Source organism: Globicephala melas, chromosome 8 (genome assembly GCF_963455315.2).
Source record: "Globicephala melas chromosome 8, mGloMel1.2, whole genome shotgun sequence".
NCBI classification, from domain to species: domain Eukaryota; kingdom Metazoa; phylum Chordata; class Mammalia; order Artiodactyla; family Delphinidae; genus Globicephala; species Globicephala melas.
In genome coordinates, this window is record NC_083321.1 from 4,949,679 (window position 1) to 5,196,540 (window position 246,862).

General features: G+C 50.4%; 6 protein-coding genes and 2 long non-coding RNA genes across 26 annotated transcripts; 4 read left to right on the top strand and 4 right to left on the bottom strand.

The window, feature by feature from the left end:
* The first annotated feature begins 28,519 nt into the window (after positions 1 to 28,519).
* Positions 28,520 to 81,964, top strand: KMT5B (lysine methyltransferase 5B). Of its 5 annotated transcripts, none has more exons than XM_030833306.3 (11): positions 28,520 to 28,878; positions 46,678 to 46,913; positions 53,612 to 53,759; positions 57,368 to 57,436; positions 61,755 to 61,920; positions 62,285 to 62,394; positions 64,294 to 64,460; positions 64,736 to 64,755; positions 64,837 to 64,973; positions 70,540 to 70,736; positions 77,661 to 81,964. In XM_030833306.3, exons 2-11 carry the CDS (start codon positions 46,754 to 46,756, stop codon positions 79,133 to 79,135), a joined length of 2,649 nt encoding a protein of 882 aa, XP_030689166.1. In that variant the 5' UTR covers positions 28,520 to 28,878; positions 46,678 to 46,753; the 3' UTR covers positions 79,136 to 81,964. The 5 variants fall into 5 exon arrangements, with proteins under 5 accessions (XP_030689166.1, XP_060158827.1, XP_069902181.1 ...); XM_060302844.2 differs by lacking the exon at positions 77,661 to 81,964 and adding an exon at positions 71,782 to 72,001 and having other exon boundaries at positions 28,523 to 28,878; XM_060302841.1 differs by lacking the exon at positions 28,520 to 28,878 and adding an exon at positions 28,976 to 29,151.
* Positions 81,965 to 106,280: 24,316 nt separating this feature from the next.
* On the top strand, positions 106,281 to 168,456 carry CHKA (choline kinase alpha). Of its 7 annotated transcripts, XM_060302848.1 has the most exons (13): positions 106,283 to 106,751; positions 131,515 to 131,626; positions 141,590 to 141,619; positions 142,573 to 142,626; positions 148,647 to 148,760; positions 152,855 to 152,988; positions 153,382 to 153,486; positions 154,561 to 154,619; positions 156,214 to 156,301; positions 156,697 to 156,805; positions 159,598 to 159,704; positions 161,072 to 161,153; positions 167,199 to 168,456. In XM_060302848.1, the coding sequence occupies exons 1-13, from the start codon at positions 106,435 to 106,437 to the stop codon at positions 167,256 to 167,258; spliced, it is 1,371 nt and encodes a 456-aa protein (XP_060158831.1). In that variant the 5' UTR covers positions 106,283 to 106,434; the 3' UTR covers positions 167,259 to 168,456. The 7 variants fall into 7 exon arrangements, with proteins under 7 accessions (XP_030689180.1, XP_030689176.1, XP_030689177.1 ...); XM_030833318.3 differs by lacking the exon at positions 141,590 to 141,619 and having other exon boundaries at positions 106,284 to 106,751; XM_030833319.3 differs by lacking the exons at positions 141,590 to 141,619; positions 142,573 to 142,626 and having other exon boundaries at positions 106,284 to 106,751.
* TCIRG1 (T cell immune regulator 1, ATPase H+ transporting V0 subunit a3) lies at positions 156,304 to 182,766 on the bottom strand. Of its 2 annotated transcripts, none has more exons than XR_009564753.2 (21): positions 182,666 to 182,766; positions 181,577 to 181,640; positions 180,231 to 180,351; positions 179,766 to 179,844; positions 178,696 to 178,916; positions 178,522 to 178,607; positions 178,149 to 178,275; positions 177,985 to 178,067; positions 177,715 to 177,808; positions 177,315 to 177,527; positions 176,504 to 176,648; positions 173,829 to 173,968; positions 173,569 to 173,726; positions 173,403 to 173,493; positions 172,744 to 172,862; positions 172,452 to 172,665; positions 171,975 to 172,103; positions 171,783 to 171,887; positions 171,591 to 171,708; positions 171,004 to 171,501; positions 156,304 to 156,720 (listed from the first exon to the last, which is right to left on the bottom strand). XR_009564753.2 is itself a non-coding variant. In XM_060302845.1 (21 exons), the coding sequence occupies exons 3-21, from the start codon at positions 180,345 to 180,347 to the stop codon at positions 170,841 to 170,843; spliced, it is 2,496 nt and encodes an 831-aa protein (XP_060158828.1). In that variant the 5' UTR covers positions 180,348 to 180,351; positions 181,577 to 181,640; positions 182,666 to 182,766; the 3' UTR covers positions 170,784 to 170,840. The 2 variants fall into 2 exon arrangements, 1 of the variants encoding a protein (XP_060158828.1); XM_060302845.1 differs by lacking the exon at positions 156,304 to 156,720 and adding an exon at positions 170,784 to 170,919 and having other exon boundaries at positions 171,004 to 171,181.
* Positions 182,767 to 185,338: 2,572 nt separating this feature from the next.
* NDUFS8 (NADH:ubiquinone oxidoreductase core subunit S8) lies at positions 185,339 to 189,497 on the bottom strand. Its single transcript, XM_030833334.2, has 7 exons — positions 189,398 to 189,497; positions 188,388 to 188,445; positions 188,248 to 188,298; positions 187,584 to 187,673; positions 187,317 to 187,489; positions 185,613 to 185,741; positions 185,339 to 185,527 (listed from the first exon to the last, which is right to left on the bottom strand). Exons 2-7 carry the CDS (start codon positions 188,443 to 188,445, stop codon positions 185,396 to 185,398), a joined length of 633 nt encoding a protein of 210 aa, XP_030689194.1. The 5' UTR covers positions 189,398 to 189,497; the 3' UTR covers positions 185,339 to 185,395.
* A 140-nt stretch (positions 189,498 to 189,637) lies between these two features.
* Positions 189,638 to 208,893, bottom strand: ALDH3B1 (aldehyde dehydrogenase 3 family member B1). Of its 7 annotated transcripts, none has more exons than XM_060302849.1 (10): positions 208,761 to 208,893; positions 203,614 to 203,776; positions 199,975 to 200,085; positions 199,742 to 199,862; positions 199,334 to 199,419; positions 198,753 to 198,834; positions 196,159 to 196,545; positions 195,289 to 195,455; positions 193,616 to 193,715; positions 189,638 to 191,586 (listed from the first exon to the last, which is right to left on the bottom strand). In XM_060302849.1, the coding sequence occupies exons 2-10, from the start codon at positions 203,773 to 203,775 to the stop codon at positions 191,396 to 191,398; spliced, it is 1,407 nt and encodes a 468-aa protein (XP_060158832.1). In that variant the 5' UTR covers position 203,776; positions 208,761 to 208,893; the 3' UTR covers positions 189,638 to 191,395. The 7 variants fall into 7 exon arrangements, with proteins under 7 accessions (XP_060158832.1, XP_030689191.1, XP_069902182.1 ...); XM_030833331.3 differs by lacking the exon at positions 208,761 to 208,893 and adding an exon at positions 207,647 to 208,017; XM_070046083.1 differs by having other exon boundaries at positions 191,447 to 191,586; positions 195,314 to 195,455.
* Positions 205,901 to 207,982, top strand: LOC138842769 (uncharacterized). The gene is made up of 3 exons (XR_011377606.1): positions 205,901 to 205,957; positions 207,481 to 207,677; positions 207,828 to 207,982. It is a non-coding gene; the product is annotated as an uncharacterized lncRNA (long non-coding RNA).
* A 3,464-nt stretch (positions 208,894 to 212,357) lies between the features above and the next one.
* LOC132597670 (uncharacterized) lies at positions 212,358 to 216,520 on the bottom strand. Its single transcript, XR_009564868.2, has 3 exons — positions 216,447 to 216,520; positions 212,731 to 212,795; positions 212,358 to 212,589 (listed from the first exon to the last, which is right to left on the bottom strand). It is a non-coding gene; the product is annotated as an uncharacterized lncRNA (long non-coding RNA).
* Positions 216,521 to 216,599: 79 nt separating this feature from the next.
* UNC93B1 (unc-93 homolog B1, TLR signaling regulator) lies at positions 216,600 to 227,159 on the top strand. Of its 2 annotated transcripts, none has more exons than XM_030833325.2 (11): positions 216,600 to 216,779; positions 216,950 to 217,091; positions 217,674 to 217,827; positions 220,149 to 220,310; positions 220,514 to 220,646; positions 220,995 to 221,088; positions 221,644 to 221,768; positions 222,280 to 222,462; positions 223,351 to 223,624; positions 225,450 to 225,568; positions 226,410 to 227,159. In XM_030833325.2, the coding sequence occupies exons 1-11, from the start codon at positions 216,684 to 216,686 to the stop codon at positions 226,731 to 226,733; spliced, it is 1,806 nt and encodes a 601-aa protein (XP_030689185.1). In that variant the 5' UTR covers positions 216,600 to 216,683; the 3' UTR covers positions 226,734 to 227,159. The 2 variants fall into 2 exon arrangements, with proteins under 2 accessions (XP_030689185.1, XP_060158837.1); XM_060302854.1 differs by having other exon boundaries at positions 216,606 to 216,779; positions 217,685 to 217,827.
* Positions 227,160 to 246,862: the final 19,703 nt, after the last annotated feature.

Sequence of the window (246,862 nt, forward strand, 5' to 3'; positions counted from 1 at the left end):
CCCACCCCCTCCCTCCTTAGCGGTCCTATTCCAACCATCCACAGTCATTTTGGCTCCATGATGGGCCACAGATTCGTAACACGCGAGGCCAAGCTCAGCCTCAGCCCTCAGGGTTCTTCCTAAAACCAGTGGCGTCGCTGCTTACGGGAGCTGGAGCCCTGGGCTTCATCCTTGAGGCCGACTGACCAGCCTAAGTTCCTGTGCATGGGCCTCTCCCCGGCCAGAGTCCTTCCTGCTGTCCTGCCTGGGGCCCCTCCACCACCTGCCAGCTCCGACCCAGCTGTCTTCCACCCTGCAGCCAGGGCCCCCTCAAGATACAAACTTGACCACACCGTTCCCTGTCAGCAGCCCTTCCCGGATAAAGACCAAGCTGCCATACCAGGCGTTCCAGGCAGACCTTCCAGTGCGTCTGGCTCAGCAGAGACTGAGGGGAGGAGCCAACCTCGAGAAAGCTCATAGGAGGTGGGGAGCACGGAGGGCCCCTCCATGCAGGCCTGTCCAGAGCAAGAGGGGCTCGACTTTCCTGGCAGTCCAGTGGTTAAGACTCCGTGCTTCCAATGCGGGGGGCCCGGGTTCGATCCTGGCTGGGGAAATAAGATCCCACATGCCACGCAGTGTGGCCAGAAAATGAAAAATAAACCAATCTAGGGGAGCTGCACGTCTGAGCCCCAGGCCATCCCCTGCCTTGGAAGGCACCAGCCTGCAGGGGCCAGGGGGGAAAGTCCCATTCAGACTCAGCTCATCAGGCCCGTTCCACACTAGCTATTCGCCAACCAACTGGGGATTCAGACGTGAAGCTGTCCCCCACCCCTCCGCCGCTCGCCATGTGGTGCGCGAGAGTGAGAAGCGATGAGGAAGGAAAGAGGAGGCACGCGGGGGCACCTGACCCACCTGGGATGCTGGGGGGCGAGGGGGTGGCCTCTGGCAGGGGGGTGCTCAGAGCCTCTTTCCCCCGGCTCTTTGCTCCAGCGACAGGGGCTGTGGCTGGTTCAGTGCACAGAGCAACACCGGCACGTGGGAGGAGCAGCGTCCCTGTTCAACGGATGAGAGTCCGAGGGGAAGGTGCCAGGAGGTCAAGGTCAAGTGAGCCAGTTTCGGGGTTTGGTTCCAGTTGGGGCTTTCTTCCCTTCACAGTGAGGAAACCGAGGCACGGGATAGCCAAGTCACTTGCCCAAGGTCACCCTCCCAGCAAGTGGCAGGACAGGATTCACTCTTGGTCGGTCTGCCTGTCTGTAGTCAAATACTGGCTACCTCGCAGAGGCTGTTTCCTCTGGGGGCAGCCCCGCGTCCTCAGGCCAGCGAAGTCCACGGGCTCCCCCTGGCGGCCAAGGCTCCCTCCTTCACCCTGGGTGCTGGCCCTGGCTGGAGACACTGGGTCCCCCTCCAGCCCGCTGCACCCACCCCACCCACGCCCCAACTTTGCCCGGGGTGGGGGGACTCCCTCCAGCCCGGCTCTCTTGGCATCGGGGCGCCTTCCTGGTCCCCCCACCCTGGAAGAACTCACCCACTCACTGCTCCTAGACCAGGTCTCTTCTACGTTGGCAAGGAATGTTCTCCGTGGAATTATGTCATTTGTGCCTGTAACTATCTCCCCACCGGAGGAAGCCAGGAGTCCAGGGAGCGCACAGCCCCAGAACCCGACCAGCTGGGTTGCTTGGGGCAAGCACAGTCACACTCGGACACGATTTTTCTTCCTACAACTCTGCTTTAGAAGCAGGGGACCAAGGTTTATCCAGCACGGGCACTGATGATATTTTTCTTCCTACAACTCTGCTTCAGAAGCAGGGGACCAAGGTTTACCCAGCACGGGCACTGATGAGAGCTAATATTTTTTGAGCACTTGCTATGTCGTGGCTTGATTGCCTTATGGCTCATCTCATTTAATGATCTCAGACCCCGGCCTTCCTGCTCCCCCATCCCACCCATAGCTCGTCCCACACACCGAAGCCAGATCACCGTGCCCTCCTGCCTAGATCCCTCCACTGGCTTCTCGCTGCGATTAGGGAAGAAATCCAAACAGGGGAGCTGAGAACACATGGGGCCAGTGGGAGGCATTCATGCAAAGTCAGGGAAATGGGGGTTCCAGGTAGAGAGACCATGAACACAGAGCCCCACACGGGGAACAGAGGGGCGAGGGGGAGAGGGGAGAGGACAGGTTGGGGTCAAGGCCAGGGTGAGGAGGTAGGGGCCCAGGAGGGGTTTGGGCAAAGGAATAACATCATCTGATTTGGGGGTTAGATATTACTGTGCTGGGAATTCCCTGGCGGTCCAGAGGTTAGGACACAGGGCTTTCACTGCCGGCCTGGGTTCATTCCCTGGTAGGGGAACTACGTGGCCAAAAAAAAATTTACTTTGTCGAGCGGAGTATGTACAGATGAAGTGATGTGCTGTCTGGGGTGCAGGAGGGGAGCTTGGGGGTGTGTGGAGGGAAGACACATCGTCGTATTGCTGAATATGGAAGATGCATGTAAGTTCATTGCAGGTCATCCGACCCCCTCTGTGTTTATGTATGTCTGGCAGTTTCCATGATAAAATGTTAGCAGAAGGGAAAGGAGAACAGTAGAGTTTGATTTAACTCTCTTAAGTGAAAGATCGCTCTGGTTGCAACCTGTGGTGGGAGTGGTAGATTGGGGGCAGCGCGTATGGGAGGCTGGGAAGCTGCTCCGCTGCCCGGGGGAGTGATGACATGGCCTGGACCAGGGTGTGCTCACAGATGGAGAGAAGCCCATGAACTTGGGGACAGGTTTTGGAAGCTGAGTCAGCAGGACTGACACTGTTTCTTTACACACATCCCACACGCACAGAGCAGAAGCCGGGATGACCCCTGTGTTTTTGGCTTGATGACCTGGGATGCTGGTGATGTCATTTCCTGGGAGGTGGGGAGCAGTGAACCATGGCTCCTTACGCGTTACTTCATTTCATCCTGACTATGACCCTGTGAGATAGCGCTCTCCTGACCATTCCCCACCCCCCACCACAGAGGGTACACTGAGGCCCGGTGGATTAGTGATCCTGCCCCGCTTCACACAGCTGGCAGGGGGCAGATCCCGATTCACACCCAGGGATGCCACCCCGGTTTCCACACTCTTACATGGAGGCTTCCCTGCCTCCTGATGGGGGGATGTGGGAGGACTTGGGGGTAGGAACGGGCAGGAAATAGAGTTCTTCTATGGATGTCCTGAGGCTGAGATGTCTGTTAGGTGTCAGAAGGACATAGGATATGAATCTGAAGTTCAGGAAGGTCCCCAAGGAGAGAAAAATCAGGAGCCACCAGCGCAGAGACAGCCAGGGGCAGGAGGGGAGGAGAAGACGGAGGAGACCAACCTGGCCTCGCAGAGGAGGAGAGAGAAAGCGCGGCTTCTTCCGCCAAGAGAGTCCGAGAAAAGAGACTGTTTCGAGAAGTGGACAACCCTGTCACCCAGGCAAGAAAGGAACAAAGGAGTGGTGGCCACTTGTCCCAGGACGTCCCAGGTAGCCTCATGAGGGCGGCTTCAGCCGAGTCCAGTGGAGGAGGGTGGAGGAAGGCAGGCAGGTGAGCAAGTGGGCAGCGACCATGGCAACCATCACAAGAGGTTGGGGACCGGCGTAGGGCCAGGCAGTTGGTGGAGGTGGAGGGGGGACCAGGAAGGATTTTTTTTTTTTTTAATTCCATGATTTTTAAAAAATGTTTATTTATTTATTTGTTGTCCTATTAGTCATCCATTTTATAAACATAAGTGTATACACGTCAATCCCAATCTCCCAATTCATCACACCACCACCCCCGACCCCCCACCGCTTTCCCCGCTTGGTGTCCATATGTTTGTTCTCTACATCTGTGTCTCAATTTCTGCTCTGCAAACCGGTTCATCTGTACCATTTGCTAGGTTCCACATATATGCGTTAATATACGATATTTGTTTTTCTCTTTCTGACTTACTTCACTCTGTATGACAGTCTCTAGGTCCATCCACGTCTCTGCAAATGACCCAATTTCGTTCCTTTTTATGGCTGAGTAATATTCCATTGTATATATGTACCACATCTTCTTTATCCATTCATCTGTTGATAGGCATTTAGGTTGCTTCCATGACCTGGCTATTGTAAATAGTGCTGCAATGAACATTGGGGTGCACGTGTCTTTTAGAATTATGGTTTTCTCTGGATACATGCCTGTAGTGGGATTGCTGGGTCATATGGTAATACTATTTTTAGTTCCTTAAGGACCCTCCATACTGTTCTCCATAGTGGCTATATCAATTTACATTCCCACCAACAGGGCAAGAGGGTTCCCTCTTCTCCACACCCTCTCCAGCATTTGTTGTTTGTAGATTTTCTGATGATGCCCATTCTAAGTGGTGTGAGGTGATACCTCATTGTAGTTTTGATTTGCATTTCTCTAAAAATTAGTGATGTTGAGCAGCTTTTCATGTACCTCTTGGCCATGTGTATGTCTTATTTGGAGAAATGTCTATTTAGGTCTTCTGTCCATTTTTTGATTGGGTTGTTTGTTTTTTTAATATTGAGCTGCATGAGCTGTTTATATATTTTGGAGATTAATCCTTTGTCTGATGATTCATTTGCAAATATTTTCTCCCATTCTGAGGGTTGTCTTTTCATCTTGTCTATGGTTTCCTTTGCTATGCAAAAGCTTTTAAGTTTCGTTAGGTCCCATTTGTTTATTTTTGTTTTTATTTCCATTACTTTAGGAGGTGGATCAAAAAAGATCTTGCTGTGATTTATGTCCAAGAGTGTTCTTCCTATGTTTTCCTCTAAGAGTTTTACAGTGCCCGGTCTTACATTTAGGTCTCTAATCCATTTTGAGTTTATTTTTGTGTATGGTGTTAGGGAGTGCTCTAATTTCATTCTTTTACATGTAGCTGTCCAGTTCTCCCAGCACCACTTATTGAAGAGACTGTCTTTTCTCCATTGTATATCCTTGCCTCCTTTGTCACAGATTAGTTGACCATAGGTGTGTGGGTTTATCTCCGGGCTTTCTATCCTGTTCCATTGATCTATATTTCTGTTTTTGTGCCAGTACCATATTGTCTTGATTACTGTAACTTTGTAGTATAGTCTGAAGTCAGGGAGTCTGATTCCTACAGCTCCATTTTTTTCCCTCAAGACCTCTTTTGCTATTCGGGGTCTTCTGTGTCTCCATACAAATTTTAAGATATTTTGTTCTAGTTCTGTAAAAAATGCCATTGATAATTTGATAGGGACTGCATTGAATCTGTAGATTGCTTTGGATAGCACAGTCATTTCACATATTGATTCTTCCAATCCAAGAACATGCTATATCTCTCCATCTGTTGGTATCATCTTTAATTTCTTTCATCAGTGTCATAGTTTGCTGCATACAAGTCTTTTGTCTCCCTAGGTAGGTTTATTCCTAGGTATTTTATTCTTTTTGTTGCAATGGTAAATGGGAGTGTTTCCTTAATTTCTCTTTCAGATTTTTCATCATTAGTGTATAGGAATGCAAGAGATTTCTGTGCATTAATTTTGTATCCTGAAACTTTACCAAATTCATTGATTAGCTCTAGTAGTTTTCTGGTGGCATCTTTAGGATTCTCTATGTATAGCATCATGTCATCTGCAAACAGTGACAGTTTTACTTCTTCTTTTCCAATTTGGATTCCTTTTATTTCTTTTTCTTCTCTGATTGCTGTGGCTAGGACTTCCAAAACTATGTTGAATAATAGTGGTGAGAGTGGACATCCTTGTCTTTTTCCTGATCTTAGAGGAAATGCTTTCAGTTTTTCACCATTGAGAACGATGTTGGCTGTGGGTTTGTCATATGTGACCTTTATTATATTGAGGTAGGTTCCCTCTATGCCCACTTTCTGGAGAGTTTTTATCATAAATGGGTGTTGAATTTTGTCAAAAGCTTTTTCTACATCTATTGAGACGATCATATGGTTTTTATTCTTCAATTTGTTAATATGGTGTATCACATTGATTGATTTGCGTATATTGAAGAATCCTTGCATCTCTGGGATAAATCCCACTTGATCATAGTGTATGATCCTTTTAATGTGTTGTTGGATTCTGTTTGCTAGTATTTTGTTGAAGATTTGTGCATCTATATTCATCAGTGATATTGGTCTGTAATTTTCTTTTTTTGTTGTATCTTTGTCTGCTTTTGGTATCAGGTTGATGGTGACCTTATAGAATGAGTTTGGGAGTTTTCCTTCCTCTGCAATTTTTTGGGAGAGTTTGAGAAGGATGGGTGTTAGCTCTTCTCTAAATGTTTGATAGAATTCACCTGTGAAGCCGTCTGGTCTTGGACTTTTGTTTGTTGGAAGATTTTGAATCACAGTTTCAATTTCATTACTTGTGATTGGTCTGTTCATATTTTCTATTTCTTCCTGGTTCAGTCTTGGAAGGTTATACCTTTCTAAGAATTTGTCCATTTCTTCCAGGTTGTCCATCTTATTGGCATAGAGTTGCTTGTAGTAGTCCTTTAGGATGCTTTGTATTTCTGCGGTGTCTGTTATAACTCCTGCTTTTTCATTTCTACTTTTGATTTGAGTCCTCTCCCTCTTTTTCTTAATGTCTGGCTAATACTTTTTCAATTTAGTTAATCTTCTCAAAGAACCAGCTTTTAGTTTTATTGACCTTTGCTATTGTTTTCTTTGTTTCTATTTCATTTATTTCTGCTCTGATCTTTATGATTTCTTTCCTTCTGCTAACTTTAGGTTTTGTTTGTTCTTCTTTCTCTAGTTCCTTTAGGTGTAACGTTAGATTGTTTATTTGAGATTTTTCTTGTTTCTTGAGGTAGGTTTGTATAGCTATAAACTTCCCTCTTAGAACTGCTTTTGCTGCATCGCATAGGTTTTGTTTTTGGTTTTTTGGGGTTTATTTCGCGGTACGTGGGCCTCTCACTGTTGTGGCCTCTCCCGTTGCAGAGCACAGGCTCCGGACGTGCAGGCCCAGTGGCCATGGCTCACGGGCCCAGCCGCTCCGCGGCATGTGGGATCTTCCCGGACTGGGGCACGAACCCGTGTCCACTGCATCGGCAGGCGGACTCTCAACCACTGTGCCACCAGGGAAGCCCCATCGCATAGGTTTTGGATCGTCGTGTTTTCATTGTCATTTGTCTCTAGGTATTTTTTGATTTCCTCTTTGATTTCTTTAGTGATCTTTTGGTTATTTAGTAACGTATTGTTTAGCCTCCATGTGTTTGTGTTTTTTATGTTTTTTTCCCTGTAATTGATTTCTAATCTCATAGCTTTGTGGTCAGAAAAGATGCTTCATATGGTTTCAGTTTTCTAAATTTACAGAGGCTTGATTTGTGACCCAAGATGTGATCTATCCTGGAGAATGTTCCGTTGGTTGGAATGTCCTATAAATATCAATTAAATCTATCTGGTCTGTTGTGTCATTTAAAGCTTGTGTTTCCTTATTATTTTTCTGTTTGGATGATCTGTCCATTGGTGTAAGTGAGGTGTTAAAGATCCCCACTATTATTGTGTTTATATTTTAATTAAAAAAAATTATCTATTTATTTATTGTCTGCACTGGGTCTTAGTTGTAGCTTGTGGGATCTTCATTGTGGCATGCAGGATCTTTTTTAGTTGTGGCATGCAGGATCTAGTTCCCTAACCAGGGATCCAACCTGGGCCCCCTGCATTGGGAGCGAGGAGTCTTAACCACTGAACCTCCAGGAAAGTCCCCATTCTAACTATTTTAAAGTATTCAAGTTCTGTGGCATCAAGTACACTCACAATGTTGTATAGCTATCACCACTATCTATTTCTAGAACTTTTTCATCATCCTAAACAGAAACTCTGTTCTCATTTAGCAATAACTCTCAATTTCCACCTCCCTCAGCCCCAGGCAACCCATTCTACTTTCTGTTTTTATGAATTTGCCTATTTTGTTTTTATAAACTTTTTATAATTAATTAATTAATTTTGGGCTGCATTGGGTCTTTGTTGCTGTGTGTGGGCTTTCTCTAGTTGCAGCAACTCTTCGTTGCGGTGCACGGGCTTCTCATTGCAGTGGCTTCTCTTGTTGCAGAGCATGGGCTCTAAGCATGCAGGCTTCAGTAGTTGTGGCACGTGGGCTCAGTAGTTGTAGCTCGCAGGCTCTAGAGCGCAGGCTCAGTAGTTGTGGCACACGGGATTAGTTGCTCCGTGGCATGTGCGATCTTCCTGGACCAGGGCTCGAACCCATGTCCCCTGCATTGGCAGGGGGATTCTTAACCACTGCGCCACCAGGGAAGCTCTGTCTACTTTAGATATGGTAGAATCATGTCAGCAAAACCAAACAATATTTGTCCTTTCACTTCTGATTTTAGTAATTTGAGTCTTCTTCCTTTTTTTCTTCTCTATCAGCTACAGGTTTGTCAATTTTTGGTCTTTCCATTGACTTTCCCTACTGTTTTTCTGTTCTCTATTTTGATTATGTCCACTCTAAGGTTTATTATTTTTCTTCCTTCTGTTAGCTCTGGGTTTAGTTTGCTCTTCTCTTCCTAGTTCTTAAGGTATACAGTTAGGTTACTGATTTAAGATCCTTCTTCTTTTTTAACATAGGCATTTATAGCTATAAATTTCCCACCAGCACTGCTTTTGCTGCATCCCATAAGTTTTGGCATGCCATGTTTTCATTTTCATTCATCTCAAGGTATCTTCTAATTTCCTTTGTAGTTTCTTCTTTAACCCATTGGTTGTTTCTGGGCATATTGTTTTATTTCCACATATTTGTGAATTTTCCAGTTTTTGTTCTGTTGCTGGATTCTAGTTTCTTTCCATTGTGATCAGAAGAAGTACTTTATATTATTTCAATCTTTTACAATTTATTAAGACTTGTTTTGTGGTCTAACAAATCTATCCCAGAGAATGCTCCATACCTACTTGAGAAGAACATGTATTCTGTGTTGTTGTATGGAGTGTTCTGTATATGTCTGCTAGGTCTAATTGGTTTATAATATTGTTCAAGTCTTCTATTTCCATATTGGTCTTCTGTTGGGTTGTCCTATCCATTATTGACAGGTATTGAAATCTCCAAATATTATTATAGAACCATCTCTATCACCCTTCAATTCTGTTAATTTTTGCTTCATACATTTTGGGGCCCCTTTGCTAGGTGGGTATATGTTTATTATTACTATATTTTCTTGCTGGATTGAATCTTTATCAATATATGTAACATCCTTATTATTGCTTATAATCATCTTTGACTTAAAGTCTATTTTGTTTGAAAATTATAGAGCCCTCTCAGCCCTCTTTTGGTTACTATTTGCATGGAATATCTTTTTCCGTACTTTTACTTTCAACCCCTCTGTGTCTTTGTATCTGAAATGAGTCTCATATAGACAGCATAGAGATGGATCCTGTTCTTTTTAAATCCAATATGTCAATCTCTGCCTTTTAGAGAGTTTAATCCATTTACATTTAAAGCAATAACTAATAAGGAAAGATTTACTTTGCCATTTAGCTATTTGTTTTCTTATCTTTTTCTGTTCTTCAATTTATCCATTACTGCCTATTTTTTGGTTATTTATTTGATTTTTTTTTTGTAGAAAACCATTTTGATTCCCTTCTTCTTTCCTTTTCTCTATAGTTTTAGTTATTTTCTTAGTGGATACCTTGGGGGCTACAGTTAACATCTTATACTCATAACAACCTAGTCTGAATGATATCAACTTGTTTCAATAATATACCAACACTCTGCTCCTATATAGCCCTACCCTTACCCCTTTATATTGTTCTTGTCATAGATTACATCTTTATACATTGCCCATTCACAGAGATTTATAATTGTTATTTTATGCATGTATCTTTTATATCACATTAGAAAAAAATGTGAGTTACAAATTCAAAGTACAATAATACTGGCTTCTATATTTACCTATATAGTTACATTTACCAATGTTCTTTATTTCTCCTTACAGCTTTGGGTTACAGTCTGGTATCCCTGTATTTCAGCCTGGAGGACTCCTTTCAGCATTTCTTGTAGGGAAGGTCTACTGTTAATAAACTCCCTCAGCTTTTGTTTAGCTGGAAATATCTTAATTTCTCCCTCATTCTTGAAGGACAGTTTAGCTGATGTAGAATTCTTGGTTGACAGTTTTTTGTTTTTTTTGTTTTTCTTTCAGGACTTTATATATATCATCCCGCTACCTTCTGGCATCCATGGTTTCTGAGGAGAAATCAGGTGTTAATCTCATTGAGGATCCCTGGTATGTGATGAGTTGCTTTGCTCTTGCTGCTTTCAAAATTCTCTCTTTGTCTTTGGATTTTGACAGTTTCACTGTAATATGTCTTGGTGTGGATCTCTTTGGATTTATCCTACTCGGCATTTGTTGAGCTTCTTGGATACACATATTCATGCTTTCTAGAGACTTGGGATGTTTTCAGCCATTTCATTTTCAAATACATTTTCTGCCTCTTTCTCTCTTCTCCTTCTCAGACTCCTATAATGCATATGTTCGTATGTTTGATGGTGTCCTATAGATCCTATAGGTTCTGCTCATTTTTACTCATTCTTTATTCTTTCTGCCTGGATAATTTAAACTGTCTCACTGATCCTTTTCTCTGTCTGCTCAAGTCTGCTATAGAGCCACTCTAGTGAATTTTTCACTTCAACTATTATACTTCTCAGCTTCAGAATTTCTGTTTAGTTCTCCTTGTTTATATTTTCTCTTTATTGATATTCTCATTTTCTTCAACCATTGTTCTCCTGATTTCCTTTAGTTCTTTGTCCATGGTTCCCTTCAGCTCATTGAGCATATTTGGGACAATTGATTTAATGTTCTTGACTGGCAATTGCAATTTCTAGGCTTCCTAAGGGATGTATTCAGTCAATATTTTTTTATTTTTCCTGTGAATGAGTCATACTTTCCTGTTTATTTTATTTTATTATTATTTTTTTTTGCGGTATGCGGGCCTCTCACTGTTGTGGCTTCTCCCGTTGCGGAGCACAGGCTCCAGATATGCAGGCTCAGCGGCCATGGCTCACGGGCCCCGCCGCTCCGCAGCACGTGGGATCTTCCCAGACCAGGGCGCGAACCCGCGTCCCCTGCATCGGCAGGTGGACTCTCAACCACTGCGCCACCAGGGAAGCCCTGTCATGAAGTTTTTAATGAGCTCAGGGATCACTAGTAACGAACAAGGGCAGTGAAACTCACACCATTTAAAACAACTCCCAAAAGTTTTAAATATTTAAGTTTAAATCTAACAAAGTATGTATAGAATCTATAAGCTGAAAACTACAAAATGCTGATGAAAGAAATCAAATAAGACCTAAATAACAGATACTGTGTTCATGGTTTGGAAGGCTTGATATATATATATGTCGTTAAGATGGCAATTCTCTACCAATTAATCTATAGATTGCATTTGATCACCATCAAAATCTGATTTTAAAATTTATATGGAAAGACAAAGGAGTTAGAATAGCAAAACAAAGTTGAAAAAGAACAAAGTTGAAAAACTTACACATACTTCCCAGATTTTTAACAAAGATGAAAAGGCAAGTCAATGAAGAAAGAATAGTCTTTCAACAAATGGCACTGGAACAACTGGACATCCATATTAAAAAAAAAGACAGAGAGAGGAGGAAAAGAAAAAAATCCTCAACCTGTATCTCACACCTTATATAAAAATTAACAAAATGTGGAGCACAGAGTTCAATGTAAAACATACAACTATAAAACTCTTAGAAGAAAACATGGGAGAAAACCTTTATGATGTTGAGTCAGGCAAAGAATTCTTAGTTACGACACCAAAATCATGATGCTTAAAAGAAAAAAAATCGATAAATTGGACTTCATCAAAATAAAAAACTTGTTCTGCAAAAGACGTTGTTAAAAGAATGAGATATGACATAGATTGGGGAAAATGTACAAATAACCGACCTGAAAAAGGATTTGTATTCAGAATATGTAAAGAACCCTCAAAACTAAACAATAAGAAAACAAACAATCCAATTTAAAAATGGGCAAAAGATTTGGGCGGACAATTCAACAAAGAAGATATAAAAATGACAAATAAGCCCATGAAAAAAGGTTCAACATCATTAGTCACTAGGGAAATGCAAACTAAAACTACATGAGGGACTTCCCTGGTGGGACAGTGGTTAAGAATCCACCCGCCAATGCAGGAGACACAGGTTCAAGCCCTGGTCTGGGAAGATCCCACGTGCCGCAGAGCAACTAAGCCCGTGCGCCACAACTACTGAGCCTGTGCTCTAGAGCCCGCGAGCCACAACTACTGAGCCTGTGTGCCACAACTACTGAAGCCCGCGCGGCTAGAGCCCGTGCTCTGGAACAAGAGAAGCCACCTCAATGAGAAGCCTGTGCAACACAATGAAAAGTAGCCCCTGCTCGCCGCATCCAGAGAAAAGCCCGCATACAGCAACGAAGACACAACACAGCCAAAATAAATAAATAAATAAAATAAATAAATTTATTTTTTAAAAAATGCACAACTTAAATCTAATCATGAGGAAACATCAGAAAACCCAAACTGAAGGATATTCTACAAAACAAGATCACAAAAGGCAAAGAAAGACTGAGGGACTAAAAGATATGACAACATGACAGCAAAAGTCATGGAGTATGTGATCGTGGACTGGTGCTGGACTAGGGGGAAAAACTATTAAATAATAGTATTGTATCACTGCTAAGTTTCTTTTTTTTATTGAACTATAGTTAATTGATTGATTGATTTGCCTCCCCTCCCCAGTGCCACTGGTAAATTTCTTGCTTTTGAAAACTGTACTGTGATTATGTAAGAGAATGGCCATTTTGGAAATACACTGAAGTACTCAGGGGTGCAGAGACACGATGTTTGCAACATACTACTGAAAAGGTAAGAAATAATATTTACGTATACATATTGCGAAAATAAATAAAGGAAAACTCATTCAAGATGGGAAGCCAGAAGGGGGAGCTCTCGCCCACAGAACACCAGTTGCAGCTTAATTCTGGGTGGGAAGAAGCTTACTTCATTACCCCAGCAGGAGGAAGGAAGGTTTCCTTCTCCCCTGACCACGGCCCGGGCAACGAGATGCCACCGCGCAACTCAGCCAATAAGAAAACACCCTGGGGGCTTCCCTGGTGGCGCAGTGGTTGAGAGTCCGCTTGCCGATGCAGGGGACACGGGTTCGTGCCCCGGTCTGGGAGGATCCCACGTGCCGCAGAGCGGCTGGGCCCGTGAGCCATGGCCACTGAGCCTGCGCGTCCGGAGCCTGTGCTCCGCAACGGGAGAGGCCACAACAGTGAGAGGCTGGCGTACCGCAAAAAAAAAACCCAAAAACCAAAAAACACCCCGGCTGTGTGTGTGTGCTCCTATGTCATGTTATCACATGTGCAGATTCACACCCTACAATCAGGAAACAGAAGTAAAAGATGTTCTTCATGCTACCTTGAGGAGGTGCAGGTATAGATCTTATCTCCTCCCTCCCCACCATCCCTAATCCTTGAAAATAATTCATTTGTCCTGCATCTCTGTAATTTCTTCACATCAATAATGTTACATAAACGGAATCATACAGCATAAAACAGAAAAGAAAAAAAAGGAACCACCCCAGACTCTTGCTCCCTTCCAATGGACTTTTTGTTCATAGCAGCTCCTGACACCTTCCTCCTTTTTCTCTACAAAGTAATGCTCCCCTCCTTTGTTCTCTGGACTTGCCTATGGCTTTGCCATTGCTTGCAAGTCCCGAATTTCAATTCTGCTGCTATTCCCACATAAACTCATTTGCTGGTAAAATAACTGGCTATTTTATTTTTAAAGGTCAACAGTACGTCCATGCGGTCGATCCACCCTATTCGTGGATTCCGTATTTGCAGATTCCCCTCTAGCAAAAATGTATTTGTAGCTCTAAAATCGATACGTGGGTGCTTTTGCGGTCATTTGTGGACACGCATGTGTGCACAGAGGTGAGAATGTTGAGTCTGCAGAGGCCCTGGTGCCAGCCGAGGTCAAACTAGGTGATGCCCCTCCTTCTTGTTCCCCATCTCATACTGTAAATAAATGTCCTTTTCACAGTCTAGTTAATGCCATGTTTTCGCATTTTTGTGCTTTTTGTTGGTGATCTTGCTATTTAAAACGGCCCCCAGGCAAGGACTTCCCTGGCGGCACAGTGTTTAAGAATCCGCCTGCCACTGCAGGGGACACGGGTTCGAGCCCTGGTCCGGGAAGATCCTACATGTTACGGAAAAACTAAGCCCGTGCGCCACAACTACTGAGCCCGTGCTTTAGAGCCCGCATGCCAAAACTACTGAGCCCACGCGCCTAGAGCCCGTGCTCCGCAGCAAGAGAAGCCACCGCAATGAGAAGCCCTCGCACCACAACGAAGAGTAGCCCCCTCTCATCGCAACTAGAGAAAGCCCGAGGGCAGCAATGAAGACCCAGCGCAGTCAAAAAAAATAAACTAAAAAAGAAAACAAACCAAACCAGCCCCCAGGCATAGTGCTGAAGGGCTGTCTGGTGCCCCTAAGCACAAGAAGGCTATGATGTGCTTCATGGAGAAATCACGTGTGTTACATGAGCTTCTTTCAGGCATGAGCTGTCATGCTGTTGGCCGTGGGCTCGGTGTTGATGAATCCACAATATATATTAAATAAGTTATCTTTAAACAGAAACAAAACAAGGTTGCATATTGATCAGTTGATGAAAATGCTGCTGCCAGAGACTCGCAGGAACATAACCCTGTATCTCTCCCAAGAGCAATGATTCAGTATTTACAGCAACTGAATAACTGCAACAGAGAAGGAGAATATAAATAATTGGTGAATATGAGGAATGGGTATATAGGAATTTCTTGTACTAGACTTGCAATTTTGTTTGGAATTATATAAAAAGACAATATTGCCCAGAAAACAGGATCATGTCCCTCTTGGCTTCTCCTTGTACTTCAAATAAAATCCAGGTTCTTCAGCCAAACTTAGAGGGTCCTATGTGATCCAACATCTACTCTTTTCTCCAACTTCATCTCTGGATGTCTCCCACTTGCTCAGCATGCTCCAGTGTCCATGGTCTTCTGACACTTCCTAGGGGACCACACCAAGCTCTTTCTCACTCTGGGCTCTGGGTTTGCTTGTCCCTTTGCTGGGAATACCTCTATCCAAGTTCTTTGTGTGGCTGGGTCCTTCTCACACTTCAGCTTACATGCCACCTGCTCGGAGAGTTTGACCTTGACCACTCTGTCGAAGGCAGGCATCTTGGGAATTCCCTGGCGGTCCAGTGGTTAGGACTCTGGGCTTTCCCTGCCAAGGACCCGGGTTCAATCCCTGGTCGGGGAACTAAGATGCTGCAAACTTTGCAGTGAAGCCAAAAAAATAAATAAAAATTAAAAAACAAAAAGGCAGGCATCCTTCAGCATCATTTACCATCCCAACGGCCACTTTGCTTCTTTCATCCCCTTTATCACAACCCTAATTATTTTGTTTCTTTGTTTGTTTAGTTGTTGAATGTCCATCTCCCCTCTTAGACCATAAACTCCTTGAGTTCAGGAACCTTGTCTCTCATGTTTGCTGTTATTTCCCCAGGACCTGGCACATGGTAGTGTTGGTTGAAACCGAGAATGAGAATCTCCCTGGGAGAGAGATTGGCTGAACTTGGGTCAGATGACCACCCCTGGCCATGGGGGCAGAGTCATGCCAGAAATGACCCCTGTGGAGGCTGAGGGCACGGTTCTTACGGATGAGAAGGTCATGGATTGTGCAGAGCCCATGAAAGGTGTCTAATCCGATCCTTACCCTCTTGGCCCCTGCGCTTTCAGCCACCTGCCTGGAAAAGCCACAGAATCCAGCCGTCTGCCTCCTTCATGGAGATGCCAAGTGCTGTTGGAAGCAATCTCATGGTGATGTAGATGGTTCCACCACCAATTCACAATTCCCTTCAGCTGCTTTGAGTAAGGCTTCCCATTTTCCTAAGCTGCTCTCCCCTCCTCCACACGAGGACCTTCTCCACTGTCCTCAAATTGCTCACCTTTTCCTCCACTTACTCTTAGCTGGCAACCTCACCTCCATCTTCACAGAGAAACTGGGTGCCATTAGAACGAACTTCCTATCCTTCTAAACCCTTGTTCAAAGGCTCGCCTACACACTCCAACTCCGTTCATCCCCTCTGCTCGCCATTTAACCCTCTCAATCGGGTCGCCACTCCCACCACTCCCCTGAAACTGTGCTTGTCCATATCAGGCTCTCCCTTCCCTGTTACAAAAACCAAGGCATGTTTATAGTGTCCAGATTGTCTTCCTCTGTTTGCTGTCATACCTCTTCCAGCATTTGGCCCATCCTCCTTCTTATAACGATCTCTTCTTGTCACTTCCATGAGGCCACATCTCCTGGGTTTCCTCCTACTTTTCCGGAAGCATCTTCTTGGCTTCCACCGTGCGCTTGTCTGCCTCTGCCCACCTGTTAAATCTGAACCTTTCTTGGCATTTAGTCCTAAACCCTCTTTTCCGTCTACGCTCTCCTGCTGAGTCATCGCCTCCATTGCCAAGGCCATTCTTGGATCATCCACTTTGTATAGAAAGAGAATTGGCCAAGTTAGAGCATATCTAGACTCATGGGCAGCGGTGAGTGGTTTGGCTGGCTGCTTAGTGGCCCTGGGAGGAGAAGATTTGGAAGACTGGGGACCAAGGGGTAGAGGCAGGTGGGTGGCTATATGGAGGTATGCATGAATGCAGTGCAAGGATCTTTGTATTGCATATCAACACATCCACCAGCAAACGTCCACACAGAAGAGTCAGCAAACAAGTGGACAGAATGACCCGCCAGCTGACACCAGCCAGCTTCTCTCAACAGCCACCCTAGCGCTGGCACACTGGGCGCATGAATGGAGCAGCCATGGTGGCAGGGATGGAGGCTGTGTGTGGGCCAACAGCATGTACGCTCACCTACCAAGACTGATCTAGCCACTGCTTCTGCCAAAAGTCTAACCTGCAAGCAGTGATGTTGCTTGTACTGCTCACCGCACGACAGGCCAATAAGTTGAGAGACGAGTTGTTGGGACAAGGAATAGTGACTTTATTTGGAAAGCTGGCAGACCGAGAAGGTGGCGGACTCATGTCCCAAAGAACCGTCTTGCCTGAGTTAGAATTCAGGCTTCTTTGATACTAAAAGGGGAGGGGAGTAAAGTCAAACACTTTCCAGTTCTGGTCAACCTCCGGAGGGGATGTGTTAATTTCTTCCTCCCTGCAGTCATTCACCGGTAGACCTGGTCAGGATGTTTCCTGTGAGCTAAACAAAGATACTTTAGCTTAATGCTCATCACCTGGGAGGCAGGGTTCCCAGAGATGGGCCATTATGTATAACTTAAGCTTATAGGCAACATCCCTTTAGTGGTTAACGTGTAATAGAATACAAAATGTTCTTCCCTATTACTCTACGACTAAAACTGGGTCCCTGATGAGGCCTCAAAGAGACCAGCTAGCCACTTGATGACAAGTTGACTACTTTGAACCCCTTCCAACACGAAGGGCCAGGTTTCCTCTTGACAAGAATAGGCATATTCTGGGTATGAGTTTGATTCTCTCCCTGCAGAGCCTCAGCTGGCACCACGGCTTACAGGGTGATCCATCAGCACAGGGTCCCCCCATACCGTTACATCCAAGGGACTCAGTTTACAACAAAGGACGTGCAGCAGTGGCCACGTGACCGTGGGATCCACTGGACATATCACACACCAGTGCCCCTCAAGCTGCTGGTGCGGTGGAGCAACATAAGGGCCTGCAGGAGGCACAGCCAAAGAGTCAGGCTGTAGGTGAGAACCTGGTACAGACGGGATACCATCTCCCAGAAGGCAGTCTGTGCTTTAAATCAACGACCTTTCTAAGGAGTTGTGTCCCTTGTAGGAAGAAGACACTAGCTCAGTAACCGAGGAGTGGCCCTGCTTGTCATCACTCCCAGCAACCCACTTAGGGGTTTTGTACCTCCCACTTCCACTACTGTGAGTTCTTCAGGGTCAGAGACTTCCCCAAAGGGGGGAGTTTTCTACCAGGTGACACAGCAAGAGGCCCATTGAACCAGAAGCTATGGCTGCCACCTGGGCACGTCAGGCTCCTTGTGTCCAGGGACCAACAGATAGGAGAAACCACCACCTTGGCAGGGTGATGGTCAGGAGATAGAGCCACTGTTACATAATGGGCAGGAAGGAATGCACTTGGTATCTAGAAAAACTACTTCTCTTGCTACTCTCTTGCCCAAGTGTACAGGCTTAGCCTGAGAAAATCATGGTGACCAAGGATGAGGGTCTGGGTCACACCGAGACTGGCCCTGAAGAAATAACTGTGGAGACAATAAATATCATCGTGTCCCAAGACCAGCTGCAGTGGCCAGAGCTGTAGTTCACCCATTAACCTTCTCTCCTAAGTCTCCCCTGGGAAAAGTGATCCACCTGAACCCTGGAGAAGCTGCTCCCTACATGGAGAGGGGTCCAAGCGGTAAAGGGGTAGATTATGGTGTGTGCTCCGTTGCACCACTTGGATCCCCTCCAGGAATGGAAGACATGTTGCCCAGCTGCTGATGTGCTATTGGCAGGCAGCCCCCTTTAGGGGTGGCCTCAGCTGCCCCACCCAGGCTCACGCTCCAGTGGCATTAAGTACATTCACATTGTTGTGCAACCGTCACCACCATCCATCTCCAGAACACTTTTCATCATCCCAAACTGAAACTCTGTCCCCTTTAAACACTCACTGTCCATCCCCCTCCCCCAGCCCCCTGGAAACCACCATTCTACTTTCTGTCTTTATGATTTTCACTACTCTAGGACCTCATATAAGTGGAATCATACAGTATCTGTCTCTTTGTGGCTGGCCTATTTTACTTAGCATAATGTCCTCAATGTTCATCTACATTGTAGTGCATGTGAGAATTTCCTGCCTCGTTCAGGTCGAATAATGTTCCACTGTGTGGATGGACCACGTTTTGCTTATTCATTCATCCATCCATGGACACTTGGGTTGCTTCCACCTTTTGGCTGTTGTGAATAATTCTGCTATGAACATGGATGTATGGTATTATTATTTTAATTAAATAAGCAAGCATTTGCAGAATGCCGACCTGAACCAGATACTGGTACCTCTCCTGACAGAGCGTCTTTGCCCTTAAGTTTTATTTCATCGTTGGAAACTCTGTTCCCAGATAAAATGAAGAGGCAGAGCTCAGAAGGGATGGTGGGAGCCAGGGACTCCTGCCTCACCTGACACCAGAGCCCTGTGCCCTGTGCCCACGGCTTTACCTGCATCACCCCCCGGGCAGCCGGTCTTAATTTGGAAACAACTCTGTCCTTTTTCCTTTGCTGCAGTTACTTTTTCTCACTTCCAGGAAGGGTTTTAAACCCTTTTAAACCAATTCTGCTCTTCTTCTCCCTTTCTCTCTTCCCTTCCATTCTTTTTTTTTTTTTTTTTTTTTTTGCGGTACGCGGGCCTCTCACTGTTGTGGCCTCTCCCGTTGCGGAGCACAGGCTCCGGACACGCAGGCCCAGCGGCCATGGCCCACGGGCCCAGCCGCTCCACGGCACGTGGGATCCTCCCAGACCGGGGCACGAACCCGTGTCCCCTGCATCGGCAGGCTGACTCTCAACCACTGAGGGAAGCCCTTCCCTTCCATTCTTGAAAGTTCCAGTCTAAAAGCCATTAGGTGGGGCTTCCCTCGTGGCGCAGTGGTTAGGACTCCGCCTGCCAATGCAGGGGACACGGGTTCGAGCCCTGGTCTGGGAAGATCCCACGTGCTGTAGAGCAGCTAAGCCTGCGCGCCACAAGTACTGAGCCTGCGCTCTAGAGCCCATGAGCCACAACTATTGAGCCCGTGAGCCACAACTACTGAGCCCACACGCCTGGAGCCCATGCTCCGCAACAAGAGAAGCCACAGCAATGAGAAGCCCGTGCACCGCAACGAAGAGTAGCCCCCGCTCGCCGCAACTAGAGAAAGCCCGCGCACAGCAACAAAGACCCAACGCAGCCAAAAATTAATTAATTAAAATTAAATAAATAAATAAATAAATAAAAGCCATGAGGTGAGTTAAGGTGGGTGCCCACCTGCACGAGGGGAGCCACAGCAGAGGGTGTCTGCACAGGAGGGCAGCGGGTCCAGTGTGTAAGGAGGATGCCCATGTCAGGAAGGGTCCACTGTGGGGTGTTGGAGCCCGAGCGGGGTGACGGGGGCACCCGTGCAGGGGGAGTGGAAGGGTGGCCCAGCACAAGGGGTCAGAGTTGAGTGAGGTGGGCGTCCACATAGAGGGGTAGTCTGGCACGGAGTAGGGGTGCCTGAGCAGGCAGAGGAGATCGTTCACTGGGGGGCAGCTGGCAGGTGCTAACAAGGTCATTACCTACAGGGGGGTTGTATGTAATAATGACAAGTAAGTAAATGTATTAACTATAGCGGAGCCATGTTTTCAACTGTTGATGAAGGGAGTTACAAAGGTGGAAAGGAAGAAAACTATCAATAACTTGAAACCGTGATGTTGGGTTGGAATTGGATTGAGATCTGTGTGGATTGAGATAGTTAGGTACAGAAATATAGATGTAACCATGTGTGGGCATACACATACACATACAAACGTGTGTATACTATATACACTTATACGTGTACACACACACCCACACACACATTCTCTGGCTCGGTCCACTGAGAGGCTCTGAGCACACCAGGCACCCAGAGCTTGGCTCCCCTTAAAGGAACCAGAGCTCCCTGGAGAAAGGATTGATCCCAGGCTGGGGCTCAAACAGCAATGGAGACCGATAGAAAGAGACAGAAGTCAGTTGGAAAGGTTCCCACTGGTCCAATCTGGGGCAATTTGTGTACCAAAATAAATAGTGACACAGTGGGTTGAATCGTGTCCCCCAGAAAGATGTGTCTGCATCTTAGCCCCTGGAGCCTGAGAATGTGACCTTATTTGGAAAAAGGGTCTTAGCAGATGTAATTTTTTTTTGGCTGCATTGCGTCTTCATTGCTGCACACAGGCTTTCTCTAGTTGTGGCGAGCAGGGGGTACCCTTCATCGCGGTGCACAGGCTTCAGTAGTTGTGGCTCATGGGCTCAGTAGTTGTGGCTCGCAGGCTCTAGAGAGCAGGCTCAGTAGTTGTGGCGCACAGGCTTAGTTGCTCCATGGCATGTGGGATCTTCCCGGACTAGGGCTCGAACCTGCATCCCCTGCATTGGCAGGCGGATTCTTAACCACTGCACCACCAGGGAAGTCCTGCAGATGTAATTTTAAGTTAAGGATCTCTGGATGAGATCATTCTGGATTACCTGGGTGGGTCCTAAATCCAATGAATGGTGTCGTAAGAGAAAGGCGGGGTGGGGGGCAGTAGTTCCCTGGTGGTCCGTTGGTTAGGGCTCGGCGCTTTCTCTGCCATGGCCCGGGTTCAATCCCTGGTCAGGGAACTAAGATTCCACAAGTGGGGAGAGGGCTGTGGGAAGACGGAGGCAGAGGCTGGAGGGGTGCGGCCACAAGCCAAGGAACGCCTGGAAATCCCAGAGTTGGAAGAGGCAGGAAGGATCCTCCCCTGGAACCTCTGGAGGGAGAGTGACGCTGCCCACACCTTGATTTTGGACTTCTGACCTCCAGACTGTGAGAGAATAATTTTCTGTTGTTTTAAGCCGCAGGAAACTAATAGAAGTGAGAAGACGGTCACCTCCCTCTGGGCCGAGCCCTTTCTGGGTTGAATGACTCTTCTCTGCTTGGTTTAAAACCCTTTGTAACGAGAGGTACCCTGTGAAGAGCCTGTGCTGGGATCAGGCTGGAACGAGATCCCTACAGCCAGGTCTCTCTTCAGAGGCTCAGAGGCAGGATGCGGCGGGGGCGGGTGGCTTGGACCAGCGTGTTACTGTGGCCGCCTGTGGGGCAAGTCGTGTGGGAGGACCTGTGCCTACCCTGCTCCAACACTCTGGGGACTCGCTTGCCCTCCCCACCCTCTGGATGCATCTACACGTCCACCCGGACTTCTCCTGGAAACCTCCTTCTCTCCAGCAAGTTCTCACCGGTCCCCGAAACTCACCGCCCCAAACTGGGCTCCGTTGTATTCCGCGGCTGACGGAATGTCCAGTCTCCTGAAGGCCTGCACTGAGGCCTGGGCACTGCAGGGAGCAAGGCCTGGGGGCCGTGGGGACAAAGGAAATGAGGATTCTGCGTCTTTGGCGCTCACCCTTTCAGCTGCTCGTGGAGGGGGCTTGTCACATTTCTTCCATTCTTTGATTAAAGAGCAGGAACGACCCTAAGGAGAGACAGTTGAAGCCCCTTGTTTGCCCCTTGGTGAGCTAGCTCCCTCTGCCATCCTAAGGCCTTCTTGAACCTCTAGGGGCCCCCAACTCTGAAGCCAGGGTCAGGGCCCCAGACACCTTCTCTGCCTGGCCACCCAGAATGCTCTGGCCGGAAATCATCTCTACCTTTGACTCAGGGAACAGCACCCCCAGGAATTTACCAGGGGACAAGCCAACAGCCCAAAGTGTACCTATGAGGTATGACAAGGGAATCATGGATGTGATGGAGCAAAGAGCTGACCCCATGTGCAACTCACATATCTTGGCTTGAGAAGACCAAAGTTGAATTAAATTTGGCTGGAGGGGGCTTCCCTGGTGGCGCAGTGGTTGAGAGTCCGCCTGCCGATGCAGGGGACACGGGTTCGTGCCCCGGTCTGGGAAGATCCCACATGCCGCGGAGCGGCTGGGCCCGTGAGCCATGGCTGCTGAGCCTGTGCGTCCGGAGCCTGTGCTCCGCGATGAGGCCACAACAGTGAGAGGCCCATGTACTGCAAAAAAAAAAAAAAAAAAAAAAAAATTGGCTGGAGGGTCCCCGTTTGGTGCAGGTCAGAAGGCGTCTGGGGGATGGCCCAAGGGCCTGCAGCAGGGAAACTCACCTAGTGGTAGAAACTTCCATCAAGTCTATTAGAAGCAAGGCAGCACCCCCGTCCCTTCAAACATCAGTTAGCAATAGCCAGGTCTAACAGTGCCAGACGGCTGAGCAAGAATCTTCAGGTCCCTCACCTGCACGTTGAACCTGGAACGTGCACTCCTCTGAACCTGGGTCACTCCCAGAAGCAATGTCTGGGGAACGGCCGAGGAAACACTATTTTGCAAAATTTACTCAACCACAGGACAAGTCATGGAAAAATTGGAGAGGTCTCCCTTGAGCAGTAGCCCAGTTCAATTCGCTTTTTTTTTTTTCCAGATTGTTCCTCTTTTATTTGAGTGTATAATTTACATTCAGTAATTTGTACAGAACTTAGACTTAAACTGTACATACCCAGGCAACCAGCCCCAGATATAGGATGTTTCCACGACACCAGAAAGCGTCCCTACCTGGTCAATCCCACCTGCCCGGAGGCAAATGATGCTTCAGATTTCTATCCCCATAGATCAGTTTCTTTCTCTTCTAGGACATCGTATGCTTGGAATCAAGCAATTTGTACTCTAGCTTCTGGCTTCTTTAACTGCAACGTAATGGTTTTGAAACTCATCCATGTGTAGCTCATTCATTATTATTTCTGCATAGGATTTCATTGCGTGGATAGACCACACTTTGTCTATCCATTCTTTTGCTGGTTAGCATTTGCATTGTTTCCAGTTTGGGGCTATTATAGATAAAGCTGTCATAAATATCTTTGGAGAGAGAGAGAAGGGGGGGTGAGGGGGAGGGAGAGGAACACAGATTATAACTATGTAACAAAATAAGAGCCCATAAGTCCATACTGATGTAAATATATTAATACTTTGAAAGTTTGATGAGAAATCGAACGTGTACATCCTCCCGAAGTTCCTCTCCACGGAACACTTACTTATTACAAAGGGAAAACAAGTGACTTTCCAGTGGAGAAGCCTGGCACACGCTCCTTAAGGGACCCAAGTGAATATCATTGGTTATGGGTCAAATTGAAATCCCTCGCCACCTGAGAGGATGCAGTGAGAAAAACACAGCCTTGCTTCTGTGACGTTCCTGCCGAAGGCACCTGACCTTAATCTAATCACGGAGAACTATCAGAAAAAAACTAAACTGAGGGACGTACTACAAAATAATTGCTCTGTAACCTTCAGGATTGCCCAAGTCATGCAATTAAAGGGAAGGGTGAGGAACTGCTCCAGAGTGAAGGAAGCTGAACCCCCAACAACCACGGTAACTTGGGGCTCCGGACAAGCTCCCTTGCTATAAGGGACATTACTAGGGTCATTGGGAAAACTTGACTATGGTGTGAAGATGAAATCTTGGCATCCACCCACCAACGTTAATTTCTCGATTTTGATCCTAGTTACCTGGTTTTGTCAGAGGAAATCTCAGCTGCCTGGAAACACACCCTACTCTGCTCAGAAGTCCCGGAGCGTCTCGGCAACAGCTCACAGTTAGGAAAATAAAATTCTTTGCACTATACTTGGAACCTCCCTGTGAGTTTGAAATTATTGACTGATAATAAGAGCAAGCTTTCCCCGCCCTTGAGGAAACCAGTTTTTCAGCTGTCATTGGTCCTCTCTGTGTTTATTCCAGGTGTGTCTGAAAGGACAGGGGTGGCTATGGCTGGGCTCCTTTTTGGTGGTGGGAACCCGACAGAGTACCACCCCTCAGGGGCACAGGGCTCTTCCCGGGGCCCAAGGGGTTGCCCCAGGCAGATACAAAGCCCAGGGCAGCCCTGAGCTTGAAAGGCAGGGAAGTTTGTGCACTTGCGGGGGTGGGTGGCGGAGAAAACTCCTCGACGTGAGCTTGAGCCCCAGAAAGAGGAGAGTGGTTAAAAACCTGCTTACACCTCCTTTTATCCCTGTAGCAATCCTGGAAGGTTAGCATTAGTCTTCATGGATTAAGCCTCTGTACCAGTTCTCCAGGCATTGTTCTGAATGCTGAGTATAGAACAGTGAACAAGGCAGACAAAGCCCCCTGCCCTCAAGGAAATTACAGCCTGGAAGAGATGCAGTCAGTACATGCAATGAATAAGTAAAAGATACAGGATGCTAGATGGTGATGTGTACTAAGGAGAAAACAAAATAAACAAGCAAAACACACAGGACATTAAGGGAGAATAAAAGCTAGGTATTGGACCTGAGCAATGGGAAGAATATCTCTCTGAGAGGTGGAAGTGTGTGTGTGTGTGTGTGTGTGTGTGTGTGTGTTTTCAATTTTAGCCTTGCTATATTTGAAATGCCTATTAAACACCTAAGCGTGGTGTCAGAAGTTCAGAGACATGCAGGCCGTAGATGGGATTTTGGGCATCTTCAGTACATAAGCGATTTTAAAGCTACGAATGAGACTACTTAGGCAGGTCCAAGGACTGGCACCTTTGCACAGTTGAGGGGTTGGTGTGTAGACAGGCTGCATCATTTGCCCCAAATCACGTGGAACTGGGATTCAAACCCAGGTCAGACTCACGCCAAGCCCCTATTCAGAGCTGCCATAAAGTTGGCTGCTGTTGCTTGTGTTGACTTGGTCTTGGGCAGGTCACTCGACCTTTCCTCATCTATTAAGGGAGGGGTGGGCAGTGGAGGGGCAAGGATGGTGCAGCGGGCGTAGCAGTGCTCAGGCAGGTGGTGCGGGAGCCGCAGCCAACCAGACAGGTCCCCGGCACCATCCTGGGTATGTCCCCAACCCTCTTCCCCCGCCTCCTACTCGGGCACCTGCTTTCATCAGAACAGCTCTGCCTTCAGGGCAGGGGTGGGGGACGGAGTGTGGGGGAGACACGAGTGCAGAGTCTGAAAGCCAAGATATCACTTAACAATGAGAAGCCACTCGCCACCCAGCCTGGAATTCTGGGCTCAGCAAGACCTGTGGGCCAGCCCGCTGTGGGCACAGGATTCCAGCAAGTAAATCCCTGCCAGCCAGCTGCTGGGTGAACCTGGTATTTGGAGAAGGGGAGTTGGAGAGTGATGCAGGGTTGGTGGGATCAGGCTAGGTCTCTGAGGTGCCCCTGGGCCCTACTGGGGGGACTGGAAGAGACTCTGTGGCCTCAGCCCACACCCTGGCAAGGGTGTGGCTCCCAGGTCAGCTCCGGGCTGGGCTGGCACTCCTGGCACTTCCGGGGCTGGCCTGGGCCCCTTCCGCCAACTCAGTCTTTCTTTAGAGTCGTCACCTTTCCTTCTGTCCGGGATTGGTGGGGTCCCACGGCCTCTGTGGCTTAGCACCTCCACTTGGGGCATCCAGCGGCTTCTCAGTGTAAACGCCAATGGCTCCTGTCACGTGGGGGCTGGGCAGGTGCCTGGCCACACTACTTCCTGTCCCCCATCCCCCCTCCTCTGCCAGCTGGCAGGAGGAGGCCTCCAGCTGGCCACACTCCCTGTGGGGAAGTCGAATTTCCAGTCTCCCCCAGGAGGGCCGCTCTGGGCTGTGGCCTCTTCCCAGCTCAGCCTTGGCCTCCCTTCAGCGTGGCCCCATCTAGGTCCTGAGCTCCAGCTTGGCTCTGCAGAGAGCTCCCGCCACCCTGGGCCTCTCAGCTGAGGCTGGAGGAGCAGCAGTGCAGGGGGCATGGGGGAGGGACAGAACCAGAACCGGGGAGCCAGAGGAACCTGTGTGTGGGTTCGCCCATCTGCCTCCCCGCCCTTCCCCAGCCTGCTCCCTTGCACCCAGAACGCTTGGCCTGGTGCTCGGCACTTAGGGCTAGTGAGTGGGAGTGCCAATGTCTTGGGAGTCTGGGGGCTTTTCAGAGTCAGGGTTTGGGTGTCAGCCTCAGGGGTCACTGTCGGGGTGGACTCTGGAAAGCTTGGAGTGGGGAAGACATTGACGTTTGGGGCTGTGAAGGGCTGCCCGGGCATGGCTGGACTTGGGGCCTAGGCACCGAGACCCAGGGGGATGCACACAGGGCTGTGGTGCCCACTGTGCTCTCCTCCCTTGGGCATCCAGGGAGGAAACAGGGTGGCAAAGGCAGTCTCAGTGGGATGCAATTTGAGTATTTAGAGCCAAACACTATGAAAATCTTGGAAAGAAAGTTTAGCGATAAATCAGAAGCGAATAAAACCAAAGCAATCATTCGTTACTTGTGCTTGCAGAGAGGACCGTGGCAAGGCAATTTCTGACGTCACAGATGACCCGGAAGCTTTTAAAGAGCAGAGGGTGCAGGGCCACGTGCCTGCACCTGCTTTACCGGAAGGGTGGTGAAGGCTCTGTACCCCCAAACCCACCAACCCCACCAGGTGGGCTTCCCCAGGGGGGAGGGGGAGGGCAACGGGAGGAGCTCTGTTTTGTAAGATCTAGACCTCCCTTCACCTCTTGTTAGATACATGCCCTCAGCAAATCACTGGGCCTCAGTTTCCCATCTGTGGAAGGGGTAATAAGCATCATGTCTGCCACCCAAGGTCAAGGAGGAGGGAAAATGGGGTAAGCGCTTGTGTTGGTGCTCGGTGTTCATTGGACCACAGACCTTGTGGTCATCCACGCTCTCCACTGAAGCATCCTTTCTGGTGTGCCTACTCTGTGCCAGGCCCTGGGGGTGGCAGGAACCCATGGCAGACGTGGGTCTCTTCCCGGAATAGAAGTACGGGCCTGTGCTGCCCGCCTCCTCTTCGCATGACCACGCTGGACCTCCGGAAGCCTCAGGCTGTTTACCACCCCTCCCCCACCCAGCCCCCAGGGCCTTTGCACTTGTTGGGCTCGCCTTTCCTAACCATCCCTTTTCCACTCTTCCGGTTGGGGGAGACCTTTAGGCATCTGCCCAGCTTGTGGCCACCTCAACTTCTTGACGTCTGAGCTTTTGACCAGAGTACTGGATAAGGGCTCTGGCTCAAGCCCTGACTGGCTGTCTTAGAGGTCACCTAACCTCTCTGTGCCTCAGCTTCCCTTCGTATAAAATGGGGAAAACGGTCCCCACCTCCTGGGGGTCGTTGTAAGGAGTAAACGAGATAGGGCACCAAAGCTTGAGGACGGTGCCTGGTATCCAGTAAAGGCTGTAATACATGCTACTCTCATCGTTATTTTGTAGACATTATCATCAACTGCAGGATCCAAAGGGCGAGGCTTCGCACTCTCCCAGCAGGGCAGCACCCGGCCCGTGTGAGCCTCTGGGCAACTTCCCCACCAGCCTAAAGCTCCTGGAGGGAGCTGCATTCTTGGTACCGGCACTGCCCAACTAGAGGGAGAAGCTGAAAAACCCGTTTCTCGGAAAGCCCGGCACACAGTAGGTGCTCAAGAAATAGCCGGTTGACACTAGGAAGCCAGTGGCCCGATTAATGCAGGCTCACTCCCCCTCCCTCCCTCCCTCCCACACTAAGCGGTGTAACGCTCAGGCTGCCCACATGGTCTTTAAGGGTGTATCTGCTTCCAATGACACCCATTCCCACAACAAAGAGGCTCGCCTCCGCGGGGCCACCTCCCCTAGGCGCACCCGGGAGGCGCCGTGGGCGAGGAGCCTGCCCATTCCCCAGGGCTGTCCCCGGTGGGTGCAGCTGCGCCAGGGACCGAGCGTCGAAGGCGGCCTCGCGGGGCCCGGGTACGTAGGGAGGCCTAAGATCCGGGTGGCGCCCCAGGGACGCGCGGCGGCACCGCCTCCAGCCGCAATTTAAAGGGCAGCGAGGAGCGGAGGGATCCCTGCCGACTGCTCAACACGGATCCCTCCGCCGCGAGCGAAGCGAAGCAACGACTCACCTCATCCCCTCAAAATTCGCTTTTTGTTCCTCCGCCGCGGGAGCACCCGGCGGGGAACTCATTTCTTTCTCGGGTTTCTCCGCCTCCCCCCACCCCTGGTCCCGTAAAAGCAACAGAGGCGTCCAGAGCGGTACGATCCGAAGTGGTGTCCCTCCGCCTGGCCGCGGGAACTCCTTTTCGTGTCCTTCCACCGTTCCCGGGCGGCGTCCGAGCGGCTCACCGGGGGCGGCGACGCGTCTGCGGCGCGGGCGGTGAGGCTCCGGGGCTATGAGGTGAGGGCGCCCAGGCACCGGAGGCGGCACGCGCGGCGCCAGGACTCAGAACGCGGAGCCCCCAGGCCAGCGGCTGCCTTTTGCACCCCGAGGCCGCGCGAGAGGCGAGGCGAGGTGAGGCCCGTGGCGCGGGGGCGCGGGGGCGCGGTGGGGGCGGGGGGCTCCGGCCGCGGCTGGGACTCATTTCCCGACAGCGGATGGAGCGGGCGGTGCTGCGGCTGGGGCCGCCATCTTGGATTTTACTCTCCATTTTTCTCTGGAATTATTTTTGGTGATTAATATTCTTAGGGGACGGGGAAGTGTCGCCGGGCAGCGCGGGCCCCTCAGCGCAACGGCGGGGCGGCGGGGCCTCGACGCGCTCCAAGGAGGAGCGGGCAGCGCCCGGCGGTGAGCGGGGGGCGGGCGCCGGTGCGGGGGGCGCAGGGGCGGCGGGCTGGGGGCGGGCCGGCGGGAGCGGGGGCGCCGGGCCGGGTGGGGGCCAGGGCCGGGGCTTCGGGGGTGGAGGGACGGTCGGGGGAGGGGCGCGGCGGCGGCGGCGGCGGCGGCCGGGGGGCGCGGGCCCTGCAGTGGGCGCCGCCGCCGGAAGGGAGCGGTAGCGGCCGCCGGGCAGCGCCGGGCCGGCCCGCGGCCGCACGAGGGGAGCAGCCCCGCCGCTCGCGATTGGGGGACTCTGTTTTCCCTTTTCTCCAATGGGCAGCCGTGAATGGTCTCGCCCAATCTGCTCCCTCTGCCGCGCTCAACTTTGGGTTGTTTTTATTTGGGCTCGAGCCTCCTTTCAGATTTCCTCCCGGGCCCGTCCTCCGCTCCGCTCCGTCCCTCCCCTGACAGCGGCTCCGGCTCCTGGCCGGGGCTTGCCTCCCGGGCCCCCTAAGTTGGCCGGCGTCTCGGGTCCCGAGAAAAGGCGTCGGTCCTCCCAGAGTGACTCGATTCTTTTCACATATCCAAAGGTGATGTATCAGCGTCACCCCTACCTATGAGAGTGGGGGAAACGTTGACAAGATGACAACTCGACCCAACTTGCTGGAATGCTAGAGAAGCACGTTGGACCCAGAGAAACTCACTCCCTCTCTGTTTAGGTTTATTTGACCCCGTGTTAGAGCTCTTTTACTTCCGACCCATTGACTGGGGGAACTTTAAGAATACTGAGGGGGTGAACATGTGTTCTTCGAAGTTAATTTTTCAGAACTTGCCGTATGAAATTCACCCTGGGGGGGAAAGTCTTATCTAGAGTGGTAGGCAGAAGAACTGATTGGTTGTGATTGCGCTTCTTTTCATCAGGACCTTTTTAGATTTAAACCATTTTGATATAAAGTATAGTTGAACGTGGCTTTATAGGGTCATCAGAGGAAACAGTTGCTAGCTGAAGCTTTTCTTCCTTTAATATTAAGAACACGCCTATAACTTCTGATGATTAGTCATAAAAGCGTAAATATTTTGAAAAGGGAGGGGGCAATCAGTTTAGCCTGAAATAATCGCAGATAATTTGTGCATACTGGGAAGATTACTTAAAGAGTTACTTACTATAGGTACAAGTCTGTAGCCGAATGTTTAGCAACTTCCACCACAGGTGTGGGCCCGTCATCTAAGCATTCTCCTCTTCCTTTCCAAGCCCGGGCCCCAGTGGTTTCCCCTGCCTGGTGCCTTTTGCTCGCACCCTGCCCGGCATTCCTGCATCCCCTCCCCCGGATTGATACTCGCCTTCAGGAAGGCCCAGTGAGAGTGCTACCTCCTGGATAAATCTTCACACCCCTTGCAGACCTCTTACAACACAAGGGCAGGGGCTGACCCACTCAGGAGAAGACACACTTCTGCTTTGTTCCCTGAGCAGTTGTTACATTGTATCATATTTGGTTGTTGACCTTCCCCTCAGCTTTCTTGTGAGCTTGTTATTTATCTCCTCTGCTCAGAGCAGGTACAGAGTAGGTGCTCAGTAGACACTGGATGAAAAATGCTAATTAATAGAGCTTGGTGATTTATACTTAGTTTTTCCTTTTTTTTTTAATATTTATTTATTTATTTGGTTTTGCTGGGTCTTAGTTGCAGCAGGTGGGCTCCTTAGTTGAGGCATGTGAACTCTTAGTTGTGACGTGCACGTGAGATCTAGTTCCCTGACCAGGGATCGACCCGCAGCCCCCTGCATTGAGAGCGTGGAATCTTAACCACTGTGCCACCAGGAAAGTCCCTATATTTAGTTTTTCAAAATATGTTCATTCTGTTGTTATTGAAAACGTTGTTGTCATTGACACAACAACTTAGTTTGGGTGTGAAAAGAATAATGGGGATACTTACTCTTTAAGAGGAGAGTAGAGTAAGGCTTAATTTTTTATTAGCCCATAAACTTTGAAACCACACTCAAAGTCATTTCCACGTGCCCTCTTGCCATGTTTTCATTTGTCTTCACAGACACACTGAAGTGCTTATGTCTTGAATGCTCCATACCTGAACCAAATACCAGTGGGCAAAATGGGGAGAGGGGAGGATAGGGGTATAGCAGAATATGCATGTGAAGGAAGTGGTAGCAGGTTGTGTGTCTTTGAGCTTAGAGTTTTGTGGGTGGAGCATGTTGGTTTATAAATTTTCCCTTGGGTCATCTGTATCTGGGATTGAATCTGATTTTTCTTTGAGTGTCAATTTGTGGGCTTATAGGACATGAGCTTGTGGCCTGGTTGTGTTGCAAAGTCATTTGTGTGTGAAGCATCTGAGCAGCTCCCTGTCCACAGGAATGCCCTTCCCACGGCTTATGAGAGCAAATCCTTTCAGATGAATGATTTCAGTTCCATTATTTTCTATTTTTGCCTGCTATATATGAGCTCTACTTTCTCTCCACTCACAAACTCCTTCCCCTTCATGGGCAAGAGTTACACGACTGTGTCAGCCCTAGAACACTAATTGCTGAGTTTTCCACACAATGTTAAAGATAGGGACCATGTGTCCTTGTTCCAGTATGACACACTGTTTGTTCCATAGATACATTGAGTAAATGCAGGAAGAGAGCTTAGGATAGTATCTCAGATAGAGCTCTATGCAATATGTTTGTTCTTTTTTTTTTTTTGCGGTACGCGGGCCTCTCACTGTCGTGGCCTCTCCCGTTGCGGAGCTGCGCAGGCTCAGCGGCCATGGCTCACGGGCCCAGCTGCTCCGCGGCATGTGGGATCTTCCCGGACCGGGGCACAAACCCGTGTCCCCTGCATTGGCAGGCGGACTCTCAACCACTGCGCCACCAGGGAAGCCCGCAATAGAAGTTTTATGTGTAAGATGTAACTTAATTTTTTAGCCTGATTTTTAGTTACTTTTTATTTTGGGAAAAGTATTTTACTGATGTGTCTTGGTGTAGGAAATGGTTTTAATTGCAATAAAAAGCACAAACTTAAATTTATTACAGGATAAAACTAGCCAATGCACTTTAAATTTCAAGTATTAGGGAGTTCTAACCATTAGAACACAGTGATTTGAAAGTAATTGTTTTCTTGGACAGACTGTCAACTCTGAAATCTTTGAATTGAATCCTGTGGTTTTAAATGTTTCATCTAACAAGCTGAATGGGGAAGGGTCCTAGCGAGCAAATCAGGGGACCCCGGGTCTTAGGAAGGTTTCACAACTTCCTTTAAATTCTTTCTACCAACTCTACATTCCACCCCCCCCCCCAAAAAAAACCTTCTACAAATCTGTTTTTACTTTAGTTCTTACAATAATCCCTTTTCTTCCCTGTAATTTGGTGTTTCCTAGAAGATTAGAAGTGCTGGTTGAGAGGAAACATCATGCCTGACCAATATCTAACCCTGTGTTTTTCTATTAATGTGATTGGAGTTTGTCCTAGTCAGATTACAGAAAGTCTAAGTAAGTTTTCACTTACAGTTATATCTTATTTTATTCAACAGACACATCCCCAAATTTTAGTCATGCACACCTTATTTTACATGCATTACAGGATTTTGCTATTTTAAAGGTGTGGAATAGAGAGAATCCATCTGTGCATGACAGACTCATCGCCTTATTGTTGTAAATCAGCATTTATGTCTAGCTAAAAAAAAACAAAAAACACTTTCCTTTTGATCCCCATATTGCTCATAGGCAGTAAGTTAGAGTGGATATATTATCTTTACATAGTTGGTGATGGAACCAGAACCATTTGCATTAATTCTAAAATATTGTCACACAAGGGAAAAAATAAAGTCACTGATTTCCGTAGTCATTTATACTATAAATTATGCCTTGCTTCATGATTTTCCTTCCATCAGATTAAAGGGTTCCTAGGACCACTGGACCACTTTGGTCACTTGCTGCCTCTGGCTCCCACGTCTGCCAGCCAGATTTGAAGCTGACTGGTATCTGTGTGAGACAGAGTCAAACCCTGCACCATCTTCTAAGGTTGATTATAATTAGAACTACAGTTGTACGTGTAATTCTGGGGCTGGATGAAGGTCCGCTGGAGTAAGAATCAGTACCTGTGTTCCAGTCTGCTCCACCTTATTTGTGTAACACACTGACAGGGCAAGCCTTAGTTTCTTCATCTGTAAAATAGCTAAACATTAATCTCTGAGATCACTTCCAATTCTAAATTATACTTTGTCTTTTACACTTGAGCGCCACCCATTTTCTCACTTCTAAGAGCGACTTTAATCATATTTTGCCATCTCTGCAATTGGTTTACATAGTTCATCTGTATATTCCATGTAGTCTTTTCTCCTTGTTTTGAAATATTAAGTTGATGATACAGCTTACATTCATTTGGGTTTTAGAATTTGGAGACTAGGGTCCCAAAAGCCTAATTCTTAAGGTCTATATGGTTCCCACATCTCTGTGGCTCCTGCCTATCAGCTGCATTTCTGCAAGATGTCTTATTTTCTGTATTATAAGAGTACACAAAAGTTAAGTGGAGCTAGGAAGCATTCCCCAGTGATAAGCCTGTTTGTTTGTGGGTGATGCACATGTGACTCAAATATTGAAGTAAACCCCAGACTTAGGCCTGAATGCTAGGGTTCTAGACTCAGCCTTACAACTTAAAGCAGTTTGACTTCAGGAAGGCAACTCCATTCTGAGCTTTAGCCATCTCATTTGTAGTGGTAATACCTGTCTCGCCTCCCTCATAGGGTTGCCAGGCTGGTGAACCCTCAGTCATGTGGGTTAAGGTGCAACAGACACCTAACTTGCACATCTTTATAGGAACGCCGGGTCAGTACATCTCTCATGACACTAGGATTGCCTCTCAGCTTTAAGGCAAAAGATCCCTTCAGTGAAGGGTCATTCTGCTTCCTATTCTGCACTCTTCTGCTCTGTTCATCAGATACTTGGTTTTCACATGCTTCTGTGTGGTTTTGCAAGGTCCCCCACTCCTTAGTAGCCCCGTGTAGATTTTCCTGAAAGCTGAAACTCTCGTGCGCCCTCTAGTGTTCCCTGCACACAACCAATATTCCAGCACCACGAACAGTGCCCGGTGGCTCCCAGGAGGTTCTTGATAAATGTTGGATTGAGTTGATTCTAAATCTTCCGAATGATTCATTTTGTCTGTCTCATTTTTATAACAAGGTTGAAATATATGATCTCTGAAAAGTATTAATGATCTCTGAAGAGTATTTTTATTTTCAAAAAAAATCTTTATGTTGCATGTTATGAAGGGATATATATTTTTAGCAAGAAAACCAACCTACTCTTAGGAAAATGGATGCCCCAGCTAAAGAGTAAAGGGGGCTGATCCTTCAGCCAGTGAGCCCGTAGAGTCTGGAGCCGGAGAGGCCATATACAAACCTGCTTCTCCCTTCCCGTTAAAAAAGAAACAAAAATCAGACCTCATTCAGAGGAGGATTTAGACAAAGCCAGTTGCTTCAGAAAATATTTGTTTGGTGGATATAAACAGATACCAGGAGTGTCTCTGATCCAAAAAGAAGATGATTGTTTCTGTATTTATGCTTTTGATTTATCCTCCTTGATCATCCAGTCTAAAGTTTGTTCCTATATTATTCTCTCCTGATATCCTAGTTGTTTCCTTTATAGCTCTTACCAGAATTTACCATTTCATGCTTATTTGATTGTCTCTCTTCCCACACTATACTCTGAGCTCCATAAAATCAGGAACCATGTCCCTTTTTGTTCTAGGGTCTTCCTCTTAAAGTATGGGGCGAAGCATGTTTAAGAATTTGAGTCAGGATTATATTGCTTTCTTATATGGTGTCAAGAGTGTACAGTCTTTAAACCCCACCTTGGCTAATTTTTTTTTCTAATTCTCTAAGGCTTCCTCTCCTTTGTAAAGTGGGGGTGATAATAGTAGTATTGTATATGTTGTATATATTTAATGTTTTTATTATATGAATTATGTTGTATAGTTTAATATTATATGTTAACGAATATTTAAAATATATTGTATATGTTAAGGGACTGTGATGTGGCTAAATGATATGATATATGTGAAGTTATTAGCACAGTTCTTGGGTCATAGTAACGAGCAATAGTGTGAAATGGTGCCCAGAGAACTGGAGCTAAGAGGTATCTCTCTGTCATCCCCATGGCACTCAGTTCTTCACTCACGTCTTGAGCGGACATCACTTAGCTGTGTGTTGGACACTGCTAGGCATTGAGCGGCATGCCCCAGGCGCTGTAAGTGGGGAATGCTCCTTTGCAAGGCCTCTCTGACTCTCACGGTGCCAGCATGTGTCTCTTGCTTATTTTATTCCCTTTTCTCTTCACTCCCCTTTTCCTTTCATTTAACTGACCATGATAAAGCTCAAAAAAATCTTTTTTTTTTGGTTTCACATATTGGTAGCATATTATCTTGTCAGAAGAAGTGAATTACTTTGGGCAGGTAATACGTGTCCCTGAGCCTGTTTCTTTTAATCTAAGACTTTTTGCTCTGAAATTCTGTGATTTTTTGAATTAAGATAATGTTGAAATGCTTGGTGAATTGTAAAGTCCTCTGTTAATGTTACTCTTTCACAGTCACTTCTCTCCTGAGTTTTAACATCTTAAGACAGTTTCACGTGGGTAGTGCCCCATCCTCAAATTCAGCAAACCAAACTTTCTCATCTTTCCTGCAAATGTGTTCCTTCTGCAGTCCCTAACTCAGTTCATGGCAATCTTGCAGTCTCCCCAACTGAAACTTCTACCCCAGCTAGAGATTTCTGATTTGACTTCCTTTCTGTCCCTCAACACCTGTGTCTGATTTGTCACCAAGTCTTGCCAAGCTCGTATTTGAAAAACCAGAGCTTGCCTCTCTCTTCCCATCCATTTCTACTCTTTGTTGCATTTGGTTCTCTAACTGGTCTCTCTGCCGCCAATCACATGCTTTTTAGCTAGTGGGATCCTTTCTATGAGTACAGTTGAGCAAATTCTCCAGTCTTTCATCTGTGTAACCAGAAAAAAAAAGGTACCTGCTTTACAGGGTGTGACAAATGATAAAGTTAATATAGGAAGCACTAAGTGAATGGAGGAGCAATTATTTCAACAAATGGAGTTACAGTAAGATAATATTTTATCAGATACACAACAAGGTATATTCTATTGTAACAAAATCTGCAGTCCCTCTGAATGTTGACATGTGAGGCTAATTCAGTGATGTTTAACTATACATTGTTGCCAGAAGTCACATTCCTTCTCTTCAGGAGCTGTAGGAAAAGCAAAGCTGATCTCAACTCTGTATCATAAATTAGCACCCCTGGTCCTTTTTTATTCTGTTGAAAATTTGTACTTTTTTTAATGGATGAGGTGATGTGATTTTTTTTTTCTTTCCTGTGCGAGTTACGGTAGGATGAGGAATGGAGGGGAAATTTCTACTTGATTGTTTAAAGTTTTGTGAATAATACATCAGAATATCTTCTTTGTTTCTTAGTTACATGAAAAGAGGAGACAGTTGGAGACCTTTATTGTATTAGCAGTTTCTGCTTATTTAATCCTTGTGCCAAACCTCTTTTCATTTTACTAATGAGACATTAGCGAGGTTAAATGGCTTGTCCAGGGTCACATTGCTGGAGAGCAGTGAGTGGAGCCAGGGCGGCACCGATGCTTTGACTCCACCCCGAGCCACGTCCTGAGCCACTGTGCGCGCTGCCCCCTGCACGGTCTGCCACCTGGCCTTTAGGACCCAGCCCAAGAACCACCTTTTGGAAGTTTTTTCTCACCCTTGTCTTTGCCCAGTAAGAATCAATTGTCCTTTGTTCTACTTACCTCATAGCCTCTCAGGAACTGTGGGCTGTACTTACAGACTCTTGACACTAGGTGGCATCTGTTTCTAGAAAAGTAAAATGCTGTTTGGGTCTCAGAGACTACTCTAACAAAGGAAGCGTCCTTGATTTTACTTATAGGCACTACGAGGTAAGCGGATGGGTCAGACACGGAGAGATGGGGAGGAGATTTTAGGGAGATTAGGGGCAGAATTCCCCTCAACAACCACGTCAGCTAAAACCTTTATTTTAGAAATACCTACTGAGACAATTGGAGACACAGATCTTTCTTACATAAAACCCTTTGTTGTGATACGTGTTGGTGTACGTGTGGTGTACATAAATAAGGAACTGTGAAACAGTATTTCTGTAATGAGTTTATCACATGCTCAGCTGTAGTTCAGTGGCTGAATAAGTATAAGTGTTGCAAACGTCTGATCGTAGACTTAACCAATGGTGGCTGTTTTGCTGTTTAAAATGGTCTGCTAAATGAAAAAGTCTAATAGTTCTGATTTTCATTTTTTTATTGTAAACATATATGTAAATATGATAATGTTCAGTATGTTACGTCTAAGGAAGATCTTGGTTAACTGTGCTTAAACAGTGCATGAGTAATTAGATGTAATTGAGACACCAGCTTTATCTTCAAAATCCATATAGCTCTCTCTGTAGCCGTGTTTCATATGTGCAGTTGAAGGGGGAAATGTCTTTTTTTAAAAGTGTATTTAAGACAACTTTTTAAAGGTGCTTAAAATCTCTTTCCCTGTGACATGTTGGAATTTTATGTATTTCTGGAGTCTAACTGGAAAGCATTTTTACTTCGATTTGCTTTTTCCTGGTCTCTGTATTAGTTTCCTGTGTGTGCTGTGACAAAGTGCCACAGACTTGGTGGCTTAAAGTAGCAGACATGTATTCTCACAGCTCACCATCGGTTTCACTGGACCAAAATCAAGATATGGGTAGGGCTCCCTCCAGAGGCTCTAAGAGAGCATTGTTCTTCGCCTCTTCCAGTTGCTGGTGACTGTGGCATTCCTTTGCTTGTGGCCACCTCACGCCACTCTTTTCCTCTTCTTCTCAAGTGTGTGTGGTGTCCAATCTCCCTCTGCCTCTCCCTTTTAAGGGCACTTGGGATGACATTTTGGGCCCACCTGGATAATCTCTTTCATCTCAAAATCTGTAATTTACTCATATCTCCAAAGACCCCTTTCCTTATAAATTAACATTCATAGGTTTCAGATTAAGACCTGATAGATATCTTTGGGGACCATTTTCCAGCCTCCTTTAGAGAAGTTATTGCAACCAACTTAGCAGGATTAGTGACGCTATCTCTAGCCATCATTTTATCCTAAAAGGGGGCGGGTGGAGCATTATTATGCATTGGTGGGACTGCTCTTTTCAGGCACCATCCTCTTGCTGGTCTGATTGGGGCTTTGCCACCTGAGGCTACTTGAGAAAGCTGTTAAATTGGCTGAAGCAAAACGCATATGAGTTTGACTCTACAAAAGCTGGAAAAGGAAAGCAGAAATGATACTTTTAATAATGGCATGTCATTAGTAATTATTTTACAAGTATAAAGACCTATTCTTTGTTCTGGAGTTTGGTGCTGGATACCCGATTAGCGTTGAATCTGCATGACGGCTCCAGTTGTAGAGCAACAAGGGCTTAATGCTGAATTAAGAAGAAAAATCCCCAAGACTTTTCTTTCGTACCACTAGGACTAGTTGAACTCTGACAGGTCATCTAAATTCTTAAATGAGATTTATTTCTGACAGTGTTCATAGGAGCAAGTTTTAAGGTTATAGGTGAGATCATGGATTCATGGTAGCTTTCTAAGAAATTGGCAACTGGGCAATTACCCTGTCAAACTGCATTACAGAATTACAATGGAATAGTGATCCCACATGCTTCTGATGGCTTCTCAGGGCTTCTTCAACTGGTCTGATTGTGTGAATTATTACTGTAGGATTCCATGGAACCTTGGCTATATGTTATTTGCAGATGAATTTGGAATAACCGTTGATAAATACTGACATGGAATTCTTTGGTACATATATTATAGAGTCCTTTTGTAATTTTAGATTTGAGGGAGAGAACTAATACCCACTGGGGCTTATGTGTAGCAGTTACGTTTGAGACTAGAAAGGGGGATATGATATGAATGGACCTGTGGTATGTTGGGCCTTGTGCTAGGTTCCAGTGATACGGAAGTGTACCTTAGCTCATTTATACTGCAGTGGGGAAGGCAAGTGTCACCAAGTAATTACATAAAGAAGTGAATACAGTTGTGATAAACACCATGAAGGAGAAATATTCAAGCATGTACCCAGACAAATCTCCTGGGTGGAGGGGTGGGAGGTGGGGACTGATGGGCAGGCTGGCAGTAGCCCAAGTGCAGAGGCCAGTGGTGTGAAGATGCCTTGCACACTGGAGGGTCGTAAGCTAGGCTGTGTCTGGAGTATTAGCTGGAGCAAGGGGTGAGACTGGCAGGGCTGGATCATGCAGGACCTGTAGGCCTTGGTAAGTAAGGTAAATTCTGTTAATGGTAGTTCTTAACAGTTTCAAAATACTTTTATTTTTGCTATTGCATGTAATTTTCACATGTGAGATAGGCTGCACACATGAGGCCCTAGAAGGGGGAATTGGTTTTTTACTTAACTAGTGGGATGTTGTTGGAACTGATAGTAGTCTGAGTAGTTTCACCCCTGGTCCACCTTGTGCTCTTTGTTCTTTTGGGGTGGGGGTGGGGGCTGTGTGTTTGTTTGTTGTTTCTTCTTTGGACAGTGCTTTCTTTCATTTCTATGCTTTTTATTTGTGTTTGTCTTCCTTGTGCTTATTTTAAATATAAAGCCTCTGGGAGTCTGGGATTGTGACACTTGAGCATCAGAGTCCACAAGCAAAGGCATCAAAAACTTGTGGAAGTAGTTCAGTGATATTTTTTCAGTTCCCATCAACCTAGAAGTCTGATATTTGAATTGCTCTGTTTAAAGTTTTAGAAGTTGGCTTTAACTTACATACATACGGATGATGCAGAAGGATTTTTGTGAAATCTGTTTTATTTTCCTTATATACACCTTTATTTTTTTATTACAAAGTAATATATGTTCATTTTGAAAAGTTGAACCTTTTGAAGAATATGTCATGTAACAGTTAAAAAAATTGCTTGTAATCTTTTTCTCCAAAGATAAAACTGTTAACTGGTGTATCGCATTGTTTTCTTAGCAAATTGTAACTGAATCACTTGAAAAATGTTTGTTCTGCTTTTTCTCAATAAAGATTTTCAAAAGTGCTCTAGCAAGCTAGACCCTGCTTTTTAAAAATATATGTTATCTTTTCATTTTCAGCCACTTGGGGATTGTTTCCATGTCAATGGATAATTTCTCAAAGATAAACTATCTGCAGACAAGTTCAGCTTGTAAACTGTTTAGAGTTCTTGGTAATGGCACAGGAATTATTTTGAAATTCTTGGTAGTCTTTCAGAATCAATATTTTCATTTTTCTGACAGATGTTTTGAAATCCTGATTTGTGTTTAGGATATTCAACAAAAAATTCCTTTCCAGGAGCTTTAAGTGAAAAAGAATTGAAACCAAAGTTCTCAAATTGGAGGTGAGCAGCTGAGCTCAGAAGTCACTAAGAGTTTATGATCCTTGTGTGTGTCCATAAAGGGACAGTGGGAGGCTAACAGGGTGTTGACATTTGTCGAGGGTCCATCACTGGGAATAGAGCGGGCACTTTACATAAACGAAGCGCATTTTTCTATGGAACAACTCTGTGGTTTCTTTAGAAACGTGAATATCAAGTATTGGGGGAAGCGGATTGTTTGGTTTTTTCCCAATTATAAATAAATAGGTTCACTGTAAACATTTTGGGGAAAAAATCTTTTTTTGATGTTAATCCCATTCCCCCAAAGACAGCCATTGCTGTTGGTGATTTGGATTGTATGATGATGTGTGTGTGTGCTTTTTACCTTTGTGGTATTAAAATGTGATTAAACTTTCCTCTTTAGATGCAACTCTTATTTTAGCAGTTTTCTGGCACGTTTTGTATTGTCATAAATTGTGTGCATTTGATACTAGAATCTGAAGTATGTGCATCCTTCCCCACCTGTTGGTCCAGTGAAACCTTTCCTGTTGATTTCCTGTTGATTTCAGGTAGTCCCTGGGGGTGGGTGTGAGGTGTGCCCATGCCAGAGCATAGTCACAGCTGCGTTTCCTTAGAGCCCGGTTGTGTCATTTTTGTGACACTCATAGAAATAGAGGGGGCAAAGCCTTGCACAGAACCCCCAGGGATCCCGTCCATCAGCATACTCAGGTGATTTATTACTTCAGGCCAGAGAACTAATTAATCTGTTCGTTTAAAAACTTTTTTTTTTTTTTTAAACAAAGATCCTTGTAAACTCTCTCAAGGCATACTGGTCTCAAATTAACCTATTCCCACCATCTCCCATCCTGTGAATACTACATTCATCTTTTCTGGCACCTGAAATTTGGACTCTTTTTCTCTTGTTTGAAACAAATAACAAGAACTTAGGACTCTCTTATTCATTATTCCTTAGAGTCCTTTCTGCCATCTCATTCTTTCCCCATGAGCCCATGTTTCGAGACTTTATGTCCATTTCAGAAGTTCTCTGTCGTTTCTGAGAGAGGCTCACAGTGGCCCATCTGTCATGACTTTCAATTCTCAGAGATTTGCCTTATGAGCAACTGCAGCCTGTGCCCAGCTGGGTCACTCCTTCCTGAAGCGCTGGGCCCTGGTTTGCTTTTGCTTCTCCTCCTGCCTCGCTAGTTGCTCCTTTTAGTATCCTTAGCTGCTGTTTCCTCATCTTGATCGCTAAATATTTGGGGGTCCCTCAGTCCTTAGACTTCTTTTATCTCTACTTACTTCCTAGGTGATTTCCTCTTGCCCCATGGCTTGAAATCGCATTAGTCTCCTGACTCCAAGTTTATACATCCAGCCTGGGCCTGTCCTCCAGATCCAGCTGCCTAAACATCTCTGCTTGGTTTCTAATAGGCATCTCAAACATGACCAAACCAAACTCCTGCACCCCAACCCCTGCCAAAACCCGACCTCCCTGTGGTCTTTGTCACCTCCATAACTGCTAATTCCATTCTTCCACTTGCAAGTACATCTGAGCCCTCTCTCTTTCACACAGTGTCGGCAAAATCTTCGGAAAAGATCCTGAGACGAACCACTTCTCACCGCTTTTGCTGCTGCGAGCCACCAGCATGTTTCCCCTCTCATTGATTGCTGTGGTCTCTTTAACTGCTTTCTCTCTCGTCCCCCCAAATTGTTAGTCGCTTTATTAGACCTGCTTTTTCAAAAGCATTCAAACTCTTCGCCACATGACAAGCATCCAGCATGGGCCTTTAACACTTAACTGCTGTCACTTCTCTGCTCTCTCCCTGGGAGTTAGTGCCCAAGTCGCAGAAGGGGCTTGGAGGCCCTCTGGCCTTCCTCCTGCCCCTCTTACCCCCTGCTCTGCTCCAGCCACACTGGGCTCTGTGCTGGTCCTCGGACACACCAGCTGCTTTGCTCCCTTGGCTTTGTACTCGCTCTTTGCCTGGTGCGCGCTCCCCAGTGCTGCCCCGCTTTTCCCAGGCCCGCCCTGGCTCCGCCTGAAACACTCCCGCCACTTAGAAACGGCTTCATTTTCTCCAGGGTGCTGGCATTTATTTGTTCGTTCGTTGCTTCCCAGAGCTTTCTTCGTTAGAATATAGGCACAGGTGAGGGTGAGAAACCTTATTTGCTGCATCCTCAGTGTCTGGAATAGTGGCTGGAATGTAGTAGATGTCTAATAATTTTCATGATTTTTTTTTTTTTTTTTTTTTTTTTTTTTGCGGTACGTGGGCCTCTCACTGCTGCAGCCTCTCCCGTTGCGGAGCACAGGCTCCGGACACGCAGGCTCAGCGGCCATGGCTCACGGGCCCAGCCGCTCCGCGGCACGTGGGATCCTCCCAGACCAGGGCACGAACCTGTGTCCCCTGCATCGGCAGGCGGACTCTCAACCACGGCGCCGCCAGGGAAGCCCTCATGATATTTTTATATTGGGAAATCAGATCAGAGAAAGATTTGTAGCTGTTAGGCCATTTAAGGAGTCGCCAGTACTCCTTTCTTGAGAATTGTTTTTCTGCCGATTTTGGAATAAATTTGAGGTAATTTTAACTTCTAGATATAGTCAGTGGCCAGTTAGCTCGGATACGTCCACCAAGCCACGACCATGGTAGTGTTTCCATGTGAGCCAGCTGGGTTCCAAGGCAGAGAGACTGCACCCTTGCTCTGTTGGGAGGGGGGAGCTCTGGGGGAGCCACCCAGTGTCTTCAGCTCCTGTTTCTCCTACTAAAATATCCACTTGTGTTAGCTTTTGAAATTCCGTCTCCACCTTTAATGTGTAAGTGTTCTTCCAGCTCATAGTCTTACGGGAATGATCATGCCAACGGCAGATCCTGCACTCATGAGGGCAGAACAAACAGTGACCTAATGATGAGTAGAGTATATGTTCGTTTTGAGCTAAAAGTTTATCAATAGCCCCCAATTTCTGATAGCTTTACGAGAACTGCTTTTACAAAATATTCATTGTGAGCGTAAGTCTTTTGCCTTAATGATAGCTGTTGTTATCTGGACGAGTGGAGAGTATTGGTGCCTCTGCTAGGATACATCCAGACATAACATACAGTGTGTTCATACCAGTGAAATTCAGCCGTGTCTTGTGATTGACAGTGCGTGTTATGCTATGGTACCTTAAGTTCAAACAAAATAATATCAGTTGACTGCAATATAAATGAGACCCAGGATTAGGAATTTGCTCCATTTTGGATCATTAACCCACATTTAATAGAAATGATGTGTAAGAGTGGATCTCAGTCTGCGTTCCACACTGTGTTCTAGTACACAGTAGCTGGAGTATACTTCTAAAATAATTTATTGGTGAACTTTTCCAAATTCTTGGTAAAACTTAGGTTGATAGGTATAATTTCCTCAAATTAAAAATTTTTATTCCATACTTCTTAAAATTTTGGTATTTGCTCTTTGCCCTAACAGACGAACAAATGAATGAATAAGTAACTTAGAACAATAGTTCTGACACTGGAAAACTAGTGTCAGAATCACCTGGAGGGCTTATTAAAACACAGATTGCTGGGCCTCTTCCCAGGTTTTCCACTTTTTATCTCTGAGTAGGAAGCTTGGTTGCGACTTAAGGATTCTCTGGAGAGGTGACTTGCTCTTTCTTTTGTCTCTTAATTCTGTCTAAAGCCACATTGCTCTTTTCTGTTCCGTATAGTTACATTTTATGTGTTAATCATTGAGGAGTATTAGGGCTCCACAGAGTCTTAAAAACACATTCTTCCATCATTATCTGTAAGTTGCATGTTATATGTGGGCGTTCTTGAGATGAATTTCCTAAAGGACCCAAAGCGCTTTACCACCTTCTTGTTCTTTTTCTCTGGAGGTGCAGAGTCGGGGGTGAACCAGAAAGCATAATGGCAGGTAGTAGGGAGGTTGATGGCGGTGATGGCTGATTCCTGCCATGTCTTGCCTGTACCAGAGCTGCTCCAGCCGCCTGTGACAGCACAAGCATCTTGAGGAAGAAGAGAATTTGAAGAGGTCAGGTTATAATTTATAGTTTAAAAAAAGTACAAAAGTGGCAGCTCCTTTGAGGTGGTTTAGACCACAAACTAGTTTATTTATTCTTTTGTAAGTTGAGTGCCTTTGATCTACTTTGTGCTGTACTAGAGAAAAGAAAAATAAGTTCCTGACCTCAGGAGCTCTCAGTCCATTAAGGAGGCAGACAGGCCTTCACTATATGGTGACATAAGGGCTTTTTTTTGGCTGTGTTGGATCTTCGTTGCTATACGTGGGCTTTCTCTAGTTGCAGCGAGCGGGGGCTACTCTTCGTTGCGGTGCACAGGCTTCTCATTGTGGTGGTTTCTCTTGTTGCAGAGCACGGGCTCTTGGCACACGGGCTTCAGTAGTTGTGGCACGCAGGCTCTAGAGCACAGGCTCAGTAGTTGTGGCACACGGGCTTAGTTGCTCCACGGCATGTGGGATCTTCCCGGACCAGGGCTCGAACCCGTGTCCCCTACATTGGCAGGTGGATTCTTAGCCACTGTGCCACCAGGGAAGTCCCTCACCCAGTTTTATAGTAGGGGTGTCCACCTGGATTTGGCAGTGAGGGTCAAGGAAGACTTCCTGGAACATGAAGGAATTAGCCAATCAAAACGACAGGTTGTCTAAGTATAAATATAAGAGATTTGATCATCAGTAGGGGGTCTTCTGTTTAATTTGATAAAGTATTAGTTGAAAAATATTTAGCTTAGAACTGATGTATCAATATTTTACTTGCCCTTTCCTATTATTTAAGTAGCAGCATTTTTCTGGGTTTAGTGAAACCGACAAGAAGAGTCAAAAGATAGGCACAATAAAAGTTGAATACTAATTGAATTTTAATAGTGAAGGAACCAAGAGAAAATTACATGTTCGAGAACAATTGTAAAAGTATCCTTAATATGGATCAGCTGTTGTTCACGTTTTTGCCTAAGCATGTTGCTCTCACCCACATTTTACCACACTGTGGATTCACACAGAATTCCTGTGACATGAAAGAGACTGGAGGTCAAGTAAAAATTAATATTTTGTATTTGTGTTGGGTATCATTAAAGGCATCTCCAGGTATACATTTCTGGGAGTACTTCAGAATAATTTATCATGTGTGCTTTTCTGTGTGTTTGGAAAAAGTGAGGGAAAATGAGCTCTGTCTGGTGTGGTGAGATGAGAGGCCCTTGGGCAGCAGCGCCTGGTTCTCCTCTGGCTACGGCTGCAGGCTGATTGTGTGGCATTGGGCGTGCTGCCTCAGCTCCATCTGCAGATTGAAAGAGTTATGCTAGAATCTTAGAGTTCCTTTAGCTCTCAAGTTCTCTTTTTACACTTTCTTATCCTAGAGCCTTTTTAGTCTGACTTACACTAAAGCATAATTCCGTAATGAGGTGATGTCATGGACATCCTTTCTCATTCCATTACCAACAAATGTAATCTATTATATCTTCACTTCCGAAGGTCCTTATAAATTACAAACATTTCTCACTATCCAAGACATTTTGTGCCCAAATTCAGCTAATTAAAATTCAGATAGTGAGGGATACCACTATATTAGCAAATACAATAATCTCAATTTTTGTTGCCATCGTAAAGGAATGCTAAGGCAGGTATTTCATGACGGGCAATACTTTGATATTCAAATGTTGGTCCCTTAAATATCCTGAATCTTGACTTCAAACTAACAGCAACAAAAGGATGTTACAAAGCTGTTGTGGAAAAAGCTTAACTGAGATGCCTTTTCTTCAGCTCCTCAGAAGAGAAGAGAGAACTTCCTTGTTTCCTCACAGAGTTAATAGAATGTTACCAAAACGTGTAATTTGAGCAGGTTATTGAGCTATATACCTAGGTATCAGGGTAATAAGAAGCAAAGATGATTCTTACTGGCAACTGAAAGAGATAAATATTTATTGAGCACTTACTGGTTACCCGTCGCTCTTCAAAGCACAAGCAATGAGCAAGGCAGAACGAGTCCCTCCTCATTCTGGGGGCACCGTAGACCTCAGCGTGACGCGGGATGGAGGGGGAGCCAACGTAGTCTGTGAAGAGTGGAAACATTAATTGCTAAGTTACTTTGAATACTCTGAAAATGTCTCAGGGGTCTGTGTAGCATATGGTCTTTTATGTATTTACCTCCCCATTTTGTTTTGTTTTTTCATGTTTTGTTTCTGTTAGGAGAGAACATTGAAATTATTCTCTAAGCTATTTGAAGAGAGTGACTAAATGCACCTGGGTCAGGCTGTCTGTGGGTATGAAGTGGTTGGGAGAATCCAAGAACATGGTGTTGAATGGCAGGAGAAATGGAGGCAAGTTGTCTAATGACCATCAGCAGAATCAATCAAAATTACAGCACACGGGAAAGGACACCGTGAAGGCTGGCAAGAACGCAGCCGAGAGGAGGTCAAGCAGATGTATGTACATACTTCAACTGTCACTCTTTTGATTGTGATATGGGGCAGTAATTCTTTCCACTTTGTAATGTGTATTCTGTTCTCTGTTGTTTTCAAAACAATTTTTTTATGTTCTCACAGTTAACAGTATAGTTTTTTTACTCTTTCAAAGTTATATCAACTTTTATTCTCATCAAACATTGTATACAACTCAAGTTTAATTCTTAATATAATGTTTTTATATGCATAACTTTATATTTTGTAGAATTTATAACTGAATGGTTATTTGTTCTATTAAAAATATTAAAGTACTGCTATTAAATTTCTTTTAAGTTCAAACTGTGTTTTTTTATATTTGATGTAAGTTTAAGTATGTATTTTTTTAAAAACTTACAGAGTAATATGAATGATAAAGTCAACCCTAATTTACATGATAAGTGGAAGTTAGGGCAGCTTTTCAAATTGTCACCATTTCTTCTATTTATATAGGGTGAACAGTTTATCCTAACAGAGAAGAAGTATTGATAATGAGTTGCTTTTTTACCTCTATATCTCTTGGTGGTAATGAGGCTACTTACTGAGAGTTCAAGAAAGTGTAGATTTGATACTGTTTCATAGTTCTTTTAAGAGTAGTAAAATGCCCCAGGATAAGTGTAAAGCTAAGTAGGCAGCTATATAAATATTGTCCAAAATTAGATGGCCATGTTAAGGACAACTTTTTCTCCCTTCCTTCCTTCCTTCCTTCCTTTCTTCCTTTCTTTGCACCATGCGGCTTGCAGGATCTTAGTTCCCCGACCAGGGATTGAACCCGCTCCCTTGGCGGTGAGAGCGCAGAGTCCTAACCACTGGACCGCCAGGGAAGTCCCAGACAACTTTTTATATTTCTTCTTTTCCTAAGGTTAATTTAGCCACAACTAAATAGCCTTAGTTTGTGTTGGAATTGGCCTACTTCCAGTAGATTTGGATTGATTAGCCTGTCATTTGCTACAGTTTCAGATAGAGTGTACCAGTTCTGATCTCATTTCCTTCCTACCTTTTATGGGTCTATGCTATTCACTGCGCCCAGGCTGCCCTTAACTTTTCCATATCAGATCAGGTCACTGCTTCTGTTTAAAAAAACCAAAAAACAAACAAACCAAATAAACTAGACGATATCCCTGCTTGGGATAGGGGTAAGGAGAGAGCCCAAGACTGATGGGTTTGCCTCTACCTGGACACCTCCTCACCCCCTTAGCATGTGGTGGGAACCTGAAGGAACTGAGAAATGTAGTGATTATGGCAGTGGTATTGGCTCTGGTCAGTAAATTAGGCATCTCTTAAATCTTCTGTTTTTTTTCCCCAAAACTGCTGTTGGCCTCCTTTTTGGGCATCAGTGCAAAAAGGTCTTAATTAGTTTGGTTGTTGGAAGTACATAAGAATTTAGAAAATGACCATTACATGAGCTACACTTTGCCAAGTGTAGACAGATTTGGAGGGATGGGTTGGAAAAACCCAGAGAGTGTGAAGATGAACAGCATCACATTGAATATTATTGGGCACAAATGGTGCAAAAATAGAGCCAATGATGAAGAGAAACAAAGCATTGCGTCACCTTAGATAAACTGCAACGACTTCACCTAACATCAGAGCCACAGAATACATGAAGCAAAAATTCACAAAATTGAAGGGAGAAATAGATAATTCAACAATAATTTGGAGACTTCAGTTCCCCACTTCCAATAATGGATAGAACAGCTAAGCAGAAAATCAAGAAGGAAAGAAGACTCAAATAGTCCTATACCAACTCTTCCTAACAGACATCTATAGAACACTCCACCCAACAGCAGCAGAATACACATTCTTTTCAAGAGCCATGAAACATTATTCAGAATGGACCATAGACTAGGCCATACTTTAAGCCCCTCAATCAATGTAAAAGGATTGAAATCATACAATATATGTTCTGACCACAATGGAGTAAAATTAGAAATGAATAACAGAAATTTGGGAAACACAAATATGTGGAAATTAATTCACTCCTTGAATAACCAGTGGCTTAAAGACAAAATCAAAAGGGAAATGAGAAAATACGTTGAGATGATTGAAAATGAAGACACAACATACCAAAAACTTATGGGATGCAGCTAAAGCAATGCCTAGAGGGAAATTATAGTTGTGAACACTTGTATTAAAAAAGAAGAAAGATCTCAATCAATAACCTTTCACCTTAAAACACCAGAAAGAGAGAGAGAGCAAACTAAACCCAAAGTAAGCAGAAGGAAGGAAATAACAGAGTAGAAATTAACAAAATAGAGAATAGAAAGAGAATAGAGAAAATCAGCAAAGCTTAAAAGTTGGTTCTTTGAAAAGATCAACAAGAATTGGCAAACCCTTAAGCAAGACTGATTAGGAAAGAAAGACTCAAGAATCAACATGGAAAGAGGAGACATTACTAGACTGCCTTAGAAAAATAAAAAGGATTGTAACAGAATACTATGAACAACTGTATACCAAGAAGTTAAGTAACTTAGATTAAGTGAACAAATTTCTAGAAAGTAATAAATTACTGAAACCGATTTAATAAATCTTATTTATACAAAATCTGAATAAACCTATAGCAAGTAAAAAAGATTGAATTAGTAATTTTAAAAACAAAGCAAAAAAACCACTACCTACAAAGAAAAGGCCAATATTATCCTGCTACCAAAACCAAAGACATCATAAGAGAAGAAGACCTATAGACCAATATTTCTAATAAGTATAGATGCAAAAATCCTCAATAAAATACTAGCCAACCAAATCCAGCAACAGATAAAAGAATTCTATAGCATGCCCAAGTGGGATTTATCCCAGGAATGCAAGTTTGGTTTAATATCTGAGAATCAATTGATGTAATACCATATGAATACAATCAAGGACAAAAACCATACTGTCATCCCAATAGATGCAGAAAAAGCACTTGACAAAATCCAACACCCTTTCAGGATAAAAACAGCAAACTAGGAACAGAAGGGAATTCTTCAACCTGGTAAAGCTTAATGTCATATTTAATGGTGAATGGTTTCCCCTAAGATCAGGAACAAGACAGAACTATATTCTCACCACTTCTATTCAGCATTGTACTAGAAGTTCTGATTACAACCATTAGGTGAGAAAATGAACTTAGAGGCATCCAAATTGGAAAAGAAGAAGTAAAACAATATTTGCAGGTGACATGATTGTGTATATAGAAAATCCTAAGGAATCCACTAAAATATTAGAATAAATGAGTTCAGTAAGGTTGGAGGATACAAGTATACAAAAATCAATTGTATTTCTATGCACTTTCAGTAAACAATCCAAAAATGAAATTAACAATTTCGTTTACAGGGCATCAAAAAGAAAACATATTTAGCAATAAATTTAACAATAAAGTATAAAACTTAAACTCTGAAAATGATAAAACATTGTTGAAAGAAATTAAAAGAAGATCTAAACAAATGGAAAGGGCTTCCCTGGTGGCACAGTGGTTAAGAATCTGTCTGCCAATGCAGGGGACATGGGTTCGAGCCCTGGTCTGGGAAGATCGCACATGCTGCGGAGCAACTGAGCCCTTGTGCCACAACTACTGAGCCTGCGCTCCAGAGCCCGTGAGCCACAACTGCTGAAGCCCACGCGCCTAGAGCCTGTGCTCCGCGACAAGAGAAGCCACCGCAATGAGAAGCCCACGCACCGCAACGAAGAGTAGCACCCGCTGCCGCAGCTAGAGAAAGCCCTCGTGCAGTAACGGAGACCCAACACAGCCAAAAATAAATAAAAAATACATAAATGGAAAGAAAAATAAATAAATGGAAAGACACCCCATGTTCATTGATTAGACGACTTAATATTGTTAAGATGGTAATACTCCCCAAATGACCTGCCTATTGAATGTAGTCCCTATCAAAATCTCAACTGGCTTCTTTGCAGAAATTGACAGGCTGATCCTAAAATTCTTATGGAAATTCAGGGGATCCAGAATAGCTAAAACAGTCTTGAAAAAGAACAATGTGGAAGGTTCATACTTCTCGGTTCCAAAGCTTACTACAAAGCTGCAGTAATCAAGACAGTCTTATACTAGCATGTGGGTAGATATATATTCATGGAATAGAATTGAGAATCCAGAAAGAACCCTCATGTTTGTAGTCAACTGATTTTTGACAAAAGTGCCAATAAAATTGTGGAAAGAATAGTCTTTTCAACAGTTGGGGTTGGCAAAACTGTATATCCACATGCAAAAGAATGAAGTTGGATCCGACCTCACACTGTATGTAAAAAACTCAAAACTCAAAAAAAAAAAAAAAAAAAAAACTCAAAATGGGGCTTCCCTGGTGGCGCAGTGGTTGGGAGTCTGCCTGCCGATGCAGGGGACACGGGTTCGTGCCCCGGTCCGGGAAGATCCCACATGCCACAGCGCGGCTGGGCCCATGAGTCACGGCCGCTGAGCCTGCGCGTCTGGAGTCTGTGCTCCACAATGGGAGAGACCACAACAGTGAGAGGCCCGCGTACCACAAAAAAAACCCCTCAAAATGGATCAAAGACCTAAATTAAAAGTTTAAATTATAAAACCCCCCAGAAGAAAACATACAAATAAATTTTTTCATAACTTTGGATTAGGCAGTGGTTTCTTGGATATGACACTAAAAGCACAGAGAACAAAAGAAGAAAAAAAAAAGTACATGAAATTTACCAAAGTTGCAAACTTTAAGCGTTACCATCAAGAACGTGGAAAGACAGCTTACAGAACAGGAGAAAATATTTTCAAATCACATATCTGATAAAGGACTAGTATCCAGAATAAAGAACTCTTACAAGTCAATAATAAAAGACAAACTCCAGGGCTTCCCTGGTGGCACAGTGGTTGAGAGTCCGCCTGCCGATGCAGGGGACACGAGTTCATGCCCCGGTCCGGGAAGATCCCACATGCTGCGGAGCGGCTGGGCCTGTGAGCCATGGCCGCTGAGCCTACGCGTCTGGAGCCTGTGCTCCGCAACGGGAGAGGCCACGACAGTGAGAGGCCCACGTACTGCAAAAAAAAAAAAAAAAAGACAAACTCCCATTTTTAAATGCGCAAGGGATCTGAATAGACAGACATTTCTCCAGAGATAGACAAATGGCCAATACATGAAAAGATGCTCAAAATCATCAGTCATCAGAGAAAATCAAATCAAAACCACCACTTCACAATCACTAGAATGTCTGAAATCAAAAGGACAAGTAGTAACAAGTGTTGGTGATGATGTGGAGAATTTACATACACTATTTTTGGGAAGATAAAATGGTGCAGCCAGATGTGGTCTATCCACACAATGGAATATTATTTGGCCATAATAAGGAATGAAGTACTGCTGCATGGTACAACATGGATGAACCTTGAAAACATGCTAATTGAAAGAAGCCAGTCACAAAAAATCACATATGATTCCATCTATATGAAATTTTCAGACTAGGCAAATCCCTAGAAACAGTAGATTAGTGGTTGCCAGGGTCTGTGGGGGAGGGAGAAATGGACAATAACTTCCAGTAGGTATGAGGTTTCTTTTGGGGGGATGAACATGTGCCAGAATTGATTGTGGTGATGGTTACACAATTCTGTGAATATACTTAAAACCATTGAATTGTACACTTTAAATGGGTGAACTGTATGGTATGTGAATTAAGTGTTAATAAAGCTGGTATAGAAAATATAACAACTTTGATAGTTTTATACATACCTACGTGCAAATAATTTGATTCAAAATCATATACTGACCCTTCGGCAGGGACTTAGACATGTAAGTGTTTATTTCTTTATTGGAACAGTGGGTGAAAAGGTTAGACGTCTCACTTTGTCACTCATTCTTCCACCTCTTAATTTTGAGAGGCTTAAAGTTATACTGCTGCTATCCTCTGTAACTGCATGTGCTGACTCCATGAAGACCCTCAGTGACGTATACATCAAATGTGAATCAGCACTGATGAAACTTCGTCCATACAAATTTGGCCTTGCTTTCCTCTCTTTACATTGTTTTTCTTCCACGGTTAAACCCAGTTACTTCAGTTATCTTTTTCAGTCACTTCCCTATTTTTATCCATTCCTTCAAAATCTGGTTCAAACAGGTGTTAGAAATAGGCCTGTCAGACTCTCTCTACTTCTCTCCCCTCTTCTCCTACCTGGCTGTGTAATCACAGGCAAGTTTCTTAACCTCTGGGCCTGAGTTGCCAGCAAAGTGGGGATGATAATCACACGTCTGCCCACAAGCAGGAAGTGGAAGGTAACGCCTGGAGGCTCCGTTTTGGTTCCTGAGATTTAGCCTTCTGGCGCTTACTGCAGACGGTATCTCGTGTTCCTCTTGTTTCCTTCTCATGCCAGCCCTGCCTGTAGTGGCCCTTTGTGCTGTCTTGCTACTGTGATGAACATCTGCCCATCTCCTGTGTCTCAACTCTTCCTTGGAGACGCAAGTAAGGCATCTGAGCCAGAGTCTCACAACTGTCCAGACCCCGTTCTTGGGAAACCTGATAATATTATCTAACAGAAATGCTCTCAATAACTAGATTAATTTACTGCATTTAGTTTTCTGTTTTTGCAAAGGGTACGCAATTCTTAATTAGTAAAACTGATAGAAATAAGCAATTTCAATTCTTAATTACTAACTGGAATGGGCAGTGAAGCTAAAGGTTTTTAAGGTAGATTTCAGTAGTACTCAGTGCGAGTTAATTTTTCTTCTTTTTTCTTCTCACAGGTAATGGTAATTCAGGATTCGAAGGACAGAGTCGATATGTACCATCTTCTGGAATGTCTGCCAAGGAACTCTGTGAAAATGATGACTTAGCAACCAGTTTGGTTCTTGATCCCTATTTAGGTTTTCAAACACACAAAATGAATACTAGGTAATTTTGTCTTTATCCTGAGTGGAACAGATGATATCGTTGAACTTAAGAAAATAGATGGCTAATTTTACTCTCAGTCAAAATTTAAAATGACATTAAAGGAAAGGTTTTGCTGCAGGAGGATTTTCCATGTGTGAGTCAAGAAAAGCAACATAAGCTTCCATGAGTTGTCAGTTTTAATTCCGTGTTCTTGCTTTATCTCGGGATACTTCTATTAAAATACAGAGTTGGAGGGGCATCTCCATATTCTGTTTTAAATGTTGATGAGAATTACCTGAAAGAAATATATGCATCCTGTAAAACCTTGAAAATGTGTATGATTTTTTTCTACCTAAATTAGGTTGCATCAGTTTTTTTCATGATTTTATTACAAACTTTTATTCTTTCAAATACTTTCCACTGTATATAGGGAATTTTACCATTATGTTTTTTTTAACATCTTTATTGGAGTATAATTGCTTTACAATGGTGTGTTAGTTTCTGCTTTATAACAAAATGAATCAGCTATACATATACATATGTTCCCATATCTCTTCCCTCTTGCATCTCCCTCCCTCCCACCCTCCCTATCCCATTTTGGCCATTATGTTTTATCTTTGAGACTCAGCTAGTCATTATAAGTTAGAGTGAATATTTTTAAAGACGTGGTTATATTCAGTATACAGGTAAGAAAATAGATGTGTAACCACTTTATTGAGTATCAAATGCCATCTATATAAAATACTGCCTAGCTCTTGAAATCTGTGACCCTTTAAATTTCTTTATTCTAATTCTCTTAAACATCATCTCGCTCCCAAAAAGGCCTTTAGGTAATTTCATAATTGACTGCCGCCAAGCACTAAATCAGAACCTTACAACTTTGTGTTGCCTCTTAACTTCCATGGCAAAGGCTTTCGAGTGATAGAAAAGCCTAACATCAGGGGTTTAGAATGTGGAACAAGTTCTGGACCACTGTTCACTCTTACCGTAGCTGCAGCGCCAGTGACTGCCCTAGAGGTGCTTGATCACCAGGGGGGTGGTCACCAGTAATTAATTGGGGGCAGGTGATTAGAGGAAAATCGTGTGTCCGTTTTTTCCTATTTTAATTCTGTCCCTTGCTAGAATTAAAACAAGATAATTCATTTATCGATTATAGTCTAAATCCCAAAAGAAGTAATTCAGGTTAAAACGTGCCTTTGGTATTTTCATGTAATTTCCTGTCATCATATATCTTTACTTACTAAAACGAAGTGAAAGTTGGAATGGACTTGAGAGATTATTTAAATAGTTCCCTGCCGTCAGAGGGACACATACTTAAATTTTCTACATAGGCAAATGGATGGCTGTTCTCTGGAAAATCAGCAGAATTGGATGCCGTAGTGTCCAACTAAAAATCTAGTTTGCATTATTTTAAGCCCACATCCCCTATTTCCCAGTGAACCCAAGAGACCAGGGCTCATTCTCCTACTATTAGGGTCCTAATAGTATTTAACTCACCTGTTAGCCTTTTTTTCTCCGAGGTAAGAAATGTGATTCACTGTTTCACACAACAGTCTAGTGGCATTCAGAATATTACACAAAGGCCCATAATTACGGCCTGGAGTCATCATTGAAACAGATTCTGTTCGTTATGCCTTGTATACTGAAACATGGGAGCAAATAAACCATTTTTAAAAGTTTTCCATCAAAATTACAACAAAAGTTGTAGTGGCTTGGGAAAGAACTCCATGTATTCAGAAGCCCCCACGCTTTGACTATTCCAGAGGATGCAGAGTTACCTGTTACTGGGTTCTGTGACAGTAAATACTCATGTTTTCTAAAAAGTCCTCCTTGACAACTGCTTCTTTTAATTAGTTTATGCATGAGTCACTTGGGGAATCTTGTTAAGATGCAGGTTCTGATTCAATAACTGTGAGGTGGGGCCTGAGAGTCTCCATTTCTAACATGCTCCCAATTACAGTTGGGAAGCAAGGTCTTAAACCGTCTAGCCTACTGAGCTTTGTCCCGATGTGATAAATGGATAGAAAGTTCCTTATCAGTCGTTTTCTAGGGCTCACTTTAAAACATGTAATCCTAAAATGTCAAGTTTAGGTTTACCACACAGATATTGTTAAAACTTAAGACCTTACCATATCCAGGAACCTCTAAATTCATATTTTCCAGTGCAACATTTAATCCTACTCAGACACTTCCTAAAATAGCCGTTCATGGTGTAGATAATGCTACTGCTCCCTGGTTAGGCTACGTTGGCTTTGTAAGTGTCGGCACTTAGGCCAGTGCGGTTGAGCAGTTGATGTTGCTGTGTCAAAGCAAGGTGTGCTCTCCGCCTTTCAGCAGAGGCATTCATTCCAGAGGTATTTTAACAGACTCTCATAAGCTGACATTTGGGGAATATACAGAATTTTTATTAATGAAGCTTGTTAATCTTAATGAAAGGTATATACATTTTCATTTAATCTTAGTGGATTTATTTGAAAATTATCACTTATAGTTCTTTATCTTCTGAGCAAGAATTTACCAGAATGTCACTTACCCCATTTTCAAAGGTATTTTATAGACAATAAGGAAAATCTATAGTGCTTTATTTGAATAACCATAAATGTTTCTTAAATTATTAGCTTTTTGTGGACTTCTCTTTCTTTGGGGTGCAAAAGAAGTGACTGGAGGACGTGATTGGAGCTTTGGGTTTTAATTCTCCAAACTGTCCGTCTGTTACTTATATAAGTGGTCTCTTTGTTCTCATATTTATACATCTGTGATTTGAACTTAGTTTCTCTTTTTTTATGCCCTCCTCCTCTCTACTTATTTCAGTTGTACCTTCAGGAATACTGTTCAGAAACAGTAGATATTTAATTATTTGGCTATATTATGAATTGCCTGTATTTTTACTCTTAACGTATCCCTGTATTTACTAAGAAGGCAGTCAGAGTTGTGGCATGAATGCCTAGAAAAAGCATAAACAAAATATTAATTTCAATTTAGTTGACATTTGTCAGTTATGAAACTTAAGTTCTTCCTTTTAACCAGAGAATAGAGTTGTTAGTAATACCTCTAATTTTTTTAAAAAGCTAGTGGAGAGATGAATGTAGCGAAGCAGGAATGGATGCTTTCAGTAATGCGCTCTCGTTCAGGCTGCGTGACCAGCGATTTCATGGTATCCTGAGGAGTTAGGGGACATCACATTGTAAAGAAATGGGAAGAGTCCTATCAGGGCACACAGACTTCAGCCTGTGTAGTCCTTACTCATCCTTCCACTACTGTAACCATCTAATTTTTATTTTCCTTATTTATATATTTGATTATTCGTATCCACTGTTGAATATGAATTTATAAATCACTTTAAATGCCTCTTGAATATCAAGTGCTTGACTGGAAAGCATAAAGAAACTTTTCGACCTTCTAACTTAATATAATCAAGGGTAAAATGATGTTATGTGGGAAGGAAAGCGTTTTAGCTTCCTGGACTTTGTTATCATGCTAGGCCGACCCGTGGCTTCATAAAGTTCTTGAATATCACAGCGTTTTAGGGATTTCTGCTACAACCAATATTGTAAGTCTGTTTAGAAATTACAAGTACAAATTATACAAATAGTTTTTTATTGTTGTTGTTTGTTTTTGCATTTATATAGCGCCTTTCCTTCGAGGAGCTCAAGGCATTTTTCAAAATCTGACAGTTTTTCTCACAACAACCCTGTGAGGTAGGTAGAGAGCATTACAAACAGTAATAAGATACAAACTAACCTGTTTCAGCCTTTATAAATGTTCTTTTATGTTAAGTAATTGGAGGTGTCAGCATAAACACGATTTTTAGAACATTTTGCAAACCTCTTAAAATGGTCTTAGTAATAGCTGTATTTAAAAAACCACTTGTACTCCATAACAGGGTAATTTTAAGAGAAATCATCCAAAAATCAGGAGTCACTCCATGGGATTAGCTGAGCACTGATTGCAGGACTCAGCCAGGTATGTTTCTGGTTGCTGTTTATTTTCAGGTCAAGAAGGAATGAAGAGCTGTGGTCCTAGCATGACTCCTCCACTCGGCATCTACGAACTCAGTTCGCAGTTAATCTTTCTTCAAGGGGGAAATGTGTTCACGATGTTGACTCATGGTTTTATTTTATATCTTAAATATTTGAGCATTTTTCTCTCTCTTCCTCCCTCCTTCCCTTGCCCCCTTTTTTCTGTCCCCCTCCTCTTTCCCCTCCCTCCAGTAGCTCTTGGTTGTACATGCTAATGGAAGGGCACGGTAGTGCAGCTAATACAAATCTGCAGCTTTTCTTCATTGCCACAGTGGTCTCTTGGGTTTGGAAAGAGAAAAACCAAATAGCAAGGAAACCTGGGAAGTCAGTCTCTGGAAAGAGTGGGGAACAGGTGTGTGGGAGTGTGAATTCATATGTTTTTTTCTGCCCCTTTTAGTAGTAAACAATTGTAAATGACATATTTTTAAATTTCTTATACCAGCCATTGATCAGAGAGGTGTGGAAAGAGAAAAATAAATGTTTGGTTTATTTAAAGTTGCAAATGTTAAATATTAAGAGGGAAGAGGGACACGTTGATGTGGAAATGCCGAATACCCGTTTCTCTTGCCTCCCCTGCCATCCCAGCCCACCCACCCCCAAATAGTCGATTTGTTTCCACCCCTTTCATGGTGCTGTCAGGGTACCAGTCAGCGCTGTCTCTGGCCGAGCTCAGTGCTGGCTCGCAGCGGTGAATACAAGTCAGACCATGTTCTCATGACAGAACGACACAAGAGGGCTCTCGTGGTTCAGATAAGAGTGGGGCCGAGAAAGGCCTGGGTAACAGTCCCAGTCCTTCCAGCAGTTAGCCCTCATTGGGCCTTATTTTCCTCATTTATGGAACAAGAGATAATTTTTAGATAATCTAAATTTTCTCCTAGCTTTAGAAGTCATGGCGTAAGAATAGCTTTGTGCAATTCGTACGGGAGATTTAGAGTGATTGTGGTTAAGGAGAGGACAGAGCGTGTTTTTCTATTCAGTAATAGAAAATTAATTTTTTCTAAGGTCCTCAGTGCCTTTTGCTCTGGCCCTAATAGTTGTAACAATCTTATGTTATTAAATAATTTTTATTTCCCCGCAGTTTTTGTTACAATGGGATTTGACTGGAACTGTCAGCCAGGTGATTTTGATGTTCTTCTATAGGGTTATCGAAAACAACTGTCTCTTCCCCTTCCCATCTGCACCCAGAACCATTTTCTTCCTCCTTTGCCTCACTATCATTTCACGCCTATAGCAGCCAACTGTGACAGTAAGTTTTGACAGTAAATTACATTTTAAGTAAAGTAGAGGTTCTTGCTTAGTGGGCAACAAGGGACAGTTTTGGGGGTTTGTGTTTGAGGCAGTAGAAGGCAGGAAAGCAGAAATAAAAGTCACAGGATATGTGGAAGGCAGAATATTATTAACTCAGGAGTTGATTATTTTGTGTTGGTTTTAGCATATAAATTGTTTGGCATCATGAACAAAGAGTAAACAAAAGGATAGCTGAAAGGTATTTGTAGACAGGGAGGAAGTTTCAGGGAGCGGAGAGCACATGTAAAACCTGTCAGGAATAGCCAGTGTCCATTCCAGGTCTGTAACTTACTTTCTGCCATGTTCTTAAGATCTTCAGGTGAACTTAGTCCTGACTCTTGCTCTCTAATGTGTCGAGCCATGCATTTACTTTACAATTGGCACCGTTGGTCAGTCCCACGTTGAACATGTAAAGATTGCTTGGCTCCTGTCGTTTGCAGCCCCGTCCATCACTTAACATCATGGATTATTCATCGTATTTGCTCAAAGTGAACTACTTCTTTTCTGTTTACTGTGTAAAACTCCGGTTATCTGTTTCCCATCACTTTGTATTGCCTGGAGTGGTGTGCCTTAGCTAACAGCTGCTTGGTGGTCTTATCTGTCCTTCATTTGCAAATAACCCCGTGGTGTAGGGTTGCAGCCAGAAGGATTTAGACTGGGTTTCTTAGAGAAACCCAATCTTGACGAAATCACTTAATGATGGCTGCAAGTAAGTAGTTTAATATTATAACTGTATGGAAGTTTGGATACTTTCACAGTTCTGCAAATCTTTATGTTAGTGGTTCTCTGATACCATAGTCTGACAGCCTAATTAAAGACATTTGGAATTGTCTAAAGGACTTCCACTTGTCTGTCTGTGAGGGCTGGTGTGCTAACTGATTGAAATGGGAAATAAAACAGGGCATTGTCCATTTCCTCATATGATGTCTCTAGAACTCCTTCAGATTGTTCTACTTAGTAGTTTTAAGAGCTTACTGAAACTGGAGTCTGCAGCTAGTAAGTTCCTAGAGGTGTCAGCATGCTCTCACTGCTGAAGGCCTCTAGAGATCCTGCCTAGTAACTTGTGTTACTGTCCTGTTCCTCATGTCTCCCCTCTTCCTCGTTTTAGAACTCTCCTTTACTGTTACTCGCCAGCTGACTCCCTCAGCTCCTGTCATCTCTGAATCAAGCCTTAAGATCCTCTGCTTAGAATTTCTCTCACTTTGTTTTCCTTCTTTTGATTTTCCTTCCTGCCTATAGTAATATTCTGCTTTTTCTTTAGAAATCTAAATTCACCACTTTCCTCATTGCCCATATCAAAGTCAACTCCAAACCACCCCCTTCCCAAACAAACCTCACACCTTAGTTATAATTTCCATACTTCAAAGTGCTGCAGCAGTGTTGTTTGTACCACATGAACATGCACTTGCATATTGATGCCTTGCTTATCTGTTTGATGCATGCATATGGCTTTCGGTCCCAGCAAAATTTTACCTTCGAGAACAGTAGCCATGTCTTCTAGCTTACATTTTCCACCATAGCACATGTGTACACAGCACCTAATAAATAAGCCTTGGTGAAATATTGTGGCTTAAAATCTTGCTGAAATGTGATGAATACATTTGTGATAGCTTATTTGGAAAACAAAATACTGCTTGAATGCTTCCTTCGCTGGAGTCTATGCTAGCTGTTATCTCAGTTTAGAATTCTCAGGTGTCTGCGATGTGCAGTTTTAGATGCTAGAGCAAGATTCATAGTTCAAATAGTTTTTCTCCTGAGACACTAATATTTTTTTCTTAATGTGTTTTATTTGAAGAACAGTCTGTAATTCCTTGTTTTGTTGGATGTTAATTTTAAAAAAACCTAACCTTATTTTGGAAAGTAGACCAAATGAAATCGACATGAGAAGAAATTTTGGAATTAAGATCCAAGTACCTTTAATCATATTACATGTTTTATTGAGAACATAGCTTTAAAATGAGTACAACTTAAGTTTTACTTGGGCCATGATTGTATCATGTGTTAATATGTGCATAGCCATGTGATATTCTGTAGTCATTATAGCTGATTTTACATGGAAGCCTTCTAAAATTCTACCCCAACAGTTTTTCCTTCCATCACCACCACAACAGTATCACCGCTAGAGTTGTACTTTTGCACACTTTTTGTTCTCTGAACGCAGTTATCAAAGATTAATTTGACATGGATGTTGGAACATCAAGGTGTGTTTCAAGACCTGTTGGGATGCTTAGTTTGGGGTTTTTCTAACTATGTACATAGAGGATGTTTTTGTTTATGGCATGATTTTGTTTGCTTCATCCTTCTTCTGAAGCTTATTGCCTTGCACTCTTCTGGCTTGATTCTGCATGTTTTAAAAAATTCTTGTCATTCTAACTCAATTAGATGAGCTCTATTCTAGATCTATTGTTTTGTACCTCCCAAAGTAGATGACTAGTTATAAAAGCCTGAATCAGACAGCTTTCATTTGAATCACCTGGTCACCTCTCAGTTAATGAGCTAACTGAAATAAAAATATTAAAGTATAGTTTGAAGAAAGAGAAATTATATCTCCTGGTGATCAATATTACTTTAGTAATAATCATCCAGATTACTTATTATGACTCTTCTGCTAGGTCTGGCTGTTTTTAGGTTACTTTTTTCTCAAGATCTCTTAAGCAGTGGCCCAAGGATGATGGAAGATAACTGAAGTTATTGTTCTGATTTCTTTCAGATTTCGGCCTATTAAAGGAAGACAAGAAGAACTAAAGGAAGTAATTGAACGTTTCAAGAAAGATGAGCACTTGGAGAAAGCCTTCAAATGTCTGACCTCAGGAGAGTGGGCGCGGCACTATTTTCTCAACAAGAGCAAAATGCAGGAGAGATTGTTCAAGGAGCACGTGAGCTCATTAACCAAATTAGTACTGTTTATCTGTTTGCATGAGCCTAAATTGTAGGGAACACTGAAATTTTAAATCAGATTTTCATAGAACTAATCAATATGAAGACCTAATAACACATCAGATAACTTGTGTGACTCTCCATAGAGAAAACTCTGTCATCCAGAAGGGAAACTTACTGTGAGCTTTTAGAGTAACATAGCCAAGTCACCAGGTACACAAGTATGGGACATTTTAAAATAACAATTTGTTACTTAATCTTAAATTTTTTCATTGTTGGTGGTGGTTTGCTTTTATAATTCTGAGGAAGTCTAGCAAGATAAATAATGTAAAGTAGGTATCACTTTTTTTTTTCCTGTTTTAGGTATTTATTTACTTGCGAATGTTTGCAACCGACAGTGGATTTGAAATATTGCCTTGTAATAGATATTCATCGGAACAAAATGGAGCCAAAATTGTTGCAACAAAAGAGTGGTAACTATTATACTAGTATAAACCCGTAAAGTAATTTTGTTTACAGTTCTCTCTTAAATTACTGTTCATGTGCTAAGAAAGTTGTAGGAAGGAATAAGGCCAGAGCTTACCCTAAAGGAGCCAATGCAGTGCCAGTGCCTCAGCCCAGTGACTGGGGTCGGGACAGTGAAATTAGAAGTCTGAGTTGGGGACTTCCCTGGAGGTCCAGTGGTTAAGACTTCGCCTTCCAATGCAGGGGTGCGTGTTCGATCCCTGGTTTGGGGGCTAAGATCCCACCTGCCTCAGGGCCAAAAAACCAAACATAAAACAGAAGCAGTATTGCAACAAATTCAATAAAGACTTAAAAAAATTTTTTTTATTAAAAAAAACAAGAAGAAGAAGTCTGAGTTGAACCAGATCTCCCTCTAAGCCAGAATGCTTTGTGTTTTCCTTTCATTGAGTCTGGATGCCTGCTCAAGGACTACTGAGAGGTTAGGGACGCTGGGGTTGAATAACCTGGCATCCGGAGTCAGTTTTTTACTGGCCTATAAGAAAGGTTACGTAGGAATTTCGTGCGTAGAAGCTTCCTAGCACAATGCCTGCTTCAAAATATATATATGTGTGCCAGCTTAAATAAAAGTAGTAAAGTTGAGCCCAGCTAGGAGGGATAAAAGTCATACGTGAAAGAGAGAATATGTAATTATATCTTTCCTCTAATGCCTATTCCCTGCCTTATCTCCCAGAAGAAATATGTAACCCCTCTCTTACACCACCCCCAGTATTTTTTTTTTTTTTTTTTTTTTTTTTTTTGCGGTACGCGGGCCTCTCACTGTTGTGGCCTCTCCCGTTACGGAGCACAGGCTCCGGATGTATAGGCTCAGCGGCCATGGCTCACAGGCCCAGCCGCTCCGCGGCATGTGGGATCTTCCCGGACTGGGGCACGAGCCCGCGTCCCCTGCATCGGCAGGCGGACTCTCAACCACTGCACCACCAGGGAAGCCCACCCCCAGTATTTTTTATAGCAAAAATTTTCGGGTCAGGTACCTGAAATTGGAATGGGAAAGAGCCTTCCTCCTGGGCTTCTTGCTTGGGTGTGTGTATGTGAGTGAGTGTATCTGTTTGCTGTGGGACGGAATCCAGCCTGCTCATCGGCTCCCATGGCTCCGTGTTGCACATGGCTGTGGAGGTTTGAGGTCTTGGGTTCTAGAGCTGCATCATCCAGTACCATGGCCACCAGCCATGGGTGGCTGTTGAAACCTTGAAATGTGGCTAGTCTGAATTGAGAAGTGCTACAAATTGTGATATACATGTGAGATTTTATATTAAATTGTAAATATTTTTCATTAATATTTCATACTGATTACCTGCTGAAATAGTATTTGGGTTATATTGGGTTAAAATATGTTACTGAAAGTACGTTCACCTGTTTTTCCTTCCTTAATGTGGCTGCTAGAACACTGACGAGTGCCTGTTGGCTTGCATGACATTTGCTGTTGCTGCTCTGCAGGGCGGCGTCCCAGTTCTGGGCTCTCCCGACCCTCCTGCTGCTTGTTGTCTCTGTCTCCTTCTCCAGTGTCAGCAAGTTGAATGCAGTGCGGCGGGTCTTTGAGTCCTTTCTGCCTGCAAAGCACTATGCTGGGTCCGGTAGGAGATTCGGAGGTGTAGGTAGCACGATTCCTAGTGGACTTTCTAGTCTCTGGTAGGGTTAAGGCAGCTAGCTGCACAAGTAACTGTTCACAAGGCTGTGGGGCTTCCAGGGAAAAGGAGATGACATCCAGGTGGGGATCCAAGTGAATCAGCTAAAACATGCACAGCTAAGTCTTCTCGATTCCTGGTATTTGTTGGACAGGCTTATTTTATTGAAAGAAGCCTTACGATTTATAATTACTAGTAATTTTTAACATCACATATTTTAAATAGGAAACGAAATGACAAAATAGAATTACTGGTGGGTTGTATTGCCGAACTTTCAGAAATTGAGGAGAACATGCTACTTAGACATGGAGAAAACGACTTCAGTGTCATGTATTCCACAAGGAAAAACTGTGCTCAGCTCTGGCTTGGTCCTGCTGCGTTTATAAACCATGGTAAGCTCTGTTTCTAAGATGTTAGCTCTAGTGTTGGGTCGCACTTCTAAAACTTAGAATGACCTTATCTTCCTTTAAAGGAGGGTTGGAAATAGAAATTTCTTCTTTTTGCATAAACCTATTAAAATAAATATTCCTGTAGTTTAACTTAAGACCTGAAACTTCTATCAAAAGTTGGTAAAATTATGTGGAAAGCTTATTTCAGATTTCTGTAATTGTTCGTGTTTCAGATCTTATCTACAGTTAATTGACTTTATCTTTTGGACATTTTTCAGATTGCAGACCTAACTGTAAGGTAAGCATAAAAAATATTTTATCTCAAGTATTTTGTGTTTGCTTCAGGTATGAGTTTCTTAATGAGTTGATTTTATTTCAGTTTGTGTCAACTGGTCGAGATACAGCATGTGTGAAGGCTCTAAGAGATATTGAACCTGGAGAAGAAATTTCTTGTTATTATGGAGATGGGTTTTTTGGAGAAAATAATGAGTTCTGCGAGTGTTACACTTGTGAAAGGTAAAGTATTAAGTAAGATATTCGGCTCTTGCATTCTTTTAACCACCTGATGATTATGAGCATGAACTCGTGTTATCTTCTCATCCTTTAAATGATAAGGGATAGTCTTTTATGTTCTACAGCATTGCACGCAGTACAGCATGCATAAGCAAAACCGAAGAGTACAGAACTATTTAGGGGCCCCAGCACCTGGCCCTTTAAAATGTTAAAATCATTACCAGCAGTTATCATTATGAGTTAATCAGAATGCAAATATGCTTAAAGAGAGAATGGGAAATACCTTACACACACATGCACACGCCCACGCCCACGCCCACACACACACGGTGCCAGGGTGGGGTTGCTCCGAAAATGGCCAGTGAAGTTCACCACTGCTAATCATGTAAAAACCCCGAGGTTGTCTTGGGTACTGCCAAGCTGTGTCTTCTGGAATTGTTATGTTTGGATGCACGTGCTCTTAATAATTTCTAAGTTCCGTTACTTGGTGAAGAACTTCCTTTTGGGACCCATCAAGATTCTGGAGTCCTTGTGGAAATCCCCCAAATCTGACTTAGCGGGACTCCTTGTCCACACGGCTCGTCTCCTCGTGGCGATTCTGCGTGTCTGAGCTCAGAGGCAGCTTCACGAGCTTGTCCGGGCCGGTGCTGCAGGAAGGCCCCCATGCTGGCATCGGCCACACAGGGAGCACACCTGGATTTGGTTTTTTGGTTATTGTTTTTATTTTTTTAATTGAAGTATAGTTGATTTACAAGATCATGTTAGTTTCAGGTGTACAGCGCAGCGATTCGAGTATACGTGTATATACGTAAATATTCTTCTTCAGATGAGCACACCTGGATTTGTTGAGCCCATTTTACGTGCTGTACTGGGTGCTTTACTCACCCTGACTCATTCAGTCCTCACAGCTGTCCTGGGAGAGAGCTGGTGGTGTGGCCACACTGCAGGTGCAGAAGTCCAAGTCAGCCTGACCTCAGAGCCTTTTACACATGGAAGCAAAGATAGGCGGTGGTACTACTTCTCCGCCAGCCATCCGGCCTCGGGAGAAATGCTGATTCCCCAGAGCCCACGTTTCCCTTCTTTCAGGGAAGCCAGCGGTTTCCCCTGTGTCGTGAGAGAGCAGAGGCATGGGGTCGTGGTACAACCCCAGGTGTTTCTCTCCCGGCTCTGGGATCTTTGCCACGAAGGGAGGGCAGAAAACCTATTCCTGATGCTGCTGAATTTTTGCCCCTTTTGCAGGGAGGGAGTGGGAATGCAGGGGGATAAAATTTATCTTTTTCTAAATTAAAAAAATGGTTCAAACATTGGTTAAATCTTAGACCAGTCCACAAAAAGACCCTTTAATCCATGAAGTAGTTTAATTACAGTTGAATAATGCTTTAAAACCATTTTAGAGATAACATAGTATAACAGTGATGTGCATGAGATCTGGCGTCAGACTCCCTGAGTTGGAATCCTGTGACTCTGCATTTCATTAGCTGTGTGATCTTGGGCAACTTAGCTGCTTTTGTGCCTTAATTACCCCATCTATAAAATGGGGATAACATTAGAAACTATCTCATAGGGTTGCTGTGAGGATTTAATTTATCTCACGAAAAGTATGTAAAACAGCACACAGTTAATATTCAGATGTTAGCTGTAAACTTATTTTGTGGTTTCTGGTTATTCTCCCATTAGAATGCAAGTTCCAGGAAGGCAGAGATTTTTATCTTTTTCATTTACTGCTGTACTCCCAGCGTCCAGAACAGTACCTGACATATAGTAGGTGCTTGATAAATATTTGGTGAATGAATGAATGGAGTAAGTAATACGCTAAATATGCTTTTGGAGGCGGTCCTGAAAGATGTAACCACATACACAGGATTCCAGACCACCCCTGAAACAGCTCTTCGCCTAGTTTAGAACCCCATGTGTCATCATGTCCCTCGGGCAGATTAGTTCTCTTCCAGGAGACTGTTTCTCACTGGTCAGAAGGGCTGTCCTGCCTGCTCCACGGGGTTAGTGTGAGGAATAAACAGAAACGTGCAAATCCTTTTTAAATGGAAAGGCCTCATACGGAGCAGTAGGCTCAGCTATTGTCAGGCTATTTGGGAAGTTTGATTTAAAGGTTGGCTGGGAATATTCTTGAAATTCTCAGGAACACCAGATTGTTTCTGCCTTTCCAGAAATTAGGCGAGAGGATGAGACCAAAGGAACTCATTCAATTATTCATCATATGGTAACTGAATAGTTAGTTACTTTATGTTAGGCCTCATGCAGGCAGGGTAAACAAGACTAGCACAGTGCCAGCTGTGAGGGCAGTGCCATGAAAGGGACACACGCACAGTGTGCTAGTTGCTGAAGGGTGAAAAGAAGGAAGGAGAGGGGACAGAGGGTTTACAGAGGTGCTGACATCGTGGGTACAGTGTCCAGGATACATTTGATGTGCGCTTCTGGGAAATAACCATCCTAACAAAATAGTAATTGTAATACTTTCATAAGTAAGTACTGCAAATTTCACTCTAGAAAATTTGAGAAATGAAATCTAGTGAGGGACCGAAGAATATGAAGGACCAAATTGTTTTAAAGCTTATATGAAAGTATGTCTGATGATAGCTAAGAAAAAATTAGATTCTAAAGTATAGTTAGGGGCAGTTGGCCTTATTAAAAATTTACTATGAAACAGTTGTGATCAAAACTTGATGACACTGGCCGATATGGACAAATAAGAGGACATGAACAGACTCCTGAAATAGAGCCGAGTGTGTATGAAGTCTTAATACCACGTATGGGGAAATGATGATTTCTTTAATAAATAATAGTGACATAATTCATTGTGCGCCTGGAAGAAAACCAAGCTCAACATCTCACACCATATACAAGATAAATTCAGATGGATTAAAATTTTTAATTTAAAAATATAATGTAAGATGATTAGGAAAAAAATTAGAACGTATACGTCTACCCTTGGGGTAGTGGAAATCTTCTGAAAGAAGTTAAGACAAGAAATGGTGAATATGAAAATTTTTGAATAGCTAAAAGCAAAAGTCAGATTAATGACAAACTGAAGGGGGAAAAAAGTACATACACGGCAGAGTTAATATCCCAAGGACAAAAAGCTCTTATAAGCTCATTAAAAAAAAAGACAGACTTCCACTAGAGAAAAGAGGTAAGGAAGGTGCTACACAGAAAATGATGGCCATAAACAAGGAAAACAATAGCTAGGTATCCGTTTTCACTATCAAATTGGCAAAATGTAGAAGCGTACTCTGTGCTGCTGGTGAGGATGTGGGGAAACAGGCACTTACGCAATGTCACTAGGGCTGTAAATTGCTATAACCTTTTGGGAAAGTAATCTGGCAATATTTGTTCAAAATAATCACACCCTTTTGTCTGGCAGTCAGTTCCATATGGAAGAATCTATGCTATGGAAGTAGGAGCATTAGTTAGTAAGGATTTGGTTTCAAAGCAGGGGAGCAGCAGCATTCATGGTGGCAAGCAGAAACCACAAACCTGCAAGTTTCAGTAATCACCAGTAGTGCTTGAACAGATTATGGAATGTTTAGTCTGTGTAAAAGGTACAAGTTTCAAAACAGTTCAGATTTGCTTGTGCATGATGTAATAAGAAAGCTGGGGGAAAAAAAAGAAAGAAAGCTGGTTGCTGAGTAAGATGTATGGTATTATCCTCTTTGGGTTTTGTTTGCTTAGGAAGAAACAACAATGTGAATAGGTGTGTAGCTCATGGCAAAGGAGCAGGAGATGAGGTGCTGGCAGGTGGTTAGCACTGGCGCCAGGGCGGGGTCGGGGGGCTCTGGGGATGGAGGCTGGCTGGGGAGCACTACTGACTTCTGCTTTATGGAGACGGAGCCTAAGATTGTCTCACCTGTTGCAGCAAACACAAGCATGTGTTACTGTCATAAGTTAAAAAGAAGTAAAGGAAGTAGAGAAACAGATGAATGGGGGAGTTTTACTTAAAAAAAATAAATTTTCAGATAATTCCACCATGATCATTTATTTTGTATTAAAGTATGGCCCATCTTTCCAGAAATATTACAGGTTATGGTAAAAAGGCACAATATCTGAACAAAATTTATTAATTCCTTAATCCACCTGAAATGAAACAGCCTTTAGGATTTACGCATTTACTTTCTGAATATACTTTATGGTGGAGTGGAGTGTAATTGTTGGCCTGCCGTGGTGAAGGTTACCTAGAGGTTTTTACAGTGATTTCTAATGCACCATTTGAAAAAAGAATTGAGGCAGTCCCACAATATGTTTGTCATTTTTACAAAAGCATTAATAAAAGTAGAATTCCAGATCCATTCTAGGAAGGCGAAGAAGGCAAGAATGCTCACCTTAGTCGCCAAACATAGTCTCTGCATTCAGACTAGCTTTGTGCTCCTCCCTAGCATTAAGAGGTTTAAGAGGGAGGGAGAGAAAATAAAATTTTTGTTCTCCCTTAGCAAAAGGTGAAATACTCAGATTCCTTGGAGGAGAAAAGTTATTTTCTCCTCATCTAAATCCTGAAGGAAATAAATCACATGGGATCTTTTGGAGGGCAGTATTGCTTCATAATGGGAAGTGCTCACAATTTTGCCTCAAGTTCAGAAGCTGTTATTATATGGCTTTTCTTTAACAAGCTAAGGCCAGTGACAGGCAAGTCAGTGAAGGCAATTTTGGCCGAAGAGATTTATCATTTTTTAAATGCAATATGTAGTGCTTAATTTTTTTAACCTCATTAATTTATATTTTATTTATTCTTTTGAGCAGAGCAAGTAGAAATTTACCTTTATAACACTGAATAAAGCACAGATTTGCAAAGCTAGGTTCATTAAGGAAGTTTAGGAGGACTTCTTATTAAGCACTCACTTCATTAGAATTTATATAAATATAAATAATTAAAGCAGGTTACAGATCATTCTTAGCCAGTGGTAAAAGCAAGTCTTTTAATGTCTTTTATTTAGTAACATTTTGTTAATTATGTTCATTCAGTAACTTTAAAGGAGGAATTTAACAGTTTTCATTATTCTAGAAGTGAGATTTTCACTAAGATAGCCTAGCCTTCTTATTCAGAATTTCAGTTAGTATTTGTTTGTATCTAACATTAGCTTCTAAGCAATGATTTAATTTATGGAAATTCGCTGGTTCCTCTTTTAATTCTGTAATTCTCAATATTCAGTAATGTAGTGTTAAATTATGCAGAACAAAGCTGGGATATAATTAACAGGTGGGTTATTTCAGTTACAGTTTAGACCTAATTATTGTACCAGTCGGTTTTGAAATTGAAATTTTATTTATTTATTTTTACCTACACTTGAAATTCTACAGGGTCCAACCAATAGCTTCTCATGGGCAATTAACAATTGATTGACAGTAATCATAAATTGTTTTATTTTAAGTCTGGGGCTTTTTTGCATTAATTTTATGTATGTGTGTATTTTGAGAGTCCTAGGCTTAGTGGCTTTCCAGTGGTGATTAGGGCCTCATCAGTTCATCACACTTGCTGATCTGATGTGGCCAAGTGCGCTCAGCAACCAGGCTTACGTCAGTGAGAATGCTGTTTGTGTAACCTGTGCTGTTTCTCTTTCAGACGGGGAACTGGTGCTTTTAAATCCAGAGTGGGACTGCCTGCGCCTGCTCCTGTTATCAATAGCAAATATGGACTCAGAGAAACAGATAAACGTTTAAATAGGCTTAAAAAGTTAGGTGACAGCAGCAAAAATTCAGACAGTCAATCTGTCAGCTCTAACACTGACGCAGATACCACTCAGGAAAAAAACAATGCAAGTAAGTAAGGGAGATTTGATAAGCATATCTTTTTTTTTTTTAAGTATTTTCACATAGTTTGCTTTCTAAAGCATGCTCTAATAGTTTTGATCTTTTAAACATTGAGAGAAACTCTGGGATTCATGCACTTCACCAGCACTGCAAGGTTCTAGAAGTGATTCGAGCACAAAAGCAGTCTGTATCATGCCTCCAGATTTAATATGGTACTAAATTGTCTGCTTTTCTTGAATACTGGGTAACTGGATATTAAATTCTCCATCGTGTGTTCCAGGGTCATCATATGTTTGACAGAAAGCTTTTCAAGGTGTTAGTTTCTCTGTAATGATATTGTTAGGCCCACAAGAAGACAAAGGACGGGGTGGCGTCACACAGGCACATACGTGTTCTGCGCCTGGCCAGTCTGTTAGGATGGATGATGGACTTGGGGAATTCATAGCTTCTGGCCTCAAGGCTTCCACCCTTTTACTGCTTGCTTGCCGTTTTCAAAATGAACTGACTCAATTCACCAAACCACCAGTTACCAGACTCAGAATTGTGATAGAGGAGCAGTTTGAATGTCATTATACTGTGACGTGTTGTAATAGCCACTCGACCGAAAGTAGCAAGAGTGATGAAAAGGAGAAGGAAACAAGCTTTAAGATACCAGTTGTGTGGGGGGGCAAGACCTGATGGAAACTGGAAAAAGAGAATGAAGAATAAAGAGAAAAGAAAGAGAAGAATCCTAAGTGAGCACAGGAAAACACATCACGTTTTTGGAACCTTGAAGTCCTGGAACCATCCTGATTGCTACTGTTTTCCATCTGGGTAGCACCAGTTTTCTCTGGTTGCCACTAAAGCAGTAGGCTCCTTAGTCTGACTTGTCTCTGATAGGAATAAAGTTTAAAAGTTTTAACTTGATGGTCCCCAAAGTATGCCTGTTTTGGCACTCTAAATGTCCATACATACTTGTTAGCAGTAAGTACCGTCTGAGGTCTGATTATTTTAGGCTCTTCTCCCTGTCTTCAGATGTTTTCAGCCCAACTCTGGGTACTCCTCTCCACTACAGAAAATCCCAAAGAAAAGGGAAGATGTCTCCCGTGATGGTGACTGTCACTGCCCTGAATCCTGACTCTACCTTCTGCTGGGAGTCAGAGGCCAGGGGTAACCTCTGCCGTGGAAAAGCGATGCCGCATTCCTATTCCAGTCTTTAACGTCCAAAGTGAACAAAGAAGAGCAGTTAGTTCGTCATTCACTGTTGATTGTTGGTTTTAATAATAAACGCAGCATAATCAACATTTTGTTTTCTGAGTCTGGTTCCTTGGTGAAACTGGCGACTTGTGAGGCCCATTTTATGAATGTCTGCATAAGAACACTTAGGAGTGTGCTGCCAGCCACACGTGGAGATGGCCACGGCACTGTCCACGTGGCTCTGTGACGTTCGTGCGGGTGCTTTGTGTTCTTACGCGTTAACCATACACTGATGTGTAGATACTGAACTCAGTACCCCACTTAGTTTAAAAAATCAAAATAGGAAAAATTTTTGGAAGGTGTTGAGTGTTCTATTATGTGACCATCTATGGGATATTTATTAATAAACCAAATACATGTTCAAAGCCTGCTAGTTGTTAAAAAGAGAAAGAAAAGTGTATGAGACTTGGGCCCCTCCCTTGGGGAGTTTATGCCTTAGCTCCAGGATGGGACCAGTACACAGTAACTATGCAGAGCAGGCTGCAAATGCCACTTGCTAAAGGCTAGAGGGAACAGGTGATCCCTCTGAGCTGTAGTCTCAGCATTACAGAACGGAAATAGAGCCCTTCACCGTGACTGCTTGTATCAGGGTGCTTACTTTAGTCAGGTTACTTTTCTGCACAGTGATTGTCTGGAGTAATTCAAGGGTTGGCATAAGTAGCTTTGAGGGTCATTGTGACAGTTGCTAGACGTGGCTCGGGGCTCTGAAGGAGTTCGAGGTTTACTCCAGCGGTCTCTGAGAACATTGTGCACTAAGTATGTTCATAGCAGTGTTTTCTCGGGCTCTTACATGTGTTCTTTTAGGCTGTATTTCTTTTGCTGTTTGTGTCTTGACCAAACCCTTCTACCTGTTTGAAAGAAAAGACTTTGACACTGCAGTGGAGGCAAGGCCAGAGGTGCCCAAGCCTTTCTCCCAAGGGGCGTGGGCATACATCTTGTGTATAGATTCCGAGTACCCATCTTATCCTGCAGTTTGGTTAGAATTAAGCAGCTGACAACTATAGAGGAACTGCTTTCTCTGAACAGCGTGTTTGTTCTTTTTAAAGAAACGTTTCTGCCTAGTTGGAAGAAAAAATTCTTTCTTCCTTCCATGCAGGTCCTTTTTTGGAAGGTGTCTCAAGAACGACAACTTGACTGTTTGCTTTAGCATCCAGAGAGGAGACGAGAAATCCCTTCTCACAGGTTCAGTCCACAGACCTGATTATAATGCCATCACTAGAAGAGTCGGGTTTCTTAGGCCTCTTGTGCCTCAGTGGCTAGGCCACCCCCATAGTGCTGCGTCCTGGATGTGAGCCACTGAAAATGCCACGAGTTGGTGCAAGTCCCAGAGGACTCCCACCAGTGGAATAAGTTCACTCAGCTGGACTGAGGAGCGCCTGCCCTGGAGACAGTGGGCTGGGCCACCACCTGTCACTCTCTCGCCTGCCGCAGACATCACTGGTTGGTCTGAACACTTTTCTGCTGAGCCTGCAGGCTGCTTCAGAATCCTTTCCAGCACCTTTTTCCAGCCGTTCATTCCTGTGTTGGTTGCATGAGGTGGAGCCTGCTTCTTGTGCCTGACAGACTCCTTGAACTGAAGTCTTTAAAATCCTGTTGAGGGTTTTTGGGTCCTCGTGTTGGGAACATGCCAGGCTGTATGTGGCCCTCGTGTTCCCTTGGCTCCACCGTGTGTGTTTCTGGGGCTTGTCCCGCGCAGGGCACGGGTGCAGCCCGAGCGTTCTGGAAGCTTTGATGTCGTTTTGCTGCTCTTGTGTCTGGCTGTCATTCTCGATGCCCACACAGAGCTGCCTTATGATTTTGAGGACACCCTGAGGGAACCGCGGTAGCCATACCACGGGTCCTTTCCCAGGAGTTGGGACTGGCCCCGTAATAGCTCTGTGGTGTCCCTTAGAGGCCGTGTGACGGTGTGGTGAAAAGCTTGAGATCTGGGGCCACAGGCCTCAGCGCAAGTCCCATCTCTGCCGCTGACCGGATGGACGCTCTCAGGCACGCTAGCCCACCTGAACTTGGTTTTCATTTAGTGTCATAGCTCTTACTTCAGAGAATGCTTATTATGATTGAGATCATACTAATTTGCCCATTTGGCACTGTACCTAGTATATACTAATTGCTAAGAATGTGTATCTTCCCGTGAAATTACTGTCTAGGTTTATGCATTTGGGATTTGTCCCAGCCGTGAGGGAAGAGAGCCACACGTGGTGTGTTAGTGCCAAAGCCAGGGGAGCCGTGGCCGTGCCTTCCCTCCACTGTGTCAGGATCCTCAGTCTCTTGATAGACTTTTCTTAGTTTGCCATTGTGACCACCATCTCTCCCTCAGCCTGCTGTTGCTGGCGCTCACCCCCCATCCCCCCGCGATAGTGTAGCAGCACCTTCGTGGCGCCGTGAAGAGCCCTGGGTGCTTAGTCACGTTGCCCACATTTCTCTTACCCAGCCGGACTGTGCCTTTTGTGCCCTTTGACTTGAGCACACCTTTTAGCTGGGCTTTTGTTGAGATAACGCTTTTCAAACAAGATGAGAATACACTGATAAATACATAAATACGGAAGTGAAGTCTCTCTATTGAAATAACACGTAGCATCAAATTCAGTCTCTCTTGTGCTCTTTAAAACACACACTGAAGTGCTTTGTCAGTGGTTCACTGCAGTCAGCTAACAATGAACCTCTCGGAAGGAGGGGTGGAAGGGCGAGAGCCCAGATTCAAAATCACCGTAAGTGAGATTCATCCAGTGATTGAAAAATCAGTGCCCAAGTGAGGAGAATCTCAGGTGCCATGAAGAGTCACAGGAAGGGTAACCTGTCATGTGTAGAGTCATGAAAGGCTTCCTGAGAGAAGTGTTTGCTGAGCTGAGTCTCAAAAGGGGAGGAGAAGTTGGCCAAGTGAAACGTGCTCCAAGCAGAGGGAACGTCACAAATGAACGTGTGGGCACGAGTGTAGGATTTGCATCAGTAAAGTTCATCAAGGCTGGAGTAGAAGGTGGGAAGGAGGGATATGAGCATAATTTAAAATTTTGGACTTTATTCTGAGGTATTAGGTTATTGGCAGGTTTAAAGCCCAGAAGTGACGTGGCATACCAGGAGAATCATCTGGGCTGCGTGGTGGGGGATGGAATGTCGGGGAAGCAGTAGGGAGGCAAGGAAAGGCGGGTGTTAGTGCCAGAGTCAAGGCAGGAAATGGTGGCATCAGGAATGGAGAGGAGGTGGTTCCAGCGGCACTGCAGGAGTGGACTCCACAGGACCAGTGGCTGGTTGGTGAGAGTTAGCAAGAGCAGGCGTCATGGATGACCTCCCCGTGTCTGCTTGGGCAGCTGGCTGGGTGTTGGTGGTATTGACCAAGATGGAGAACTTAGGCTTGGTGGTGAGTTCCCTTTGGGCATGTTGACTTGTGAGGGGCTCATGAGACAATCTTAGCGGGCGATCAAGGTCCCAGTGGACCTTCGGTGATGCGGATCTGTAATTAAGGCGAGAATCAGGCTAGAGACTTTGGTTTGGGAACTGCCAGCATATCGATGGTGATAGCCGTGGAGGAGTGGCTGCTTATGGCCTGGAGACTGAGTAGAGTTTTCAAGGGGCCTAGGATAGCAGAGGCCTGAGGAGTGCAGTCCACCGGGCAGATGGAGGAAGAGGGTCCGGGACACGGAGGGAAGGCCAGGAGAGTGTGCTCTCGCGAGCAGCCAAGGAGAGAGGGGGTTCAGGAGGGGGTTCAGGAAAAATAATGGTTAGCAGCGTCACATTCTGCAGAGAAGGAAGCAACAGTACGGGCTGAAAGGGTCCACCGGATTTCATGACAAGGAGTCTGTGAGGGAGACTGGCAAAGGCGCTGTTTAGGAGGACAGGTTGGATCCAGATTGCAGGGGGATTGCAGTCAAGGATACACGGTGTAATGATCATTGTGGAGGGGTGGTTGCAGGTATGAAATGAGAACCGCTGACCTTGGTCATAGAATGGTCCTTGAAGAGCCATAGACAGCAAAGTCTCACCATAGCCACATTTGAGAAAGGCAGACACCAGCACTGGTGTGTTTACATAATAAGCACATCTACTCTCACCTTGTAGGAAGCCTTGTAAGCACAAAGAAATCCTTTAGCAAAAGCCGTCCCTAAATATCCTTATATTTAAAAAATTATTTCTGGTAAGTTCTGTATAATTCAGTTCATAATACGTCGGTGGTTCTCAAATTGGGTGGCACCCAAACTTTACTGCTACTACTGTTCTTAAAAAAAAGTTGCCTCCCTGGTAGCGTCCGGCACAGATAAGCATGTTCTTGGTTCAGTCAGTGGATCTCATTCCTGGGAATTCTGCTGGTTTGGAGATCCCAGAGCCATTCGTGAGCCCGTCTTCCTGAGTACAGAGACTTCTGTTCTTGGCGGGTTGATGTTTTTGGAATGCTGTTATGCATTCTTGCTCCTCTCCCTCAATAAAAACTAACTAATGGTAACCTGACTCGCTCAGCCATGCAGAAGGAACAGCAGTCACCCTGGCGACCCTCAGGCGTGTAGGAGGCAACAGTCTTGTCGGGCAGCGTGCTGGGCTTACCCACGTTCACTGGTTTTTATTCCCTCTGTTTTCTGTTGAGAGGTGGTGATGATTCGCTTGGTCATCTCAACTTCCCTAGTGAATGATTTAAAGGGGTATTTTGATGGGAAGAGCTTTTCAGATGGGGGATGGGGAGCAGACTAAGTGATCGCGAAAGTGACTCACGTAAAACACTGTGACTATAAATCCAAAATGTAGACGTAGAGAAGAACAAAGATGGCGGAAAGGAAAGTCAGTGGCAAGGTCAGAGGCTCACCACGGGGCCACCTGACACTTGAGTCACATATAAGCCTTTTGAGAAGCCGTCCAACTGTCATGTTAGTTCTCAGGTTGTCATTCCCAGTAGGTTGTCATCCCCTTGTCCAGAGGAAGGAAGTTGGGTCCCCCTTGTCCCGAGAGTGTAACTCTAGCAGTGCGCTTCTTCCCTCTTGCGGTTTGATTGTCGGCAGCGGGCAGTCAGCGGAGGGATGGGGCCAAGTAAGTTCCGCAGCCTTCAGAGCCTCTGCTAGTCCTCACAGCATTGAAGGGAACAGCTTAGAAGGTGCGGCATTTGGGGATAAATGTCTAGTGGGAGTAACAATATGCGGTTCTTAGGATCTCTTTTTCTTACTTGAAAACATCGTGATAGAATTTGTCTCTGAGAGCCTGTTAGTCACCTGTCGCCGGTTCTGGATTACTAGTCAAATAACATACTTTGAGTTAATGAATAATGGATTTTAGAAACATTTTAAATGATGATTTTAAGAAGAACCTATGAAAGAAAAATATTATTTTTACTTAGCTTTACTTCAGATATTTTATGTGGTAAAAGACTAAATCAGGGAAAGAAGTGTTCAGTTTGGACTAGTGTCGTGATAGATTAAGGACACTTAGAGTGAAATCCAGGTCCTTGCTGTGCTAAGAGCTCTTTAACCCTGAAATTACGTACCTGGAAAGTGAATAGATGCTTCTTAAATTAGAGGCAGAAATTAGAAAGCGAATGTAAAGGAGAACTGTAGGAGTGCTGGCGGAAACGCAACTGGGGTCTGTCTACCACGTTTTTTGTATAATCTAAACATTTCATAGCTAATCATCTGGGTGTTGGCATTGTTTTGTTGAACATTACCGTGTTACCAAGACTGTTTTTCATCCTTTTTTTTTTCTTTTTTTTTTTAAACTTTGCAGCTTCTAACCGAAAATCTTCCGTTGGCATGAAAAAGAACAGCAAGAGCAGAGCATTGACAAGGCAGTCCATGTCAGGAATTCCAGCTCCTTCCAACTCTACCTCATCTAAGCTAACTCCTATAAGTAATTCCAGGGTACCAAAGAAACTGAGAAAACCTGCAAAGCCTTTACTTTCAAAGATAAAACTAAGAAATCATTGCAAACGGCTGGAGCAGAAGAGTGCTTCGGGAAAACTCGAAATGGGAAACTTAGTACTTAAAGAACCTAAAGTAGTTCTGTACAAAAATTTGCCCATTAAAAAAGATAAGGAGCCAGAGGGACCAGTCCCGGCCGCAGCGGCCAGTGGGTGCTTAACTAGACATGCAGCGCGAGAGCACAAGCAGAACTCCGGGCGAGGCGCCCCTGCGCACGTGGAGGGCGCCCCCTGCACCTACACAACCCGGCGGTCCTTGAGGACGAGGATGAATTTGAAGGAGACCTCCGACATCAAGCTCGAACCAAATACGTTGGATGGCTACAAAAGCAGCTTGACGGAACCTTGCCCAGACAGTGGCGAGCAAGCATCTCCTGCGGTGCAGGAGGAAGAACTGGCTCACGAAGCTGCGCAGAAGGGGGAGGCCAAGTGTCCTAAGAGTGACAGCACGTCAAGGAAGAAGTCACGGCAAGGGAAGCTGGTGAGACAGTTGGCAGAAGCAGAGGAATCCGCCGCGGCGCACGATTCCCCCGGCAGAGCTGGCGTGGGGCGAGAGGGGGTGGGGTCCCACCCTGACCAGGGCGAGCACAGCAGCCTGGAGGGCGTGCCCGGGAGCTACACGGACTGGCCCCCTTCTCCCGTTAGCGGTTCTGTGGTCGCATCAGACAGCTTCAAAGCAAAAGACAGCTTCCGAACTGCAAAAAGTAAAAAGAAGAGGCGGATCACTAGGTATGATGCACAGTTAATCCTAGAAAATAACTCTGGGATTCCCAAATTGACTCTTCGTAGGCGTCATGACAGCAGCAGCAAGACAAATGACCAAGAGAATGATGGAGTGAATTCTTCAAAAATAAGCATCAAGTTAAGTAAAGACCATGAAAACGATAATAATCTCTATGTAGCAAAGCTTAATAATGGATTTAACTCAGGATCAGGCAGTAGCTCTACAAAATTAAAAATCCAGCTAAAACGGGACGAGGAGAGTAGGGGGTCGTATGCAGAGGGGCTTCACGAAAATGGGGTGTGCTGCAGTGATCCTCTTTCTCTCCTGGAGTCTCGCATGGAAGTCGATGACTATAGTCAGTATGAGGAAGAAAGTACCGCTGATTCCTCCTCTTCAGAGGGAGATGGAGAGGAGGATGACTATGATGACGACTTTGAAGACGACTTTATCCCTCTTCCTCCGGCGAAGCGGCTGAGGCTCATAGTCGGAAAAGACTCTATAGATATTGACATTTCTTCCAGGAGAAGAGAAGATCAGTCTTTGAGGCTTAACGCATAGTAAGCTCTTGGTCTTAATTTGACCCGGGATAACTACTTTAAAGAAATAAACAATTCCAGTCAATTACTCCTCAACCGAAAACATTTTAGGGGCAGCACTTCTGTTGTCTTTTCACTTATCAGCATAATACTGTAGAAAGTGTACAGCGTACTGACTCTTCTTAAAAGTCTGATTTGTGCAAATTTTTATTGTACTTTTTAAATAGCCTTCTTATGTGCAATTCTGAGTTAGAGGTAAAGCCCTGTTGTAAAATAAAGGCTCAAGCAAAATTGTACAGTGATAGCAACTTTCCACACGGGACGTTGAGAACAATAATGTGGCTACACAATTTTCTTTTTTTTAACTTTAAGAGCATCAACTGGCTCTTTAATATATGACTAAAAAATAATTTAAAACAAATCACAGTAGCAGCATATTAAGGTTTTCTAGTATATGCTAATATCACCAGCAATGTTCTTTGGCTTTTTGATTTATTTGCTAGATGTTTCCCCCTTGGAGTTTTGTCAGTTTCACAGTTTGCTGGCCCAGGTGTACTGTTTGTGACCTTGGTTAAATAGCAGACCATCGGTCGGGTGGGAGTGAAATCGGTTTCTTTAAAAAAAAAAAAAAAAAAAAAAAAAATTACATGCGTGACAGCTAACTTTTCAGTACGTTATATGTACGAGGGTCGCAGTGTGCAGGAGGAGTTTCGATACAGCGTATTTATTGCTTGTCATGTAAATTAAAGACCTTGTATTTAACACTTTTCAATCCTTTTAGATAAAATTGTTCTTTGCAAGAATGATTGGTGCTTATTTTTTCAAAAAATTTGCTGTGAACAAATGTGATGGCAACAAACAACATTTATCTAATGAACTACAGCTATCTTAATTGGGGTCTTCAAGTTTTCTGTTGCACTTGTAAAATGCTACAAGGAATATTAAAGAACTCTATTCACTTTAACTTATAATAGTTTATGAAATAAAAACATGAGTCACAGCTTTTGTTCTGTGGTAACCTATAAAAAAATGTTTGTCTTTGAAATTCAGTGTAAAGAACTGAAAACAGTGTATATGTTGTAAATATTTGTGTGTTGTGAGAAATTTTTGTCATAAGAAATTAAAAGAACTTACCAGGAAGGTTTTTAAGTTTAGAAATATTCATGCCAATAAAATAGGAAATTATAAATATATAGTTTTAAGCACTGCATCAGTGGGAGTTCTTGGCTTATGTTAGTTTATGTATGAAAATATCAAAGATTTTTTTGACTATATTATCAGTTAAACAAAAAGAGGAGTCATTTAATTTGTTTTTGAAGCACTTTGAGAAAAATTAATTTTAAGTAACTTAATGAGCAAAATTTTGATTACTACTTTATGTTCAATACCAACCTTCCATTTCTCTGGATGATTTTACAAATCATTGGACAGAGAATCTGAGAATATACATCTGTAGCAGGTGTCTGACACCAGTGGGGCTCTACTTCTGGGAAGCGTGTGCGTGTACCTTCACATATACAGTGTTCCTAAGTGAGATCAATTCAGGAGATTCGTGTAGTGTCTGGAAAAGTAGCCCATATCTTTAAATCCTTAAAGGAATCTGCAGGTAATGAGAAGTCCAGTGGAGAAAACCTCAGTGCTTACTGTTACTCCTTACTGATTCCTACCAGTTTCTAGGTTCCTGGGGATACTATTTAAATTAAGTTCCTTAGAACTATTGCTAGTAGGTTCCAAATAGAAATCAGTAACATTCATAAAAGTTCTTTAAATTTAGAATTTTTCTCCCCTTCTGTTCTTCAAGGAATTACTTCCATAGTCTTCTGTCGTCTCGTTCCTGTTTGTTACGGTGCAGTTTCATCCTCAGGTATTAATGTGGGAGCAGGTGGCTGACCTCCTCGCCCACTCACACCCCCCTTTGCTCGCTCCGTCTAGAATTCTTCACCTCTCGAAGTAGGGCAGCCCTGCAAGGTCTGTCCCAAGGCACTCGGAGCAGTCTACAACCTCACCCAGTCCTCCCGGTGTCTCTGGGTGGCAGTGGGAGACTCAGGCCACTGAGAAGGTCACGCTCAGACCCTGTGTCTGGGAGGTACCAGAGAGCAGGGGGTCATCTTTTATTCCCACCTTAGTTTGGAGTCTTTCAAAGAGGTCCAGAGACTAAATCTTGAACTGTTTTCTTGGAATACCAACGATAGCCATTTCAGGAATTTCATCTTAAGGAAAAAGTAACAAAATACCGCATTTCCCACTTTACTCCATTTTTAAGCTTAATTTTAGTAATTTATTTATGAAGTTTAACTTTATTGAGGCCTCGTCTTTGGGGGCTGACCTTCCCGTGGGTCCGAGCAGTGACGTTAGGTGGTGGTCACTGCCTCAGGAGTCGGTGTGCACAAGCGCTCGGCAGCCACTGCCGGCGCCTTCCAGGGAAACCTAATTTCCGTTTTTACAGTTAGGGGCCTCGGAGCTGGTCTAGCTCTGCTGTAGAACTTCACTGTGTGGAATGGCAAAACCCACACACTGTTGACCACTTGGAAGAGGTTGCATTCAATAAAACGTAGCTAGAGCTTATGCAACGATTGGTAAAGATTTTGGCATTGTAAGAATTAGGAAATGATCATAGAACTATATGTAAGGTATTCAATTTTCAATCATTTTTCAAATTACTGTTTTAAATTGTTTTGCTGAGTTGTAATACTTTTGAGATACAATGTATTCCTTGTACTGAAAGAATGAAAAAAGGACTTTTTCAGCATTTGAGGTAAGTTCTTTAATGTTTCATTAAAAACATTTTTTACAAATATTTTGTACATGCACTTGCAGTATTGAGGTTAATCATTTTAATAAATTCGGAAATTAAAACAGTTTGGCCGGTGTTCACTGTATCTGAGAAAAAAAGATCAAAGTGGTGACTGTGTCCACAAGGTTTTCACGTACAGTAGAATTTGTAAAATCACTTTCTGAAGCTTTTCAGTATCTGTGAGTGTTCTGAGCCCTGGTCTCCTTTTGCTTCTGGTGCCGTTTGGTTTAAACGGGGGGTGAGCACTCGTTCCTCTCTCGGTGGGGAGACCACTTTCAAACTACATAGCCCCCTGGCCCTCAAACCCAAGAAGGCTTTTGCCACCCAGTTATTCATGGTGCCTGACTACTTAGTTTTTTCCCCTCTCTGAGACAGAACTGGCATATCCAGCACTGGCGTGCATCGTTTTTTTCTCCCAGTTACTGTAGCAAAACTTAAGTTGGGAAAGGAAATGCGACTGGCTTAGGAGTCAGGAAACCTGAATGTGCCCAGCTCCGCACCATGTGGGTGACCCCGAGAAAGCTGCGCACCCCCAGATCTCCTCTTTGCAGCACCTGTAGGTCAGCATGGACACCTGGTCCTGTTGCCAGTTAAGCTGCGTCCACTCGCGGTGAGGGCGGTCAGGGTGAGTGGTGCAGACCAGGCTGGGAAGACTTCCCGATGAATTGGAATATCCACGCGAACTTGGGTTCCCGGTATGAGAAACGGCTAACAGGGCTTCCCTGGTGGCGCAGTGGTTGAGAGTCCGCCTGCCGATGCAGGGGACATGGGTTCGCGCCCCGGTCCGGGAAGATCCCACATGCCGCGGAGCGGCTGGGCCCGTGAGCCATGGCCGCTGAGCCTGCGCGTCCGGAGCTTGTGCCCCGCAACGGGAGAGGCCACGACAGTGAGAGGCCCGCGTACCGCAAAAAAAAAAAAAAAAGGGCTAAGAGGTGGCGCACCTGTTAAATCCACAGCCCCTTTCAAGGCTCGGGTTTGCTGTCTACCCTGAGATGAGTTGCGCCTTCTCCATAACCAGTGGCAGCTCCCGCGCCGCCCAGAGCCCTCGTGTGAGTTCCTTTTCTCCAGTGTCAACTCTGTTGTTAACACGTGCCCATGATGTTCACTGCAGAACCCAGCGGCACTCAGTGGGGCGCAAGCATGCTGCTGACCTCAGGGGCACTTCAGTACCCCAGGGCTACGGTCAGTGTGACCTCTCCTGCAAGGGAGGACGAGAAGGTCTCCAGCCTCCTCCCTCCCTGATGTCATAGAGCTTGGGCAGCGCTTAGTGTTTGCTAGTGACAGGCTCAGAAGAAAAGTGGACATTGACTCTTCAGGAAGGGGCAGGGTACATTGGACGGGCAGGGTTGGGCAGAGGGGTCTCCCACTCGAGCTCCCTCCACCCTTCCTCCTGCACTTCTGCCACTTGCACTCTCCCAGAGGGTTAAGCTCACGTTCCTGGAAGCAGTTGAAAAGCTGCTAACCTGGAGGACAGAAGACGGCCTACAGCCTCACAGAAATAACTTTGGTAAAGTCCTTTTTACCAGATCCTGTTTTCTCCTCGTCAGATTTGTGAGTGTTCCTGCCGAGTTGCTGTGGACTGACTTCTGTCTTTTGGGCGTCACCCACCCTGTCGGACCTGCTCTGCTGAGGGGAAGCAGAGCACTGCTGGGTCTGCTCAGGCCCACAGGAGGGCTGCCAGCGAGTCGGCAGGTGGCCCTCTCCCCAGTCTGAGAGCCTGAGCAGGCAGTGTCCAGAGTGGCTGGGGCAAAGTTGCATTTCTTTGCTATTTGTCAAGCAGTGATTATGTTAGGTGCTGCTAGGGGTGGGGAGGCAAGATGTGTGTGTCTTCAGCGTGGGGGGTAATTAAAGCCCTGGGAGAAGGTGAGATAACCTGGGCAAAGAGGACAGGCAGCCGCAGGGCCCTCTGGACACAAGGTCAGGCAGGTGCTATCGCTCTTTGGTCCTCGTGCCCTGGGGGCGCCTGGGGAGGCCCTTCCAGGAGGAGCCAGGCAGGTGGAGGAGAGAGCAGGCGGAGAGGAGGTTTGACCGAAGGTGGAAATGATGAAACTGGAAGGGAGGTGGGGTTAAGGATTAACAAAGGACAAGAGGGTCGGAGCGTGGAAAGCTTCCACAGGGTGGGGGAGGGGAGGGGTTACTCAGAGTCCGGGGAAGGAGGGGTGGTCTTAGGTTGATAGGTCTGTTTTCCTTGGCAACAGGAAGAAAAGAGGTGGTAGGTGAAGGGGGGGAGCCAGTTCCAGCATGAAGGTTTCTATTTTGTCTAAAGTAGGAGGTGAGGTCACCTGACCGGGAGGAGATGACGGGCCCAAAACTTGAGTGTGCGGGAGATTTGAAATCAAGAAAGGGTGCGCAAGCTGACTAGGAACCCAGTGTGGTGCTTCACAGAAGTCTCAGTACCAGTCAGTGTTCTAGGCACCCATGGGAGAAAAGGCTGGTGGCAGCACTTCTCCGCACAGGTGTGAGGCTCTCAGCCAGGTGGGGGCCACAGAAGGCAACAGGGCTGGAGGCTATAGGGTGCAGGTGGGCAGGAGAGGGCTTGAACGAAGAGGCCTGGAGTGCACTCAGGGAGGAGGAGTCCGCAACCAGAGTAGGCCCCTGACCAGGGGAAGTGGACTTGCCCAAAGCCTGGCGGTGCCCCTGTGGTCGGAACAGCCAAGCGGTAGCTGGACGAGCACACCGGGAGGACAGGAGGCTGAGGTCAGAGGGGAGGCTCTCGAAACCGGAAGAGCTTCATTTTCAATGGGATTTGGGGGAGAGTGTTGTGGTCCTGAGGCAGCAGGAGGGCCCACAGAACCGAGGTCAACCAAGATGAGAGCAGATCAGCCTTCACCGTGAGCCCTGGGAAGCAAGCGACCACCCCCGGAGCCAGACAGAGACTGAGCCTGTGGCGGACAAACACGGGAGACACCCTCTTCAGGCGGCGGGGCCCGGGGCTGTGGGTAGTAGTATGTTTCAGGGAGAGAGTGAGCCAGCCTGCCCGAGGCCACGTGGCTAGCAGCAGCGAGTGGCAGCTCTGGCCCCAGGGCCCCACTCCTGGTGGATCGGCCTGGAGAGCACTGGCTGGTGAGGGTCACAGAGCCAAGGGTCGCTCCAGCCTCTGTCTCGAGGCCCCGCCTTCCCCAGGTTAATTCTGGAAGTCTCCGTCTGCTTCTTAGGAGTGAGTGACAGGTAGCAGCCACTGCGTCTTACCTTCATTTCCACGCAGTGACGTGCAGCCAGGAGAACCTTGTCCAGAGGTTATCGTGCAGATATGCTGGGTGAGCCACCGCCATGTGTCAAGGGTGGGCGAGGTGCCACGTGTGTTTGCTGGGCCCCCGAGGGGTGCGGACTTGTCTTTATCTGAAAAAGTGAGTCAGACACGAGGATACCTCAAGACAGCAAAAGAATTCCAAGGTATCCTCCAGCCTGGCAACTCTGCGGTGGTGACGGTGGCTTCACACAAAGGTCCAGATGTGAAGGAGGGACTGAATCTGACCAGGAGGGTTCTTGCGTTATCCCCTAAAATACGCCTATGGTACCCTCCGGACAACTGTCCTCTCACAGGACAGACTTCAGAAGCTGTAAGGACAGGTCCGGGAGGCAGAGTTCCATTCTAGGACAGAAAGCTGATTTCCATGTCGGAAGCACACCCGTGAAGCGGGTTACCCCGTGTTTGGCTCCCGGCAGGTCAGGCTCTGAGGTTTCTCCGCAGCCCCTCCTTGGGGCCGCGAGCTGCACGTGGCACTGGCAGAGGTGCCCAGGATCAAGCCCGAGGCTGTTACCTTCCCTCCTGATTCTGGCAGGTGGAGGAGGCCCTTCGCAACGTCACTCTCCTAGAAACCAAACAGAACGACATTTATTTCCTGCTCTTGCCAGTTAAAGCACATTTTTCTTCTTCGGGTAAGAGGGTGAGTGAAAGACTGAGCCTTGCCAGCCTCCGAGTGGACCAGAGCTGGCCCTGGAAATGGCTCAGTCTGGGCTCACGGCTAGTGGTTGATACCTGGCCTTCCCCCCGCACCCCCTACCCCAGGCTGCCCACCCGGGTTTGAGCAGCACCTTTGGTCTTTCTGCCCTTTCCTAGCTATGTGAGCGTGGGCAAAACACTGCCCCCTCTCGTCTCAGCGTTCTCCCCTGCACGATGGGGTAATACTGGCACTTAACTCTGGGATGGTTGAGGATTAAGTGAGACCACTGGTTGGGCCTTCATGTGGGGCCTGGTACCCCAGCCAGCAGTTGGTGTCAGCTGGCATCAACGTGTGCCACCTCAGCAGCCTGTGCGTGGCACCCCCGGCCCTCATGGGCCTCTGACCTCTGCGCTCGCCAGCTGACCCCTACTCAAAGGGCCTAAATCATAACTTCCTCCGTCCCAACCTCAAAACGCCGGCTGCCGGAGATGGTCTCCACCATTAACATGGCTCCAAAGGATTCCGCTTCTTTCTTCCTCTGGCCGGTGCCTCCTCTGCTCACCAGAGGATGCTGCCCCATCCCTGTCCGTCTCCTGCTGACACAGGGTCTCTCTGGTTCACCTGCTCCCTTGACGACCTTCCCTGCTTGAGCACTGAAGAGGTGCTGGATGCTCACTCCAAAAGCACAGCGGGGGGGGACTTCTCTGGTGGCGCAGTGGTTAAGGATCCGCCTGCCCATGCAGGGGACACGGGTTCGAGCCCTGGTCCAGGAGGATCCCACATGCCGCGGAGCAACTGAGCCCATGCGCCACAACAACTGAGCCTGCACTCTAGAGCCCGTGCACCACAACTACTGAAACCCGAGCGCCTAGAGCCCGTGCTCTGCAACAAGAGAAGCCACCACAATGAGAAGCCTGCGCACCACAACGAAGAGTAGCCCCTGCTCGCCGCAACTAGAGAAAGCCCGCGTGCAGCAATGAAGACCCAACGCAGCCAAAAAAATTTTTTAAATAAATAAATTTATTAAAAAAGCACAGGGGCCACAGGAGTGATTTGGACCCAGCCCTTTCCCTCACACACAGCAGATACACAAACAGCAAACAAGCGTGAGAAGTGCTTGACTAGATGTGTGTGAGAAGCACTGATGGAGTACAGAGGAGGGTGTCCCCACTTCTGCTGGGGAATCAAGGCAGGCTTCAAGCAGGATGTGAGATTAAGGAGGGCCCTGAGGGATGAATAGGAGTTCATAAACTCAAAGAGCAGAGAGGCAGCCGACACGTGCGAAGTCCTGGAGACAAGGAAGGACAGGTGAGAAGGATGGTGAGAAGTTCAGTGTGGCCAATCTAGGAGGTTTAAAGGAAATAGGTGGGGCCCAGCCCGCAGCCCTGAGGAGACCAGGGGTCAGGGGGAAGGAGACAGGGCCCCTCTGGGGTGAGTGGCAAGGGCTCTGGTCAGGCGCCCTCGGGGCAAATTCTGTCTCCACCACTTCCTAATTTCGTAACCTTTGTTTCCTGTTCTGTAAAATGGAGACAAGCACTCGTGTCCACCTTGCGGAAGATTAAATCAAACAGCAGAAAGATGCATGCTGATGGGTAACTGATAGTTGCTTTCGTTTCCTGGAATCTAATTCCAAAAGCTGTGCTTTTTCTCTGGCTTCACCCAGCCAGACCCAGGCTCAGCCTGGACCTCCCCAGGCCCCCTCTGGACCCCAGCCCCAACTGTGGCCCCGCATCCCAGGAGGCCACTGTAGAGAGGAAAACTGAGCCCCAGGAGGGACACTGCCTTGCCTGGGATCACACAGCGAGCCGGAGGCAGAGGGGGCTGGGACCTGAACCCAGGGCAGTGCAGGCAGCCTCAGCCCCCCACCCTGGCCGTGGCAGGTAGTGCTCTGACTCAGCGGGCCAGCCTGGCCAGCGAGACAACTCCTGTTGACATGTGATAACGTGTTTGTTTAGCTGGGGTCACTTGCCAAGGGGGTTAATGTTCAACTCCCACCAGCCCTGGAGCTGCAGCAGGGAGCCAGGTAGTAAGATCCCCAGCCAGCGCTGGGCCCACAGCCTGTCTGTCCTGCCCACCCAGATACAAGTCAGCCCTCGCCTTGGGGAGCACGAGGCGAGGTCGCCCAGGGTCTGTCTTGGATCTCTGGAAAGATGTGCAAAGGCAGCAGGTGGGGCCCCTCATTGCCACTCCTGGGAGGAGGAACCCGAGGGTCTGAGTGTGACAGTTTCACGAGAGCCCACAGGGCTCCATGACGTTGGGCTGAGCTGGGGGCGTGAGGACCCCTGGAAGGCCCTGGTGGGCTGGGACTCAAAGTGTGTGTGTGTGGGGGGTCTATCAGTGGCCCTGGGGCTCACTTGGGTTAGGTGGTCTTTGCTTGCTTTTCCCTTTGCCTGGACCCCTCCTGCCCACCCTCACCCCAACCTGAGAGCTCCTTCTCACCTCTCGGGTCTCTGTGCAGATGTCACCTTCCAAATCCTCTCTAACCCCGATTTCCTCTCTTCTCAGCCTGATCCCTGGTGCCCTATGGGGTCCTTGTGGCCCGACAGGTATCAACCCCAAGGAGGCCTGGGCGAGCTGGACCCTGGCTGATGGGAAAGGGCTTCCTCCCTGGAGAAAGAACCCCTCGAGCGATTTCCACTACCCATCCTCATAGGTTGGCTGGCAGGGGTCAGGCTGCCACCAGCCGTGGGACCCCCTGGGCCGGCCTCCCCTCCTCCCTCCCGGTGAGGCTGGAAGCGCAGGGGCCACGCTGACAAAGGGGTCAGAGCAGATCCGGGCCCCAGGACCCTTCACTCCACACAGTGACTCCCAGAGAGAAGGAAACGGGGAGCAGAGCCCGGGTTCTGTGGAGGGCCCAGCTACATGGCCCGGATCGGGGGCGCGGAGGGCCGCCGGCCAAGGGGGAAGTGGGCGGGGTCAGCAGGCTCTCTTGCTTCCACCTGTTGTTGCCCCAGCCGTCATGCCAGGGGAGAGCGGGGACCGGCAGGGAACCCGTGGTTCTCTGCGGCATTCCCCGCCCGCCCAGCTCGTTTCTGGGCACAGAAATAGCTGCTTCCCGGGGCTTCCCACACAGCCCCGAGGGCTGGGCCGCGCGAGCCCTGAACTCACAAACCCAGCCTCATTCAGCTTCAAGGAGCCTTCTAATCTGCCTCTGGACACCCAGGAAGCACAGAGAGGGAAACAGGCCCCTGAGGGCCAGGATCTGCCCTGGGCAGGGGCAGAGCAGGCACGAGGGCCTAAATCTCTCTCCTCCGGGCCAAGTGCCCTCTCTGTGGGGATGGCAGGCGCTTCCTGACAAGGAAGCAAAGCTGGAGGTGCAAGAGGACAGGGCACCTCGGCTGCCCGCCCCTGAGGGAGGGAATACGAGGGGCTGAAGTTGCAGGATATGCCCAGAGGGAGACCAAGGGCCCTGGGGACAGTCCCGCCCTGCCTGCCAGCCTGCCTGCACTGGACAGTGGGCACAGTGAGGACCAGTGGGGCAGCGGGGCTGGCATCCGCACCTGGGTCAGAGAAGAGACAGGCCAGGCTGCCCTGCACTGAGAAGGGTGTGGGTGACCCCGGGGCCAGGTGACTTCCGGGCCCTGGGTCAGATACGCAGACTGCAGCCAGGGTGGCAGCGAGCATTGGCCACGTGGCTTCCAAAGGGTGTCAGCTGGGTTGAGAAGGGCCTGTTACCGTGGGCTGACCTTGGACTCCGGCCATCAGGAGCTGCAGAGAACCCAGCTTCGGCCACCCACGGACTGCCCGCCAGGCCCCTCACCCTGTAATTCTGTTCACTCCCTCCCACCCTCGTTCATTCACTCGTGAGGTGTTTGCTAAGCACAACCTGGGCACCGGGGAATCCCCTGTCCTTGCTTTCTCCCAGGGGACTCCTCATCCACAGTCTGACAGACAGACAGACACACACACACACACATGATGTGGTTGGGGCTCTGATGAAAGCAGCCCAGGGGACAAGGTACACAGGGGAGGGTGGTGAACACAGCAGGGAAGGCTTCTCAGAGGAAGTGTCCTTTGAGGGAGCACCTGGGCCGGAGAGCCGGGGAAGGGGCTCAGCTGCCCCGGGAGTAAAGGCTCCACCCGCCCTCTCACTGCACTCCCTCACAATACCCCCCTCCCTGGGCCGAGAGCTGAGGCCTCAGACACAGCCCTTGACCAGATACTACTTGTTCCACAGCTGTGGCAGCACTGCTTTAACGACACATGGATGATATTTCAGAAAGAAAAAAAGAGGGGCGCCTGGTGGAGTCAGATAGACCTGGGTCTGAGCCTGGGCTCAGCCATGTGCCTGCTGCAAGCTTCGTCTTTCTGAGCCTCAGTTTCCTCATCTGTGAAATGGGTGCTCGTGGAGCTTGGACGAGGATTGAATGAGATGACCGGCTTAATGTGCTTAGCACGGTGCCTAGCAATTGATCAGCTCTCGATCTGATCTTGGCTGTTGGAGGAGGCCCCCTGAGATGGTGACCCCCCGAGATGGAGGCCCCCCGCAATGAAGGCTGGCCCGGGCACTCAGTGTTTGTGTGGGGGGAGAGGACCAAACACTCCCCTCCCCCAAGAGAACACTCTTTCCTCTGCGGCTTCCTGGACCCGCCCTGAGGGTCAGCTGCTCCAGCACATCCCAGCTGCCTACCTCCGAAGTCCACCAGCCCTGCTGCCGAGGGGATAAAGAAGCCAGGGCGGCCACTGTCAGCAGGGTTGGGACAGGACAGGTGTGGGCCCCCGGTTCCCTTGTCGGGTCGTTTGCTACATGCCTCTCCTGGAGGCTGCTCCCCTTCTTTGGAAGCGTTCTTCGTTCATGTGACTCAGGGTGGACCACACACACCAGCCTGACTCCAGGGCTGGCCAGTCAGAGGGCATGTCCCTGGGCACTGTGACCAGTCCAGGGATGGACACATGACCAAGTTAGGGCAATGAAATGCAGCTAGGGGGCTTTGGCGGGGACCCTGAGGCAAGGGGCACCCTCTCTCCACTGGGGTTCCTTCATCAGTAGGACGTGAGCCTGGAGCTGCCACCCATCTTCTTGCTACCACAGGGAGAGGCCGCCAAGGGGGCAGGTTGCATCAGGCCAGCTTTGCAACCCCAGGTGCCTCAGCCCGAGACCCAGATACCTCCTCCAGCCCTTTGACACACTGCTACTGCGCTGAGGAAGCTGGGCCTGGTGATGGGATTAGAGGCTGGAGGTCAGGTCACTGAATTGCTGGGTGACCAGGGCCGGGCATTGGGCCCCAAAACCATAGACCCACAAGGGGGAAAGAGCTGGGGTTTGATCCCTGGTTTTTCTGTTCTGAAGCCAAAGTCCCCCACTACTTCCTTTAATACCTGCTCCAAGCTTCTGCCAACAGCCAACTCCTTCCCCTGCCTTGTGAAGTACACAGGTCTGGGCCGTGCTGCCGGGCCCCACTCGGCGGTCCCAGGAGAGAACGGAGGCCGCCTGTCAGCTGCTCCCTCCCATCATGCTGCTGTACCTTCCGTGGGGCGCTGACCATACCGGGCTTGCCCAGTGTTTAAGGCCCAGGGCACACACAGAGGCAGAAAGGGAGGCTCCGGAGGTCTCACTCCTGGGTTTGAATCCACACCCTGCCACCTCATGGCTGTGTCATTTGGGACAAATGACATCACCTCTTTGAGCCTCACTTTTTTCATCTGCCAAATGGGAATGGTAACAACTAATCGTCAGCTGTCACCTAAATATTGACACTGGGCTTGCATTTTCCATATGTTATCTTGATTTTTCCTACAAGCCATAAGGCAGACCTCACCACTGCGTGTTCTCCGTGAGGAAGACCACAGACCCACAGAAGTGACAGAGCTGGTTTTTGAACCCTGGTTTTTCCATTCTAAAGCCAGTGCCACCAACTACTTCCTTTTTTCTTTTTTTTTAATTGAAGTATAGTTGATTTACAATATTGTGGTAGTTTCACCCAACTACTTTCTTTAACGCCTTCCTTACCAGGTGCTGTCTCAGGTAAGGTTCAGCCAGGAAAAGAAGATTTCAAGCAGAGAGGGATTGAACTCAGGCCCTGAGGGGCTGCAAAACCACTGGAAGAGCTGGGGCAGTAAAGTGTGGGCAGTACCCCCGACCCTGGCGTTTGGAAATTGGGAAGGGCAAGAATTGCACCACAAGGGGGGTGAGCCCCAGGAAGACCCCAGAAGCCACTGGCCAAGTGTCACATCTGTCTCCCTCCAGCCTTTCAGATCTGGGGAATGCCTGAGACTGTCAGAATCTAACCCAGAATCCCGCTGCAGGGGACTCTGGGACCCACCATGTGGTCCTGGGCCTATGGCCACATTTCCCCACGCCTGCCTCACCATCACCCATCCCACTGGGCTAATGTGAGGATTCTAACCTGTGTAGAAACTGGTACCCAGGAAGCACTCAGCAAACACCAGCTGCTGTTAGGTGAGATGACATTTATTCGGGTAGGAGCCCATGGGCTGCTTTGTTTAACGGCCCCACCTCCGCTGTGGCTTCTGCAGGATGGAATCCCCCACTGTGAGGGTCTTGACCTGTCATTCTTCCATAGAGAATCAGGGACCACAGGGAATCTTCCTGGCGGCCATGGCTGCAGCGTCCCTCCCTGACACTCTCCCTGGTGGCGTCTGGCATCCATGGTGTCAGTGGCGGCCACAGCAGCTCCTAGAGCAGAACCCAGGCTGTGGGCTCTTGACAGCCTCGCCCAAAATTCTTTTACTTCTTAAGTTGACCTGATCAGTGTTTGTGGTCTGAAACCAGCAGACCCACCTGGGGCGTCTGGTGGCTGCGGGGCTGCGGCTCTCACATCTGCTCTGGGGGGAGGTGTGTGGCGGGTGAGAGTGAACAGGGACACATCCATGGATGGGAAAATGTGTAACCACTGAAGCTGGTATCTTCAAAGAACAGGGAGAACGCTGATGATAAATGTTTCCGCTGAAGAGTATGCTTTACGTACAGTCCACGATTTACGTACAGTCCACGATTTACGTACAGTCCACAAATTTTAAGATACCACTCAATCGTTTTTGGACAAGATACACACCTGTGTAACTACCACCCAGCTCAAAACCTAGGACATTTCCAGCCCCCAGAAGTGTCCCCTCCCAAACAATACTTCCCGAAAGGAAACCATGATCCTGACGTCTATCATGGATTCTGTTCTATCATACACTGTTCTAGAACCTCCTATAAATGGGATCAAACAGTGGGTACTCTTCCGTCTGTCTCGTCGCACCCCATGTTATGTCCATGAGATTCCTTCACAGTGTTGTGTGTACTATTCAATTGTGTGAATATACCACAATCTGTTTATACATTCTACTTGTGTTGGACATTTGGGTTGTTTCCTGTTTGGGGCTATTTGCTGGGCATCGTTCATGCACATCTGGTGTGGACATAAGCACTCATTTCTATCAGGTATATATCCAGGAGTGTCATTACTGCTTCCTAACATACATGTATGCTCGCAATCTGATTGTTTCTCAACACTTTGTTATGAACAATTTCACACCTACAGACAATTTGAAAGAATTGTTCAGTGAGTCCCATATTTGCTCCACCTGGATGCCACAATTCACATTTTCCTATAATTGCCTGATCATATCTCTAGCCATCTGTCCATCCCTCTATCCGTTCATTAATGTCTCTACTTTTGTTGATGAACAGTGTAATTTTAAGGAAAAAAAGAGGCAGGATCCAAAATTATCCAAAAACCATAGACCCAGAGACATTGGGAGGAAATGCAGCAAAGCCCCAGTGGCCACGGCGATCTCTGCTTGTAGGATTTAAACATTTTTCTTTTTAGGATTTCCCAAATTTTCTGCAATAAACTTGTATTAATTTTTTTGATCAAGAAAAAAATCCGGGCTTCCCTGGTGGCGCAGTGGTTGAGAGTCTGCCTGCCGATGCAGGGGACGCGGGCTCATGCCCCGATCCTGGAAGATCCCACATGCCGCGGAGCGGCTGGGCCCGTGAGCCATGGCCGCTGAGCCTGCACGTCCGGAGCCTGTGCTCCGCAGCGGGAGAGGCCGCAGCACTGAGAGGCCCGCGTACCACAAAAAAAAAAAAAAAGAAAGAAAAAAATCCATTTGAAATAAAAAGGAGCTTTGCCTTTTATAGGATTGGAATTTCCCTCTTTGGGGAAAGGAAGCAACGGGGAGGGGAGAGGGGGTGAGGATGGGGAGAAGGGCGGGGTGGCCGCACCCCCTTCAAACAGAGAAGGAGCCCAGGGAGGAACCAGGTACCACCTGGAGAAAGAAGAGCGGGAGGTTGGGGTAGAGCATCAATTCGGGGCAAAAACCCCCGCCTGCCTCTCCCTAAGACAGAGGTGTGGCGACTTCCCTGGTGGCGCAGTGGTTAAGAATCCGCCTGCCAATGCAGGAGACACGGGTTCGAGCCCTGGTCTGGGAAGACCCCACATGCTGCAGAGCAACTAAGCCCGTGCACTACTGAGTCTGTGCACTAGAGCCCACGCAGTGCAACTACTGAGCATGCGTGTTGCAACTACTGAAGCCTGCAGCACCTAGAGCCTGTGCTCTGCAACAAGAGAAGCCACTGCAATGAGAAGCCCGCACGCCGCAACAAAGAGTAGCCCCCGTTCACTGCAACTAGAGAAAGCACCGGCGCAGCAATGAAGACTCAATGCAGCTAAAAAAATAAAAATAAAAAAAAAAAAAGACAGAGGTGTGGTTACCAGGGATTCCCAGGGGCAGAAAGAACGGTACCCAAGCTGATGACGCTGCCTCAGAGGGATCCAGGCAGTTGGTGGTTTCTGAGTCCAGCAGGGGCTTTCAGAATGTGGGGATCAGAGCTCAGTCCTGGACATGTGGCTTGAGATCCCTGGAAGAAGAAAAGGCGGGAGAGACTGAAGGAAGTAGAACGAAGGCAAACTGCCCCCCCAAGCCTCCTGACCCTGAGAGGTATGAGCGAAGAGCTCTGGGGACTCTACCCCAAGCTGGAGGTGACCAATAATAGCGGGGAGAATCTCATCACAAGCAGTGTCTAAGATGAAATTTGGGAGAAGGTAATGGAGGGAGAGACTGGGTACTGTGTTCTGCTTGTTATACTTTGCTACGAAAAGCTTTAACAGATATGAAATGGCCAATGAGTTCATGAAAAGATGCTTAACATCACTAATCATTAGGGAGATGCAGATCAAAACTACCAGGAGAGGGAATTCCCTGGTGGTCCAGTGGTTAGGACTCCGGGCTTTCACTGCCGAGGGCACGGGTTCAATCCCTGTCCAGGGAATTAAGATCCCACAAACTGCACAGCGTGGCCAAAAAAAAAAAACTACCAGGAGGTACCACTTCACACCCATTAGGATGCCTATTGTAAAAAAGGAAACAGGGCTTCCCTGGTGGCGCAGTGGTTGAGAGTCTGCCTGCCGATGCAGGGGACACGGGTTCGTGCCCCGGTCAGGGAAGATCCCACATACCGCGGAGTGGGCTCACTGAGCCTGTGCTCTGCAATGGGAGAGGCCACAACAGTGAGAAGCCCACGTACTGCAAAAAAAAAAAAAAAAAAAAAGGAAACAAAACAATAAAGAATAAGTGTTGGTGAAGAAGTGGAGAAAGCAGAACCCTTGTGCATAGACGGAATGTGACATGGTACAGCCGCTGAGGAAAACAGTGTGTGGACCTAGAAAAATGGTGCAGATGAACTGGTGTGCAGGGCAGAAATAGAGACACAGATGTAGAGAACAAACGTATGGACACCAAGGGGGGAAAGTGGCAGGGGGGTGGTGGTGGTGTGATGAATTGGGAGATTGGGATTGACAGGTATACACTCATACGTATAAAATGGATAACTAATAAGAGCCTGCTGTTTAAAAAAATAAATAGAATAAAATTCAAAAATTAGAAAACAGTATGTGGTTCCTCAAAAAACTAAATGGAGAATTACCATTTGATCCACTAGTTCCACTTTGCAGAACATCCCCCAAAGAATTGAAAGTAGGGACTTGAACAGATATGTGGGCACTAGCGTTCCTGGAGCATAATTCACAATAGCTAAAAGGTGGTAACAACCAGTGTCCATCAACAGATGAATGAATTTTTAAAACGTGGTCTAACAGGGACTTCCCTGGTGGTCCAGTGGGTAGGACTCCACGCTCCCAAGGCAGGGGCCCTGGGTTTGATCCCTGGCAGGTAACTAGATCCCGCATGCATGCTGCAACTAAGAGCCCACATGCCGCAACGAAGACCTGGTGCAGCCAAAATAAATAAACATTAAACAACAACAACACATGGTCTATCCATACAACGGAATATTTTTCGGTCTAAAAAGGATAAAATTCTGACATACGTTATAACTTGGATGAACCTCAGAGACACTGTGCTGAATAACATAGGCCAGACATGAAAGGACACATATCGCATAGCTCCACTTATAAGAGGTCCCTAGAATAGACAAATTCATTGAGACAGACAGTAGAATGGTGCTTTCCAGGGGCCAGATGGGGGAAGGAACAGGGAGTTGTTGTTTAATGGTTACAGAGTTTCAGTTCTGCAGGATGAAAAGAGTTCCAGAAATCGGTTGCACAACAATATGAATTTACTTAACGCTACTGAACTGTGCACTTAAAAATGTTTAAGATGGCAAAGTTGGTCATCTCAGATGAGAAAGACCAACTTCCTAGGATAGGTAGTAGGACAGTGTGAGGACCCCACTGGGCACATGGTCATGAATTGAAAGGAAAAACAGTTGAACCAGTCACGGGATGTTCCTCTGGAATATTCAGCCTTTTCAGGGGCAGTTGAGAAGGGCAGGTGGAGAGGAGCCAGTTGGGTTTGCCTAAGGTGGGGGTTTGCCAGGTGGATGTAAGAGAGGAAGAGAGTGATGTGTTAGGATAGGCCAGCTGCTAAAACAAAGAGCCCTCAAATCACCCTGGCTAAATAGCACAAAGCTTTGCTTCCAGCTCACATAAAATCCTGTTTTGTTCTTGGTCAGGCGTCTCTCCTCCACATGGTCACTCAGTTTCCCTCCTTCTTTCCATGCTGTTGTTTTCACCCTCAGCTCCCTAGGTCTGAGAGTGGGAAAGAAGGTGTGAGGAAGGCATATCAAATATTTAACCTCCTTGGCCCTGAAGGGACACGTTTGACCTCTGTGTGTGTCTTAGTTCATTCATGTGGTGGGAATGGTGGGTTCAGGGAACCAGGTACTTTGCAACGAGTGCCGCTGCCTTGGCTTCTTCCCTTGGAATCAGGGAAGCAGGAGGGCAAAGGGGCTCTCGCAGGAGGGAGAAGTGACCCACACAAGGAGTCACGTGGTCCTAGCCCATTGCAAGGGGGTGGGGGACGGGGATATGTGGTCGTCCCGTGTTCCCAGGAAGGAGAAGGGCACCTGTGTAGAGGAAATACTCATGGAGTCTCTGCCATGAGGGGCAGGCGTGTTTATGAGGGCGTGTAATCTACACTGGGGGTGGGGAGAAGGGAAGGCTGGAGGGGAGAAAGTGGTAATTACAGCTTGAACAGAGGGTTAAAAAGGGTCAGAAATGGTAGCCAGGAAAGGTCCCAGTGGAGCGCCCTAAACTCAGATAGGAGCTGGTGGATGCAAACTAGGATGTTGGAAATGCATTTCAGGACTGGGTTGTTTCTGGTGGTGAGACAGTGCAGGGCCACGTGTATGGGTCAGTGGGGGGGGGGACGGGGGGACAAGAGACCAGGAGCACAGTGTTCTTTCTCTTTTCACCCTCCAGCTGTGGGTCAGGCTCGGCTGGAAGCTCTTTGTAACTATTCACTCATTTAATCCTCTAACAACCATATGAGGTAGCGACTCAAATTGTTCCCACTACCTTGGGAATCCCAGCCCATTCATTCACGGCACAGCCACTGAAAGAGGAAGATGGACCGAGGGGTCGGTAGACACAGCGGCCAGCCCAGGAGAGGGTGAGGAGTCTCACGGCAGGAGGGCCAGTGGTGTGGGGCTTTGGGGGAGGGCTGTGCGGGTCCTTGGCCTCAGTCTGGAGGCCTGGCTTCCTGGGAGGATCTGCTGACCCATCGCTGCTACCAGGATCACTCGTGCCTTCGGGGAACCGGAACCTTTGTTCTGTCCCAAGTCTCGAGCTGCTCTCGGCCCAAGAGCCCTCCCCCGCACCCTCCCCCGGCCAGGCTGGCGCCACAGCTTCGGGCGGTGCCTTGCTGTTATCGTGGTAATAAAAGCTCTAATTGCAAAAGCGGCTTCATCAAGCCTGTTGGAAGAAACCGGAAAAGGCTTTAGCTCTCCTAACCGAACAGCGGAGCAGCTCCCACCGGGTCCCAAGCGCGGGAAGGGGTCTTGTAGAGCAGGGAGGCCCAGCGGTCCAGCTGGGACGCCCCCCTGAGACCCTGCCGCAGAGGCACGTCTGGGGCGCCCCCAGACGCCCCCCACCTGACCCTCGGCGCAGCGCCCTCTCACCGACAGCAGAGGGGCGCAGGAATCCCAACCGGCCGGATTCCTTTCCCCAGGAGCAACCCCTGGCCTTGGAATTTGGCCTGGCAGCTGGGCTGGGAGTGGTGGGTACGCCCACTGCTTCCCAGAACCCGGTGGATTCCAAAACCATCTTCCCCCTTCTTCATTCGCGTGTCCCCCTCCCTGACACCAACCCTCCCTCTGCCCTGTTAGATGGCCTCCTGAGAAGCTCTGGTACTGGCCAAGGTCACACAGAGTGTTGCCAGGGGGGCCCCACCTCTGGGAGGCTTCTTCAGGCCAGGGTGGGAGTTGGGGGCTGCCAGCTCCCTTGCGTCCAAGCTGGTCACTAAGGAGGGTGCTGGGGATAGAGCTCGGGGCATCCAGGCGAGGGTATCTCCTCCCAGGAGGAAGAGGCCAGATCCTGAGCTTGGAGAATGCGGGGTGGGGATGGCCCAGCGCCGGCCATGGCATCCTGGGTAAGCAGAACCACTGCCTCCTTCCTGTGCCCCTGGGCCTCAGCTTACACATCTGCTCACGGGGCCCTTGGGTCCTGCTCGTTTTTCTCCACAGAGAGGAGAGTAATCCCAAGGCCACCTGACACAAGTCCAGCCTGCAGGGCCCAGGGCTGACTAAGGAGAAAGTAGTCCAGTGGGGTGCAGTTCCTGAACAAAGGTTTCCCGACTGCTAGCCCAGGAGTCTGGTCCCCACAGTGTGACTTCCATCATAACAGGGATCTTTTAAACACTGCATTTATTGTGTTATAAAAAAGTAAAGCAGGGACTACCCTGGTGGCACAGTGGTTAAGAATCCTCTTGCCAATGCAGGGGACACAGGTTCGAGCCCTGGTCCAGGAAGATCCCACATGCCACAGACCAACTAAGCCTGTGTGCCACAACTACTGAGCCTGCGCTCTAGAGCCCGTGAGCCACAACTACTGAGCCCACGAGCCACAACTACTGAAGCCCGCGTGCCTAGAGCCCGTGCTCCGCAACAAGAGAAGCCACTGCAATGAGAAGCCTGTGCACCGCTACGAAGAGTAGCTCCCGCTCGCCGCAACTAGAGAAAGCCCGCGCACAGCAACGGAGACCCAATGCAACCAAAAATAAATAAATAAAATAAAATAAAAGTAAGGCATGTAGGGCACAAAACCACGGGACAGGTTTTCACCAAAATTGAAATAAATAAATAAATAAATAAATAAAATAAAAGTAAGGCATGTAGGGCACAAAACCACGGGACAGGTTTTCACCAAAATTGGAAGGTGACTTGGGAAGGCTCTGCTGTGGGGACACAGGAAATGCACTCAGGGGTGCCCCAGGGATCACTGCAGGACAGTGATGGACAGTCGTTATCAGGGTCTACCACTGGGGCCCCAGGAGGGCCTCCTGTGCCCTAGGGCCTCAGATTTAGATTTCTGGTGTCATTTCTAAATAAGGATAATCAGAGAGACACGGTCAGGCTTGAAAACGTTCTTCACACCGTACCACTTCAGTGCTCCCCCAAAACCATAATTATTTTTGATTAATTCTGCTATTAGCTTGTGAACAGTAAAATTATCTTGTATAGGACCCTTTGCATATGTGTTAAAAGCATTGATTCGTTCAAATTCAGTGTTTCAAATATGCCCCAGTTTTGATAATTACGTTGAGGTACCAGCATGCCTTGGAAATATTGCAGGTTGGGTTCCAGACCACCTCAATAAAGCAAATATCGCAATAAAGCGAGTCACATGAATTTTTTGGTTTCCTAGTGCATATAAAAGTTATGTTTACAGTATACTGTAGTCTATTAAGTATGCAGTAGCATTATGTCTAAAAAAACAGTGTACACCCTGTCAACTGAAAAAAAAACACACAGCTTAAAAGTTGAGAATTACGTTTTATTGGGAGGACATTCTGACAGCTTGGAGGAATCGCTCCAAAGAAGTAAGGGAGGAACCAGGATATATAGGGATTTTTGCAACAAAAACCAGGTAGTCAGAACATTAAAGGATTACTGTTAATTAAAGAAAATCAGACATCTCAAGTTAATGAATTTGGTGCTTTTCTGTGTATGGGAAGATGTAAGAGTCTGGGCTCACTGAAGTAATTTCTTTGATATGCACCTTACCTCTCTAGGGCCAGCATCCTATTCTTTCCCATCCTGAATCCCCTCAGAGTTCACCGTTGGGTGCAGCTGCAAGGGCTGATGGTTTGACAGCCACAACATCCTTTGTTCACTAATATGGCAGGTGACATTCTTCATCCACATACTTTTAAAAATACTTTATTGCTAGAAAATGCTAACCATCATCTGAGCCTTCTCTGAGAGGTAAACTTTTTGCAGTATAAGGTCAACTGAAAAAATGCACAACCTAAGAGCTGAGTTATGTTTCATTTGGGGACCTTCCTGAGGACTACAGTCTGGGAAACAGCCTCTCAGATAGCTCTGAGGAAACATTCCAAAGAGGTAAGGAAGGAGCCGGGATATATAGGATTTTTTTGTTGGGAAAAAAAAAAAAAACAACTTATAGTCAAACATCAAAAGATTACTGCTAATCACAAAAACCAGACATCTCAAGTTAATGATTTTAGTGCTTTTCTCTGTGCGGGAAGATGCAAGAGACTGGGCTTGTTGAAATCATTCCTTTGACAGGCATCTTAGCTGTCTAAGGCCAGTATCCTGTTATTCTCCACCCTGAATTCCCCTCACAGTGCGATGCAAGGGGAAGGCTGCAGTGGTTGATGGCTTGATGGCCACAGCATTTGTTTTTTACTGAAATAGCGGGCAATATTTTTTGTCCACAAAAACATCAAAGATCACTGATCACAGATCACAGTGGCAAATATAATAATAATAATAAAAGTTTGAAATATTGCCAAGATTACCAAAACGTGACACAGACATGAAGTGAACAAATGCTGTTGGAAAAATGCTACCAATAGACTTGCTCCATGCAGGGTTGCCACAAACCTTCCATTTGGGAAAAATGTATTTGTGAAGAGCAATAAAACAAGTTACGCCTGCAATTCTTCATTTTTGAAAGTGCTAGGAGCCTCAAAGAATGGAAAAGTCCCCAGGCCCTGGTAGACTTCTGGGAGGCCCTGCATCGCCAGAGTTCCTGCAGGCTTTGCTTCCCTCATGGTACTTGGGATGAGTTGCTGCAGGGCCACTCTTACTAACAACAGATGATGGCTGCTCTCTGCCAGTCTCTGGGAATCCAGAGAACAATCAGTAGAAGGGCACAGCTACCCTTTGTGTGTCCTTGACTTTGAGCCCAGCCCTTTCCCTGCTGGCTTCCATGACTCCCCCCAACAAACTTGTAGGGTAGGAACAATTATCTCCATCTGGTATAGAGGGGTAGGTAACTTGTCCTAGGTCACACAGTTGGTGGAGGCAAAAGTTCCAAAGACAGGTTTTTACGTCTAATGCTATATACTCAGGATACCTGCATATGGGGTATGGGGCGAGGGCCTGTCCCATCCACCGGACGCATGGGCATACAAGTCACCTGCTTTCATTAAACTCTCTGGGCCCTAGGTCCTACCTGTGGCCTTGAAGCATTGAGGCTAGGTGTATGGTAGAAGGATGCCTCTGAGAAAGGCTGAGACCTCTGGAAGCTGCTGGCCTGCCAAGTCTCTAGCTGACAGAGCAGCCTGGACTGGGGCCAAACCCAGGCACTGAGTGAAGGGGCCCAGTTCCATGTCACACTGCTGGCAGGGCTGTAACCCAATCTTTTTTTTCTTATTTTTTTTATACAGCAGGTTCTTATTAGTTATCTATTTTATACATGTAAGTATATATATGTCAATCCCAATCTCCCAATTCACCTCCCCCACCCCCGCTTGGTGTCCATACGTTTGTTCTCTACATCTGTGTTTCTGCTTTGTAACCCAATCTTGAGCAGGTAGGATTTCAGTCCATTGATCTCTCTGAGCTCACGTTAATATTTTAAGGCTCAGAGCTGAAGTTGGGGTGCCAGGTCTTGAGTGTAGCCTGGGAGGGGGTGGTGAGCACAGCTGTCCTTACTGAAATAGCGGGCAATATTTTTTGTCCACAAAAACATCAAAGATCAGTGATCACAGATCACAGTGGCAAATATAATAAAAGTTTGAAATACTGCCAACATTACCAAAACGTGACACAGACATGAAGTGAACAAATGCTGTTGGAAAAATGCTACCAATGGACCTGCTCTATGCAGGGTTGCCACAAACCTTCCATTTGGGAAAAATGTATTTGTGAGGAGCAATAAAAAAAGTTATGCCTGCATTTCTTCATTTTTGAAAGTGCTAGGAGCCTCAAAGAATGGAAAAGTCCCAGCTGTCCACAGACACAGGGCTGTCCTTCTCCAGCCCTCTAGGGAACTCCCACTGTGCCAAGTGCCTTGGACTTTCTGGGTCAAAGGTGTTTTTGGTGCAGAAGGATGGGGTTCTCCTACATTCAGAGAGCAGAGTCCTGGGTGGGTCCTGGGTCCTGTCCTTACTAGCTGCCTGCCTTGGACAAATGGTTTTACCTCCTGGTAAACCATCGCACCTGAGAGACGAAGTGCTAATGACACTCACCACACTGCTGGCAGTGAAAGTTCAAAGATGCTGGATACAAGTAAGGGGCTTGCACAGGTCCCGCTCGTACCAAGTGCTTGACAAGTGGCCCCTCTCTTTTGAGGGGAGGTAGACGCACAAAGCCTTTCCTAGGAACAGGCCTTGCAGCTGGAGCTGGTGGCAGGGCTGGGGCCCCTGAGTGGATCCCTTTGTTCCTTGGGGGAGGCCCCTGGTCTGCCCAGTGGCCCTGGTGACTCCTCTGCCAGGTTCCTCAGGCCAGACCAGAGGAACCAGTCTGCAGGAATGTCAGAGACTGGACAGGGACCCCCCAATCTCCCGCCTCTAAGCTGTCCAAGGCACATCACCCACACCGTGTGTCTGCTCTCAGAATTCAGCATCAAGGAGCTTTTGGACAATTTTTTCCGATGTCCTACAAGAAAAGATTTTACACTTGGAACACACTCTCTCCAGCACCAGTGGCTGCCATAGCAAATTTCTCTCCAAGCTTCGTCCAGCTGTGCATAAATGATCACATTTTGGTCATCAGAATGTACATTCCAGTTTGCATTCTTTTCTCATATGACATTGTCTTCCGAGGCTGAGTTGCTACAAGTGTGTGCATTATTCATCACCGAATGCCAGCTGCTGGCCAAGAAGCCACGCCATGCAGCACGTTGCACGTAACAACAATACGGGGCGGGGGGTCCTGCTCACCGCACACTTCCTGTACGTCCTCTCGCTCTCCCTCACAACAACCCTGTGCCCTGCGGATTATAACCCCCATGTTACAGCTGAGGAAACTGAGGCTCAACCCAGAGTCATACAGTTAGGAAGTGCTGAGCCAGGACTTCATTTGTTCAGCAAATACTTCCGAGGGCCTACAAACCTCAGGGCCTGCTGGGCACTGTGATGGAGAACTAGACACTTAGGTCCCTGCTTTCCTGGAGGTTGCAGTCCGGTGGGGACACAGACAATACACAATAGAGCAACTAACAAGGGTGAGGGGAGAGGGAGAGGGTGGCGTGGGGTGGGCAGTACTGCTAGTCCAGATTGGAGCAGGGGCCAGGCATAGCTGGTTTCCTCACTGCCCAGTACTGCCAAGTCCTCTGGCTGGCACACTGAAGGCACTTGAGAAATGTGTGGAAAATGAACCCTGCTTACCAACTTCACTGCTGTCTGATACACCAACATCCTTTCTAGCCCAGTCCAGGGCACTAGACAAACATTTAGGTTATTTCCAGCTTTCTTCAGTGAGAGAACACGGTGATGGCCAGTTTTATGCACAGGGCTTTTTGCTGTCAATGACTTCTTTTCTTGGGAGGAAGTCTTGAGAATGGGGTTGCTACCTCAAGGGTCATGGGCATATTTACCTTTCTGGATTTCTCCTTCGGGTGGTGATATGCCTGGCACTTTTCCTGAGCACCTACCGTGTGCTGTATACACCATCACAGATGACTCTGGAAAGTTGATATTATTATGCCCCTTGCAGAGGTAAGCAGCCTGAGGCTCCTGACTGCCTGGTAGAGATGCCTTCTCAACTAGCTCAAACACCCCTAATGTAAAACCTAATAGTTTAGCATTACTATACGCCAAGCTCCTCAGTTTCTGCTTTGGAGGTGTTGCATGGAATTGATCACGCCGGTGCTAAGGGTGGGCCCTGACTGGCCAGGCCAAGGACGGGCCATTGAGAGCTCAGTCCAGGACTTTAGTTTGACTGTAGGGGAGGGAAGTTTTGTCCATATGGACATGGTGCTCTTCACACAAAGGAGCCAGGACACCTGCCCGGCTCCTCACCTTAGCCAAGGGGCCTCACCTGAGCTGTTCAGCCTCCGCAGGACTCAGTCTTCATATCCATTAAATGGAAGCAGTAACAGATATAACTTTCCAACACTTTTAATGAGGCAATTTTTTATTCCCACAGGGAACTGCGATCCCATAAAGGGGTCTGTGGGTTCTAGTAGCCTAAACCAGGCTTGAAACGACAGAGGCTCAACCCCTACTTCCTGTGCCCCTTCCTCCTGGCCAGGTTTCTGGCATTCCTCTGGGATTACCAGGCTGCTGTCACGGGACACTGCGATAAAGGCCTGTCACCTGGGCAGAACGTAGACACAGCCCCACCATCTGAGGGCTGGTATTTTTAGACAAAGTCCTTGGCTCCCTTATCTAAATGGCCTGACTGGAGACCTTGATTTCTCAGCTTTTCCAACATCCAATGGGACTCCTACTCTGCCCCCTCCTCCATGCTGGATGGCTCCCAGCTCCCTCCAGTTCAATGTCCAGGCCCACCTCCACAGCTGCCTTGACAAAAGTCCCCTTTCATCATAATCCTTTTGTTCAATGAGCGCATTTTTCTTGGAGCAAGTTCAGCCAAGTGCACACTGCTAAAGAGAGATGTTTTCTTCCCGAAGACTGTGAAATCCCCACGTAGAAGCCATTTCCTGCATGCCAGGCGCTGAATTTCCTAAGCAGCCAGGGAACCCTCTTGTCCCAGCTCATGCCCGGTAAAAACAGGGTCTGTAATTTAAAAATTTATCCATACTCCAAATGCTTTCGGAAAGGATTGGGGCGGCGGGGTGAGAGGAGTGAGGGACATGGGGCAGTAAATGTGGTAAATGCGAGCAGGGGCCCTTGCCTCCCCTCCGCGGGCAAAGGTGCGTTACACACAGTCACGGGGCTGCCTCCAGCGTGGGGGCGGGCGGGGCGGCACCCACAAAGCCAGCAGCCCCGTGGCACTCACCTTTGGCCAGTACTCAGGGCGGCTGCGGGGATGCCGCTCCGCCCGCCCCGAGCCTCTAGGCCCTGGCATCCTCAGCACCACGGACAGGGAAACTGAGGCTGCAGGAGGCTTCAGAGGGCTCCGCGGCCAGCTGTGCGGCCTTGAACCAGTCGCTTCTTCCCCCTTTCGGGCGTGACCCGGGGACAATAATTTCTCAGGCTCCAGCTTGGACGGGGCGTGGCCGCGCCTCGCAGGGAGCTAAGCCGGCGCTGGGAAGTGTTATAAAAACACACGCACGGAGCTGCAGAAGGAGGTGCCTCGCCCAAGGTCATGCGGAAAGAGAAGCCAGCCTCCAGGGACCGGCTTCCTAACTGCCCGCTGCCAGGCCCCGGCCTCTGATGTCCTGCAGGATTCGAGGAGTCAAACAAAGTTTCGGCCACCAAAGCCAAGTTCTGGCTCCCCCGAGGTTCAAGGGCCGCGCAGCCCCCGCCCCCACTCGGGGAGCCCCCCCACCCCGGGGAGCCCCCCCCCGCCTCGCTAGCTTTCTCCATCCTCGCGACCCCAGCACCGGCTCGACGCTCCGCCCCCTCGAGGCCCCGCCTCCCCAGGCCGCAGGAAACGAGACAGCGGGGGGAGGCCGTGTGCTGCCGCAGCCAATGGGGAGGCGGCGTGGCGAGGGCGGAGGCGGTTGTGATGCGCCAGGCCGACGGACGGCGGCCAATCAGCGGCGAGCGCGAGGGCGGGCTGTGACGCGGCCGGCGCTCCTCGTGCGGCGGCAGTACAGGAGCGAGCGCCACGGCCAGCAGAATCAGCCGAGCGCCGCCGTCGCCCGCCACTTGCCGCTTCCACGCCGCCGCCGCCGCCGCCGCCGCCCCGCGACCGCCCGCCGGCCCCCCAACCGCCGCCGCCCCCGGCCTGCCCGTCAGCGAGCGGGCGAGCGGCCTCCGCGCCCGGTCTCCGTGAGGGGGGCGTCCAGCCGGATCCTGAGCCTCGCGCTCTCGTGTTGCGGCCGACCGCGCCTCCTCGGCCGCCTGCCCGGCATGAAGACCAAGTTCTGCAACGGGAGCGAGGCGGAGCCCTCGCCGCTCGGGCTGCTGCTGAGCTGCGGCAGCGGCAGCGCGACCCCGGCGCCCGGCGTGGGGCAGCAGCGCGACGCCGCCAGTGACCTCGAGCCCAAGCAGCTGGGCGGGCGGCAGCCGCAGCTCGCGCTGCCCCCGCTGCCGCTGCCCCCGCCGCCGCCGGCCGACGATCAGCCCGAGCCCAGGACGCGGCGCAGGGCCTATCTGTGGTGCAAAGAGTTCCTGTCCGGCGCCTGGCGGGGCCTTCGCGAGGACCAGTTCCACATCAGTGTCATCAGGTCGGTGTCGGCGGCGCGCCGGGGCGGGCGTGAGGGAGGGAGGGCTTCGCGGACGCGGTCGGGTGACGAGGGCCGGGGGCGGAGTCTGAGGTCGGGGGCGGAGCCGGGGGCTCTGCGACCCGCGAAGCCACCTTTCAGGAGCCTTTGTGAAATCCAGGCCAAATCCCGTGAAACGGGCCCCCGAAGACCCTCCAGAAGGCAGGCTGTTGAAAACATGCCGCTTTCGTGGCAAAACAGGTCTCTTCTAAGGAGAACAGTACTGTTCAATCACAAAGTACATTTTGTCCAGAAGCTTAAACTGTGTCTAGCAAGTCCCTTTGGGTTTAGGGCCTTGAATGAAGGAGGGATGTTTTGGCTGGCTTAAAAAAATCACTTGGTGACTTACTTTTAGTTCTTCAAGTCCATGATTAGGTTTTTCCCACTGAAAGAGACATTTGTTAGGGGTGAAGGGGTGACGTTTGTTAGTTCCCCGCTAACCGCTCAGACATGTAGGTGTGTGACCAGCCAAAGTTAGGATGTGTGGCTCAAAAAATAACTAAGAGTGAGGTAGAAAGAATTTCCCCCCCTCTTTTAAGCTTAAAAAAACTAATCATAAGTTTAAATTACAAAAAAAGTAAGCGTGTATGTATTCAGACTTAACAGCAAAAGATAAACTGGTTTTTGTCCATCCTGCTCCCATGAGATGATCACTTAACATTTAGTGGGCTTACTTCTACTGAGACCTTTAAAAATGTGTTTTCTTGGGCTTCCCTGGTGGCGCAGTGGTTGAGAGTCCGCTTGCCGATGCAGGGGACGCAGGTTCGTGCCCCGGTCCGGGAAGATCCCACATGCTGCGGAGCAGCTGGGCCCGTGAGCCATGGCCACTGAGCCTGCGCGTCCGGAGCCTGTGCTCCGCAACGGGAGAGGCCACAGCAGCGTACTGCAAAAAAACAAATGTTTTCTTTTTCTGCTAATTTTCTTGTAACTGGTTGACCAGGTTGAGTGCAGTATCTAGAAACTGGCTCGCTGGCTGGCTGCCACCGATAAGCCCCAAATCCAGTTTTAGTCATTTGATTCCTTTTCTCTGCCCAGTGCTTCGCCAGAGCTGCAAATGCAGCAAAATTAACTGAGCTTCACTTTCTTTTTGTGCCTGTGGCCTCTCTTACAGATATGCCTAGGAGCAGTGAGAATCATAAAGGTAGAAAGAGAAAAGAAAACCAAAGAATTGCTTAATGAAACCTTTGTTTTTTTCCTGAAATGAAACTGTCTCCCAAACTATCACATTTAGTTAGGCCTGAAAATTCTCAGTGAGAAGATCATCCGAGGCCATGTGATCGTCAGGTCGTCCAGCTGTAAAGTGGAAAACGTAGAGGGGCAGTGACTTGCCTGAGGTCAGTGGCTCTGTGCTGACATCACAGTGAGCTGCCTGGTCTCTTGAACCCACCTCCTACTCCAGTGCTCTTGCCTGTTGCCTATGAAAACGTTTCGGCTACCCTGGCTCCAGCTGTAAGATGTTTTTGAGGTGCTTTTCTGGGGAGTGTCACTCATTAGATAAACCTTTGTGTTTTTGCTCAAACCTGACATTCTAAAAGCTTTGAGGATGCCGATGAAAAAACTGATCGGTAGTCAATCTAAGGAAATGGAAAATTTTATTCAAGTCAGACTGAGGATTATAACCCGGAGACAGCCTCTCCGAGAGCTCTGAGAACTGTTCTGAAGAGGTAAAGGGGGAGGCCCAAATATATGTGATTGTTGCACAGGGGGTGCGTGCAGTCGAGCTCACATCTCAGCAGAAGGTGGCTGCTAGTCATGAGGAATGACTTCTTAATTAATGCTGTTAGTGCCTTTCTAAGTGTGGGAAGGTGCAAGGATAAAAAATTTCTACAGAAAATATAATATCTCTCTGAGGGTCAGTTCTGTCATTTTTCTGAGGGCATGGAGTACTTCATCCTGATCTTTGCCCTGAATTCCTTTCAGGGTGTATTGTAAGTCAGCAACTACAGTGGCTAATGATTTGATTCTCGTTGAACTGGATAGTGGGCAGGATTCTTTATTCTGCAGTCCCTTCCCTTTCGGTTGTAATTTCAACCAAGGTTTGGGAGGCATTTCGTGACCAGTCTGTCCCACTGCGTTAAGAATGCTCATTCCCAGGCCAGGGGAAGATTTTGTTGATAGGCCACTCAGTGTGCTGTTAGTGGACTAGGCCCTGTTAACAGTAGCGAAAAGCCTCTGGACCACCTATCTTAGTAGTCTGTTATGCTCCAGGAAAAGTTTCCTTCTTCTTTAAAAAAAAAATTTTTTTTTTAATTATTTATTTTTGGCTGCGTTGGGTCTTTATTGCTGTGCACAGGCTTTCTCTAGTTGTGGCGAGCAGGGGCTACTCTTCGTTGCGGTTCGCGGGCTTCTCTTATTGAGGAGCACGGGCTCTAGGCACGCAGGCTTCAGTAGTTGTGGCACACGGACTCGGTAGTTGTGGCTCGCGGGCTCTAGAGCGCAGGCTCAGTAGTTGTGGCGCACGGGCTTACTTGCTCTGCGGCATGTGGGATCTTCCTGGACCAGGGCTCGAACCTGTGTCCCCTGCATTGGCGGGTGGCTTCTTAACCACTGCGCCACCAGGGAAACCCCAAAGGTTCCTTCTTGTTGCTTCTTCCCATATCTAGAGCTATACTATTATAATCGTTGGTCTTATAGAACTGTAAGTTTGGTCAATCATTTCAAGTTGGCTAATCATCATTAATTTTATTGGAGGCTTAGTCACACACTTGGTAATGCAAGAAACAGTAATCTTGTAAAATAGGCAGAATACTGGTAATATAGCTAGTGACATTAATAAGATCATAAGTAAGTATTTAAGCTAAGAACTTCCATTAGGTTTGGCCCAGTATCACCCCAGGTCGTCTGACCAGTCTGTTCTGGGCCAGTTGCTGTCTTTAAGGGAAATAATATACTGGCATTGTATGTGAAGTTCACCAAAGATGTCTTCAAGTGCAAGGTGAGTGAGTGGTGGGTCATTGTGACCCCTAACAGGATTGGGAAAGGAGTTACATGGTTGGCTCCAGAAGAAGAAAAATTGATCTTTATGGTTGAGCAGGTATTTCTGTCATTGGGGAGGTCTGGTTAACACATAACGTAGATGCGCGATGCATGCCAGAGGGGAGGGAGGAGGCCAAATGGGCAGAGAAAAATTTTGTGTTTAAATTTTTCTTGTCTTGCCTTAAAATATGAATTTTTATTTCATCAAGGATGTTTTGTTTGTTTTCCCCAGGAATCAGTGGTCTTGGAAGACACAGCTTTCCTTTTGGTTTGGTGGACCTTTTAAAATAATGTTGTGTGGTGTGATACACTGCCTCAGTCCTGTTTTCTGGAATAGAATGTAGTTATGGAATGAGTTTAACAAGGAGAAAAGAGGTGATTTAGGATATGGGAAAGTGAGTGATGCCTAGCTTTAAAAAAAAGGCAAAAGAGGTAGTTCAAGTGGGGAAAGATATACACTTGGTTGAAATTCAGTGGCCCCCCCATAGCCAGTCCATGTACAGGTTCTGGCTGTCACGTGTTCCTGATCCGTCTCTCCAGCCCCGGCTCTTTGCTGGGTGCCCGCCTCAGCGCAGCCCATCCAGTCCATCCCACACTTGACCCTTCTGCCCCTCCCCACCCTGGAATATGTTTCTCCTGCTTCTTTTCTTTGAGTTATTAACAGCAGCTGGCTGGTGCCTCAGGATTATTTCTCACCCTTTGCATTGGCTCAGAAAGCCCTCCTCAGCACTCGGTGGCAACTAAACCCTAGTGAACTGCTCTTGTGCCCACACCTCCGGTCTGCTCCAGGCCCGCTGTCCTTGCTTAGACCCTGTAACAGGAGGCACCTGTGGATATCCTTGTGCTTTGGGTGGCCACCCCCCCTCCATTCTGTATCCCATTGCCAGGGATTTCTCAAATATCCTGACTCCTTTGTTTAAAAGTTTACTGTGGCGTCCTGTAGCTAGAGAATAAAATCCAAACTTGTTTGCATGGTTTATACTTGGGCCCCAGCCTTAATTTTTCAGGGTGGTTCTTTTTTTGTTGCTGTTTTAAAATCATTCCTTTCCCCTAACCAGCAGCAACTAACAGTGAGCTAGTTACACTTGTCCTTGCACTTCTTGAATGAGCTTTGTGTTTTCAGTCTCCAGACCTTTCTTTGCTCCTACATTTGCTCCTACATTCTCCTACATCCTGGCAGCCTGGTGTCTGCCTTTTTTTTTTTTTTAATAAATTTATTTATTTATTTAATTTTTGGCTGTGTTGGGTCCTTGTTGCTGCACATGGGCTTTCTTTTAGTTGCAGTGACCGGGGGCTACTCTTTGATGCGGTGTGTGGGCTTCTCATTGCGGTGGCTTCTCTTGCTGCGGAGCACCGGCTCTAGGCGCGCGGGCTTAGTTGCTCCGCAGCATGTGGGATCTTCCTGGACCAGGGCTCCAACCTGTGTCCCTTACACCAGCAGGCGGATTCTTAACCACTGCACCACCAGGGAAACCCCCTGGTGTCTGCTTTTAAAATACCTCCTTCAAGGCCTAACTTAGAGAGCCAGAGAGAATTAGTTTCTTCCTCATTTAGGTTTCTTCCATACCACTTCATGCATACACATCTTTATGTCACAGCACTTACCACATTATGTGTGTTCACTCGTTCAAGTCTGTTAGACTGAATTCCTAGAGGGCATGTCGTGTTCATCTTTGTATCTCCAGTAGTAGAAGAGTGCCTGACTTTAGCACCTGGATTTTCGCTTAAATTGGCTTCTTTGCTGTCCTCCTAATGTGATGATAGGGCTCTTTGTAATCAGACTACTGGTTGCCTGAGTCCCTCCAGCTATGAGTGGTATAGGGAAAGATAAAAATTACTGTAACATGAAAATTGTCATTAATGTACTGACCACTTGGAAATTTTGTCCATGCCCGGACATCACAGCTGAACACTAGCTTCTGTTTCTGCCCATCAAATCAATGTTTGTTATTATCACGCTCATTGCTGGTGGATAGAACAGTCACAGTGAGTTGTGAAATGAAATTGTAAATCTTGCAAAAGATGCAAGATATCATGAAGTTTGATGAAAGAAATGTTTGTGGACTATTAAAGTTTTACACACATCTCCCCACAGACCCACTACGAGTTGAGAAATGATAGGATAGATGGTACCATGGGCCCTTCAAAATCAGATCATTTAAATATCAAAAGACAGAGAGGGCCTTGAAAAGACTGGCAAAGTCCTCAGCTGTGTTTGCAAAAGTATACAGTAAAAGTCAAAGAAGGAGTGAATTGTGCTTTATGGTGCTATCTTAAAGGGTTTTGGAAAAATTATGCCAAAACTCCCTACTTGATTTCCTTTATATGTACATAGTTACTTTGATAATCTAAATTATGTTACATGTAAAGACATAAATAATTCTGTTCCATTTTTCAAGATAAAGTTTCATTTACACTTTGTTTTTACTGTACACTGTGAAAATTTGGTCCCTTAAGGGGCCTTACTTTTTTTGTAAAAAAAATTAATAAACTTAACTTTTTTTAGAGCAGTTTTAGATTCACAACCAAATTGGGCAGAAAGTACAGAGAGTTCCCATTATACCCTCCTCCCCCCACAGCCTCTCACTGTTGACATCATTCTTCTCCTGCAGTGGTACATTTGTCACAGTCCACGAACCTCCACTCACACATCATTATCACCCAAAGTCCACAGTTTACATTAGGGTTCACTCTTGGCGGTGTACCTTGTACAGGTTTGGACGAATGTATAATGATGTGTACTATATCCACCATTGTAGGATCCTACAGAATAGCCTCGTGGCCCAGAAAGTCCTCTGTCCTCTGCCGATTTATCCCTCCCTCCCCTCAAACCCTGATCTTTTTAGTGTCTCCATAGTTTTGCCTTTTCTAGAATGTCATATGGTTGGAATCATACAGTATAGCCTTTTCAGATTGTCTTCTTTCATTTAATAATATGCATTTAAGTTTGCTCCGTGTCTTTTCATGCCTTGATAGCATATTTTGTTTTAGTGCTGAATCATATTCCATTGTATGGGCGTACCACGGTTTATCCATTTGCCTGCTGAAGGATATCTTTTTTTTTTTTAAGTCTTTATTGAATTTGTTACAATATTGCTTCTGATCTGTGTTTTGGTTTTTTGGCCCCAAGGCATGTGGGATCTTAGCTCCCCGACAAGGGATCAGACACGTACCCCCTGCATTGGAAGGTGAAATCTTAACCACTGGACCGCCAGAGAAGTCCCTGAAGGATGTCTTGATTGCTTCCAAGGTTTGACAGGAATACAGCTGTTATGAACATCTGTGTGCAGGTTTTTCTCTGGACATGTTTTCAGTTCATTTGGGTAAATACCAACAAGCCCAGGTGCTGGATTATATGGTAAGAGTATGTTTAGTTTGGTAAGAAGCTGCCAAACCGTCTTCCAAAGGGGCTGCACCATTTTGCATCGCCACCAGCAGTGAATGAGTTCCTGTTGTTCCACATCCTCCAGCATTTGGTGTTGTCAGTATTCTGGATTTTGGCCATTCTGCTAGGTGTGTAGTAGTATCTTGTTTTAATTTGTGATTCTCTAATGGCAAATGATGTTGAGCATCTTTTCCTGTGCTTACTTGCCATCTGTGTATCTTCCTTGCTCAGGTGGTTGCTTGGATCTTCCGCCCATTTTTTTTTTTTTTTTTTTGCGGTGCGCGGGCCTCTCACTGCTGTGGCCTCTCCCATTGCGGAGCACAGGCTCCGGACACGCAGGCTCAGCGGCCATGGCTCACGGGCCCAGCCGCTCTGCGGCATGTGGGATCCTCCCGGACCGGGGCAGGAACCCGCGTCCCCTGCATCGGCAGGCGGACTCTCAAACCACTGCGCCACCAGGGAAGCCCCCGCCCATTTTTAATCAGGTTGTTTTCTTATTGTTGAATTTCAAGAGTTCTTTGAATGTTTTGGATAATAGTCCTTTATCAGATGTCTGTTGCAAATATTTCCTTCCAATTAATGGCTTGCTTTGCATTCTCGATAGTGTCTTTTGCAGAGGAGAATTTTTTAATGTTAATGAAGTCCAGCTTATCAGTTATTTCTTTCAAGGATCATGTCTCTGAAGTTGTATCTAAAACATCATCACCATACCCAAGGTCAACTAGATTTTCTTTAATGTTATGTTCTAGTTTTATAGTTTTGCATCTTACATTTAGGTCAATGATCCATTTTGAGTTAATTTTTGTGAAGGTATAAGGTCTGTGTCTAGATTTCCTTTTTTTTGGCTGGGGCTGTCCAGTCCTTCCAGCACCATTTGTTGAAAAGACTATCCTTTCTCCACAGTATTGTTTTTGCTCTTTGTCAAGATCAGTTAACTGTATTGATGTGGGTCTGTTTCTGGCCTCTGCATTCTGTTCCATTGATTTATTTGTCTGTTTTTTTTTGTTTTGGCCAGTATCACGCTATCTTGATTCCTGTAGCTTTTTAGTAAGTCTTGAAATCTGTACGATCAGTCCTCAGACTTTGTTCTTCTTTAGTATTGAGTTGGCTGTTCTAGGTCTTTTGCTTCCCCATGTAACTTTAGAATCAGTTTGTTGATATGCACCAAGTAACTTGCTGGGATTTTTATTGGGATTGCATTGAATCTATAAATCCAGTAGGGAAGAACTGACATCTTGACAATATTGAGTCTTCCTGTTCACAAACATGGAATATCTCTCCATTTATTTAGTTCTTTGATATCTTTCGTTAGAATTTTGTAGTTTTCCTCATATAGATCTTGTACATATTTTGTTAGATTTATACCTCAGTATTTAATTTGGGGGGGGTGCTAATGTAAATGGTAACACGTCTTTAATTTCATTGTCTACTTGTTCATTGCTGGTATACAGGAAAGCAACTGATTTTTGTATATTAACCTTGTATCACATAACCTTGCTATAATTGCTTATTAACTCCAGGAGTTCTTTTCTTCAGTCTAGTCTCTTGGCTTGCTCATCTCTGACCCTTATGCCCACCGTCTCCTTCCTTGGTTTCCTCTCTGGCGGAGCCTGGCAGTCAGCCTAGACTCCCTCCATGATCTCACCATCCTCTGTCCACTGGCAGGGAATCTTTTACCGCCCTAGGACAGCCCTCATCTTTAGCTTTGCATTAGCCCATCTTGCATCCACAACCAGACTGCCATCTCCCTGTAAATCAACATTCAATCATCTCATTGTGCCTAGTACTTTTTTTGTTGAATATCACAGTAGTCTAGGGCCTGGTGATGAAACAATAAAAACATAAGGCCCAGGAGGTCCATGTGGGCTAGAAGGGCTGTGGGGCACTTTGTGGAGAAAGTGGGAGCATCCCTGAACTCTGAGAGGTGGAAGGACCTTTCAGGTGGGAAGAGGAGGCAGAGGTGTGCTGTGTCCCAAGGATGCTAAGGTTGGTGGCTTGAAATGGGTATTTTAGAAGTACTTTCTGAGGGACGTTTGGTAATGTCTGGACACATTTTTTTTTTTTTTTTTCTTTTTGCGGTATGGGGGCCTCTCACCGTTGTGTCCTCTTCCGTTGCGGAGCACAGGCTCAGGACGCGCAGGCTCAGCGGCCATGGCTCACAGGCCCAGCCGCTCCACGGCACATGGGATCCTCCCGGACTGGGGCATGAACCCGCATCCCCTGCATTGGCAGGCGGACTCTCAACCACTGCGCCACCAGGGAAGCCCCCAGACACATTTTTGATTGTCACGATTTCGTGGTGGTGATGGTGGTGGTATTACTGGCATCTAGTGGGTAGAGGGCAGGAATACTGCTCAACATCCTACAGTGCTCAGGACAGCACTTCCTCTCCGTGCCCTGAATGTGGACAGTGCTGAGGTTGAGCAGCCTGGAGCAGAGGACTGAAGACTGAGCTTTTCTCTGTCCTGCACACTTTTTTTTTTTTAATAAATTTATTTATTTTATTTATTTATTTTTGGCTGTGTTGGGTCTTCGTTGCTGTGCGCAGGCTTTCTCTAGTTGCGGCGAGCGGGGGCTATTCTTCATTGTGGTTCGTGGGCTTCTCATTGCGGTGGCTTCTCGTTGCAGAGCACGGGCTCTAGGCGCATGGGCTTCAGCAGTTGCAGCATGCGGGCTTCAGTAGTTGTGGCACACAGGCTCAGTAGTTGTGGCTCATGGGCTCTAGAGCGCAGGCTCAGTAGTTGTGGCTCACGGGCTTAGTTGCTCCGTGGCATGTGGGATCTTCCGGGACCAGGGCTCGAACCCGTGCCCCCTGCATTGGCAGGCAGATTCTTAACCACTGCGCCACCAGGGAAGCTGTCCCACACACTCTTTTTTTTTTTTTGCCGTACGCGGGCCTCTCACTGTTGTGGCCTCTCCTGTTGCAGAGCACAGGCTCCGGACGCGCAGGCTCAGCGGCCATGGCTCACGGGCCCAGCTGCTCTGCAGCATGTGGGATCTTCCTGGACCGGGGCACGAGCCGGCGTCCCCTGCATCAGCAGGTGGACTCTCAACCACTGCGCCACCAGGGAAGCCCCCACACACTCTTAAAGATTGATAATAAACAACTGACATTATCTCCTGTAATCTTCACAGACCCCTACTAGATACTCTTACACCATCTTACAGAGTAATTTGCCCAAGACCATGCAGCTGTCTGCAGAGCCAGCAGCCCACCTGGGACAAAGCCTGTTCTCGTAACTGTGCCTGTAGACTTGGTGTTGAGAGAGCTGGGAGTTGACACCTGTTCCTGATTACTGTGTACTATGCTGTCATTTTACTGAAGTGCTTTTTTCCCCCTGAGCTGTGGTCGTTTCAAGTTGAATTTTAGATGGTTAGAAGAAATTTTGCAAAGGTCTCCTTTTTTCTTGTTTGTGCTCTAAATTCAGTAGCTCTTTTGATATTACGCTGTCTTCTATTTTCCTTGCAGGCCCTGAACCTTAGGGAGATTAAGTCCTGTGTGTGCTGGGCTTTGCGCCATGTTACTTGTGGACAGTTTGCAGAGGTTTCAGTGGCTTTTTTGGTTTTCAGCAAAGTACAGTTGGTTAGGTGCAGACGAGAAATTTCCCATCTCAGTTTAGCAGGTGAAAACCTTTGTGTTAAAGGCTTCTCTGGAGCAGGCAGTGTCTCAGGTTTCTCGTTGTCTGAGCTGACTCACCTAGATGGACTCCTTTTCCAAATGGTTAAAAATACATAGATGTTTTTGATGGATGAATGGATGAGCAGAGTGTGGCATATACCTGTAATCAGATATTATTCAGCTTTGATAAAAAGGAGATTCTGACACGTTACAACATGGCTGAACCTGGAGGACGTTCTGCTAAGTGAAATAAGCCAGTCAAAAAAGACAAATATTGTGTGATGTCACTGCTGTGAGGTCCCTAGAGAAGTCAGATTCATAGGGACACAGTATCCTGGTGGGTGCCCGGGGCTGGAGGATGGGGAATGGGGCGTTAGTGTTTAAAGGGCACGGAGTGTCAGCTTTATGGAATGAGCAGTCCTGGAGGTAGAAGATGGTGATGGTTGCACAAGAATGTGAATGTACTTAATGCCACTGAACTGTACACTTACCGATGTTTAAGATGGCAAATTGTATGTTATGTGTGTTTCACCTCAACTTAAATATTGGAAAAAAAGTAATCTAGATGTGTGACGTGAAGAATGGCATATTTCAAGACCTTGGGCACTTCACCAACTTGTTGTATCACTACAGCATGCATTTTCCCCATGTAGAATGGGGAAAGACCTGATAAGTCTACAAATAAAGGATACAAGCCATTTGTAAAGCTACTTGTATTAAATACATGTTGCTAAAATAAAAACTATGTTATACAGTAGACCACTATCTAGTGAAGTGATTTTACTCCAAAACTTAAAAAATTGTTTCTGTGGGGCAAAGAGAGTGCACACAATAGTGCAGAGGCTCTCTCCCCTGCATTCACTTTATCACTTGTAGTTAAAATTACCAACTACTTCCTGTCACACACTGAGTACTTGAAGCACAGGGTGTGACATTCCCAAGTGCCCAGGACCTGCCCCGTGTAGACCAGCTTCCTGCTGCCGTGTTAAAGTGACACACAACACAGCATGAATGGACCACATCTACTGGACTGTTCGGCCTTATCTTTGACTTGGATTTGACCTCCTTTCTACACATGGAGTATATTTTCAATCTATGAGAACTTTTCAGAGCAAGCAAACTTGAACGATAGTTTTTATAGCCAACACCTGCCAGTAGCATTCGGTGTTTTTCACAAGGTGGATGAACAGTCTGGGAGGATTTGTGAAGCGGCCAGGAACCAAGATGCCATCTTGCCCTGCAGCTTCGTGGCTGGAGAGGGAGTGATGAGGGAAGGGCCGTACCGTGGTCCCACCCTGAGGACTGAGCCTTAGAAGGTGGGGAGCTGGAAGGGTAGTTTTTACAGTTGCTGTGGCCCAGCCACCTTCCTTTGCTTCCCTGCGTTACAGTTGAGTCCTCTCTGTATTTGAGTGGGGAGCCCTCTTGCCACCTCTGACCTCCTGGGTAAAGTACAGCTGTGCCATAAATGATGAGCTGATAGACCTTTAAGTCAGGGCTGATAGACCTTTAAGTCAGGAGTGTTACCTCATTTGCCTCATGGCGGGGAAATGTTCATTTTCATCTCCCTCCTTGAAAATCTCCACTGCCATTAAGTCTGGAAATTAACTGTACTTTATCCCAAATGTGAGAGTAACCTGTTTGAATTGTAGTGACCTCTTAGCAAGTTAAGAGGATCTTGATGATTTTGTGCCTTACCAGGGTTTTGGGGTTTGTCCTGTGTTTAGGTAACATGTAAATTTCCCCAAGATGCTTCACTCTCTAACACAGTCGACTTCTGTTGGAAAGGATTACGCTTCAGGTTCTGGAACAGTGGGGCTAACGTAGAAAAACATGAGTTGGGGGAGGTGAGAATCAACTTGCCTAAACCTAGAACTGCCTCTAAAGTTGAAGGTTGGAAAAGTCACCAAGAAACAAATTGATCATTACTATTATAGATTGATATCAGTGAAAAACATTTTGGCTTTTTAAAGGGCTCAGTCAGGCAGTTCAGGGCTGAAAATGAGGCCTGGGCCTAAAAATCCTGAAACGTACACAGGGTATTATCTGTTATGTGACTAGAGTAGAGAAATCAGCAGGAAAGTTTCAGTTAACTGGAGCCCAAGTTACTAAACATTTTCCTTAATTTTTTTTAAGAGAAAGTGTGAAAATAAGAAAAAGCAGTATTACTTTAAGCATTAAGAACATTCCCTGGCCTGCCTTGGAAGCCGTTCACATCTGAGTTCCTCTGTGTGTGTCTTAACCTCCCTAGCATTCTGTAGTGATATTTCATGTTCAGAATAAGGGCCCCAGGCCAGTGAGGGGCTTGAAACATGAACAGGTACATCACATTTGCCACCCTATATTTAAGGCAGGAACGGAGGGAGGTACAAAGAGTTTTTAGATTTTCCACAAGAGTGTTTTATTTGTTAGCCTCTAATTATCTTGTGGTTAGGATGGTACTTCATACCGACCTGATGATTAACCAGGAGGTCAGTTGAGTGGGATAGCTCCCTCCTTGAGCATTCATTCCTTTTATTTGTGAAGGGATTACAGAGGACAGTTGGAAAAAAACAAGGGTTATTTTTGCTCATTTTGTTAAAGAAAAAAAATCTTTGAGTAGATAATCAGTGTACTGGCTTTAAGATTCAAACATTACAAAAGGGTGTCTTTCTCCCACCTCTGACCCCAGCGCCTCTCCCTAGAAGCAAGCACTTCCAGAGAGATGTCATGCATACATTAGTATATGTGGGTGTATTCGTTTCTTCAGCAAACACTGAGAGCTGCAATGTGCTAGGCCCTGTGCGAGGGGCTGAGAATGTGTAGCTTCCCCTCCCTCTTTAATACTTAACAGTAGATCACTTTTTTTGCACTAAAAGCAGCACTGTGTCTTGGAGACTGTTTTATATTGGTATTCATTGAACTACCTTATTCTTTTGAATAGCCATATAGTGTTATATTTTAATTGAAATAACATTTTGATCTTTTCAGGACAGTTTGAATGCTAGAACTTCTGCTTTGTTAAGTTAATCATGGTAATAAAAGATTCCATTCATTAAGTGCTCAGGTACTACGTTAATCTGGGCAGTGAGCCTCAGGGAGAGGAATTCTTTTTTTTTTTTTTTAAGATGAAAGTTACTTTAATTTATTTTTATTTATTTATTTATTTTTGGCTGTGTTGGGTCTTCGTTTCTGTGCGAGGGTTTTCTCTAGTTGGCGGCGAGCGGGGGCCACTCTTCATCGCGGTGCGCGGGCCTTTCACTGTCGTGGCCTCTCTTGTTGCACGGCACAGGCTCCAGATGCGCAGGCTCAGTAGTTGTGGCTCACGGGCCTCGTTGCTCCGCGGCATGTGGGATCTTCCCAGACCAGGGCTTGAACCCATGTCTCCTGCATTGGCAGGCAGATTCTCAACCACTGCGCCACCAGGGAAGCCCCAAGGGAGAGGAATTCTTAACCCCAGGGGCTCAGAGAGGCTGAGTAGCTTACCAGGAGTTAAAGTGTTAATAAGTGGTGACTCCTGTCTAGTTCTAACACAGTATGATGGTTATTTCAGCTAGTCACTCAGGTGTGCACTTCAGTTTAGGAAGAGATAACATACACCTGTCTCTATTTTTGCCCAGATTTTTTGTGATAAGCAGTTCTCTACCATAGTACCTATTGCTTGCAAGGTATGTGCAAAAGTATCCTGAGAGTATGATGTCTGGCAAGGACTTCAAATGACCTTGAGCGTGTTGACGAGTCCTGTATTTTAGGTAAGTAATAAAGTCAAGTGGCATATCTCCCCTGAGGTCCAGTCAGTGCTCCCATGGGTTAGAAACCTCAGCAGGCAGGCATCCTGTCACAGTCCAGGGCCAAGTGACATTCATATAGACGAGTCATGTGGAGAAGGCAGGGGTCCCCCCAGGTGTCTGACCTTTTCAGGGACCCTGTTTTACTGATGAGAACTGCGAACAGACCTGGTTTGTGAGTCACCCTTTGTCCGTTTTGGACTGTGAATGAGGGTGAGTAGGATTCTGTTGGGTGTACATACGATGGCAGGTAATTAATGCCTGAAGTTACGGTTGTGGCCTTTTACTGCTCTCCCCTGCACATAGGCTACTGGAAATTTCATCTCTTCCGAGTCTTCCTCTCTTAGTTTTCCTGCGTTGCGTTTGGCCTGCCAGCGCAGGGGTGGAATTCAGGATGCTGCATAAAGAGTACTGTGGAAGCCACCTGGTTCAGAGACGTTCACAACTACTGAAGCATAATTTTAAAACTTTGAAAAGTCCAGAGATTATGAACAGCACTGAAGTGAGCCAATCGACAGGAGGAGGGCAAAGGGCACGGGAGGCCAGTGTTGGCAAACCTTCCCTCCCCAGGCTTTATTCTGGAATCTTTTCTCTTGATGGTTTTGACAATGGCCTGGATGGTGTAAGGTGCCTGGGCTGTGGAAACCAGGTCGTGGGAGAGTGGAGAAGGCGGTGGGCTGTGTGTGTGTGTGTGAGCCCTCCCTGACAGGCCTCAAACTGGGGGGCTGCAGGAGCAGGCCGCAGAAAGATACGTGGGGAGGAGAAGAAGAAGTGTATGGCCAGGACCAGAGGGAAGCACCTTTGGTCGTGCTGGTGGGGGACAGGTGCCACCTCCAAATAGAGTTACAGGTAGGTGTGGGAAGCTGGAAACCCAGTGTAACCACAGAGGTTTCCTGAAGCTTGGTAACTTCTCTTATTCCAAAGTCCGTAGTAATGCTGCTTCTTTTTCCAGATCCTAAAATCAGAGGCATCTTTTTGAGGGCTTGATTTCTCCTAGGGTCTAGAGTTTCATTGGAAGTGTTCACTACTTGGGAGCACATTTTAATCAAATGGTGATTGCCATGGATCATACACACGGAGCTTAATATTAAGAGGACGGTCATTCATAGGTTCAAATAAATCAATGAATGGTTGATTTAATAAACTAAGGCAAGTTATCACTGGTTTAGAAAGGAAAAAGACAGCATTATTGAGATGTAATTCACGTAATATAAAATTCACCCTTTTAAATGGTACAGTTCAGTGTTTTTTAGTATTTTTACAGAGTTATACGGCAATCACTGCTGTTTTTTCAGAACACTTTCATCACCTCAGAATGAAGCCCTGTACCATTAGCGTTCTCTCCCTGTTCTCCCCTCTCCCTAGCTCCTGGCAACCACTGATCTACTTACTTTTTTTTTTTTTGATCTACTTACTTTTTATGGATTTGTCTCTTCTGGACATTTCATATAGATGGACTCATACAACATGCATGGCCTTTTGTGACCAGTTTCTTTCACTTAGCATCATGTTTTCTAGGTTTATCTGTGTTGTAGCATGTATTGGTACTTCATTCCCTTTTATGGCTGAATAATATTTCATTGCTTGATACACCGCAGTTTATTCATTCATTAATTGATGGATATTTGGATTCTTCCCCTTTTTTGGCTATTATAAACATTTGTGTTCAGTGTTTGTGAGGACATATGTTTTCATTTCTCTTGGGTATCTGTCTAGGAGTGAAATTGCTGGGTCATTTGGTAACTCAACATTTAACTTTTTGAAGATGTCACTGATCTTTTGAGCCCTCTGTCAGAGGATCTCCACAGACCCCAACAAATATCCCTATTGAGTTTGAGAGGATATTGGACAAGATTATTGTTGCTTTGACCCATTGTGATCTTTTAACCAGCAACTTTTTTTTTTTTTTTTGCGGTACGCGGGCCTCTCACTGTTGTGGCCTCTCCCGTTGCGGAGCGCAGGCTCAGCGGCCATGGCTTACGGGCCCAGCCGCTCCGCAGCACGTGGGATCTTCCCGGACCGGGGCACGAACCCGTGTCCCCTGCATCGGCAGGCGGACTCTCAACCACTGCGCCACCAGGGAAGCCCTTACCAGCGCCTTTTTTCCCCTTGCTTCCAGTGATCTTGGTTTTATACATATACTAAATTACCAACTGATTTTTGAGAAGAGTTCATTATAGTATATGCTGGTGATTGTGTATTAGATGCCATAAAGTTTTATGTGAAACAACCTCTCTTTATTAAAAATTACATTTATAAAGTAGTAAAGAATAAAATTTTGAAAATAATAAAATAGCTTTATCAAATCTGAACATTTGGCGTCGGGTTCCCTTCTTTTGTCCAGAGGTAACCACCGTTTTGCATTGGTGTTAAAATTCTGTTTCATTCTGAAATAAGATTCTGATCTTTAGAACAGAATTTTGAAGTCTTTTATAACCTGTGTATTTGGTCTAAGTGCTGAAACATTAGAGCATTTTTTGTGACAGGTGTACTTGCAGTAGGGTGGTTCACGTATGGGGGGTTAATAATCCTGTGAGTCATGGAGCCTTTGGTTCATGTTTGACCGTAGGTAACCAGTTGTCATCTAGGCTTCTATTTTAAGAAGACCTTTCACACCAGGAAGGCGTGATGATATTTCCTGCTGCGAGGAACTTTGAGAGGAAGTAGCATCAAATGCCAGATCTTAGTTTCGTGGAGTGGTTTTTGTTTTGAAATGATTTTGTGGAATTTTTCAGGGTTCTTTTAAAATTAATTGCAGTCGGGCTTCCCTGGTGGCGCAGTGGTTGGGAATCCACCTGCCAATGCAGGGGACACGGGTTCGAGCCCTGGTCCGGGAGGATCCCACATGCTGTGGAGCAACTAAGCCCGTGCACCACAACTACTGAGGCTGAGCTCTAGAACCTTCGAGCCACAGCTACTGAAGCCCGCGTGCCTAGAGCCCGTGCTCCGCAACAGGAGAGGCCGCTGCAGTGAGAAGCCCGCGCACAGCAACGAAGACCCAACGCAGCCATAAATTAATTAATTAATTAATTAATTAAAAAATAAAAAGGGAAATCTCTTTTTAAAAAATTGAAATAAATAAATAAATAAATAAAATTACAATCAATACGATGCCAACTGTGATAGTTTCTTTGACCCGTTTCTGGATCAACTAAAATTTTAGATTATCTGCTGTTTTACATCTTCCAGTTTTCTTTTCTCCTCTTAATGATTAGTGCAGTTAATTATCGCTTCATTTGAGGTGGGTAAAGAATTGACATTTATCAGTTTGGGGGGAAGTTATTTAGCATAGAATCACTAAGGCGTACATCAAGAAATCCATTTAAATAAAGTTGCTAACTTTCAGTATGTTTCATAGTTTATTTTCATTAACTATTTTTCCCTTATTGATGTACTTACAAATATTCCCTTTGCAATAATTTTTTAACTTTAAAATATTTCATGCCATTTGTTAACTTTATGTATATCTTGAAGCATTAAAAAATTTCATTATCTTCACTAGCAGTTTAATGGTTTAAAAAATTATATTTTTGATAATATCAAGTTTTAATTGATTAAAAAACAGGTCAAACGAGATATGAGACAGGAGTTCTGACACCACTGCCAGGTGAAGAGTGAACCGGTGTGGCTCTGTTTTAGGACACTTTGGCAGTAGGCATCAAGAAATGTTAAAACGGTAGTGCCCTTTGGTCCAGAAAACCCAGCTTTAAAGGGTCTCCTCAAGATTTATGCAATCTTGTGCATAAAGATTGACATATAGGTATACATTTGTAGAGTTGTGTGTAGAAGTAAAAAATAATGGGAAAACTCTGTCTTTAGCATTAGGCAGTTGGTTAAACCATGCTGTATCTTTAAGGTGAAATTCCATGCACAATTAAAAATGATGTTTTTAATGCTGAATTGAGGGAAAATGCTCATAATATAAGTGGAAAATGAACTTTGTAGAGCAGTATATTCACCATGATCCCTTTTTTTTTTTTTTTTTTGCGGTACGCGGGCCTCTCACTGTTGTGGCCTCTCCTGTTGCGGAGCACAGGCTCCAGACACGCAGGCTCAGCAGCCATGGCTTATGGGCCCAGCCGCTCTGCGGCATGTGGGATCTTCCCGGACCGGGGCACGAACCCGTGTCCCCTGCATCGGCAGACGGAGTCTCAACCACTGCGCCACCAGGGAAGCCCCATGATCCCAATTTTAATAAAAAGAAAGAAATTGGGAAAAGGAGCTTAGGAAAATGACAAGAAAAAATATACACTACAGTGTTCAAAGTGGTTATATTTGAATCATAGAATTTGGGAAAGTAGTTGTCTTTTTTATTTTGGGGGGGTCTTTCAGATTCATGTACACACAACTTTTTGGAACCTGGCTTTTAAAATCTGAAAGTCAAACAATTTAATACACGTTAAGGCAGCCTACTTTAGTTGCTTCAACAACTGATAAACTTAATTGAGTTTGAAAAAATACGCCAGGTCACCCAGGTCCTTCGTCACTTGTGGTGTGTAGGTGATCTTGAATGTGCCAAGAGCAGCACAGCACTACCAAGCAACTGCTTTGTGGCTCTGTTTTCACAAATCCATTTTCTTCAGCATACAAACCAGTTAGCCTTTTGGTTCTTCAGTTTGGAGTTGGTTCTTTGTTTTTGCATGGTTTCTTTTCAAATATCCTATATGTTCTATGTGTGTTGTCATTTGATGAGTCAAATTATTCTCAATTGTAAGTTAATTCTTGATAAGCTGTATATCAAGAGAAATTGAAATTATGATTTTCGCATCTCATCAGCAGTGTGTAAAAGCAGCTCTGTGTTCTGCTCGTTATTCCATTGGTACTGTTTGAGGGACCTGTGGGGTGAGGATTAGGGACGCACACTCAGCTGGATCCCTAGGGCACTGGTTAGAATTCCCGCCAGCAGTGACTTCTCTTTTCAGTGTCCTACCTGCCATGGCTTGCTTACATATGTTGAATATGAAATAAATACGTTATTCTCATCTTATTTGATATTTTGCTTATGTGAGTATCTCTGTGCCTCCTAAGTTTAATTATGACATGTATGTTTATTATAAAGATCTTCTGCCACATGGTAAAAAGGTTGAAGTTTCAGACTTCTTTGGAATCCTTGAGCGTTCCTGGGGTTTTACTTGGAAGGATATTCTTGACAAATCCCTTGGTAAATTGGCTGTTGTATTTCTGCTGTCATTCTGTGGCGTATCTTCCCATCGTATCTTCTTCCTAGTCGTATTATTTATAGCTCATTAGTGTCTGACATTTTTCTAGGTGTTTTCTGACAGTTTGGGTCATCTGTGACAATGACATTGTTTCATTTATTTTGATTGTCACTTAAAAATCATCCATGTTTTACTTCTTCCCACTAGGGCCTATTGGGTGAGCGGCTACAGATAATACAAGAAATGAAGGATTTCCAGGTTGTGGGCTTGTTTGTGGCCAAGCCGGCCTGCTTTCCTTCTTTGGGACTCTGGGGATAAACTGAATCAAGTTAACACAGCTTAGAACAGTAGTTCATCTGTTTGCTCTCGCCGTGGACTGAGCTTTCGAGAGTATGTGACAGGAAGGAAAACTAGGGCTTTTAACTGATGTCATGCCTGTCCTGTTGCTTGGTAGCCAGAAGCCCGTGCTGGCTGTGCCTGGCTGTGGCAGGCCCTTGTGACAAGCCATGCACTTGGGGCGCGGGCCTGAGTGGAGGGGAAAGGAGAAGGCTGCCCTTCTGTCTCTGCGCCTGCCTGCTTCCTGAGCTGGGGTCGACAGCTAGCTTGCCTCCTGGGAAAGTAGGTCCTTATTCCTGGCAGAGGTTCCCAGATGCCATGATTGCTTTTCTTTAAATAAGCTGTTGAAAAATACTCTTTAAAATGACTTTTATTTACATCTGTGAAACGTTGTTTCTGTAGAAGCACATACAAGTTTCACTGGTGAAGAAAAATGAGATTTTTTTTTTCCTTTCTAAACCATTGAGATATAGTTCACATATCACATAGTTCACCTGCTTAAATTGTAGGATTCAGTGGTTTTTGGTATATGGGTTTTTTTTTTTTTTTTGGCCGTGCAGCATGTGGGATCTTAGGTCCCCCACCAGGGATTGAACCCGCATCCCCTGCATTGGAAGCTCAGAGTCTTAACCAGTGGACTGCCAGGTAAGTTCCAGCATAGGGTTTTTAATATATCCACAGGTATGTGCAGCCATCACCACAGTCAATTTTAGAACAATTTCATACCTCGAGAGGAAACCCTGTCGCCTTTAGCCCCCTTCTGCCCCGGCCCTAGGCACCCACTCTGCAGATTGCCTCGTTCCGGACACTTCATACGAATGGAATCATTTAATATCTGGTCTTTTGTTCTGGCTTCTTTCACTGAGCATGTTTTTAAGGTTCATCCATGTTGTAGCTTGTGTCAGGACATCATTCCTTTTTTAAAAATTGTGGTAAAATATGCATGGCATAAAAGTTACCATTTTAACCATATTTAAGTGTATAGTTTAGTGGCATTAAGTCGGTCACGTTGTTCAACCATCACCACTGTTGATCGCAAGAATGTTTTCATCTTGCTAAACGGAACCTCTGTGCCCATTAAACCGTAGTTCCTCATCACTGCCGGTAGCCCCTCTTTGAATTCATTAGCTCACTCCGAATCTGTTTTACTTATTTTGTGTGTTTCCTGGAATGAGGTATGTCCTTTAGAAGTCTAGCCCTGCTGACAGCTTGAGTTTAGCCCTGTGAGACCTGTCTAGAGGCATCTGATCTCCAGAACTGTAAGATAATAAATGTGTGTGTGTTTTTTTAAAATTAATTAATTAATTTATTTTTGGCTGTGTTGGGTCTTCATTGCTGCGCAAGGGCTTTCTCTAGTTGCGGCGAGCGGCGGCTGCTCTTCCTTGCGGTGCATGGGCTTCTTGTTGCCATGGCTTCTCTTGTTGCAGAGCACGGGCTCTAGGCGCACGGGTTTCAGTAGTTGTGGCACGCAGGCTCAGTAGTTGTGGCTCGTGGGCTCTACAGCTCAGGCTCAGTAGTTGTGGCGCATGGGCCTAGTTGCTCTGCGGCATGTGGGATCTTCCCGGACCAGGGCTCGAACCCGCGTCCCCCACATTGGCAGGCGGACTCTTAACCACTGCGCCACCAGGGAAGCCCTGTGTGTTGTTTAAAGCCACGAAGTTTGTGGTCGTAAGTGACAGCAGCCACAGGAACAGAGACATTTGTCTTATGCAAGTTAGTACAGACCCGTCCTGACGTCGGGCTCCTGTGATGGATGGCGGTGCCCGCAGCACCACTGTGTGTCTGGCATGGCACGTGGTGCCCTCCTGCTTGTGTCCCGTCTCTCAGCATGAGGGTAAAAGCAAAGATTCTGGAGCCAGATGCCGTCTTCCATTGTGGCTCTGCCACTTTCTTGCTTTGTCTCCTCCTCTGTGTGATGGAGGCAGTACTGGCACTGCCCTGTAGGTTGTCGGGAGGATGGAATGACCCCACCCTTGTTGCATGCTCAGGACGTTGCGGCCCCAGGGCTCCGTGACCCTGAGGTCTTACAGTGACTAGATTTAAGTGCTGCTCCTTTACAGAGGAGTGCATTTTTGAGGGTCACAGAGGTTTAGCAGCGTGCCCAAGATTACACAGCTAGTAAGTGCAGAACTAGGGTTTGAATCGGCTCCCTGGCTCTGAAGCCTGTGGCTTTTCTTTTACATGATGCCCTCCCCCAGGAAGAGGGGACTGTCCCTTGGGGAGCTTACAGTCTAAATTAGAGAGCCAAGGCTGACCACCAGCCTATTAGAGAACAATATAAGATGGTCATTTGGAGAAGGGAGGTTCTGGAAGAGTGCTGTGGATCATTGTCATTTTCAGAAAATCTCTATTGAGCATCCACCATCTGGGGCCACTGGGCCTTGAGAATTGAAGTTAGACGTGACCCCTGTCTTCAGGAGCTAGCAGGGAAGACAGCAAAAGATTGTTGAGGAGGTTGGACTTGGAACTTGGTTGTTTCTTTTTTGTTTGTTTTGTTTTTTGCGGTATGCGGGCCTCTAACTGTTGTGGCCTCTCCCGTTGCGGAGCACAGGCTCCAGACGCGCAGGCTCAGCGGCCATGGCTCACGGGCCTAGCCGCTCCGCGGCATGTGGGATCTTCCTGGACCGGGGCACGAACCCGTGTCCCCTGCATCGGCAGGTGGACTCTCAACCACTGCGCCACCAGGGAAGCCCTTGGAACTTGGTTTTAAACAGTAGGTAGTTTTTATTTTTTTATAAACTTATTTTATTCATTTATTTTTGGCTGTGTCGGGTCTTTGTTGCTGCGCGCGGGCTTTCTCTAGTTGCGACGAGCGGGAGCTACTCTTTGTTGCGGTGCATGGGCTTCTCATTGCGGAACATGGGCTCTAGGCACACGGGCTTCATCAGTTGTGGCGCACGGGCTCTAGAGCGCGGGCTCAGTAGTTGTGGCGCACAGCCTTAGTTGCTCCGCGGCATGTGAGATCTTCCTGGACCAGGGCTCGAACCCATGTCACCTGCATTGGCAGGCGGATTCTTAACCACTGTGCCACCAGGGAAGCCCAGTAGGTAGTTTTTAGATGGCAGAGAAGAGTGAGGAGTTTCCAGACTGGAAGAACAGGAGTAAGTGGATGTGGTGACACTGCATCAGTTACTACTAGGTTTAGCTGCTTATAACAGAGGGCCCCAGAGTCACAGTGGTTAAACAACATAGAAATTGATTTCCATTGTGCATTAAAGAGGTCCAGGAGAAGCCAGGCTGAGCAGGTGTGGCGGCTTCACGGCTTGGTGGGGATGCAGACTCCTTTCAGCTAACCGCTCTGCTATTTCTAGGATGTGGCCGTTAATCTCGTGATCTAAGAAGCTGCTGAAGCTCTGGCCACTTGTGCTAGTTAGGATCCTAGCAAGAAAATGGAAACACCACTAGGTATTTCAGCAGCCATAGAGGATTTAATATAGGGAATTGGGTGAACAGGCAGTGGAGAACCAAAAAAGCAAAAAGGGAACAGAATTGATTAAAATAAGGAATACTAAGTGTGCAGGAAGCAGGCTCCTGGGGCTGGGGGACAAGGGAAGAGGTTGGGGTGATCAGAACCTGGAAGCTGAGAGGAGGGGCCCACAGGGTTGGGATCCCGACCTCCCGGGAGAGGGCACTGCTTGGCTATTGCTGGGGACCCTGAGGCTGGTGCTGGGGTCGCCCAAAGAAGTGAGGATGGGAACGGGAGGGTTGCGCCGCAGCACGCGGGCAGGAGCGGCCAGCAGACACGTCTGCCGCCAGAACCTGATGAATGGGAGCAGCTGATAAAGGAGGTTTGTCATCGGCAGAGTCCCAGCCCAGCATCACAGCAGAACTGGAGTGGGAACTTGGAGCCCAGAGGCAGTAGCTTAGCCCTGACCCACCACTATCTCCTCGGTCCACACAGCAGGATGGATGGGGAAGAGGGGGCAAGCGCATGAGCATGTCTGACGTTGATTTCCCAAAAGCCACATAGACACTTCCTTGACATTTTATTTGCCAGGACTTGGTCGCACAGGCCCGGCCAGCTGTAGAGGCAGCTGGTAAGTAGAGTCCTGACGCAAGACACGTTGCTGCCTGAGCACAGCCCAGGTTCTCTAACCCAGGAGGGTGGGGAGTGTCTGCCACAGGGGTGGAACTTTGAGCATTTTTGTGGCACCGTTAATGCAGCAGCGTTAACAACCTCCAGATAAAACGTTCTCCCTGTTATCTTTCTTCCTCACACAAAATGAACTCTGTCTCTTGGACCATTTTTTGACGGTGCCTGTCACTGTGTGCTCAGGATCCCTGTCTGACTGGGCGTGTGATGATGCAATTTAGGTTCGTTTTTAGCCTCACTTTGGGGAACGTAGCCTCACTAAGACTGTCAGTGGATAGAACAGGGAAAGAGGCTGCTGGCTTCTGTGACTGGGTGATGTCGTTCTAGGAAGCTGTGGTCCACCTTGCTGATAACGTTTTCTCCACAAGTTGCGCCTGTACTGCTGTGTGATATTGATGCATCTGACAGGCAGGTGTAGACTCAGGGTTTGCTGAAGTATCTGGTTCAGACATTGTCCCATGATTTTGAATTCTGTCTTACAGTTTTATGTGTGCCTTCTTCATTGGAGCGGAAGTTGCTCAAGGGCAGGGACCAGAGCCTGTTTCAGTGTTGTGTTACCCGAGCTTCCAGCGTGGTGCTTTGCTTATGTAATAGTTCCCTGCAGTTTACTGACTGTCTATGAATAGGACTGGGGGACTCTGAAGTCTACTACAGATGAGGTGCCTCTGGTCTCGAATTCCTAATTGTACAGTATTTTGTGTTCATTTAACTCCAGTCCCTGCATTAACTAACCACCCTCTGCACCTAATCATTTCCAACCCAGGCAGGTGATTTGTCCCCGAGGCTATGCTTTCCTGTTTAAACTTCCCCTGTAACTTGTTGCTTGTCTTTGGTAGTCACAGTAGAAGGTTTAGGGTATTGAGAGCTCTGAGAGCTCCAGTAATTGTTAATGTTGCAAATTTTTTGAAAAGGCTGTTAGGCAAACCTGGTTGAGAAGGGGTGGATCTTTCCACTTCAAGTGGAAAGTCCTGTAGGAGATGGTTTAAGTATTGCCCCAAGAGTTTAACCTGGCAGTGATGGGTATATGATGGGAATTTTGGATCATACGTGAATGTGGGCTGGAAGGGAGGCATCTGGGATTTCCCCCCATTCCCAGGGCTGAAGAGGGTCTCCTCGCTCCTTGTCACTCTCTGAGGCAGATGCCACATGCAATTATAAAAACTCCCCCCATTGCTGTCCTAGAAGAACAGATCCGGAATTTGCCTGTTTTTAATGTGACTCGTGGAATTGATCTGAGAACTGCGGAGTTAATCATTTATGTTGCTAGTATCCAGAGAGATTAAATGAAGACTTAGATGAGGACAGTTCTTGTGGGATGGATCCTGACTTCTCATCCACACGCGATTTAGCTTGCTTTCAAAATACAGATCCTTACGGTCCTCTTGTTTCTGACAGAGGTGGCCTCAGTAACATGCTGTTCCAGTGCTCCTTACCCGACACTCTGGCCACCGTTGGTGACGAGCCTCGGAAGGTGCTCCTGCGGCTGTACGGTGCAATTCTAAAGATGGTGAGTTCCTCGGCTGCTTGGGGATGGGAGGGGCCTGGTCACAGTTCTCATCCTCTTCCCAGATTACCGGGGAAGAGACTTAAAATATGTTAGTGGTCGTGTAAGAGCTATTTAAATATATTGCTTTTGCTTTAATTGGGCTGCACAACTTGGTTTTTTGTTTATATTCTAAGTAAATTCTGTCTTTACTTAACTATTTGTTAGTAAACTAGTACAAATACATCCAGCTTTATATCCATAGGAAGTACAATGTTGGTTAAATCTTTAATAGTTTTGGATAATGCTTGGATTTTCCACACATTGAAATGTTCAGCTCAGACTTAGGTTGTAAAATTCGAATGTGGGGAGAGCATCATCAAAAAGGGTTTACAGGATAGTCCCAGTGGAAAAGTGTGAGCTCAGTGAAGCCGGATTTATTAACTGCCTCCCTTTGAGATTTCTTTAAAACTTTGAATTTGTTAGATTCCTAATCTTTCTAAATTTTTATATTACTTAAATAATTGAATCTATCAGTTAAAGTACCTTATTTGTTGAATTGTCTTAACCAGTTATAGGATATCCCAAATGTCTGGATTAAAAAAAAAAGCTATACCATGAATTTATCATTTTACTGACCACACATATAAATGTGTATGTTTCTGTGGTAGAATTTTGATACCCATTTAAATCTTCCTTGGAAGGGCCCATTTTGACCTTCATGAAACGGAGAATAGTTTTCTCACTCAGTTTTTTTTTTTTTTAAAGACTAGTCTCTTTCAGCTCAGTCGAAAAAGCAGGTCATGTCCATATCCGTGATGATTTGATTATATGTTTAGAAATATTAAAGTTAAAATTGGCACTCTGGATATTAACTCATTTAAAAACATTGTCATGATGTGACTGAACCTTTTCGTTGGGTAATTTTCCCTTAACCCTGTCCAGCTGTGAGAGTGGTCAGGGTCTGAGGTTAGGAACAAGCTAGCGTGTCTGAGGAAACCCGAGGCCACTTTGGCATTAGGTTCACGTGCTGACTGACGGCCGACCCTGCCCCCGACTGACAGTGTACAAGCAGAACAGGGTCTGTGCTTACCATGCAGTCCAGTTTTTTATTTAATCAAGTTGCAGTTTCAGAGCAGTTCTTGAACTATACCCAATTAATGTCCTTTTGGGACTTTTAATGAAATCAACCTTCAGCTATTTTTTTCTCTGAGGACTTTCTGTAACAATTAAGTCCCATTTCTGCCCATTCGTTTCGTGTGCTTTCATTTAAGCAACCCTTTAAAAATACTTTAATAACTAGCTGCTGGAATTGCATGCGATATGAGACTATTTAAATCTGATTTATGGAGGCTTTGTTTCTATTTCAACTTAAATAGGAGCGTTTTCAGTGTGCACGGTGCGCTCCTCCTAGGCCGGGGGCAGGCCCTGTGCCCTGAGAGCAGCAGAGACCTGTGGAGGTGAGGGGATGCTCTGATGCATGCTGTCCAGGACGCCGGTCACCAGCCACTTGTGGCCCTCATATGCCTGAAAAGTGGCAAGTGCAGCCAAGGAATGGAGTTTAAAATTTTAAGTAATTTTACTTAATTTAAATTGCAGTGGTTACATGGAGCTGGTGGCTGCTGCGTTGGCTGGCACGTGTGCCCTGTTAAGGACAGCTAACTTAGTAACAGCCGGCTGCAACGCAGGCCGTGACCTTGCAGTTTTCTTTTCCCCTAATAAAGATTCACCATCAGTAGTTAATATTTTGTCCTTTTTGAAATTTTAGCAGTCTAGAATTATTACCTGATAGTACTTAAGTGCAATAGAAATGTCTGGAAATAGAATTTGAACAGAATTCGATGTCCCTATTTATTTTTAAGGGGAAAAAGACTATTAGGTAACTCAGTAGAAAAATAGAGAAGAATTGAAGCCACTTAAAGTGGAATTAACTTTTACCAAACGAATGGATCAGAGTATGTTTTACATGCAGTTAATGGGGGAGGAGGGGTCAGCACTCTAGATTTAGCTTCTCAATTCTATTTTTACTAGGCTGTTAGTTTCCATTCCTGAAACTGCATCTGCTGATGAAGAGTAGAAGCTGTGCTTGAAAGCACATGGGTGGAAAGGCAGGCAAGTAGCTCACACGATGGATAATGAGCAAGCGACTGACAGTCTCACACCTGACTCTGGCGACAAACTCATTTTTGTTAGAAAAAAGCTGTTCCTTTGCTTTGTAGGTGGGACTCAATGTTTTCAATATAATTACTCAGTTGATTGAGTCCCTAGTTCAAGTACACTTTTTTTTTTTTTTTTTGCGGTACGCGGGCCTCTCACTGTTGTGGCCTCTCCCGCTGCGGAGCACAGGCTCCGGACGCGCAGGCTCAGCGGCCATGGCTCACGGGCCCAGCCGCTCCGCGGCATGTGGGATCTTCCCGGACCGGGGCACGAACCCGCGTCCCCTGCATCGGCAGGCGGACTCTCAACCACTGCGCCACCAGGGAAGCCCTCAAGTACACTATCTTGTTGAAGTTTGAACTTAGTAAAACCATGAAACCTACAGCCTCAAGTATTTTTGGTTCCCAAGTTCTTTGGGGTTTGGCAGGGGCACTCGCTGCCAGTTAGAGTTTCGGACATTAATGGCCGTTTGAATACTTTGGCAACATGAGGAGGGGAAGAAATTCAGGAACTCCGAACAGGAACTTCAGTTTAAGTGAGAAGGAAAGTAAGGGGCCGAGACTAAGCAGTCAGTAGTTCTCGAGGCCGACGGCGGTGCCGTGCACTTTACAAGTTGAGCTCTCACGGCGTGGTGCCGGAGATTTCACCAGAAGTGGCCAAAACTGATAGTAACTTGCCAGGATTCGCATTAATTAAGAGACGTGGCTGAGCAACTGTGGAACCCAAATAATAAGTCACATTACTTTCATAAATGCATGGATTGAAGACAGAAATATCATGCAAATCAAATGTTACGCTTTCCTTATTTTTGCCTCTACTTAGAGGAGAGCACACACACACATCCCTATACATGCATGTGCGTTTGTACAAATACAACTTGGTATTTCCTAAACTGGCCATATCCATGCAGTTGTCACATCCTTCAAGGTGGATTAGAATGAGCTCCTTCCCTGAAACATGTTAATTGATGACTGCACATAATGATAGACTTACGTATTTTCTCAGAATGTTTAGCTGTTTTGCTTAATTACATGATAGACTGGTTTAGTTTAGTATGTCCCTTCTTTCCCTTTCTCCTCCTCGTTCCAGCTTTGGAATTTTTTACCTCTGTGAGAATCAAATATTATGTAGCAGTAATTTTTTGATTTACATTTACAAGTAACTTGGTTTAAAATAACGAGATGCTTCTCGACTTTCTTGTTTTTCTTCATCTTGGTGTTGCGAGATGTCTGACTTCCTTTATTTCCATAGCAGCCCTGAAATGACTGCTCTCTGGTGCAGTTCACTAAGGGTTAAGTAGCAGAAGGCCAAGGTAAAACCTCCTGGTTGGGTTTAAGGCCCACAGTTCTGTCCCACAAACAGCTATCTCTGCCACCCCCCTCCCTTTCTGTATAAGATGAGACATAAGCAGACTTCCCAGCTGTACCCTGGATGTTTTGTTTAGGATTTGTGTTAATTTTAGGGCATATGGAAAGTCCTGTGTTGGACAAGGGGGAAAATGGGTCCTTTTGAGAATAAAACAAGGTAAGACACACACAGCTTCGAAAAACTGCCACACCACACGGTATTATTTGCAGGAGACTATTAAATATAAAAATATTGGTGTGATCTTAAAACAGTGAATGTCAGTAGAATTCAGTGTCTGTTTCACATAGGCCAGCCTTAACTTTAATGACAAGGAGGTTATTCTCATTAGCTGCATAGACGATGGAAACCGAATTCAACTATAAAATTACCCGTGACTAAGGCAGGTAGGATAGCTCAGTAGAAGTTTTGAGAAGTACTGGTTTATCCTTTGCCATTGTGGAAAGAGATGTAATTGCTAGAAGAGAGCTTGAAACGATAAAATTAGCTGTCAATGTAACTTGATTTTTTTCCTTTCTGGTACTGGGAAGGAACATGAGCTCTGCATCGTCCAGTAGCAGCCTTTTCCCAGAAGCAAGTTTGGCTGATTACAAATAACCAGTTTGCTTATTTATCATGAATTGTGGAAGACACAAATGTCAGTACGTATTGTTCTTTCAATGTAACCTGTGCCAGTTGGCGGAAGTCTCAGAGGGGGCTTTGTCCCTGCCTCTGTCAGAACAGTGACTGTGTCGAGCCAGTCCCTTCTCTGCATGAATGGAGAGATTTGGCCTCACCGTTTTGAACGGTCTCACAGGCATGAACGTTTATAATACACCAGCGATCTCTCGAGTGCTGTCTGGGAAAATTTTGTTTTTGTTCTTTGAGTAGTAGAAGGCTAATACTAGTGTTTGTTGAAGTACTAACCATAATTAAATGAAAGGCACCAAGGCACAACGCAGATATGTATCAGTGACTCAAAAGAGTACCGTTTGGGACACGGTCTTTTCTGAATCCAGAAAACAAAATGTCTTCTTCCCTGTTTTCTCTTAACCCCAGTTTAATTAAAAATTCAGTCACGATAAATTACAGAGCAGCCTACAGATAGCTGGCAGTAAACTCTTGGCTACTGAGAAGCTGTCTGCTTGCGGCACTTCCCTCTGGAGCTGAGACGGCATGGCTGCCGCTCCCCGTGCAGAGCCCTGCTCCGTCCCGAGAGGCTGAGCACATGTCCCTGCTAACTGAACACGGTGCATTCGATTTTTTTTTCATTGTATTAGGTCATCATGACCTAATTTACTCTGGTTTTAAAAACTCCCCTTGTATGTGTTGAGCATGGTGTAATTATACCTATTTCTAAGGCAGTCAAAACCTCCCTCTCAGAAGTGAAACATGTTTCTAGCATTGCGTGTTCCCATTTGGTCTAACCTAGTATTTCTTCCATTAATACTCTCCAAAGATAGTTGCCAAATTACAACCTACAGTGGTACCACCTTCCGTACCTGCTTTGGTGCCTTCTTTTGATAACTAAATAAACCACAAACTACTGTGTCTAATTTTGACATATGCAAAGTGTCTTTGTCTTGCTGGTCTTAAATGTTTGGGCTTTAGAGCATGAAGCCAATACAGATTTCTGGTCCCTGGAACGCTGGTGTGACCGCAGCCCGCCCTCTTGGGAAGGAATGTCTTTGTGTTGGGTGGCGTGAAGGGCGTTGGGGGTAATGTACCACTTTAGCTGTATGTGCATGTGTTCTCTGCTGCAGGCTTGTCCATGCGATCGTGCCTGGAGCACTCTGGTTTCCAGGTGACAGACACGATTCACGGTATAGTATGAGTCCTCTGAAGTTGGAGCATTCTCTACAGCTTTAATTTCTTTCTTTTAGTTCTTGGTTTCAAGAAATGTTTTTTAAAAACAAAGTTGTAATGCTTATGTTAAGTAGCACCAGCTACAGTCTGTGCTTGCTTAAAGAGGTACAGTAGTTAAGATTTCAGAATGTTGAATATATCACTTTGGGTTTTTTGGTTTTTGGTTTTGTTTTTTGTTTTTTTTTTTTTGGTCCAAAGCAGATCAGACCCTTTCTTCTGTTTCCTCAGTAGAAAATGACAAACATTTCGTAATTTTAGAAATTTATGGGCCTCAACTTGAAAGTTCATTTGAAGTATTTAGCTGCTTCTTCCTTCATACCACTTTCAGCCTTAAGGAAATGCCATGTACATATTGATGTGTTGGTTAGACTTAGAAACCTCCTTCTCTGTCCTAATCATTTAGTGTCCTTCTCGCCCACCCTGTGCCTTTATGAAGCTCAGCAGTGCTGATCTGATGTGGGAGGACACAGGCTGGAGAAGCGAAGGCCCTCTTCCTGGACACGTGTTGCTTACAAGTCAACCCTTGGGGTGCTCATGCCGAAGGAACTCAGAAGCCTTTGGAGTCTTGGGGCCTCAGGTTACCCTGGATCAGACCTCAATTTTGAGAAGGTCCTGAAAGGCGCCTTCTTTACCTGGACTTCCACTCACCTGTCTTTCTCCTAGTTCACGTCTGCCTAGAGCCTTTTAGACATTCTAGTCTCCTCTTGATGTTCATCAAGACATCCGATTTTGTGAAGTTCAGCAGGGTCACATTGTCTTAGATTTGGTCCTTGGGCAGATCGAACGTACTCTAGAAAAACGTTAGGAATCATTTGTCTCTTTAAATTCTCGTAATCCATATGTGTTCACTAGGTAATCACATAAGCTATACTTTAAATCATTGCATTGTCATCTCACATTTTAATGTGTTCTATAAAATATTTTCAGAAAAGGCTGTAAGAAGCCATGAAAGCAGTAAATGCAGAATGTTTTCATGGAGATGAGGAAGCCAGAAGGTTAGAATCTGTGATATTGAGAAGAAAACTTGAGAAGAACCACATGACTGCTGTGCATTCTAGGGAGTCAGGATTCTCACCCTTTCCTGCCCCAGCTCACCTGAGAGGTGGCACACAGTCCGATCGATGGTTAACAGGGATGGTGACAGGTGTGGCCCCCTCGTTGAGAGCCTCTTCTCTCGTAGAGAGTCGACGTGGTCAGATAACCAGTGTGGATCTTAGAATCTTCAGAGCCACAGGCAGTATAGTCAGGAAGCCCGTGTCACTCCAGGGCCAGACGAGCATCACAGCTACTGAACATTCAGGCTAGTGCAGCCCATCCTGTTACTCTCAGGATAAACACTGATAGTCTGGAGTCCCTCGGGACTCAACTCAGGAGGTTAATCTCAGGTTAGTGGAGAGCTGGATGATTTTCCTAGACCAGATCTTAGATGCCCTAGAAGTTGAGTCTAGCTAACATTTGGATTATTCTTTCTTAATCACTCATTTCTAGATCCCAAAGCACTTTATCAAGGCTGCAACCAACTTACTCCTGTTTTAAAAGAGCCTTTATCTCCACACAGCTACACATACACAGACTAGGGAAAATGAAGATGCTGCTTTGTTTCATCTCACAAATGTGGTTTTATTAAAGGAATTTAATCATAAAACTAGTTCCCTCAGCATTAGCAGACTCTTTTGTTAAGAACTGGCCAAGCGATGAGAGTTTATTTGGCTTAAACAAATTTAAAGAAATAAGCCTGTTATACTGTGGAATATCAGGTAACTTACTTTTTGCAGAGTCTTCTTTAAAGTACAAAAACCTCTAAAAGCCTCTAAATGCAATTTTGCCAGAAAAGTAACATTTGAAACCTTGTACCAAATATATTTATTGTAAAAGTAACATATACTTTTAAACACTTTTTAAAGTATAGGCATATGTAAAGTAAAAAGTCAGAATCCTCTATGCTCTCATCTTACTGCCTTAGCTCAGGGGTCCCCAACCGCCGGGCCGCAGACCAGTACTGTTAGGAACCGAACCGGGCCGCACAGCAGGAGGTGGGCCCTGCCACCCCGCCATCGCTCCCCGTCGCTCACATTACCCCTGAACCATCCCTCCCACCCCCGGTCCGTGGAAATACCGTCTTCCACGAAACCGGTCCCTGGTACCAAAGAGGTTGGGGACCGCTGGCCCTAGCTAATAGAGTTCAGGCTTTTAGGAATTTAGGTTTTAAATTTACAAGTGCTTGGTCCATCACAGATCTGTTTCCTCTTTTGAACTCTTCTATAACTTTGAACAAAATATCAGCCACGCCCCTTCATTGCTTTTACCACTGTAGCCTGTTGCTGCAGCACAGCTAGTGAATGCATGGGTTATAGTGAGTACTTGCAGATGCTCTTGAACACCAAGCCCAGAACAGGAAGAAAAGAACGAGGAAGATGGGAGGAAGCCAGCGGTGGTACATTTTTATTACCGTTGCGTGTCTTCTTCTTTGTTTTTATGACATCTTCGTAGCATACGATTCACTTATTGATTTAAGCGTACCATTCAGTGGTTTTTAGTATATTCACAGAGCTGGGCGTTGTCTTAAGCATGTGGGATACATTCTGACTTCTTAGGTCTTGAAGTTTCAGCGTTTATTTTTAAAAGCATTTTATTATGGAGAATTTCAGATGCACACAAAAGTAGACCAGAAGAGCATAATGAACCCCAGGTACCCAGTATCCATCTTTCTCTCTGACCAGCTGTCTTTCCTCTTTACCTTCATTCATTCTCCAGGGTTATTCCAGACATTGTCCTATTTCTTCCATGACTGTTTCAGTCTGTACCTATATAAGCTGATTTTAAAAAAACATGACTACATTAGTGTTCACATTAAAATTTTTAATAATTAATATTAAATAACCAGCTAGTGTCCAAATTTCTAATAAATGTTAAAATTTTTTACCTTTATTTTATAACTTATTGAAAGCTAAGTTTTATTAATGTACAAATTAGTTGGTGAAGAATTTGGAGTCATGTTAAATACTTGTACAATGTGTTTTAACATCTGCTTCAAATAAATTTGTGCGTCTGAAATAAAATCCCACAGATTCCAAGTTACATTTTACCTTCTTTCTTCCTGGACAGAACAGTCCTCGGACTCTCTTTTGGCCACTCTCTCTTGTTGGCTTACCTCTGCAGGAGGCTGCTTCTCTCACCTTTCCGTGAATATTCAGCCCGCTTGGTTGGCGATTTCCTGGTCTTGCCCTTCTTACCTGTAGGACTGAGGGAACCTGAACATTCTGTACTGAGGAAACAGAACAGAGGGCTGGGTGTGGCAGAAGTCCATCTTGCCTTCCTGGTGGTGCTCTGATGGGATAAGTAATGCATTCCCTTGGGGGTGGAATGGGGTGGGCGGGGGTGGGGAAATGATTAATAGAATTTATTTCTACCTAACAGCGCTGATATGTTAAAAAGGAATGGCCTCGGAAGCAAGCCAACTTGTAACTTGGATGAGGTGACTTGCTGGCTTTGAGAGCACCATTAGACAAGGGAAAGGGAACTTCTGCTGGCTAAATAACCCCCTAACTGTCTCCCTAAGAAGATACAGTTCAAGTAATAACAGCACAGGAATAACCATAGTCACCTAGAATTTTGTGCAGGTCAAATCCCGTTACAACAAATTTCAGTAGGATATCCAAATTCCTTGTTTGTCTTTTCCTACAAAGTATCAAAATAAAAAAAAAATACATATACATATATATATATACAGTATATCAGATTATAGAACTTTTTTTGTTCTTAACTGTCTTTGGGGAGAAAAAGCACAAGGATTTAATATTTGGGGGACATTTCAGCCCCATCGGACATTCTGACTGACACTGTTGCCAGTTCTCCCACGACTGGGATCACAGATGTAAGTCTGCCCATCGCCCTTGGTTGCTCCTTGAGCTTCCCAGCGCAGGAGTGTTTGTTTAGTTGTGCAGGCCACAAAGTGTAGTGAGCACCAGGGTTTGCTGGGGAGACCAACAATAAAGGAAAGATGGAGTCCCTATTCACTAGGAACTTGTAGGCCGCTGGGAGGGAGCAGCTAAGGGGTAGGTCTACGGCCGCCCATGGTGCGGTCAGGAGGGTATTTTGGAGGTAAGGAAGGAGTGGCGCTTTCATGGTACCTAGGTACTCCTCCCGAGGGTTTTTATCACACCCTACGTCAAGCCATCAGCAAGAGTCTAAAAGTATTTCTGTAGTATTTTCATTTTGTAGCTTTCATTGTAACGGGATTTAACCTGTAGCATCTTTTCATCAGAGAAATGCAGATTACACAAATGAAAATATCATATATCCCCCATTTGTACTTTCTGTACTTTGTACAAAGTGTACTTAACTGTGTGTTAAAGATATTATTGAGTATGTCTAAGTGCAGCTCTTTTGCAGATAACTTCATATGAACGTGGATATTTATTTTGTTTACTTTTATATCGAGTAAACTAGAACATGTACTGTTTATACAAAACATTAAATGTCTGTGGGATGTCATTTCCGTGTATGATGGATGGGAGCTGTCGCTTTAAACCGCTTAGGTGTTTTGAATGATGCTAGAGTAGCTGGTGGTGCTTAACGTGGCATTTTTTTTCCTGTCCACACTTTCTACCCTTGGTACAGGTATTTTTGATAAAGCTGTGGAATGGAAAGGTATGTTTTTCCTGGGATGTTCAAGAATCTTTTACCTTAACATTTTTAAAGAGCTTCCTTTATGGGCTTCTGTGTCTGACGTAAGCAGACTTAGTTTAATTTTAACAAATAACATCTTTCTAGGGGCAATATTTGAGTATAAAATTTTGACAGGACACGTTTGAAGGTTTTTAAAGCACTTGGGGTGGGGGGTTGCTTTTAAAAGATAAGATCTGCCATGAAGAAAGGATGTGGCCAGAGAGTTGCTTATGGTAGTTCGTGGTTGAGGTGTGTTATTGACTCGATCCTGGTTACCAATAATTTGCAATTTCATTGAGGAGAGCGATGAAAGTATCTCTCAGTACGTTAGCATACGAAATAAGTTTGGGCCTTTATTAAACTGGCACAGGCCTCTCTCGGGTGGAGGAAGACTCCACACTGAGCTAGTGGTGCCCTGATGATCAGGCTTGGCCGCGCAGACTGGGTGCCAGGCTTCCTGCCCACACAGGGCACCCTCGTCCACCCTGTGCTGACCTCGGCGGCCGCGAGCCCACGTGCGCCCCCTGCCCTTGCAGGACAGCACCCTCCTGGGACTGGCGTTGCCTCAAAAGACCCACCTGGCTAAACAAGATAAGCCAGCCCAGCGTTTGTCTTGAGGAGGCCTGATTGATTGGGAGAGCAGCCTCCACTGACTTTCCTCCAGCAATGAAATTGTGAAAAGGTACTCGGGATGGTGGTGAGACTCACAGCTGTGTGGTCTCGACAGCACGTCCCTTTTCTCGTAAAGAAATGAAGTGCTTCCTCAGGTGTTGGTCCTAGTGTGGGACACTGGTGGTGCATTTAGACTGCGCTGAGAAACACTCGCTAAAGATCTGTGATGTTTTGTAAACCGTGACTGTTCTGATGGTTGCAAAGTTAGTGTCTGCTCAGTGTTCCCCATCTCACTGGAAGTGTTTGCTTTTTCTCATTCGTAGCGGTCCTGTAATAAGGAGGGATCCGAACAAGCTCAGAAAGACAATGAATTTCAAGTAAGTAATTCAGTCCGTTCTGCATTTGTGTGAGGTGTGAGCTGGTGGTGGGCAGCCTTGCCCCCCTGCTCTGGCAGTGCCCCTTCCTGCCCTGGAGTCCTGCTGTGTGTCCCAGAGGAGGGGCTCTGGGGGTACTGGGAGCTGCCACAGTGAGACCCAGCGAACAGTCTGTGTTCCATTTCCTACTAAGGGTGTAGGGAGTGCACTTGGTGCCTTTAGGGTGATCTGAACAGCATTTGGGGTGCTAGGAGGTGGCGACTTGGGGTGACCTGCGTGCGTGATACTCTGATGTGGAGGCAGTCTGTCGCTGCCCAGGTGTCTCAGTGGCTGCCCTCCCCCGGGGCGGGCAGGAGTGTTTTTCCCTCTGCGTGGTGCCCGGCTCCCGAAGGCTTCTTCCTAAATATGAGATTTCACTCAGAAATGCGTATATTCAGAAGAGCTCGAGGTCCAGAGCACCTGCCCCCTCTTTGAGGCTCAGAGGTGGGGCGTCTGGAGTCGTGATCTCCACACTCCAGGGAGTGAACAACTTCTGAGCACACTCCCCTGGTGTGTGGAGGTTTGTGTATAACGGGGGGAGTGTGTGGGTGTGCGTGTGTAGCATACACACCACGCACCCCGTAATATTGACACACGTAAATACACTGGTTTTACTAATTGTATACGAATTATTAAAGTGATCAAGAAATAGAAATGTAGAAGAGGTGAGAGCATATAAAGGAATAAAAGCGCTGCTGTTCTCTCCTCGCGGTTCCATGGATGTTTTGCATGGGGTGACGCTGTCTTCAGCCTCCTGGGCCCTTTGTGTGTAGACTTTCGTCCTTTCTGGGAGTTGAAGCTGTCGGGTCACTAGGACCTCCACGACGCTAAATCTGAAGTGTGTTTCCAGCTCTTGTTTTATCTGGACTTCTTAGCAGCGAAGGTGGCCAGGACACAGGGACACGAAGTAAAGGCCCCTCGTTTCCTGCACCGCTCTTTGCCTCCTTTGTGGGCTCAGTCTGTGATTGTCTTAAGTACTCAGAGTCCCCAGGCCTGAGGCCCTATTTCCACCCCCCGCCTTACCAGGCCACCTGATCCAAAGCTGGTCCTTGCGTTTCTCCTAGGGGCCAAGGGTCTGCAGCTCCTCCAGCCCACAGCCCTGCTTGGAACTAACACTAGCTGCTACCCGTCTCCTGGGGTGTCTCACCAGGTCCAAGACCGAACCCATACTCTCCCCACCCCTCCAAACAGCAAAATCTAAATCTGGCCTTTCTGGGCAGGCCGGGAAGCAGGGAGTCACCTTCTGTACCCTTGTCCCCTCACCCCTGTGTCCCATCCACAAGTCTGTTGGTGGTTTTCCTTTGAACCATATCTTGGATCTGTCTACTTTCTCTCCATCTGGACTGTGCACCTGCCTAGTCCAAACTGCCACCAGCTCCTCCCTGGGCTTCCGCTTCCACTCTTATTTCCTGCAGACCATCCCTTCGTCTTTGCCAGAGCCAGCTTTTGAACTGCTCATCCGATCGCGTCAGCCTCTTGCTTACAATCCTTCGGTGGTGGCTGCCTGCCCTGGTCCCAGTTAGGTGGGCTTTATCCTGCCAGGTCCCGGCAGCCTGACCCCCGCCGAGCTTCCTGGTCTCATCTCACAACGCCTTCCCCCTTCCCTGCTCTCCAGCCGTGTGACCCTAAGCTGTGTGGTTTCCTTCCTGCCACGGGGCCTTTGCAGATGCTGCTGCTTCTGGCTGGAATGCTCTGCTCTTCAATCCGCACCACTCCCCCCAACTGCTACTTACAATTGGGATCTTGGCTCCCAGGTTCCTTCCACAGGGAGCCCCTTCCTGCTCTCTCATGTAGGTTTGCTCCTCCATTCGTGCTCCTACAGCACCGAGTGCCTCACCTTTGCACTTTCCGTGACTGTAAGTTTCCGTATTACGTGTTAACGTCTGCCTGTTCGTATGAGATTCTAAACTCAGGGCGGGATCCCACTGCTTGTGCACACTCTTCTGTCCCTTCCTCTCATTAGTCCAACGTGCCTTCGCCGCCGGGGACCCGCGCGTCACTGCCACACCACCTCCTCCTCCTGCGCCGGCTGGATCTCTGCTCAGGGCCCAGCAGGCAACAGTAGTAGGTGCTGTGATTTTGTTTTTGATCCTCTGTGTCAGAAGGTGGGCAGTTGGCTGTCAGAATGGGGAAGGTGGTGTGTGTCCCTTGAGCCTCTTTGAATGGCCGGTCTCCTCCAGCGGGAGGCCTGGCTCCATTCCCGTTTGTGGTGCTAAGCCGCAGGAGGGGGCCAGCAAGTCTGGTGGGCTCACCTCCCTGGCCTGCGCTGTGTGTGTCTCACCTTCTTTGCTCTTTGGCCTCCCCTCCCCACCAGAGAAATGCTGTTACGTCTTCTCAGGAGGGTCATAATCTCGATATTATTGCTGGACTTTTTAAAGGAGGAAAACCACACAGATGAATTGAGAAGTCAGTCTAACCCTCCCCCAGCCCCCCACCCCGGCCCCTCCCGCTCTTCTGCCCGCTCTGCCCGGGTGTCCGTCTGACCCTGTCCCCGTTGCTCCCAGAGCCACTCTTGGTTCTGTCACCGACAACTTCTGTGTTGCCAAATCCAGGGCCCACTTTCCTCTGCCCCCTGTTCGCTGTCTCCACGGCGTCTGACACAGGACATGCTGTCGCCCGTCCTGACAGCAGGCATCGTCGCCTCCCGCACTACCGGCTGCCCCGGTTCCCCTCCTGCTGGCCCGGGTACATCAGGGGGTGTTAGGTTGCCGTGTAAAGTGGGTTTCTTGCTGTAGGCACAGTCGGTTGGAAACATTGCTGTGGGTGCTGGGCGTCCTCAGGCTCTGTGCTGCGCCTCTTCGGCCAGTTCGTTAGCTTTAACGCTGGCCGTACGCCGAGGACTTTGTATCTGGCCCAGACCCCGCGGCAGCCCCAGCAGCTTCTCCGGGCTGATTCGGTCCTCTTCTTCCTCGGTTCCTCTGCTCCGTGCATCGGCCCCTCCCAGGCCTTGCTTTGCCCCCGTCAGGGTCACCGTATCTGCTTGTGGGTGGCCACCCCGTCACGCTCCATCAGGATACCCTCTGCTCCTTCTCTGCGCTGCCCCGGTCTGCCAATGGCCCTGCTCGGTTCCGGCCGTTTCTGTCCCTGGAACGCAGGCTCTGTCCGGGCAGCAGCCACGTGTGTCTTGTTCTTATTGTTTCCCTGGGGCTTAGCACATGCTGGGTACAGAGTATATGTCCAAGTTACATTTGGGGGGGTGAATATATGAATGAGTATTTCTGAAGCCATCGTGATTCGTTTCAAGTTGAGGTATTGAGCTGCTCTCCTGAGAAAGCAGGACCAGCCGTGGGTGGATGGTGGGGGCCGAGCCCGGGTGCTGCAGGCAGTGGACCGGGTCACGCCCTTGCGCCTGTCCTTCACTGAGCTCGCTTTCCTTGAGGGTTTTGAGACCTGAGGATACCTGCTGTCCTTCGTAACCTACCCATCCTTCTTGCTTGTGACTTGGCATTTTCTTTCATTTCCTTCCTCTCCAAATTCTTCCCTCCACACACCACCACCCCTTCTCCCTACTGTGAGTAAATATTGAACTGCAGTATCACAGAAGAACAAAGGTGTTTCTTGTTCACAGTGTGCAGAGCAGTGCTGAAGAGAATGGGAAAGTTCTTTAAGTCTCTTTCCATCTTCTCTCCACCATCCTGGCACCGGGTGGACCCTGCTCTGGAGGATCCTGGACAGTGTGGCTTCGGCCCCGGTACCAGTGATGGTGCCACGTGTGAAGTCAGCTCCCAGCAGACTTTGCACTGCGTGGGCACCACGCACACTTCCTGAAGTCATACTGTGGGTTAAATCTGTGTCTAGAACTAGACATTTCAGACGTAAAGGGCTGTTTCGGATTGGCTGCACATGTGTGTCTTACATATGCCAACCCCAGTGCCCTCCAGCTTAGTCACGCTACACAGAAAAAGGTTGAAAAACCAAATTTTAATCCTGGCAAAATCCTGGCTCCGTAGGACAGAGGAGATCCCGATCCTACTCTTTGGAAACAGTTGGGGAGTGGGTTGGAGTTTTGAGGTGGGAGACTGTACAGAGGGCAAGGGGCTGCCAAGAGCCACTGCCTGCAGGTGGCGTGGTCTGGGCCGAGCCCTGCACCTCCTCGTCCACGATGCCAGCCTCCGATCGCTCGGGCGGGCGGCAGCAGAGGGTTCGCTTCCCGTGGGGTGTCTCTGAGGCCGGAGTTGAGGTAAATGGGGCCAGCACTGACCGTACCTCCTGCCTAGGTTTGCTGTGAGGTCAGGTGAGTGAGAGAAAACATTTTGCCAGCTCAGTAGAGCCGTTAGGAACTCGTTCTCATTCTCTAAGCGTTTAAGAGATAAAACCCGTCTGGTCGAATCCTCCTAAAATCCATTAACTAGATAGATCAGTGCTGTGTCTGGATTGTCGTTGTCTTAGTCTGCTCGGGCTGCCAGAAAAAGCCACCTGGGTTTATTCTTCATAGTTCTGGAGGCTGGAGGTCCAAGGGCAGGGTGCCAACACGGCCAGGTTCTGGTGACGGCCCCTTCCTGGCTTGTAGATGCCGTCCTCTGCCTGTGTCCTCACGTGGCGGAGAGGGAGGCAGAGACTGAGAGAGAGGGAGAGAGGGCAGGCTCTCTGGGGACTCCTCTTATAGGGATACTGACCCCGTCAGGGCTCCACCCTCGTGGCTTCACCTAAATCCATCACCTCCCAAAGGCCCCATCTCCAAATAGCATCGCACTGGCAGTGAGGGCTTCAATCTCTGAATTTTGGGAGGACACAGTCCAGTTCATAGCAGTCATATGTACAGAACTGCAAATTAGTGAATAGAGGTTGGGCCTCACAAGGTGATGATGGTTAGATCATAATTGTGGAGATTATACAAGATGGTGGATGGATTACCAACAAACGCATTCTCCCCAAAATGTAAAAGTGACTGAATTACTTTTACTTTAATATGGCCCCATGTCCTTTGGAAGTAGCTTTTCTTTTTTCCTTTTTGTTTTCTTCTCGCCAACTTTAGAATCATGTCCCTGCCTGATGAGTTTGTCCTGCTAAGTCTCTCCATCCATTTTGGTAAAATGAGTGTATTTTAAAGAGCTCTGTTTTATTGAGCAGTGTTTCTCTGAGATCCTGTCCCCACGGCCCCTTTCACCCCTGAACAAGGGGTGACCTAGAATCACCTGAGAGTGTTTCCAGACCACACCTGGTGCCCCTCCCGACACATCGCCATAGAAGCTCCTCAAGACGCTTGGGCACAGGGCTCCTTCCCGCCCTTCGCCCCAACCGATGGAAACTCTTAAGCTGTAATTTCCTGCTTAAGGGAAGAGGACTAAGGAGTGGATTTGAATTGAGACCAAAAGGTGGATTTTGAAGGCAGAATGGCTCTAGATCCCTCTTCGTTATTAGGAGTAACTAAAGGCGGAACGTAGGAGCGTCAAAGAGGTGTAGACAAGAAGACAAATGTTAAACGACAGAGGAGACTGGGGATAAGAGCAGAAAACCGAACCCTTGAGCGCCCTGTGCTAGGGTGCACTTTGGCATGGGCCCCGCACCCCGTGGGGGACCCCGCAGGCCAGTTTCATGGGCAGAGGGCCCTTTGAACCATTTTCTTTCCCTGGGCACTCTCGACCGAAAAGCAGATCAACCGTCACCAGAATGGATGGACTTGTTGTGACCTTTGATAAGATGCCAAGGGTGAGACTCATATGAGTTTTAAAATAAATAGAAGCGATAGAATATTGATACTGTTCTATTTTTGGAACCAGTGACCTAAATTCAACTTGAATTTTAAATCTCATCAATATAGTGTGATGTTTGCCAGCATGGATCCTGAGGTTTACAGATCTGTTTCTTCGTATTTAAAGTGGGGACAGTGGTAATAAAAACAACAATTGGTAAAAATAATAATGATGATGATGCGCCCTCAGGGTTGCTGTGGGAGTGGGTGAATCGGCTTGTGTGAAAGGACTGCCGGTGCCTGGCTCGTGGTCCACACTCACTAACCGGCTGTGTGTTGCCATCTGTTTCAGGGCGCCGAGGCCATGGTTCTGGAGAGCGTTATGTTTGCCATCCTTGCAGAGAGGTCGCTGGGGCCAAAGCTCTTTGGCATCTTCCCCCAAGGCCGCCTGGAGCAGTTTATCCCGGTAAGATGCGCGGAAGGCTGGTCAGGTGATGGGAGCCACAGTGAGAAGACAGAGTCTGTCTCGTCACCGTCAGTGCAGGAGCCCGAGGCGCTGTGGTCCAAAATAGTAAATGTGGCCTATGTTATCACAGAAGTAAAGAAAAACAAAATTTCTCTTGAATTTACATCAAAACCTCTGTCTTTCCTGCAAAGATACGTTCATCCATTCAGAACCACGCAGGCAGACCTTGTTTAACTGAGCTTCGCAGATGCTGGGTTTTTACAAATAGAAGGTCTGTGGTGGCCCTGCATTGTCAGACAGTGGTTAGCATTTCTGAGCAATAAGATATTTTGTAATTAAGGTATGTACATTGTTTTTTGAGACATAATGTGATTGCCACTTAATAGACTGAAGTGTAGTGTAAACATTACTTTTGGACACGCTTGGAAACCAGAAAATTCACGTGACTCGCTTTGTTGCGGTCGCTTTACTGTGCTGGTCTGGGACCGGACCCCCAGAATCTCCGAGGAGGCCTGTTTGTGAAACCTAACAACTTCCGGGCCTTGGTTATAGAACCTGCTGCAGGACGTGGCCCTGCCCGCACTGTGCCACGTGTCTGGTCTTTGCCCTGCGGGCGCCACCACTACTCTTTCCCTTGTCTCCCACTGCCCCCCCCCCCACTTTAGGGTCTCCCCTGCCCTCATGTGCCTGTCAAGTTCCTTCACATTTCAAGGCCTTGCTCAGATCCTCCGTTTGCAGGACTGTTTTCCCTTCCCTGCTGTGCTGAGGCATTGTTAGTGTTGCCCTAGCATCCGCCAGTGTGCCTTGTTTAGAGTTCTGTGTGCATAGCCCCCGCCCTGTGCCCCGTGCCCTGTACCCTGAGCCCCGAACCCCGAAGAGGGCTTTAAGCCTCAAGAGTTCCCTATAAAGTTGAGTGTGGGGCAGGTCTGGGCCTCGTGACCGGCTCGTTTGGGTGGAGATGCCGAGCCTTGCTGGCCTGTGTTTCCGCTCGTGGAAGGGCACCCCTTCTTGAGCTCTGTGAGCTCCCTAAGGGCTAGGGGCTGCTGCCTTCATGTCTTGCCTCATGTGATGTCTTGGCCATGAGAGGCCTCGGTGTGCAGGGCCGCCCGGTACAGTCGTGCAGGTGGTGCAGAGCACAAGGACACCTGGCCGACAGGGTGCTCTGCTCGCCAGGCCTGCGTCCAGCGGGGGCTGGAGGGGGCGTGGTGCCCTCTTCTCGTTCACACGTGGTGCCGTGTGTGCCAGCTGCCAGCCTGGGGCATGTTTGAAGGAATGGATGTACCTCCCTACATGGAAGAGGCCTTTCAGTCTTTTCCCTGGCACCTGGCTGTAGGTTTTTTTGTTTTTAATATAAATTTATTTATTTATTTTTGGCTGCGTTGTCTCTTTGTTGCTGTGCACGGGCTTTTTCTAGTCACAGTGAGCAGGGGCTACTCTTCGTAGCGGTGCGTGGGCTTCTCATTGCAGTGGCTCCTTGTTGCGGAGCATGGGCTCTAGGCTCATGGGCTTCAGTAGTTGTGGCACACGGGCTCAGCATTTGTGGCTCACGGGCTCGAGAGTGCAGGCTCTGTAGTTGTGGCGCACAGGCTTAGTTGCTCCGCGGCATGTGGGATCTTCCCGGACCAGGGCTCCAACGGGTGTCTCCTGCATTGGCAGGCGGATTCTTAACCACTGCACCACCAGGGAAATCCCTGTAGTTTATTTATAGTTTTATTTATAGTTTTCCCATTAAAGACAGTAACATCTGTCTAGCATGAGAATCAAATGAGATAGCAAAGTATTAGAATTTTGGAAATACAAAACACTTCGTATGGTTATAAGTGCCAACGTGGATCCGTCTTAAAAAACATAATGTTGATAAAACCAAATTGCAGAAGGCTACAAACGGTATCATAGCATTCGTATAAAGCCCAGTAAAAAGCAAGATACAAATTGTTTAATAAATACACACGTGGGCCGCTCTCACCTTCTGCGATGGCCCACACTCTGTCTGTGGAGTGTGTTTCTCTCTAAATAAATCCACTACTTACCTAAAAAAAAAATTTTAAAAAGGGGCTTCCCTGGTGGCGCAGTGGTTGAGAGTCCATCTGCCGATGCAGGAGACACGGGTTCGTGCCCCAGTCCGGGAAGATCCCACATGCTGCGGAGCGGCTAGGCCCGGAGCCATGGCCTCTGGGCCTGTGCATCCGGAGCCTGTGCTCTGCAATGGGAGAGGCCACCACAGTGAGAGGCCCATGTCCCACCAAAAAATAAATAAATAAATTTAAAAAATAAATAAATACACATGTGATAAAACTTCCCTTTTTAGAAAAGGTAGAGGACCAGTGAACACAACTTAGAATAATGGAAACGTCTCGAGGGGAAACACAGCTCCTTGAGATCAGGGCACATAGGTGGTTATGTCTATGGAATAGTTACTGTTCTCCTGTTCTTTTTGTTTTTTGTAATTTTTTTTTTAACTTTTTTTTTTAATCTTTATTAAATTTGTTACAATGTTGCTTCTGTTTTATGTTTTGGTTTTTTGGCTCCCTATCTCCCCACCAGGATCGAACCCACACCCCCTGCATTGGAAGGTGAAGTTTTAACCATTGGACCGCCAGGGAAGTCCCTGTTCTTCTTTTAAAGTTTTAAAGTTCTCTACTCGTGTACACGTTTACTACATAACATAGTAAAGATTTTTTAAAAATTATTTTAAAATGCTAGGTTGAACCATATGAAACTGCCAGGGTTCAACTGTTTCTGCCGCCAGAAACAGCGACTCCATTTGCCTCAGCCTGTCAGCGTGTGTTATTTCCAGGTTTACCCTTGACCGCTGAATGGGGTGAGATGAAGTTCATCTCACCTGTTCCCATGGCTGTCCTCCAGCAGACACACGAGAGCAGTGACCTCTGAGAATGGTAGTCAGTCTCATATCTCTTTGTGCTGGGAAAAGAGCTTGGATTCCAAGATTTGTTCACGTTAGCTTTAAATTGTCCCCGTTGCCAAACCAGTTACGGGCCTTCTTTAACAGCCGAATGAAAGCTCCGCCAGCTGCCTCGAGGAGTGCTTGGCGTCCCGCCGCTAGACGCCGAGTTCCCTGTCCTTGTCGCGACTTGATAACTTGGGAGAGTCTGGGGTTGAGGGGAGGATTGAGCCTGATGCTTTCAGGGAGCTCTCAGCTCCGATCACAAGGCACCTGCCATCCTTTGAGACTTCCATGGCTGGGTGCTGGCCCGGGGCCTTGACCTGCAGCGTCTGCTTTAGTTCAGAGCTCCCTGTCGGGGACTTGATGTCCTGGTTCCCATTTTACAGAACCCAGAGAACGAGGCACAGAGGTATAAAAGTACACCCTTGGCCACATAGCGTTGAAATGAGTGTTAAACCCAGAATTTGAGCTGGGGTTTCTCTAACTTGGGGACACTCACTCTTAACTCCTGTGCTGTATGGCTTCGGATTCTCAGAAAAATCTCTCTTTGGGTTTCGGTAGGGAAGTGGTTGGTTTGGAAAAGATAAGAGGTGCTCCCGTGGGTAGCCGTGAAAGCGCAGCCAGGACGGGTGTGGCCGCAGGCTGCACTAGCAGAAGACGGAGGAAGCCCCCTGCCACACCTGTCCCTGGTCGGCTTTGCCCTGAGAGGCTGCTCTGGGCCAGGCTGGGTGCTGAGCTGCCCCGAGGGCAGGAGTGGGAAACCCTCGCCCCGAGCGCCTGGCGCCCCTTCTGCTGGGAAGCTGTTCTGAGCACCACACCGCCTGCCCTGTGTCTGAGAGGAGGGCTGAGCCGATGGGGGAGCTGGACGCGGGCCACGGCATAAACTGCTGACGACCCGGCGCTTTGAGCCTAGGAAGGAGCCCCCCGCAGTGTGGGGTAGAGTGACGGGAGAGCAGGACCATAGGTGCGTGAGAAGGACTTTGTCACAGCGAAATGGCCCTTTGTGGCTGGCCTGCCCCTCCCTGAGTAGTGCTGTCTGCAGGGCACAGTGCCCGTTCTGAAGGAATTTTGCGCCCTGGATGAGACTTAGATGCCCTAGAAAGACGCTTCTAGCTCTAGGGCTGTGTGCTCTCACGCTTCCGGGTTACCTGGATGAACGCCATCTTCTAACTCCCCTTTTTAATTCCAGAGCCGGCGATTAGACACTGAAGAATTAAGTTTGCCAGATATTTCTGCAGAAATAGCTGAGAAAATGGCCAGATTTCATGGTATGAAAATGCCATTCAATAAGGAACCAAAATGGCTTTTTGGAACAATGGAAAAGTAAGTGATCAGCCGCTGGGCTCTCACCTAGCTTCCCGCCGGTGGCTCCCAGGGGTTCCAGAGCAGCTCTTGCTTGCCGTGCGGGTCAGAGGCCTTCCCCGGTCCACCAGCGCACAGGCTGTCCGCTGGTGATGATTGTCTCATGAATAAATTGTTCTTGAGTGTAAAAATCAATTCCTGAACCAGGAAAGCAGACTGTTTGCAGAAATGCTCCTGAACAGGCTAGATGGGCAGAAAATCCACATCCTAGAGTGTACTGAACCCCAGGCCCTTTTCCCTCCTCTCCGTCTGGGGTCAGGGGCCCTGCGGGTTTTGCATGGTTACATTGAACTAGAGCCCCAAAAGCAAGCTAGGTGAATTGAGCACTGATCCTTTGTTCCCTTCTTTTGCAAGATACCTGAATCAAGTGCTGAGAATTAAATTTACTGGGGAATCCAAAGTTAAGCAGCTCCACAAATTCCTCAGTTACAACCTGCCTTTGGAACTAGAAAACCTGAGGTGAGTGTTTGCTTCCATTTCCTAACTTAGTAAAAGTGCATCTGTCCAGAAATGTAAATGTTCTTAGTCACCACGCCTGCTTTCAGTGAACGTTAGGAAGCATCACCTGAGGCTTGGTGTTTCGTGGGATGAGTTTAGACAGATTAATTCTGTCATCTGGAATTACAGTTTTATATGAGTGGCATCACCTCTCCTCTTTTACATTGGTTTTGTGGGATAAGTTTAAACAGATTAATTCTGTCATCTGGAATTACAGTTTTATATGAGTGGCTTCACGGAGGAAGTAAAATTCCAGAATTCTAGTCCTGGTCAGTGACTAGGGCGGTAGGTTTTTTCTGAAACAAAAACGAAAAACAAGGGGCTTCCCTGGTAGTGCAGTGGTTGGGAGTCTGCCTACCGATGCAGGGGACGCAGGTTCGTGCCCCGGTCTGGGAGGATCCCACATGCCGCGGAGCGGCTGGGCCCGTGAGCCATGGCTGCTGAGCCTGCGCGTCCGGAGCCTGTGCTCCGCAACGGGAGAGGCCACAACAGTGAGAGGCCCGCGTACCGCCAAAAAAAAAAAAAAAAACAAGAACCATGGGGGCGGGCCAGCGAGTGTCAGCCGATGAGGGGAACAGATCAGCCCAAGCTAGCGGGGGATGGAGTAAGAAGCTTGACACTGGTTTCTGAGTAGAGGCTACGCTGGTGTCTCCAGGGTGCGGGGGGCACGCAGGCTTCTAGCCTTCATCCATCGCCTGAGTGTCAGCATTTCCACCTTTAACTACTCACATATTTGAGTGTCTGCTGAGCCAGCATCAGGATTGGTTCTGAGGAGATGTGACCAAGACAGTCTGCAAGGAGCTTCTCTTTTGTTAGGAGAGAGAGAAAATAAGTAAATAAAAAAATGTCAGGTTGTGATGAGAGCTGTGAAGGAAACCAGAGGTCAAAACAGACTGACACAGAGGGCTCTGCCTGGGGTCCGAGGTCAGAGGGCTCCGAGGAGGGCCCCCCGGAGTGGGGAGAGCGTGTGCAGAGGTCCTGCCACGGGAGGGAGCTGAAAGGGTGAGAAGTAACAGCAAAACCTTCCTTTTCCAGATCATTACTTGAATCCACTCCATCTCCAGTCGTGTTTTGTCACAATGACTGTCAGGAAGGTAAGAATTGCTGCCTGTTATGCTGAAGGTGGGGCTCGTGTGTCTGCTGAGAAGATTCCCTCCAGTGTGTGTGATAAATGCCAGGCGCCCATGAAGAGAGGGTTAGGTGCACGGAGTTACGGCACGGCCGTGCACGAAGTGTTGTGTGACTATTAAGAGTGAGGTCGAGTTTTATACAAACCAACAGAAAAATCTCCAGGCTACATCAAGAGGAGAAAAAGCGAGTTTTAGAAAAACGTGTAGGATATCATCCCATTTCTGTAAGAAAAAATATGAGAATATCCACTAAACCGAGAGCTGGGATACACGAAGTCACGTATTTGTTCAGTGTTTAACTCCTTTCGGTAAACATGTCAGTTGGCTTTGTCAGTCCGAAAGGCATCAAAGAGGAAGATGGCTCCTCGGCCAGTCTGGGGGCGCTTGCCTTCTGCCCCTGCAGCCCAGCACGCTGGCCAGGGCCCCCTTCTCTCTCAGGGTTGGCTCACATGCTTCTAATGACTTCGGGTTTCTCTGCTTTAAAAAATTGCACTCCCATGTACCCCTTACTGTAACCAGACTCTACCCAGTGTTATTTCAAACATACCAGTTTCGTCAGAGGCCCCATCCGGCCGGGCACCTCCCCCTGATACTGCCATGGCGCCTGGCTTTGCCTTGCTGTCCTCATCCTGCCCAGCGCAGCTGGCTGAGGTCCACCCTCGGGCCCTTTCCAGGCTCTACGGCTTGTTTTTAATTTGGAGAACAGTCCCTGGTGAAGACTTGTCATCAGTGAGACGTTAGTTTGAGCCAGAATACCTGTTACTAATTAGCTGATGATTGCTGGGCAAGTCGGGTCAAGCAGCCTCGTGTGTGTAACGGGTGATGGTGAACGGCCCAGAGGTCGCCGACGGGCTGAGGGAGGCCCCCGCCGGCCACGGCAACACGGGGAGAGCGTGGAGGGGGCGGGAGCTGGACACTGGGTCTGGCCCCGGTTCTCCTATCAATGGCTCCCGGAAACGGACGATGTGTGCCGAAAAGCCTTGAACCTGGCTCAGCAGAGCCCACCCGCCAGCGCCACCGTGAGAGATGCAGCACGTTGGGTAGAGCGTGGGCCTCTCCGAGCATGTGCCTGGGGGGCCAGTCTGGCAGCCAAGCCCCTTCTGCCCAGAATTCAGCCTTAAGGGAAAGAAATATGGTCGTGGGAGCACTGTCTGTGCTCTCCTCCTTGGGGGCAAAGCAGTGGGGCCTGTGTGGACACCAGGGCCCAGCTTCCCAGCTGGGGGCCACAGCCCCGCCCGCCTCGGGGCTGCTGGGGGTGCCAGAGCTCCGGGGTGCCGAGCAGACCTTTCCCTTCTTGCCCCCGTGTGGAAATGGGGGGGAGCCCAGGCCACGCTGCTCTTGGGGTGCTGGCAGCAGGGCTCTCGGGCCAGGCCTCCCAGGTCAGTGCTGCTCCTGGCACCCTGTCCCCCCGTCCCGTGACTCGGCCACGTCCGCTCGCCACGTGGTCAGGATGCCCTTACAGGATCAGAACCACCCTGGGCCCTGTGGTTGGAGACCTGCGCCTTCGATGACAGAACGTGCCCAGAGCAAAGGTCGTGTCATCCAAACCTTTTTGCAGGTAATATCTTATTGCTGGAAGGCAGGGAGAATTCTGAAAACCAGAAACTGATGCTCATCGACTTTGAATACAGCAGTTACAACTACAGGTAAAGTCAAATGTTTTTATTTCAGTATTCTGTGTGTGTGCGGAACGAAGGAGAAAGTAGGTCACGATACCATCCTGAGTTGGAAGTTTCCTCCCTGGAGGCCAGCACTTTGTGTCCCAGCGGCCGCAATGGCCGCGTGGGGCAGCGCAGCCTGTTCTCAGCTGCGTCAGTGGGAGCAGGGGCCAGGTCCTCAGAATCCAGAACTTGGCCTTTCGTTGGCTTCACCAAAGCACTGACCGCAGGACGGCACTCCTGAGCGGTTGCTCCAGACAGCGGGCCAGGGTGCTTTGGTCTGTCCCGTCACTGAAGCGTTCATGCTTTCGGGACCCCGGGGGCCCGGGGGCGCTCGCAGCGGGGCTGCTGCCTCATTTTCTGTGCCTCTCGCTCTTTTTCAGGGGATTCGACATTGGGAATCATTTCTGTGAATGGATGTACGATTATAATTACGAAAAGTACCCTCTTTTCAGAGCAAACATCCTGAAGTATCCCACCAGGAAGCAACAGGTAGGAGACTCGTGTTTGTATTCAGTGCACTTACTGAGAAGTAAATCACATACCTCAGCTTTACCCCGTCAGAGATGAGTACAGCTTCACTTTTAAAGATGCCCTTTTAAAACCATGGAGTTGGTTAAGCAGGTCCTTTTGCTTTAAAATGTTATTTTGTGTCAAGATACAGACTCAGTATTTGAGTCCAGCCTTTTAAAATCCCTGTGCCAGAGGTAAACTGCGTCCAGTCAGAGAGGAGCACAGCCTCCTTTGTGATTCCTTCTAGTGTTTTCCCAAAGCCCAGCCTCCCTCCTGCTCTCTAGCCTTCTTTTGGGGATCACTGACTTTCCTCCGTTTGTTTCACTCTGTGCAGGCAGAAGTAGTCTTGTGGGCACCGCGGTTCAGTAGCTGCTGCAGTGTTCACAGACCCCTTTCCTGTCCTGGGTTATGCGAGTCCAGTGACTGGAGAATCAGTCCTGTGGGAATCTCTCCCCAGGAAGCCCTCTATTCCATTCTTCAGCCTCTGCCGAAGCCTTGGGTTGAGGATGAGTACGTAGTGTTGCAGAAGTTAGCAGGCTGGGGAGAGGGGCACTGCGCCCACCTCTGCCAGCCTTGCAGGGCAGCAGCTCCGCCCACGCTGGGCAGCCCTGCCGCCCGACATCCCTTCTCCCGGGATCCCCGCCTGGTCAGAACGTTTCCCAGGGGCCGGGGGTGAGGACGGATGCAGTCAGTTGCTGCAGTAGCTCACTCAGGAGAGGTTTCTCGAGCACCTGCCTGAGTTGGGCATGGGGAGAGTCTCCAGCAGGTGGCCACGCTCAGGGGCAGCCGTTCAAATACAGCCTTGCCGTGTGGCCAGACCTGGGCTGCTCTCTTCTGGCCTTATTTTCAGGCAGACCTGATGACCTTGAGCGTGTCCAGAGCAGAGTGACCGGGACGGTTTTGGACCTCAAGTTCAAGCTATGTGGGTAGGAAGGGTGGGAGAACGTGGGGCTGTTGACCCCAGGGAGGAGAACACAGCAGGCTTCAGGTTCTTGCCATGCTGAAAAGAAGTTAGACTTTTATAAACACTGGGCAGGCAGCTCCAGAGATGAGAACTCTCAAACCAGTGAGGGGAGATTTTCAGTAAGAAGACAGATTTCATTTTAGTGGAAGGCGGCAGAGCTGTGTAACCCCCGACACTGCACAGCAATGGAAATGTAAAGAAGCTCCATTCCTGTTTTCTGAGGTTTTAAAATCACGTGCAAGTGTTGGTCTCTGTCAGATACCCTGTCTGTAGCTACTGAGGTAATCTCACGCTTTTCTGTCTTTAATCCATTGAAGTGTTTTAAAATGTTAAGCAATACTGAAATTCCTGAAATAAACTATTTGAATGAGTTAACGTTTTTTTGTAATGCTCTGTTGGATCCAGTTAGGCAATTTCTTATTTTAGGAGATTTACATCTATGCATATATGTGAAATAGGACTTTAATGTTCATTTAAAAAAGTATTCATACCTGCTTTTGGAATAAAAACTATACTAGTCTTACAAAATGAGTTGAGTGTCCCTTTTTATTTTCTGGAACAAATTTATCTAAGATGGTGTTGTTTGAAAGTTTGGTAGATTTTGCCCATAAAACCATCTGGGCCTAGAACTTTTGGGGGAGGGAGGGTCATTAATTACCACTTTCTTAGGGTTTCAGTCTCTTCAGATTTTCCATCTTCATTTGCCACCTTCAGCGTTTAGGGTCTCCCAAGAAATTAAACCATCTAGGGTGGTGGTTCAAGCATGGGTTCTAAAAACTAATGGGCCTGGATTTCAATCCCAGATCTGCCACTGCTGGTTGTAACGTACTATTTCTGTGCCTCAGTTTTCTCATCTGCAAAAATTATTTTGTCGTCGTGGGGAGTGTGCCTGTTACACAGAATTTAATAGGTATCAGCAGTCATCTTTTCTGTGCCAGGTTTACTTCAGAATCTACGGCCCCCTGCCTAGGACAGTGCTTGATCTTGAATGATGCTTTCTGGTGGAGGAGGGGGCGTAGTGTAAGAGAGCCGACTTCAGAGCAGGAAGATGGAAGAGGCGACCCAGGGAAAGGGTGGGGAGCGCCTTCCAGCCGGGTAACCAGGTAGCAAGGGTTCTAACAGGGAGAAAGACTGACGGCTGTTTTCTTCTTTACAAAAGCAAACAAGCCGAGGTTGGCTGTGTTCTGCTGCCTTTTGATGTGGTATGAAATAGTGAAGAACAAGGGCTCTCATAAATCCTAATTCATGTGTAGACTCAACGTGCAGCCTGGTAGAACCTTAGGGTAAACTGTCTTCTCCAAACCAGAATCAGACACTGCCAGTTTATGGACATAAGTGTGGACATCATCACAGCATCTTAGGGGTGGAAGGCCCCTTCGCAGTGCCTGGTCCGGCGCCTGCCCTGAGGCAGCATCTGCCGACGAGCATCCGGGTGCCCTGGTGCCTCGTGCCAGCGCCGCGCGGAGCAGCAGCCAGGCTGGGGAGGTGTGGAGTAGGCTGACCCTGCTTTGCGGTCAGTGGAAGACAGGAGTGTGAGTTAGAAGGAACAACTCTACCTAAATTACTTTCTGCAGAAGCAGTAGTGGTCTTGCCGACAGTATGGCATCGAGTCCATTAGTTCTCTGACTGTAACCCGGTGAACCCAGCCGGGTGGGTGAGCTCCCTGGACCACGCCCCTGGGCAGAGCAGGGTGGCGGGCTTTGCTGACGTCCGGAAGAGTCACGCTTGACGTGTGCACTTCGTGACAGCATTGACATCACCTGTTTTTAACCATCATTGACCCTAATGTCATTGCTTTTTTTTTAAGCTCCATTTCATTTCCAATTACTTGGCTGCATTCCAAAATGAATTTGAAAACCTCAGTAATGAAGAAAAGTCCGTTATAGAAGAAGAAATGTTGCTTGAAGTCAATAGGTAATTTTTTTCCTTTGTCGGTTTGTAACGATAGCTTCCCTCTTTATAGCGCGTACTTGGGATGCCTCCTTGCAAACAGGAGTATTTTAGGAGCTCCCTCACGACCATACATCTCGAGGTCTTGTACGTTGTCAAAAACAGAACATTTGGTTCTTGTCCATGTGGCCGAGTGTGTTCGGATCCCCCAGATTTCAGCACACAGCCAGTGAGGAGAGCAGGGTCTGTGCACTAGGTCAGGGAGCGAGGGTGCCGTTCCGAACCGTCATCCCCGCCGCGGACTCTGCTGCACAGCCGCTGCCGCCAGGGCCTGCACACTCTTCTCACTCGTGCTCCTGGAGAGCTGGGTGCCACCGAGTAACATGGTTCTCCTAGAAAAGAATTAAAAATCTGTTTTCTCAACAGCTGTCAAAGCAGGGCTGAGAAAGCTCCAGATTCCGCAAAGGTCTAGATCACTGTGTTCTCACACTCACTCATCTCTTTGGTCAGGAGGCCTGAGTTATTCCTAATCTTTGGGGTCTTCCATGAGATTATTTGTTAACAGTGACGGTTTGAGTGGCTGTGGCCCTCCTCCCTCAGCATAGAGCACCTCCTTCGTGTCCTCGGAACTGTCCACAGTCCTCTCATTGAGCTGAGGCCACCCTGGTGGCCTCTCGGCTCCGCCTGCAGAAGAGAGCTTCCCTCCCTGGTTCTTGATCAGATGGAAATAGGAAAGCGGAGGTGGAGGAGACCCAGACAGAAAGGGTAGCACCAGGGGATCTAGTGGGTCAGGGATGAAGAGAAGCAGAATCAGGTCTGGTAAGGGCAGCACCGAAGCCCTCGTTCCTGAATTAGAGCTTTATCTTTATCGTTTTGAGAAGAACTTGGATTCGCAGTGACGAGGAACGTGGCACAGCCTAGAGGTGGGGACCTGGCCACACCCTCCTCCTGATTCACTTCCGGGGGAGAGGGGCATGGGGGATGGCAGCAGGCTGTCCGGAGGCCCGCGCTTTCCTCCACCTGTTGCTGGTGGGGTAGGGGCCGCCAAGGCTGTGCGCTCACACGCGTGCCAGAGGGTTTCTCTCTCTGTGTGACCCACGCTTCACCAGCAGCGGCCACTGAGGCCTCCGGGTGGGTCCTGCGAGTGTTCCGTGTGCCAGGAACAGGGAGTCGGGGTGTTCGCACCTGCAAGGTCACTGGCCAGCGGTGGGGAGAGGACGGCTGTGGGCTCCTGCTGCTCTGTTGCCGTGGAATATTGTCCCACTGGGTCGGCCAAGGCAGACAGTTTGCACCCAGATGAGTTAGAACGTCCATCTGGCAGGAAATGATGTAATCGGTCCTCCAACTGGTCCCACACATCTCATGTGCATTTCCTGCTTTTGTAATTACAGGTTTGCCCTTGCGTCCCATTTCTTCTGGGGACTTTGGTCCATCGTACAGGCCAAGATTTCATCCATTGAATTTGGGTACATGGTATGTTTTGGGGGTAGTTTTTCTCTTCTGCTCCCAGGAAAGAAATGCTTCCATGTACGTGAATGCTCGGCAGTAAATGCCTGTTCCTCCCAGGGGGTTACCTGTTCCCCTCCGAGTACCTGAACCAGGTGACCAGCACCAGGACAGCGGGCTCCCCCTGGGGAAGCTGGGGGAGAAAGGAAGGCTGCATAATTGAAGCCACTTCTGCTGCTGCTGTGTCTGCCTGTGGAAGTTGCCCTCACTCCCAGGGCCAGCAGGTCCCACCTCCCCTGCTTCAGAGAAGTGCTCTGTGGTCCTGTGGTTCTGATGGGGGATGTAGAAATCCAGACCCTTGAGGTCCAGCCCCGACCTCAGTCCCTTCTGACAGAAGGGACACTGAGTGAAGGAACGGTGGTGGGGTTACCTACCGTGCCTTGTTTTATTCACCTGTTAACACCCCATCCTCTGGCCTACAGCACCCGACTTAAGAGTTGGAAGCTGGTGCTGATTGAGTTAGACCCGCTTTTGTGCAGCAAGTTTGTACCAGACCAGGCTGTCTTTTTATTCTAACCTAAGCGGTGTCCTTGGCATCTTATTTGCTCCGTAGTGAGCGGTGGGGGGCGTCCTGGGGCAGGGGCGCACACAGGTGTAGCGAGCACCTTGCTTTGGGGCAGGTGGTGGGAAAGGGCTGGTGCATTTTGCTCTCCTCGGTCCTCAGTGAGGGTGGTTTCTGCCTCCAGGCAGAAGATTTGGTGACGCACAGATGCTCTTAGGCAAAAGAAGGGGAAATGTGGATTTTTAAAGCAGATTTGGAGTCATGGCTAGATGTTACTGTAAGACAAAGTGGACTTCAGAGAAGGAAAACCACCGAAGGTAGAGAAGGGCGTTGCATCCTAGTGAGGGCATCACTTCATCTGCAGGACATAGAGAGACCCTCAGTGTGTGTGCCCCTGAATTCTTCAAAAGACACAGAGCAGGGACTTCCCTGGCGGTCCAGTGGTTAAGACAGTACGCTTCCACTGCAGCGGGCACGGGTTCCATCCCTGGTCAGAGAACTAAGATCCCACGTGCCGCACAGCACGGCCAAAACTAAACAGACCGAAACAAAAGACATAGAGCAAAAAGTGACAAAGCCGAAAGGAAAGGGGGAATCTACTATTCACCAAGTAGACTGCACACCTCTAGGTAGCGGGTCGACCCAGGAAACCCTGCCACAGGCAGGGTGGACACCTGAACATCATCACCCCAGCCAGCTCAACCTGACGAACACGGGTGGAGCCCAAACAGCTGCAGGACAGACATCCTTGTCAGAGAATGTGGAGTCTTCATCAGGATAGGCCACAGGCTGGGCTGTGAAACAGGCCTCAAATGCACTGCAGAGTAAGTTCTCTGACCACAGTGCAATTTAATTGGAAATCAGTAACCAGCAACCACAAAAATATCTGGAGAATTCTCAGTTATTTGGAAATTAAACTGTATACTTCTAAATAAACCCTGGATCAAATGAGAAATTACAAGGACAGTTAGAAAATATTTGGAATTATAATAAAAACACAACATGCCAGAATTTGTGGGATGCAGCTAAAGCAGCATTTGGAAACTTATGGCTTTGCAGCTTAAATGCTGTCTTGGATATGAAGGAAGTTCTCAAGCCAGTGATACAAGCTGCTACCTTGAGAAGCTAGAAAGAGAAAAACCAACTAAGCCCAGAGTAGATAGAAGCAGAATGAAGGTAAGAGCAGAAATCATTGAAATATAAAATGGACAAAAAATAGAGAAAATTAATGATACCACAGAAGTATTTATAAACCTCTGGCTGTACTAAGCAAGAAAGAAAAGAGAAGGCAAACATTGCCAAAACCGGGTACAAAGAGAGGCCATCACTACAGACTCTATAGATCTTCAAGTAGAAGGCGACGATGAACTCTGCCCACGGATTTGACAACCTGCCTGAAGTGTGCCAATTTCTTGGAAGATACAGATGACCAAAACTGACGTAAGAAATGGCCATATAGTTATTTAAATAAGGTGAACTCATAATCAGAAACCTATAGATTTGGGACTTCCCTAGTGGCGCAGTGGTTAAGAATCCGCCTGCCAATGCAGTGGACACGGGTTCGAGCCCTGGTCTGGGAAGATCGCACATGCCACGGAGCAACGAAGCCTGTGCGCCACAACTACTTAGCCTGTGCTCAAGAGCCCTTGAGCCACAACTACTGAAGCCCATGCACCTAGAGCCCGTGCTCTGCAACAAGAGAAGCCACCGTGATGAGAAGGGCACCACAATGAAGAGTAGCCCCCACTCGCCACAACTAGAGAAAGCCCACGTGCAGCAGCGAAGACCGGATGCAGCCAGAAATAATTAATTAATTTTTAAAAAACCATAAATGCTACTAGCCTCCTTAGCCATGCATTCAAGGCTACATACACCCTCTTAAAAAAAAAAAACCTATAAACTTCAGGTCCTGGTGAATATCATCAAATATTTAAGGAAGAAATAATAACAGCCCTACAGACTTGTAGAAAATAAAGGGAGAGGGATCACTTCTCAACTCATTCGATGAGGCTAGCATGACCCTGACACCAAAACTAGACAAGGACATTTCAAGAAGACTGCAGATCACTGCTTTTCATGAACATTACCCCCAAACCATTATCAAAATACTGGCAAAAAGTAAATCCAACTTATGTAAAAGGATAATATTTTATGACCAAGTGGCATTTATCCCTGGAATGCAAGGTTAACGTCAACATTTGAAAAACCTATTAGTGTAATTCACCGTATTAACAGAATAAAGGAGAAAAACCATACAGTCATCTTAGTGAATGCAGGAAAAGCATTTGATAGAATTCAACACCTGTTCATGATAGAAAGTCTCAGCGAACTAGTGATAGAGGAGAACTTCCTCAACCAGGTAGAGGGCATATACACACCTCTTGTACAGCTGCCGTGGTAATGGATGGTAAAGCACTGAATGCTCCTCCCACCTCTGCCCCAAATATAGAGCAAGGCAAGGCTGTTCGTGCTCACTTCTCCTCACAGGCTGCTGGGGCGCCTAGCCAGCAAAGGAAGGCAAGAAAAAGAAAGAAAATGCAGAAGTACCAGAAAGGAAGAAGAAGAACTGCCTTATATTTATAGGTGACATGATCATGCACATGAAAAAATCTAGAGAAATCAGTAGAAGAGCTATTTAATAACTACTGAGTGAGTTTATCAGGGTCGTAGGATACAAGGTCAGTATGCAAAACCCACTTGCATTTCTACGTGCTAGAAGCAACTGTAAATGAAAAATTTTTAATTGTGTTTACGATGGCATAAAAAACTTGAAATACTTGGGGATAACATTTTTCAAGTATTGCATGATCTTTACACTGACAACTATAAAACATTGCTAAAAGAACCTAAATAGAGATAACCACATCTGTGGATTCAGAAGACCTAATCTTTTTTTTTTTTTTTTTTCGCTGTATGCGGGCCTCTCACTGTTGTGGCCTCTCCGGTTGCGGAGCACAGGCTCCGGACGCGCAAGCTCAGCGGCCGTGGCTCACGGGCCCAGCCGCTCCGCGGCATGTGGGATCTTCCCAGACCGGGGCACGAACCCATGTCCCCTGCATCGGCAGGTGGACTGTAAACCACTGTGCCACCAGGGAAGCCCCAGAAGACCTAATCTTAAGACTTCCATTCTCCCCAAACTATCTTCTGTCGTCTCCGTGACCCCAGCAAAATCCCCACAGGCTTTTGATAGAAATTGACAAGCTGATTCTAAAACGTATGTGAAAATGCAAAGGCCCTGGAATAACTAAAACACTAAAACTAACTAGAACCACGTTGGAAGACTTAGGCTACCTGATTCAAGACTTACTAAGCACAGTAATTAAGACCATGTGGTGTTGGTCATAAGATAGACATAAATCAGATGGAACAGACTAGAGTTCCCAGAAATAGACTCCTTCCTACACATATAGGTAACTGGCATTCCACAGAAAGGCCAAGGTAATGCATTGTGGAAAGGATTAGATTTTCCAGAAATGATGCTCGGACAACCGAATAAGCCATATGGAAAAAAATAATGAACTGTGAACTTGCGCTCTACACAGAAATTGACTTGAAACAGGTAATAGACCTAAATGTAAAAGCTAAAACGGGAGAGAAGCTTCGTAACTGTGGCAAAGATTTCTTAGGTCACATAAAGCACTAACCCTCAAAGAAAAAAAAATACAGTAAATTGGACTTAATCAAAATTTAAAACTTTTGTTCTTTGAAAGACACCATTAAGAAAATGAAAAGCCCAGCCACGGACTGGGAGAAAGTAAGGCAAATTTATATCTAACAAAGGACTTGTATTTAGAATATATAAAGAACTCATAACTCAGCAAGAAACCAAACAACCTACTTTATAAGTGGACAAAAGATTTGAACACTACACGGAAGGTAAACTAATGGCCAGTAAGCATCTTTTCATCTGCTTGATACAAAGTCATAAAGGAAATGCAAGTTAAAGCCCCAGTGAGATGCCTTGCACACCCATGACAATGGCTACAACTTAAACTCACGATACCAAATGTTGGCAAGACTGTGGAGCAGCTGACCTCATATACATTGCTGGTGGGAATGTAAAAGGGTGAAACCAGCGTGGAAAACAGTTGGACAGCCTCTTATAAAGTCAAACGTACACTTACCGGGACCTCCCTGGTGGCACAGTGGTTAAGAATCCGCCTGCCAACGCAGGGGATACGGGTTCAATCCCTGATCTGGGAACATCCCACGTGCCGCGGAGCAACTAAGCCCATGGACCACAACTACTGAGCCCACGTGCCACAGCTACTGAAGCCCGCACACCTAGAGCCCATGCTCCACAACAAGAGAAGCGACCGCAATGAGAAGCCCGCATACCGCAATGAAGAGTAGGCCCTGCTCGCTGCAACTAGAGAAAGCCCGTGCGCAGCAGCGAAGACCCAAAGCAGCCTCCAAAATAAATAAGTAAATTTAAATCGACTGTACTTCAATAAAATTAAAAGTTAAAAAGAAAACAAAACAAAAAAAAACCCTACACTTACCATACAACCCAGCAGTCCCTCTCTTTGGTATTGATCCAAGAGAAATGAAAGCCTGTTTCCACGCCAAGACTTGTATTCAGGTGCTCACAGCAGCTTTATTTTCAGTAGCCCCGAACTGTGGAAACAACCTACATGCCCATCAGCAGATGACTGGATGAACACACTGTGTTGGAGCCACATCACAGAAAACTACTCAGCCACGAACACTGCCGCCCACGGCAGCGTGGATGTGTCTTAGTCACAAGCCAGACCCCAGAGGGGACGTAGCGGACGATTACACTCACGTGGAAGCTTTCTGTCGCGATCTGGTGGGCTTGACTACAGAGACCCAGGAGGACCTTGAGGGTGACTGTGGTGGTGGCGTTGAGCTAGGTGTGTGCATTAGCCAACACCGCACGTTTTAAATGAGTTAAGCTTTGTGGTATGTAAATTATACCTCAACGTTAATTTTTTTTGAAGTGGTGCTGTGATCTTGGCAGTTAGCACTGCAGACTTTTCGATTTGGAGTGGCCCTTAAGAGACTGTGTTCTGCACACCGGTGGGCAGACAGGGGAAGGGACCCAGGGGCCCGGTGGCTGGCCAGGTTTTCTCACTTCCGTCCTGGTGTCCTTTTAGTAATGGTGCTGCAGCAAACAGGTGGCACCTACCGTCTGTCTACCCTTGCTAACGCCCCAGGGACCTTGGGCTTTGACAGAGAAGCCTCTGTTGTGTCCGTCAGTCCGCGTCTGTAGCGTTCAAGGTGAATGAGTCGGTGAACCGTGCTGCACCAGATACATAGACAGAAGTCCCGTCTCCTGTCTGGGATGGCAGGGCCGGGCCGGCGCAGCTGATGGAGTGGGGAACGTTGAGGGTAAAGGGAAGGCGGTGACCGGGGCTGCTGCCAGCGGGAGAGGACCGTCCTGAGAGCAGCGCGGCTCCTGGATGGCCTGCAGCACACGGAGCTGCTCTGCTCTGTGCCGGGGGGCGGGCGGGACCCGTGGTGAGGCCCCTCTTCCTTCTGTCTCCTAGGAGTATGCCCAGGCCAGGTTCGATGCCTATTTCGACCAGAAGAGGAAGCTTGGGGTGTGACTGGGGAGGCCTGCCTGCGCTGCATCCCTGGACTGCGCGGGGGCAGCCGAGCCCGAGGCTCCCTCTGTGCTCCGACTACTGTATCTGCAGCAAGAAGGCTCGGACGTCTCGCTGCCGAACACAGATGTGTATGATACGAAAGACTGTATTAAAATTGAGGAACATTTATTTCATATCTTGTTTACGATTTCTCTAGGACTCTGACATGAGATCAGGAAGCAGAATTATAGTACACTAGTGCAATAGTGCAACATCTCAGACCCCCTTAATCTAGAGAAGGCATTTTCTACTTCAGTCAGGTGGGGCAGACAGCAAGAGTAAGCAGTGTCACTGCAGGTGCCTTTTGGTTAATGTTGATCTTTAAAGGATGTTAATGACCGTGCTGGTGAACAGTGCTGACTGGGCTTTCTGTAGGTAACGGGTGTGCAGGGTGGCGAGTGGGCAGCGACACTGCCGATGCCCCGTGGCCTGACCGGGGTCCTGGGAGATGCAGACCGCCCCCGAGGTGCGGGGTGCACAGAGGCGGGGACGACTGGCTGCCCGCTGACTGCTGCCTGTCATCCGTGTTTTCCTCTGCAGGTGAATCTCAGATGAATCTCACCCTAACTGGATGCAGCCCCGCCATGCCCTCTAACTGAAAGTGCTTTATTAACCCCGGCTCTGGGGCAGGCAGTGGGCCGTGGCCACAGAGGGCCAGCAGGCTGCACGGGGACACGTGGACACACATGCCCACCCCGGCCCCCCCACTGCCCAATCCGCTTTCCTGGTAGGGAGCGGGCTGCTTTGTCCCACACTCTGCAGCCTTTTCCCCTCCACCTCTGCTCAGCCTGGAGCTGGGCTCTTGTGACAGGGCCAGCTGCCCGCCCCCAGGCATGGTCGTGCCCCAGGGAAGCCTCCTGTCGCCCTGGTGCTGGGGCCTCGGTGTGCTGGGTGCGGGAGGGAAACCTTGCCCTCACTGCTCCCCAGTGTACCTCATGTGGTCGTTCTGGTGGGAAACTGCAGCCTATATGTGGAGTATGGGGGCGGGGATAGAGTATAGCTGTGAAATCTGTATGTATTAAAAGTCCTTTGGGATAAATTTTTTTTTCACTCTGAACTCTTATTTGAATTGTTTTTTGTGCATACATTCCTGCTACCACAAAGACTGTACTATACAAACAATAAAAAAGATAAAAGCCCATCCTCTGCTGTCACCCTCGGATGCATCCCTAGTCTCGGGGAGGTCTCCAGTGCGTCCACCCGGCTCCGGAGGCGAAGCCCTTGGGCGGGAGGGAGGGGGGAGCACCGGGCTGTCCAGGAGGGAACTGAGTGGCTGGGTCAGGGCAGGAGGGGGACTTCCGCTGCCCGGCCTGCTAGACACCGAAAGTTTTAACCAGGTGAGTGTGTTATGATATCCAAGCAATAAAACTGAGTCCTAGGGACTTCCCTGGTGGCACAGTGGTTAAGCATCTGCCTGCCAGTGCAGGGGACACAGGTTCGAGCCCTGGTCTGGGAAGATCCCACATGCCACGGAGCAGCTAAACCCGTGCGCCGCAACTACTGAGCCTGCACTCTAGAGCCCGCGAGCCACAAATACTGAGCCTACGTGCCACAACTACTGAAGCCTGCGCGCCTAGAACCCATGCTCCACAACAAGAGAAGCCCCCGCAGTGAGAAGCCCCCGCTCACCACAACTAGAGAAAGCCTGTGCGCAGCAACGAAGACCCAGTGCAGCCAAAAATAAATTTTTTTTTAAAAAACCCAACAGCCCTAGATGCTGCTGCCCTGTGTGTGTGATCTTAGAACACAGCTCCCAGCTCCTGCCTGTGCCCACAGGGTCTGACCGGCCTTGCCCGCCCCCTGCCCCCAGCCTCTCTCGTCCCTAAGACACCAGGCCCTCTCGCGCATTCCTCTGCCAGGTGGCTTTGGGGTCAGTCTCCCTCACATCCACTCGCTGGCTATCACTTGCATTCTCTGTATGTGGAATTCCTGGGATGCCCATCTGTTCGCTCAGTCATCCTCCTGGATTAGACCGTACACTTGCCCGAGCAGGCCTGTCCCCAGTGCAGGTGACCCCCCTGTCTCTGTGTCTCCTGATGTGACCCCCACGCCCCAGGGGTGCCCCCTCCAGTGCCTTTGCGCATGCTGGTTCCCCAGCAGCCAGCCCTCTCCAGCCAGGCTGTCCACGCGTCAAAGCCAGGGCAGGGCCAGCTAGCATCTCCCTGGGGTCACACCTGCCACCCACCCCCGAAACATGCCACATTCTCGGCGCTGAGCCCCTGCTTAGGGTTCCCCTCACCTGCCCCACCCTGCGAGTCTCTGCATAGCTCTGCTCCCCAGGAAGGTAGAGCTTGGAGTCCTGGGCTTGGGCCAGATGCTGAGACGCACACCACCCCCTCTGTTCCTAACCAGACACTGCTCTCAACGTTTCCTGGAGCCAAGTCTCTGCCAGGCGTGTCATACTGCAGCCAGACAGCCCCTCATACCCCAGCCCAGCATCTGGGGGCCCTGAGCGGGGCAGCCCTGGGCTCTGGAGGGACAGGCTCCTCCCAGCAACTGGCCAGACAGAGCCACGGTGACGGGGCCAGGTTATGGGGCCAGGCCTCCCGGCTCGCCGCGCCCAGGGCGTCTCTGCCTTCAAGGCAGCCTTTGTTCCCAGGGCCTCCAGCCGGAAGAGCCACTTGGCAGCTCCTCAGCGGGAGAAAACGAGGCCTCTGGGAAGCACTGGCTCTGCCACCCAGCTGGGGGTGGGACCCATACCAGAGAGGCCCAAGGATGCCACCTCCCTCCCCCCAGCGGAAGGATGGCCTGGCAGCAGGACTGCCCACCAGGGAGGGATGGGGGAAGACTGTGGCCTCTGGGGAGGCAGGGCCTGGAGTCCGGCTCTGCCCTTTTCTGACCTTCGGAGCCCTGGGCAATTCTCAGGGTGCCCTGGACGAGCCTCTGCCCTTGTCTGCGGGAAGGTGGCCTTGGGTGTGACACCACTGTCCATGTGGAGTGCCGGGTCCGGCTCAGGTGTCCCAGGCTGCTCTCTGCTGCAAAGCATCTTGAGTGCCGGGGGCCAGCGCCAGCACAGGCACGTGAGAATATTGGCCAACTGGTGCCAGGCACCACCCTCCATACCCAGGGTAGCCCAGACATCATCGTACAGCCAGTTTGCATATCCCCAAGGATGGGGAGCTCACTCCCCCTGGCCCAGCCTGGGAGGACAATCTTTCTGAGCTAGAATGTACTGGAAACAGCCCTCCCTGGGCCTAGTTCTGCCCTTCACCCCAAGAGTCTGGGATCGTTGCAGATGTGCTCATGGGTCCTATCCTGACATCCTGAGGCCCCAGATCGTAGACCAGTGGCTCCCACCTCCCCCCACCCCCCCCCCACCAACTTCAGCTGCAGAGACAGACATAAGGGAGACGGGCCCAGAGGCTGGCGTGGTGTCCATCCAACCAAAAGGCTCCCGGGGCAGGACCAGCCCATGCCAGAGCCCAGGCTCCTCCACACCCAGCAGCCCCAGCCCCTGCCTCCCAGACAAGACCAAGACACGGGCCCTGGGCCTTCCCCTTTATTTCTTCCCTGCTCAGCAAGGCAAGGGCAGGGCTGTGGGCACTATTCACCCTCCACGGCGAAGGTGAAGGGGCTCAGCTTGTAGCCAGTACCCGAGTAGAACTTGTTCTGGAACTCCACCCTGGGGTGAGAAGGGAGAGCGGGTGAGGGGACGCCCCCCCGCCCCCCCCACCGTGCTGCCCACACCAGCCAGGCGGCCACTCACCAGTGCAGCCGCAGCGCGTGCAGGAAGGCCGAGAGCCCCTCCATCACCAGCAGGATGGCCACGGTCATCACGGCGAAGGCGGCGAATACGGGGACCAGCACCACAGCCGCCACACCCATCTCGCCGCCCAGGCTCAGGCCGGCTCGCATCACCATGGCCCACAGGACCTGTGACAGCTCTGCAGATGGAGGAGGGAACCGTGGGGACCACCAAGCCACCTCGGCGTCCCGAAGCCCGCCCTCCCCGTGGGCCAGCGGGGGACCTCCTCCGACGTCCCCCCTTTACAGACAGGGATACTAAGAAGCGACCAGGGCTTCCCTGGTGGCGCAGTGGTTGAGGGTCCGCCTGCCGATGCAGGGGACACAGGTTCGTGCCCCGGTCTGAGAAGATCCCACATGCCGCGGAGCGGCTGGGCCCGTGAGCCATGGCCGCTGAGCCTGCGCGTCCGGAGCCTGTGCCCCGCAACGGGAGAGGCCACAACCGTGAGAGGCCCGCATACTGCAAAAAAAAAAAAAAAGAAAAAAAAAGAAGCGACCAGAGGGGACCACGCATCCGGCAGCCGGGTGTGGGAAGGAGCCGGGACTCACGGGCGTGGGCCAGGCTCAGGGCCCAAAGGCGCAGGTAGGAGGCCGTGTTGGAGATGCAGCCCAGGCAGAACTCGATGGTGTGGATGGCTTGGTGCATGAATACCTCGGACAGGACAAACTGGGGGGACAGGTGGCAGTGAGGGGCAGGTGGGGCCGGAAGCCATCCCCTACTCAGGAAGGCACCATACCCACCTCGGCCTCCGCCTGGTCCCCTGGGCATCCTGCCTTCTCCTCATCAGAGCCCTGGCTGGCCAGGGACGTGTCAGGCAGGTCCAGAAGCCCGGCTGTGTCCTTATCCTAGAGGTGGTGCAGCGGCATCACAGACCCCCAGCCCCAGATGGGGCTCACGTCCCGGACAGGACCCCCCACCCCAGGCTCCCCTACCTCTACCGGCTGTTGCCTCCTCCGAGAGTGGCAGCGGCGGCGCTCCCGGTGCAGGAACAAGGGCGTGCCAAGCAGCAGGACGGGCACCATGGCCAGGGCCAGGACCACCAGCGTGGGCTGCACCACTTCCTGCAGGGGGGGAGGGGGCGATGGTCAGGGCGCCCCTGCGAGCCACCGGCCAGCTCGGGTCACGCGATTCCCCAGGGGCCCGGGGAGCCCGCAGCCCACTCCAGCCCAGGGCCCCTCACCAGGCAGGGACTTCGCCCCGTGTGGAATTCCTCTGGGCATAGAAGCCACCACCCCTGCTGGGAGCTCCCAGGGAGGCCCCCTCGACCTCCCTGTCTCACGGCCTCAGGCCTGCATCCCACTTCTCCCACGAGGATCCTGCAGCTGAGAGGCCCAGCCACCAGGGGGTCCCAGGGCGGGGTGTGAGCCCCCCACCCCCGCCGCCCCACCCCCACCCCCGCCCCAGCCTACCTGCCCGGAGAAAAGTGGCCGGTTTGTGGGGCTGCTGGAGAAGAGGAACATGTTGATGAAGTGGATGAGGATGCTGGGGGCCGAGGCCGCGCTGGCGGCCGTGACTCGCAGCCACTTGTAGGCGACCAGGAAGACGAGGTAGCCGAACAGCCCCAGCAGGAAGACCAGCTCGGGGAGGGTCTCCAGCAGCAGCCGGTGCCACTGGCCGAAGTGCCTGGGGCAGGAGGGGAGCCGGGTCACCAGGTCGCCCTGGCCCTGCCTGGCCCCCCACCCCAAGGCCCCCGGTCCTCACATGTGGTTGAAGACTCCCAGGACCACCCCGAAGGTCATGTGGGTGACCCCCAGGATGACAGACATCTTCATCTTGAAGGAGTTGAGGAAGCTCAGGTGGTTGACAGCCAGGCTCCAGACCTGTGGTGGCAGGAGGGATGGGTGTCGTGAAGGGGCCTCTCCACCCGAGTCACTCCCATCGGCCTGTCTGCCCCTCCAGGGCCTCTGCACAACCCGTCACCTGCCCGACGAGGGGCAGCAGAGGGGAACAGTTAAGAGCACAGACTGGGCTGGGCAGCCTGGGCCCCAACCCCAGTTCTTCCTAGCTGGGTGACCTTGGGCGTGTAACCTCAGTTTCCTCACCTGTAAAATGGGGACAGTACTGATGTGCTCTCATGGAGCTGTCACGAGCACTAGACATCAAGTCAATTCAACAAGGGCTCAGAACGGTGCCTGCCTGGCACAGAGGGGACTACAAAAGGCTGCCCTTATTGGAACTCGCTTCTCTGCTTTTCAAGTGGCTGCAGTGCAGGCCCCCCTGCCACGCAGGCCCTGGTCTAGGGGGGCTCCTGCCTCCTGTACCCGGAACTGGGCCTGGTGCTTGGGAGGGGCTGGGCGAGCGGGGAGCCCCGGACCCGCCCTCCTGCCCGCCACCGCCTCCGACAGGCGGCCGGGACTCACCGGGTCGATGCCGAAGGGGTACGGTCCCAGGAAGACGCCGGTGACATTGGGGTCCAGGGAGAGCAGCGGCTGCTGGGCCAGGAAGGCGTCACTGTGACAAGAGCAGGCGGGCTGGTCAGGGGCCCGGGGGCCTCAGGGCTGCGGGGCGGGCACGGCCGGGCCTCACCTCCAGCCCGACTGGTTGGCCATGGCCGCCACGCTCCAGCCCGAGGGGAAGACAGCCGTGGCGCAGCTGAAGCACTCGTTGTAGATGAAGCCGGTGTAGACGGAGAACAGGCCCATGAGCAGGAGCAGGTAGCGGCCCTCAAAGAAGGTCCTCCAGATCTGGGGGTGCAGAGAGGTGTGGCGAGAGCCAGCCTGGGCCCCCTGCTGTGCCCGGAGCCCCCCCACTCTCCGCCCCGTACCACCCACCCCGTCGCCCCTCACCTCGTTCTGCGCCGTCTTCACGGCTGGCCGGTTCTCGGCCAGCACCATGGCCAGGGCGAAGAGAAACATGAGCAGCCCGTGGCCCACGTCACCGAACATGACGGCGAAGAGAAAGGGGAAGGTGATGATGGTGTAGGGTGCTGCGGGCAGAAGGGCCACGCGGTCAGCCAGGACCCCCATCCCTGTACAGGATGCCACACAGGCTCCCCAAGCCAGGCTCCGGGGCCCCAGGAGACATGAAGGTGGTGTAGCCAGGCAGGGGTGCCACACCGCCTGCCTGCACTCAAGATCCAGGCACTTACTAGCTGTGCAACCTTGGGCTAGTATCTTAACCTCTCTGAACCTCCATTCCCCATCTGCAAAATGGAGATAAAAATACCACCACTTTATAGGGCTGTTATAAATGACTTTATCCATGGACAGTACCTGGAAGACCATAAATATAACGTTAGCAGTTCTAGCTATTATTATTTATGAGAAGAGCTTAAAGCAGAAGCACAGAGAGCCCAGTGGTAGTCCTGGCTGGCACATGGCAAGTTCCAGAAGGCCGAGTTGGTCACTTAACCTCTGGGGCCTCAGCTTCCCTTTAGTAAAATGGGGACATTTTCTCATAGGTGTTAGGATTCTAACGCACATCCCAGTTATGGGTTGAATTGTGTCCCCCACCCCAGCAAAAGATATGTTGGAGTCCTAACCCCCAGTACCTTAGACAAGGACCTTCTTTGGAGATACAACCTTTACAGCTGTAACCCAGTGAAAATGAGGTCATTAGGGTGGGTCCTAATCAAATATAACTGGTGTCCCTATAAAAAGGGGGAAATTTAGAACTTAGACACATACACTGGGAGAATGCCATACGAACATGAAGACAGCTGTCTGCAAGCCAAGGAGAGAGGCCTGAACACATTCTCCCTCACAGCTCTCAGAAGGAACCAGCCCTGCCGACACCTTGATCTCAGACTTCCGGCCTCCAGAACTGAGTGACGATAAATACCTATCATTTCAGCCGCCCCATCCATGAGGCTTTGTTACAGCAGCCCTAGGAAACGAATACTCCGCAAAGCTACTGCTTTGAGAGCTGGTGGCATATTACCAACCGTGGATATCTGGTGATCAGGCCTGTTCTAACCAGACTGGCATCCGCTAACGCAGAGGGACTACGGGCAGGTGAAATGGGCTGGGGGCCCCACGTCAAGCTCCCAGATGCTGGTCCTGCAGGGTCAGCAGGCCCCAGAGGACCACGTGACCCTGGTCTCAGTCCACACGGCCCTGGATTCCATCCTCATGTGCTGCCTGTACTGCCCCGGGGATCCCAAACCCTGCCTCTTGCCCACTGGATGAGGCAGGACCCCTCCCTGGCCTCCCATAAGGGACCTCATCACGGTTCACCCTCACACCCATTCTTTGGGCTCACACAGAGATGCACTGCAGCCCCTACCCCGTGACACGGGGGATGCTGGGCCACTGGCCACACCGCAGCCAGCCTTCTGCAGGGAGGGTGGTATCTGGAGGGAGAAGAACCTGGCGGATGACAGGCCAGGTCCCACAGGCCTCAGGAAGGAGGAGGGGGCCAGGAAGGGAGGAAAGCCAGTGCCTGCTGCCCTCGGGACGGGCACTGGCAAACGGGAGGGGGCTGCCACCACCCAGCTCCAGCCTGTTGGAGGTGGGCCATGTCGCCAAATCTCTCACTTTTCGCCAGTCTTGAGAAAATGCAGACTTTTGCGAAAACTCCCACTTTAAACCCTGGCACCCGCAGCAGACACTGAGGCTCTGCCCAGGCGGCCGCAGCTCCCTTGGCAGCTCTGTGCAACCCTCTGCCCAGTGGGCCACTTAGAGAGCAGCAGCCTCGCCAGGCCAGTGAGCACCCAGGTGGACGTGCCTGGAGCTGACGGCCTCACTGCCCACCCGCGAGGGCTGGCAGACGACTGAGGGCGCTGGGTTTGAAAGCCCTGCTCATCAGCCTTGAGGTGGACACACCATAGTGTCCTTCATGCTCTAGAGCTCCCTGCAGGCTCAGGCTGAGGCTGGGCTTCACCTGAGACTCGCCCTACTCAGCTCTCCCCTTCCTGCCTGCTTCCCCGTCCCCTAAGGTCCCTTACTGGTTTCTCCCAGGAACACCTCTCTTAATACGCCACTTGCATCAGAGACCCCATCTCAGGGTCTGCTTCTGGGAGAACCTGACCTGGGGCTGCACCCAATTCAAACCTTTCAACGTGGCCAGACAACGTGGCCAAGCAAAACACGTCTGCAGACTGATGCTGGCCTCGTGGACCACTGGTTTGCAGCCTTTGGCGATCATTAATCTTCCCAACACCGCTCAGGTATGTACCATCAACCCCATTTTATAGATGAGGAAACTGAGGCTCAGAGAAGCTAAGAAACTCATCAAAGTAAGTGAGTAGGACCTCCAACCTGGTCCATTCCTACTGCAAAGCTGCTATCCTTTGCACAACTCTGCCGGTTCCCCTGTTAGCTTAACAGCAGGGCAGTGGGGGTGTCTGCGGGGGATAAACGTGAAGTGCCTCCACTGGGCCCCCAAGAACATGACCAGGAGTGCGCCCCTCACCTCAGGAGGGCGGGACAGGCCCAGGTGGCGACGCAGCCCTCCCATGCTTCCACCCAGGGCAGCAGCTGAGCCTCCCGAAGGCCGGGGCTGGGGACGTGGTGCCTCTCACCGGGGTTGACCTCCTGGTAGCGGCCCACACCATAGGCGTCCACGATGCCCTGGAAGCTGGCCGTGAAGCGGTTGGTACGGATGAGTGTGGGGGGCATGTCCCGGCAGGGGATGCGGTGAACCACGGCGCTCACACCCGCCTCGCTCTGGGGCACCCGGCAGGCAGACAGACAGACAAGACTGATGGCAGGGGCCTTCAGGGACGCTCAGACCCTCCAGCCACGGCCAGCGAGAGATGGAGAACACTGTGGGGACTCGCTGGGTGGGAGCCAGGGGACCCAGGGCAGCCCCTCCTCTCCCTGTGAAATAGCATGACCAGCCCCACCTGCCCCAGTTCAGGGGGATTCAGGGAGGGCCAGAGATTGGCCCAAAGGTCACTCGGGAAACAGAAGCATGCTTCTTCCCATCCAGGTGGCCCAGGAGAGGGAGCCCCATGGCCACAGGTGAGCACCTAGCACGGCGACCCCTGGAAGCAGGGTCAGCAACCCCATTTCACAGATGAGCCCAAGGCTCCCTCCAGTTGGCCCAAGGTCACAGGGCCAGTACCTGCAGAGCCTGGATTTGAACCCGGTTTCTAACTTAACACCCAGTGCAGCTTCCAGGGTGTGACGGCCCATCCCAGGGCCTCTGGGAAGTCGGGGCAGGAAGAGGGCTTGCTGGCCCAGGGCCATCACGGTGGACTCCCTGGAGGAGGATGAGCCCCGGCAAAGGCACGGCGCTGATGGCACCGGGAATGGGAGATGTGTTGTGTGGAGGAAACCAGCCCCTGCCTGGCAGTAGGGGAGGGCGGGAGACCACCCCCCCATGCTCACCGAGCTGCCCTGCAGCGCCTGCTGCAGGGTGGGCAGGTCGCGCGTGGCACACCAGGCCTCGGCGATGAGGCACTTGTGCGTGGTGCTCACGCTGCACTGGTTGAGGGCCAGGTACACGGCCTTCATCTTGCGGATCTGCACCTGCCAGGGCGGCAACAGTCTCTGCACCCGGCCCAGCACCTGGCTCAGGAAGTGCTCCGTCTCACCCAGGACCTGCGACCAGAGCAGGGGGTCAGGAGGAGTGGCAGGGGGAGGAGGGGCGGGGAGGGGGAGGGGTGTCAGGAGGGGAGGGGCGGGGAGGGGGAGGGGTGTCAGGAGGGGAGGGGCGGGGAGGGGGAGGGGTGTCAGGAGGGGAGGGGCGGGGGGAAGGCAGGGCTACAGCCAGGCCACGGGCGCCCACCTCCTGCAGCTCTTGGCTCTGCTGCTGCAGCTGCTGCAGGGCTGCGCGGCGGGCCTCCTCCTGCTCCACAAATGGGAAGACGTGGCAGTGGAAGCTGGCAGGGAGGAGGGGGGAGGTGAGGTGGGCACAGGGTCCAGGGCTTGCAGAGGCTGAGTCGAAAGGGAGCCCACAGGGCAGTGTGGCAGACAGAGCGGGCTCGGTGGAGGTGACACGCAGGGGCCCGGGCACGAGGGCAGCGGGGGGCCAGCCCCCCACCCGACGGGGGCTCACCAGTCAGTGATCTTGCGAATCTTCTGCCCGATCTGCTCTCCCCAGTAGGAGATGAGGAAGGTCACCCACGTCGCAGGCTCACCCTGCCGGAGCGGGGCGCACATCACCCTGCAGTCCCGGCTCCACCCAGCACGCACCCCAGCCTGCGCGCCCGGGCCGCTCACCGTCACGGGCCCCTCCAGCGGCTGCTCCACGTCCCTGAAGCTGGCGATGAGGAAGCCGTGGCAGGCCCTCCAGAGCAGGCGCTCCAGGGCGGCGGCCTTGTGGGGCTCCACGGCACCTGCTACGAAGCTGCAAGGACGGGCGGGGCTGGGCAGGGGCTGCTCCAGCCTCTCCCCGCCTCACCCGGGCCAGGCACACTGCCCCCGTCCGCACAGAGGAGGCAGGAGCCCGCCAGGCAGGGCCAGAAGAGACCCCCAGGGGCAAAGGGAAGTCCAGGCCTGAGGGCGGCTGCACGAGGGCCCTGGACAAGAAGTCCGAGCTGGCCTGCCTCACCCTGCACCAACCAGAAAGAGAGCGAAGCTGCCCCTCACTTACTTGACCCTCAGGTCCTGGTGCGGCCCCCCGGGGGACTGGAGCAGGGGTGTTCTTTCCAGGGGCCCATCTGTGTGGCTGGCTGCCAACTAGGAGCCGAGAGGCGCCATGAGTCCCGGCCCAGGTGGGGTCTGGGGCCCCCGCCCCTCCCCACGCCCTGCCCGGGCCAGAGCTGACCGAGGGGCCATGGCCCTGGCCCAGTACAGCCGAGTGGAGCTGCAGCTGGTGGAGTTGGGCCCGCAGGGCCTGCCGGTTGCCCCGCACGTCCCGGAGCTCCTGTTCTAGGCGATCCGTCTCCTCCTGGATGTGCAGAAGGTCGCGGGGCAAGGGCGCCGGCAGCGCCCCCTCAGGCAGAGGCAGCGTCAGCCCAGCCTGCCGTACCTCCTCCTGCAGGAAGGCTGGGTGCAGAGGGACGGGCATCGGGGAGCCGGCTCAGGAGCCACCACCAGCCAATGGCCACTATTAGCCAAGGGATGGCTAACATCTAGGGAATTCCAACTGCCACCCCAAACTCTGCTGGCCACCAGCTAACTGATTCACTGAGTCTGAGACCCCGGAAAAACCTCAGGCTAAACCTCCATCCCTGCAGGTCTTCTCCGCCTCCCCCCGCCCTGGGGCTCTTCTGGGCTGCTCTCCGTCCCCAGCCCCTGGCCTGGGTCCCATAGCGGTCTTCGGGCAGGTGGCCCTAGCACTGCAGGGGATGAGACCTTGCATGGAGGCCCACAGGGTACCTGCCTGATGACTTAAAACCTATCAGTCAATCTAACCATTAAACAGACATGCTCTATCCTCCCACCTTGCAGGACCCTCCTAAGAGGCGTTTCCAGAATAGAACCCAGGGCAGGGGTCCCTCTTGCCCAGGGCCAAGCAGCTGCTCCTTGGGGGCACCTGACCCAGGATCCTGGCCTCTGCCCATCCCAGTCCATCTGCAGCAGAAAAAGTTCTGTCCATGCTTCTCTCCTGCTTAGGAACCTATGGGTGGCTCCTGGCGCCCAGAGGGTGAAGTCCCGAGCCCTCATTCGGTATTCAAGGCCTCTTCCAAACCGGGCCTGGCCTGGACCCTCTGCTCAGCTCACCCAAGAACACCCCAAAGATCCCAGCTGCCCCGTCCTGGCTCTGCAGGGCCTGGCCCGGACCTCCCTTCTCTGCCGTCCGCCTGGGCAACTCGGACTCTTCCTTTCAGACCAAGCTTGACTGGCGCCTCCTCCAGGAAGTGTGCCTGGGGTGTGGGCCCAGGGCCAACTCACCGAAGGTCTTCTCCAGCTCTTCACAGCGACGAACATCTACCACGAAACGTCTCTGGAAGGCACTCACCGAGGCATTGAGCTGTGGTTGCCAAACGGAGGGATCAGTTTTCCAGGCAGAGGGCCAAGGAGGTCCCCCCACCAGGGCCCAGGCCCGGCTCTCCTCAGGCCATAGCTGCCTCCCCCAGAAAGGTGCTGAGTATACTGTGACCCTCCAGATGCCCAGCTGAAGACACACCAGACCCCATGTGGCCTGGGAAGGGTGAGGCAGGGCCCAGGAGGCCTGGCTGAACCCAGGCTGGCACAGGGCGGTCTCAGCCACGAGTAAAGCCGGCCTGAGAGCAAAGTATATATGGCAGAGGTTGCCGGGATTCAAGCAGGGCCGGGGGTCAGTCTGGGGGAGATGGTCCACCGTATGGGACACCCAAGAACGAGGCCTCCCCTCACGCCCACCCCAGCCCCACTCACGTCTCTGAACTCCACAAGGCCCAGCTCCCCAAGCTGGCTCACGCAGGCGTAGGCAGCAGCTGTGGGCAGGAAGAGCTGGACGAGCGCCACCTCCTCACTCCGGAACATGGAGCCCATGGTCCTGTGGGGCCGACAGGGGTGGGAGCTCAGGCGGGTGGGGTCCCAGGCAGTTCCCCACCAGGTGTGAATTCTGGGTTCACATGATCCTGCAAGGTCCCGCTACCACCCCTATCTGACAGATGGGGAGACTGAGGCCCAGGATGGCTTAGCGGGGTGCTGAGGTCACACAGGAAGTAAGCGGCGAGCTGACCTTACAGCCGGACCCACAGTCCAACGTCAAGCTCCTTCCCAGCTGGCTCTGCCCCGTCTGAGACCCCTACCCCCCACCCCTAGTGGCTCCTGGGGACACTGGCTCTTCTCACACCTGGCCCCTGCTCCTGCTGTCCCCTCTCTGTGACCTGCCCTCACCCGAGATCCTACACATCCTCGGGGCCCCAGGCCAAGGGCCACCTCCAGCGCCGGCCACCTGACTGCCCTCGCCTTTCTACCCTGGGGAGCAACCTTGACAGGAACAGCAGGGCTGAGGTCCGCCCCATCCCCACAGGCAGCCAGGGCCCTCCTCCCTCCCTGCCGGTCTGTGGGCGCTGAGGGGTGGGGGCCTCCTCTGGGACTCAGGAAGGGTAGAGAGGACAGGCAGAGGGCGCTGAGGAAGCGGGACCTTCCCCTGAGGCCCGGGCTGTCCGGCAGCAGCCGAGCTGGTAGGGGCTGAGGGAGGAGCCCTCCAGGTGTCGAAACCAACAAAAGTGAAACTGTGGAAACTGAAATGGGCAGGAAGGGCCTGGCCGGGCCTTTGCTTAATCGCCGCCCGCAGGGCAGGGGGAGCGCCAGGGTAGCCTCCCTGGGCCCTGTAGACGCCCAGCCCACAAGCCAGGGCTCCATGGCCACTGCCCTTGGGGCCCAGGGCCAGCCCCTGCCCCTCTGTGGGACTCAGTTTCCTTAGCTCGCAAATTGAGCGGGGGAGGGGAGGGGACAGGAACAGGCCAGAGCCCCGCTGAGAGGGTGAACATCTGACACCCTGCCAGTGCTGTCTGGGCTGGGCTGGGGCCTGCCTAGTTGGTCACTTCCTCTCCTGGGTCTGGTTTACTTAAATGTAAAAGAAAAAAAAAAAAAGGAAAAGCAGCCCCTTCCCCAGCCCCGGGAGAATACAAGAGAGAATGGGGAGAGACAGCTGCGGGCTGTGGAAGCAGCAGGCCCTGAACAGGGAAGGGTGGGCAAGAGGGCCAGGGACCAAGGCTCTGAGCCCTACCAAGCTGTGATTACTGTGTGTTCTTTGGGGAGTCTCTCACCCTCTCTGGGCCTCCACTTCCTCTTTGGGTGAATGGGACTTGGCCACCCCGCCAGAGACAGGACCTAGGTGGGGAGATAAAAATAACAAGGGCCCCCATGTAACTCCCTCGCCCGCAATACCTCATTTAAATCTAACAGCAATCCTTGGGGGAGGGGGCACTGTAGCCCTGTTTTATAGACGGGTCAGCAGGGGACGGAGCCAGGCAGGAGCCAGGCCCTGGGGCTGCAGGTTTGGAAGTCCCAGCCCACAGTATGCGCTCAGGGAAGGGCTGTTCTCTGCCCCAGGTACCCCAAAAGGCTGGGCTGGCCAAAGGGGGGTTGTAGGGAGCTAGGTCTGGGGATCCAGGCAGGGCAGCAGCCCTGCGGCCTGGGCACGTCCCTTGGATGGGACAAGCCATGGTGAGCACAGGGGTGCAGAGACCTGGGCAGATCCCTCCCCTGGCATTTCAGGCCTCCACTGTCTCATCCCCTCCCCCTCATCCTCCCTGACCCCTTCCTGAGCCAGGGGCCACCCAGAGACATTTACAGAACAAATGAAGGTGCCTCCACCCTTCAGGGTCCAGGCTCTAGTCACTCTGTGCCCCTCTCCTCCTGCTCCCTTGGGAGGCTGGAGGCTTAAAGCCAACTCCTCCAGAAAACCACCAGATCTCTCCTCTGAGCCCCTGGCCCGCCACGACGAGCTGGGCTGGAGACGAGGGTCTGCGTGCGCTCTCTTCTAGCTCCGCCTCTTCCTAGTTGGGTGGGCCTCAGTTTGCTCATCTGTAGAATGGGTCCCTCCCTGCCAGGAAGATGCAGCAGAGAAAGCTCTGAGCACCACCTAGCCCGGCACAGCTGAGCTCAATACTACTTGTTTGTTATAGACTGTTAACACCCCCATTCTCCTCTTCTTTCTCCTCTTTCGCCTTCTTTCTCCTCTTTCGCCTCTGTGGCCCCCGGCAACGTCTGACACCCGCGGGCCGGACGATTGAGCTGCCTCTACTGACCCAGCTGGGTTGGGGCGCCACGACACCCTCCGCTTCCCAGGGCAGTGGGAAGCGAGGGTGGTAGGCAGAACTGGGGTCTCTGCAGCCCCCGTCTGGGGCACTTACCCCCGGGTCGGCTGCACGCGGCGCTGCTCCGTGCAGCTCTGCACTCCCAGCTCTGAGATCCCCGGCGCGGCGCCCACGCAACTCACTTTCCGCGGCGGGCGGGGCCGGGAGGGGCGGAGCCATGGAAGCTCCGCCCCTGGCCCGCCCCGAACCCCCACCCGGAGTCCTGGGAGCTGGAGCGCGGGTCGGAGGCAGGCCCTGGGCTAGGATTTTGCCTGGCGGCCTCGCTTCCTCGCTCCAGGCTGGGAGACCATTCGGAGCTTTGGGCCGCCTAATACGGGCGAGGAGGCCCGGAGGCTGGAGCAGACACTGACCAGCACCAACCGCGCACATCTACGTGGCCGGGACGTGGGGAGATGCCCAGCCTAGGCCCAGCTCCGGGGCTACCCACCATCTAGAGGGCTCACTGGGCTGATTAGACCCCAATACGCTCAGGCCTGGGGCCCAACACCTACGTGTCCCCACCTCTAGGACCCCCTCCCCCTTGCGTGAGGCCGCACGCAATTACACAGGTCCTTATAGCTTCCTGCTTCTGACCACCACCTTGGACTCCAGGTCCAGTGGTCTGGGCCTTTGGGCAGGTGGCTGCCCTTCTCTGGGCCTCTTTCCTCAATGGCAGCAGGACACCAAGGGCCAGGGCCTGGGACCCGCACCCAGCAGGCACTGGGCAATGCTCTGCCCTGGCTGTCACTCCTCCTGTGGCTGGATGTGTCCCCATGACCTTGCTGCTACTGAGCTCCGTGCAGTTTGTCCTATCGCAGCACCCACAACCTGGGGCTCACGACTGTCCAGCTGCCTGCACTTTGGACAGGCCAAGCCTGCACCCGCTGGGGCCCCTCAGGGCAAGGGCCTGTGAGAGGTGGGGGGAGGGTGGGCAAACGGAGCCCCAGAGCTGGGCGCTGGCAACTGAGTCACAGCCAAGGCTAGTGTCTTCAGCAAAGTGGGAGACACTTTCTGGGGCACGGAGGGGCTACTTTCAAGGAGTAACCTCGACACAACCAGAGTACCAGTGGGGGCCTCGGGTCGATACTTCCTGCTCAGGGCAAACTGGAACTCTATCATGTTACAAAATGGCGTTAGAGCTGCACTCTGACCCAGCAGTAAGGGAGAGAATCAAGTCAGGAGCTGGATACACTCATCCATTTTATTTTATTTTTTTTGGCTGTGCTGCATGGCATGGGCAATCTTAGTTCCCCAACCAGGGATCGAACCCACAGCCCCTGCACTGGAAGTGTGGAGTCTTAACCACTGGACCACCAGGGAAGTCCCTAGACTCATCCACTTTAAATGAAAGTATTCTATTTACCTGCGTACAGATGGAGGCTCCATGTCAAGCGTCTAGTGCTGGTTATGTGTGGGAAAAGCAAAATTAGAGGCGATTTAGGATTTTCAAGCCTGCCTCTTACAACTGGCCTTGTTTTTGGAGAGCTCCTGCCCCCAGCAGCCAGCAGGACTAGTGGTGCTGGACTCGTGGACACTCCCCGGGCTCAAGTCTTCCTTCCTGGTCCTGCACTTCTCACCTCTGTGCCATTTTGTGGGTTCAAAGGACCCCAGAACCTTGGCCAGTGGTGGGGCCCACACAAGTCCTGGGCCACTTCTGCATCAGGAGATGGCCCATCCTGGCCTGGTAAGTAGGTCCAGGTGTCAGCAGGGGATCTGAGAAAAGGGGCTTCCTGGTAATGAGCTGGGTAATCTGGGTTTCTTTGCTGCAGGCCTTCTCAGAGCCTTGAATGTGCTATCATGCAGTGCCTGTCCCAGAGGGGAGAGGCACTTGGGGCATTTCCCACACTTACTGGTGCCTAGAACACCCTTCCAAGAAGCATCTTGGGAGATCAGTGTTTTGTAAAAAGCACTTTTGGAAATAATGGAGAAAGGGAACTCCGAGATCTCTCAGGCCCGAATTAGTTTTTTCATCAGATGTGTGCTGTGTGATCCTGAGCAAGACACTTCGCCCCTCTGAGCCAGTTTCCTCATTGCTGAGAATGAATTGAAATCCTCTCACACCTCTTAGCACCAAGTTAGAGGGGGCTGTTTTTGGCTACTCTGCTGCCACTGGGCTTGCGTGTGGCCCCAGAAGGAACCATGTCACTTGGCAGGGACTGCAAAGCAGGAAGTCCTGAGCGGCAGAAGCCATGCCAGCAGCCTGGTCTGGGGAAGCTGGGGAGAAAAGCGGATGTGGCTGAAGGAGAGGCAGAGCCAGCTCACAGGCAGCAGGGCCTGGGTCACCCCCTCGTGACTGTCACCGCCCCCCCCCCCAGAGCAGCCTTCCCCTGCCTCCCAGCAAGGATGCTCTGGCCTTTCCAAGTTCCTGCTCTTGATGTATTTCTGCCTGCGGCCTTGCGAGAGGCTCTAGGTCCTTAGGGTCTCAGCTGTGGGTGGCCCTCAGGAGAGGACAGGCCCCAGCCCCACCCCTTGGGCACACAGGATTATGGGAACAGTGGACCTGGGCCGACCTCCAGCCTGCGGAGCCTTGGGGAACATGCCCAGGAAGATGTGTGGGCCACACACTGCCGCGGGCCCGGGCCCAGCCACGGGGAGGGCCTGGCAGGTCCCACAGAGTCGCACAGGAGGGCGACTCTGTCCGAGGACCTGGTCCAATGGAGGAAGCCACAGGCCGTGGTCAGGCCGCAGACGGTCTCGGCCTGGACGGCGGACTGATGACAGAGGCGGTGGGGAGGTCAGAGCTCTTTTATTGGGCAGAAGGGGACCTCGGGCCAGCCGGCGGGCCGGTCACCGGTAGAGGTAGTCGGCCTGGATGTTGGCGGCGATCTCGGCCTCCCACTTGTCCCCGTTGTTGAGCAGCTTCTCCTTGTTGTAGAGCAGCTCCTCGTGCGTCTCCGTGGAGAACTCGAAGTTGGGGCCCTGCGAGCGGGGGAGCAGGCGCAGCCACGTCAGGCCCCTCCAAGGAGCTTCCGCCCCGGCCTCCCCCGCCGCGGGGCCTGCTCACCTCAACGATGGCGTCCACAGGGCAGGCCTCCTGGCAGAAGCCGCAGTAGATACACTTGGTCATGTCGATGTCGTAACGTGTGGTCCGGCGGCTGCCATCGGCCCGAGGCTCAGCCTCAATGGTGATGGCCTGGGGGGTGGCACAGGGTACTGTCACCTGCCAGCCACGCTGGCCCCAGGCACAGGATCCAGCCCCCGCCACGGCTCATTCCCACTCCTGCGGGACTGGCCCCCCGGGGCCTACAGAGCGGACCCTCTGTCATCCACTCTCGGCCCGCAGGTACCTTTCCGGACCCCTCTCCTAACAGGCCGCCCGGCGCGGCTGTGACGTCGGCCTCTGAGCGCTTGCCCTAGCTGACATTCTCTTGTTTGTTAACGGCCAGCACCTCCTCCCTGAGAACGTGAGTCCCACAAGGAGAGGGCCGTTGCCTGCCTTGTTCACCATAGCACCTGCAGACCCAAGGGGTCCCACCCGGTAAAAAAATGCCCCATTACTGTCGGTTGCATGTTGAACAACCTTCCCAATTACATCTAGTTATCCCCATTTAATGGATGAGAAAACTGAGGCTCAGAGAGGTTGAGGGGTTTCCCAAAGCCACACAGTACGTGGGGGGCAGAGCCCAGACTCAAACACAGGTCCTTAACTCTCACTTCCTGGGTGCACACTTGCACCAGCTGGGGGAAGGGGTGGCCTGGGGCCTCCCACAGCTGGGAGGACCTTCAAAGGGATGTGGCAAAGGCCCTCAGATGTCCCCAGGAGTGTAATGCCCACCACTCATAGTGGGACCTTTGGCTATTAGCCTCATCTCTTTGTGCCTCCGTTTCCTCATCTATAAAAATGGGGATAATAATCTCTACCTCCTAGAGTTGTTGCAGAGATGAGTCATGAGTTTGGCTCAGTGCCTGGTCCACAGCCGGCACTCACTGTCTGGATGCCACCACTGTTATTATTTTTTCGGGGCTCTCCTACGTGCTCCAGGTCGGTGGCTAGACTGGGGACAGCAAGGCCACAACCCGTGGCCTGCAGGACCTGGGAGTGGTCCAGGAAATGAGGCAGGTTGTGGACAGCAGCCATTCGGAGTCACAGAGATGTGGCCTGGAGCGGCCGCCGGGAGGGGGTCGCTGTGTGGACCGTGAGGACCCCTGAGCCTGCTGGGCTCCTGCCGGGCACATCCGCCAGCCCAAGAGCCCCAGCTGTGTCTGTCTGTTTCTGCACTAACAGTCCGTGTGGGACCCTCCGACAGAACCAGATGCCAGGGGCTCAAAGGAGCAGCAACCAGGGGCAGCGAGGGCCTCGGCTGTGGCACACGTGTCCCTAGGTCCGGTCCTGTGGTAGGCACACAGGCAGCGCTCCTGAAACGGCTGCTGCATCCGGGTAAAAGTGGAGACCCTCAGGTGCCGCCTCGTGGCTCGAGGCCTGGGTTTCATGCCCCCGACCAGACCCCCAAGGGCAGGACCCACGTGTGTCACGTGGCCTGCTCAGGGCTGGAAGTTTCCCTCCCCTGACTCACTGCCTCTGAGTCGGCTCCCATTCACGGGAGGAAGAGGCTCAGATCGGGAAAGGGACTTTCTGAGGACACCCACCCGGCAGGGGGCCCAGAGTTCGGGCCCAGGGCTGCCCGCTTCACTCTCTCTGCAGCAGGCTGTGGCCTCCCTCTCCCAGCGGCAGGGGCCGGGGGGCGGTCAGTTGGGGTCAGGGGCTCACCTGGGCTGGGCAGATGGCCTCGCAGAGCTTGCAGGCGATGCAGCGCTCCTCCCCGGACGGGTACCGGCGCAGCGCATGCTCGCCACGGAAGCGCGGGCTCAGTGGGCCCTTCTCAAATGGGTAGTTGATGGTGGCTGGCTCTCGGAACAGGTAGCTCAGGGTCATGCCCAGGCCTGGGGGCGGCACAGGCACGGTGGGAGGGGGCCCTCCTCCCTAACACATCTGTGCCCCCGACCAGCCGGCCTCCCCCCTCCCCCCAGGGCCCACCTCGGATAAGCTCGGTCCACAGCAGGGTCTGAGCTGCCCGGTCGGTCACCGACTTCATGTCCATTGAGGGCTCCCGCATGTTCACATATTCTGCAGGGGAGGAGGGCAGAGAGGCCGTGGCAGCAGGCCTCACACAGGCCCTCCCCAAGGACTCCAGCTCAGGGAGACGAGGCCTGGCCTCCTTCTAGGTGCAACAGCTGGGCCCCCCAGGGGTTTGTTCATTCACCAAACCTCCCCCGCCTCAGTGAGCACCCTCGAGGCCAGCCTCAGGCCCTGGGCAGTCCTCGCCAGCTTCTCCCTGTGCCTGTGTGGCCATCCAAGCCAGGAGTTGATGGGGGTTGGAAGGGGCTTGGGTACTGGGGTCCTGATGAAGAGGCACAGCTCCCAGGGCTCACACCTAGCAGCTCCCTCCTTGTCCTACACGGGGAAGGTCTGAGATCACACGGTGTAGCCACATGGAAGGCCCTCCACCCCCTGCAATGACAGACCCGGCCCCCAAGAATCATATTCAATCTTGATCACCATCCTCTTTATACAGAGTGGAAATTGAGGCTCCGAGAGGGCGAGCCCCCAGCAAAGCCAGGACCAGAACACAGGCCTTCTCCCCTGCCTCTGGCAGGACGATGATCAGAAAGCCTGAGGCTTGCGGCGCCCCGGGACTCACTGTAGGTGGCTGCCACTGTGCTTCTGTGGAGGCTCCGGCCACTAGGATGCCCTGCAAGGATAGGGGTTACGCTGTGCAGATGCGACCTCATGCTAGGAGGCTGGGCCCCTCACACCCAGGAAAGGCTCCCTTGGTCCTACCTGCACGTGCGGCCTGGGCCAGGGCCCGAAGCAGCATGGGCGTGGTCAGGCAGTGCATCTGTGGGCAAGAAGTGAGGCATAGGTGGGTCTCAGACAGGCATGGTTCCCCACCCCCACCCCCGGGAACCCTAGCATTGCAGGAGCCTTGACCCTTGACCCCAGTGCCACTGTGTCAGCTTGTCCCTGCTCACCCCCATTCCTGTCAGAGGCACAGACGGGCTTCCTGTTCCCAGGTGCAGGCCCTCCCGGCCTCCAACCTGACCCAGGTTAACACTGCCACCTGCCACCGGCGTTTATTCAGAGCTCACCGTGCCAGGCACTGTGCTAAGGGTCACACGCACTGTCACTTTGTCCACATGATGACCTCAGAGGGAGGCACAGATGAGAAGCCACAGCTCAGTCGTGTTAAGTGACTTGCCCAAAGTCACACACTGAGGGGGTGGGACCAGGATGTGAACCCAGGCCAGACCCCTCCCTTTACACCCCCAGCCCTCCCCTAATGAACCTTTTAAAGGCTTAAATAACCCTCAAGATCAAATTCCTCTCCCCAGCATCAAGGTCCTTCTGGAACTGTCTCCCAGCCTGCCAAGTGACCTTGGGTTTTCTCACTTGTGAAATGGGAGGTCACGAGAATGGAGGAGGCTCGAAGATGCCAAGGGTTTAGCCCAGAGCCTGGCGCTTAGCCGAGGCCAAAAGTGCCCCTCTCGTGACCTGTGACCTCTAGTGGGACCATTTCTTTTGACCGCTGACTTCAGTGCCAGGCACCCAACCCGGCTCCTTCCCCGCCCTTCCTCATGACCTCTGACCCGACGGGCGCAGGAGGTGCATATGCGCCCTGACGGTGCCGGTTTCCCGCCCGCTGCACGCTCAAGGACACAGAGGCCGCGGGTTCTGAGCGGGCCGAGATAAAGCCCGGGAGCGGAGCCGGCGGAGCCAACGGGGGCCGCACACTCGACCCCGATGCCGCGCTGCCCAGGCTGGGCCTTAACACCTGAGCCCCGAACACCCACCTTGAATCGCTGCCTCTCCTTCCAGGGCCGAGGGGCCTGTCCGTCGAGAGGCGGAGCCTACATCCTGGGATGCTGCCATTGGGCGTGGACTCTTCGTGGTGTGGTCTGATTGGCTGGTGGCGCAGCCGAAAGAGGCGGGATCGAAAAAGTCTTTTCTCCGATTGGCTAGGGGAGCAGGCAGGGGCTTGAAGTGGTGTAGAGCGCCGCCGGGTTGGGTGCGAGAAACTAGTGAGCCGGGACTCCCGAGCTCTTGGAGGCGGGACATCCGAGGCGTGGTTTAAGGTTGCTGCTCCTGTCGGACCCGGCGCCCTGGGCTGGAGGACACCCGCTCGCCCTCGGCGGGGCGTGTATGATAACGGTGATGAGAATCGTAGCCTGTGGTGATTCCTCGCGGGAGCCATGCCTACTCTATGCTAAACCTTCATCCTGGCGTCTTCATTTAATTCCCCCGGCAGCCCTGTGGGGAGGAACGATTAATTTCGCTTTACAGATGGGGAAACTGAGGCACGGACTTCTGTAGTAACTTGGCCTAAGCCTTAGATCTGCGAAGTGCGGCCGCCTGAGCCACTCCTGGATCTGTATGACCCGGGAGCCCCGTCCCTCAACAGCCCCCAAACCCGTGTTTCCTCCCAGTGAATTGTGTGGCAGAGGGACTCGGGAGGCTGCGGACACTGAGAAAGCCCCTGAGGCCGCCTGTGTGTTGGGGGGAGTGGAAGGTGGTCAGGGAGGGCTTCCTGGAGGAGATGATATCCAAGTAGAGCGCAAGGAGGAGTCGAGCAGAACCAGAAGGGCCAGAGAGCATGCCCAGCTTCTGTGCGGAGGTCCACCATAGAAGGAGCACACATCCAGTGCGTTAGAAGAGGGCAAGGATGGGTTGGCGGTGGGGGGTGGGGGGGGGAGCGTGTACAGGGCTGTGCAGAGCCTCCCAAGGATTGTTATGGGTCCAGACTTGTGAGCCAGGGGCACCACTGAAGGGGTTCAGGCTGAGGGCTAGTATGGTCCAGTGGGCTTTGGGAAGATCTCTGAGGAGAAGGGCTGGGCCCCGGGGAAAGAGGGTAGGTGATGGATGGCCCGGGGCACAGCGATTAGTGTGTGGATTGGGGAAGTCTGTGGTATTTTATAGAATCATCAAGAATTACTCAAAGATGGGACTTGGGAAGTGAGAAGGGAGTGTCTAGCAGGAGGCCGGGGAGTCTGGCTTTGTGGCTGAGTGAATGGGGGATCACTCCACGGCATGGGGGCCCAGGAGGATGAGCAGGAGAGGGAAGGGGAGGAGTCCAGTGTGGGACATGATGAGGGGAAGGTGCCCAGGGCCAGCCACTTGGGGGACAGGAGCTAGTTCAGAGCTCCTAAGAGGCCCGAGGTGAAGAGAAGGGAGATCCTACTATGGGCATCTCATCAACCTGACCTGGAGGGAGAGGTGCGGAGAGAGTAGAGGGAAGCAGCCTCCCCCCTCCCAAATGAGGAGACAGGACGCCTGGAGCCTGGAGTCGGCAATTAAGCTCCAAAATTTAATCTTCATGATGATCTCAGGAGGTGTTAATCACCTCCTCTGTGCAACAGATAGGGAACCAGGCTCAGAGAGGGCAGGGACGACCCAGGTCACAGCAGGCCCACAGTGTGTCATGGACCGGATGCCAGGACCCCTTCTGCACCCTCCACAGAAAGGGCACCTTCTGTCCTGAGAGGTACCCACATCTTCCCTCGTCTCCCAGAACACAGGTGGCCAGCGTGGGAGCGGGAGGGCAGGTTACTGCACTGTTTCCAATGCTCCCAAACCTTGGCCCATCCTGGCTGGGGGGCAGCTGAGGGCCTGAAAAGAGAAGCCCCAGGCGGGAGGAGGGCAAGCACTGGTCTGGGCCGTGGCCCCGGCAGGTGTTTTCCCCCTGTGTCGTGGACCCCAGGTCATGTCTCCACCAGCCTCAGGTGGCCACGGCAGCGGAGGACTCGTAGACGTGAGCTGGGAGGGACGCTCGGATCCCCTGTGTGCAGGGTGGCTCAGAGCAGGGCGCAGCTGCAGCTGCGTGTCTCCATGGCTGCGAGCAGCACCCTCAGGTTGCGTGGAGTGTGGGGCGGGTAGCGGAGAGCGTAGACCTTCTCCAGCCCAGGGCGGCGCAGCAGGCAGGCGCGGTGGTGGGAGAAGGTGTCGAAGGAGAACTTGCCGTGGTAGCTGCCCATCCCACTGGCGCCTGTACAGTGACAGGGAACACAGCAGTTAGGCCCCCAGTGGCCAGCCGAGGAGCGTCAGACAGACCTGGGCTCTGCCAGTCACACAGTATGACCTGGGTGGGCTACTTCACCCCCCGATCCTTGGTTTCCCCAGCTGTAAAGTGGGCTAATCATGAGATGCTGTGGGTAAAGGGCTTAGCCCTGAGCCTGGCCCCAGCACCCACTCAAATAAATACTGGGGACACCAGGTGCTGGGGCACGATGGGTAGACAGTGGTCAAGAGTGGATTCTGGGGGGGTGGGGGATGTATTGGGAATTTGGGATTAACAGACACACACTACTCTATATAAAATAGATAAACAAGGACCTACTATATAGCACAGGGAACTATATTCAATATTTTGTAATAACCTATAATGGAAAAGAATCTGAAAAGAAGAGCGTGTATATATATATAACTGAAATATAACTGAATCACTGCTGTACACCTGAAACTAACACAACATTGTAAATCAACATTTTCTTTTTTTTTTTTTTTTTGCGGTACGCGGGCCTCTCACTGTTGTGGCCTCTCCCGTTGCGGAGTACAGGCTCTGGACGCGCAGGCCCAGCGGCCACGGCTCACGGGCCCAGCCGCTCCACGGCATGTGGGATCTTCCCGGACGGGGGCACGAACCCGTGTCCCCTGCATCGGCAGGCGGACTCTCAACCACAACATTTTCAATTAGAAAAAAAGAGAGAGGAAAGATGGAAAGTAAAAAAAAAAAAAAAAAAGTGGATTCCGGGGCAGCTGCCCAGGGTTGAATCCCAGCTCTGAAGTAGCCATGTCACCTTAAGCAAGTGATTTCGCCTTGGTCTCCTCTGTGACATGGGGTGACGGTGGCACCCACCTCCTAGAGTTGTGGGGATTGAGCAAGTGTTCAGACCCATAGATACAGTAAGTGCTGTGTTGTTATGAGTCGCAATGTCCAGGTAGGGAGGCAGTCAAGGACCCGGCAGTGGGAAGTGCAGGGCACCCAGCCTGGTGGGATCAGGGGTAATCCGGGAGGGCTTCCTTGAGTGAGTGGGGCCTGAGGGATGTGGAGTTGACCAGATAAAGTGGATGTGTGGGGCAAGAGGGGCCCAGGCTCGGGGACAACTCAGGGAGCCTTGGAGGTGGGTGACCGTGGTGTGTCAGGACTTGGGCAGAGCTCTGTGTGTCTGGGGCAGCAACCAGGGAAGCGGGGCAGGGGCAGGAGCAGGACTCCGTGGCCAGACCAGGAAGGGTGGCCTCAGGGAGCTGAGTCAGAGCCCTGGCTCCGTCTGAGGGCCTGGGAGCCGTGGAAGGCTTTGCCAGGGGAGCAGCAGGGTCAGATTCACCTGCAGACAGAGCCCCACGCTTCCCTGAGGAGGGGGTGCTGGGGAAGAGGGTTCCAGAACTGGGGACGGCAGCGGTGCGCAGCCCTGGACCTCCACCACCACAGCATTGATCTCAGCCTGCCGTGCTCCTGTGACACCAGCCGCTCCCCAGGGAGGGTCCAGGCCCACCAGGGCAGCCCGCCAGGACCTGCTGATCATTTACTCTAGTGCCAGGTGCAGGCAGGTGGCGGGACGGCAAGCCTCTGGCCCTCTCGTCCCCTGAGGAGGAGGTGGGCTCAGAGAGGGGAAGTGGTGGCCTCGCATCACACAGCCGTCAGGCTTGCTGGGACCAGCCTCAGAGGCCAGGACTTCACAGCGGTACTGGGGGCTGCTGGGGCTTGGTGGAGGGGGGAGCCGGCAGGAGCCCCTGTCTCCTGTGCGACATGCCAAGCATGGGACAGAGGGGACACAGGAGGGGTTAAAGGAGCAGCACGTAGCCTCACTGTGGAGTAAAGAGAAGGCCCAAGGCCGCCCTGCGTGTGCTAAGCCCCTGCAATCACAGTGATGTTTAAAAAATCCTGAACTGTGTATCTGTGGGTCCCCCCACATATGTAAATGCAGAGACAGGTATGGAAGGTTCCGCCTCAGACTCTGCAGAGGGGAGCAGGGTGAGAGATGACGGTAAGAGGGCATGGCTCTGCCGGCACGTACCCACTCCTCCGAAGGGCAGGCTGGCGACAGTCATGTGCATGAAGCCGTCGTTCCCACAGAAGCCCCCGCTGCTGGTCTGGGCCAGTACCCGCTTGACCACCTGGGAGAGAAGCAGCTATGAGGCTGGTGGCGGAGCTGCCGGGGCCGCGGGGGCTCTGTCCAGACCCCTCAGGGCCCTGGGACCCACTGCAGGGTCTGAGGCCACCGTGAGAGCTGGAGGCGGTGGCTGTGGAGCAGCCTGCCACCCGTCCCCAACTGGAGACGTGTTTCCTGAGCATCCCTTGCTTGTGGCCCATGCAGGTGAGTGTGGACACAGACTCAGGCCTGATGGGGAGGTGGGAAACCCAGCATCCTCCTGGGGACGTGGAGGGTGCAGGGTGAGGGGCGGGCAGTCAGGGAGGCGTTCCTGGGAGGGATGTGAGGTGCCTGCTGAGTCTCAAGGCGGGGCAGAGATGAGTAGGAGGGCCCCCCAGGCAGAGTGAAGGGCAGGTGGGGAGGCCAGGGGTGGGGCGGGGCAGGGACGCAGCGGGGGGCCTGTGTGCAGCACAGGGAGGACGTTGAGATTTGGGTTTTGGAAACATGAACTTGATCCTTGCTTGACTTAATGAAGGCCCTTCCTCTTCAGCCTGTAGGTGTATTTGAAGAATGAGGGCGGTGGGGTGGGGGTGGGGGACTTCCCTTGTGGCGCAGTGGTTAAGAATCTGCCTGCCAATGCAGGGGACACGGGTTCAAGCCCTGATCTGGGAAGATTCCACATGCTGCGGAGCAACTAAGCCCACAACTACTGAGCCTGCGCTCTAGAGCCCGCGAGCCACAACTACTGAGCCCACTGCCACAACTACTGAAGCCTGTGCGCCTAGAGCCTGTGCTCCGCAACAAGAGAAGCCACGGCAATGAGAAGCCTGTGCACTGCAACGAAGAGTAGCCCCCGTTCGCCTCAAGCCCCCGTTTACCTCAACTAGAGAAAAGCCCACGCGCAGGAACGAAGACGCAGTGCAGCCAAAAATAAATAAATAAATTTATAAAAAAGAAGAAAAAAGGGGGGGGGAATGATTAGTAGACACTAAACAGTAGTTGCACGAAAACTTGGCTATAGTTAGTTGCAACGTGTGACCCTCAGGTAACAGCTAGGTCGGGGCTTGCCTGCTGGTGGGTGGAGTGGACCCCCATCTGCCGACTCAGAAATCCCACTGAGAGAAATCCCAGGGAAGGGCAGGGGACCAGGGCTCATGCTTGGGCCTGCATGTCCTGGTCATTCATCCTCCCCCAGTCGTGCCATCCCACGTCGTGTGTGCCTTCCATGAGCCAGGCAGAGGAAGGGGACACTGCCGCCACCAGGCCATGATGATGCAGAAGCATGGAGGTGGGGCTGACTTAGAGGGGACACTGGACCCTAGAGAAGACCCTGGGGAGCCGCCGACTAAAGGCCCAGAAGAATGTGGCCTAGATTGGACGGCAGGGGGAGGCCCTGCTGCCCCGAGCAGGAAGGAGAGGGACAGAGCCAAGATAGCGCCACCGTCCCAGAGCTCCTATGACTGCCCCTGAGGGACCAGGACGCCCGCCCCTCCTGCCAGGCCCCTTGGTCCACTCTGGTCCTGGTGCCACCTCACCCTCTGCTGACCTCACTCCACCCTCCACTGCTGCCACCCGCTCCCACCTCTGTCCAGCCCCACCTGGCTGCTGTTGGAGAAGGCGTACAGGGCCAGGGGCTTCTCCCGACGGCGGATGAACTCGACGGCCTCGTCCAGGCTCCTCACGTTCATGATGGGCAGGATGGGCCCGAAGATCTCCTCCTGCATCACCGGCTCCGTCTCCTGCACGCCCACCAGCACCGTGGGAGCTGCCCGGGCACAGGGCACGGCTCAGCCCCAGGGCTGGGGCCTCGGGCAGGCAGGGCCCAGGGACCCAGGGCTCCAGGCTCAGGGACGTTCTGGGGAAGGTGATCTCCCCACAGCCCCCGGGAAGTGACCTTGAGGGGCTCCCCAGCCTGACCGGGGCCCGTGGGGCCCAGAGAGCCCCTCAGCCTTGGTCTTACAGTCAGAGGGTGACCGGACCTGAGGTCCCGGGTCCCAGCCTGCGGGGGAGCAGCGTCACCCTCTGAGCCGTTCGGCCCGGGAGACTGGGGCTGCTTTGTTCACAGCGTAGCGGGTGCTCAGGACGGGCTGTTGAAATTCAGAACCAGGAATCGTGGGCTCACAGGACCTGGGGTCATGGCCCCGTGGAGCAGCAGATCTTGGGGCTGAAGTTTGGAACCTGAGCCCTAGAACTCTGGGGTCTGAGCTTGGAGAATCCAGAGCCTGGGCCAGAGGGCTGAGTCGTGGGGTCACAGGCTCGGACACGGCAACGCGGAACACTGGTGTCACAGAATCGTGGCACCAGAGCCGTGGACCAGGCTGGGCTCTAGCAGTGGGGTCGGGGAGCCTCAGGGCCTGAGGTTACAGGCTGGGCCCAGACTCGGGGCCCAGCTGTGGCCCCCAGCGTGGGGGGGCCTTAGCTGGGGTGGGCTGGGAGTGGGGCACAGTGGCAGGGAGGGCGGGACTCACCGATGTAGCGATCGCTTTCATCAGTCTGGCCCCCGATGGCCACGTGGCCACAGCTCAGCAGGCCCCGGAGCCGCTGGAAATTCTTCTCACTGATGATGCGGCCCAGGTCTGGGGAGCTCTGGGGGTCTTCGCCATAGAAACGGGTGATGGCACTCTGCAGGGCGGGCAGCAGTCGAGCCTGCATTTCGGGGCTGCACAGGATATAGTCGGGGGCCACGCAGGTCTGGCCGGAGTTGAAATAGCGGAAGAAGGCCACGCGGTTGGCCACGGTCTGGGGGTCGCAGTTGTCATCCACGTAGCAGGGGTTCTTGCCCCCCAGCTCCAGCGTGACGGGGGTCAGGTGCTTGGCGGCAGCAGCCATGACAATCTTGCCGACTCGGGGGCTCCCTGTGGTGGAAGGAACCAGAGTGGCTCTCGGTCACTTGGGCCAGGTGGGATGGCCTCAGCCCAGGGCTGGGACCCCTCGAGGGGGCTCACTCCCTGCCCTGCGGCTCCCTGGAGAGGCAGTAGAGTAGAGGGCGGGGTGGGGGTGGGTGGGGGTGGGCGGGGGAGAGTCGCCCTCACCTGGCTTTTCCTTGTCAGTTGCTGCTGCACTGGGACCTTTTTCAGGTCGTCCCCCCTCCCCTTCCTCCCCCACTCCCCCACCAGCCCCTCCGAGGAGCTCTGCCCACAGCTGCAAGCCAGGCCCAGCTCCCTGTCCTGACCTGCCCAGGTAGACAGCCAGGAGCCCCCGTCTCCCTGCTTCTGATCCCAGCTGGGCCTGCAGGCGACTCTTTCTAACCTGCCGCCCTAAGTCCCTCCCCACTCTCCACTCTCCTCAGAAAGTAACTCCTATGGCCCGGCTCCAGCTCTAGCTGGTCCTCATTTGGGTCTCCCCTCCCTGACCTAATCTGGCAGCCTTGGCGCCCTCCACACCCACCGTCTGCCCCCTCTTCCCCTGGGTCCCCACCTCTCCTCTGGGCTGGTGTCCTGGGTCTCACAGTCCCCTCTTCCACTCAGCCACCCCCAAACACTCCTGACAGCGCCCCCAGGCCTCGACACACTCTTGCCCACGCCTGGCCCAGGGCCCCACGCTGCCATTCCTGTGATGTGATAACCCTGGCCTTTCTCGCCAGCCACCGCAGCCCGAGGGAGCCCAGAGTCCAGACACCTCTCTGGTCTCACTTCCTCCTGCTTCCCTGCCCTCGTTCCCTCCCATCCAGGCCCCCTTGTCGGCTGAGCCGGCCCCAGGGGCCTCTCCCTACCACGGCTCCTCCCTTAGGTCCTCCTATCTTTGTTCAAACACCTCCTAGTCTGTCCCGCCTTCCTGACTACGCCCACAACTGAATTCCCCACCTCCACCCTGGTCACCTTTGCACGGGCTCCATGACAATGGAGGAGGCTTTAGCCCTGCTTTATCCCAAGGCCTCGCGGTGCCCGTCTGCGCTCTCAGTAAACATTCACCGAGTGAGTGAGTGAGTGAGTGAGTGGCTGCTGCCCAGGCCACGTGCTGTGACAAAGGCTTCCATTCATTCATTTGTCCTTAAGACAGGCCTGTGACTTGGGGATGGCCCCTATCATACCAATAAGGAAACTGAGGCCTGGAGAAGTCAGGAGATTATGGTGGAGTAGCTTCGGGCGGTCCATCGGCCTCTGCACAGACTGCCTCGGGGACCTGGTGTAGAAGCTGGCCTCCGGGGATCTGCCTGCCTTGCCTCTGCACCCTCGGTCCTGGGGGGCCAGGGCCCAGAGTCCACTGAGCTTCGGGCTGTGATGGTGGAGGGTGGTCAGGCGCCCCGCCACCCCCCACCCCGGCTTCCTTCTCCTGGTGTTTCCAGCCCCTGGGAATCTGTAGGAACAGCTGAGGACCCTGGCCCCTCTGCTCCCACAGTCGCCCTCCCTGTCTGTTAAGGTGGCATCTGGCAGGCCTTGTCCTGGGCTCATGGCAGGGTCTGGGGAGGAGAAAGGCAGAGATGGCACGTCCCCTGCTCTGATGGGGACAAAGTATGCAACACAGGAGGCGGGTCCCCTCCTCCCTCCTCCAGGGCCTCGCCTTGTCTGTATCCTCCACCCTTTCATCTCTTCTGGAAACTCCATCCTGGTCACTTGAAGCTAGGTGGTATCTGGACCACATGGGCACATGTCAGGGTGATGGCAGGTGACCTCTGGGAGCAAAATACAGCCTGCCCCAATCCTGGCTAGTGCAGTGGGCACTGCATCTTTTTGTCACCCAAGCCCCCAAACCCTCATCTGTCCAGCCCTCCAGAAGGGCCGTGGGCGCAGGAATGAGCGCCTGGCACAGCGGGAGCTCAGCAAGGACAGATGCTGTGATGTGTGAGGTTGTGAGTGGTGGAGAGGCCTGTTTCCGGGATGGGGCCCATCCCTCCCAAGGGTCCCCAGGGGTCCGGGGCTGCTCCCCAGCCTGCGCAGGGAGAGTGGAGCAAGCTCGTCCTGGGGCCGAGAGCACCACCCAGCACTTGCCCCAGTCTGCATCCTCCCTGGCTGGCTGGCTGCTTCTGTCCCTCTCTCAGAGTTGGGGATAAGACCCCTAAGGGTGGGGCTGGGCAAGCTTCTCACCTCTCCCATCCTGCACAACCCCCAGACTGGCTCCTCACCTGTGAAGAAGATGTAGTCGAACTTGTGCTCCAGTAGCTGCCCGGTCTCCTGGGGCCCGCCCAGCACCACGGCAAAGCAGCTCTGCAAGCCAGACGGGCGGAGGGCTCCCCCTGGGACCCCAGCCTGAGGGCCCAGAGGGCACCTGCCTGCCTGCCTGCGTGCTTGGGACGGCTCCCCCCTTGCCTGGGGCCCGGGCTCCAGGTGGGCTGGGTCGGGGGCAGTGGGGAGCGGGGAGCTCCCCAGGGGCACTAGGCACAGGCAGTCCCAGCCTAACAGGTGTAAGGTTGGGGCCTGGCGGGTTTGGGGTTGGGACTGAGGCCGGGGCTGGGCCAGCAGGGCCGACCAGAGACAGACAGGGACCCCCGGGGGACAGGCCCCACCCCTCTGTTTCACTCCGAGGGAAACAGGTTGAGAGGGGCGGTGACCTGGCCAAGGCCACACAACCCAGAGGAGGCAGGAGTGAGGCTGGAACTCAGGTCCTGTCTGAGGAGCCACGCCAAGGGCTGCCCGGCCCAGCGGGGCCTGCTTAGCCCTGCTCAGCCCCAGTGTAGCTGCTTGCTCTGTACCTGGCCCTGCTCACCTGGTCCAGGTATCGGGGCAGCACCTCGGCCAGGACCTTCTCAGTGCTCTTGCTGACCTCCGAGGGCTTCAGCACCACACAGTTCCCTGAGGGGCGGGGCGGGGAGAGGGGGTGGGGTAGGGTGGGGCGGGGAGAGGGTGGCCGGTTGTAGCCACTCCCCGTCTCCATTCAGTCCTCACACCTGCAGGGCAGGTGCGGGCCTCACTCCACCTTCAGGTGAAGAATATGGCTCAGAGAGGTGCCCTGCCGGCCCCAAGGCCACACAGCCTGCGGATGGTGGGCCAGATGGGAACCAGGCCTTCTTAGCTACCTGGTGCCAGCTCCCCGCTCCTCCCTGGCTCTGTGGGCGGCTGTGAGGCTGGGGGGATGGACGGGAGGTGGAGGGAGAAGGTGGTGCTTTCCTCTCACCTGCTGCGAGGGCGCCCACCAGGGGCTCTAGGCTCAGGTTCAGAGGGTAGTTCCAGGGGGCGATGACGAGCACCAGGCCGAAGGGCTCCTTCCGGATGAAGGCCGAGTCCAGCTGTGTGGCCTGGGTCGGGGCCAGAGTGATGGTGAACGGTGAGGTGCCAAGACCCCAGCTCCTCAGCACCGCCTGCCACCCAGAGAGGCTGCCTGCGGCCCTGACGCCCAGGGCCACTCACCAGGTTCCTGGGCACTTTCTCATCCTTCATCCAGGCCCGCAGGTTCCTAAGGGCCAAGTTAATCTCGTTCTGGCTGATGCTGATTTCAGACACCTCTGACTCGAAGGCTGACTGCAGGGGAGGGGGAGGGGCAAGGGCAGGGCTTGGGCCAGGGTAGCCAGGATCCGCAGGTGGCCGGAGCCCTGGGGTGGGCAAAGCCTCCCCAGGCAAGGTCTGTCTTATTCACTCATTCATTCATTCATTCACTCCATGTTCACTGAATGGTTAGAGCGCGTGGGTGCCGTTTCTGTGCCGGGGATGCAGCCGTGACTGAAACAGATAGAAAACCTGCCCCACGGAGCTGACATTGTAGGGGGACGGTCGACGTGATGATGAGAACACTGACTACTCCATTAGGACGTGACAAGCGAAATGGGAGGGTGAAACAGGGTAAGAGGGATAGAGACTGCTGGAGTGTGTGTGCGTGTGTGTGAGTGCATGTGCGCATGTATCTGTGTGTGTGTCTTTGCTCTATTTTATATAAGATGGTCAGTGCCAGCCTCTGGGATGGGGTGACATTTGAGCAGTGAGGAAAGGGAGGGAAGGAGCCCATGGATACCTGGAGGCAGAATATTCCAGGCAGATGGTATGTCCTGTGCAAAGGCCCTGGGGCGGGTTCAGGCTTGCTATGTTCCTGATTAGCAGGGAGAAGAGTGGGTGAGGTGATGAGGCCAGGCAGCTGGGGTGAGGACTGTTGAGCAGAGCAGGGACAGGCTCTAACTTAAGTTTGAACAGGACTGTCTGTGTGGCCCTCTGTGGCCTGCTGTGTGGATGTCAGTCTGCAGGGGACACTGGGGACAGGTGTCTCTGGGTCACTGGGGACTGGTCACTGGGGACAGGTGTCTCTGCCATCAGTTCCCACAGCCCAGAGGCCAGGGCAGATTTCAAGGGCAGGAGTCGGAAAAAGGAGACAATCAATAGGGCTTTTGTCCTGATCTATGCCGGCTGGCAGGCCTGCCCCACCCCCACGAGGGAGAAGGGAGCAGCCTGTGGGCTGCAGGCAGCTGGAGGCCCATGGCCTAGGACACAAGAGCCAGGCTGTCCTGATGCCTGAGACTCAGCCATTATGGTGCAAGTTCCTTCCTGTCAGAGGAGAGGGCGATGGGCCCAGGAGTGCCAGAGCTGAGCCTTGGGGGGAGGGGGAGGGCGCAGGGACCTTGGGGGGAGAAGCCACGCCCACCAGCGCTTCTAGGGGCTGAGCCTGCTTCAGGCATGCCTTCTACTATGTCTGTGTCCACAGCCCATACTCCTGCCCAGCGAGGTCTCCTGTGACCTGACTGAGGTTTGGGCCTGTTTGAGGGCTAATCTGAACCCCGCTGAATGCCAGGAGTTTGGAAGAGTAGCAGCTGTTTTGAGCCAGGGTTCTGTGCCCTTAGGCAAGAACACGCCCTCTCTGAGTCTCCTCTGGGGGTGACTGGGGGTGACCACCTCTACCTGGAAGGGCTGTTGGGGGTTAAATGGGACGATTTGTGCAGGTCAGACAGGGCAGATGCTGCCTGCTGGGAAGGCGGGGGACAGGGCTGGCTGAGCCCAGAGGGAGGGACCAGGCCAGAGGCCGGGACCAGATTGGATTTTCTGGGCTGCTGCTTCCTTTGTGGGGCGCGGGCTCCTGGAGGCTTGAGGGTTGCAGGCAGGAGGTGAAATTTGAGCCATAGGGAGAACAGGGACCAGACAGACCATCGGGTCAGGTCTCACGGAGGCGGCCAGGCCAGGCCAGCTGGTGGGCAGGGCAGAGGCTCAGTGGGGTGTCAGTCCCCAGGGAGCCCGACATGCCAGGGTAGGGGGTGTGAGCCCCCTCTGTCCTGGACCAGGTCCAGTGAATGGACACTCCCCACAGGGAGGCAAAGTCAGGCCCCTTGGGTGTCAGAGAGCCAAGGAGAGTACGACCCGGTGCCTTGGTTTCATAAATGGGGTAGCAGACGATTCCAGAAATGGCAGACGAGGGAGCCCGGTCTCACCTGGCTACAGTCCTGGAGCGTGGTGATAAACAGAAGGTTTGAGGACCCCGAGAAAGGGCGTAGGCGTCACCAGGAGGCCACGTCCTCAGGACAAGTCCTTGTGGCCAACTTGTGCTGCCCCCGTGAACGGGGGTGCCCTGATCCATGACCCCAGGTGCCACGAGGTACTAGTCTCGAAGTGACTGCTCTGGACACCTGGCTGGGTGCCTGCAAATCAGGTGGGGCCCAAGGAGGCTGCAGAGGGCCTCCCAGGCCTGCCAGTGCCGGCATCTCTTTCATGAGCTGGGTGGGGCCAGCAGGCCCACCGGAAGGGCAGGGGAGGCAGGAGGGCAGAAAGGGATGACCCCAGGGTTCTGCTCATGGGCTCAGGAGGTTTGGGGAGAAGATGAGCTCAGCGCTCAGCACGAGCCAGTGTGGGACTGCTGCAGCCCCCTGGGGACAAGTGGTGACCACAGGGGCTGGCCGGCAGCCAATGTGCACCATGGGCCTGTCCTAGGTGTTAAGTATCAAAACAGCACCTCACCAGCTGGTAAAGAGTCACAGCCTTGGAGAGTTACAGGTGGTGAGGGGCCAGTGGGGCGTCAGGGGTGAGCTTGGGCACCGTGGCCTTCGTGGCAAGCTCAAGGGACATTTTGTCCAGAGAAGAAGCCCCTGGACAGTTGTCCTAGGGCAGCGGCAGCCACACGGGTGGGCCCTGCTGGCTGAGACGGTGGAAGGCTGCCTACAAGGAAGTGTATTTCTTGAGGTCCTGCTGTGGCTGCTGCTGGAGATGGGAGGGGCTGAGCCCCCAGGCCTCCAGGGTTTGGACAGAGGCCGTGATGCCCACGGTACCTAGTGAAGCAGAAGTCCTCCACATGCGGCCCTAGCGGTGTGACCCAGCTCCCTGGACCTCATCCCTTGCATACCTCTGCCTCTTCCACTCCCCTTCAGCCACTCTGGCCTCCTTGCTGCTCCTCAAGCACAAATACACCAAGCACCTCCTGCCTCAGGGCCTTTGCACATGCTGTGCCCTCTGCTGTTTTCCCCCTTGTCCACGTGGATCCTTCCCCCTCCTCCTTCAAACGCCACTGTCTCAGAGAAACCTTCCCTGACCCCCACATACAAAACCGCACCCTGACCCTGGTCCTGTCTCACCCCCTTCACACTGGGAGTGTCTCTCCACGGCATTCATTACCATCCAACATGCTGTGTATTTACTGTCTAGCTGTGTCTCTCCCCAGGAGGCCAGCTCCCTGGACACAAGACCTTGGTTTTATTTGTTGTATCCCCAGAGCCTACAACAGTACCTGGCCCATAGTAAGTGTTCAATAAATAGTAGTGGCGTGGGGGAATTCCCTGGCGGTCCAGTGGTTAGGACTCCGCGCTCTCACTGCCAAGGGCGCGGGTTCAATCCCTGGTCGGGGAACTAACATCCCGCAAGCTGCACCGCACGACCAAAAAAAAGAAAAAAATAGTGGAGTGAAGGAAGAAATGAATGAATGGGTGAATGCAGAAGAGCGGGTTACGGCACAGGAAAGGAGGCGGGGTTTGACGGCTTTTAGTTCCCCCTTCATGGAGGATGCAGCTGTCCCCATCCCCCCTGTCTCAACCTCCCCACCCCTGCCCTCCTCCTCCCACCCCTGCCTGTCCCCCCACAACCCACCTTGTGCAGGTCCTGCGCCAGCGCCTCCTGCAGAAGCTGCTTGTTCTCTTGCAGGAAGCGGCTCAGGCCCTTCAGCTGGGCAGCCCGGAACTCGGCCGGCCGCGTGCACCCCGAGTCGAAGGCCTCCCGCAGCCGCTGCAGCGTGTCCGCGAAGGGGTCCATCCTGCCGGGCGGGGCAGCGTGGGCCGGGGCGCCCCACCTCCAGGCGCCCTCCACCGCCCCTGCCTGCACCCGTGTGGGCCCACGGGCACCCCCATGGGGACTCACACGTAAGCCCAGGGACCAGGGCTGCCCCACCTACATATACACACAAACACACACACAAGGGGCACACTTGGACACCCACTGACAGAGCTACAGACCACACCTCTTAACCAGTGGGCAGGAGGGTTCTGGACCCCAAGGCAGTCACGGGACTGGGTGTGGGCTTGGGGACAGCTACTCCGTGGCCCCTAAGAGTGAGCAGGGAGCCAGGGGGTCACGCTTCTTCCTGCCACCCGGAAATTAGCCCTAAGCCATGGCCCCCACCCTACTCCGGTGCCCCTCCTGGAGACGGGTAGCCCTTACCCCAGCAGGTCTGAGTGGAGTAACCAGGGGAAGTTTGGTAACTAGAGGCGGAGTCCACCAACCACCACTTTGGGACACTCCCAATACGAATGCTCTGTTCCCACTGTCCCCAGCCTGGGGGCCCTGCCCAGGGTGGCCAGGCTGGCTGGTGGTGGCTCAGAGGGCTGGGTGACAGGACTCCTCTCCCTGTGCCCCAGCTCCGCAACAAGACTGGGAAAGAAGAACCCCACCTCCCAGAGGCCCTGCTGCCCATCCCAGCCCCATCGGCCACAGTGTTGGAGAAGCAGGGGATGCTGAGGGGTGAGGGGTGAGGGGGCACTCAGACCTCCATGCTGTCATCAGCCAGGGCTGGAAGGCAGGGTAGGGGCTCTGACATTCCCCCGGGCGCCCGCCTGCTTACTTGAAGTTCATCAGAGGAGCTCTCTGATGCACTTAGTCCTCGGCCTGGTGCCAAGGACCAGTGGGGACCCTTTCCTCCTTCTCTCTCTGACTCACTTCTCTTCTGGTCTCTGCTTGGCTGATGCCTCCTTCAGGCAGCCCACCATGATTACTCCCTTACACATTCTCACAGTGGGCCCTTGGCTCTGCTCCCCACCGCACTGTGTCATACCTTGTGATGAATACCTGGTTTCCTTCTGCCCACCTCCCTGCCCCGCCTCCCCATCCCTCTCTTTCCTCTCCCACTGGACTGGGCAGCAGGACCCCTCTTTGCCTACTTAACTTATCATTTGGGGCTTTGTGCCCCAATCTCCTCATCTGTTAAGGTCACCCTTCCACCTACCACCTGATGGGTGTTTATCAAGGAAGAGACCGTGCTGGCCAGTTCTAAGCCCAGGACAGGGCGTCAGTGCCCTCAGGGTTGCCAGCTATTGTTAAGTGACTACTGCCACCACGGCCCTAAGTTTTCTGGAGGACTCCATGAGCTGTTCCAGCCAACAGGATGGCCTGCCCTGGTGGGCACTCTGTGCTGAGAGCCTGCTGGAGCCCTACGCTGTCCCCATAGGCATGATGGGGGCCAAACTGACCCCACAGGCCTCCTACTCTGATCAGGAGAAACGGGGCAGTTGTCTCGGGCACAGGGCGGGCACCACATCCCCCAGAGAGGGTGACTGTAGCAGAACAGGGACATCATCAGAGCCCCTGTCACTCCACGCTTGTCCCCAGCTCCAACCCTCCTCCAGAGAGGAAGGCATACTGGCCAGAGACCCAAGAGCTAAGAGACTTGCTGACCCCTAAAGCCGCCACCTGAGCTCAAACCCTGACCCTGCCTCTGTAGCTGTGTGACCTTGGGCAAGTCACTCATCTTTTCCCTGCCTCAGTTTCCATGCCTGTAAAAAGGGGATGCTACCGTTCCACCACATGAAGCACCGGCCATTGTGTGCATGGTAAGAGCTTAATAATGGTCAGCTGTGGTTATTGTTACGAAGTACTCAACAAATATTTATCCCTCTTCCTTTCCCCCATCCTCTCTCACCTTCAGACTTCTGCTGATGGATGCTGAGGGCAAACCACACCCACCCCTCTCCCGCCTCCGCAAGGGTCTTTGCACTTTCCTAAGAGCCTGCAGAACCCACAAAAATGTAAGGCACGTCACTTGAAGAGGGCATCTCCGAGTACAGTGTGGGGTGGGGAGCTCTGCGGGGGTGGAGGTCTGGTTGGAACATTCCAGCAGCCTCTCCTGGCAACACTGAGGCCAGCTCACACCATATTGCAGTTTGGTCAGGACCGAGGCCCCAAGGGGAGACTGCTGCAGGGCAGGGAACTGGACTCAACCCAGGTAAGCAGATGTGCAAGGCTGCCTCGGGCCTGGGGGGACCCCGGGCCTGTGACCTCACAAGGGAGCTGAGCAGCCACTGTGGACACACAAATGAGGGGGTTCCTTCATCGGGTGGTCTGGCGGCCCTAAGCCCACCTCCCTGGGAGTTGCTAAGTCACTTGATGTGGCAAGGGATGGGCCTGGTTCCCCGGGCCCCAGGGCCAGCCACCTTCCCTCAAGGCCATGAGCCTGGGGATTCTATAATAATAATAATAATAATACTCCTAGTGACTAAGCACTGACTGTGCCGGGCACTGTGCCAGTGTGGGTGCCTGATGTGAGTGCAGCATAGCTTTTGGCTGGCACCCCTGTAGGAAGCTGAGGCCCAGGTCATGGGGCATCAAGGAGGGAGACAAAAGGGGCAGGCACTCAGGTCTGCTGCCTCCAAACATCATCAGGGAACAGCTGCTGCCCGAGCCCCGTCCCTGGGCCCCGGCTGGTCCTGCGGATGAGCTACCTCCCAGCCCCCACCTCTGCCCACCCTCTCATCCTTTCTGCCTCGGTTTCCCTGTCTATACCACAGGCCTTCTAAGAGCACCCTCTGTATGACGTGTCGGGGGCCTGAGGACCTGGATCCAAATCCCAGCAACTCTGTTTATTAGCTAGGAGACCTTGGGCAGGTGGCTTGGCCTCTCTGTGGCTCACTCTTCCCATCTGTGCAATGGGGATGGTGCCTTGTAGGTACCCCATAGTGCTGTGAAGTGCTTGGTGCAGGGCCGAGCCCCGTGAGTGCTCAGTGAGGACGGCTCTGAACGATGGTTATTCAGACTGCAAAGGACAGCTGTGCTGGGGGGTCTCGGGGAGGAGACCCTGGGGTGGGAACCCGAGGAGACCTTGGCCCAGTGTGGGCACCAGGGAGGCAAGGACATCAACTTGAGACCCAGGTGGGGGCAGGGATGCGGGGCTGGGAAGAGTGACAGAGGTGAACATGGTGGTCTGAGGGCCCAGGGGACCCCCATCAGGCTGTCAGAAGGTGGATGGCACGGGGCTGCCTCGAAGGCTCTGCAGGTCCCAGTACCCTAGGGTCTCCAATCTGATCTCCCCTCCCTGCCCCGTGGAGCCTTAACCTGGATTTTTACAAGGTCTCCCAAACTCTGGGGAGCGGCCCCCTCCCTTCCACGGCGGGTGTGGGGAGCTGGGGACCAACCCTTGGCCGTGGGCCAAGCCAACCCCCGCCCCACCGCACGGAGAGGCTGTGCCCCCGGCTGCCTGACGCTGGCAACCTCGCCTTCCTGGACCCAGGCAGAGTCCATTCCCAGGAACGCGACCGCTCAGAACCGCTCGCTGCACAGCCCACCCCAGCAGCGGGCATGCGTGGCAGTTGCCCGGGAAATGTGTTGACAAATGGATGCTTGGCCGCCCCCAGGGACAGGGGTGCACTCCTTCCTGGGGCGGCCGTCCAGAGCAGGGGCTCTTGGCCTCTCTCTTCGCTCTCTTAGGCTGGGGCAAACGGAACTCCCTTCCCCCTTCCCCTTTCTCCTCAGGCGAGCAGAGAAGCTCCGAGAAGACAAAGCTAGTCCCTGCGCGTGGCCGTGAGTGGCCAGGCTTTCCAGGACTGACGGCAGCCCAGAGTGCCCAAGCCAACCTGCCAGCGGGTCCTTGGCCCTGACTGCTCGCTGCTCTATGCCCAGCCTCTGCAGAACACCGTACCTGAGGCCCTGCGAAGCTGCCCTTCCTCCTGGTGGGCCCTGCTCTACCCAGCTGCCCTTCCGTTATGAAATGTGCAAGGCTGGGCCAGCCCCTGGGGTGGGGCTGTCCTGGCCTTGTGCCTGACTTTGACTCTGGGCTGGCTGGAGGCTGCAGGCTGAGATTTCCCCATCACTTCCCTCAGGGGCCTCTAGATCCTTTCCTGGACCACAGAGAAGGAGCCAGGGCGCAGAGAGGGCCAGCACCAGGCCAGGGCCACACAGCAGGTCTCCAGGGAGCTCTGAGCTGAGGGGTCCATCTCGACCCCTGATGGGAAGGATGGAGGATGAGTCCAGAGTAGTGGACCCAGGAATTACGGTGTGGGGTGCGGGCTGTGGCCTGGAGTAGCAGGGGGAAAGCCCTGCTCCCCACACCCAGCCCCCCCACCGCCAGCCCCTCTGAGCCTCAGTTTCCCATCTGCAAAATGAAGAGGTCTGATCCAAAGACAGCTGGAGTCCAGAAATCCAATCCCAGGGCCCAGGCCTGCCTGCTGCAGGCTTCGTCCCTGCCCTGGGCGCGTCTGTGTCCGACATCACGTCATCCAGCACCCCGCTCACAGCACCTGTCACCCTGCAACCTGGCATTTTACAATGAGGAAATGGAAGTCCAGAGAGAGGGCACAGGGCATGAGTGGCAGGCTGGGACCCACATGAGAAAGTGTTGCTCCAGAGCAGGGCTGGGTCCACCCCCTGCTGTCCCCTCCTGCCTCCCCGGAAAGAGCGCCACCCTCTGCCCTCTAGGTGAGCCGTCACGATATAAGTGTCGCCATGAGGTTCCTGTGTCCCTGCCCCTCAGCCTCACCCCACCCCCACCCCGGGCACACCTGTCAGAGCCAGCACAAAGGGGGACGATCCCCTGGCAGGTGCTGGTGTCAGACAGGCAGGCGATTAGGTTACAGGTAGGGGGACAGGAATATCCTTTGTGCTATTGCCCCATGCCTGTCGCCCTGGGCCCGCTGCTGCCCTTCCACCTTGGTGCCCTAGGTCTTGTCTGGGATGCTGGCCCAGGGCCTCTGGGCCGACTGGGCACCTGGGAGATGCTCCTCACTGCCCCCACCCTCCCCGCTGCCCCTGCCTACCTGGGAGGGTAGGAGAGGTCTCCTGGCCCACACCTGCTCTGGTAGCCCCTGGAGGCTTCAGCCGTTTGGGACTGGGGTAAGGGGCTGCAGGGGCCCCGTCCTCTTCGTGGGATGGAACCCCCAGCCGCTGCCTGTCACGTGGCTCAGCATGTGACAGCCCTGCCCTGCTGTCTGGAGCTGAGCCAGGCAGAGGCAGAGCCAGTGTCAGGCGGGGCTGGGCTGGAGCTGAGCCTGGCAGCGGTCAGCCAGGAACCAGGTCCAGAGAGGGGCAGCCACTGATCTAAGGCCACACAGCAAATCAGGGACCCACCTGGGGAGGTATGGTGGGTGGGAGGGGTATTGCAGGATCCTGAGGGACCCCTCCCTGACCGGGGATACCTCCTGCAGGGGTTACCCCGAACTTGTCATGAATTCAGCCTGGGAGGTCCCCAAAGAGGCCTGTCCTCCTGACACAGGGGTCCTAACCTGGCCTGGGAGTGAAGCTCGCCAGTCTGAGGGGGCACTGCCCCTTGGGGAGGAACAGGGACCGGCCCTCTCCCCTTTCTGGTTTGGATGCCTCTTTGATCCTCAGAGCTCCAAGAGCAGAACTTCCCTGGTGGCGCAGTGGTTAAGAATCTGCCTTGCAATGCAGGGGACGAGGGTTCGATCCCCAGTCGGGGAACTAAGATCCCACACGCCGTGGGGCAACAAAGCCCACGCGCCACAACTAGAGAGAAGCCCGTGCACCGCAATCAAGAACCGACGCAGCCAAATTAATTAATTTTAAAAAAAACAAACAAAAAGCAGCTCCAAGGGCTCCGTGGTTCCTAGGGGTGACATCCTTGTCGCAGGGAGCTCGAGATAAATGGGGGACGTTGCGTGGGGTACCACTAAGAGCCACTCTTAGAACCAGCTGCGGCGGGTGGCAGGCTGTGCCGAGGTCCCGGGTCAGCCGGTGGGGCGGGTGCTGGGGGGAGCACCGAGGTTGGAGGGGACACATCTGCCCAGCCAGGCGCTGCTCTTCTGCAACTCCTCTGGGTTTCAGTTTGGAGAACGGGATGAAAAGACCCTCATGAGTGTCGCTGTTGGCCTCCCTCTCCGGGCAGAGGTCGGGGAGGACGAGCTGGTCATGGGCTAAGGCATCATTCCTTCATTCCTTCATTCATCATTCCCTCCCTCACCTGGTGAGCCTGGCTCACAGAGCCTCAGACCTGCCCAAGAGCACCTCACCACCGTCACCTGCGACAGATTCAAACCTGGCTCCGCAGCCCACCTGCTGGGTGACCTCGAGCAAGTTAGGCCCCTCTCTGGGCCTCCGTTTCCTCCCCCCAAAATGGGATTGATTCGACCTGCCTCACAGGGCTGCAGTGAGGGCGAAATCAGAGCACATCTGGAATGCACCTGGTATACAGTAGGTGCTCAATAGGTGTGAAGGCTTTTCTGTCCCTTTCCCCACCTTCCTAAGGGAGTGGCCACCCCAGGCCTTGTCCTGGGGCCCCGCCCCCGCTTCCTTCCCCCTCCCAGCCTTGAAGGCAGGACCACCTGGCTCCCCCCAGCAGCCACCCACAGAGGCCAGTGTGACCCTGGGGTGCAGTCAGAGGCCACTGGGGTGCAGTGCCTGGACACACTCAGCACTCACCCATGTGCTCACTTAGCAAAGCTTTACTAAGCACCTACTGTGTGCTAAGCCCTGCGCCAAGCACTTGACACAAATTCTCAGATGTTATGGTCTGAGCTTTACAGATGAAACAACAGGCTCAGAGAGGGACAGTGGCCGGGCTGGGGCCACACAGGAGAGGGACAGGTGGGGATTCTAACCCAGCCAGCCCCAAGTCCCCAGCCCGCAGCGTCTCCAGGGTACCCCGAACTCTTGCTTAGGAGCTGGGGGGTGGTTACCCCCACTCCCAGGAGTCTCAGCCGAAAGCAGCATCTCTCCTGGACACTTGCTGTGCCAGGAGCTGGGCAGGGTCTTTGGCACATCCCAGCTCAGGGACCTCCCGACAGCTTGTGACAATCATCAACCCCATGGTTTTTAGTTTAAAAAATGGTAAAGATTAGGGCTTCCCTGGTGGCGCAGTGGTTAAGAATCCGCCTGCCAATGCAGGCGACACAGGTTCGAGCCCTGGTCCAGGAAGATCCCACATGCCGTGGAGCAACTAAGCCCGTGAGCCACGGCTACTGAGCCTGCGCTCTAGAGCCTGCGAGCCACAACTACTGAGCCCATGTGCCTAGAGCCTGTGCTCCACAACAAGAGAAGCCAGCACAATGAGAAGTCCGCGCACCGCAACAAAGGGTAGCCCCCGCTCGCTGCAACTAGAGAAAGCCCGCGTGCAGCAACGAAGACCCAATGCAGCCAAAAAAAAAATAAACTAAATACATTTATAAAAAACACAAATGGTAAAGATTTGCCTCAATGCCAGGGAAGTGGAGTTAGATGAATCAGCAGTGGACCCTGCCTGCTACTTTGGATGCAGGGTGACACCCTCCGGGTGTCATCCGGGTGACACCCGGAGCTGTCTCAGGGTGTTCGAACCGGGAGCCATATGTATCTCTCCTGCTTGTTTCTCTACGAGGAGCATCTATTATTTTTATAGTGAGAACAAAAATAGAACCTAGTATAGAGAAAACCATTAGACAACAGTGAGGGTAGATGTGACAGGGAGTGCTTGAGGTCTGGATGGGGTGGGAGGGGCCGCTGACCTTGCTCTGTTCTCTGCCCTGCAGGTCACATGGGCTGTGTTTATCTGGGTCCCCTCTAGGACAGCCTCATAGGAAGTCTCAAGGCTCCCTGACAGCAGCTTCTTAAGCCATGCAAAAATTCTTTCTGGAAACAAGGGGATTTATAAGTCAGGGTTTAGTGAACAGAAACCAACCTAGGTCTTTTGAGTAGAGAAGATCTAGTACAGGGAATTGGGTTGGTGAGGGAGCCTGGAAAGGTCAAAGGGAGGAAGTGGTGTCACCAGACCCCAGAGGGTCAAGGTCAGCCAGGGAAAGCTAGACCATGGTAGGACTGCTCTGTGGACACTGGGACCCTGGAGGAGTCAAGCCACTGTCCACATGCTCCCCCATCCCCACCCTAGTTATGCCCTGGCTCTCACCTCCTCCCAAACCCAGAACCTCCCACTGGCCGAGCCTAACCAGGGAGCCTGTTGCACAAGTATTTGTCTCTCCAGGAGCAGTTTGCCAGTCACATCTGAACCCCAGTCTGGACTGATCCGGAGATATTTTCTTGGTAATTGACAGAGTTCCTGAGCGTCAGCGGATTCTAGGAGCCCAGAGCCTGAAACAACCTGCTTCTCAAATTCATCCAGGGTCTCTGTGTCAAAAGCTAACAAGACCGAAATTACTCCTCACTCAGCTTGGGACATTTGAATTTGCATTCTTCATGTCAGTGTTTTTAAAAATTAATCGATATTTAAAATTTAGATGTAAATATATTTCCTTTTCGCTTTTAATAAGATTAGGACAGTGTCATTAACCACTGGGTGCCGTAATGGCAGGTGTGGAAACAAGCTACCAGGACCCCACCCCCGCCTCCGCCACAAATGTTCTAAAATGAGTTGATTTTAATAATGCAATTCAAAATTAAAAGTTACCAACATCACAGAAGGAGTCCACATGTAACAAGGACTCCAAGGACTTAATTAAATCATTTTAGGGCCCTAAATGGTACAGTAACCTCTGTTTTAGGCATGGACCAAGACCCCACAGAAAGCAAGCAATATTGCAGAAAGCCAACACCTAAGAAGTAGCTGCCAGAGACTTCCCTGGCCGTCCAGTGGTTGACTCCGAGCTTCCACTGCAGGGGGCGCGAGTTTGATCCCTGGTCAGGGAACTAAGATCCCACATGCTGTAGCGGCGGCCAAAAAAAAAAAAGGAAAAGAAAAAAGAAGTAGCTGTCAGTGGGGCTCAGCACAGGGGAGGCCAGGAGGATCCACTGGTATAGGCAGACCACCCACTTCCTGGAGCAGTGTCTCTGCTCCCCTCCTACCTTCTCTTTGCTTTCTGGCTGGTTCATAAAACACACTCCACTTGATTTCGTCTTGGGGGTCCCTCCTGGTGGGAGATAAACAGCCTGTGAGTTCTGGGTCTGCCCAAGGCATCTGCTGTTCAGTAAGCCTTGCCCCCCTTCCCCATGAGCACACAAGCCCGCCCAGGAGGCCTTTACCCTTTCTTCGACGACGCACACCCGCTCTGGGTAAATACTGGGCCACCTGAAAACCTCAAAATGCTGGACGGGGGGCTCTCGGGCGAAGGGAGCTTCAGGTGGCTGCATCTGGGAGCTTCCTGACCCCTTCAGAGGTCACGCCATCTTCCCTTTGCCCCTTTATAGGACTTTTGTGGGCTTGCCCTCTTTCCAACATAGGGACAACTAAAAATCTTCCCTGTCCTCTCTCTCTCTAAGAGCCATTGGGCCTGGGACACTGCCCCTCTCTTTCCTTGGGTGCAATAAAAGAAATGCTCACATATTGATGTCTGGGGAAGTCATGCTGGCTTATCCGTGAGTTAACTTGAACTTGATGCTAACTGGAACAGTCTGTTTGTGGCCTTCCAAGCATACATTGTACATCTGCTTTAACCATTAAAGAAAAGGGCGCACTGACCAGAAGCAAAGAATGTCCATGTTAAAATAAAGATGAGGGCTTCCCTGGTGGCGCAGTTGTTGGGGGTCCGCCTGCCGATGCGGGGGCCGCGGGTTCGTGCCCCGGTCCGGGAGGATCCCACATGCCGCGGAGCGGCTGGGCCCGTGAGCCGTGGCCGCTGAGCCTGCGCGTCCGGAGCCTGTGCTCCGCGATGGGAGGGGCCGCGGCAGTGGGAGGCCCGCGTACCGCAAAAAAAAAACCAAAACAAAACAAAAGGGAAAAATAAAGATGAAATGCGTCCCTTCCAGGGACGCCAATGCTGGTGCTCCTTTGATAATAAGACTTCTTTCTCAAGTGCCAAGGCCATACTGACTCTCTGTGTACGTACTGATCTGTTTTTTTGAAACCATGAAGGAATGTCTCCCTGACTTGTTGGATGTTCTTTGTTCTGACAAGGCATAAAACTGTGCTGAAAACCACGCTTCTCCAGAGCAGTTCCTCGGAGTTATCTGAGAGGCTGTCTTCTGGGCTATAGCCCTCAGTTTGGCTCAAATAAAACTCTTTTCTATTCCCATTACAGATTGTTTATTGATTATTTTTTCATTGACAGGTGTCACACTCCCCTCTCTTGCCCCTAAAGGTCTCCTCTGGCCTCTAAGATGCTTCTCTTCCTCCTGGCCCCTAGGCTGGCCCCCTCCATCCTGTTTTCAGTGTGCAGAAGCCTTTTTCACCTACTCCTGTTTTGCAAGGGAGGAAATATTGGGGTGAGGGAAGATGAGGTGAGGGGGCTTCCCACACTAACGCCCAGACAAGACCGGGCACCCTGGGGACCCCGCTGCATGGCAAGCGGGCCCTTCCCCCACCCTTCCTCCCTGGCTCATCCCAGGTTCTCCGTTCTCCGTCCAAGGAGCTGGAGGAGCCAGGTGCACTTGGCTGAGGGATTTCGTTCCATGACTGCTGCAGGTGCAGAAGGTGGCAGACAGGGAGGTCATTTCCAGATCACAGATGCCAGTCTCCACCCAGGCCCAGGGGCCCCCTTTCTGATACGGTTTCAGGAGGGTGCCCTCTTAGGAGGGGCCAGGGCTCCTCCCTGGTATCCTCCTCACCCACCCTCTGTGGTCACACCGGCCACCTCGGACAGCTACCTTCCCCTCCGGCCTGGTCTCCCACCGGCCCGCTCAGTTCTACAGGACTGCATCCTCCTGGGGGTGGCAAAGTCCACTGCCTGCATGTGCCCCAAGCCCCATGACCTCCTGGACCTCATCATCCTTCCCCACCCCGTGCCATGGCCATACCCTGGACTTTGTCATCTCCCAAGGTAATGAGCCCTGCGTCCACTCTCTGACCACAGCCCCCCCAGTGCCCACTGCATCCCTGCTCTCCCGCCTCCTCCTTGCCTCTGGACCACCTTGGGCCCCGCCCTCTCTCTTGCTCCTTCCCTGTCTCCCACTGCCAGGTCCTGGCTGCCTGACTCCGCCTGTCTGCTTTACTCACATCTGCACCTGGGCACGGTCTGGAGAAAGTTCCACCACCTTGCAGCCAGGAGCCTCTGTAAATTCACACCCTCCACACGGCCAGCTCTCCACCTTCCCAGCAGCCCTTCTGGGGTGGGTATTTGTCATCCATTTACCCGCCCCGGGAAGGACCCCTCCTGGAAGGAGCAGGGGAAGGGGCTCTCCAACCGGAAGGAACAGCTTGTGCATTGTTCAGAGTGGGGGGGGAAGGAGGGGAACTGGGTCATTTTAAAAAATTAATTAATTAATTTTCGGCTGCATTGGGTCTTGGTTGCTGCACGCGGGCTTCTCATTGCAGTGGCTTCTCGTGTTGCAGAGCACAGGCTCTAGGCGCGTGGGCTCAGTAGTTGCAGCATGCGGGCTCAGTAGTTGTGGCACACGGATTTCAGTAGTTGTGGCGTGTGGGCTTAGTTGCTCCGCGGCATGTGGGATCTTCCTGGACCAGGGCTCAAACCTGTGTCCCCTGCATTGGCAGGCGGATTCTTAACCACTGTGCCACCAGAGAAGCCCCCTCTACACATCTTTAAATCGGTTTTTGTTGTTGTTGTTATTGAGTTGTATGAATTCCTTTATGTATTTTGGATATTAACCCCTTATTAGAGGCATAGTTTGTAAACATTCTCCCACATTCCATCGGTTGCCTTTTTATTTTAATTATTTCTTTTGCAGTGTAGACATTTTAAGTTTGATGTAGTCCCACTTGTTTTTTCTTTTGTTTTTCATGCTTTTGATGTCGTGTCCGAGAAATCATTACCAAGACCCATGTTGAGGAGCTACTGTTTTCTTCTAGGAGTTTTAGGTTATGGGGTCTTATGTGTCTTTGATCCATTTGAAGTTAATTTCTGTGCATACTGTGCGACAGAGGTCCCATTTCATTCTGGGCATGTGGTTATCCAGTTTTCCCGACACCATTTGTTGAGGAGACTATCCTGAAACCAATATTTTTAAAAGCTTCCCAGAGTACTTCTAACCAGGCTGACACCCAGAGCTGTGGAGTGTCAGCTCGAGCAAAGCAGAAATTTCATGGGCTCTCACTGCAGCCCCAGACCCAGGGCCCAGTCAGGCAGGGGCAGGAGGCTCTGGTCCCTGCTACAGGGTGGTGTGTGTGGGGGGGGGGGTCGCCCCCCTGCAGTCCGGCAGCCCCCACAATCTCGGCCTCCCAGGGGCCCTGCCAGAGCTCCCACTTACGGGTGCCCAAAGGAAGCTCAGGGTGAGCGGGAGGTGGGCACGGACTGCCAAGTCCTGCGGCGGGAGCCCTCTCCCCCCCCACCCGCTATGAGGGCTCTTTGCTGACCTGCAAACAAACCAAATGGGTCAGGGATGACAGTGGTAGGGGTAGGGCTGGAGGTGGGGTAGGGATGACAGTGGTAGGGGTAGGGCTGGAGGTGGGGTAGGGATGACAGTGGTAGGGGTAGGGCTGGAGGTGGGGTAGGGATGACAGTGGTAGGGGTAAGGCTGAGGGGAGTTATTATGGGCCTGGCACTTTCCTAAGGTTTTGCATTAACTCAGTAATCCCGAAAGAGCCCTTGGAAGTCGTGCTGAGTATCCCTGATTTACAGGTGAGGAAATGAGGCACAGAGAAGTGAAGTTAATCCCCAAAGTTACAATACCGGGAAGTGGCAGAGCTGGGATTCCAACTCGCACCTCGCATTCCTGAGGCCGCGATGGACGCACGGGCGCTCCCCTACACACACGCACACGCACACGCACACGCGCTGGGCACGCCCCCAGCGGCGCCAGGCCCTCCCCTCGTGGAGGAGGTGGGCCCCGGGGCGGGGCGAGGCAGGTCCCGGCGCCCGGAGGAAGTAGGGGTTCGCTGCCGGACTAGTCCTCCGGCTGGTCCAGCCATGGAGGCGGAGCCGCCGCTCTATCCGGTGGCGGGGGCCGTGGGTGCGCAGGGCGATGAGGACCAACTCGGGGTCCCAGACGGGCCCGAGGCCCCGGTGAGCGGGGACGGGGAAGGCGTGGCGGCGCGGGGACCAGAAGGGCCGGGGTCTCCCCCGCGGGAGCGGGATGCGGCCCCAGGGCCACGGGGGGTGCCGGGGGCGGCCGGGGATGGACGCGGGGCTCCGGGGGTGCAGTGGCCGGGTTCGAGCGCCGTCGTGCCCCGCAGCTGGACGAGCTGGTGGGCGCGTACCCCAACTACAACGAGCAGGAGGAGGAGCGCCGCTACTACCGCCGCAAGCGGCTCGGCGTGCTCAAGAACGTGCTGGCGGCCAGCGCGGGCGGCATGCTCACCTACGGCGTCTACCTGGGTAGGCGGCCCGCCGCGCCCCGCGGGTTGGCGGGTTGGGCCTCTGGCCACGCCGTTCCGCCCCGGGCCAGGCGAGGTGGCACGGCCCGGCGGGTTCTGCGCTGGGACCCAAGTCTTTCCCCTTCCCCCCGCGCGCCCTCCCCAGACCTGAGGTTTCTCAGGGAAAGAGAAACCTTGGGGCCAGTCGGCTCCCTTCCTCTTTCACTTCTTCTGCGCCCTCACAGCTGCAGCTGCGGCCTCCGCAATGGGGGGACGGTGCAGTGTCCCCGGGGCCCAGCCACAGGCTTCGTGAGTGTGTGGGCGGGCCCTGGGCGCCCTGGGCAGGTCTGCTGCCTTCGGAATCAGGGGCGCTGAGGTCCAAGTGGCTAGCGGAGGGAGGGGGGGTGGGGGCGGGGCGGGGGTCTGGATTCAAGTCGCTGTCGTGGCCACTGGCAGGTAGGACTCTTGGCCCAGCCTGGGCTTCCCCTCTGTCCTCATAGGCGTTGGAGTCGGGGATCCCTTTGGTGCCAGGCTTGCGTTCCAGCCTCTGCTTGGTTGCCCCCAGAGCCAGGTCGCCCCCTCCATGCCTGCTCCCTGTACCCAGGCCTTCTGCAGATGCAGCTGATCCTGCACTACGATGAGACCTACCGGGAGGTGAAATACGGCAACATGGGGCTGCCTGACATCGACAGCAAGATGCTGATGGGCATCAATGTGACCCCCATCGTGGCCCTGCTCTACACACCTGTGCTCATCAGGTGCGACACTGCTGTCTCTATGAGGGCTGCCTCCCTGATCTTGAAGGGGTGCGAGGGCTGGTGGACATGGCGTCTCCAGCTGTCCTGGTGTTCTTGGGGGTGGGGTGGGGAGAGAACTTGCCTACCTGGAGGGGTGAGAGAGAAGGGGTGAAACCCAGGTTTGGGGAAGAAACAAGAGCTTTGCAACCAAGGCACCTTGGGTTTCAAGCAACAGAAATTCACTCAGGCTCCTTCCCTCAGATTGCCCGTACCCCATGTGGCATCATCTTCATGCCCTCCTTTATGGCCTGGAGCTACAATGACCTTTTGAGATCAGGGCTGTGGAGTTTCTGGAGAGAATCTGATCAGCCGGCAAAGCCCAGGAACGCACCGCGAGCCCAACCAGCTGTGGCAGTGTTGAGGGACATTTCTCACTGAAAAGGGTGTGGCTGGGCAGGCGCCCCAGGGGGTCTCCTCCATACTGGAGCCTTAGTGGCATCTGGTGCAGTACAAAAATGCCCTCCACAAGTATCCTACCGCCAGGCAGTAGATCTGTGCTCAGATGGGACCCAGAGATCAGTGGACACATTAGATGAGTTCCCCTGTCTTTCCGAAACAATAACAACCCCCTCACACTCTTTTATCACAATTGCACAAGCAACATTAGAATCGTAATTGAAATCAGAAAAAAGAAAACCCCTCCCAAGGCCTCCAGGCAATCAGCTGACTTTGTTTTCCCAGCGGCATGCATGGATAACGTTTCTGTCCTTGTCAACTGGAGTACGTGTATGGGCGTGCATGTGTGCATGTGCAGTGTCACTTTTGCTTTCTTTTCACTGCACACCTCTTGGCCTGCTTCACAGTGGGGACTTTCGTGATGTTAGCATCTTCTGCAGACGTGGGGGCACTGAACTGTGGCTCAGGGCTGGACGTTGCGGCTCCCTCTTCTGTTTTGCATGTTCCCTTTATGCTTCTGGCTGTTTCCTCATCTTAAAATTAAAGAAAGAAAGAGAGAGAGAAAGAAAGGGAGGGAGGGAGGAAGGAAGGAAGAAGGAAAGAAAGAAAGCCTCCTAGAATAAACTCTCAGAACCGCCCTTACTAGGTCAGAAGCGTATAAAAGGCTTTCTGGCTCTTGAAACCTAGCAGTATTATTAATGGCAAACTCATTTCATTTCCTATGTGCTGGGCGTTGTATAAGCGTATCGCATTCCCTACAACCAAGGTGGATGCTCTGATCTTAGACACGGGGAGACCAAGAGGTTGAACCCATCTCCACAGGCAGCAACTGGCAGATTGAAGGTCTGAACCCAGGCAGTGACTCCAAACCCCATGCTTGCCCCCCAACCCAAACTACCAGGCTGACTTTCCAAAGGGCTGTACTATCTGCATGACCTCTGGCTGTATGTATTCTTTTTAAAACCACAGCCTCACCAGCAATGAGTGCTAGTATTTTTACTTTTTGTGTTTCAAAATTTACAGTGCAGTTTGGGTGCCCTTCCCCAAATAGATCAGAGGAGGCTGCCTGTCAATTTATTATATGGCAAGATAAGGATAGTTAAAGAACCAGGACCCTGCAATAGAAGAGAAAGTAATTGTATCAGAAAACCAGAGTCATTGAGCTTTGAGCTTCCTGGAAACTCAGATAAAGAAAGGAAATAATGAGCACAAATATTCAAACAAACAGAACCGAAAACAAAACCAACCCAAAGACCGCAATGGTTATGTCTAGCCTGATCAGCCTCCAGTGCCCTGAATGGGCCCTTATCCTGTCCCTCGTCAACCTGCCTCTAACACGGTGCAACATTCTCCCAGAGCCAGTGAGGCCGTTGTTCTACAAGAAACTTCCCGACTGACCACAGTGGACTGAAAGGGCAAAGTGCAGAGGGGAAGGGGCGCCAGGGTTCCTCTCCCTGGTCCTCAGTCCCAGCTTGGGACAAGTCCCTCAGCTGTTCACCTGGGTCCTGTAGTCACTGCACGTGGGTGGAGAAGGGGGGCTGGCGAGTCAGCCCAGGACACAAATGAGGGTTGCATGTGCCCAAGGGCCACTGACTTATGACACCCTCTCCCCGCTTTATCTCCTCTATCCCTGCAGTGGCCGTGAGAGGCTCGAGGTTGGGGCAGAGCCCACATTACAGGTGTCTGGTTAGAGTGGCTCCCCTGAGGCCACCTGCAAGTCCATGTCTCTGAGACTTATCTTAGGACCCTCGACTCCAAGGCCAGGGGTCCCTCACCACCTCATACAGCCTCAGGAGCTGGGGCCTGGCGTTGTGGCCACGCTGCTTTCGGGCTGCAGCGGTCTGGATGTGCGCGTGGTGGCAGCATCCTCATCCTACTGCTCGCAGGTTTTTTGGCACCAAGTGGATGATGTTCCTGGCTGTGGGCATCTACGCCCTCTTTGTCTCCACCAACTACTGGGAGCGCTACTACACGCTTGTGCCCTCAGCCGTGGCGCTGGGCATGGCCATTGTGCCTCTTTGGGCCTCCATGGGCAACTACATCACCAGGTGAGCCTGGTGGGCAGCAGGGTGGGAAACTGGAGACCTGGCAGAGCCTCTCCTGTGTTGCCCACCTCGTCTTGGGGACCTTGGACCAGCCCCATCCGCCCTCTGGGCCTCAGTTTTCCTGTTCGTGAGACATTGGCTGGCCAGTCCATAAGCCTGGGTGCAGAGGTTGGGCTGGGGAGAGCCTTCTCTCCTTTGTGGTCCAGGATGGCCCAGAAATACTATGAGTACTCCCACTACAAAGAGCAGGACGAACAGGGCCCCCAGCAGCGCCCGCCTCGGGGCTCCCACGCACCCTACCTCCTGGCCTTCCAGGCCATCTTCTACAGCTTCTTCCACGTGAGTGCCGTGTGTGGGGACCCTGGGGGTGGGGTATTCCAGGTCCAGAATCACACATTGGAGCCCATTCCACAGTCTTGTCAGCCCTCTAATCCCACTGCCCTTTCTTGAGCCAACTCCTGTTTGCTTACCTCTGGTGACAGAGACCTCATTCCCTCCCTGTCTACAGCGCTGACCAGGAGGAAGTCTTCCTGCACTGGGCATCCCCCCCCAACCAGGCTGCCCCCCGAGAGGTGGGAGGGCTCCTGTTCCCCCAGGGCTGTGCCCAGACCCGCTCCCAGATTGTGCCTGTGCTCCTTGCCCGGTTCCATGCCCCAAGCCTGACCCAAGCTACCCTCCTGCCCACAGCTGAGCTTTGCCTGCGCCCAGCTGCCCATGATCTACTTCCTGAACCATTACCTGTATGACCTGAACCACACACTATACAAAGTGCAGAACTGCGGTTAGTGCTCATGGGGGTGGGGTCCCTAAGGTCTGCTCACCTCCCCCACTGAGTCACCCAGCAGACACTGGGCCCTCAAGGGAAGAAAGGATGCCCTCGCTCACAGGACTCAGGGCTGAGAGCCTGGTGTCCTACAGCTCTGATGACCAAGGCACAGGGCCTTGTCGTTAGGACATCTGATCCAGCTTGGGGTGGTGGTGAGGTGCATCAGGGAAGGCTGCCTGGAGGAGGTGCCATCTGGGCTGAGGCTGCCTGTGGGGTCTCTCAGGGCCAAGTATACCCTCAATGCAGGGCAAATGTATGGAGGTGGGAGGTGGACTGGCTCCCACGGCAGCCTCAGGGCAATAGGGCAGGAGGGAGGGGAGGTGCTTTCAGCCCCAGTGGCCCTCACCTCCAAAGTGCTTCCCAAAGGAACCCTGCCTTTGCCGGCAGGGTCCTTGCCCACCCCCTCTAACCCTCCCCTCCCCTGCCTGCTTTGCTGCATTTCTTTGTGGCCCAGCTGACAGTGTGCCCTGCTCCCTGCCTCACGATGCCCCCCACCCTCCTCTTTCTCAGGCACAAACAGCCAGGGCATCCTCACCGGCTTCAACAAGACGGTTCTGCGGACGCTACCGCGGAGCCGAAACCTCATCGTGGTGGAGAGCGTGCTCATGGCGGTGGCCTTCCTGGCCATGCTGCTGGTGCGGCCCGGGTTGGGGGTGTGACGGGGTCAGATCTGGGGACCGTGGCGGGGAGAGAGGAATGCGGGCTGGGCGCGCGGAGGGCGGGCCGGAGGCTTATTCTGAGTCCAGAGTTAGGGCTGAGTCCTGGGGAGGGGGCCTGAGCCGAGGAGCTGGGCTGGAGGCTCGGAGGTGTGGCTGGTGCCTGCGGACTGAGAGAGGAATTGGAATCCCAGAGGCCAGTAAGAGGGGGTCCAGGCCTGGTCCGGGGTCGAGCTGAAGACAGGGTCCTAGAGGATTGGCTGTGACACGGGCTGGATCTAGGGCCGAGGGTCAGAAGGTATGGCTCCAACCTGGGGGTGGGACCAGGAGGCAGAGCTAAGGCGTTGGGGGCGTGACTAGGTCGTGTCTTCGGGCTGGAGGCAGGGCTCGGAGGCTCATTTGTGGATTTGCCTGGGGGCGGGGCTGGGTCCCGGGGGCGGGGCCAGGATGCCCGGATGCCCGCCCCCCTCCCGCACCTTCTTGCCTGCAGGTGCTGGGCCTTTGCGGCGCGGCGTACCGGCCCACGGAGGAGATAGACCTGCGCAGCGTGGGCTGGGGCAACATTTTCCAGCTGCCCTTCAAGCACGTGCGCGACTTCCGCCTGCGCCACCTCGTGCCCTTCTTTATCTACAGCGGCTTCGAGGTGCTCTTTGCCTGCACTGGTCTCGCCCTGGTAAGGGCAGCCTGAAGAGCGTTGCCAGATAAAATTACACGACGTTCGTTAAATTTGAATCACAGAATAACAACGAATAAGTTTTGAATATATATGTATAAGTATGTACAAGTACAGTGGGCTCTCTGCATTCGCGGATCCGGAGGGCCCACTGTACTACCCCATTTTTTTTTTTTTTTTTTTTTTTTTTTTTTGCGGTACGCGGGCCTCTCACTGTTGTGGCCTCTCCTGTTGCGGAGCACAGGCTCCGGACGCGCAGGCTCAGCGGCCATGGCTCACGGGCCCAGCCGCTCCGCGGCATGTGGGATCCTCCCGGACCGGGGCACGAACCCGTGTCCCCCGCATTGGCAGGCGGACTCTCAACCGCTGCGCCACCAGGGAAGCCTGTACTACCCCATTTTATATAAGGGACTTGAGCATCCGCAAGTTTTAGTGTCCGTGAAGCGTCCTGGAACCAATCCCCCGCAGACACCAAGGGACAATTGTAGGCCCGGATATTCCCCTCCTCCTTTTCCCTCTCTCCCCCGATCCCGCCCCTACCTTGGGAAAGTTACTTTCACCTCTCTAAGCCTGTTTCCTCATCTGTGAAGTCTCTAATGGCCATGCTGACTTCCAGAGGAGTTGCACTGTTGAGATGGGATAAACAGCCATCAAGTGTTTGGCTCCGTGCGGGTTTCAGCCTTGGTGTCTGGGGACACTGTCCAAGCATTTTCTCACTGTCTGTCCCCGAGGAACCTTCCCACAAGCCTCGGAGGAAGCTGGCCCTGCGGTGGCCTAGAGAGGGCAGGACGTGGCCTGAAGTGAGACCTCGTGGGGAGGGCCAGAGCCTGGGCCTGACCTCCAACCCTCAAACTTCCTGACCTCCAACCCTCATCTCTGTTCCCCCAGGGCTATGGCGTGTGCTCGGTGGGGCTGGAACGCCTGGCGTACGTCCTCGTGGCTTATAGCCTGGGTGCCTCGGCCGCCTCGGCGCTGGGCCTGCTGGGGCTGTGGCTGCCGCGCCCGGCGCCTCTGGTGGCCGGGGCTGGGCTGCACCTGCTGCTCACTGTCAGCCTCTTTTTCTGGGCCCCCGCGCCCCGGGTCCTGCAACACATCGGGGTCCTCTATGCAGTAGCCGTGCTCTGGGGTGTGGGCAGTGCCCTCAACAAGACGGGGCTTAGCAGTGAGTATAGCCGTGGGCCCTGGATGGCTGGGCAGGGGACCCTGGGGCTTCCTCAGGGCGGTTGCGGGGAGCACAGACATCCCAGGGACAGACATGGGGTTGATGGGCACACTGGAGGGCTGTTATGGGGTCCCGTGCACTTGGTGGAGGTAGGTGGGGAATCCCTGTGTGCACTCTAGGGGTGGAAGGAAGTCCCGTGGACACTGCGGGGACAGATGAGGGCTGTGAACACCCTCGAGGCACGCCATGGACATCCTGTGGACCCCCAGGGTGGGCATGGGAGTCAGGGTGAGATCTTGTGGCTCCATGGGCTGGATATGGGGCTCTGTGGACCCCTCTTAGGGACAGTGCAAAAAAACACATTGGGGATGCCTCATTTCATACCAGGGGACAGGGCGCAGCCTGGCATAGTTTTCGTGACACTGGAAGCAGGTGTCAGGGTCTGTGCCCCAGGGAGCATGGGACGCAGCAGGTGGCCCTGTCCACACCCCAGGGGGAAAGTGCACATATGGCATTTTTATGGAGAGGAGCTGGAAGCAGGCTGTAAGATCCCAACAGCAACCTTCAGAGTAGCCGAGTCCAGGCCCCAAGTCTGGGCTGCTAGGGTGGAGGCACTGGGGCCTGGGGCCCTGCTTGCAGAAAGGAGGGGCTGGGACAGAGTTCATCTGTGTGATGCTCTGGGCCCACAGGTGAGCCCTTGCCAGTGACAGGCAGCTGGTACACATGGGTGCAGCCATTTGGGTCTCCCACATCGGCACCTGTTCTGATGGGCCGGTGCCGTTAGCAGTTTTGAGCATCACCCCTATATGGCATGGTGGAGGTCATGCCTGCTGCGGGCTGGGCAGGGGATGGTTCAGGCAACCCCAGCACCCAACATCCGAGAGAGAGAATCAGACACTATATCTGCCACAGGGGATGGAGCCCCACACCCTGGACCACACTGTCCTGGCTGTTTTGCCTCTGGACCTTGAGCCCATGATATGTCTGGACTTGGGCCAGATCCCAGCATCCTCTTCTGCCCAGCTCTGCTTACTCCCTCCTCTTATGCCCCACCCCCCGGGGGGGGGGCTCCGTGTCCCTTCACAGCACCCCCATGGGGTACAGTCGCACTGCAGGACCTCAGGATGGGAGTGTCAATGTCCTGAGTGGCTGCCGTGCAGGCTTTCTCCCATTAAAATCTCACAGCACAGCATATACGTGTCATCTCATTTCACAGATGAGAAAAGTGGCTCTGGGGAGTTCACTTACCCCGAGTCACCCACAGACCCAACATCTGAATCCACATCCCTGTGCCAACTCTCTCCACCTTTCAGTCCTGAGAGTGGAATCTGAGTCTCCTGATTCCCTGTCCAAGGCTCTTTCTGCCCCACCCAGGGGAGGATGCTTTGGGAAACACATTCCTCCCTCCCATCTTCAGGTTTGATTTGCAGAAAGCTTGTTGCTACAGCGATTTGCTCACCCTGAGCCCTGGGTGAGGAAAAACAGCCCCTGCAGGCCTGGCACTGCATGCCTGGGGTTCGGAAGAAGGCAGGATGTGACTGCTCACAGAACTTCCCACTTCTGAGGCCACAGATGGGTCCCAGAGCAGGCCCGTTGCATCCCAGCAGGGGGGCCCGCTGCTCCAGCCTCTGCTCAGCTCCCAGGCAGCGTGATAACCAGTGTGTACACTAGGGGGCCAGCCAGGACTGGTTTACAGCGGCTTTCTGGGTGCTCCTGCCAAGGGCTGGGACCAGCACAGGGCATCGGGGGTCACTAGTGGGAGAACAGCAGCTCTGGGCCCCAGCTGGCACCTCTCCCCTTTCTGCCCCGTCCTGCCCACCTGCAGCACTCCTGGGAATCCTGTACGAGGACAAGGAGAGGCAAGACTTCATCTTCACCATCTACCACTGGTGGCAGGCCATAGCCGTCTTCGCAGTCTACTTGGGCTCAAGCCTGCCCATGAAGGTGAGTGCCCCGCCCCCACTCGACCCCCTAGACAACAGAAACTTCCTGAGTGCCCGCCCTGGCCTCACAGCCCCTGAAGGGCACCACTGCCCCAGGCCAGGTCCTGGGCCAAGTCCACTGGGCGGCCCCACACCCATCACTGGCTTATTACTTACCGCGTCCCCTCCTGCAGGCCTCAGTTTACCCATTTCTGAAAGGATTCACAGTTTGCTCTCTACTTGTGGGCACATCCCAGCCGCCTTGTGGGTAGTTTGGTAACCTGTTCTCTAGACGTTGGGCTCTGAGATGGTTGCCGAGGGTCTGTCTCCCTTCTTGGCTCTCAGGGGTCCTCGTCCTCTGCTCTCACCTACTGGCGGGTCAGTTTAGCAGGTTCCGGCCAACTTTTTAAAAAATGGGATGGAATAGGGAATAGCAGGGAGTATGCCTGTGAATATGTGTGTACGTACTGAGTTATTTACAATGATTTCTGACTGCCTGTTACCGTCAAAACCTCTAAGAAGCATTACTTATGATCCCACATGTAAGGGACAGAGTAATCTAAGCTCTGGTAAGGGAGGGCCAGGCCTCCCTTCACATCTACCCTGTGAGGCAAAGGGATTACCATTACAGTTAGGGAAACCGAGGCCCTGATGGATAGGGTGACCATAAGGGACAGGGCTGGGCAGGAGGGTGCCCAGGAAGCATGGGTGGCGGGGCGGCTCCCAGGAGGAGGGAAGGACAGCAGAGGAGCTGCGGGGCTCAAGTCCCAGATGGGAGTGGGCTTATCGGGGCGAGGGGCTGGGCGGGGAGGGCGCAGGACTGAATGCCCGCGGGTCCGCCGCATCCCTCCCTGTGTGCCCAGGCTAAGCTGACGGTGCTGCTGGTGACGCTGGTGGCGGCCGCAGCCTCGTACCTGTGGATGGAGCAGAAGCTGCGGCGGGGCGTGGTCCCGCGCCAGCCCCGCATCCCGCGGCCCCAGCACAAGGTGCGCGGCTACCGCTACCTGGAGGAGGACAACTCTGACGAGAGCGACACAGAGGGCGAGTGCGGCGGCGGCCGGGGGGACTACGCGGAGGAGGAGGCGGGGCCCGTGGGGTCAGAGCCCGGCCCCAAACCAGCCGGTCTCTGCCGCCGGCCCTGCCCCTACGAACAGGCGCTGGGAGGCGATGGGCCCGAGGAGCAGTGAGGGGCCAAGCCTGATCGCCGGCCTCGGTTTAACGCGTCTCGGGTCAGGGCCTCTATGATTCAGCGCCAACTTCTGGAAAGACCCTTGGCCCACCCGGGGTTCAGGAACGGCCCTCCCAGAGCCCCGGGCGCTTGGGATCCTCCCCGCAGCCCCCTCCAAGGGAGGGTGGGGCCTTGAGACCTCTTGGCCAGGCCCAGAGTGCCTAGGGACTGCACAGCCGAAACCCTCTTCCGACCCCAGGGGCCGCTCTCCACGACCCCCTACCGGCCCCAGCCCCGGGGCTGGGACCCCGCCAGTCCCGTCCCAGCTCTCGGCTACAGGCCTGGGCCGTGTGCGTCGCCCGCTTTGCACATCCTATCCCCATGGTCCGCCAAGAGGTACGACTTTAAGAACATGAGCAATAAAGAGATTTGTGTATTGTCCTGATCCGGAAGTCTCCTGCTGTGGGAGGACATTGACCACCCGGGGTGTGTGCCTGGCTGACCCTGCCCATTGGGCGCTGTGGCCGTCTGCCTTGATCCGGGGGGTGGGGGGGTGAGGGGGCGGGGGGGGGGTCCCTTAAGCCCCGCCCACCAGACTGTCCTGGCTCCCGGAGGCACCACCCCTCCCCACACCAGCTGGCTTTTGCCAGTCGCACCCGATCAGCTCAGGACAAAGAAGCGCTCTGGGTGGTCTGTAGGGACCGCAGCGGAGTGTGATGGGGCTGCCAGTCCCTCGTCAGTCTAGAGGATGGGACGAAGCCCAGAAACCCAGGTCCCGCTGCCCCGTCCTCAAGCGTCCCCAGCCCTCATGCCCACCCCCATCCTTTTTTTTTTTTTTTATCCCTTGGGACGCTTCTGCCCACAGCTCCCCAAGGGACTCCTTTGGGGGCCAAGTCCACTTCTGAGGCGAGTGCAGGTCACCCCGTGTCCAGTGTGGGCCTGGGGCATAGATGTCTGAGCCCAGGTAAACTTGGCTACTGATGTCTCTGGGCTACAGCCTCAGCTGTGATGCCCGTGAGGGATGCAGAGGCTGGTGGGAGGGTCTGACCCCTACAGCCCGAGGGCGCCCCCCACCGTGGGGAGAGGGAACTAAGGTCCCACTGTGAAGAGCTTTGAACGGTGGGGTGAGGACAGGCAAGGGGAGAGTCCTGGATCCCTCAATTGCACCCCAGATCCGTACCACCAAAGCTGGGGGCCACACCATTCCTCACTCCTCACACACCCTCCACCCCTGGCTGACTGCCAGACCCTGGTCTACACCCACTTCAGCGTCAGGTCTCCTAGATTCTTCCACCTGTAAACGGCGGCCCCCTCTCTCCTCTGCCTCATACAGTCCTCTTGAGTTTGGTTCCAGCAGCCTCAGCGGGGGCCCCGGAGCCAGGCTCTGCGACCTCAGGCAGGGGGTCGGCCCATCTGAGCCACAGTTTCCTCCTCGGTAAAGTGTATCTGTGGTGGCACCAAGGTCCCCAGGCCCTGCAGGAAACTCACAAGGGCACAGAGGATATCAGAGCTTTTCTAAAATTTGGACGTCTTCCCACTCTGAGCAAATTAATAGGTTCAGGTGGTCCACAGTTTCACTGTTAGATCACACCACGATCCTTTCATGTCATGTCTTCAAGAAGCTGGGTTTCCTGTGCTTTGGGGATAAAAAGTGAAAATCACTGTGGAATAGGAAGTGAGGCCTGGGGTCTCCAGTCTGATTCCAAGGTTTGAGAAGCTGGCCCGGTGCACACGGCCAATTAGTAAGTCGTGGCGGTTATTAAAGAATGAAATAAACACAGTTTTTCTTTCTCTTGGTGTGTGTTACATTTTCTAAGCGACTACTAAGTTATTAGAGCCTAAGTACTTATTGGTTGGACCTAAAATAACTCACAAATAGAACAGTTAGATATTTCTTTTGGCCTAGGAGCACCATGAAAAAACTCCTGAGACACTGAGGGTTCCATGAACAGGGCAAGTTTGGCTCTTGTTAGCCCAGGGCTGGCTCAGAGTAACTTACAGTGAGTCCCTTGTTGGACCCCGTGCCTCCACCCCCCACCTTGTCCAGAGAACCGGCGGGATCCTTTTTGGACCCAGCCTAGGGAAGGTGATTAAACCTATGGTCTGTGATGCCTGGGAAGGGAACCCCCAGGGTCTGCTGCGAACCAACATGAACTAGATACCAAGTTGTTTTCGGCAGATTCGGGGGTCTTGCAGTCATGGGGGACCGTGAAGGCCATAGGTCTCCTCTCCCCAGCCTCCCTACCAGGTGGTCTCTAGACTCAGACAGATGAAGGGCTGAAAACTGCCTGCCTCATACACAGACTTTCAGTGACAAACAGACCAAGACTGGTCACGCGGTGTGACCAGCACTCTGTCCTTCCCGTTCCCCACCCGCCTCTGGCATGGAACGGAACTTCTCTGACGGCAGATGTGGCAACATTCTCCTGGCAGGATTCCAGCTAAATTCCGGTCAGAGATGGGCAACCAGATGCTTGGGCAATAGGCCTGTGAATGCAGGGCAGGGTGCCATTTGGAAGCGTGTGGGCCCCTGGGCATGCCGGGCAAGGTGGGGGAGGGGATGAGGATGGTTCTACAACTGGTCTCATTTCAGAGTCATTTCCGGTGATGAGCAAATGAAAGCGTGGCCCAGGCACACGGAGGGAGCGCGGCTTCCGATCACATGCCTCACACCAAGGTAAGTTCCCCATCAGAAGACTCCATACCTCCTCTCGCTGCTCCTGGCACACGGACAAGACCCACAGACAGACACACGTAACAGGCCACACCCATGACAAGCAACACACACACACACACCCAGGACAAGCGGGGTAACTGTCACCGCCGCAAGCCCCAGCAGGCCGGTTCTTTTGGAAAGCCTAATTAAGCCATCAGATGTGAATGATGGAGCCCCTTGGCAGCTCCAGGCCTGGTTGTAAAGTATGACATTGATGTCTCTGTCACCTCTGGATAAGGCGACCGGGCAGAGGTCTGGACTCCGAAGTGGAAGATCAGACTCTGTGTCATGGTCTCAGTTTCTGTGATTTCGTCAATCTTCCCCAGGGTTATTTTATCTTTTTTTATTTTTAAGTGAACACTTTTGTGACAGTTAGTACATTCACAATGTTGGTATTGAATGTTTTTTTTTTAATATTTATTTATTTGGTAGTGCTGGGTCTTAGTTGCAGCATGCAAACTCCTTAGTTGTGGCATGAGAACTCTTAGTTGCAGCATGCACGTGGGATCTAGTTTCCTGACCAGAGATCGAACCCAGGCCCCCTGCATTGGGAGCGTGGGGTCTTAACCACTGCGCCACCAGGGAAGTCCTTGCACCAGGGTAATTTCAAAATTATCTGATTCCAAGACTCTACAGTGTAAGATTTTAACTATCTTTAACTTCTCAATGACGTGTTAGAGAGCCTGAAAAGTCTCCTGCTAGAAACACCTAGAGATCCTGGATCAGAAACAAATTGATTTTCAAATACATAGCTGAGCTCTCAAGAAAGTAAGCAGTCGCCCAGGGGGAGGGGCTGGGCTCTGAGACCAAAAGATGGCCCACTGAGTATTTCAGACATGAGCAGGGTGCCCCGATGCGTGGCAGCGTCCCAGACCCAAGACGTACTGAAGGAATAGGCAGAAGGCTGAGCAGCGGTTCTTGTGTAACCGCCTGGGTTTAAAGGTCTGAGGAGGTGGAAGGCCTGGACTTGGAATAGGCGGGTGGGGGCTTGCTTAATATCTGCATATTCAGGACTTGGGAGCACCTCCTACTGGAAGACACTTCATGATGTGCTGATTTTGATTCTCACCTGTACTGTGAGAAATTTGCGTTAGAATTGTTAATTATGCATTTTATATTTTTGATAATTTTTTTTTTTTTGCCACACTGCACAGCTTGTGGGATCTTAGTTCCCCGACCAGGGATCGAACCCGTGCCCCTGCAATGGAAGCTCGGACTCCTAACCACTGGACCGCCAGGGAAGTCCGTATTTTTGATAAATTCTGCAACTTAGGTTGATCTATGTCAGCAGGATACCAAAAGTGAAAGTCGATATTTAGAGGGTCTTCGGGTTTATATTTAGAGGGTCAGTCTGGTCTCCATCCCTTACAGGATGCGGAGCAAGCTTGTGAACGTGGACATTTTCCTGAGGGTATTGTTCAGGCTATGAGCCTTTTATGAGAAGGGGAGACCTTCTGATAGTTGTTGAAGTTTCAAAATTTGGCACATGGGCAAATCCTTTTGTGTTGGATATTACGGCTTATGAGGCAACAGATGTTGTAGTTTTGCTTTTAGAGACAGCCAACCCATCAGCACAGCCCAGGAGTCAGGAGAAGTGCGCACGAGGCCCCGGCTAGTCAGGGTCCTGCTCTGGTGCTAACAGTAGCACCCGCTTCGTCCAGCTGAGCTGCCCCGTGTTGATCAGGGAAGGCCCACGAGAGAGGGAACCGCTGCTCTCAGGGAGCCCCTTTCTTGTTTACTCACTTATTCCTAGGGGACCCCAAAGTGGTTAACGACTCTGGGACAGGGGTGGCCTCGCCCAGCATCATAGTCTCGGGCAAGGGACCAAGGGCGGGGGTGGGGATGGGGAAGGGGTGGGGCGAGACTATGCCAGATGACCCAGGTCTGGCTTTATCCTAGAGACGTCGTCTTTACTGTAGCAAGGAAGCTTCTGTGGCCCACCTTCCTGACCTAAGACATATGCGCAGCTGTCTGAAAGGTCATCAGGTCAGAACCAGCGAGCTGTTATGTCAACAGAAGTTTTATATGCGCTGGGGAACCAAAAAAATTTCTTGCGAGACTTGCTCTATTACGACACTTGCTTCCTTGTGGGGTGTGGAACAGAACCTGCAGGGTCTCCGAGGTCTGCCTGTAGGTGATGGTACGGCTGGTCAAGCTCATACCCAAGACAAGGCCAAGCCAGGGTCAACCCGACTGGTTTGGCTGGTAAAGGCACAATGAGCCACTTTTAGATTCAAGGCATATTATTTCCATGGACAGTGAAAAGGAGAATAAGCCCAAGGTGCCAGCCCCTGGAGGTCCTTGTCACTCGCTCCGAGCTCAAGGGGCCCAGACTGCGAGGCTGCTGTGGGAGACCCTGCAGCTGGGGAGCTGATTCTAGACCACTGCTGAGTGGCTTTTTATCCTGTGCTTTCTTCTGAGGAGGGCAGCAGAAAGCCTCAGGCCTCATCAGACTGGAGGTGATAAGAAGCTCTCAGGACAGCCTCCAAGGTGGGTAGGTGGGCGAGAGGCAGACGGCCTCGCAGCAGCTCCCACAGGCCTCCCACCCTCTGGAGTCCTGGTGGATTATAGCTTCCTGCCAAGACTCAGATGAGCTGCGGTTCAGACCTCTGCCTGTGTGGCCTGTGTGGACACGTGCGGGTCACTGGGGCGCAATGGAACCTTGAGGGCTTGTGCCCAGGTGGGCTCCATTTATGACGAGCAGACTTCTGAGAACTTGTATAATTAGGTTTCTTTTTTCCTTTTTTTTAAAATTGAAGTATAGTTGATTTATGATATTGTATTAGTTTCAGGTGAACAAGCACAGTGATTCAGTATTTTTTGCAGATTATATTCCGTTATAGGTCATTACAAGGTAATGGGTGTAATTCCCTGTGCTATACAATAAATCTTTGTTGCTCATCTACTTGGTATAGAGTAGTTTGTATCTATTAATCCCATACCCTTAATTTGCCCCCCCGCCTTCCCTCTTTGGTAACCCCAAGTGTGTTTTCTATGTCTGTGAGTCTGTTTTGCATATACATTCGTTTGTATTATTTTTTAGATTCCACGTGTAAGTGATATCATATAATATTTGTCTTTGACTTATTTCACTGAGCATAATACCAAGTCCATCCATGTTGCTGCAAGTGGCAGTAGTTCATTCTTTTTTATGGCCGAGTCATATTCTATCGTATGTGTGTGTGTATATATATATATATATATATATATATATATACACCACATCTTTGTTTTTAAATTTATTTATTTTTGGCTGCGTTGGGTCTTTGTTACTGCCCGGGCTTTCTCCAGTTGTGGCAGGCAGGGGCTACTCTTGGTTGCAGTGCATGGGCTTCTCATTGCAGTGGCTTCCCTTGTTGTGGAGCACAGGCTCTAGGCGTGTGGGCTTCAGTAGTTGTGGCACGTGGGCCCAGTAGTTGTGGCTCACGGGCTCTAGAGCTCAAGCTCAGTAGTGTGGTGCACGGGCCTGGTTGCTCCGCACCATGTGGGATTCTCCCCGACCAGGGCTCGAACCCGTGTCCCCTGCACTGGCAGGTGGATTCTTAACCACTGTGCCACCAGGGAAGCCCTGTTTGTTTTTTTTTTTAATAAATTTATTTAGTTATTTATTTATGGCTGCATTTGGTCTTTGTCGCGGTGCATGGGCTTCTCATTGCAGTGGCTTCTCTTGTTGTGGAGCACAGGCTCTAGGCGCACAGGCTTCAGTAGTTGTGGCATGCGGTCTCCGTAGCTGTGGCTCGCAGGCTCTAGAGCACAGGCTCAGTAGTTGTGGCACATGGGCTTAGTTGCTCCGCGGCATGTGGGATCTTCCCGGACCAGGGCTCAAACCTGTGTCTCCTGCATTGGCAGATGGATTCTTAACCACTGCGCCACCAGGGAAGGCCCACCATGCTGTTTTGATTTCTGTCGCTTTGTAGTATAGTCTGAAGCCTGGGCGGGTTATACCTTCAGCTGTGTTCTTTTTTCTCAGGATTGCTTTGGCAACTCATGGTGTTTTGTGGTTCCATATAAACGTTAGGATTATTTGTTCTAGTTCTGTGAAAAATGTCTTGGGTATTTTGATAGGGATTGCATTAAGTCTGTAGATTGCTTTGGGTAGTGTGGCCATGTTAATAATATTGATTCTTCCAATCCAAGAGCAAGGGATATCTTTCCATTTCTTTGAGTCATCTTCAATTTCCTTCATCAATGCTTTATAGTTTTCGGTGTACAGTTCTTTCACTTCCTTGGTTAAGTTTATTCCTAGGTATTTTATTCTCTTTGATGTGATTTTACATGGGATTTTTTTTTAACTTTCTCTTTCTGATGTTTCATTATTAGTGTATAGAAAAGCAACAGATTTCTGAATCTGTATCATGAATCTTGTATCCTGCTTGTATAAATAGTTTTCATGAAATTTGTAAATGGGAATATGTCACCTCAAAAATCCAAGTAGGAAAAAAAAAATCCAAGTAGGCCTAAGAAATATTATTAGAAAACTCTTTAATAAGCATTTGGGGGAACTCCCTGGTGGTCCAGTAGTTAAGACTCCACGCTTTCACTGCTGAGGGCTTTGGTTCAATCTCTGGTCAGGGAACTACGATCCTGCAAGCCACACAGTGCAGCCAGAAAAAAAAAAAAAAAAGAAGTATTTGGACACTTCTGTGGAAAGTGTTGTCAATAAAATGTCACACTTGGATTCTGCGGACAACTACATGTGACCGAGGGTCTGTCTGCATGGATTTCATGCCACAGCTGGGCTCTTCAGGTATCCTGGGGAGTGGAACACAGGTGCACTGTGCCTGGTCCAAGGTGAATGCAAGTTGCTGAGGGTGACGGTGTGCCACACGGGAGGGCCCCGATTGAACAGTGGGGCCTCCAAGAAGGTTAACAGGGTAATCCCTTAGCCCTCTCTGCTGGAGCTCCACATAGAGAAGGACTTACCTCAGAAAGAACTGTGGGTGTACCTTTCATCACATGGACTGAACTTCAGTGAGAGTCACAGAATTCCCACAAAGTTTTTGAGAAATTTCGCCAGCTTGGACTGAAAGGACGCAGACAATTCAAAACAAAAAGAGGCCATCAGAACCCTGCCGAATCCATCAAATTCTACCGGCAGGAAGTAGGCTGAGAAAACCACTCAGCTGCAAACACATGCTTCCTTTCATGAAAAAGGAAGGACTCAGACGACCAGGACCCAGAGAGCAGAGCCAAGAGCCATGGAGAATTCTTCCCAAACCTTGGAAGCTGATCAAGGAACTTCCAGCATGTTCCTGGCTGGATTGCAGAATTGCTTTGGACCATGGGACTTCCTGGCGGTCTAGTGAGTAAGACTCCATGATCCCAATGCAGGGGTCCCGGTTTCGATCCCTGGTGGGGGAACTAGATTCTGCGTGCATGCCACAACTAAGAAGTCTGCACGCCTCAACTAAATATCCTGCATGCCACAACTAAGACCCGGCACAGCCAAAATGAATAAATAAATAAAAATAATAAATAAATATTTTTTTAAAAAAAAGAATTGCTCTGGACCAGTCTGGTCCACCGTGCCTCACATTTTCTCCCTCTTTTAACGGGAATGTCTATGGCAGTTATCCTGCACTGAGGTTATAAGACTGCAGTCAAGGCATCAGCCAGAATTCCAGGCATCTCAGGGCTCAGATGGGAGTAAACAAGAGAAGAAGCAGAAAGAGCATGAGCCGATGGAACAATAGTCTTTTAGTTTCATGGAAACAAAATTCAAATAACACGCAACTCACCATTTTAAAGTCGCAATTCAGTGGCATTTTCTGCATTTGTGATATTATGCAATCCATACCCCTCTCTAGTTTCAAAACATTTTCGTCACCACTAGATGAACACCCTGTACCCATTCAGCAATCACTCCCCATTTTTCCTGTCCCCAGACCTTGGCAGCCAACAGTCTGCTTTCTGTCTCTATGGCTTTGCCTATTCTAGACATTTCATGTAAAAGGAAGCATGCAGTATGTTTGGTATCTGTTTTTTTTCCACTTAACATAATGTTTTCAAGTTTCGCCCATATCGTAGCACATGTATCACTACTTCATTTAAAAAAAATAGACTTTATTTTTTATCGCAGTTTTAAGTTCACAGCAAAACTTCATTCCTTTCTATGGCAGAATAATATTCTATTGTATGGCTATACCATATTTGGTTTATCCATTCATCCATTGATGGACATTTGGGTTGTTTCCATATTTTGGCTGCTGTGAATAATGCTTCCATGAACATTTATGAACAAATATTTGTTTGAACACCTGTTTTCAGTTTTGGGGGGTATACACCTAGGAGTGGAATTGCTTAGTCGTGTGGTATCTATGTTAAACTTTTTGAGAAACTTGCAAACTGTTTTCCAAAGCAGATGCACCGTTTTATATTCTCACCAGCGATGTATGAAGATTCTAATGTCTACACATCCTAACCAAGACTTGTTATTTTCTGTTTTTATGGGGTTTTATTGTTGTCATCTCATTATAGCTATCCTAATGGGGGTGAAGTGGTATCTTATTGTGGTTTTGATTTGCATTTCCATAATGATCGATGAGGTTAGACGTCTTTCCATATGCTTTTTGGTCATTTGTACATCTTCTTTGGAGAAATGTCTATTCAAGTACTTTGTCCATATTTAAATTGGGTTGTTTGCCTTTTTGTTGCTGACTTGTGAGAGTTCTTCATATATTCTAGATATAGAACCCTTACCAGATATAGGAATTGCAAATATTTTCTCCCATTCTGTAGGTTGTCTTTTCCCTTTCTTAATAATGTCCTTTGATGCACAAAAGTTTTAAATTTTTGTGAAGCCCAATTTATCTATTTGCTCTTTTGTTATTTGTGCTTTTGGTGTCAAATTTAAGAATCCATTGTCAAATCCAAGGTCATGAAGATTCATCCCTATGTTTTCTTTTTTTTAAGTAGAGTGCAATATATTTCCCACTGTATTCTCTCTCTCTTTTTTAGAAGTTTTATTTTCTTTTATTATTTTATTAATTAATTTATTTATGTATTTATTATTTTTATTTTTGGGTGCGTTGGGTCTTAGTTGCAGCACCCGGGATCTTCTCTGCAGTGTGCGGGCTTCTCTCTAGTTGTGGCGTGTGGGGTTTTCTTTCTCTAGCTGAGGCACGTGGGCTCAGTAGTTGCGGCGTGCAGGCTTAGTTGACCTGCGGCACGTGGGATCTTAGTTCCCCGACCAGGGAACCTGCGTCCCCTGCATTGGAAGGCAGATTCTTTACCACTGGACCACCAGGGGAGTCCCCCCATCCCTGTTTTCTTCTAAGAGTTTTATTGTTTTAGCTCCCATACTAGGTTGTTGATACATTTTGAGTTAATTTTTATACGTGGAGTGAGGTAGGTATTCAGCTTCTTTGGCCTGTGGTTGTCCTGGTAACCCAGCACCATTTGTTGAAGAGACTATTCTTTCCCTACTGAGTGATATTGGCACCTAGTTGGCAATCGATTGCTCATAGATGTTTGGGTTTATTTTTAGTCTCTCGGTGCTATTCTATTGGTCTATATGTCTGTCCTTAAGCCAGAACCAAACTTTTTTTTTTTTTTTTTTTTTTTTGCGGTACGCGGGCCTCTCACTGTTGTGGCCTCTCCCGTTGCGGAGCACAGGCTCTGGACGCGCAGGCTCAGCGGCCATGGCTCACGGGCCCAGCCGCTCCGCGGCATGTGGGATCTTCCCGGATTGGGGCACGAACCCGCGTCCCCTGCATCGGCAGGCAGACTCTCAACCACTGCGCCACCAGGGAAGCCCCCAAACTGTTTTTGATTACTATAACTTGAAGTAAGTTGAGAAATCAGGAAATGTAAGTCCTCTTTGGTTTTCTTTTTAAGTATATTTTTGGCTATTTAGAGCCCCTTGCAATTATGTATGAGGATTGGCTTTTCCATTTCTGCAAAACATTGCAGTTTTGATAGAGATTACATTGTATCATAGATCGCTTTGGGGAGTATTGCCATATTAAAAATTATTCAGTTTTCCAGCTCTCGGGTCCTGCTTCCAAGATGACCAGGAAAAGAAGGAACAATAGTTGTGCCTAAAAGGGCTGTGGCAACATGCAGCCTACTCGTTGCACCAACTGTGCCCAGTGTGTGCCCAAGGGCAAATCCATTAAGAAGTTCATCATTCAGGGACTTCCTGGTGGCGCAGTGGTTAAGAATCTGCCTGCCAATGCAGGGGACATGGGTTCGAGCCCCGGTCCGGGAAGATCCCACATGCCACGGAGCAACTAAGCCCGTGTGCCACAACTACTGAGTCTGTGCTCTAGAGCCCCCGTGCCACAACTACTAAGCCCCAGTGCCACAACTGCTGAAGCCCGCACGCCTAAAGCCTGTGTTCCGCAACAAGAGAAGCCGCCACAATGAGAAGCCCACGCACCGCAACGAAGAGTAGCCCCTGCTCGCCACCACTAGAGAAGGACCACGCGTAGCAATGAAGACCCAATGCAGCCAAAAAATAAATAAATAAACATTTGAAAAAAGAAGTTCATCATTCAAAACACAGCAGAGGCTGCAGCCATCAGGGACATTTCTTTTTTTTTTTAATATTTACTTTACTTGTTATTTATTTTTGGCTGCGTTGGGTCTTCGTTGCTGTGCGTGGGCTTTCTCTAGTTGCAGAGAGTGGAGGCCACTCCTTGTTATGGTGCGCGGGCTTCTTATTGCGGTGGCTGGGACTTCCCTGGTGGCGCAGTTGTTGAGAATCTGCCTGCCAATGCAGGGGACACGGGTTCGAGCCCTGGTCCGAGAAGATCCCACATGCCATGGAGCAACTAAACCCATGCACCACAACTACTGAACCTGAGCTCTAGAACCTGCGAGCCACAGCTACTGAGCCCACGTGTCACAACTACTGATGCCCATGCGCCTAGAGCCCGTGCTCCGCAATAAGAGAAGCCACCACAGTGAGAAGCTTGTGCACCACAATGAAGATGGTCCCCACTCGCTGCAACTAGAGAAAGTGTGCACGCAGCAAAGAAGACCCAATGCAGCCAAAAGTTAATTAATTAATTAATTTAAAAAAACACAAGAAGCAGGGCTATTTCTATGGTTGGGTATCTGAATAAATCTTATCTGTAGCGAGTATAGACTAGAATGAGGGTAAAGCTGTCATTGGTCCAGCAGTTACCCATACTAGCCAGGATAGTGGAACGCTTAGTCACTTTTGTGGTCTGGACAACGTTCATGTTTGGGGGATGATGGTGTGTCAGGGGAGGTTTGTTGGTTGTAACAAATGTACCCCTCTGGTGGAGGATGCTGACGGTGTGCGTGGAGGGGGGACAAAGGGAACTCTCTTTATTTTTTGCTCAATTTTGCTGTAAACCTAAAACTACTCTAGAAAATAAAGTGAATTAATTTTAAAAAGATGCTTGGCAAAGGATTACTGTTGCGAATATATAGAGAATTCCTACAAACCAGTAAGACAAAAGAAAAATAAAACAATAGGAAACTGAGCAAAAAACTGAACTGACAGGAAGCCTGAATGGCCCACACGCCAATGACAATATGGTCAGCCTCGAGAGCAACTGGGAGAACGTAAAGTAAAACAATTGTAAATGCCTTTGCACATCTATTGGATCAATTTCCTAAGACGGCCGTAACAAATTACACAAGCTTGGTGGCTTAAAAACCAGATGTTTATTCTTTCACAGTTTTGGAGGGCAGGAGTCTGAAATCAAGGTGTCACAGGGCCGTGCTCCCTCCGAAGCCTCTAGGGGAGGATCCTTCCCACCTCTTCCGGCTTCTGAGGGTTCCAGGCATTCCTTGGCGTGTGGCGGCATCACTCCAGTCTCCGCCTCGTGTTCACATGGCTTTCTTCTCTTCTGTCTCAAATCTCTCTCTTCCTTTTTCTTATGAGGACCCTTTTCATTGGATTTAGGGCTTTCCTGAACAATCCGGGATGATCTCATCTCAAGACCCTTAACTTGATTACATCTTGAAAGACCACTTTTCCAAATAAGATCATATTCGCAGGTTCCAGGACATGCACATACCTTCGTGGGGAAGGGTGGCACCATTCAACCTGCTACACCCATTGGCAAAAAATAAAAAGTCCAACCATACCAAGTGCTGGAGACCATATGGAACAAGGGGACTGTCATACAATTGTGAAGAGGACTTTTAATTAGTCTCTTTGGAGGCAGCATCCACAATCCCGGGAAAGTTGAAGATGTAGGAACCGTATCACCTGTTTCACTCCCAGATACACACCAAGAGACGTGACCCAATGTTACTGGCAGCAATGTTTGTAATCCACAAAAGGGGAGCACTTCCTAAATGTCCACCAGCAGCGGAATGGGTAAGTAAACTGTGGTGTGTTTATTCAACCACAGTATGAGTAAGTACGGATCATGGTGGGAAAACCTCAGAAACAGAATGTTGAGGAACAGAGCACATTGCAGAAAGATAAGAATATGACACCAGTGGTCTAAAGTTTAAGCTATGCAAAGCAATCCTATGTAATGTTCAATGATAGCAGATATACACCAAGAGCATGATGCCACTCACAGGGTGATAAACGTAAGGCAAAGGTCTGACGAAGCTGGGTGGTGTGTACATGAATGATTATATGCTATCCTGTGTGTTTTTGTATGCTTGAAACATCGCATAAGGCATAAAGAAAAAAAGAGGATTCTGTGTGTCCCAAATCCTAGTGTTCTCCATATTCTGAAGTTTAGAGCGGCTAAGAAGAGCTTGAGCTCTCAAGACCACACGTTTCCCTGGGTCCACGGTGCTAAAGCAGAGTGGTTCTGGGGTTTTCCCACACTGAGATTCAAGCCCGTCCTGGGACCACAGCTCCCCAGCTGCCCCTCTGCCCCGTGGTGTGAGGGGCATGCAGGCTCCTCTGGCCCTGCCTCTGCTCCTTGCCACACCCTCACCTGGCTGGGTTCTTGGAGCTGGAAAGGACACATCAACCTTTGTCCCTCCCACCACCCCTTAGGCTTCTCACTGCCTGCAGTGCTTTGAAGTTTCTGGAAGCATCCCACCTGGTCCGATAACTACCTCCCAGCAACCTTGTCAGATGGGTGTCACTTTTTTGCTTCTTTTTCCCCATTCTATGGATGGGGAGACTGAGGCTCTGGGCTTTCTGGACAGGGTTGGTTCCTGTCTGAAGAGCTTCCACGTGGAAGAGGCCCGGAGGGGTGCTGCCAGGGGCCCCCAGATCTGTCACAAACCTATTGGGTAGCTTTTCCCAGGAATGACCAGGGAGCAACCACCTGCTCCACCCAGGGAATCCAGTGGCAGTTTCTAAATCCATCTGAACCTTGAGATCATTTGGGAGCTGGTTAAAGACACTGATGCCACCTGCTGGGGCAGAAACACAGAGTGAGCCCCTGGAATCTTCAGGTCCCCAGGGAGGTTTGAGGGTCCCTGAATTAATCTGTTGAGTCCCACTGAGGAGGCCGGGGTCCTGGAGTCCTGGGCACTGCTGTTATTTTTCCCCCCAAGAAGGATCCCCCTCACAGGGCACCCAGCAACTTGGCTCTCTCCCTGCTCCTACCTGAGGGAATAGAGGGTCCCTTTCTCCAGGCCCCGCCCACCAGGTGGAGAATCATGCCAGGTCCGTATCTTAGGCAGCTTGGGCTGTTCTAACAAAATACCACAAACATTTCTTTCTTGCAGTTCTGGAGGCTGGAAGTCCAAGACCAAGGTACCAGCTGATTAGGTTTCTCATGGGGGCTCTTTTCTTGGCTTGCAGGTGGCTGTCTTCTCCCTATAGCCTCTCATGGCAGAGAGAGCCAGCAATCTCCCTAGTGTCTCTCCTTATTAGGGCACCGATCTCATCACAGGGGCCCCACCTCCTGACCTCCTCTAACCTTAATCACCTCCCAAAGACCCCAGCTCTAAATACCACACACTGGGGGTTAGGGCTTCAACATATGAATTTGCGGAGACACCATTCAGACCACAGGAGTCTGTCAGATCTCACTGGAAGGTCATGGCCTAGACCAGAGGCTCCTGCTCTGCCCTCAGATTTGTCACAGCAAATCCCTCACTCCCCTACCCTGGCTGGTGGTTACTTCCTGGAAAACACAGAAACCCCCAGAGGAAATCGCCCCTCATTCTCCCACCCCCAACTCTGCAAAGCCCCACCCCACATCCACACGCGCCACCCCCGGTGACATCCCCATCAAGGGGATCATCCTGTAAGCACCCAGCGTGTCCCTGGACCACCACTCGCTACCCGACCCTGCCTGTCAGCCGTCACCCATTCTCTGCTTCCCTAGAGCAGCAGAATCTCTTGCAAGAATCATCTAGGGTGGTGGCTCTCAACCGGGCTGATGTCATTCCCCTGGGGACACTTGGCAGTGTCTGGAGACCTTTCGAGTTTTTGAGGAGGTGTGTCCCCATAAGAGAGAGGCAGAAGGAGATTCGACACACACGGCGAAGGCCATGTGAGGACAGAGGCAGAGCTGCTAGAAGCCGAGGAGCGCCAGCAGCCACAGAAGCCAAAGGGGCCAGGGAGGACCCTCCCCTGGAGCCTGCAGAGGGGGTGCAGCCCTGGCAGCACCTGGATTTCGGACTTCTGTCCTCCGGGACTGGGAGACAGTAACCCCGCCGTTTCCAGCCTCCACGGTTGCGGCCGTTTGTTAGGGCAGCCGCAGGAAACTCATCCGACGGGTTTGCAAAGCATCTTACAATCGTTTTATTCTGCGTTTCGCAATTGCTCTGGAGGTTTTTGGACATATTTTCATTGGCTTGCGGGTTATTCAGGCTGCTTACCGGTTCCATTCAGTTTAGTTTGTTTTGTTTTTTTGTTTGTTTGTTTGTTTTTTGGCCGCGAGGTGAGGCTTTCGGGATCTCCCCGACCAGGGACTGAACCCACGCCCTCGGCAGTGAAAGCGCAGAGTCCTAACCGCTGGACCGCCAGGGGATTCCCTAGTTTGTTTTAACAGGTTTACTGAGATACAATTCACCCCTTTGAAGTGCATAATCCGATGGTTCCAGGGAGGTGGGCCTCGTCGGTCTCTAGCCCCCGCGCCCTGCTCTTAGACTGGACTTGCCAGCCCTGGCTTCCCTTCTGGTGTCTTGTGTGGCTCCCGCTGGCCTGGTTCCAGTCACAGCCAGGGATGATGCCCACGATGCCAGGGGGTTCTCACGCTCTGCCTGGAACAGCTCTCCACAGCCCTTGGCCGCGGGTGTTTTGGTCCCTTGGGACAGGCTGGGGGTTGCTGGGGGGACAGGGTCAGACCATACATGAGGGATAGCGGTGGGGCCTGAGCCCATTCTGCTGCTTCCCAGAACCTAGCAGGTGCTCAAGAAAGGCTCGTGGAAACATCAGTAGCCAACACTTAAGAGCACCCGATTTTGCGCCAGGAGCTATGAAATGTCTTGTCTATTCTTTCATCTTCTCACGTGATCCTCTCAAGAACCACGACAATTAAGTGCAAATGTTACCCCAGGGAGGCTCAGGGAGGTTAAGTAACTTGCCTAGGGTCACACAGTAAACAGAAGAATAAGGGAAAAAAGGAATGAGGTGTGCCGCCCTGCAGCCACAGGTTCCCCAGCCTGTCCAGGCTCTCTCTGCAGCTGCCAGGGCCCCTCCCTCTGCCCCAAGGATGCCAGTCGGGCACATTAGGAGCATGCAAATGAAGGAGCCCTGCAGGGTGGGGATGGGGGCATAGACTTGAGGACCTGGTGCAGGGGCTTCGGTGGGCCGCTGAGGGTGCAGGCTGAGGGCGTCCTGGAGGAGGCTGCCAGGGTCCCACTGATATTTTCATCCTGTAACCTTTCTCCTTATCAGGTAACTTTCTGCCAGGCCCTCCCCAGTGATCACAGAGCAGCCTGGAGTTGCCAGACCTGTTCCCAAGCCAGCTGTGCCAGGTCAGGTGAGGCAGCTGCCAGAGGTGCCGATGTATAAACCAGGAGGAGGCCAGACTAGCTGGAGCTTCGGTGAGGTCAGCCCGGGTGCCACGCCACTGCCAGACGTGGGCCCGCGACATCTGGTGGGGGGCTGCGCAGGCTCCTGGGAGGATTGGCCGTCAGCAGAGGCAGGGGTGAGATGGGCCAGGAGCAGAGTCAGCACATGTGAAGGCAGCATGTCAGGCACAGAGCAAAGGCTCAGCAAAAGGGTCCAGGGTCGGAGCCCACACCTGCGGGGTACCTGGGGTCCCGGGGTGAGGGCCAGCAGCACGAGGTGCGGGGAGATGAATGGGATGTGAGTCCACAGGGTGGGGGGCCATGGTCCTGGGGCCTGGCTCAGCACAGGGAGGTGGGTGCTGCCCTGCCCCAGCTGTGTACGTGACCTCCGGCCCGTCATGCTGTCTAAACCTCACTCCCCCCGCCCCCCCCACAACCCCTGTGACAACCAGGAGTACCCTCGGAGGAACCCTCCATCCCTGGCCTCTGCTGGCCTGGCCCCGGGGGTAGAGGCAGACCCTGTCCTCCCTCGAGAGGCTCCCCAGGCTGGGGGAGGAGGTGGCGTGTGGACAGACGGGGGCCAGCCTGGCGTGGCCCGGGCTGTGATTGGGACGTGCCGGGGAGCTGGGGCGAGGGAAGCTTCTTGGGAGGTTGTAGAAGCAACACTCACTGTTCATTTCTGATTCTGGAAGCATTGGATGCTCACTGTAGAAAATTTGGAAGCTGCAGAAAGACGCTGAGAAGTCAAAAAAAGTGCAGGGCCACATGGATGCTGGCGGGGAGGTGCTGCAGGGCCACCAGACCTGGGACTGAAGCCACCACGCAGCAGCTGTGAGGAGGGCAAATCGGATCACCTCTCAGAGCCTCGGGTTGCTCTTCCTTAAAACGAGGTAACAAAAAGACCTTTGAGGCTTAAATGAGACGATGCACGCTGAGCACTGGGCCCCAGGCGCCAGCTCTGCTTCCCCTCCCGCCTGTGTTCTCGTGCCCACAGAATAGGTCCCAAATCCCTATGTGAAGGTCCTGTCAGGCTGCTGACCTGCCCAGTTGCATCTTGTTTCTCTAAATCTGCTCCCACAGGGCCTTTGCATGTGCCGGCCCCTCTGTCCCGACGCCTGCCCTCCGAGGGCCCTGCCCTGCCCCTTTCCCACTGCAGTCGGGGCCTCTGCCGGGTCTCCAGCCGGCCTCTCCCAGGGCCTGCGGCACCAATTCATTTATTTGTTTTTGTTTTGTTTTGTTTTTAGTATTTATTTATTTGGCTGCGCCAGGTCTTAGTTGCTGCACGCGGAATCTTTTAGTGGCAGCATGAGGGATCTAATTCCCTGACCAAGGAGCGAACCCGGCCCCCTGCACTGGTAGCACAGAGTCTTAACCACTGGACCACCAAGGAAACCCCACCAGCTCATGTTTATAATTGTCTTGTTTTCAGTGTCATTATTGTTCCATGTCTAGACCGTGAGCTCTGCACAGGCTGGCTAGGTCTGCCGTGGTCACCTCTGTGGCCCAGGTCCAGCCAGGCCCTGCCTGGTCAGCAGCCAGGGTCCCTAGTCAGCCCCACCTCAACGAGCACCTGGGATAAGGAGCAAGGGCCAGCCGTCCCGCTCCAGGGCCCCTGGGTATGCGGCCAACCTCAGCCCCATTCAGCCGTCTGCCTCCTCATTTGACTGGGCAATGGTGGGGCTGGGATTCGGCCATGCACAAGCTAAGCCTGAGGCTGTCCCCAGGCACTCCAGGTGTGCACAGTGAGGACACAGACAGTGACAGTGGAGAAAGTCAGGGAACCCCTGACCTGCTTGCCTCACCTGGGAAACGTATGATTGAGCTGGGGCCAGGGTCCCTCGACAGACCTCAGGACGCCTGGATGCCATAGCTCACCCCAGACTCCTCCACTCTGGGCCTTGATTCAGCCCTAGAGAGGCTCTAGGGAGCCATGGACAAAGTCAGAGCAGGGCTGATCGGACCACGAGCCACTTGACCCCAGCCCGGAAAGCCAGGTGAGAGAGGTGATGCTGGCACTGCAGGCAGAGCTCTGGGTCAGCCCTGCAACTTGCAGGCCTGAAGGGGCTCCAGGCAACCCTGGACTGAGGGTGGGCGCTGCCAGTGGTCAGAGTTGGGCCCAAAGCAGCCCCAGCCAGGCCCAGCTCCTCCAGGACGCACTCGGGAGGAAACGGCCCCCTGCCCCTCTCGGCCCGGAGCCGGCGCCTAGAACTGACTTCCCTCTGCCCCTCTGCAATCTGGGGCAGGGGTCTAGGTGGGGCCACCCCTGGGCCCGGCTGTGGGTGGGCACAGCTTGGGGCCCATTCCAGCCCAAGACATGGTGGACAAGTCCTTACTGAACACCTACTGTGGGCCACGTCCTCCCCCAGGCCGTGGGATGGGGGGAGGGGATGGACAGTGCCGGGAATGAGGGCCTCACTGCCAGGCGGAGGGAGGTCGTTCTGCAGGTGTTGCCCAGGAACGTGCCCAGTCTCTGTTCCTATCTCCCCATATTCCTCAGCTTGGGTGGCCCCCTGAGCCGGGCACCCGTGCTTTCCCCGTCTTATGGTTCCTAAGAATAATAAGCTCAGCGGCCAGGCCTGTGCTGTACACGCCCATGGAGGAGTGCTGTCCCCACTTCCCAGATGAGGAGCCTGAGGTTCAGACAGGAGGAGGGGGAGGTGCCGATGGGGCCCCCGGCCCGCAGGGTGCCCACGGGGGACGTTGAGACCCATCTCACTCCATGGCCAACGCTCTGAGGCAGAGGTCCTGGGCTCAGGGCCTGTGGGATGCTGCTGGACTCTGAGGGCGACTCACGTCCACACACAGAGAAAGAGAGACAAACAGACAGACAGACAGAGACGCAGAGGCACAGGCAATGGTACGGTTTCGTGGCCTCAGCTGGGGTGCTCAGAGCACTTCCTTGCTCAAGGTCCAGGCAGTTCCCCCCCAGAGGCCCTGCTGGGCTCCTTCTTCCCACCCCCATACCCCATCCCTCTCCACTCTCAGCCCCACTGGGGCTCCCTTGGACGTCAGGCCAAAGCCCGGATGGGCTCCAAGGCCGCAGTCAGCCCTGCCGCAGGCCTTCCCATGGACGCCCCGCCAGGGTGAGCCCACGGGCCAGGCAGGGGCAATTCCAGGGCAGCTCGGCCCAGGCCCAGGGAGAGTCGCTGACTTTCTCGGGACCTCTGTCTCCTTGTGGGGACTCCACTGCACAGGCAGCTCGAGGACTCTGGGGGAGTGGGCTTTGGGGTGATCCTCGGTGGGGCCTCATTGTCCCAAACCCCGGCTCATGCCGCTGGACTCGGCCTTCATCCAGAAGGAGCCCTTGGGCCCGGGGCTCATCATCGCCCCCTGGAACTACCCCCGTATCTACCCCTGGTGCCCCTGGTGGGCGCCCTCGCGGCAGGTGATAGAGAGCCTCCTCCTTCCTGCCCCCTGCCAGTCCCCCCAGCCTCGTGGCCTCACAGCCACCCACAGAGACAGGAAAGAGGGGCACCAGGTGGCTAAGAAGGCCTGGTTCCCATCTGGCCCACCATCCTCAGGCTGTGTGACCTTGGGGCCGGCAGGGCACCTCTCTGTACCATATTCTT

Excerpts from the sequence above, each read along its gene's own strand:
- KMT5B (XM_030833306.3), top strand. The coding sequence starts at position 46,754 with ATGAAGTGGTTGGGAGAATCCAAGAACATGGTGTTGAATGGCAGGAGA. Across the intron at positions 64,461-64,735 it reads TGCTGCGTTTATAAACCATG|ATTGCAGACCTAACTGTAAG; the intron begins GTAAGCTCTGTT and ends GACATTTTTCAG. Across the intron at positions 70,737-77,660 it reads TCAGGAAAAAAACAATGCAA|CTTCTAACCGAAAATCTTCC; the intron begins GTAAGTAAGGGA and ends TAAACTTTGCAG.
- CHKA (XM_030833316.2), top strand. The coding sequence starts at position 106,435 with ATGAAGACCAAGTTCTGCAACGGGAGCGAGGCGGAGCCCTCGCCGCTC. Across the intron at positions 131,627-142,572 it reads ACGGTGCAATTCTAAAGATG|CGGTCCTGTAATAAGGAGGG; the intron begins GTGAGTTCCTCG and ends TCTCATTCGTAG. Across the intron at positions 148,761-152,854 it reads GCCTGGAGCAGTTTATCCCG|AGCCGGCGATTAGACACTGA; the intron begins GTAAGATGCGCG and ends TTTTAATTCCAG.
- TCIRG1 (XM_060302845.1), bottom strand. The coding sequence starts at position 180,347 with ATGGGCTCCATGTTCCGGAGTGAGGAGGTGGCGCTCGTCCAGCTCTTC. Across the intron at positions 177,528-177,714 it reads AGAGCCAAGAGCTGCAGGAG|GTCCTGGGTGAGACGGAGCA; the intron begins GTGGGCGCCCGT and ends CTCTGGTCGCAG. Across the intron at positions 172,863-173,402 it reads ACCCCTTCGGCATCGACCCG|GTCTGGAGCCTGGCTGTCAA; the intron begins GTGAGTCCCGGC and ends CTGCCACCACAG.
- NDUFS8 (XM_030833334.2), bottom strand. The coding sequence starts at position 188,445 with ATGCACTGCCTGACCACGCCCATGCTGCTTCGGGCCCTGGCCCAGGCC. Across the intron at positions 187,674-188,247 it reads CACAGTGGCAGCCACCTACA|AATATGTGAACATGCGGGAG; the intron begins GTGAGTCCCGGG and ends CCTCCCCTGCAG. Across the intron at positions 187,490-187,583 it reads GTGGACCGAGCTTATCCGAG|GCCTGGGCATGACCCTGAGC; the intron begins GTGGGCCCTGGG and ends TGCCGCCCCCAG.
- ALDH3B1 (XM_060302849.1), bottom strand. The coding sequence starts at position 203,775 with ATGGACCCCTTCGCGGACACGCTGCAGCGGCTGCGGGAGGCCTTCGAC. Across the intron at positions 198,835-199,333 it reads TGCCCCGATACCTGGACCAG|AGCTGCTTTGCCGTGGTGCT; the intron begins GTGAGCAGGGCC and ends TCTGGCTTGCAG. Across the intron at positions 195,456-196,158 it reads TGAAAGCGATCGCTACATCG|CTCCCACGGTGCTGGTGGGC; the intron begins GTGAGTCCCGCC and ends GTGCCCGGGCAG.
- UNC93B1 (XM_030833325.2), top strand. The coding sequence starts at position 216,684 with ATGGAGGCGGAGCCGCCGCTCTATCCGGTGGCGGGGGCCGTGGGTGCG. Across the intron at positions 220,311-220,513 it reads ATGGGCAACTACATCACCAG|GATGGCCCAGAAATACTATG; the intron begins GTGAGCCTGGTG and ends TTTGTGGTCCAG. Across the intron at positions 220,647-220,994 it reads TCTTCTACAGCTTCTTCCAC|CTGAGCTTTGCCTGCGCCCA; the intron begins GTGAGTGCCGTG and ends TCCTGCCCACAG.